General features: G+C 43.1%; 1 protein-coding gene and 1 long non-coding RNA gene across 2 annotated transcripts; both read right to left on the bottom strand.

The window, feature by feature from the left end:
- Nucleotides 1-95,261: 95,261 nt before the first annotated feature.
- On the bottom strand, nucleotides 95,262-217,747 carry LOC124034055 (reticulon-4 receptor-like). The gene is made up of 2 exons (XM_046346762.1): nucleotides 217,218-217,747; nucleotides 95,262-97,406 (listed from the first exon to the last, which is right to left on the bottom strand). Exons 1-2 carry the CDS (start codon nucleotides 217,237-217,239, stop codon nucleotides 95,992-95,994), a joined length of 1,437 nt encoding a protein of 478 aa, XP_046202718.1. The 5' UTR covers nucleotides 217,240-217,747; the 3' UTR covers nucleotides 95,262-95,991.
- A 37,252-nt stretch (nucleotides 217,748-254,999) lies between these two features.
- On the bottom strand, nucleotides 255,000-260,995 carry LOC124033214. Its single transcript, XR_006838339.1, has 3 exons — nucleotides 260,785-260,995; nucleotides 257,247-257,315; nucleotides 255,000-255,926 (listed from the first exon to the last, which is right to left on the bottom strand). It is a non-coding gene; the product is annotated as an uncharacterized LOC124033214 (long non-coding RNA).
- Between the last annotated feature and the right edge of the window lie 27,363 nt (nucleotides 260,996-288,358).

The following is a 288,358-nucleotide window of genomic DNA, read 5'->3' as shown; positions in this document are numbered from 1 at the left end:
TAATGTGGCACATATTAATGCCAAAATAACATGCAAAACAGGCAAGCCCCCCCCAAAAAAAGAAATAAATATATATATTTTAAATTACATTTTTGCAAAAACATTTGGCGCTCAAAACAGGATAACAGGTTGCCACTGTTCACGACATCTCTGATGATTATTATTCTGATTCAGTCTGAACGGCTTTCCATATCTTGGAAAGGATCCATATCGGGCAGCAGGTGAGCGAGTGTTGGATAACGTTTGGTATCAGATGGCACGCCTTTACTAGGTGAAAGGAGGAACACTCCGCTGGCCGGCTGCTGTGTTCGACAACATGCTTGAACTTGGCTACAATCAACGTACACGTTGTTCAAGCAGTGCATGAACAACACGAGTAGGAGAGACTTCACAATGAGTCTGGCACACGGGCTACGTGAGAAACATATCAGGTACAAGGCAGCAGCAGCAAAGATTCACGGGAGCCTTTGCTCGAGCAAAAATGTGCACAGCTCCCGGGGAAGAGAAATTGCAAGGTGGGCAGATGCACTAGGAACTCTGACCTGGTTAATGAACTTCTGCCTGTCCTCAACCTGCCTACTGCCTGCCCCCAACCTGCCTACTGCCTGCCCCCAACCTGCCTACTGCCTGCCCTCTGTTTTCTAATAAATATCAGAGATTCAAACCCTCTGCCTCCTGTGTCTCGCCCTGTGTCGTTATATGCTGGCCCCACATGGTTACCATGTTGACAACTTGATTGCTAACATTCACAAAACACTACAATAACGTTTTTTAGTAAAACAAATAATTTCACAGCACCTAGAAAAGTATGTTGAGTAACTTCTGCTCCATCATTTCCACATCCTGGACAGTATTCATATAGATATCAGCCTCGGGTAGTGCTGCTTCTGTATTTAGGCTTCTGATCTAGTGCAACATTTCACACTTTACCCAAGGGCTCTAAATACTCATTTTAGCTGGTGTCTAGTTGGGTAAATCTCTTGGGCCAGTCATTAACAACCATATGTGGGCTACAAAATGGATCCTTATGGCTGCATTTACACAAGCAGCCCAATTCTGATATTTTTTTCCAATCAGACCAGCTCTTTTGACAGATCAGCTGTTATAGTCCTCAAGGGTTTACTCATGTGTGACCCTGGTTGTAAGCCCGACTTGGTCCCAGAGACAGTCCCTGACCCTATTCGCACCAGGTAGCCCACTTACAGCCTATAAAAACATTGGCAAAGGGCCCAATTGGGAACCATGTTATAGTTTCCTGTTTGTGACCCAAATGGTTGGGACCCAATCGTGTTAATCATTATTCCTGAAAAACTAACCTCAGATTGGCCATTTTACAGCCCATCAAAACAATTATCCAGGGCCCATTTGGGACCCACATGGGTTTGTCCATGTCCGGCCCAAATGTTAACTCAACTGGCACCAGCTAAGGAACCATTTAGAGCCCTTGCCCAGTTGAAACTGAATAAGCCCATTTATCATCCATTTTGTGTTTTCGTAGCTTGTTATGGGCCTGGTTTTCTTTTGGACAGATCTGGATAAAGTTGTGGCCAATCATAACTTTCCTGACATATGGTATTATTTGAGCTTATAAAAAGCCCCCAAATCTGCTTTCAGAGTGGAGGCTCATCCCTCTTTAATGTTGCCTATTCCAAGTAGAGTTCTTGGGCTCATCCTTTCGAGCTGACTCCATGAATTATAAATGTAGGCTCTAAAGCAGCACTTTAGTATCCCTGCAGCAAGAACAGCAGGCAGCTGTCTTATTAAAAAGACATGTTCTGTCAGAGCAGAGTACACCTATCCTCCATTTGTATTTTATCTCAATATCAAATCATGTCTGGGTATCAATAAATTACCTTACTGTGATTTTTTTTTTAAATTAAAATGCTCAAAAATAAACAAAAATGGCTTCTTAGCAAAAAGCAATTTCTCAAGCAACAGTTTAGCTCTGTCTGGGAGTGGTCTGAGTTGGGAGGGGAAAACTAGCTGAGAGGTATGGAACTCTCTTTCTTATTGATCTATCAACTGATTTTCTTGCAGCTTTACTTGCGTAGTTACAGGAATACAATTCTAGGTAGGCACAATGAGACCATAACACAAATCATCTACAGTGCCTTCAGAAAGTATTCAGACCCCTTGACTTTTTCACATTTTGTTACGTTACAGCCTTATTCTAAAATAGATTTGAGCATTGTTGGTTCAACTGCAACTCTGGTGAACGTTCCGATGTCCTGTCCAGCTCATTTAAGCATTGATCCAGATCCCCGGATGGAACGTCCTGTCTTTCTTACAATTTCCAGGCCAAATCCTTCTTTAAAACAGTTGATGCAGATGAGCTAAGAGGGTAGAGAGCTTAGGGAGGAAGCCATGATAATAGTTCAGTAAGCCTCGAAAGGCTTTCAGCTCTGTAAAGTTTGTCAGAGCTGGAGCTTCCACAACAGCCCTCACTTTAGCTTTGACAGTGTGTAACCCCTTGGCATCCACGTTGTGACCCAGGTACTGCACTTCATCAGCTAACACTTGCTCCTCTTCAGCCGTAGACCGGCCTCCTCCATCCTTCTCAAAACTTCACCCAAGTTTCTGAGATGTTACTCCTTCGTGACTCCCGTGACAATAATGTTGTCGAGGTAAACTGTTACCTTGGGTATCCCCTGCAGAACTTTCTCCATGGTTCTTTGGAAGATAGCTTGTGCAGATTACACCCCGAATGGTAAGAGTTTATAGGTAAATATCCCTCTGTGGGTGTTTATGGTCAAGTGCTTTTGTGAAGCTTTATCCATTAGCACTTGCTGATATGCGTGACTCATGTCCAGTTTTGTGAACTGTTTCCCTCTAGGTAACGTTGAAAGCAAATCCTCCACCTTGGGTATGGGGTACTGCTCCAGAGAGGAAACTATTTACAGTCAGCTCATAGTCATGGCATAATCTGATTGAACCATCTGGTTTTAGTATTGGAACAACTGGTGCTGCCCACTCAGAGAACTTGACAGGTATAATTATATCCTCTGCTAAGAGTCTGTCAATTTCCACATCCACTTTAGGCTTCATTGCATATGGAACTTATCTTGGCCTACGGAATCTGGGAGTAGCATCAGCAGCAACATGAATGGTAGGTGGGACCCCTTTTAATGTCCCTAGCTCTTCTTTGAAAACACACTCATGCCTTGAAAGCACCTGCTGCAGTGTCAATGTCTCTGTGGTGACATGTTCGATTTCATCTCAGTTCAAATGTATTTCCTCAAACCACCCTCTCCCTAGTAAACTGGGGCCAGTACCTTCCACTACTAAGAGAGGCAGACTTTTCTTTTCTTTTGTCCTTGATATTCCACTTGAACATCAGCTACTCCAATCACAGTGATCTTCTCCCCTGTGCACAGTTTAGGCACTCCAACTCCAAAGTTTTTCCACTTCCTATATAATTGGGACCAGTTCATCAGTGTGACACTACATCCTGTGTCTAGTTCAAACAGTACCTTAAATCCATTTATTCCCTTTTCCACAATGAAAGTATTCACCTTTTTCATATTCGCCTCATGTACACTGTACATTGAGAATGCTTGCTCTGCGTCTGCGCAATCACTTTCTATCACTTGATTAGAGCAGTAGCTAGAGCGTCTGGAGGTATTCGGTTTTACGTTCGATTTTTTTTATTGCGGCAGGCCCTCGCAATGTGGCCGATTATACCACATGCATAACACTTTTCATGTTTGAATTTACAGTAAAAAAATGCGTGTTTGCCTTCCCAACGATAAGTCTCTATTAGCTGCTGCCCCACGCCTTTCTGTTCTTTGAAATTCTTTGCGCTCTTTTACTGTATGGCACATAGTTGCACCCATTGCCTGCAAATCCAGTGCATTTCTATTCATGGACGCCATTGCCTGGGCCAGTTTGAGTGCATTCTCAAATGTGAGATTGGGCTCTGATAACAAGCGTATTTGTATCCAGTCATCATTAATCCCACACACCAGCCGATTGTGTAGCATTTGCGATTATGTATTCCCATACTTCCCATATTCAAAAACTCAATAGCCTTGGTTTCTCAAATGACTGCCTCGCCTGGTTCACCAACTACTTTGCAGATAGAGTTCAGTGTGTACAATTGGAGGGCATGTTGTCCGGACCTCTGGAAATCTCTATGGGGGTACCACAGGGTTCAATTCTCGGGCCGACTCTTTTCTCTGGCACCCGCCCGCCGGACTAGCATCACTACCCTGGACGGTTCTGACCTAGAATATGTGGACAACTACATATACCTAGGTGTCTGGTTAGACTGTAAACTCTCCTTCTAGACTCATATTAAACATCTCCAATCCATAATCAAATCTGGAATTGGCTTTCTATTTCGTAAAAAAGCCTCCTTCACTCACGCCGCTAAACTTACCCTAGTAAATCTGACTATCCTACCGATCCTCGACTTCGGCGATGTCATCTACAAAATAGCTTCCAATACTCTACTCAGCAAACTGGATGCAGTCTATCACAGTGCCATCCGTTTTGTTACCAAAGCCCCTCATACCACCCACCACGGTGAACTGTATGCTCTAGTCGGCTGGCCCTCGCTACATATTTGTCGCCAGACCCACTAGCTCCAGGTCATCTATAAATCTATGCTAGGTAAAGCTCCGCCTTATCTCAGCTCACTGGTCACGATAACAACACCCACTCGTAGCATGTGCTCCAACAGGTATATCTCACTGGTCATCCCCAAAGCCAACACCTCCTTTGGCCGCCTTTCCTTCCAGTTCTCTGCTGCCAGTGACTGGAACGAATTGCAATGATCGCTGAAGCTGGAGACTTATATTTCCTTCACCAACTTTAAACATCAGCTATCTGAGCTGCTAAACGATCGCTGCAGCTGTACATAGTCCATCTGTAAATAGCCCACCCAATCTACCTACCTCATCCCCATATTGTTTTTATTTACCTTTCTGCTCTTTTGCACACCCGTACCTCTACTTGCACATCAGCATCTGCTCATGTATCACTCCAGTGTTAATCAGCTAAATTGTAATTACCTCGCTACAATGGCCTATTTATTGCCTACCTCCTCACGCCATTTGCACACACAGTATATAGACTGTATTTTTTCTATTGTGTTATTGACTGTACGCTTGTTTATTCCATGTCAACTGTGTGTTGTTGTTTTTGTCGCACTGCTTTGCTTTATCTTGGCCAGGTCGCAGTTGTAAATGAGAACTTGTTCTCAACTAGCCTACCTGGTTAATAAATAAATGAAAAAAAATAGTTACAGTCCAGTGCTAGTTCTCAACTCAGCCACATATTTCCCCACTGATTCGGTAGGTTCTCTCATGCTTTTTTAAATAGATCGACTAGATGTATGAAAGACTTTTCTCCTGGTTTATCTGGGCTCATCAGGTTTCTCATTTAGCTGTAGGTCTGTGCACCGACAATGCTTATGAGTATGGATTTCTGTATAGCGTCATCAGTGTTTTCATTAGCAGAAAATAAATGTTCCGTTATTTCACAGAACTCCTCCCATTCCTGATTTTTAGGATCATATGATGGTAGCGAGCTTATTGTTGCCAGAGCCATCTTTTCCGATTCTCTCTCTCCTCACATAGTCAATAATTTGTCCTACCCGTATCCAGGGAATCAAGCCTTCAGAATCTTCCACCGCTCACTTGAGTCTCACATCAGGCATCAAACGCCAAACACACCGTTGAATTCGTGGGAAAAATATCCAACGCAGTCCTCCATAATTATCCTCATCGCCAAATATGTAGTATCCTAGAGGCTCCTTAAATTGACTCATGACACATAAGTAGAATAACATTCTCTAATGCACCTGGCTTAAGCTACCTGAAGCTTTCTTAAATCATGGTTAAATAGGCAGACATAGGAAACAGCTATGGATAGCGGAAAGCAAACCCCCGTATTGATTCAATACCGCCATCTATTGGTAAACATAAATATACCAGGTTACCACAATTTTAAAATGTCAATCCTCAGCAATCTTCGCACAATACACCATAATGACAAAGTGAAAATAGGTTTTTATACATGTTTGCAAATGTATAACAAATAAAAAAAAGAAATACCTTATTAACATAAATATTCAGACCTTTTGCTATGAGACTTGAAGTTTTGCTCAGGTGCATTTTGCTTCCATTGATCATCCTTGAGATGTTTCTACAACTTGACTGGAGTCCACCGGTGGTAAAATTCAATTGATTTAACATGATTTGGAAAGGCACGTGCATGTCAGAGCAAAAACCAAGCCATGAGGTCGAAGGAATTTTCCGTAGAGCTCAGAGAGAGGATTGTGTCGAGGTACAGATCTGGGAAAGGGTACCAAAACATTTCTGCAGCATTGAAGGTCCCCAAGAGCACAGTGACCTCCATTATTCTTAAATGGAAGAAGTTTGGAAACTCCAAGACTCTTTCTAGAGCTTGGTGCCTGGCCAAATTGAGCAATCGGGGGAGAAGGGCCTTGGTCAGGGAGGGGACCAAGAACCTGATGATCACACTGACAGAGCTCCAGAGTTCCTCTGTGGAGATGAGAGAAACTTCCAGAAGGATAACCATCTCTGCAGTACTCCACCAATCAGGCCTTTATGGTGGAGTGGCCAGATGGATGCCACTCCTCAGTAAAGGCACATGACTGGCCTCTTGGAGTTTGCCAATATGCACTTAAATGACTCAGACCATGAGAAAGATTGAACTCTTTTGCCTGACTGCCAAGCGTTACGTCTGGAGGAAACCTGGCACCGTCCCTACAGTGAAGCCTGGTGGTGGTAGCATCATGCTGTGGGGATGTTTTTCAGAGACTGGGAGACCAGTCAGCATCGAGGCAAAGATGAACGGAGCAAAGTACAGAGAGATCCTTGATGAAAACCTGCTCCAGAGCGCTCAGTACCTCAGACTGGGGCGAAGGGTCATCTTCCACCAGGACAACGACCCTAAGCACACAGGCAAGACAACACAGGAGAGGCTTCGGGACAAGTCTCTGAATGTCCTTGAGTTGCCCAGCCGAGCCCAGACTTCAACCCAATCTGACATCTCTGGAGAGACCTGAAAATAGCTGTGTAGCAATGCTCCCCATCCAACCTGACAGAGTTTGAGAGGATCTACAGAGAAGAATGGGAGAAACTCTCCAAATACAGGTGTGCCAAGCTTGTAGCATCATACCCAAGAAGACTCAAGGCTGTAATTGCTGCCAAAGGTGTTTCAACAAAGTACTGAGTAAAGGGTCTGAATACTTATATACATGTGCATGCCATTCAAAATGTCACAGGAAACATGCACGCCACATGTTTCTTTGTCATGCCTAGTTGGCAGGTCTTTTAGACGACTTCTCTTCATTTATAGCCATGCTAAATATTTCTGAACAATTAAAAAGATAAACAACAGCATTTCTATATGTTTGAATAGTTCATATATTATAATACAATGAGTTTTTTCTGTCAACAAAATCATTTATAATAATTATAACCAAAAATGAAATCATTATAATCAGTAAACTCTTTAAGCATTGTGTGTGTGTGTGCGTGAGAGAGAGTCTGTGTCTGAAAACTAGCCGGAAAAGTATTGCTTCCTCTCTTAGTTGCCTCGTCTCCTTGCAAGTGCACTGTGGCCTGAGGGGAGGAACCTTCCCTCCTCTCCCCCAATGTGCTTTGAGAGGGAGGTGAAACGAGACACAAATCTCAATTGCATGTCCTTGATTCCTCACGTGGTCTCTCCTCCTTCTCAAAACCCATTGGATAAGAAGGGGAGACAAAGGACCTCTGACATTCTCATCCAATGGGTTTTGAGAAGAAGACAAGCATCGACAATGCGACGAATCAAAGAAATGCAATTGAGATTCTCCCGAAGACAGAGGAAGAAAGTATGTAACAGCTATTAAATCCCCCATGCAGTCTTTGCAATTACATTTTTTAAATAATCAATTATGTCTAATAAATCACTGTGTGTGTGTTTATATAATGAAAATAACTTGACATGTTCAGTCTGATTGTGTGGGTGTTAGGAACAGAATGGAAGACATTTACTTACACATCCAAAGTCGCATTTATTTATTTTACATACAAAAGGTTTTTAAAGGACCAAAGTGTTCGGTCTGCTTAGTGTTTTCAATTTTGCCAAGGAAAAAATATTGTGATACTGACATAGACCTATCATAGTGTGTGTGTGTGTTGAAAAATCTATTTTTTAAACAGGAAAATGAAGTTTACCTGTACAGCCCCTATAACATTGCCAGACAGACTACACTAACATAATAGCCATGGCCCGTCCAGAAACAACCCCTAGCCCCTACTTCTCTGTCTAGACACTTGTGAAGATCTGAGAGGGATTGTTGGGTGTTGACATCGTGAAAGATCCAGCTTTCCCTCTGAAAGGCTTTGTGGAATTTTGGTGGTATTGCTTACACCTGACCAATCCTCTCAGATATACACACGTGTCTAGGGGTAGGGGCTATGGGTTTCTTCTGGACAAGACCCCACAACTCTCTGGGTGTGTTGTGGACCTACATCGTGACTTCAGGCATTGGTTGGATGTTTCATTCCATTGCTATACACACTTGAATTTGCACAGGTGTAAACAGGACACACCCATGTAACCCTATCAGGCTGATCAGACAATTCTGGGTAGCTGAAAACTTGCTATAAACAGTGAAAGGATATATGTACATGTCTACTATCCACATCATTGCTTTATTCCAGCTAGTTAGATGTGCAACCACTGACTAACTATAGCTAGGGGCATATCTCTAGTGATTGAATAGGATTACAATGGTAAGTTAGGTAGCGAGTATATATCGGTCAGCTAATCATTTACAGTAACATCAGTTAATTAATAAGTCAATACACACTAAATATTATGAAGACATTGAGAAATGTTACTTTATCTTGGCACTGTTGCACTGTATTGGTAACTATTCATCGATTAATTAATAGATAATAGATTCATAAAATGGGGTAAGAAGGGTGAACCCCTACTTTGAAAGGACAGGAAGTGTTGGCTGTGCACTTAACCTCTTCGAGATAGGGGGCGCTCTTTTAATTTTTGGATAAAAAACGTTCCCGTTTTAAACAAGATATTTTGTCACGAAAGGATGCTCGACTATGCAGGGAATTGACAGCTTTGGAAAGACAAAACTCTGACGTTTCCAAAACTGCAAAGATATTATCTGTGAGTGCCCCAGAACTAATGCTACAGGTGAAACCAAGATGAAGTTTCATACTGGAAATGCCCCAGATTCTGAAGGCGCTGTGTTCCAATGTCTCCTTATATGGCTGTCAATGCGCCAGGAATGAGTCTGCCCTTTGTGTCGTTTCTCCAAGGTGTCTGCAGCATTGTGACGTGTTTGTAGGCATATCATTGGAAGATTGACCATATAAGAGACTACATTTACCTGGTGTCCGCCCGGTGTCCTGTGTCAAAATTATTGCGTAATCTGTAGGTCCATGCGCGTTCCATCTCTTCAGAAGAGAAAGTCAACTGCCACAAAGGATTTATCGTCGATAGATATGTGAAAAACACCTTGAGGATTGATTCTAAACATCGGTTTGCCATGTTTCTGTCGATATTATGGAGTTAATTTGGGAAAAAGTTTGCGTTTTAATGACTTAATTTTCATTTTTTTCTTACCCAAACGTGATGAAGAATGATGAACAAAATGGAGTGATTTGTCAACACAAATAATATTTTTTGTAAAAACGGAACATTTGCTATCTAACTGAGAGTCTCCTCATTGAAAACATCTGAAGTTCTTCAAAGGTAAATGATTTTATTTGAATTCTTTTCTGGTTTTTGTGAAAATGTTGCTTGCTGAATGCTAATGCTAAATGCTACGCTAAATGCTACGCTAGCTATCAATACTGTTACACAAATGCTTGTTTTGCAATGGTTGAGAAGCATATTTTGAAAATCTGAGATGACAGTGTTGTTAACAAAAGGCTAAGCTTGAGAGCAAATAGATTCATTTCATTTCATTTGCGATTTTCATGAATAGTTAACGTTGCGTTATGGTAATGAGCTTGAGGCTGTAGTCACGATACCGGATCCGGGATGGCTCGACGCAAGAAGTTAACCAATGACAGGCATTCCACATTTAACCCCACCCACATTTGAAAATCAAAATATCAAGTATTTATTTGCTTTTGTCGTGGAAATTTCCTGTATTACCAAATCATGAGAGAGCAAACCACACACAAGTCAGAGTATATTATAAGGTCTCATCTTTAATTATATATGAGCTTCACCATAGCCCTGTTTGACTCTCAGATCAATTCAGTGTCTATAAATGAATTCTCTGAGAGTGCTTACAAAACGGTTCTTAGTATCTTTTATAGCCAAGACACACCCATCTCAACTGACATGACAAATAACAGATCTTAGGAACACTACACAAATAACCTTTTCCTTGAAAAAGGAGTATCCCATAGCTTTATAGCATTAGCTATAAATTAATGTTACGTTTGGTCTCCTAAACAAAGTTCCTATCTCGTTCTTGGTACCACTTAGGAACAAATATATCAATATCAATTGTCAATTCTAGATACTCCCATCAACAATACAATCCCTCCTGGACAAGATCTAATGAGAGGAGTGACTGGCACACAGACATTGTGGAGCCAACTAACTGGTTCCCCATTAATCACACCATCCCTTCACATGGTTTAGGAATAGTTACAGACACATTCACAGATAGACAAACCTGACCTGTCCCCTCTCTAGGCCCCAAGTAACTTTTTCCACATAAGCATACTTATAAACATTGATAAAACATCTTATTTATCAATGTTACCTAAAGAATTCTGATTCTGCCACAGCATTCCCCTCAGGGACATTGTCCCTTCTGGAGAATCAGAACATTAATTACATACTCAATATTTAAAATAAAATACAAAATCAAATCCCTTCAATGTCAAATACCTTAGCTTATATGTAAGCTTTCCCCCTTCTGAAACTAAGTTTACAACCTTTATTCTACAAGACAAACTTGCACATGTTTAATAACACAGAATAATCAATTTGAGGATAATCGAAACATAACATAGAAATGCTCCCTAAGTTACATGAAAACCAGTATCTAAACACAGACCTCATCACAGCATACAGGACAGTCCCTCTAAGTCCTTATGCTCAGAGATGTAGTCAGGAATAGAGAATAGGTCAGGGAAATCATTCATATTCCAAACCATAATTGACAACCTGTCACGTTCTGTCCATCGTTCGTATGTGTTTTCCTTGTTTTAGTGTTGGTCAGGACGTGAGCTGGGTGGGCATTCTATGGTGTGTGTCTGGTTTGTCTATTTCTATGATTGGGAACCATATTTAGGTAGACTGTTTTGTGTTGGGTTTGTGGGTGATTGTTCCTGTCTCTGTGTTTGCACCAGATAGGACTGTTTAGGTTTTCACTTTTCTTGTTTTGTATAGTCTGTTCATGTATAGTTGTCTTTATTAAAAACATGAATAACCACCACACTGCATTTTGGTCCGCCTCTCTTTCACCAGAAGAAAACCCTTACAGAATCACCCACCAACCAAGGACCAAGCGGCGTGGTAAACAGAGGCAGCAGCAACAGCAGCAGCATGAGACGCGACAGGTGCAGCAGGAGCAACAGCAGCAGCAGCAAAGGCAGCAGCAGCAGTGGGAGAGGCTGCACTATTTGGATAAATGGACTTGGGAGGAGATCCTTGACGGAAAAGGACCCTGGGCAGAGCCAGGGGAATATTGCGCCCCAAAGCCGAGCTGGAGGCAGCGAAAGCAGAGAGGCGGCATTATGAGGAGCTAGCACGGCAGAGCGGCTGGAAGCCCGAGAAACACCCCCAAAAATGTATTGGGCGGTGGCACAGGGAGAGTGTGGCAGAGTCAGGAGTCAGACCTGAGCCAACCCCCCCTGTTTACCGTAAGGAGCCATGGATGTAATTGGAGCTGTCGGCGAAGCAGAGTGCTGAGTCTGAGAGTGTGGAGGATGTATTGGACAGAGTAGAAAGAAAGCTGTTGGTTTGGCATAGTATGCACGGCATACCAGTGCCAGCACCACACATTAGGCCTACAGTGCATCCCGCCTGTCCAGCGCTGCCGGAGCCTTCCTCCTCTCCAGCGCAGCCAGAGTCTCCCGCCTGTCCGGCGCTGTCAGAGCTACCGCCCCTCATGCCATAGGCGCCAGAGCCCCTCATTCCAGAGGTACCAGTGCTCGTCAGTCCAGCGCTGCCAGAGCCTTTTTCTCTAGTCTGCCCAGCGCCGTCTGAGCTACCCGTCTGCCCAGCGCCGTCTGAGCTACCAGTCTGCCCAGCGCCGCCAGTGCCGCCAGTCTGTCCAGCGCCGTCTGAGCTACCTGTCTGCCCAGCGCCGTCTGAGCTACCAGTCTGCCCAGCGCCGCCAGTGCCGCCGGTCTGTCCAGCGCCGTCTGAGCTACCCGTCTGCCCTGCGCCGTCTGAGCTACCAGTCTGTCCAGCGCCGCCAGTGCTGCCAGTCTGTCCAGCGCAGCCAGTGCTGCCAGTCTGCCCAGCGCCGTCTGAGCTACCCGTCTGCCCAGCACCGTCTGAGCTACCAGTCTGCCCAGTGCCGCCAGTGCCGCCAGTCTGCTCAGCGCCGCCAGTGCCGCCAGTCTGCCCAGCGCCGTCTGAGCTACCCGTCTGCCCAGCGCCGTCTGAGCTACCAGTCTGCCCAGAGCCGCCAGTGCCACCAGTCTGCCCAGTGCCGCCAGTGCCGCCAGTCTGCCCAGCGCCGCCAGTCTGCCCAGTGCCGCCAGTCTGCCGAGCGCCGCCAATACCACCAGTCTGCCCAGCGCCGCCAGTGCCGCCAGTCAGCCAGGATCCATCAGTCTGCCAGGATCCACCAGTCAGCCAGGATCCGCCAGAACTGCCAGTCGGCCAGGATCTGCCAGAACTACCAGTCAGCCAGGATCTGCCAGAACTACCAGTCAGCCAGGATCCGCCAGAACTTCCAGTCAGCCAGGATCCACCAGTCAGCCAGGATCCGCCAGAACTGCCTGTTGGCCAGGATCTGCCAGTTGGCCAGGATCTGCCAGTCGGCCAGGATCCGCCAGTCGGCCAGGATCCGCCAGTCGGCCAGGATCCGCCAGTCAGCCAGGATCCGCCAGTTGGCCAGGATTTGCCAGTCAGCCAGGATCCGCCAGTCAGCCAGGATCTGCCAGGATCTGCCAGTCGGCCAGGATCTGCCAGTCGGACAGGATCTGCCAGTCAGCCAGGAGCCGCCAGTCTGCCAGGATCAGTTAGATCCGCCAGTCAGCCAGTATCTGCCAGTCAGCCAGGATCTGCCAGTCAGCCAGGATCTGCCAGTCAGCCAGAATCTGCCAGTCAGCCAGGATCTGCCAGTCGGCCAGGATCCGCCAGTCGGCCAGGATCCGCCAGACCTGCCAGTCGGCCAGGATCTGCCAGTCGGCCAGGATCTGCCAGTCAGCCAGGATCTGCCAGTCGGCCAGGATCCGCCAGTCGGCCAGGATCAGTTAGATCTGCCATTCAGCCAGGATCCGCCAGTGTGCCAGGACCCGCAAGTCAGCCAGGATCCGCCAGTCTGCCAGGATCCGCCAGTCAGCCAGGATCCGCCAGTCGCCCAGGATCCGCCAGAACTGCCAGTCGGCCAGGATCTGCCAGTCGGCCAGGATCTGCCAGTCAGCCAGGACTGCCAGTCAGCCAGGATCCGCCAGCCTGCCAGGATCCACCAGTCAGCCAGGATCCACGAGAACTGGCAGTCGGCCAGGATCTGCCAATCAAACAGAATCTGCCAGTCAGCCAGGATCTGCCAGTCGGCCAGGATCTGCCAGTCAGCCAGGATCTGCCAGTCGGCCAGGATCCGCGAGAACTGCCAGTCGACCCGGATCTGCCAGATCCGCTAGTCAGCCAGGATCCGCCAGTCAGCCAGGTTCTGCCAGTCGGCCAGCATCTGCCAGTCAGCCAGGATCTGCCAGTCAGCCAGGATCTGCCAGTCGCCCAGGATCCGCCAGTCAGCCAGGATCCGGCAGAACTGCCAGTCGGCCAGGATCTGCCAGTCGGCCAGGATCTGCCAGTCGGCCAGGATCTGCCAGTCAGCCAGGATCTGCCAGTCAGCCAGGTTCAGTTAGATCCGCCATTCAGCCAGGCTCCGCCAGTCTACCAGGATCCACCAGTCAGCCAGGATCCGCCAGAAGTGCCAGTGAGCCAGGATCTGCCAGATCCGCTAGTCAGCCAGAATCCGCCAGTCAGCCAGGATCTGCCAGTCAGCCAGGATCCGCCAGTCAGCCAGGATCTGCCGGAACCACCAGCCAGCCTGGATCTGGTAGATCCATCAACCTGCATGAGCTTCCTCTCACTCCTGAGCTTCCTCTCACTCCTGAGCTTCCCCCTCGGTCCCGAGCTTCCCCTCGGTCCCGAGCTTCCCCTCGGTCCCGAGCTTCTCCTCAGTCCTGAGCTACCTCAGTCCAGTGGGGCCCGTTGTTAGGCTTCCTTGGCCAAGGTTAGCGGCGAGGGTCACCACTCAAGGGACACTAAGGAGGTGGACTAAGACAATTATTGAGTGGGGTCCACGTCCAGCGCCAGAGCCGCCACCGCGGACAGATGCCCACCCAGACCCTCCCCTATAGGTTTATGTTGTGCGTTCGGAGTCCGCACCTTGGGGGGGGGGGGGGGGGGGGTTCTGTTACGTTCTGTCCATCGTTCTTATGTGTTTTCCTTGTTTTAGTGTTGGTCAGGACTTGAGCTGGGTGGGCATTCTATGTTGTGTGTCTGGTTTGTCTATTTCTATGATTGGGAACCATATTTAGGTAGCCTGTTTTGTGGGTGATTGTTCCTGTCTCTGTGTTTGCACCAGATAGGACTGTTTAGGTTTTCACTTTTCTTGTTTTGTATAGTCTATTCATGTATAGTCGTCTTTATTAAAAACATGAATAACCACCACGCTGCATTTTGGTCCGCCTCTCTTTCACCAGAAGAAAACCCTTACACAACCCAACTATTTATCCAACCAAAATGTAGAATGACATTCAGTGATTAAAATTGGTCTTGTCACTCAAAGTAAAAAACTCACTTTAACACACATCAATATTAGCAGAATTTGCATTCATATTAACATTCAGTATAATTATCCCATAATTCTACTATTAACTTTTGAATCGTGATTATAATACAGATCAGTATCTCAATGCATTCGTAATCTAAATTACTATAATTTACATGGTGTAGAGCTCTACAATCAACCTGATACCACAAAAGTATAAAAACAATTATTGGCACAATTGACCAACCCCCTCTCTCAGGCATGGATTCTTCTGGGGTCCTTTTCGTTCTTCTTCATATGGCTTTACAGTTCAAAGTGGATGGCCCATGATAATGTCCCAATTTCAATGTCTCATCTTTACCACTCATTATGTCTTGTCCATTCGTCAACCAATATACTCACACTCAGAAGAGAAGCATGAAAGAAAAGCAGTTGATAGCTTAGATCGGATACTGTACACCGATTTCTGGCTTGGTTCCTTTCTCTCAGTAGAAGGGGTTCGGAAGGGCCTTATTCAACGCCTTTGTCACTCTTCTTCAGCCAGTTAGAGGGGCTTTGGAGGTACACACACGATTCTGTCCAATTATCTCATCCATGCATTAAGATACCGTCTGATGTAACTTTTCATGATAACGTCAAAAGAACAGATCGGAACAACAGTTTAGTTCAGTTCATTAACTACATGATAAATTATTACTTTTAACAATCATTCGTAATACACATATCTAAACATATTTCAAAGAGAATAACAACACATTCTATTGAAACTATTCTTTCAAATTGGCTTATACTCCCCATCTCACTGTCAACTCCATCGTAGAGCCAAGGATCAAAACAAACAACAATACAATACACTCCTTCACATATCACTCAAGGTGTATAAACTTCAATCCAAAACCTCAAAAACTGATCCCATGTTTTACTCCTATCTCTCCATGAGAGTAATGTAAAAAACAAAACTACTACTGGGAAAAAAATAAAACAAAATGTCAAATAACTGAAAAAACTCCACAAATAAAAAATATTTAACCCATATGGTCATAAGAAAATAGACTTAAAGCAGCATACCCTTAGTTAAAAGCAATGCCCTCTCCTTCCTCACATTGGTCCAAATTTCAAATATGGCTAAGAACTACTGTATAAACTCAAACATATTTATCAGTTACACAAACTATATTGAAATCAGTAATACAAATGACCATAAATTCATTATCCAAATGGCTTTCCAATGCGGGTGATAACGGAAGGTCATGATAAAGGTCATAGGTCATACAAAACCTTTCAAAGAAGTCTATTTTAATATATTAGACAAATGATAAGCAATAGTAACCCATGAGCAACAACATGTGCTTATGTTGGGTGTCAAACGAAAGCTAAGAGTACTTTAAAAAAAATCAATCTTAAAAATGTGATATTAAAATCTTTGATTTTTGGATAAATAGATGGAAAAGGGTTCTTAGAAAACATTGACCAAAAAAAGTTTTCAACGATATCAGTTATACATCAAAACAAAATAATGTTGACTTTCAACTACTTTTCAACGTGGATGTCCGATGTCTGACCAGCATCCTCATCCACTGAGTATCGATCCGACATTGGACGTCCATGTTGAAAATTTGTTGAAATTTGGTCTGTTTAACCTTGATGTTAACCTCCACAGACAGACCGGACCAAATCTGAACCCATCATACACATGTTTCACAAGTTTGGATAGCAAAGTACATTACAGTGAGTATAGCCCAGTAGAGTAGAGTTCAACAGAGTACTGTAGAGTGAGTAGAGCACAGAAGAGTACAGTCCAATACAATACACAGGAGAGTACAGTATATTGTAGTGAATTGCAGTGGTTCCCAAACCGTGGGGCGTGCGGGCCTATAGGGTGGGGGGCACGAGGGGTCGGCGTGGGGGTCCGTACTCAGTCCGGCTTTAAACTTACTCTTGAAAGTTGTAATAGTAGAAATCACAAAGTGCAGTTTTGAAATTGGGTAGTGCATCATCAGTTCCTCTTGTCATGTTAGTCATTCCAAACTTTAGAGAACTATTTATAACTTGTCAGAAATGTCCAGATCAACGAGCCCATGTCAGCTAATGTTTTTTTAGCCCATAAATATTGTTGTACATTTTTTTGTCACCTAAATATCACATGAATACACATTAGGCATGGCAAATTGTATACAATTGCAGAAAATAAGCTTAAAACCTGAAGAATTCTATCCACCAACAAGAGGAGTGTGAATAGTTTATGTCATGAAGAGTGCGTGCATCATAGAAAATTGACGTGGCACATGCACACAGGTGGGGCACGAGATACTTGCCAATGCTGGACGGGGCGTGCCGAGTGAAAACGTTTGGGAACCCCTGCTCTACTGCACTGTACTGAACTTTACTCTACCCTACTTTGCTCTGCTGTGCTGTATTGTACTGCACTGTACTCGACTGTGCTCTGCTGTGCAGAACTGTGATGTTAAAACTTGTGAAACATGGAGGAGGAGGAGAATGACATTCATAACCATAAATATGCATATCTTAGGTAGTACAGATCAGGGACCCATGATGTAATTACGTTACTGTCACGCCCTGGTCAAAGTATATTGTGTTTGTCTTTATTTATTTGGTCAGGCCGGGGTGTGACATGGGTTTATTGTGGTGTGTTTTGTCTTGGGGTTTTGTTAGGTATTGGGTGTGTGGCTTAGTGGGGGTATCTAGCAAAGTCTATGGCTGTCTGGAATGGTTCTCAATCAGAGGCAGGTGTTTATCGTTGTCTCTGATTGGGAACCATATTTAGGCAGCCATATTCTTTGAGTGTTTTGTGGGTGATTGTTCCTGTCTTTGTGTTTGCACCAGATAGGGCTGTTTCGGTTTTCACAGTTCATTATTTTGTAGTTTCTTCATGTATAGTTTTTTCTTTCATTAAAATATCATGAATCATCATCACGCTGCATTTTGGTCCGACTCTCCTTCTCCACAAGAAAGCCGTTACTATAATTCCATTACTGGGAGTAAACCCACTTCACTTACCAAAATAGTACCAGTGCTAGAGATGTCACAACAGGCCGGGGTAGGCCGTCATTGTGAATGAGAATTTGTTCTTAACTGACTTGCTTATTAAATAAAGGTTATATTAAAACAAATACAAATAGTCATTGCTGACACCCCATTCTTTCTGCAGACATCTTTGAATCTTAATTCGGAGCATATATTTACCCTTATTTACCCACTCATGGAAATTGGCATATATGATACGGATCAGTTGAAATGTTTCTTAATGAAGAAATATGAAATGAATATACATAACCATGGTAGTAATTCAAAGGGAACAGTTTGGAGATTATGGGAACATTATTAGACCAAAAACACAACAGTTCACCTGACACAAGACTGAATCCAAACAACTTTGCATTTAATGTGCATTTTACATTTTCTGTACTTTGACACATTTGTTGATATTGAAATCTGAAAATACTCTAACATGAAAATAATATTTCTAGAAAACGTGGGGTAGGTGCAACATAAATTCAGTGAAGGGACTAACCGCTGTCCCCAAGTGACTACACACCTCTCTAATGTGTGCACAGTTCCTAAGTAATTTCAACTATTAGGTGATAAAAAAAAAAAAATCTCTCCTAGCTGTGCCGTTGAGGAACTAGAGCAAGCAAAATTGTAGTTGTTTTGTTTGGAACAACCCTGCATCCCCGCCATCACACAATTACTGTCGTTTACGCAATCTAAAAATGTTCCATTATAAATATCAATCTGGGTTTGGTGGGCATCATTTGATAGCTTGTTCTATTGCCAACATGACTACTGTAGCTACGATATAAAATATGATATTACAGTGTTAGGCTTTCACAATGCAATTCAGGGAAACAAATCCTAATTTTGGTGGGCATAGAAAGGAGTAATGAGTGCATTCAGATGCGTAGACAAACAAAGGCTCATTCTGTTCAGAACAACCCAGGGTATAACGCCATGTCATCTTGTAACTGTACATAAAACATAGTGCTAAAAAACAACACTATATGACATGAGTTCACATTTGGACTCACATTTGGTTTGCTTGTATGACATCAAAGCAGTATTTATTATAATCATCAACGTCTCTTCTTTCTTAAATAAGTAGAGTCCTATGGATGTACAGCATTTCCCTCACTCAGACAACAAAACACTTGCAAAAGTTGCCTAATTAGTGGGAGAGATGGGGGCGACTTCTTGTAAAGCGAGTTGCTCAAGTTCAGAATGGCTGTCAGTCAAAACCTATACAGCGCTGTGAAGTGCAGAGAAGGAGCTCTGACATCATGGATTGCATGTTACTGTTACAGAAACTGAGTTTCAATCAAAGAGTTTGTCAGTGAAATGTTCAACCCATATACGGGTACAAGTGTAAAGGGCTGAGTTTTTGGAAAACATGGTTGCATAAAAACCTGAGAGAGATTTTACCGTAATTCCATTACCAAAGTTAGCATCTACACAGTTCTTCCACTAAATTTGTTTTTGTACATTTTTCTGTGGAATTTGTTAAAGTAGTCCTTGTGTATAGAGTATGGTTTGTAAAACGTTTAAATCAGTGTTTTTTGTTTGACATATATTATAAAAGGCGTCACAATGCTTTATAGACACCTAGGGGAATACGTGTAACACGTAAGCTCATTCGTAGCTCATTCACAGCCATATAAGGAGTCATTGGCATGAGGTGGTTTAAAAAAATGCTGCACTTCCTGGTTGGATTTTTATCTGGGTTTCACCTGTAACATCAGTTCTGTGGCCTCACAGACAATATCTTTGCAGTTTTGGAAACGTCAGAGTGTTTTCTTTCCAAAGCTGTCAATTATATACATAGTCAAACATCTTTTCATGACAAAATATCTTGTTTAAAACGGGAACATTTTTCACCCCAGAATTTAGCGCCCCCTAATGCATAACTGGTTAATAAGGGAGCATGTCACAACAACACACACATATGAAGTTAATTGATTGAGTGCTATATGTTAATGATGGCTGGTCGATGAATTACTCTCAGATGATTCGTTGAAAGCCCTGAGACAAAAGTACAAAAGTTTTTTTATAGACAAGATACACCCCCTTCAGGCTACATGACAAACAACAGATGTATGGAATGGGTCACAAGGTTAAGACTAGTATGAAAGATACTTATTCACAGCAGACAGTATATCATTGTGTGGAGACCAGGGTCTGGCCCTGGAGTCATCTCTCCCTGGTACCTTATAGAACAGAATCATGCACTGGAATGCAGTATCACCCAAAGACATCGTAAATCTACCAGAGGCCCATCCTCAATCAAACACTCACAGATGAGCGTTCTAACAACCCCTTATTCTGTTGCATAAAATAACCAATTGATGCAATAACAGCATTATAACATCATCTTGTCATTTCTGTTCTGACAACTGACTACCTAAGTGTTACTCAAAGTGTATACTACTGTGCTTGTATTATGCAGGTGATTGAGGACCTAAAAGCGATATAACGGAAACAGAGTATTTTAATGTCCAAACAGGGAAAACATAAATCCTCAATCATTACAGGGGAAGTCCAAACAGGGAAAACACAAATCCTCTAGTTTAACAGGAGAGGGCTAGCGGCAACAGACTGCAGGTCCCTTCGGGTAGGCGCGGGCCGTAGAGGATAGAGACACCTGCTCACACGTAGTATCTGATGACGAGGCAGAATACAACTGGACGGAACAAAAGCAAAGCAAACAGCAAACAAGAATCCGACAAGGACAGAAGCAGAAACAGAGAGAGAAATAGAGACTTAATCAGAGGGCAAAAATAGGGGACAGGTGTGAAAGAGTAAACGAGGTCGTTAGGAGAATGAGAACGGAACGATAGAGAGAGAGAGGAATAGAGAGAGAGAAAGTAACCAGCAGGGGGAAACGAAAAGAAGAAGAAAGCACAGGGACAAGACATGACAATACAATACATGACAGTACCCCCCCACTCACCGAGCGCCTCCTGGCGCACTCGAGGAGGAAACCTGGCGGCAACGGAGGAAATTATCGATCAGCGAACGGTCCAGCACGTCCCGAGATGGAACCCAACTCCTCTCCTCAGGACTGTAACGGGAAACGATGAAGAGGGAATCTAGTGCAATTACTATTATAAAAATGAGACACGGGTAGAGAACTGTAAGAGTTTGAGCAATCAGGACCAAACAGGCCAGGAGAGTAACAACTAGGGACAGACTGAGACACAGCAAGGCTAAGACCAGGAACAGGAGAGAGGCGGTGGCTGTGGACAGACTGAGACACAGCAAGTGCAGGAGCAGGACCAGGAGAGATGCGGTGGCTGGGGACAGACTGAGACACAACAAGGCCAGGAGCAGAAGCAGGAAGAGAGTTACCGGACTTAGTCTGCGCGCAGTCCGAACAAGCAGCCACGAAACGACGCGTATCACGCTCCTGAGTGGGCCACCAAAAACGCTGGCGAAAAGAAGCAAGCGTACCCCGAACGCCGAGGTGGCTGGCTGACTTGGCAGAGTGAGCCCATTGAAGAACGGCCAGACAAGTAGGAACGGGAACAAAAAGAAGGTTCCTAGGACAAGCGCGCGGAGAAGGAGTGTGAGTGAGTGCTTGCTTAACCTGCCTCTCAATTCCCCAGACAGTCAACCCGACAACACGCCCCTCAGGGAATCTCCCCTCGGGGTCGGTGGAGGCTACTGAAGAACTGAAGAGACGGGATAAAGCATCATCAGGCTTGGTGTTCCTTGAGCCCGAACGATAAGAAATAACGAACTCGAAATGAGCGAAATACAGCGCCTAACGAGCCTGACGCGCATTAAGTCGTTTGGCAGAACGGATGTACTCAAGGTTCTTATGGTCAGTCCAAACGACAAAAGGAACGGTCGCCCCCTCCAACCACTGTAGCCATTCGCCTAGGGCTAAGCGGATGGCGAGCAGTTCGCGGTTAGCCACATCATAGTTACATTCCGACGGCGACAGGCGATGAGAAAAATACGCGCAAGGGTGGACCTTATCGTCAGAATGGGAGCGCTGGGACAGAATGGCTCCCACGCCCACCTCTGACGCGTCTACCTCGACAATGAACTGTTTAGTGATGTCAGGTGTAACAAGGATAGGAGCGGATGTTAAACGCTTCTTGAGGAGATCAAAAGCTCCCTGGGCGGAAACGGACCACTTAAAGCACGTCTTGACAGAAGTAAGGGCTGTGAGAGGAGCTGCCACTCGACCGAAATTACGAATGAAACGCCGATAGAAATTCGCGAAACCGAGAAAGCGCTGCAGTTCGACACGTGACTTAGGGACGGGCCAATCGCTGACAGCATGGACCCTAGCGGGATCCATCTGAATGCCTTCAGCGGAAATAACAGAACCGAGAAAAGTGACGGAGGAGACATGAAAAGCGCACTTCTCAGCCTTCACATAAAGACAATTCTCTAAAAGGCGCTGGAGGACACGTCGAACGTGCTGAACATGAATCTGGAGTGACGGTGAAAAAAAATCAGGAATTCGTCAAGGTAAACAAAAACAAAGATGTTCAGCATGTCACTCAGTACATCATTAACTAATGCCTGAAAGACAGCTGGAGCATTAGCGAGACCGAACGGCAGAACCCGGTATTCAAAATGCCCTAACGGAGTGTTAAACGCCATTTTCCACTCGTCCCCCTCCCTGATGCGCACGAGATGGTAAGCGTTACGAAGGTCCAACTTAGTAAAGAACCTGGCTCCCTGCAGAATCTCGAAAACTGAAGACATAAGGGGAAGCGGATAACGATTCTTAACCGTTATGTCATTCAGCCCTCGATAATCCACGCAGGGGCGCAGGGTCCCGTCCTCTTCCTTAACAAAAAAGAACCCCGCTTCGGCGGGAGAGGAGGAAGGGACCACGGTAGCGGTGTCGAGAGCTACAGACAAATAATCTTCGAGAGCCTTACATTCGGTAGCCGACAGAGAGTCTAGTCTACCCCGTGGGGGAGTAGTACCCGGAAGGAGATCAATACAACAATCATACGACCGGTGAGGAGGAAGGGAGGTGGCCCTGGACCGACTGAAGACCGTGCGCAGATCATGATATTCCTCCGGCACCCCTGTCAAATCACCAGGCTCCTCCTGTGAAGAGGGGGCAGAAGAAACAGGAGGAATAGCAGACACTAAACACTTAACATGACAAGAAACGTTCCAGGAGAGGATAGAATTACTAGACCAATTAATAGAAGGATTATGACACACTAGCCAGGGATGGCCCAAAACAACAGGTGTAAAAGGTGAACAAAAAATCAAAAAAGAAATGGTTTCACTATGATTACCAGAGACAGTGAGGGTTAAAGGTAGCGTTTCACGCTGAATCCTGGGGAGAGGACTACCATCCAAGGCGAACATAGCCGTGGGCTCCCCTAACTGCCTGAGAGGAATGTCATGTTCCCGAGCCCAGGCTTCGTCCATAAAACAGCCCTCCGCCCCAGAGTCTATTAATGCACTGCAGGAAGCTGCCGAACCGGTCCAGCGTAGATGGACCGACAAGGTAGTACAGGAACTTGACGGAGAGACCAGAGTAGTAGCGCTCGCCAGTAGCCCTCCGCTTACTGATGAGCTCTGGCCTTTTACTGGACATGAAATGACAAAATGACCAGCGGAACCGCAATAGAGACAGAGGCGGTTGGTGATTCTTCGTTCCCTCTCCTTAGTCGAGATGCGAATACCCCCCAGCTGCATGGGCTCAACACCTGAGCCAGTGGGGGGAGATAGTAGAGATGCGGAGAGGGGGGACACTTAACGCGAGCTCTCTTCCATGAGCTCGGTGACGAAGATCTACCCGTCGTTCTATGCGAATGGCGAGTTCAATCAAAGAATCCACGCTGGAAGGAACCTCCCGGGAGAGAATCTCATCCTTAACCTCAGCGTGGAGTCCCTCCAGAAAACGAGTGAGCAACGCCGGCTCGTTCCAGTCACTGGAGGCAGCAAGAGTGCGAAACTCTATAGAGTAATCCGTTATGGATCGATTACCTTGACATAGGGAAGACAGGGCCCAGGAAGCTTCTTTCCCAAAAACAGAACGATCAAAAACCCGTATCATCTCCTCCTTAAAGTTCTGATACTGGTTAGTACACTCAGCCCTTGCCTCCCAGATAGCCGTGCCCCACTCACGAGCCCGTCCAGTTTGGAGAGATATGACGTAGGCGATACGAGCAGTACCCCTGGAGTACGTGTTGGGCTGGAGAGAGAACACAATATCACACTGGGTAAGGAACGAGCGACATTCAGTGGGCTCCTCAGAGTAACACGGTGGGTTATTAATTCTGGGCTCCGGAGACCCAGAAGCCCAGGAGGTAACCAGTGGATCGAGGCGGAGATTGTGAATATCCTCCGAGAGGCCGGAGACTTGGGCGGCCAGGGTCTCAACGGCATGTCGAGCAGCAGACAATTCCTGTTCGTGTCTGCCTAGCATCGCTCCCTGGAACTCGACGGCTGAGTGGAGAGAATCCGAAATCGCTGGGTCCATTCTTGGTCGGATTCTTCTGTTATGCAGGTGAGTGAGGACCCAAAAGCGATATAACGGAAACAGAGTCTTTTAATGTCCAAACAGGGAAAACATAAATCCTCAATCATTACAGGGGAAGTCCAAACAGGGAAAACACAAATCCTCTAGTTTAACAGGAGAGTCCCCCTTCTAGTTGTTGAGGAGAGTTGCAGGGCTAGCGGCAACAGACTGCAGGTCCCTTCGGGTAGGCGCGGGCCGTAGAGGATAGAGGCACCTGCTCACGAGGCAGAATACAACTGGACGGAACAAAAGCAAAGCAAACAGCAAACAAGAATCCGACAAGGACAGAAGCAGAAACAGAGAGAGAAATAGAGACTTAATCAGAGGGCAAAAATAGGGGACAGGTGTGAAAGAGTAAACGAGGTCGTTAGGAGAATGAGGAACAGCTGGGAGCAGGAACGGAACGATAGAGAGAGAGAGGAATAGAGAGAGAGAAAGAAACCTAATAAGACCAGCAGGGGGAAACAAAGAGAAGAGAAAGCACAGGGACAAGACAATACAATACATGACAGCTTGGGTTTTAAAAGTGTAACTGATCCCGTAGAGGTTTAAGTAAGAAGTAGATAAGTAAAAAAAAAGAATGTAAAAGTATGGCTATATACAGGGGGTACCTGTACAGAGTTAATGTGCGGGGGCACTGGTTAGTCGAGGTAATATGTGCATGTAGGTAGAGTTAAAGTGACTATGCATAGATAATAAACAGAGAGTAGCAAAGACGTAAAAGGGAGGTCTAGGTAGCCTTTTCATTAGCTGTTGAGGAGTCTTATGGCTTGGGGGTAGAAGCTGTTAAGAAGCTTTTTGGATGTGTTGTTACCTACCCTTACCACCTGGGGGCGGCCCGTCAGGAAGTCCAGGATCCAGTGGTAGAAGGAGGTGTTTAGGCCCAGGATCCTTAGCTAAGTAATGAGCTTTGAGGGCACTATCATGTTGATGCTGCTGAGCTGTAGTCAATGAACAGCATTCTCACATAGGTGTTCGTTTTGTCCATGTGGGAAAGGGCAGTGTTGAGTGCAATAGAGATTGCATTATCTGTGGATCTGTTGGGGCAGTATGCAAATTAGAGTGGGTCTCGGGTTTCTGGGATAATGGTGTTGATGTGAGCCATGACCTGCCTTTCAAAGCACTTCATGGCTAGTAATTGACAATCGTAATGTGTTTTTGTATTGTTGAGATACTGGGGCGGCAGGGTAGCCTAGTGGTTAGAGTGTTGGACTAGTAACCGAAAGGTTGCAAATCCCCGAGCTGACAAGGTACAAATATGTCGTTCTGCCCCTGAACAGGCAGTTAACCCACTGTTCCTTGGCCGTCATTGAAAATAAGAATTTGTTCTTAAACTGACTTAACTAGCAAAATAAAGGTTAAAAAGATAAATACAAAAATACTGGTCTATATGAGCCACCACCTGAATTCGGTCCTATGTAGCAACATTTAAAAAAAATTGTTTTACATTGGGTAAAAGTTCTGGAACAATGGGAAAGTAGTTATGTGTTGAAAGTTGATAAACTTCTAACCCCACTTTTAGGAAAATGGCCAGTGAATGTTTTGGTACACCTACTGGAGAGTTCTTCTTTCTTAAGCCTCACCCATCTCTCCTTTTGGGCTAGGCGTCCTACTAGCGGGAGAACTTCTGGAGGGTGCGCAATTCAAAAAAATGATGGATATGAAACATTTAGGTACATACAAGTGTCTTATATCGGTTGAAAGCTTAAATGCTTGTTAATCTAACTGCACTGTCTGATTTACAGTAGCCACTACAGCAAAATCATACCATGTGATTGTTTGAGGATGGCGCCCCACATCAAAATGTTTTTCCACCGGCACAGGTTTCATGAATTCACAAATAGCGATTAAATATTCACTTACTTTTTGAAAATCTTCCTCTGATTTGTCATCCAAAGGGTCCTAGCTATAACATGTAGTGTCGTTTTGTTAGATAAAATCCTTCTTTATATCCCAAAAAGTGTTAGTTGGCGCCATCGATTTGAGTAATCCACTCGTTCAACATGCAGAGAAAATACTTTTAAAATCTACCGCTAAACTTTGTTTCAACTCGTCAAAATACATTTCTATTGACTCCTCAGATACCTTTAAACGTAATCAAACTAAAATATTTATTACGGGAAGAAGTATGTTCAGTAGGAAACCGATTTTAGCAGGTATGTCTTGTCTTCATCGCGCGCCAAAACACACATTTCCAAGACTGTCCCTGTTCTAAAAGTCATATTTCTTATTCGTTTTGGAAGTTACAAGCCTGACACCTTGAACATAGACAGCTGACACCCTGTAGAAATCATAGGAATTGTATCCTGGGAGTTACAACTCAGTATGTTCCTACACTTCCCATTGTAAGATCATGGGCTCTCAAAAAAAACATTCAGGTTGGTTTTTCTTTGGATTTTCTCCTACCATATCTATTGTGTTATAGTCTCCTACATTATTTTAATATTTCTCCAAATGTTAACGTGTTTTTATTTCCAATGGTATCAATTATATGCATATCCTGGCTTCAGGGACTGAGCAACAGGCAGCTTACTTTGGGCACGTCAGTCAGGCGGAAATTGAGAAAAAATGGCACATAGCCCCAAGAAGTTTTAAGGATTCACAGTGTAGTAAACAACTATAGATTTAGACTAAAAGTGGTGAAAGTAATAGAAAAAGTAGTAATAAAAATATACTTGATCTATTCCTTGGCCTATATCTGACTTTGGTGCAGATCATGTTGTTCTTCACATTATCGTCTCTGGAAAACACACACTTTATCAAATAAAATCTTAGTATTTGTCATATGCACAGCAATACAGAAGGTGTAAACAATACAGTGAAATGGCTACTTGCATAGTAGAGTATTTTGTTTATACATATAGCTCGCAAGCTAAACAATGAACCATAACAACAACTCTAAAGCCGCATTCAAAACAACTAGGGACTCGGAAATATCCGACTTCCTAGCGTTCAAAACAATTGGGAACTCCAACTCTGAAAAATCTATTTGAACAGTCATTCAACTCTAAATTCCAAATTGGGAACTCGTGCCTCTTACTAGAGCAGACTTTCCAACCTGAAGATCTTTGACGTCATGATTTGACTTCATATTTCCAGTCGTTTTGAATGCGGCAATACTACCATTCATTAATCTGCAGGTAACTAAAGCTAACCAACTAGGTTCACCATTAACTATCTAGCTAACATTAGGCTATAACTAGCAATGCAAATGGGTTTCTGAGATACAAATAATGTACACGTAATGTTAGCTAGCGAGGCAGCCAGCTAAAGTTAGTTAGCCAGCTAACAGTACGCTTTAACTTCCATTGAAAATTACTTTCCGACTAAATTAGAAACATATCATATCTGATAGTGTAGCTAAACTCTTACCTGTATACATGAATGAACACTTTTTTCTCTCTGTTATGGATGCCATGTTTGCCCTTAGTTTGAAGATGTAATCTGGAGACAGGTGTTTTATAGAACAGCCTTCTTTCTGTGTTCTTAACCGCCTTATTCTGAAATGGATTAAATAGTTATTTTCTCCTCATCAATCTACACACAATACCCCATAATACATTTTTGCACATTTCTGAAAATATTTAAAGTTTGTTTTAGGGTTAATAGTAATGACATCTCAGTTCAAAGTTTCTCATTATGAGTGGAACATTGCCCAGAACTTTGCACTTGCAACAGGGGTACATTGACCAGCCAATAGACAATGGATGTACAGACTTATTTGAACCTTGTATCTCTTTTTAACTTCTAAGGGCTAGGATTCCCGTCAGCGGGACACCTGTCGACAACATCCGGTGAAATTGGAGGTCACGCAATTCAAATAAATAATTGTAAAATGAAACATTTATGAACATACAAGTATCTTACATCAGTAAAAAGCTTAAATTTTATTGTTATTCTAACTGCATTGTTATTCTAACTGCATTGTCCAATTTACAATAGACTTTACAGTGAAAGCATACCATGTGATTGTTTGAGGATGGCACCCCACATCAAAATACTTTTTCAACCAGCACAGGCTTCATAAAATCACAAATAGCGATGACATAATCAATTACTTTTAGAAACTATTTGTCTGTTTGCAATCTCAAGGGTCCCAGCTACAACATGCATGGTGGTGTTGTTAGATAAAATCCTTCTTTATATCCCAAAAAGACTGTTTAGTTGGCGCCATTGTTTTCAGTAATCCACTCGTTCAACATGCAGACAAAGGAATCCAAAAAGCTATGCTAAACTAAAACAACTCAAACAATTTTTCTACTTAATCCTCAGGTACCCTAAAATGTAATTAAACTATTGTATTTCATACGGAAAGAAGTATGTTCAATAGAAAAAAAAATTAGCAAGTGTGCGTCCTCTTCGTCTCACACCCAGACTGATTTCCAACTGTACCAACTCCAACTCAGTACCAAAACTCAAAATTCTTCCTCGTTTTGGAAGAAACAAGCCTGAAACCTTGAACAAAAACTGTTGACATCTAGTGGAAGCCGTAGGAATTGCAATCTGGGAGCTGGAATTGCATAGGACCCATTTATTTCCATTGAAAGAGCATGGGATCTCAAAAAGATTTACAATTGATTTTTCATTGGATTTTCTCCTACCATATCAATAGTGTTATAGTCTCATATATTATTTTAACATTTCTACAAATTTCAAAGTGTTTTCTATCCAATGGCACCAATTATATGCATATCCTGGCTTCTAGACCTGAGTAACAGGCCGTTTACTTTGGGCACGTCAGTCAGGTGGAAATTCTGAAAAAAGGACCCGAGCCAACTTGATTGCACAAGTTTAGTTTGCTTATCTTAATAGCACAAAGTCTATAATTTGGCCCGGAATAGAATTTATAGTATCTCAAGCTTATCCTCTCCAACGGAGAAAATTGCCAATTAGGGCAGTGAGTCATTGAAACCAACCATTTGTAAAATCGCTGATCTATAAATTGTATTCCCTGCCAAATAATAGGCTTTGTGCAATTAAGATTCATAGAGCTACGCCTCTGCTGGCTAAATGATGATTCATGGTCAATCCAATGTCTGCAGAGGCCATACAGCATTTACTGCGATGCGGCCTCCACAAAAGTCAGAGGATTTATATTTTTTGCACTTTGGGGAGCTGTCATACACATCTAATAAATTGGTCTGCACTGCACCACTAGTAGTGATAAGCCATCCAGCTTATTACGAGCAACTGGCTAAAGGAAAAGACAAGACCTTACCTCTTCTGAGATGTTGGAGTCCGTTTCCCGGTGCATGATATAGGAGCTCAGCCAAGATGGCATGAAGTAAAAAGGCAGCACCATTTTCCCACATGCATACCCATCCTGAATCTCCCCATTGCCCCCAGCAAAATGTACCTACATATAGGCTATAGTTCATATATGTATTTCACACTATGTTGAGATAAACATTTGAGTTAATGCTTTTATGCATGTCAACCCCAATAAATGGGCATGTTATCATAATCAATCAAATGCATTACAGTTCAAAAGTACTGTCTACCACTACTGATTTCTGTATGCTAGCTATGTTACCATCTTAAATGTTATGCAGTTATGCAGCCAAATATATCCAAATTGGATTTGAGTAACTATTAGGTTCTAAATAAAGAGCAAAAACTCATGGACGATTAGTAAAGCTCCAACCAAGTTAATTCACACAATGGGTCAGACAGTTGAACAGACAAAGACATGTTTCCAAAAGCACAATAGTATATATACCCCAATTTGGGTGAAGTCTCCTCCTTCCCTCTAAACATGACATCTTTATTGGTAAGCAGGAAGTTAAGTGATGCGGGTAATAAACAGCTCTCCACCCTTATCAGTGACAGCAACCATGTGATTGCCATTCCTTTACTCAGTACATTCCAAGCCCCTGGCTCATATCTAACCTTAATTGACCCTACAGATAACCATTAACTTTGTCACGTTCTGACCATAGTTCTGTTATTTTATTCTTTGTTTTAGTATGGTCAGGGCGTGAGTTGGGGTGGGCAGTCCGTTTGTTTTTCTATGTTGGTTTTTGTGTTCGGCCTAGTATGGTTCTCAATCAGAGGCAGGTGTAGTTAGTTGTCTCTGATTGAGAATCATACTTAGGTAGCCTGGGTTTCACTTTTGGTTTGTGGGTGTTTGTTTCCGTGTGTGTGTTTGGGCCACACGGTACTGTTTCGGTTTTGTAAATTCACGTCATCGTTTATTGTTTTGATTCAGTGTTGTGCTTTCTTTAATTAAAATCATCATGAACACTTACCACGCTGCTCTTTGGTCCGATCCTTACTCCTCCTCAGACTATGAGGACGATATCCGTGACAAACATCTGGCGTAGAAACCAGAATGTGACCCTTCTCATTTCCATAGGATACCTGATGATTAACAATATTTCAGGTTTAGAAGTCAGAACCCATTAGTCCCCCCCCTTTTGAACATTAACACATTAGTGTTAAACATTATATAAACATGGAAATTACTTAGAGATAAACAAAAAATAACTCATGATTAACGTTCACAGTTGATTATTATGCTTACAGCTCCAAGACTTATGGTCTCTGTTCTATAATCACACTCTGCACACTCTTATTTCCATTTCTCGTCAGATAACTGAGAGTGACATTTCAGCTGGGGTTTTTGACTTTCTCAATTTCCTCCTTCATGTTCCCAACAGAGTGATAGCACATGACTTGAAAAGCATAGATAAACACAAAGCATAGCAAATATGAATATGTTAAACTAAGCATAATTATATATGCAAAGAAAAAACTAAGTTTGACAACACTCTCTCTTCATCTGACTCTATGGCTTCAGGATACTTTTCTGCTGGGTTACACATAAAGGAAGACCCTAAAAAAACTCCTTCACCCAGTCTTCCCCTGTCCGGCTACAGGTTCCAAAAGGTGTTCCTAAGCCATGTCATTTTCACTTTTCACAAACCTGAGTACTCCACTTCGCCGCCTCTCGTCCATTGCCCCCAAAGACTAAAATGTAAATGCATATCCATTGCTTAGCTGGAATGGAATTTTTGGATACTGTATATTCGACGGATCTGTGGTTGTCTCACCTACAGTTGAAGTCGGAAGTTTACATACTGTGGGGCAAAAAAGTATTTAGTCAGCCACCAATTGTGCAAGTTCTCGCACTTAAAAGATGAGAGACGCCTGTCATTTTCATCATAGGTACACTTCAACTATGACAGACAAAATTAGGAAAAAATCCAGAAAATCACATTGTAGGATTTTTAATTAATTAATTTGCAAATGATGGTGGAAAATAAGTATTTGGTCACCTACAAACAAGCAAGATTTCTGGCTCTCACAGACCTGTAACTTCTTCTTTAAGAGGCTCCTCTGTCCTCCACTGGTTACCTGTATTAATGGAACCTGTTTGAACATGTTATCAGTATAAAATACACCTGTCCACAACCTCAGTCACACTCCAAACTCCACTATGGCCAAGACCAAAGAGCTGTCAAAGGACACCAGAAAAAAAATTGTAGACCTGCACCAGGCTGGGAAGACTGAATCTGCAATAGGTAAGCAGCTTGGTTTGAAGAAATCAACTGTGGGAGCAATTATTAGGAAATGGAAGACTTACAAGACCACTGATAATCTCCCTCGATCTGGGGCTCCACGCAAGATCTCACCCCGTGGGGTCAAAATGATCACAAGAACAGTGAGCAAAAATCCCAGAACCACACGGGAGGACCTAGTGAATGACCTGCAGAGAGCTGGGACCAAATTAACAAAGCCTACCATCAGTAACACACTACGCCGCCAGGGACTCAAATCCTGCAGTGCCAGACGTGTCCCCCTGCTTAAGCCAGTACATGTCCAGGCCCGTCTGAAGTTTGCTAGAGAGCATTTGGATGATCCAGAAGAAGATTGGGAGAATGTCATATGGTCAGATGAAACCAAAATATATCTTTTTGGTAAAAACTCAAAGAATGCTGAGTTGCATCCATCAAACACCATACCTACTGTGAAGCATGGGGGTGGAAACATCATGCTTTGGGGCTGTTTTTCTGCAAAGGGACCAGGACGACTGATCCATGTAAAGGAAAGAATGAATGGGGCCATGTATCGTGAGATTTTGAGTGAAAACCTCCTTCCATCAGCAAGGTCATTGAAGATGAAACGTGGCTAGGTCTTTCAGCATGACAATCATCCCAAACACACCGCCTGGGTAACGAAGGAGTGGCTTCATAAGAAGCATTTCAAGGTCCTGGAGTGGCCTAGCCAGTCTCCAGATCTCAACCCCATAGAAAATATTTGGAGGGAGTTGAAAGTCCCGTGTTGCCCAGCAACAGCCACAAAACATCACTGCTCTAGAGGAGATCTGCATGGAAGAATGGGCCAAAATACCAGCAGTGTGTGAAAATCTTGCGAAGACTTACAGAAAACGTTTGACCTCTCATTGCCAACAAGTATTGAGATTGACCAAATACTTATTTTCCACCATAATTTGCAATTAAATGTATAAAAAATCCTACAATGTGATTTTCTGGATTTTTTTCCCTAATTTTGTCAGTCATAGTTGAAGTGTACCTATGATGAAAATTACAGGTCTCTCATCTTTTTAGGTGGGAGAACCTGCGCAATTGGTGGCTGACTAACTACCTTTTTTGCCCCACTGTATGTCCCAACTCATACCCAGTCTCCTAGCCATCAATATCTCCAATGACCTCCTGTGTTCTGCTACAGTCTGTACCTGTGGATAATACTTTTTTGTGCTCAGATTAGGTCGTTCCCTATCTTCTGGGAGTTATGTCAAGCGTTTGCTGGCTGTTAGAAATGGGGAAGAGATTAGTGGGGTTGAAAGAGTATCCAACCTAACAAAACTCTGAGTCACATGTTTCTTTTAATCACACTCTGCAGGAGATGTGATGCTATTATTACAGCAAACCACCCTTCCGGTGATGTGGCCTCTTGTAAATCATGAATCTGTGGCTATCCTTTCAAGCGTTGTACCTTCTTTGACAAACCCCCAATTGAAAGTTGACAATAGTGTCTGAAATGATAACACAATCTCTGCTACTCACCATGATCTGGGTATGTGTGATGTTCAATTTAACTCCCTAATAGTCTCTATATTGTCCACAGTTAACTGTACTCCCTCTCCTACAAACTCCTGTAACAATATACATAGAGTGGTATCATTCCCCTGAGACTATCACCCCTTCCTTAATTTATAAGCCTCACAGATCTCTGCCCCAGTCACATTCCATCCTGCTCCAGTCACATTCCATCTAACCCATAATACATTAGTCAATACTACTAATCCAATTCTATAGTTAAACATACTAAAACATTCAAGACAATTAGTAAATTCCCACCAATCCCTCCTCTGGAACAATGATCACTCTAATGTTCCACGACACCTCGAAAACATATTGACTTAATGCAAAGGAGAGGGGGAAAAGAGCCATCCATCCGTTCTGTTCTATGCCGATGGGATGCTGATCTTCATGCCAGTCTCCTTCATCCTCTTTCTCAGGTATTAACGCAAGACACAGACTGAGCCTTGTATGTAATTAATTGCACAGTATCGTCCAGCAATCCGTATGTGTTGATGTGATTTAACATTAAGATTCTGATGACATTGTAAAATGAAAACCCTCAAACCTCATGACTGGGCCAAGCTATCATCTAGTGGGTTCTCTAATAACCTCCCTCTCAGAGGACACTTAAAGATAAGGTTTCTAGGGAGAAAAACCCTCCCTAGACCCAATAAATTTGAGCAGTACAGCCTCCCCTCACTTTGTGCTCTCCTCACAGCTGAGGGCAGCAAGCAACACAGGGGAATGGAGCGGAGCGACACAGGAGAACCCAAGGCTAGACTCAAATCAGGAAGCAGGGATGAATGAAGCAAGCTATTTATTGTTACACAGAGATAAGGGGTGCAGATCCGGGGAAGCTCAGAGGAGTTGCAGAAAAAACAGATGTGGAGACTGAGGTTGGAGTTATCTGAGTAGAACAGGGTAAACAGGTCCTGAGGGGAATCCAATGTAGTGGTGGTAAGTAAAATCCAGAGCACGGTAGTTGGGTGGTGAGATGTGGAACAGGAGACAGAGACAGGAGCCAAACACAGAGCGGTAATGAGCAGAGATTACAAACTGCCAGAGTGGAAATGGCAGGACTGAGTATTTGTAGATGTCTTGATTATGGAATGAGTTGCAGCTGGTAGGGATCTGCTCTGACTCCAGCACACCTGTCTCCAACCACACAATCACACAGAGAGGGAGAAGGAGAGAGTGTGTACAGGGGGAGTAACTGCAGGTCAAGAAGACACCGGATGAACACCAGAGGGCGTTGCAGGAGCAGATGGGACAAGCACTCTCTCTATTATCTCCTTTCTGAATCATAATTAAAACATTTGATAAATTATCCCACCCAAATATAGAATGACAGTCCTTAGACTCAGCTTAACGTACTATCACTCAAACTCGACCCCCTCAATGTAGCACACATCGTCATGGTTAGAATGTACATTTATGAACGGGACCATATATTACCTGTGTTAACTTTTCTCATTACAACCAACGTTTGTCCCTGTTTAAATGTCGCGAATGGCAAGTTAATGACAGATCGGTATTTCAATGCATTCTTAGTCTTAATTACTATGAATTTTGCAGTGTACAGACCTCCACAATCAACCTGATACCCCAAATAACCAATTACCGGCACGGCTGATCACCCCCCTCCCCCTTCTCCCAACACTCATCTTTTATAGTGTCTTCATTGGTTCTTTTTCAGATAGCGTTGCATTTCATCTCCCCAATGGCACATAGGTTACTCATGCCTGTCACAGTTGATGGCCCATGATAATGTCCTGATTTCAATATCTTTGGAAATGAATCAGATTTTCCCAAGCACATAAGTCTCTCAGCTGAGCTGCCACCCCCATTCTGTACAGTACATTCTGTCTGGTCCATTTTTCCCAGCAGTACACCAGCAGCATGAGAGAAGTTTGAATGTGATATCTCTCCCTGCTCACGCAACCTGCATGGTCTCAGGACTCATGCCACACTCCTGCCACTTGTACCCAGGTTGATGGCTCAGACTCAGGTCACATGTAAGAGTGGTAAAAGACATGGTCGTAGTGAATGCCTTTTGTCGCTCTTTCTTCAGCCGGTTAGGGAGGGTTGAGGTTCACACTGTCTTGGTAAAATGATCACTTCCATGCATCAAGACACCACCTGTGTTCACCTTTGCCATAACTTGAGAGAGGACAGAGCAAAACAACAGTTTAAGACATTTCTGATTCTGGAAATCCAGACCATCTATTCACCATATGACACATTATTACATTCTCAATTTTCTACCAAAATCTCTAAGACAAATGTCAAAGAGCAAAACAACACACTGTTGAAACATTGTCCACATTGGCTTATACTTCCTTATCATACCAGCGACCTCACCGCAGAGTTACCAAGTCAGGGAGCTAGAGCGCTAACCCTTCGGGAGAAATCCCAACAATACAGCAAACCCAATCATATGCATATTTACCAAAGGGCCAGGGCCCCAGGGAACTGGTCCTTTCCCCTTTGAACACGTGACTCACATCTTGATTCATGCATAAAAGAAACAAACAACACTGCCTGTTAAATCAAAACTAAACACATTAGAATAAAAAATAACATTTGAAATAATTGTATCCCACCAGTTAGTTGAGGTAGTGTGAGAGAGAATAAAGTAGACGGCACGGGTCAAAGTTATTGATTTATGACCCTGTGTCCATGATGACGTGTACATGTCCAAATATGGGCCTCCGGCCAGGCCATCCTGTTCCTGTGGTCACGTGTTTGAGGGTGTGTTATTTTATATCTATATTGCATCCGTTGAAGTAGTCATGCTGGTTGATGTCTAGGGACCTGGTTGAACTGGGGGGGTTCAGTGTTTGAACTTTTGAATGTATATGGCCCCCATTACCAGTTTTATTGCCCTCATGGCTGTGGCATACGCATTATAAATGTCCAGAACAAGGCATGCAATTTTAAAAATAAAGCCCAGAATATTAAACATAAAAATATGTCTCCTAGGCCAATTCTCGGGGTGCTCTGCAGCTCATGTCATGAACCCAATGACAAAAGCCTAGAGGATGTTTTGCGTGAGGCTCCAGAATGTTTTAAAGGAGTTTTGGGTACGAGTGAGGGACATATGTCTTACATATTCCAACCTGAGGAATCTACGGTTAGATATTCACAGACAGCGGCCCCAAACCCCTTTATCGGGCAGAACCCGAGAGTTTTTCTCCAGCGCTAACTAAGGATGAGAGAATGGCTTAAAATAAGACTTGCGCTGTGTCAAATTGAACAGGCCCTGAGTGCTTCAAGTCTTCCCGGATATGCGTTGGAAGAACTGGTCTGTGGACGAAATTATCTGATGGCCCTAAGAATCGCTTCAATGGCGTATACCCCGGACTCCAGAGTGACAATTTTAGCATGTGAACAATTTGATAGTGCAAATGCGACGAAATCTGTCAGTTCATATGTATTTTCCAAAGCATGCAAGGATGTAAACTTTTTTAAAATAATGTTCAGTTTTAAATGGTGCGATTACCATATTTTCCGAACACTGATGAATAAGCCGGACAGTCTTTTCGAAAATTGTGAACAATTACGGTGATGGCCGAGGTTATCGTTGAGACATACCCAGGACCCACAAGGACGCAGGCGGATCTTTCCCTGGAGTGAAAACGTCCGGAGCTTCGATGGAGCAGGCAAATGACTATGCGATGGTGAATTGGAAACGGATAATGATCAGGGCTAACCGGACCCTTTATCTGTAAGACAGTAAAAAATGTTGAATTATAACGTGTGTTAAAATGTATGTACTAAATATTCTGAATTAAATCATTGGTTTTGAAAATGTATCTCACCATTTAACGTATTATTTTATAGTATGTTATAAATGGTATGTTATAAACATTACTGGTTATTAAAGTTTGTAATAATGTACAACTGCAGGCCTCCAAGGTTTTTACATAAAACACTCATGATGCATGTTTAAATATTAGTCAAATTTGTTAATTAATTCTAACATGTCTTAAAGGTTGTATGAAATATTTTGGAATTCAATAAAAGGAATTTAAAAACTGTATCTCACCCTTTAACTGTGGGAAATGTATTTTACATCATCACCCAGCTCTGTCGCAAAGGAAAAAGACCCGGAAAATCAGGGGGCGTGCGTGAGTGTGCGTGTGACGGAGCAGCAGGAGTGTGTGTGCGTTTCAAAAACAAAAGGGGGTATGTGTGTTCAACAGGGGACCCAAGCATTCTATCTGTAGAGAATCGTTTGAAACCAATGTTTGCACTATCATACATACGGCATGTCCAGATATCTGCCGACCGCCCGGGGTTAAACATTGATATCTCGAATCAGCGCCCGGTGCCCCCACCACGGATGTAGACAGAATGTCTCTTTGAATTCACCGCCTTTGTTCTCTAAACAAAATATACAGTGGGGTTGCATACATTGATATCTCCCGGAAAAAAATACCACACGTCCCTTTATTAAGGGTCTAGTAGGGAACTAACCCCACTTGGGATTTACCCCCTAGGACTTACCTTCTGTAGGTACCAGCATGCTCGGGCTTAACTTCTGGGACTTACCATATACCATAAAGCTACGACCGGTCGTAATACAATGGGACTACTGAAGAAGCTCAGGCTTTCTAGAACTGAATCCTATAATTGGTTAAGCCTACGACTCATCTCACCTAGGTCAGAATGAGTGATAAGAGGTGTAGGAACTATGCCTACCTTGTTTTTGGTGCCGGCTCCTGTGTCACTGATTCGGAATCCCGAGTTGGAATGTAAATTGTGGTGAACCCTACTCACACTGCCAACTGTTAGGTTCTAAATAAAGTATAAAATCTCACGGACAATTAGTAAAGCTCAAACCAAGTTTATTCACCCAATGGGTCAGACAGCTGAACAGACAAAGACATGTTTCCACCAGCACAAGTATATATACCAGAATAAGCTTGCATTATCTTCAAGACCCTGGTGCTTGTCTACTCTGGTGCTGCCCATCCTTATCGTCAAGCTATACTCAAACAAAACATTCAAACCTGAGTACTCCACTTCGCCGCCTCTCGTCCATTGCCCCCAATGACTAAAATGTAAATGCTCACCCCGTGGGGTCAAAATGATCACAAGAACAGTGAGCAAAAATCCCAGAACCACACGGGGGGACCTAATGAATGACCTGCAGAGAGCTGGGACCAAAGTAACAAAGCCTACCATCAGTAAAACACTACGCCGCCAGGGACTCAAATCCTGCAGTACCAGACGTGTCCCCCTGCTTAAGCCAGTACATGTCCAGGCCCGTCTGAAGTTTGCTAGAGAGCATTTGGATGGTCCAGAAGAAGATTGTGAGAATGTCATATGGTCAGATGAAACCAAAATAGAACTTTTTGGTAAAAACTCAACTTGTCGTGTTTGGAGGACAAAGAATGCTGAGTTGCATCCAAAGAACACCATATCTACTGTGAAGCACGGGAGTGGAAACATCATGCTTTGGGGCTGTTTTTCTGCAAAGTGACCAGGTCGACTGATCCATGTAAAGGAAAGAATGAATCGGGCCATGTATCGTGAGATTTTGAGTGAAAACCTCCTTCCATCAGTAATGGCATTCAAGATGAAACGTGGCTGGGACTTTCAGCATGACAATGATCCCAAACATACCGCCCGGGCAATGGAGGAGTGGCTTCGTAAGAAGCATTTCAAGGTCCTGGTCTCCAGATCTCAACCCCATAGAAAATATTTGGAGGGAGTTGAAAATCCGTGTTGCCCAGCAACAGCCCCAAAACATCACTGCTCAAGAGGAGATCTGCATGGAGGAATGGGACAAAATAGCAGCAACAGTGTGAAACCCTTGTGAAGACTTACAGAAAATGTTTGACCTCTGTCATTGCCAACAAAGGATATATAACAAAGTATTGAGATAAACTTTTGTTATTGACCAAATACATATTTTCCACCATAATTTGCAAATAAATTCATTAAAAATCCTACAATGTGATTTTCTTGATTTTTTCTTTCTCATTTTGTCTGTCATAGTTGAAGTGTACCAGGCCTCTCTCATCTTTTTAAGTGGGAGAATTTGCACAATTAGTGGCTGACTAAATATTTTTTTGCCCCACTGTACACCTTAGCCAAATACATTTAAACTCAGTTTTTCACAATTCCTGACATTTAATCCGAATAAAAATTCCCTGTCTTAGGTCAGTTAGGATCACCACTTTATTTTAAGAACGTGAAATCTCAGAATAATAATAGAGAGTGATTTATTTCAGCTTTTATTTCTTTCATCACGTTCCCAGTGGGTTAGAAGTTTACATACACTCAACTAGTATTTAGTAGCAGGGTAGTCTAGTGGTTAGAGCATTGGACTAGTAACTGAAAGGTTGCAAGTTCAAATCCCTGAGCTGACAAGGTACAAAATCTGTCGTTCTGCCCTTGAACAGGCAGTTAACCTACTGTTCCTAGGCTGACATTGAAAATAAGAATTTGTTCTTAACTGACTTAGTAAAGTCAGTAAAATAGTAAAATAAAGGTAAAATAAAAAAATATATAAAAAATAAAAATTGTTTATCTTGGGTCAAATGTTTTGGGTAGCCTTCAACAAGCTTCCCACAATAAGTTGGGTGAATTATGGTCCATTCCTCCTAACAGAGATGGTATAACCGAGTCAGGTGTGTATTCCTCCCTGCTCGCACACGCTTTTTCAGTTCTGCCCACAAATTTTATATTGGACTGAGGTCAGGTCTATGTGATGGCCAATCCAATACCTTGAATTTGTTGTCCTTAAAGCCATTTTGCCACAACTTTGAAAGTATGCTTGGGGTCATTGTTCATTTGGAAGACCCATTTGCGACCAAGCTTTAACTTCCTGACTGACGTCTTGAGATGCTGCTTCAATATATCCACTTAATTTTCCGTCTTCATCATGCCATCTATTTTGTGAAGTGCACCAGTCCCTCCTGCAGCAAAGCACCCCCATGCTTCATGGTTGGGATTGTGTTCTTCAGCTTGCAAGTCTCCCCATTTTTCCTCCAAACATAGCGATGGTCAATATGGCCAAACAGTTCTATTTTTCTTTCATCAGAACAGAGGAAAATTCTCCAAAAAGTACAATCTTTGTCCCCATGTGCAGTTGCAAACTGTAGTCTGGCTTTTTTAAGGCAGTTTTGGAGCAGTGGCTTCTTCCTTGCTGAGCGGCCTTTCAGGTTTTGTCGATACGGGACTAATTTTTCTGTGGGTATAGATACTTTTGTACCCGTTTCCTCCAGCATCTTCACAAGGTCCTTTGCTGTTGTTCCGGGATTGATTTGCACTTTTCACACCAAAGTACGTTCACCTCTAGGAGACAGAACACCTCTCCTTCCTGAGCGGTATGACGGCTGCGTGGTCCCATGGTGTTTATACTTGCGTACTATTGTTTGTACAGATGAACGTGGTACCTTCAAGCATTTGGAAATTGCTCCCAAGAATGAACCAGACGTGTACAGGTCTACAATATTTTTTCTGAGGTCTTGGCGGATTTCTTTTGATTTTCCCATGATGTCAAGCAAAGAGGCACTGAGTTTGAAGGTAGGCCTTGAAATACATCCACAGGGACACATCCAATTGACTCAAATTATGTCAATTAGCCTATCAGAAGCTTCTAAGCCATGACATCATTTTCTGGAATTTTCCAATTAGTTTGAAGGCACAGTCAATTAGCGTATGTAAATTTCTGACCCACTGGAATTGATACTTGTAGTGTGATACAGTGAATTATAAGTGAAATAATCTGTCTTTAAACAATTGTTGGAAAAATGACTTGTCATGCACAAAGTAGATGTCCTAACCAACTTGCCGTAACTATAGTTTGTTAACAAGACATTTGTGGAGTTGTTGAAAAATGCATTTTAATGACTCCAACCTAAGTGTATGTAAACTTCCGACTTCAACTGTATCTAGCTTAAGATCATTGTTTTAACTGTAAGTCACTCTGGATAAGAGCATCTGCTAAATTACTAAATTGTCAAATGTAAATGTTTTACATGCAGATCTAATTTTACTGTATTTTTTTCAACTTCAAAAAATACATTGATATCACGAATGTATCATTGTACAGTTCTTTATTCAAAATGTAGTTGTTACATTTGACTGTGTTTAACCTAGCAGTACTACTTATTTAGAAACAAATTATTATTTGTCTCTGAAATGAAACAATCAAATAATGTCTTTCATTGAACAAGGGAAAGTAGTCAGTTGCACAACTGAAATCATTCATCCGAAATCTGTCTTCCGCATCTGTCTTCCGGGGGCAACCTTATTCGACATCCACGTCTTCGGCGCCTGATGAGCAGTTGTTGTTGGGGGGGTTAACTGCCTTGCTCAAGGGCAGAACAGCAGATCTTTTCCACCTTGCCGGCTTGGGGATTAGAACCAGCTCCCTTTCTGTTACTGGCCTGACGCTCTTAACTTCTAGGCAGCCTGCGGCCACTTGTCATGATTAGATAGTGAAAAAACACACTAATCTCTTTCATAAATTCTTTAAAGCCAATTTACCAACATTTCTGAAAATTGATTTTGGTGTGGAATATCTCTGACTCAAAGGAGAGAGACTTTTAGATTTCTTCAAAACAATCAAATTGTATTATTAATTACTACAACAATGGAGCTGATCAACGACCTCCCGTAAGTGATTGCTGATAGCCCAATGAGCACATTTAGGTTAAAGCTCTTTATAGCAAAGTACATCCTCCTGAATGTTCATAACAAACAACAGATGTGTAGAATTATACAAAGGTACCATGGTAGTAGTATTACAAGAGTATGGTATATTTATGCACCAAATGGTTGTTTTATTTAATAAAGGTTCATAGGACTCCTTCTCTCCTTTCTTACTTAACTGAGGGTAGTCTTTACGTAGCTTGGGCTGGCGACTGATTAAGTGATGGCTTGGTGATAAAAAACCTATAGCTAGCATTCCATAGATCAGATGTGGTGGTGGGGGGGGTGAACCAGCTATGACTGATGAACTTTAGTATCAGGTATATAAGGCACAGCATGGTCTGTAAAAGGTAGGCCCTCAGCCCATCAGTCATGGCTGTTGAGTTGACGGTTTCATTATTGCAATAATTAATCGATATTGAATAAAGATGATTGTTTGAATAAATGCTGAAGTCTCTCTCACTTGAATAGAATATTCCACCACAGTATATTTTGCTATCAAGCAAAAGACCACAAGATTTGCTTTGCGCCAGGTCATGTACTGTCTCTAGGTCATGTACTGGTTGTTTATTTTCTATTTATTTAACTAGGCAATTAAGAACAAATTAATTGGCCTGCACGGCCAAACCTGGAAGACGCTGGGCCAATTGTGCTCCGCCCTATGGGACTCCCAATCACGGCCGGTTGTGATTCAGCCTGGTTTATGCAGGCTTATCTTCTCAGTTTCGCTTTCCTTAACACACAGATACTAATGCAACATGGGACACTAGGTCCTCATCACAATTTCTGTAGTCCAGTGTTTATCTGCATGTGGGAGAGAAACTGGAAGGAGGGATCACCTGGCCCTGGCAGACAGGCCAGCATTTCACAGACACTAATTATTAAATGGAATGCAGGCTGTAGGTTTTATCACCAAGCCATCATAAATCAATTGCCAGCGTCAAGCCCCAGAGGTCCAACTCAGTCCCACAGACACAAATGTGACAATACTGAGAAACCTTATGATGCATAAACAGTATTAAAACATTATCTTCTAATTTTACACCATAGGATACATAGCATTTTGGAATGAAACACTTCATATGTTCATATGTCCATATGTTCATATTAATTGTAACATGTAGTATCCGAACGCTATCAGGAACCTGCAGCGAGCTGAGATGTTAATCTAAATGGTAAATATGCCAGTGTGCCACCAGGCGTAGTAACTGACCTCAGAGTAGGGGTGGAAGTAAGACCTCGACATGAACCAAACAAATAAATATTTCACTACATTTACAAACACATGCACTGCCTCCATGCTCTTTTCAACATCTACAGTACTGTACCTCTGCTGTACTGTACGTCATTAGCTGACTCACTGTTCCTCCAAAGTACAGAGTACCCACTTTGTTGTAAATAATTTAATGTATGTTATTAATTTATAAACAGAAGATGGTGATTGTGATGAGGATGATGGTGATGACAAGGAGAAGGATGATGATGACGACAAGGAGGGGGTGGTTTGGAAACTTTTTTTGTTTTTACCTGCACCAAATTGTAAAATAATGTATGAGTTGACTACATTTTCTGTGTTAGTGGTTCTTTGAGTATTGCTATGTTTATCATTGTGATTCACTTTGTGACAATACAAAATTGAATGACAGGGATTGATACAATTATTTGTTGCTCTGTTTTCTCTAATGCATATTATTTTATCGTCCAGTCAACTCAGTCAAGATTATTTGTTTTAGGAACAACACTTGAGCGTGATGTTAAACCTGCCCGTGACCCACGAGAACCAGTGATCTACAAAATACTTTACAGGTGAAGCCTTACAATGTGCGACTGGCTTATACTCCCAAAGCCGTTTGTGTAATAGCCCTGGCTCTGATGTCATATTTGTAGATCTAGTTCTTTGAGAGCCAGACTGCATATAATTCCATATCTCAAGTGAACAACAAGTGAGAGGGGTTAAGCTCCATTTCCTGGTTCTGGCATTACCTTGTGAGTGTGAAATCTCTATTTTACTGCTCCTCTGTCCCTTTTTTAAGATCAGATAAAAGTGGATAAAAGTGGAAAGTAAAAGTGTCAGATTCAACAGATTCAAATCAAAAAGTGATTAATAGCTCACAGCTTCAATTACTGTTTGGAACATCTGCTTGCTTGTTATTGTTTGAAATTAAATTGATGAATCATGCAAATCCATCTCTTTGGATTTTCCCTGCTATGACAAAATGTGCTTTTGGATTCGAACCACCCCTGTCATACATATGTGAGGGGCTCTATCGTAATCAGTCGGATGTATATCTTTTTGTTTGTTTCATCTGGTTAAAAAAACAACAACCTGTGTTCGAATACTCATACTAACTGCACTAACCGTACTATTGGTGACGTAAATTGAGTATATAGTATGCTTATTGGTATGGATATAGTTAGTATGCCAAAAGTTCTCGGATGTTGTACTAGATTCACCAAAATATGAAGTATTACACGTAGAGGACACTATTTCCTTACTTTGTGCCCATAATGCAATTTTTCAGAAAATAGGCGTGGGTTCACATCGTTTTTCAGATTTGAGGAGAATAGCATAAAATATTCAGCCGAAGTACAACGAGAGCAGATACAAATTCATTGCTTTAACATATTTTGACAAATGTTACGTTTTTTTAGCAATGTAATAAAGTAATGACTTTTCAAATAAATGACCTAACACGTTATGTTGGCCGACAATTTGTTAGCTACGCTGTCCTTACGAACCACATAGCATATCATTACAGCAGTATGTACCGATATGTTACCTAATGTTAGTTGGCTACTTATACATCAAACTTTCCAGTATATTAACTATAGGCTAGCTAACTACCAAACATTTATTGACTTGATTATTCCCATCATTCTTAGCTTAACTATATGGTATAGAATAGTTGGTGTGCGTTCTCAATGGACATTCGGGTGCTTTTGTAAATTCGCTCTGGCTATCTACTCCAATTTCAGAGCCCTCTCGTCTGAGTGTACCAAAGTGCAGAATAATGAATTTACGAGCGCTCAACACCAGTTGAAAATGGTCTGTGTCAGTAAACGTTGGCAAAAAAGCACAACTAAATTGTTGCTAGCAGCACAATTACAATGCAATGGATAACATGAAAACTGCCTAACCAGCTCTGCTAGCATGAGTGAAATGGTCAGAGTTTGGGTGGGGGCTAAAGCTTGAGATGATTCTTATGGCATTATACACGGTCGATGTGAACTAGAGTGACTTGATACAACAACTGGCCAAGCAACAGAAACTACACAGGACGTCTTATTTAATGAAAGGGGTTGCAGTCTGCCGTGAAGCATTCATCCATCTATGCGGGTAAGAGTCTAGCTACAGTTTCAGATATTATACATTTCTAGTTTTGTCAGAAAGTAATTTTCATTGCATGTTAAAGCATACTGTTAGCTAGCGAGCTGACATTTAGATGGCTGGCTCACTAGCTAACATTACGCTTATGATCTGTGTCTAGTAATGTTATCTCAGAATGCCATTTCACATTGCTAGCTAACTAGCTAAAGTTGAACCCATTTGGTAAACTTTTGCTAGCTATGGCAATTGGTTTGTATTGAGAGTACTCTATGGATTAAGATTATGGTTCATTGTTTAGCTAGCATGTCTAAGGAAAAGTCTCCACTTTCGCCAGATGATTGATTAAATGACCCTTCAAGTTAGCCAGGTGAATCTGACGGTGATTACGGCTATCTATTGTGTAATAATGCCAAAATATTTGTTTCTTTAATTTGTCTTTCAGCATCACACCCTGACTCTCCACCAGTCATTCAAGGAGAATGGTCTAGTGCCTCCCATCAAAAAGAGAGTTGGCCCAAGCAAACGCAGGTTACACCTGAAGCATGAGGACTTGCAGCGAGTGGTGAACTTCATCAACAACCATGCAGAGGATAATGCAACCCAGCTGATGTCATCCCATGTGGCAAAAGCAGCAGTGTGGCATCTCTACAAGGAATGGATGACAACACTTGGTATGTAAAGCTTAAACAACACGTTTTGATTATTCAATTGACCTCCAACATGGCTGGCACTACTTTTATTGATCTCACATTATTTCTTTATTTTCCAGAGGTATGTGTAGTCGGGCTGTGTGTTAGCATTTTAATAATCCAGTTTCCAAAATTATGTTTCTATATGCAGTGCTGCTGCACTCTGCACATTCGTAGGTTACCTGATAATGTTGCATTAAAAAATGATATCACGTTTAACGTTACATTTTCTTTTTATTAACTTATCTTAATGTTCTTTTGTTATTTGCAGGTGGACTATTCTCCTGACCCTATGCAGCCAGGTCCCATCTACTAACTCTTCGCAAGTGTGGCTTGTTTGGTGTCTGCTGTGAAGGAATACCACAACAAGTCAACCACTTGATTTATGAAGGTATGCCATCCAGCAAAGGCAGCAGCGCAGTCAACTACATGTACCATTTCTTCACCAACTACAGAGTTGGGGAAACACGTGTGGACCTGAATTGTGATAACTGCAGTGGCCAAAAGAATAAAAAGTTTGTGCTCTGGTATTGTGCCTGGTGGACCATGCACAAGCTCCACCACAATCTGGACAATCTGGACAATCTGGACCAATCTGGACCTTCACCCCCTGATCACAGGCCACACCAAGTTTGCACCAGTTTGACTGGTGCTTCGGCCTCATCAAGCAGCGCTTCAGAAAGACCAGAGTGAACACTTTGTCTGCGATTGCTGGTGTTTTGAAGGACAGCACTGTGACAAGGGTGAACATCCCACAGCTGGTTGGACTGGAGGATGGTATGGTGCTGTAGGAAAGCTATGGCTGTCAACAACACCTGACTCCGTACTTCAGGCCGCTGCCACAGTTCAAGCAATACCAGCACTTCAGGTGAATATAATTTTATCGCATTGTATGAGGTTATTCTTATTATCTAAACTTGGCAGGTAAATTGACCCTGTTTTACAGCTTCGATGCTCTGGAGCCTGGTGTTGTCGCCAAGGAGCATTCGGACTCTGCTGCACAACACTGACATCCTTCCTCCCATTGATGGTCTGCCTGTACAAGCACCACCTGGAATAGACACAGCTAGACAAACTTATGTTTTTGAGAAGATCAGGGAGTTTTGTGACAGAGAGGCTGTGGACATCACATGCCTTGCACCAAAGTCAAGGGCAGGACAGAAACAGGCTCTCCGAATATAGATTCTCTTTGTTAATGCATGGTTCGGATGGACAATTCATCAGCACTATCTGCAGTGCCACTATTCAAATGATTCTCTCCTAACACACACGCCATACATTACTGCTAAGGGTTGCAAAATACCTGGAAATTTCAATAAATTCCCTGTTTTTCCAGAAATCCTGGTTGGAGGATTCCGTATTTCCTGCTTATTCCCTTCTGATTCCGGGAATCCTCCAAAAAGGATTTTAGGAAAACGAGGGAATTTCTTGAAAGTTCCAGGAATGTTACAACCCTGGTTGCTGCTACAATTTTTGGGGGCTATGGCTATGCATATATAGCTACCTCATCTATTACTGATATTGTTCTTGTACATACTGCATTTTATTTATATTGACACTTACACTATTTCTGATATTAAAACCATTTGGCTGTACCGTTTACACCTTCTGTAGAGACCCATCCACTTGGCAATATGTGGTTTGGGGTTATAATTTCTTTCACATGACCAATCAATTTCGACAAATGTGTCTGGGTAAGTGTTATCTAATTTTTTATAAAATATTATTATCTGAACACTTTCTGTTTACCTGGAATATTTCCTTATAGTAGGCTACTACTTTTAGTCTTAATCTTTACTACACTACTCAATGTTTAGCACATGACCTCACATGTGAATCATTATAGAGATGGGTGGGGCAGGCTTAAGAAGGTTTGAACAATGCTCAATGGGTGTAGACATATGACAACTCTCCAGTAAGTAACAAAATATTAAATGGACATTTTCTCAAAAGTGAGTTTCCACATTTGCCAACTTGCAAAGTAGAATTACTTTCCCATTGTTCCTCAAATGCAGTGTATGACACATCATTTTGGAGCTCTGAGTCTCTATCCAATGTAAAAAAAACACGGTCGGTCACATATGAACTTTAACATTAAAATCTTTGAAATTCCTGCATGTTGCATTTATATTTTTTTCACTGTAGTTTTGTTCATTATAGTATTTTGCAGGGCATGGAAACATTGCTCAATTGGTATCAAGGGACCTAACGTGTGCCATGAAAGCATTCCCAAGGCCATTACATCACCAGCCTGTACCATTGACACGAAGCAGGATGGGGCCATGGACTCATGCTGCTTACGCCAAATCCTGACTCTGCCATCAGCATGACTCAACAGGAACTGGGATTTGACAGACCAGACTGTGTTTTTCCACACCTCAATTGTCCCGTGTTGGTGATCGCATACCCACTGGAGTCGCATCTTCTTGTTTTTAGCTGATAGGAGTGGAGCCCAGTGTGCTCGTTTGCTTCAATAGCTCAGCCGTTATGCACACCACTGTTGTACTGTGCCATTATTTGCCTGTTTGTGGCCCGCCTGTTCGCTTGCAAGATTCTTGCCATTCTCCTTCAATCTCTCATCAACAAACTGTTATCGCCCACAGGACTACCACTAAGTGGAAGTTTTTTGTTTGTCACACAATTCTCTGTAAACCCTAGACACTGTCGTGTGTGAAAAGCCCAGGAGGCTGGCTGTTTTTGAGATACTGATACCGGTGCGCCTACAACCGATGATCATACAATGCTCAAAGTATCTTAGGATACTAGTTTTGCCCATTCTAACATTCAATCAAGCAGTAACTGAATGTCTTGATGCCTATGCCTGCTTTATATAGCAAGCCACAGCCACCTGACTTACTGTCTGCAGAAGTGAACCATTTTCGTGAATGGGGTGGTGTAGCTAATATATATATATATATATATATTATATACACTGCTCAAAAAAATAAAGGGAACACTTAATCAACACAATGTAACTCCAAGTCAATCACACTTCTATGAAATCAAACTGTCAACTTAGGAAGCAACACAGATTGACAATAAATTTCACATGCTGTTGTGCAAATGGAATAGAAAACAGGTGGAAATTATAGGCAATTAGCAAGACACCCCCAATAAAGGAGTGGTTCTGCAGGTGGTGACCACAGACCACTTCTCAGTTCCTATGCTTCCTGGCTGATGTTTTGGTCACTTTTGAATGCTGGCGGTGCTTTCACTCTAGTGGTAGTATGATACGGAGTCTACAACCCACACAAGTAGCTCAAGTAGTGCAGCTCATCCCGGATGGCACATCAATGCGAGCTGTGGCAAGAAGGTTTGCTGTGTCTGTCAGCGTAGTGTCCAGAGCATGGAGGCGCTACCAGGAGACCGTAGGAGGGCAACAACCCAGCAGCAGGACCGCTACCTCCGCCTTTGTGCAAGGAGGAGCAGGAGGAGCACTGCTAGAGCCCTGCAAAATGACCTCCAGTGGGCCACAGATGTGCATGTGTCTGCTCAAATGGTCAGAAACAGACTCCATGAGGGTGGTATGAGGGCCCAACGTCCACAGGTGGGGGTTGTGCTTACAGCCCAACATCGTACAGGACGTTTGGCATTTGCCAGAGAACACCAAGATTGGCAAATTCGCCACTGGCGTCCTGTGCTCTTCACAGGTGAAAGCAGGTTCACACTGAGCACGGACGTGACAGAGTCTGGAGATGCCGTGGAGAACGTTCTGCTGCCTGCAACATCCTCCAGCATGACCGGTTTGGCGGTGGGTCAGTCATGGTGTGGGGTGGTATTTCTTTGGGGGGGCCGCACAGCCCTCAATATGCTCGCCAGAGGTAGCCTGACCGCCATTAGGTACCGAGGTGAGATCCTCAGATCCCTTGTGAGACCATATGCTGGTGCGTTTGGCCCTGGGTTCCTCCTAATGCAAGACAATGCTAGACCTCGTGTGGCTGGAGTGTGTCAGCAGTTCCTGCAAGAGGAAGGCATTGATGCTATGGGCCCACACGTTCCCCAGACCTGAATCCAATTGAGCACATCTGGGACATCATGTCTCGCTCCATCCACCAACTCCACATTGCACCACAGACTGTCCAGGAGTTGGCAGATGCTTTTGTCCAGGTCTGGGAGGAGATCCCTCGGGAGACCATCCGCCACCTCATCAGGAGCATGCCCAGGCATTGTAGGGAGGTCATATAGGCACGTGGAGGCCACACACACTACTGAGCCTCATTTTGACTTGTTTTAAGGACATTACATCAAAGTTGGATCAGCCTGTAGTGTGGTTTTCCAAATCCAGACCTCCATGGGTTGATAAATTTTGATTTCCATTGATAATTTTTGTGTGATTTTGTTGTCAGCACATTCAACTATGTAAAGAAAAAAGTATTTAATAAGAATATTTCATTAATTCAGATCTAGGATGTGTTATTTTATATATATATATATATATATATATATACATACATACATACATACACACAGTACCAATCAAATGTTTGGACACACCTAATCATTCAAGGGTTTTTGTTTATTTTTACTATGTAATAGAATTTTTATGTTTATGCTTATAACTAATTTCCGTGTTCTATTTATGTGCTGTTCTATAAACCAGTTTTTATGTTCATACAAATGGCTGATGGAACAAATCCTCACTATCATTAGCTGCAATTTGGCAGTACGCCTAGACATTTTGAGAGCAAAGTACAGATATCTAAGTTTCAAGATCTCAGCTTAGAGGGAAGAAGCCTCCTGAGGTATTAGTCTGTCACATGTTATGAATCAGTATCAGTTGGTCACATGAATAAAACAAAATTGTAATGATACATTAATTATGCTAAATCATGCAAATATAACTTGTCTGTGTATAGCCGTATATAAGACAACTGCTGGGACTACCCAGGGGAGACCTCCTGATTTACATGTGTACTATAGTGCATTGAGTTGGTTGGATCCTCTCCAGCGCACTGACAAATAAATTATTATTAATTTAAGGTTGACTTCAAGTGTTTCTGTGTAAGAATATCAACAATAATGATTTTCTATATTGTAGAATAATAGTAAAGACATCCATCAAAACTATGAAATAACACATATGGAATCATGTACAGTGGTTCTTCCTTTAAAAGTTGCGAGCTTATGCCGCAACCGTTAGGTGTAGATGGTGGCATTCTGTCATTGCGCCACACTTTCACAAGGGGGACTTAGAACGCTGATATGTCGGTAGTCTAAACTATTGCAATTGATGGAGGCATTTTCAGTCTAAGAGTCTCTCTTCTCTGGCACTAGAGTACTGCAACACAACAAAACTGTCGGTGGTCCTGGAGTTAGGAGAGAACTTGGGTAAATACAATGGGGAAATTTCACTTCACATGTGAAATGCGATTTTTGAAAAATAGGCACAGTGGGCCTTTTGGTTTCTCTCGCTCTAAAAACAGAAATGATTCTAAATAAAAAAACTGGCTTTATTTACAAATGAGTAAGAATGTCTCACCCCATGTTAAAAAAAGCATTTTCCTAACTAAGACCCTTAATTAAATCACTTCAGCTGCGATTGTAAAGTTAATCAGCTGATGCATTGGTCCAGAGCCAGGTGGCATTGGCGGAGAGTCACGTTATTGGAGGAGAGTCAGGCGGGAACAAGATGGAGTCACAATCCATGCCAGGCACACCTGTGAGCTCTGGAACTCCACCTCCTCTTTGTGGACTCTGTAAACAACTTGTCCTTGATGAAAATCACAGATAAACACTTTAGTCATACAGTGGGGAGAACAATTATTTGATACACTGCTGATTTTGCAGGTTTTCCTACCTACAATGCATGTAGAGGTCTGTAATTTTTTATCTTAGGTACACTTCAACTGTGAGAGACGGAATCTAAAACAAAAATCCAGAAATCACATTGTATGATTTTTAAGTAATTCATTTGCATTTTATTGCATGACATAAGTATTTGAAACATCAGAAAAGCAGAACTTAATATTTGGTATAGAAACCTTTGTTTGCAATTACAGAGATCATACGTTTCCTGTAGTTCTTGACAATGATTCTGCCACCACCATGTTTGACAGTGGGGATGGTGGGTTCAGGGTGATGAGCTGTGTTGCTTTTACGCCAAAAATAACGTTTTGCATTGTTGCCAAAAAGTTCAATTTTGGTTTCATCTGACCAGAGCATCTTCTTCCACATGTTTGGTGTGACTCCCAGGTGGCTTGTGGCAAACTTTAAATGACACTTTTTATGGATATCTTTAAGAAATGGCTTTCTTCTTGCCACTCTTCCATAAAGGCCAGATTTGTGCAATATACGACTGATTGTTGTCCTATGGACAGAGTCTCCCACCTCAGCTGTAGATCTCTGCAGTTCATCCAGAGTGATCATGGGCCTCTTGGCTGCATCTCTGATCAGTCTTCTCCTTGTATGAGCTGAAAGTTTAGAGGGACGGCAAGGTCTTGGTAGATTTGCAGTGGTCTGATACTCCTTCCATTTCAATATTATCGCTTGCACAGTGGTCCTTGGGATGTTTAAAGCTTGGGAAATCTTTTTGTATCCAAATCCGGCTTTAAACTTCTTCACAACAGTATCTCTGACCTGCCTGGTGTGTTCCTTGTTCTTCATGATGCTCTCTGCACTTTTAACGGACCTCTGAGACTATCACAGTGCAGGTGCATTTATACCGGAGACTTGATTACACACAGGTGGATTGTATTTATCATCATTAGTCATTTAGGTCAACATTGGATCATTCAGAGATCCTCACTTAACTTCTGGAGAGAGTTTGCTGCACTGAAAGTAAAGGGGCTGAATAATTTTGCACGCCCAATTTTTCAGTTTTTGATTTGATAAAAAAAGTTTGAAATATCCAATAAAGGTCGTTCCACTTCATGATTTTGTCCCACTTGTTGTTGATTCTTCACAAAAAATACAGTTTTATATCTTTATGTTTGAAGCCTGAAATGTGGCAAAAGGTCGCAAAGTTCAAGGGGGCCGAATACTTTCGCAAGGCACTGTATATGGTCCCTTACGGCTATTCTTCAATGGAAATGCGTCAAAAGACGTCACAATGCTGTAGACACCTTGGGGAATACGTGGAAAACGTAAGCTCATTCGTAGCTCATTCACAGCCATATAAGGAATCATTGACATGAGGCGGTTTCAAAAAATGCGGCACTTCCTGGTTGGATTTTTATCTGGGTGTCGCCTGTAACATCAGTTTTGTGGCACTCACAGACAACATCTTTGCAGTTTTGGAAACATCAGAGTGTTTTCTATCCAAAGCTGTCAATTATATGCATTTGTCGAACATCTTTTCGTGACAAAATATCTTGTTTAAAACGGGAACGTTTTTCATCCAAAAATGTTAATAGCGTCCCCTAATGCATAACTGGTTAATCAATGACGCCGTAGTGTGTTACTAATGGGTTTCTTTAAGACTGTGGTCCCAGCTCTCTTCAGGTCATTGACCAGGTCCTGACGTGTAGTTCTGGGCTGATTCCTCACCTTCCTCATGATCATTGATTCCCCACGAGGTGAGATCTTGCATGGAGCCCCAGACTGAGGATGATTGACCATCATCTTGAACTTCTTCCATTTTCTAATAATTGCACCAACAGTTGTTGCCTTCTCACCAAGTTGCTTGCCTATTTTCTTGTAGCCCATCCCAGCCTTGTGCAGGTCTACAATTCTATCCCTAGTGTCCTTACACAGCTCTGGTCTTGGCCATTGTGGAAAGGTTGGAGTCTGTTTGATTGAGTGTGTGGACAGGTGTCTTTTATACAGGTAAGGAGTTCAAACAGGTGCAGTTAATACAGGTAATTAGTGGATAACAGGAGGGCTTCTTAAAGGAAAACTAACAGGTCTGTGACAGACAGAATTCTTACTGGTTGGTAGGTGATCAAATACTTATGTCATGCAATAACAATGTGATTTTAATAATAATGCAATAATACAATGTGATTTTCTGGATTTTTGTTTTAGATTCCGTCTCTCACAATTGAAGTGTACCTATGATAAAATTAACAGACCTCTACATGCTTTGTAAGTCGGAAAACCTGCAAAATCGGTGGTGTATCAAATACTTTTCCTCCCCACTGTATCACAGTGTACCTATTTGCTTATAGTTTAGCCTACACCTAGATACCTTTTCAAATGATATGAGCAAAACATATTCAATTTGATTTTTAATGGGAATCCAGACTAAATTAAAAGGGCCTATTTACAGTATCTAATGAATATGAAGGGGGCAGAAATTTGAAATTACTTTATCAATTGGAAACTTTATCAATGGGATGGGGGTAAAAGTAAGGAACTTGTCTGCCGGCCCTACATTAAAGACCAAAATTGGTTAATGAAAATTGTGATAAATAAAAATATATACCAGTTTCATTTAAGGACCAAAGAATTGACAGCTGTGCAATATAGATTGCAAAATAGTTGGTAAGAGATTTTCGATGTACCGATTCCATGGCACATGGTTTATGAAATGACACGCAATTTTCCGTACCTCCTGAAAGCCCTAATATTAAAACCAGTCAAATGCATTCTCTCCATCACCCACACGCACTTCAAATATTTGGATAATTAAGCATTTAAAGGCTGACATTGGTTGATTTTATCACTTCTGACAACCAAAATTCTAACTCTACCCATAACTTTTGGGCTTTTAAACATTCCCAGAAGAAATTGATTATTATAACCTTCTGCAGATCTAAAACCTATGGGTGCAAACAACTTTTCCGTTATGGGCTATTAGCAGGACAACAGAGTCTTCAACCTTTACAAAAGAATTGTTCGGGCTAGTTGTGAAAAAAAAATCCCCAACTTGCAATGTATTTAAGTACTCTAAAGTTTTACATTTAACTACAAACATCATGAAACCGCAAAATGTAAAGCATATACTTTATGCTTCCGTTAATAAAGTAATGATAAATACTCTTGTAATGGTTTTATTCCGTTGAAGGAGAGGAGGACCAAAATGCAGCGTGGTTAGTGTTCAACATCTTTAATATAGACGATCAAAGAAAACACTACAAAATACAAAACAATAAATGTGAAAACCGAAACAGTCCTATCTGGTGTAATGACACAAAGACAGAAGACAACCACGCACAAAACCCAACACAAAACAGGCTACCTAAATATGGTTCCCAATCAGAGACAATGACAAACACCTGCCTCTGATTGAGAACCATATCAGGCCAAACAACAAACCCAACATAGAAACACAAAACATAGAATGCCCACTCAGCTCACGTCCTGACCAACACTAAAACAAAGAAAACACAAAAGAACTATGGTCAGAACGTGACAACTTTCAAAATGTTTATTTCAACTATCAGCAGGACAAAAGACTCTTGCCAAGTTTTGGGACTTAATATATATTCATGGAATAAATATAATAAATATCATTGAATGACATAGTGTGACGGCGTTCTTCTTTTGTTGAAAGAGAGTCAGACCGAAATGCAGCGTGGTGGTTACTCATGTCTTTAATAAAGAAACGACGATACATGAAATAACTTATAGATACAAAAACAACAAACGGAATGTGAAACCTAATACAGCCTATCTGGTGAACACTACACAGAGACAGGAACATTCACCCACGAAATACACAGTGAACCCCGGCTACCTAAATACGGTTCCCAATCAGAGACAACGAGAATCACCTGACTTTGATTGAGAACCGCCTCAGGCAGCCAAGCCTATGCAACACCCCTACTCAGCCGCAATCCCAATAACTACAAAACCCCAATACGAAATACCACAAAATAAACCCATGTCACACCCTGGCCTTACCAAATATATAACGAAACACAAAACACTATGACCAAGGCGTGACACATAGCATGGGGACTGGTCTTGATAAATCAAACAGATTTTGGGGTGGGAAATGTTAGGAGTACTTCGCTCTTCGCTGTTAAAATATTAAAATCTTTCAAATGTATTCATAATTAAAATGGTTTAGCCAACATGTTGTGGTTCATTTAATGAAGGTGCACATGGGCCTATTTATATAATGAATATGAATTCAGAGGACAGAAATGATTAAATATTAAAGCATTAGAGCTCTCACTAAAGGCGTCATTCATACAATAGTTATACTTACATCCAAACTGGTTTTGAAGCACGCAAAGTTCTTTTTTTTGTCAGGCGAATTAGTGGGTCAAAACTATAGAACAGTACAAAACAATAGAACACACATGGTTAATGTTCTGGGGAAGATTTTAAATATATAAATCAGCAAAAAAGAAACTTCCCTTTTTCAGGACCCTGTTTTTGAAAGATAATTCTTAAAAATCAAAATAACTTCAGAGATCTTCATTGTAAAGGGTTTATTTGCTGAAAATGGTCCACCGTGTTCATATCATCCTGAATAAACAGTACAGCAAAAAAAATACATCCAGAGTGCATCAAACATGATTTAGACCATAAACAATGAATGAACATGCACCTGTGGAACAGTCATTAAGACACCAACATCTTACAGACGGTAGGCAATTAAGGTCAGAGTTATGAAAACAGGACTTTTTCCTTGTTTTCCTTGTTGCTTATTTTCAATATGGATAGCAAGTGAAATACTAAAGTTTTGCCAATAGGGTGCACAGCTGCATTGTTGGAGACATGGACAGTCCATGCCGCTGAGTCTCTCATTCCTGCTCATGAAACAGGTTTGAACTCTAGCGACAATAGTGATGCAATCTTCAGCTGCTTTTACAGTAAAGGATTCCATTGGAATGATGAAGAAGAATATCACAAACTCGTGTTCACTATTGGACATCTTATCTGCAGAGACCACACTGCGTGCGCTGTGGGAGTGGCTCTCTCAGGCAGGATGGCATAAGACAAACTTTGTATGGAAATCAATGCATTGCTATAGTGTGTTTATAGGCAGCTATATTTTCAAGTCAGTTGTGACTGGTGATACTGAGAAGTTTGCACAACAATGTAAGTCATCTAATTACCAAATTGTATTTATTCAGATGTTATTATTCTCACCTGCTAGATGGTGAATTGATTAAAGATAGTATCAATTTTTTTTAGTAATCTCTGAATAGGATTACACAATTCCCTCATTCTCTGTTTGGGATACATTTTGTTAAATGTAATCCATGTTTCTTCATAATGGATCTAAAGTAATATATTTCAGCTCATTTTATTTGTTGACCTGTGCAGGTTAGAAACCAGTCTGAAATGCACAACACAGTTGGTTTTATGACCTGTCTGCTGAAAACATGGAGTAGAGTTTTATTATAATTTTTTAAATCCTATAGCTGTTTTTGCACAAACACAGTCTTTGCAACCTTATGTCCTCAATTTGAGCAGCTTATTTTTGGATGCAGATGGTCAGACATTCACAGAAGTAGCAGAAGCACAACACAAATCTCTCCCAAATCGGAAAATGTAGGCTACGTTAGTACTAGCTCTAACTAAGTAAAGATTGAGTTAACACAAGCCGTCTGATTTAGCTTAATCTTGGCTGACAGTAACCATAATATGAATTATCTAATAGCTGTTACTATTTACAATTCATCACATCACGGGAGTAGGGTGACAACATTTAAAATCCCCAAATAAAGGAACAACACAGTGATTTTGCGGGACATTCACGGGACAGTGTAGCTTAAATGTCGGTGTCCATCCATTGGGGGCTGTCCTGCTGCAGACAATCCCCTAGACCTCATTGCACACGGAGGCACTACAAAGTCTGCCAGTAAAACACCAGGATAAGGAAACAAAGTATGTGTTTACCTTGTGAGACACCCTTGTGTGTTGCGCCATGCTTTGAGGAAGTACCATACGCTCAAGCACTACTGAGCACATCCTCAGAAGTTTCTGACTGAATGACCGACTTGAAAGGTGACCTGCCATGATACTATGACTTTAGGGGTGGAGGGTGGGAATGCAGTTTTTGTTGTTTAGATTTGATGATTTGAGAATTATAGACTGTTGCTCTATGATTTAAATACACTTTGTTATTGTGTGAGTTAGTGTGTTCTCGAAAAACTTTATCTTGATGGTGGTCTTGTTGTTTGTTATGGGTGTTTAACCTGCACAACTATGGAAAATACATTTATGTTATAATGGATTTGTGAAGACAGGTTGTGATGCTATCTTGAGTGTTATTTATAGCTAGCCTAGTGCACTTACCAGTATTTCTATAGTAGAGAATTCTGTATAACCCACAGTGTTGTTTAACATTACCAAAATACAACCCTGGCTGTCAGGAGGTACAGTGTAATTACATATGTAAGGGTGGCAATTGCAGTCTGTAATTATAGAGGTGTAACAACGAATGCCATGCAACCATGCATGTTAAAGTGTTAAAGTTTCCGAAAGCATCCGAAAGCAAAAATCTTCAGGCTGCACAAACCCCATTATAAGTGTCAGCCAATTTAAAACTGTCATGTTTTGTCATAGATTGTCTTGTCTTGTCTCTGTGCTTTCTCTTCTATTCGTTTCCCCCTGCTGGTCTTATTAGGTTCTTTCCCTCTCTCTATCTCTCTCCCTCTCTCTCTCTCTCTCTCTCTCTCTCTCTCTCTCTCTCTCTATCGTTCCGTTCCTGCTCCCAGCTGTTCCTCATTCTCCTAACTACCTCGTTTACTCTTTCACACCTGTCCCCTATTTTGCCCTCTGATTAGAGTCCCTATTTCTCCCTCTGTTTCCGCTTCTGTCCTTGTCGGATCCTTGTTTGCTGTACTGTGTCCTTGTTCCATCCTGTCGTGTTTTTGCCTTCTTCAGATGATGCGTGTGAGCAGGTGTCTCTATCAGCTACGGCCTGCGCCAACCCGAAGCGACCTGCAGTCTGTGGTCGCATCTCCTGTTGTTCCCCTCTACTGACTAGAGGATTTCAGTTATTCCTGTTTGGACATTACCTGTGAAAGTATTCAGGATTAATCGTTTTTTGTTAAGACTGGAATAAACTCTGTTTCTGTTAAGTCGCTTTTGGGTCCTCATTCACCTGCATAACAGAAGGATCCGACCAAGAATGGACCCAGCGACTACGGATCCTCGCAACTCAGCCGTCGAGATCCAGGGAGCGATGCTCGGCAGACACGAGCAGGAATTGTCTGCTGCTCGTCATGCCGTTGAGACCCTGGCCGCTCAGGTCTCCGACCTCTCAAGACAGTTTCAGAATCTCCGTCTCGAGCCACCAGCTACTTGGTTACCTGGTCTTCCGAGTCTCCGGAACCAAGAGTTAATAACCCACCGTGTTACTCTGGGCAGCCCACTGAGTGCCGCTCCTTTCTCACCCAGTGTGATATTGTGTTCTCTCTCCAGCCCAACACATACTCAAGAGAGAGAGCTCGGATCGCCTACGTCATATCACTCCTTACTGGATGGGCTCGGGAGTGGGGCACAGCTATCTGGGAGGCAAGGGCTGAGTGTACTAACGAGTATCAGAACTTTAAAGAGGAGATGATAGGGGTTTTTGATCGTTCAGTTTTTGGGAAGGAGGCTTCCAGGGCCCTGGCTTCCCTATGTCAAGGTGATCGATCCATAACGGATTACTCTATAGAGTTTCGCACTCTTGCTGCCTCCAGTGACTGGAACGAGCCGGCGTTGCTCGCTCGTTTTCTGGAAGGACTCCACGCTGAGGTTAAGGATGAGATTCTCTCCCGGGAGGTTCCTTCCAGCGTGGATTCTTTGATTGCACTCGCCATCCGCATAGAACGACGGGTAGATCTTCGTCACCGAGCTCGTGGAAGAGAGCTCGCGTTAACGGTGTTCCCCCTCTCCGCATCTCAACCATCTCCTCCCACTGGCTCAGGTATTGAGCCCATGCAGCTGGGAGGTATTCGCATCTCGACTAAGGAGAGGGAACGGAGAATCACCAACCGCCTCTGCTTCTATTGCGGTTCTGCTGGACATTTTGTCATTTCATGTCCAGTAAAAGCCAGAGCTCATCAGTAAGCGGAGGGCTACTGGTGAGCGCTACTACTCAGGTCTCTCCATCAAGATCCTGTACTACCTTGTCGGTCCATCTACGCTGGACCGGTTCGGCAGCTTCCTGCAGTGCCTTGATAGACTCTGGGGCTGAGGGCTGTTTTATGGACGAAGCATGGGCTCGGAAACATGACATTCCTCTCAGACAGTTAGGGGAGCCCACGCCCATGTTCGCCTTGGATGGTAGTCTCCTCCCCAGTATCAAATGTGAGACACTACCTTTAACCCTCACAGTATCTGGTAACCATAGTGAGACCATTTCCTTTTTGATTTTTCGTTCACCTTTTACACCTGTTGTTTTGGGTCATCCCTGGCTAGTATGTCATAATCCTTCTATTAATTGGTCTAGTAATTCTATCCTATCCTGGAACGTTTCTTGTCATGTGAAGTGTTTAATGTCTGCTATCCCTCCTGTTTCATCTGTCCCCTCTTCTCAGGAGGAACCTGGTGATTTGACAGGAGTGCCGGAGGAATATCATGATCTGCACACGGTCTTCAGTCGGTCCAGAGCCAACTCCCTTCCTCCTCACCGGTCGTATGATTGTTGTATTGATCTCCTTCAGGGGACCACTCCCCCCCGGGGTAGACTATACTCTCTGTTGGCTCCCGAACGTAAGGCTCTCGAAGATTATCTGTCTGTTTCTCTCGACGCCGGTACCGTTGTGCCTTCTTCCTCTCCCGCCGGAGCGGGGGTTTTTTTTGTTAAGAAGAAGGATGGTACTCTGCGCCCCTGCGTGGATTATCGAGGGCTGAATGACATAACGGTTAAGAATCGTTATCCGCTTCCCCTTATGTCGTCAGCCTTCGAGATTCTGCAGGGAGCCAGGTTCTTTACTAAGTTGGACCTTCGTAACGCTTACCATCTCGTGCGCATCAGGGAGGGGGACGAGTGGAAAACGGCGTTTAACACTCCGTTAGGGCATTTTGAATACCGGGTTCTGCCGTTCGGTCTCGCTAATGCTCCAGCTGTCTTTCAGGCATTAGTGAATGAGAGACATGCTGAACATCTTTGTTTTCGTTTACCTTGACGATATCCTGATTTTTTTCACCGTCACTCCAGATTCATGTTCAGCACGTTCGACGTGTACTCCAGCGCCTTTTAGAGAATTGTCTCTATGTGAAGGCTGAGAAGTGCGCCTTTCATGTCTCCTCCGTCACATTTCTCGGTTCTGTTATTTCCGCTGAAGGCATTCAGATGGATCCCGCTAAGGTCCATGCTGTCAGCGATTGGCCCGTCCCTAAGTCACGTGTCGAGTTGCAGCGCTTTCTCGGTTTCGCGAATTTCTATCGGTGTTTCATTCGTAATTTCGGTCAAGTGGCAGCCCCTCTCACAGCCCTTACTTCTGTCAAGACGTGCTTTAAGTGGACCGGTTCCGCCCAGGGAGCTTTTGATCTCCTCAAGAAGCGTTTTACATCCGCTCCTATCCTTGTTACTCCTGACGTCACTAAACAATTCATTGTCGAGGTTGACGCTTCAGAGGTGGGCGTGGGAGCCATTCTGTCCCAGCGCTCCCATTCTGACGATAAGGTCCATCCTTGCGCGTATTTTTCTCATCGCCTGTCGCCGTCGGAACGCAACTATGATGTGGGTAACCGCGAACTGGTCGCCATCCGCTTAGCCCTAGGCGAATGGCGACAGTGGTTGGAGGGGGCGACCGTTCCTTTTGTCGTTTGGACTGACCATAAGAACCTTGAGTACATCCGTTCTGCCAAACGACTCAATGCGCGTCAAGCTCGTTGGGCGTTGTTTTTTGCTCGTTTCGAGTTCGTGATTTCTTATCGCCCGGGTACTAAGAACACCAAGCCTGATGCTTTATCCCGTCTCTTCAGTTCTTCTGTTGCTTATACCGACCCCGAGGGGATTCTCCCTGAAGGGCGTGTTGTCGGGTTGACTGTCTGGGGAATTGAGAGACAGGTAAAGCAAGCACTCACTCAAACTCCGTCGCCGCGCGCTTGTCCTAGTAACCTTCTTTTCGTTCCTGTCTCTACTCGTCTGGCTGTTCTTCAGTGGGCTCACTCTGCCAAGTTAGCTGGCCACCCCGGCGTTCGGGGTACGCTTGCTTCTATTCGCCAGCGGTTTTGGTGGCCTACTCAGGAGTGTGACACGCGCCGTTTCGTGGCTGCTTGTTCGGACTGCGCGCAGACTAAGTCAGGTAACTCTCCTCCTGCCGGTCGTCTCAGACCGCTTCCCATTCCTTCTCGACCATGGTCTCACATCGCCTTAGACTTTATTACCGGTCTGCCTTCGTCAGCGGGGAAGACTGTGATTCTAACGGTTGTCGATAGGTTCTCTAAGGCGGCTCATTTTATTCCCCTCGCTAAGCTCCTTCCGCTAAGGAGACGGCACAAATCATCATTGAGAATGTGTTCAGAATTCATGGCCTCCCGTTAGATGCCGTTTCGGACAGAGGTCCGCAATTCACGTCTCAGTTTTGGAGGGAGTTCTGTCGTTTGATTGGTGCTTCCGTCAGTCTCTCTTCCGGTTTTCATCCCCAGTCTAACGGTCAAGCAGAACGGGCCAATCAGACGATTGGTCTCATATTACGCAGTCTTTCTTTTCGAAACCCTGCGTCTTGGGCAGAACAGCTCCCTTGGGCAGAATACGCTCACAACTCGCTTCCTTCGTCTGCTACCGGGCTATCTCCTTTTCAGAGTAGTCTTGGGTACCAGCCTCCTCTGTTCTCGTCCCAGCTCGCCGAGTCCAGCGTTCCCTCCGCTCAGGCTTTTGTCCAACGTTGTGAGCGCACCTGGAGGAGGGTCAGGTCTGCACTTTGCCGGTATGCACTTTGCCGGCAGACTGTGAGAGCCGCCAATAAACGTAGGATTAAGAGTCCTAGGTATTGTCACGGTCAGAGAGTGTGGCTTTCCACTCGTAACCTTCCCCTTACGACAGCTTCTTGCAAGTTGACTCCGCGGTTCATTGGTCCGTTCCGTATTTCTCAGGTCGTTAATCCTGTCGCAGTGCGACTTCTTCTTCCACGACATCTTCGTCGCGTCCACCCAGTCTTCCATGTCTCCTGTGTCAAGCCTTTTCTTCGCGCCCCCGTTCCTCCTCCCCCCCCCCGTCCTTGTCGAGGGCGCACCTATTTACAGGGTACGGAAGATCATGGACATGCGTTCTCGGGGACGTGGTCACCAGTACTTAGTGGATTGGGAGGGGTACGGTCCTGAGGAGAGGAGTTGGGTTCCATCTCAGGACGTGCTGGACCGTTCGTTGATCGATGATTTCCTCCGTTGCCGCCAGGGTTCCTCCTCGAGTGCGCCAGGAGGCGCTCGGTGAGTGGGGGGGTACTGTCATGTTTTGTCATAGATTGTCATGTCTTGTCTCTGTGCTTTCTCTTCTATTTGTTTCCCCCTGCTGGTCTTATTAGGTTCTTTCCCTCTCTATCTCTCTCCCTCTCTCTCTCTCTCTCTCTATCGTTCCGTTCCTGCTCCCAGCTGTTCCTCATTCTCCTAACTACCTCGTTTACTCTTTCACACCTGTCCCCTATTTTGCCCTCTGATTAGAGTCCCTATTTCTCCCTCTGTTTCCGCTTCTGTCCTTGTCGGATCCTTGTTTGCTGTACTGTGTCCTTGTTCCGTCCTGTCGTGTTTTTGCCTTCTTCAGATGCTGCGTGTGAGCAGGTGTCTCTATCAGCTACGGCCTGCGCCAACCCGAAGCGACCTGCAGTCTGTGGTCGCATCTCCTGTTGTTCCCCTCTACTGACTAGAGGATTTCAGTTATTCCTGTTTGGACATTACCTGTGAAAGTATTCAGGATTAATCGTTTTTTGTTAAGACTGGAATAAACTCTGTTTCTGTTAAGTCGCTTTTGGGTCCTCATTCACCTGCATAACAAAAACCAACCATCTAATTGATTCAACTCTCCTATAAAGGGCTTTGGATACTGATGCCCAGGCCCATCTTTATTTTGAAATGCATGGAAGCCTATGAGAGCTATGGCAAAAAAGGGGGGTTTACATATACGTACTTTTTAATTGTTAAATCATAAATGGTGCATTTGACCTGGAAAGCAACAGTAACCAAGGGGGGGTGAATGGTTTATTAATGCACTAAAATAGTCATAGGACAACCTCTTATTTCATCATGAAACCTTACAAATGTTTCAGTTGAAGAACATTCTCACTTTTGGACAGGATGCATTTGTGCATTTATTAATTAAGGCATTACTTCCAGCTGGATAACACATCAACTAGGTACTTAAACCCTAAATGCTAGAAATCACAATAGTGATGATAGTACAGATATTGCAGGAAGGTTTCTATACCATCTCTGATGATAGCTAACTAGTAGGCTTATTGTAGAGTTTCTTTGCTAAATTGTTATACATTCGTTTTCTTCTCTACCACAAGGTATCAGACACCAGGATGGGAAAATGCTTAGAAGAAAGAAACAGATGAAGTCAATTTCCAATTTTTTTTGTTATTTGTAATGTTAAAAAGGGAAGGAAATGACCATCCTATTTTCTCTGAATTGGCTTGCTAGCTACATTAGGCTACTCACCATTCTATAGGCTGCAGCTCTGAATCACCAAATTATTTTATGTTATTGAGTAGGCCTATATTTTTGTTTTTCTAAATGATCTAATTATTCATCCAACAATAAAAATCCTTATTATTTTGTAAGAATTTAAAGGAATTTTTTACATGTTCCAATAAAGCTGACTAAAGGAGAAGCTTTTCTTTTGTTTGTTTTTACTTGGTAATGAGTAGTAAGTAAGTATATGATAATTGCTCATTCGTAACTTTATATGTGGGTAACATATTTTGTAAGTACCCCTCAAGATACACTTAATTTTAACTAGCAAAATCCTGTGTAACACCTAGTAATTACATTGTACTCTGTAGTGTACTAGTGGGTTTATCCTCCCAGTTGGATGGTAAAGGAGGTTCAGGTTGTCATAATGGGCAACACACACATTAATTGTAAGGACAATTGTTATTATAATCTGGGATGACACCAGTATGGTAGACCGCAGTAACTGAGGTGGACCTACTGTATATCTGATCTGTTGTTGTAAACACAGCCAAATTAACCCAGATCAAATCAAATCAAATGCAACTTTCTTTGTCACATTTGCGGAATAAAACCTTACCGTGAAATGCTTACTTACAAGCCCTTAACCAACAATGCAGTTCACGAAAGGAGTTAAGAAAATATTTACGAAATAAACTACAGTAAAAAATTATAAAAAGTTACACAATAAAATAACAATAACGAGGTGATATAAGGGGGTACCAGAACCAAGTCCATGTGCGGGGGTGCAGGTTAATCAAGGTAATTGGTACATGTACAGTTGAAGTCGGAAGTTTACATACACCTTAGCCAACTACATTTAAACTTGGCTTTTCACAATTCCTGACATTTAATCCTAGTAAATATTTCCTGTCTAAGGTCAGTTAGGATCACCACTTTATTTTAAGAATGTGAAATGAGAGAATTATTTATTTCAGCTTTTATTTCTTTCATCACATTCCCAGTGGGTCAGAAGATAACATACACTCATTTAGTGTTTGGTAACATTTTGGGTAGCCTTCGACAAGCTTCCCACAATAAGTTGGGTGAATTATGGCTCATTCCTCCTGACAGAGCTGGTGTAACTGAGTCAGGTATGTATGCCTCCGTGCTAGCACACGCTTTTTCAGTTCTGCCCACATATTTTCTATAGAATTGAGGTCAGGGTTTGTGATGGCCACTCCAATACCTTGACTTTGTTGTCCTTAAGCCATTTTGCCACAACTTTAAAATTATGCTTGGGGTCATTGTTCATTTGGAAGACCCATTTGCGGCCAAGCTTTAACTTCCTGACTGACGTTTGAGATGTTGCTTCAATATATCCACTTAATTTTCTGTCTTCATGATGCCATCTATTTTGTGAAGTGCACCAGTCCCTCCTTCAGAAAAGCACCCCCATGCTTCATGGTTGGGATTGTGTTCTTCAGCTTGGAAGTCTCACCATTTTTCCTCCAAACATAGCGATGGTCAATATGTCCAAACAGTTTTATTTTTGTTTCATCAGACCAGAGGAAAATTCTCCAAAATGTACCATCTTTGTCCCCATGTGCAGTTGCAAACTGTAGTCTGGCTTTTTATGGCAGTTTTGGAGCAGTGGCTTCTTCCTTGCAGAGCGGCCTTTCAGGTTTTGTCGATGTAGGACTTGTTCTACTGTGGATATAGATACCTTTGTACCTTTGTTTCCTCCAGCATCTTCACAGGGTCCTTTGCTGTTGTTCTGGGATTGATTTGCACTTTTCGCACCAAAGTATGCTCATCTCTAGGAGACAGAACGCATCTCCTTCCTGAGCGGTATGAAGGCTGCGTGGTCGCTTGATATTGTTTGTACAGATGAACGCAGTACCTTCAGTCATTTGGAATTTGCTCCCAAGGAACCAGACTTGTGGAGGTCTACAATTTCTTTTTTAGGTTTTGGCTGATTTCTTTTGTTTTCCCATGATGTCAAGCAAAGAGGCACTGAGTTTGAAGATAGGCCTTGAATTTTTCAAGCTGTGCAAAGGCACAGTCAACTCAGTGTATGTAAACTTCTGACCTACTGGAATTGTGATACAGTGATTTATAAGTAAAATAATATGTCTATAAACAATTATTGGAAAAAATTACTTGTGTCATGCACAAAGTACATGTCCTAACAGACTTGCCAAAACTATAGTTTGTCAACAAGAAATGCATGGAGTGGTTGAAAAACGAGTTTTAATGACTCAAACGTAAGTGTATGTAAACTTCCAACTTCAACTGTATCTACAGCATAATACAATCATCCAAACTGGAAAAATGTAGGCTACATTTGTCCTAGAGGTAACTGATTGACATAACACAAGAGGTCATATTTGTATATCTCTCAGCTAAAAATCTACAATATGAATTAGCTAATAGAATTTACTATTTATAATTAATCACATTCCGGGTGAGCTCACCATTGATCAAAATAATTGAGTAAAACACTCTCTAGAAATAGAAAGTAATCTGACGATGGGTAGTTTCTCCGCGATGCCATACTTTTTTCCCTCACAGAAACCAAAGATAATAAGAGAAGACAAGACAAGGTTGGTTTGTTTATAATATGCCTGTTCAAGGGGGTGTGTCGTCTACCATCGTTCACATGCCACAATTCATTTCCGGAAGTTCTCAAAAAAATTAGTGAACCCTTACTCATCTCATTTTGTTTTAACATCTTTGGTCCACCAGACGATTACGTGAAACCCAGAATGCATTGTATGTCAACAAGCATGGCTCTACACACAGCTGGAATTAGCTTAGCTCATCATAATCAGTACAACCTTCAAAAAAGTACTTTACACACATAGTATGTGCCCATTACAATCTATGTAAGAATTGGAATGCATGATTTGTCACAGGTAATTGAAAACGTATGGATAAAACAGTAAATATATATATAATTACCACACAAAACATTTTCTGATAGTTATTTATTGATACAAGTGGCGCGTGCCGGCAGTTGTTGTTTATGTATGTAGCTAGTGAGCTAAGCTGTAGCAATAGCAATGTCTTTCAAAAGGAGACAACTCACAGATGCAGAAATTCTGGAGATTTTTTGTAAATTCTGAAAATGAGTATGAATGTCAGGAATCAGATTCTGACAGTGACAGTGAGGAGCTGAACTCCAACCTTGTAGCCATTGAGAACCCTGAATCTGAGGACCCCTTGTCCACTGACGAAGTCCCAGGTCACTTTGAAGATGCTGGTGGTGATGGAGGTAGACAGACAGTGGATGAAGTACAGGAGTTCTGTGGTAGCTGGAAGGCCGCCAGCCATTTCACACCTCCTGGCCCTGCTGTTTGCTTTGATGTGTCCCAGTCTGGAGTGCAACGCCCCTTGCCATTTCCAACTGAGGCAGAGTGTTTCAAGTTGTTTCTAACAGAGGAGCTGGTGGGAGACATAGTAGAGGAGACCATTCGCTATGCCTTGGAGCTACAGGAGAAGAGGGAGCCAGGAGTGGGGGGGGGACTCGCTAAATGGGTGACAACCACAATTTGTGAAATGTATACCTTCCTGGTGACAGCCCTTCTCATGGGGATAGTAAAGATGAACTCCCTAAGAGAATACAGGAGCACAGATCCTATGTTTGGAACTCCCTTATTTGCCACCCTCTTTTCCCAAGACCGCTTCTTAGTTCTGCTGCGATGCCTACATTTCGTCAACAATGCTAATGCCATCCTAAATTACCCCTTATGCAAAATAATAAATGTTCCTACCAGCCTGACATCAGCATTTGGTCGGATCTTTGTGCCATACAAGGACCTATGCTTTGATGAGACCGTGATGTTATGGAAAGGTAGACTGGCGTCCAGTCAATATATTCCCTCCAGAAGGCACAGGTTTGGGGTTAAGTTCTTTGTGATGTGCAACGTGAAGACGGGATTTTTCCAGGACATTATAGTTTACACAGGGTCCACCCCTGACATCCAACATTATGAGGGGCTTGGTGTTGTCTGGGTCCGTGGTGATGATCATGCTGGCTCCTTATCTCAGCAAGGGATACACTTGCATGTGGACAATTGCTACAGTAGTCCCACACTCTTCCAGCATCTGATCTACAACAGCACAGGGGCCAGTGGCACAGTCACGTCGAACAGGAAGGGGATGCCGGCATTCGGATGCAGGAAGATGCAGAGAGGGTAGGTGGAGTTCAAGGAGAACGGTCAACAGCTGGCAGTAAAGTGGCATGACAAATGAGACGTCCATGTCCTCTCCACTATCCAGACAGCAACCATGTCGGCCACATGGAAGGTGGAGAGAAAAACGACAACAGACTGAGTGCTAGACTATAACCTCAAAAGGGGGGCAGTGGATAAGGCGGACATGATAAACGGCTTTGAGGAATGCACTCAGAAAACGACCAAGTGGCTAAGAATATATTTAACCTCGTGAGAGCTGCTGGAGGAGCACCACACCCCTCGGCGCCCATCCACTGGGGGTCGTCCTGCTGCGGACTATCCCCTACTCCTCACTGCACTGCATTTTCCCTTTAAAGTCACTCAAACTGCTGCTCAAGGTGGTCGCACACAAAGACACTGCAATGTGTGCCTGTCTGGCACCAGGAGAAGTAAGCAGAGGAAGTTGACAAAATACATGTGTTTAGCTTGTGATACACCTCTATGTATTTCACCGTGCTTTCATATGCTCAAGCACAATTGAGCACATCTGCAGCAATTAGTGACTGACTGACCTGACAGGTGACTTGACAGGTGACCTGCCATGATACTTTGCCTTTAGAGGTGGGGGGTGGAAATGCAGTAGTTGTTCAGTCACTGCATGAATTTTAAATATGGGTTATGCATATTCAGTTTTTTTTCCCTCTAGAAAAACAGGTAGTTGTTGTTGTTGTTCAACCAACCACCACCAATTCTGCAATAAAATAGATGATTATTACATATTGTAATTTACATAAGTGTTTTCATCCAGTAAAACTGTTCAGGAGTGTACACTAGCATACAAAAGCTGGCCTCAATCTTCAACTCGAAAGACGTCCAGCTCCAGTTCCAGTTCTGATATTGGCAAATACTGTTTGTGGTTTCTGAAAGTACAGAATAAAGAGGAATTATTAAGTAGAATATAGCAATAAAACAATATTACAAAGAAATGCCAGAATAAACACTACAATAAAAATAGTATATTGGATTGACAAAATCACAAATTTGTAACTTTTGAGCACCACAAGTTTTTATATTTTTGATTTTATATTTTTCTTAACCTCAAATTCAACATACTCTCCTGCAACCTGCCTCATCCAAAGTTGCATGGATCTGCTCATTACTTTAGAACCGGAACACCCAACAGAAGCTAACCAGCTAACTAGCTACTAGCTAGCAGTCAGCGAGCCACTGCTAGCAGTCATCAGCTAACCTTTAGCCCGGACAACTCCTGCCAGTCTGCACAGCGCGATTCAAACCAGAGCATATTGGACATCTTCTTCTCCATATCTCTGGATTCCTATCACAGGCTCTGAACCTTTTCACCTGGATTATCACAGCTAGCTAGCTGTTATCCGAGTGGCTACTTCTGGCTAACGTCTGTGTCCCGAAGCAAGCACCAATTAGCCTGGAGCTAGCCTATGCTAAGCCCATCTACTGGCTAGCTCAAGAGGTCCATCAGCAACTCCTTGGGCTACAATACCTATTCTGCCAATTCTCCTTGACACCTTTTACTTCAGATACTTAGCCCCGCCGATTCATCACGACTGGACTATTGATGTATTCCGCCCGAGGGGGTTTTTCAACAGGCTCCTCCATCGTGATGTCCCCTGAATGCCCATCTGCTAGCCTGCTAACCGCGACCCTCTAGCTGTCTAGAGCATATCGGACTGTTAGCTGAAGAGGTCCATCAGCCAATTTCTTGGGCTACAATTACTTTTTTGCCAATTGGCCTGGACCCTTTACTACAAGGAGCTCTGCTGATCCATCACGACTGGTCTGACGACGTAACTGCACGAGGCGGCTAGAACAGACTTCACCATTGCGACGTCCCTATAAGGCCCTGCTGCTAGCCTGCTATCCATGGCTGCCATCTACTCACTGGACCTCTATGATCACTCAGCTATGCATGCCTCTCTTTAATGTCAATATGCCTTGTCCATTGCTGTTTTGGTTAGTGATAATTGTCTTATTCCACTGTAGAGCCTCCAGTCCTGCTCAATATGCCTTAGCGAACCCTTTTGTTCCATCTCCCACACATGCGGTTACCTCACCTGGTTTAAATGATGTCTCTAGAGACAATACCTCTCCCATCGTCAATCAATGCATAGGTTTACCTCCACTGTACTCACATCCTACCATACATTTGTCTGTATATTATGCCTTGAATCTATTCTACCGCGCCCAGAAACCTGCTCCTTTTACTGTCTGTTCCAAACGCACTAGACGACCAGTTATTATACCCTTATCCAACTCCTCTGTTCCTCTGGTGATGTAGAGGTTAATCCAGGCTTTGCAGTGCCTAGCTCCACTCCAATTCCCCAGGCGCTCTCATTTGTTGACTTCTGTAACCGTAAAAGCCTTTGTTTCATGCATGTTAACATTAGAAGCCTCCTCCATAAGTTTGTTTTATTCACTGCTTTAGCACACTCCGCCAACCCTGATGTCCAAGCTGTGTCTAAATCCTAGCTTAGGAAGGCCACCAAAAATCCTGAAATTTCCATCCCTAACTTTAAAATTTTCCGACAAGATAGAACTTCCAAAGGGGGCGGAGTTGCAATCTACTGCAGAGTTCTGTCTTACTATCCAGGTCTGTGCTCAAACAATTTGAGCTTCTACTTTTTTTTAAATCCACCTTTCCAGAAACAAGTCTCTCACTGTTGCCGCTATAGACCACCTCCTAACCCCAGCTGTGCCCTGGACACCATATGTGAATTGATTGCCCCCATCTATCTTCAGCGCTCATGTTGTTAGGTGACCTAAACTGGGACATTCTTAGCACCCCTGCCATCCTACAATCTAAGCTAGAAGCCTTCAATCTCACAAAAGTTATCAATGAACCTACCAGGTACAACCCCAAATCCGTAAACACGGGCACCCTCATAGATATCATCCTAACCAACCTGACCTCCAAATAGACCTCTGCCGTCTTCAACCAGGATCTCAGCGATCACTGCCTCATTGCCTCCGTCTGTAATGGGTCTCCAGTCAAACAACCACACCTTATCACTGTCAAACACTCCCTAAAACACTTCAGCAAGCAGGTCTTTCTAATCGACCTGGCCCGGGTATGATATTGTCCTCATTCTGTCAGTATAGGATACCGGGTTATTCTTTAAAAGTGCTTTCCTCACCATCTTAAATAAACATACCCCATTCAAAAAATGTAGAACCAGGAACAGATATAGCCCTCGGTTCACTCCAGACCTGACTGCCCTTGACCAGCACAAAAACATCCTGTGGCGTACTGCATTAGCTTAAAATAGCCCCCGCGTTATGCAACTTTTCAGGGAAGTTAGGAACCAATATACACCGGCAGTTAGGAAAGCAAAGGTTAGCTTTTCAAACGGAAATTTACATCCTGTAGCACATCCTGTTTGCACACCAGTATCACTACTTACACACCATCATCTGCATCTGCTCATCTATCACTCCAGTGTTAATCTGCTAAATTGTAATTACTTCGCTACTATGGCCTATTTATTGCCTTACCTCTTCATGCTATTTGCACACACTGTTTATAGACTTTATTTTTTACTATTGTGTTATTGCCTGTACACTTGTTTATTCCATGTGTAACTCGGTGTTGTCTCGTCGCACTGCTTTGCTTTATCTTGGCCAGGTCGCAGTTGTAAATGAGAACTTGTTCTCAACTAGCTTACCTGGTTAAATAAAGGTGAATTTTTTTTAAATAGAAGAAAAAAAAATCTAAAAAGTTCTGGGACACTGTAGGCTAGGAAACACTGTCACCACCGACAAATCCCCGATAATTGAGAATTTCGATAAGCATTTTTCTATGTCTGGCCATGCTTTCCAACTGGCATCCCATACCCCGGTAAACAGGTTTGGTTTCTCAAATGACCGCTTCTCCTGGTTCACCAACTACTTCTCAGACAGAATACAGTGTGTCAAATCGGAGGGCCTGTTGTCCGGACCTCTAGCAGTCTCTATGGGGATGCGACAGGGTTCAATTCTCAGGTCTACTCTTTTCTCTGTATACATCAATGATGTCGCTCTTGCTGCTGGTGATTCTCTGATCCACCTCTATGCAGATGACACCATTCTGTATACTTCTGGCCCTTCTTTGGCCACTGTGTTATCTAACCTCCAGATGAGCTTTCTCCTTCCGCGGCCTCCAACTGCTCTTAAATGCAAGTAAAACAAATGCATGCTCTTCAACCGATTGCTGCACGCACCTGCCCGCCTGTCCAACATCACTACTCTGGACGGTTCTGACTTATTAAGTCTTCATTGAAGACTCATCTCTTCAGTAGGTCCTATGATTGAGTGTAGTCTGGCCGAGGAGTGTGAAGGTAAACGGAAAGCACTGGAGCAACGAACAGCCCTTGTTGTCTTTGCCTGGCCGGTTCCCCTCTCTCCACTGGGATTCTCTGCCTCAAACCCTATTACAGGGGCTGAGTCACTGGCTTACTGGTGCTCTTCCATGCCGTCCTTAGGAGGGGTGCGTCACTTGAGTGGGTTGAGTCACTGACATGGTCTTCCTGTCTGGGTTGGCGCCCCCCGTTGGGTTGTGCCGTGGCAGAGATCTTTGTGGGCTATACTTGGCCTTGTCTCAGGATGGTAAATTGGTGGTTGAAGATATCCCTCTAGTGGTGTGGGGGAAGTGCTTTTGACAAAGTCGGTGGGGTTATATCCTGCCTGTTTGGCCCTGTCCGGGGGTATCATTGGATGGGGCAACAGTGTCTCCTGGCCCCTCCTGTCTCAGCCTCCAGTATTTATGATGCAGTAGTTTGTGTCGGGGGGCTAGGGTAAGTCTGTTATATCTGGAGTATTTCTCCTGTCTTATCCGGTGTCCTGTGAATTTAAGTATGCTCTCTCTAATTCTCTCTTTCTTTCTTTCTCTCCCTTGGAGGACCTGAGCCCAGGACCATGCCTCAGGACTACCTAGCCTGATGACTCCTTGCTGTCCCCAGTCCACCTGGCCGTGCTGCTGCTCCAGTTTCAACTGTTCTGCCTGTGGCTATGGAACCCTGACCTGTTCACCGGACCTGTCCCAGACCTGCTGTTTTCAACTCTCTAGAGACAGCAGGAGAGGTAGGGATACTCTAAATGATCGGCTATGAAAAGCCAACTGACATTTACTCCTGAGGTGCTGACCTGTTGCACCCTCGACAACTACTGTGGTTATTATTATTTGACCATGCTAGTCATTTATGAGCATTTCAACATATAGGCCATATTCTGTTATAATCTCCACCAGGCACAGACAGAAGAGGACTGGCCACCCCTCATAGCCTTGTTCCTCCCTAGGTTTCTTCCTAGGTTTTGGTCTTCCTAGAGAGTTTTACCTACCCACTGTGCTTCTACACCTGCATTGCTTGCTGTTTGGAGTTTTAGGCTGGGTTTCTGTACAGCACTTTGAGATATCAGCTGATGTAAGAAGGTGTAATGGTTTTCTTCTGGTGAAAGGGAGTCGGACCAAAACGCAGCGTGGTTATTTATAAACATCTTTAATAAAGATGATAACGTGAACAATATACTTATACAAACCAAGAAAACGTGGAAAACCGAAACCAGTCCGAACTGGTGCAAAACACAGAGACAGGAACAATCACCCACAAGAGACCTAAAGAATATGGCTGCCTAAATATGGTTCCCAATCAGAGACAACGATAACCACCTGCCTCTGATTGAGAACCACTCCAGGCAACCATAGACTTACCTAGAATACTTAACTAAACACAATCCCATAAACTACAAAACCCCTAGACAAAACAAACCACATGAATCACCCATGTCACACACTGGCCTAACCAAAATAATAAAGAGAACACAGAATACTAAGACCAGGGCGTGACAGAAGGGCTATATAAATACATTTGATTTGATTTACGTAACAATCACATTTTGGAATGGAGAGAATGTTCTAACATTACGTGCATAAAAGACTTACGCTGGAACTCACACATAAAAGGGTTAATCCTGTATGGTCGCTTTGCCTGTTTGAGGGTTCATCTGAGGGTGTAGCGGGATTTCTTATAAGTATACGGATTAGTGTCCCGCTCTTTGAAAGCGGCAGCTCTAGCCTTGAGCTCAATCCGGATGTTGCCTGTAATCCATGGCTTCTGGTTGGGATATGTATGTACGATCACTGTGGGGACGACGTCGTCGATGCACTTATTGATGATGCCGATGAGGTCGTATATTCCTCAATGCCATTGGATGAATCCCGTAAGAGACACACACCCCTGCCCCTCGTCTTACCAGACATAGCTTCTCTGTCCTGCTGAAGAATGACAAATTCCGCCAGCTCTATATTATCCATGTCATCGTTCAGCCATGACTCGGTGAAACATAAGATATTACAGTTTTTAATGTCCCGTTGGTAGGATAGTCTTGATTGTATGTCATCCATTTTGTTTCACAGGGATTGCACGTTGGCCAATAGAACGGATGGTAGTGGAGGTTTACTCACTCGTCTCTGCCCCCTTTTTCACCATATTTTCTTCACGCAAATTACCAGGATTTGGGCCCGGTCCCGAGAAAGCAGTATACCTTTGCGTCGGACTCGTTAATTAACTTCTTCGAGATAGTGGGCGCTCTTTTAATTTTTGGATAAAAAACATTCCCGTATTAAACAAGATATTTTGTCATGAAAAAATGCTCGACTATGTATGTAATTGGCAGCTTTGGAAAGAAAAACTCTGACGTTTCCAAAACTGCAAATATATTATCTGTGAGTGCCCCAGAAATAATGCTACAGGCGAAACCAAGATGAAGTTTCATAGAGGAAATGGTCCAGATTTTGAACGCTCTGTGTTCCAATGTCTCCTTATATGGCTGCGAATGCGCCAGGAATGAGCCTCAACTTTCTGTCATTTCCCCAAGGTGTCTGCAGCATTGTGACGTATTTGTAGGCATATCATTGGAAGATTGACCATAAGAGACTACATTTACCAGGTGTCCGCCCGGTGTCCTCTGGCGAAATTATTGCGTAATCTCCAGCTCCATGCGCGGTTCCATTTTCTTCAGAGGAGAAAGTCAACTGCCACGAATGATTTATCATCGATAGATATGTGAAAAACACCTTGAGGTGTCGAGATTATGGAGTTAATTTGGAAAATAATTCGGGTTTTTTTCTTACCCAAATGTGATGAACAAAACGGAGCATTTGTCCTACACAAATACTCTTTTTGGAAAAACTGAACATTTGCTATCTAACTGAGAGTCTCCTCATTGAAAACATCTGAAGTTCTTCAAAGGTAAATTATTTTATTTGAATGCTTTTCTTGTTTTTGTGAAAATGTTGCATGCTGAATGCTAGGCTTAATGCTATGCTAGGCTATCAATACTCTTACACAAATGCTTGTTTAGCTATGGTTCAAAATCATATTTTGAAAATCTGAGATGACAGTGTTGTTAACAAAAGGCTAAGCTTGAGAGCGAATATATTTATTTCATTTGCGATTTTCATGAATAGTTAATGTTGCGTTATGGTAATGAGCTTGAGGCTATAAATAGGATCCCGGATACGGGATTGCTCGTCGCAAGAGGTTAAAAAATCTTTGCCCAGTTCGAGGTGACTAATCGCTGTTCTGATGTCCTGAAGTTATTTTCGGTCATAGGAGACAGTAGCAGCAACATTATGTGCAAGGCTTGGCAGAACGGATGTAAGGTTCTTATGGTCTGTCCAAACGACAAAGGAACGGTCGCCCTCCAAATAAGTACCTGTCTTTCAATTAAGTAAGGAAGAATCCCCTCGGGAAAAAATAAGTTACAAACAACGTGAAAAAACAAACAAAACAGCACAGTTGGTTAGGAGCCTGTAAAACGGCACCATTTGCACACTTTTGGAGTTAACTTCCAAACAACAACGTGGAGTTTTGAAGAGTGCACATTCACAAGTACGTAATTAGAGCCCAGTGAGCCTCCAACATTTCTAATCTTGGACACCCAGCGCATCTGTCCACGAGAGATTATATGTCATGTTTTGTCATTTATTATCTTGTCTTGTCCCTGTGCTTCCCATTCTATTCGTTTCCCTCTGCTGGTCTTATTAGGTTCTTTCCCTCTTTCTATCCCTCTCTCTCCCCCTCCCTCTCTCACTCTCTCGCTCTCTCTTCTCTCTATCGTTCCGTTCCTGCTCCCAGCTGTTCCTATTCCCCTAATCAATCATTTAGTCTTCCCACACCTGTTCCCGATCCTTTCCCCTGATTAGAGTCCCTATTTCTTCCTTTGTGTTCCGTTCCTGTCCTGTCGGTTCCTTGTCTAGAATTCACCGTGCTGTGTTTGTGTATCGCCCTGTCGTGTCGTGTTTTCCTCAGATGCTGCGTGGTGAGCAGGTGTCTGAGTCTGTCTGGTTCAAGTGCCTTCCCGAGGCAACCTGCTGTTCACCTGCTGTTCAAGATCGAGTCTCCAGTTTGTCCTCGTCATTTCGAGTGAAAGTTGTGTTTTTTGTTTGTATTTACTTTACTGGATTAAAGACTCTGTTTTCGCCAAGTCGCTTTTGGGTCCTCTTTCACCTGCATGACAGACTTCCACGAGCCCGGTGACGAAGATCTACCCGTCGTTCTATGCGGATGGCGAGAGCAATCAAAGAGTCCACATCTGAAGGAACCTCCCGGGAGAGAATCTCATCCTTAACCACTGCGTGGAGTCCCTCCAGAAAACGAGCGAGCAGCGCCGGCTCGTTCCACTCACTAGAGGCAGCAAGAGTGCGAAACTCAATAGAATAATCCGTTATGGACCGTTCACCTTGGCATAAGGAAGCCAGGGCCCTAGAAGCCTCCCCACCAAAAACTGAACGGTCAAAAACCCGAATCATCTCCTCTTTAAAGTTCTGGAACTTGTTAGAGCAATCAGCCCTTGCCTCCCAGATAGCTGTGCCCCATTCTCGAGCCCGGCCAGTAAGGAGTGAAATGACGTAAGCAACCCGAGCTCTCTCTAGAGTATGTGTTGGGTTGGAGAGAGAACACAATCTCACACTGCGTGAGAAAGGAGCGGCACTCAGTGGGCTGCCCGGAGTAGCAAGGTGGGTTATTAACCCTAGGTTCTGGAGGCTCGGCAGGCCAGGAAGTAACAGGTGGCACGAGACGTAGACTCTGGAACTGTCCAGAGAGGTCGGAAACCTGAGCGGCCAGGTTCTCCACGGCATGGCGAGCAGCAGACAATTCCTGCTCGTGTCTGCCGAGCATGGCTCCTTGGATCTCGACGGCAGTGTAACGAGCGTCTGAAGTCGCTGGGTCCATTCCTTGGTCGGTTCCTTCTGGTCGGTTCCTTCTGTCATGCAGGTGAAAGAGGACCCAAAAGCGACTTGGCGAACAGAGTCTTTAATCCAGTAAAGTAAATACAAACAAAAAACACAACTTTCACTCGAAATGACGAGGACAAACTGGAGACTCGATCTTGAACAGCAGGTGAACAGCAGGTTGCCTCGGGAAGGCACTTGAACCAGACAGACTCAGACACCTGCTCACCACGCAGCATCTGAGGAAAACACGACACGACAGGGCGATACACAAACACAGCACGGTGAATTCTAGACAAGGAACCGACAGGACAGGAACGGAACACAAAGGAAGAAATAGGGACTCTAATCAGGGGAAAGGATCGGGAACAGGTGTGGGAAGACTAAATGATTGATTAGGGGAATAGGAACAGCTGGGAGCAGGAACGGAACGATAGAGAGAAGAGAGAGCGAGAGAGTGAGAGAGGGAGGGGGAGAGAGAGGGATAGAAAGAGGGAAAGAACCTAATAAGACCAGCAGAGGGAAACAAACGAATAGAATGGGAAGCACAGGGACAAGACAAGATAATAAATGACAAAACATGACATTATATCCTTGTGACAGTTGTTACTCAATGGGATGGAGCTAAGAACAAACAAAACATGTGTGAATTTAGTGGAAACTTTCTTAGACCTCTGTAATTGCCACATGTTGTTGTTACGGTGTAAGTGTGAGTTATTACACTGTAACAAGTATTGTAGTTAATTGTAATTACACATGTAAATGCACTGTCATAAGGACTCCTTTGAATGAAGTGTTACACATTTTATAACAGTTTTTCTCCTTTATTGGAAACAGTTCTGTTAGTTTCAATTTGAGATTACATTATAGGGACTATGGTACAAAATTACCTGTCTTGCATAGCTGGTCACATTTGCACCTTAGTATTGTCAAGTTGTTGACTTTTGCACATTGTCCCTGTCAAAATACAAATACATAAACATTTATGTTGGTGAGAATGAATGTCGTTGTTGGTACATTAAGCATGCACTGTGTTATCGTTTCTGTCCTGCCCTCAGACGTTCTCTCGGGCATCTGGTTTAGAGCAGATTTGAATGCTGCCTGATTACTGACTGTGTGACTGTGTGCTGCCGGCCTGCCTCATCAGGATTTACAGCTGTGAGATTGAGAGCTTTCCAGTTGCACTGAGCCCTCTGCCCTCTGGCAGGTACACAGTCATGGGAGAGGGTGTGTGTGTTTTCCCACACGTGCGTGTGCATGTGTGCACATGCATGTGTGTGTGTGGGTTTGTGCGTTCGTGTGTCTGTCTGTTTACTATAATGCGCACCGCATGTATGTATGATTTATTATTTTTAATCATTCTAAAATGGATCATTAGATGTACCAGTTCTACAGTGGCCAAATGCTTTTGGATATCAGCCTAATATAGCACAAATGCTCTGCAGCCTCATACTGTAGCTTTTCAGTGGTTGCTTTGTTCCTAACTAGTAGGAATGGCTCTAAAATAGTCTATTAATGTAAAGAATTGGGATAGAGAACAAATTGCCACTCTACATTCCAAAATCCTAACTGATTGAGAAATTATGAGCAGTTCATCTCTCTATAAATGCCGCTTACACTCCCAATGAGAACTTCAGGTTGGAAACAAACAACGAATGGGTTTGCTGCCATAGAGCCTGATCTTCCTGCACCTTTGTCGCTGGGGGTACCTGTGTCTGCGGCCGCTGTGCCTTCTCCTACTCCTTCCCCTACAATTCCATCCCTGCTCTGGATCGAGCGGGGCTTCTCCATCTGACGGAGGCCTGCACCATCCTGTGAAGCGTGAGAGAGGATTTCCTCGTCCTTTTTGCCAGCCGTGATTTTGGGCAGCTCCATGGTAAGAAATGTGACTGTTCCTGGTGCAAAAACAATGTCCTAATGCTTCCGAATGTACTACACCTGGATATGGACATCGATTCTATCGTAGTTCACATGGGTTTTAATGACATTATGGAGGGCAGCTCTGAACAGTTGAAACTGTTTTTTTAGACACTAATAAAATACCCGTCGTATCGGGCCCTGTGGCCTCTCGGAATCGTGGCATTGAACGCGTGAGCAGGATTATTTAACTTCACAACTGGATATGTGATTATTGCAGCTCATGTTGACAATTTTGGTACCTTTTGGAAGCAAAACACGTTTTATAATGGGGATAGGATCTACCCAAATAATTTGGGTTCCTGGATCCGTTCACAGCATTATAAGGCTGCGTTGAGACAATGACTTATCAACGACCCAAGTCAAGCTTAGTTAAAGTGCGCCTGTTTACTATAATCCACTCTCATGCACTTGACTTCGCCTCCCATGTACACGCCTAACACATTCTTGTAAAGACTAGAGAGGATCTCATGTTCAATACTGTTGAAGTAATATGGCTGGCTAATATGGTTCATCTGCCTCACCTATAGCCCATTATTGTGGGAAGCTGCTATATACCACCAAGTGCTAACAGACAGTATCTGGATTACATGTCAATGCTTGATAATGTGTATGATATCAACAGAGAGGTATCTTTTCTGGGTGATTTCAATATCGACTGGCTTTCATCAAGCTGCCCACTCAAGAAAAATCTTCAAACTGTAACCAGTGCCTGCCACCTGGTTCAGGTTTTTAGTCAACCTTGCAGGGTAGTTACAAACAGCACGGGAATGAAATCATCAACATGTATTCGTCACATCTTTACTAGTGCTGCAGAAATGTGCTTGAAAGCAGTATCCAGATCCATTGGATGTAGTGATCACAATATAGTAGCCATATCTAGGAAAACCAAAGTTACGAAGGCTGGGCCTAATATAGTGTATAAGAGGTCATACAATATGTTTTGTCGTGATACCTATGTTGTTGATGTAAAGAATATTTGTTGGTCTGTGGTGTGCAAAGAGGAGCAAACAGTGTGCACTTGACACATTTGTGAAATTGCTTATTTCAGTTACTTATCAGCATGCACCCATTAATAAGAGGCTCCTCTGTCCTCCACTCGTTACCTGTATTAATGGCACCTGTTTGAACTTGTTATCAGTATAAAAGGCACCTGTCCACAACCTCAAACAGTCACACTCCAACCTCCACTATGGCCAAGACCAAAGAGCTGTCAAAGGACACCAGAAAATTGTAGACCTGCACCAGGCTGGGAAGACTGAATCTGCAATAGGCAAGCAGCTTGGTTTGAAGAAATCAACTGTGGGAGCAAGTATTAGGAAATGGAAGACATACAAGACCACTGATAATCTCCCTCGATCTGGGGCTCCACGCAAGATCTCACCCCGTGGGGTCAAAATTATCACAAGAACGGTGAGCAAAAATCCCAGAACCACACGGGGGGACCTAGTGAATGACCTGCAGAGAGCTGGGACCAAAGTAACAACGCCTACCATCAGTAACACATTACGCCGCCAGGGACTCAAATCCTGCAGTGCCAGACGTGTCCCCCTGCCCTGTTATGGTGAGGAGGGGAACTCCCCCCCCCCATTCAGCTGAAAAGGTGGCGCAGGGAATTCCAAAATATTCTTTAGAAATATTTAACTTTCCCACATTAACAAGTGCAATCAAGCAAATGAAAGATAAACATCTTGTTAATCTTCCCATCATGTCCGATTTTTAAAATGTTTTACAGCGAAAAAACACAACATATATTTATGTTAGACCACCACCAAATCCAAAAAAACACAGCCATTTTTCCCAGCCAAAGATAGTCACAAAAGCAGAATTAGAGATAAAATGAATCACTAACCTTTTCATAATCTTCATCAGATGACACTCATATGACATGTTACACAATACATTTATGTTTTGTCCGGTAATATGCATATTTATACCCACAAATCAAGGTTTACATTGACGCCATGTCCGGAGGAATTACAGAGAGCTCCGCCAGATAACAGAAATACTCATCATAAACTTTGACGAAAGATACATGTTCTACATATAATTAAAGATACACTGGTTCTTAATGCAACCGCTGTGTCAGATTTTTTTTAAACGTTACGAAAAAAGCCTACCATGCAATAATCTGAGACGGTGCTCAGACGTAAATATCTATTTTTTTCCGCCATTTTGGAGTCAACAGAAATACGAAATTACATCATATATATTCCCTTACCTTTGAAGATCTTTCATCAGAATGCAGTGCAAAGAGTCCTAGTTCCACAATAAATCGTTATTTTGTTCCATAATGTCCAATACTAGTGTCCTATTAGCTGCATTTGCTAGCACTTTCAGCTCACATGCCCAAAAGCTGACGCTGGTCTAGGAGAACTCGGACGAAAACTTCAAAAATATATATTCCAGGTCGAATAAACTGGTCAAACTAAGTAGAGAATCAATCTTCAGGATGTTATTTTCATATATATCCAATAACGTTCCAACCGGAGCATACGTTTTCATCTGCAGCCAAATGGAACAATGGTGACATCCACAGACAAATGCGCAATGGGGAAATTGCATTCTGCCAGGACAGTGACTCATTCCCCTCTCATTCGGTCAAAGTTCACACCAGAGGCTCCATTCCACGTTCTACTGAATGAGGACATCTACTGGAAGGCGTAGGAAGTGCTAACAGATCCATATCTTATTTGGAAGTGAAGAGGTGATGACTTAAAATTAGACCCGTTTTCAGAATTTCACTTCCTGTTTGGAAGATTGCCTGCCCTATGAGTTCTGTTATACTCACAGACATAATTCAAACAGTTTTAGAAACTTCAGAGTGTTTTCTATCCAATAGTAATAATAATATACATATTTTAGCAATCTAGGACAGAGTAGGATGCAGTTAACTATGGGCACGCAATTCATCCCAAAGTGAAAATACTGCCCCCTATTCCCAACTTAACCTTTCTCCTCCCCTTCATCTACACTGACTGAAGTGGATTTAACAAGAGTGACATCAACAAGGGAATCAAAGCTTTCACCTGGATTCACCTGGTCAGTCTATGTCATGGAAAGAGCAAGTGGGCTTACCGTTTTGTATACTCAATGTATGTCGGCTTGGATTCAACGTGCCAAAAGGTTTTTCCCCAGGTGCATGAACAAAGAGGACATTTACTGCGATGTTAATGCATTTTTTGCTATTGGATTACCTGTTTATTAAAATAACTAAATTGAGAAGATATCTTTATGTGTGGTTTTGGTATTTAAATCAATGTTCTCATGGTATTTCACAGTGGGCGACAGGTAGCCTAGTAGCCTAGAGCGTTGGGCCAGTAACCGAAAGGATGCTATATCGAATCCCTGAGCTGATAAGATAAAAATCTGTCATGCTGCCCATGAACAAGGCAGTTAACCCACTGTTCCTAGGCCGTCATTGAAAATAAGAATATGTTCTTAACTGACTTGCCTAGTTAAATAAAGGAAAAATTGAAAACATATACTTTGGATCAATGGATGTGTGGCAAAAGATGTCTTCAAACGAAATTAATATGAGACTTGCTGTGTTAACAAGTTTGGAGTTTAGAAAATTCACCACATACTTGTGAAAATAGCACCAAAAAACCTAATACTACATTCCAGACAGAACTGCTATGTCACGAATCCCACCGAAGATGGTGCCTCTTCCTGTTCGGGCGGCGGTCGTCGTCAGCCCCTGCCTACTAGCTGCCACCGATCCCCTTTTCTGTTTCATTTGGTGTTGTTTGATTAGTTGCACCTGTTTCTTGTTTGGGTTTTGGTCTATTTAAACCCGGTAGGCCCGCCTCTTGTGCGGGCTTGTTTTTCTGTTATTGGTGTGTGTATATTTTGTGGATTTTATTTCCCGAACCGTCTCGTCCTGTTTGTTTTGGACTGGGTCTTTTAGCGCCATGTGTGTGGCGTTGACCAACACTCTGTTGTTTGGGAATAAATATCCATGTATCAAACTACTCTGCTCTCTGCTCCTGACTCCTCCACCCACTACTTCTAGAAGTCCTGACATGCTGAAGGTCAATGGATTTCCCGATTGATTCTAGCAAATGTTCACAAGTCTGTCAAATGCTCACAAGGTATTTAAATTAGGCTGCATATTCCACTGTGCCGCGCCGTGTGACCGTCAGAGAGGAGAAGGGTGACATTGATGAACCATCTGCTTGCCGAGCATCACCGTAGACAGCTGTACTGATGGACAGAGCCCTATGCTTTCTGACACTCTGTGCACTAGAAAATGCCAGCTCAGCAAATTTGGCGTAATAATTATGTACAAACTCCCGTGAACCAGAATCAGAGTACAGTATGCCTTCCCCTCTCTCTGGATTACAGGAAGAAAAAACATTTTCGGAAGTCTGAGTGAGAAAAATTGCTTGTGAAGGCTGGAGTTGATTTGTTTTTTGCACTGGTTTGTGACATCACTGAACCTTTCAGGGCCTTTCCTAATGTATGAATGTGTGTTTGTGTATGTGTGTGCGTGTGCATGAGTGTGTGCTGTACTTGCACATGTATGTGGGTGTGCATGTACTGTAGGTGTGTTTGTCAGAGAAAGATTGTTAATTAGCAGACCGAAAAGCAAACAACTGTTTTAGCCTCCTTTATACGTCTGAGGTCCTTCAGTGGTGAGCAGTGAGCAGCAAACCTTGTCATATAAGCCTATGCTGAGAGAAATGTCTTATTACTCATGATCAAAAGGGTGCTGTTCTGTTAAGGAGATGTGGAGAGTCAAACAGAATATGCATGAAGACAAGTTCTGTCTGGACTGCGGCCATTTATTCTTTGTCATTGTGACTGCTTATAACTGTGTCTTTGAAGCAAACTGGATTAAATGAAAATATGTTAAATATCACCAAATTACGAAATATAAACAACAAATAACTGCGAAAAGTATTTCTACTAAAAATGCAATGCCAAATGTGACTGAATTCAGGAAGGTGAGCTTTGGTTTATATTTTTTATTTTTTACAGTTATATCACAATGCAGTTGGAGGAAACATGGGAAAGTTATCCTTCTTTAAATGTGATAAACTTGTTATGCCTCTTCGCGGACAGGTAGAAGGAAAATGCCCTTGACTGATTTTCACGCTTTCTAGAGAGCTCTTCTTTATTTAGGCCCATTCAACATTGTTCACGCCCTCTTAAGCCTTAAACCATCTCTTTAAGAATTCACATGTACGAAACAATAATATAAACGCAATATGTAAAGTGTTGGTCCCATCTGTCATGAGCTGATATAAAAGATCCCAGAAATGTTCCATCCGCACAAAAAGCATATTTCTCTTATTGTATTTGTTTTACATCCCTGTTAGTGAGCATTTCTCCTTTGCCAAGATAATCCATCCACCTAACAGGTGTGGCATATCAAGAAGCTGATTAAACAGCATGATCATTATACAGGTGCAACTTGTTCTGGGGACAAAAAATGCCACTCTAAAATGTAAAGTTTTGTCACACAACACAATGCAACAGATAGCTTATGTTTTGAGCGAGCATGCAATTGGCATGCTGACTGCAGGAATGTCCACCAGAGCTGTTGCCAGAGTACTGCATGTTCATGTCTCTTCCATAAACCGCGTCCAACGTTGTTTTAGAGAATTTGGCAGTACGTCCAAGTCGCTAGTTGCTAGTATCACCTTTTTTCACTACATTTGTAACTAGTCAGATTTTCTAATCCTCTCTTTCGCTTCCGGGTGAGGTAGATCCAGGATTGGCGACAAATTCTTAATTTAATTTGGCTCAGATTTATATGCCCTCAGGGCTGTTTTTCTAGAGGCTGTTTTCCTTGTCAAAGTACTCTGGGATGAGTCCATGGATGACATTCAAATTCCAGATCACTGTACATACACTTTATGAGCATTTCGGATGTGTAACGATTACTGTACATAAATGTGTCTGTATTATAACCACGGTCAAGATTAAAATAGCCATGTGGGTGTCATTTCTTTGAATATTCGGCCAATTTATCATATACACTGAAATCATTAGCAATATAGACTTTATCGAATTCTGAAAGTATTCAGACACCTTGACTTTTTCCACATTTTGTTATGTTACAACCTTATTCTAAAATTGATGAAATTGTTTTTTTTTCAAAACCATCTACACACAATTGCCCCATAATGGCAAAGCAAAAACCGCTTTTTAGAAATGTTTGCTAATGCATTAAAAATTCAAAACTGAAATATGACATTTACATAAGTATTCAGACCCTTTACTCAGTACTTTGTTGAAGCATCATTGGCAGCGATGACAGCCTTCTTGGGTATGACGCTACAAGTTTGGCACACCTGAGTTTGGGGAGTTTCTACCACTCTTCTCTGCAGATCCACAAGCTCTGTCAGGTTGGATGGGGAGTGTCACTGCACAGCTGTTTTCAAATCTCTCCAGAGATGTTTTTTCATTTTTTTCACCATTATTTAACCAAGTAGGCCAGTTGAGAACAAGTTCTCATTTACAACTGCAACCTCGCAAAGATAAACCAAAGCAGTGCAACAAAAACAACAACAAAGAGTTACACAGGGGATAAACAAACATACAGTCAATAGGAGGTAAGGCAATAAATAGGTCAATAGTGGCGAAGTAATTACACTGGAGCGATATATGGACAGATAAGAATGTGCACATAGAAAATGCTGATGTCCAAAAGTGCAGAAAAACAAAAACAAATATGGGGATGAGGTAGGTAGTTGGTTGGATAGGCTATTTATAGATGGGCTTGTACAGCTGCAGTGAACGGTAAGCTGCTCTGACAGCTGACGCTTAAAGTTTGTCAAGGAGATATAAGTCTCCAGCTTCAGTAATTTTTGCAATTCGTTCCAGTCATTGGAAGCAGAGAACTGGAAGGAAAGGGATGACCAGTGAAATATACCTGCTGGAGTGCACGCTACGGGTGGGTGTCGCTATGGTGAGCTGCTATGGTGAGCTGAGAAAAGGCTGAGCTTTACCTAGCAAAGACTTATAGATGACCTGGAGCCAGTGGGTTTGACGACAAATATGTAGTGAGGACCAGCCAACGAGAGCATACAGGTCGCAGTGGTGGGTAGTATATGGGGCTTTGGTGACAAAACGGATAGTACTGTGATAGACTGCATCAATTTGCTGAGTAGAGTGTTGGAGGCTATTTTGTAAATGGCATTGCCGAAGTCAAGGATCGGTAGGACAGTCTGATTTACAAGGGTATGTGTGGCAGCATGAGTGAAGGAGGCTTTGTTGAGAAATAGGAAGTGGATTCTAGATTTAAGTTTGAATTGGAGATGTTTAATGTGAGTCTGGAAGGAGAGTTTGCAGTCTAGCCAGACACCTAGGTATTTGTAGTTGTCCACATATTCTATATCAGAACCGTCCAGAGTAGTGATGCTAGTCGGGCGGGCGGGCGGTTGCGGGCAGCGATCAGTTGAAGAGCATGCATTTAATTTTACTAGCATTTAAGAGCAGTTGGAGGCCACAGAAGGAGTGTTGTATGGCGTTGAAGCTCGTTTGGAGGTTTGTTAACAGTGTCCAGCGAAAGGCCAGTTGTATATAGAATGGTGTCATCTGCATAGAGATCAAAGAATCACCCACAGCAAGAGCGACATCATTGATATATAAAGAGAAAAGAGTCGGCCCGAGAATTGAACCCTGTGGCACCCCCATAGAGACTGCCCGATTTGACACACTGAAATCTATCTGAGAAGTAGTTAGTGAACCAAGCGAGGCAGTCATTAGAGAAACCAAGGCTGTTGAGTCTGTCGATAAGAATATAGTGATTGACAGAGTCGAAAGCCTTGGCCAGGCCGATGAAGATGGCTGCACAGTACTGTCTTTTATCGATGGCAGTTATGACATTGTTTATGACCTTGAGCGTGGCTGAGGTGCACCCGTGATCAGCTCGGAAACCAGATTGCACAGCGGAGAAGGTACGGTGGAATTTGAAATGGCCGGTGATCTGTTTGTTCACCTGGCTTTTGAAGACTTTAGAAAGGCAGGACAGAATGGATATGGGTCTGTAACAGTTTGGGTCTAGAGTGTCTCCCCCTTTGAAGAGAAGATGAATGCGGCCGCTTTCCAATCTTTGGGATTCTCATACGATACAAAAGGGAGGTTGAACAGAATAGTTAGTGACAGGGGTTGCTACAATGGCCCTGGCTATTTTTAGGAAGAGAGGGTCCAGATATGTCTAGCCCAGGTGATTAGGGATCCAGATTTTACGGCTCTTTCAGAACATCAGCTGTCTGGATATGGGTGAAGGAGAAGCAGGGGGGACTTTGTTTGCCAGGGTTGGGGTAACCAAGTGGAAAGCATGGCCAGCCGTAGAGAAATGCTTCTTGAAATTGTCGATTATTGTGGATTTATCAGTGGTGACAGTGTTTCCTAGTCTCAGTGCAGTGGGCAGCTGGGAGGAGGTACTCTTATTCTCCATGGACTTTACAGTGTCCCAAAACTTTTTGGAATTAGTGCTGCATGATGCAAATTTCTGTTTGAAAAAGCTAGCCTTTTGATCGGGTTCAAGCTATGGCTGAGACACTCAAGGACATTCAGAGACTTGTCCCGAAGGCACTCCTGAATTGTCTTGGCTGTGTGCTTAGGGTCGTTGTCCTGTTGAAAGGTGAACTTTCACTCCAGTCTGAGGTCCTGAGTGCTCTGGAACAGGTTTTCATCAAGGATCTCTCTTTATTGCTCCTTTCACCTTTCCCTCGATCCTGACTCGTCTCTCAGTCCCTGCCGCTGAAAAATATTCCCACAGCATGATGCTGTCACCACAATTCTTCACAGTGGGGATGGTGCCAGGCTTCCTCTAGATGTGACGCTTGGCATTCAGGCCAAAGAGTTCAATCTTCATTTCAATATTGTTTCTCATTGTCTGGGATCCTTTAGGTGCCTTTTGGCTAACTCCAAGCCGGCTGTCATGTGCTTTTTACTGAGGAGTGGCTTCCGTCTGGCCACTCTACCATAAATGCCTGATTGGTGGAGTGCTGCAGAAATGGTTGTCCTTCTGGAAGGTTTTCCCATCTCCACAGAGGAACTCTGGAGCTCTGTCAGAGTGACCATTCAGTTCTTGGTCACCTCCCTGACCAAGGTCCCTCTCCCCCAATTGCTCAGTTTGGCAAGGCGGCCAGCTCTAGGAAGAGTCTTGGCGGTTCCAAATTTCTTCCATTTAGGAATGATGAAGGCCACTGTGTTCTTGTCGACCTCCAATGACCTCAAGGCTTGGTTTTTGATCTGACAGGCACTATCAACTGTGGGTCCTTATATAGACAGGTGTGTACCTTTCCAAATCATGTTCAATAAATTCAATTTACCACAGCTGAACTCCAATCAAATTATAGACACATCTCAAGGATGATCAATGTAAACAGGATGCACTTGAGCTCAATGTCGAGTCTCATAGCAAAAGGCCTGAATACTTATGTAAATAAGGTATTTTGTTTTTTATTGTTCTACATTTGCAAACATTTCTAAAAACCTGTTTTCACCTTGTCATTATGGGGTATTTTATATAGATTGATGAGCGGAAAATTATTATTTTAGAATAAGACTGTAAACGTAACAAAATGTGGAAAAAAAGGAAGGGGTTTGAATGTTTTCCGAATGCACTGTACATAAATCTTATTTGATCTTTCTGTCAGTTGCCCCAAGGCATTTCATGCAAGTGGCATACTGTGTCTGCAGTTAATGCTCAAGCAACTTGACACATGCAGGGCATTTGAACAAAGAAACAGTGTTATAGCTATACCAAATGGGCTTTTATGACCTATTATTCTGTGTCGTGCTTTTTCAAATAGCTTTTAGAGGTCACACCAAAAGCATATTTTGAGAAAAGTGCTAAGGGTAGGCCTACTCTTTACAGACATATCAACTTTGATGACATTAGACCAGATACACTTAGACCCCCACAAAGTTAAAAAGCTGAGAATAAAATACCTTTTAGAGGTCATAATAAAAGGTGAATGGGCACTCTCTATAGACATAATGAAAGGTGTAATGAAAGGTGTATGGGCACTCTCTATACACATAGCAGTGTTGAGGCCTTTAGCCTCCCACAGAGTAGAGAAAGAAAAAAGAATGTAAAGACAGAAAAATAGTGAAAGGTGAAAAGTATGACATGTGGTCTCCAGGCTATGACCTCACACACACAAACACAGTGGAGACAGCATGTAACTCATCTGGCGGCGGACGCCAGTATCACGTAGAGGACTGAGAGGAGAAAGAAGTAAATGTGGAGTACTACAATACTGGGGCTTGAGATCAGGCCACTTTTGACAAGGCACTCTGTAATCAGCCACAAACAATGAGCCTTCCTTTCCACAGTAGGCCTGGGCCAGAAACGGACTGGCAATAGAGCTGGTCCATCTTTACGCAGTGGGCCTGTCTAAGTTGGGGCTCTTGCACAGAACAATCATTATTTGGCTAATAATGGGGACCTCAAGGAAGAAAATGGGCCAGAATGTGGGCCTGCCATCTGTTTAGAACAGTGGTTCTTAACCTGGGTTCGATCGAACCAGTCTCAGGGGTTCGGCAGAGGTCAAGACACACATCCGACTCATATGATTCGTGATGACACGCCCTGCTTGGCCATCATTGGCTGCAGGTGATTACGCTACATTGCTTGGCCTATCTGTGCTGCAGGGAATTTGGTGCGCTCAGTAGTCGACTTGTGACTGTCGTGATGGTAAGTCTTGTGATTTCTTTCATAATATTTTAATCCCTGCATACTTGCTATGTCGAAAAAAGAAAGTGGTCGGACGGATATGTACAATATGGATTCACATGTATAACGGAACGTGATGGGAGTCAGCGTCCTAAACTGCATGATTTGCAATGTCAAATTGAGCAATTCTAGTCTAGCACCGGCAAAACTAAGAGAGCACTTCCTTAAGCTGCATGGAGATGGAAAATACAAGAACACCATGCTCGCTGAATTCAAGGTGAAGAGAGCCAGATTAGATGAAAAGGCTACTCTGCCTGTTCTCGGCTTTGTACCCATCAACAAACCGATCCTCACAGCATCGCAAGAAGTTGCTTACCTGATCGCAAAGCAGGGCAAGATGGCGAATATCATGCTGGGAAAAAAAGCTGACTTTAAGTTATCCCAAATTCCTCTTTCAAATGACACCATCAGCGACAGAATAGAGGGCATGAGCAAAGACATCTTGGCTCAAGTAGTTGCAGATCTGATTTCAAGCCTGGCAAAATTCAGCCTTCAACTCTACGAGACCACAGACGTTTCCAATCTAAGCCAGCTTGCTGTATTTGTGCGCTATGTGAAAGATGACGTGATAACGGAATATTTTTTATTTTGTAAGCCTCTTACAACAACAACTAAGGCAGCCGATGTGAAGAAACTTGTGGATGACTTCTTCAAAGACAACAATCTTTCGTGGGATATGGTTTCTGCAGTTTGTTCAGACGGAGCTCCAGTCATGCTGGGAAGAAAGTCTGGTTTTGGTGCGCTAGTGAAAGCCGATGCACCACATATCATTGTTACGCATTGTATTCAGCACAGGCATGCGTTGGCAACAAAAACCTTGCCTCCAAAACTGGCAGAAGTATTAAATATTGTAGTGGAATGCGTGAACTATGTGCGAACTAGTGCTCTGAGGCACCGCATCTTCAGTGAGCTGTGTAAAGAAATGGGTACTTCGAGGTACTTCTGAACCATTCTAACGTTCGGTGGTTATCCCGGGGACAGGTGCTGAATCGTGTTTTTGCCGTGCGTGTGGAATTAGCCCTGTTTTTGCAAGAGCACCAACATTGTCATGCAGATTGCTTGAGTTCATTCTCATTTTAGCGTACATGGCTGATATCTTCGCAGCTCTCAATCATCTCAATCAAAAGATGCAGGGCGGTGGAGTCAACATCATCGAAGCGGAGGAAAACCTGAAGGCTTTAAAAAAAAGCTACCGTTATGGAAACGACGAACAGAGAACGATAACTTCGCAAACTTTCCCCTGCTGGACGACTGTGTAAGTAAGATCGAAGATGTGTCTGGAATCGGAGACATTTCTGTACCCGTGGAACTGAAGCAAGCAATTGCCACGCACTTAGATGAGCTTGAAAAGTCTCTCGACGGATACTTCCCTACAAGAGAGTCATGTCCAGCATGGGTGAGACAGCCGTTCACGTTTAGTGTTGAGACAACAGATGTCAATGATGAATACCTCAATGAAATCATTGAAATTCAGCAGAGCCAGGTTCAACAGCAACTCTTCAGAACAACAACGCTCTCAACGTTTTGGTGTCAACAAATGGTAACGTACCCTGTTATTGCTAAGAAAGCTCTGGAGATTTTCATACCGTTTGTTACAACATATCTTTGGAGCAATCCTTTGAGGATGCTGGACCTAAAAACGAAGAAAAGGAACAGACTTTGTTGCGAAAATGACATGAGAGTGGCACTTGTTAAGGTGAAGCCGCGCATTTCTGAACTGGTCTCTGAAAGGCAACAGCAGAAGTCACACTGATTTGCAGTAAATATTCATTATTATGTTTTTGTTTTTGTGTGAAAATCATGTTTTGATGAATTTGTTCTTTGAATACAGTGATGTTGATGCACAGTTCCTTTTGTGCACCAGTAAAATATATACCTGTTTTGAATTTGAAAGAAGAATTTAAGAAGGGTTCGGTGAATGCTCATATGAAACTGGTGGGGTTCAGTACCTCCAACAAGGTTAAGAACCACTGGACTTTAGAAGGAACTGAGGGAGAGATTACAGATTAACTGAGGGAGAGATTACGGTCTACTTACTGTACACATAGGTGAAGTGTAATGTGAGGTTTCACTAGCTGTGGGCAGTTTTTACTGAAAACATCTGAGGGATCTTTTTATAGTATTATGAGGTGTATATTTTTCACATACCTCATTCAAACAGTATAACATAATGCTGTTGTAAATTTTTATGAATGTTGAATGTTGATGATGTAATATCTGAGTTGGCAGTGTAAGAGGAAACCTGCCTCTGCTATTATTTAGGTAATTAATTATGTCATGATGTCCATTAGATCATTCAGAATGTATAATAAGGTCTCATAATTATTACTGTATGTGCGAATAAATTCAGACACTGCCAAAGGCCTACTGTATGTTTGGACATGTACAGTATTACATTACATTCGTAAGCATTAGTCTGCGGAAGCAATATAAACTCTCTCTTTCAAAGATAATTTGTAAAAATCAAAATAACTTCAGAGATCTCCATTGTAAAGGGTTTTAAACACTGTTTCCCATGCAATTAATGAACATGCACCTGTGGAACAGTCGTTAAGACACTAACAGCTTACAGACAATAGGCAATTAAGGTCACAGTTATAAAAACTTAGGACACTAAGAGGCCTTTCTACTGACTCTGAAAAACACCAAAAGAAAGATGCCCAGGATCCCTGCTCATCTGCATGAACTTGCCTAAGGGCAATAAATTGCAATGTCTGTACTGTGAGGCGTCTAAGTTACACCAGGAGTTAGAGAGTTACACCAGGAACGCACAAACCCTCTTTCAGTGCTCAGACTGTCCAGAATAGACTGAGAGAGACTGGACTGAGGGTTTATAGGCCTGTTGTAAGGCAGGTCCTCACCAGACATCACCTGCAACAACGTGGCCTATGGGCACAAACCCACCGTCACTGGACCAGACAGGACTGGCAAAAAGGTTTTGTCTCAACAGAGGTGATGGTTGGATTCGCGTTTATCGTCGAAGGAATGAGCGTTACACCGAGGCCTGTACTCTGGAGCGGGATTGATTTGGAGGTGGAGGGTCCGTCATGGTCTGGGGCGTGTGTCACAGCATCATCGGACTGAGCTTGTTGTCATTGCAGGCAATCTCAATGCTGTGCATTACTGTGAAGACATCCTCCTCCCTCATGTGGTACCCTTCCTGCAGGCTCATCCTGACATGACCCTCCAGAATGACAATGCCACGAGCCATACTGTTTGTTCTGTGCGTGATTTCCTGCAAGACAGGAATGTCAGTGTTCTGCCATGGCCAGCGAAAAGCCCGGATCTCAATCCCATTGAGCATGTCTGGGACCTGTTGAATCAGAGGGTGAGGGCTAGGGCCATTCCCCCCAGAAACGTACGGGAACTTGCAGGTAGGTGCCTTGGTGGAAGAGTGGGGTAACATCTCAGAGAAAGAACTGGCAAATCTGGTGCAGTCCATGAGGAGGAGATGCACTGCAGTACTTAATGCAGCTGGTGGACACACCAGATACTGACTGTTACTTTTTTTATTTTGACCTCCCCCGCCCTTGTTCAAGGACACATTATTCAATTTCTGTGGAACTTGCTCAGTTTATGTCTCAGTTTTTGAATCTTGTTATGTTCATACAAATATTTACACATGTTAACTACTTGCGTGGAGCCATGCCGGATCCGGTAGCGTAATCATAGCCTCAAGCTCAATACCATAACGCAACGTTAACTATTCATGAAAATCGCAAATGAAATTAAATTAATATGCTAGCTCTCAAGCTTAGCCTTTTGTTAACAACACTGTCATCTCAGTTTTTCAAAAATATGCTTCTCAAGCATAGCAAACTAGCATTTGTGTAACAGTACTGATAGCTAGCGTAGCATTTAGCATTAGCATCAGCAGGAAACAATTTCATAAAAACCAGCAAAAACATTCAAATAAATCATTTACCTTTGAATAACTTCAGATGTTTTCAATGAGGAGACTCTCAGTTAGATAGCAATGTTCAGTTTTTCCTGAAATATTTATTGTGCAGGAGAGATCAGTCCGTTTGGTGCATCACGTTTGGCTACCAAAAAAAAAAAAAATTCAGTTATCCAAACGCCAAACTTTTTTCCAAATTAACACCATAATATCGACTGAAACATGGCAAACGTTGTTTAGAACCAATCCTCAAGGTGTTTTCACATATCTCTTCAATGATGCACACTTCCAGGAATGATACTTCTCTGTCTGTGTCGCATGGTAAAATTATTGCCACTGAGAGTTACGCACCAACGTAGACAAAGGACACCGGACGGGACCCTGGCAAATGTAGTCTCTTATGGCCAATCTTCCAATGATTGTGAGTGTTTTCTTTCCAAAGCTGGCAATTATATGCATAGTCGAGCATCTTTTTGTGAGAATATATTGTGCTTAAAACGGGCACGTTTTTTTTAATCCAATAATGAAATAGCGCCCCCCTAGCTTCAACTGGCTAAGTTTGCTGAAAATAAATGCAGTTGACAGTGAGAGGACGTTACTTTTTGTGCTGAGTTTATGATTGAGTAGTCATGAGTGATTATCTTTAATGCTGTTGAATTCTGTGTGATTAAATGAGAGCAGTCCTCCAGTGCCTAAAAAGAACACATCAATAACCAACCAGCTATAGCAAAGGATAACTTTTATTCATAATATATTCATACTTGTACACAAGTAAAATAAAATGCATATCTATGATTCCATTGCAATCTCTGTGAAACATTTAGACAGCATTATTTTAGCCAATGCTACCCGTACCCATACTGTGATGAAAACACAACTCAAACTGGGGAGAGAATAAACATTTGTCTTTACTTATAAACATAAAAAACATAACAGTACCCGACAAATGCAACACTTTTTGAATAAATAATGGGGGAGTGAAAATCTATTTTTCAACAAACAGACCCTAAACGTTCTTTGTGTTCGTTCAGACCCTCTGAATTCATGTCATTTTTTATTCATTTTTTTGTGGTCTGTCTAAGCAGTCACTGTCTCAGCAGTAAAAGCTTTTGAGACAGAAAAAGGAATAAGGAGAGTCTCCAAAGTGGTGTAGCTTAGACAAGGTACAGTACATACAGAACAAACAATTTTGGGCACTGATTTGTTATATACATTAGATGAGACATGTTCTGTAAAGGCATCCTTTTTTGTTTAATTTCTTTATTATCGTAAGTCCTTGTTACCCTGGCGATGGGTCCAAACCTGACTTCCTGTGTTATCAGTCTCTGGGCTGTTAGTGGAGGTCAGAGATGACTGCAGATAGATTCTGTATCATTGTCATGAGCATTAATAACAATCTGTGAGTCCCAACAATGTTTATTTAGCATGAATCCCATCCCAGGCCCTAATGTCCTAAGACATGACCATAGAGAACCAGAACCAGATTATGGACATGAAGATACAACTCAGCTCCACCTGCATTGTAGATCCATGGCCTTTGAGACATTGTGCATCGGATTTGGGTTTTTTAGTGCACTTCTTTTTCTTCCTGGTTGGGGCTGTAGAAGGTTCCAGATCTTGCAGTTGGACTAAGGACTGGTCAAGGTTGTTGGACAGAGTCCCCAGAGGCCCGTCGTTGAGACTCTGCTTATTCCGGGTGGTCTCATTTTTTGTTCGCTCCTGCTCTCTGAATTTGGTCTTGGATATGTTCTCCTTCTCCTTGAGGGGGTTGTTGGTGATCTGGCGGCTGTTGTAGGATGAGGGGTCAGGGATGGTTTTCTCGGAGATGCTAGAGGACTTATCATTATCTGGAAGACAACACCTGGGAATTCCATTTCCCAGAGGATATTCCGTGGAGGGAAATTTTCCAGACCACAGGTTGGAGCTGAAAAGCTGGGTTTGGATCTGAGGAGTTTCCACACACCCTTCCAGATCATCACTCTTCAGCCGTTTCAGGTCCTTCCCAAACAACTCCAGTGGGACGTTACACTCAAGCTCTGAGCTGGAGCCCTTGAAGCGTTTGAACCAGTCCCACAGGGTCCTGGCCCGACAGTCGCAGACCCACTGGTTCCCGTTGAGACGCAGGTACTGGAGGGACCCCAGCGGGTCCATGGTCTCCCCAGTCAGAACGGTCAGGTTGTTGTAGAACAGGAACAGTGTGGTCAGTTTTCTCAGGTCACTGAATGCTCTTGGTTGGACGTAGATCACCCGGTTCTGGTGCAGCAACAGGCGGTCGAGGTTAATGAGGCCACGCAGCATGTGGTCCGATACGGTCTTGATCTTGTTGTTGTGCAGGAAGAGATAGGTGAGGTTGGCCAGGTCCAGGAAAGTGTCATCGTGCAGGGCCAGTAGGTTATTGTCCTGCAGGTAAAGGTACTGCAGGGAGAACAGTCCCTGGAACGCTCCAACAGGTAACTCCGACAGGCCGCACCTGTGCAGGTGGAGGGTGTGGAGCTTGGACAGGCCCCTGAAGGCCGTGGGGCTGATGATTCTCAGGTTACTGTTGTCCCCAATGTCCAGCTCCTCCAGCCGCTCCAGACCATAGAAGGCCCCAGCTTCGATGTGGCTGATGTTGTTGGAGTACATCCAGAGGACGGTGAGGTTGTGCACAGAGCTGAAGCTGGTGGAGCGGACCACGGTCAGCTTGTTGCTCTGGAGGAATATCCGCTGGCTCTGCACAGGGATCTCATTGGGGATGGAGAACAGTCCTTGTTGCTGGCATGCCACGGTGGGCCGTGGCTCACTGTAACACACACATTTGACCGGGCAGCCCTCTGCTCCTTGAGGCACCAGGTTTAACCACAACACAAGGAACAGGAGTCGGCCCCCTGGAGAGAGAAGAAGAGATGAGTGGGTCAGTTCTACAAGTACATAAAAATACTTCATCTTAATTTCAATATAAATGTGATTTGTAAATGGTTTGTAAATGTGAACATCTCTGCCTATCTCTTGATTGGTTGTCGATTTTGCTTTCCTCTAAAGCAAAACAAAAACTTTACAATATTGTTCCCTGATCTCCTGGTCATTTTTTGTAATTAGACACTGGCCTAATATTGAACTTCAATACATATACCATCCATCCAATCACCATTACAGCACTTTCCTTTACATTTACAGTAAGTAATCCCCAAATAATTTGCAGCATAAAAAGGCAGTGGAACACCCTCTAGGCCAGGGCTCTCCAACCCTGTTCCTGGAGAGCTACTGTACTGTAGGTTTTCACTCCAACTCTAATCTAGAACACCTGATTCTAATAATTAGCTGGTTTATAAACTGGGGTAGGAGCGAAAACCTACAGGACGGTAGCTCTCCAGGAACAGGGTTGGAGAGCCCTGCTCTAGGCTCTCACATAGTCCTCTCCTAACTAGTGATGCAGTGTGTCTTTAAAGAGAAAACCGTCAGTGATTATTTGCCCCTGGGGACCCATTTCCTCCTTGCTTCTAACGCAAGCATGAAGACTCGGACGATTGAGAAGAGGGGTCCCAAGAAGCTGATTCATTAAATATGGGTGTGTAGCTTTTAAGCAGAATCAACAAACGCTGATAGGGTGGATGGAACTAATGTTTGACATTTAGCCTGTCGCGTAAAGATAAGTGTAGTGGGAGCCTGGACCCTTTCGTGCCTGGCTGAGAGGCTGAGATCTTGATGCTAGTTTTCAGGGTGGAGAGTAGAACTGGGTTCAAATAGTATTTGAGATCACTTAAAATAAGTTATCACTGTTGTGTTTCTAATTGTTTCCAGAAGTAATTTATTTCCGCTTGAGTTACAGGAGTTATGTGTTATTGCTAACCTAACACCGGAACATGTGGATACAGCACAGATACAAGTATAGCGATTTCACTAATTCATCAAATGCAGATCAAGATTTCAAAGTGTGACAGCAGGAGATGCCAAATCCAATATGTCATGTCAGGTGTCAGGTGTTATTGGCAGATATTGTCCAAATCTCAGTGAATCCAGCTCTAGCGCCTGTCCTAAGTGTGGATTTCCATTCACAGCTGCCACAGGCATCACTGGAATCCCAGGCTCTGCCATGACAGGTAGTGAAGTACTGGAAAATGCATGAGCTTTACCCTCCTTCACTCACTCCCTCCTTCCTTCCTTCTCTCCACCACTCCTGTTTTTCCTCCCCATCTCACTCCATCTCTCTTTCCTCCTCCTCCCCTCCCTCTCCGTGCCTCTCTTCCTCCCTCCGAATCGGTTTTAATCCATCCCTCCCTCTCTTCATCCCCCTCCCTCATCCCTCCATCCCCTCCTGTTCTTCATGCTGCAGTTGCAGCAGCTCATCCCTGGCCATTGTTACGCGGGAGCTGTGGTGTGGCTTGACAGCAGCCCCCTGCTGCACTTTCTCTCCAATCTCCCTCTTCAGCCTTCAGCCAGACACACTATGCCACCAGAAAGCTGTTCAGTTTCCTTCCACTACTCTTTATTTCTGCATCACAACACTTTTCCCTCCCAGTTCCCAGCCACCTGCTTCTCTAACAATAGCAATATATTGTTTTGTAACTGCAGCAGGCTTTGTATCTCCTCACCGCATCTCTGCTCATTTTCTTATTTCCACCCATGCGTTGTATGTTGGAGACCTGGTTTTCTCAGCTCCCGGTATAATGTTCTATAATGCTCTTCAATAGCATCTTTTGAATGACAGTATAGTCTAAGCCAATCAGGTGTTATCAGTTTTATAATACTAACTATTGCCTGCTGACTGCTTTCTTTATATAGAGATGTAGGATAGTAATTACAGACAGTTTGCTACAGCAGGAAAATAATCATTCAGAAATAGGAAATGTGGATTATAATTAAAGGACAATTTTGTAAGGGTTGACACATTTTTAAAGTCTGAAATGTAAAGGTGGAAATGGCAAAACTCAGAAGTCTTTTAAAAACCTCAAATACACTACAAGTTTTACATTTCCTGCATTGCAGTAAAGTTGTCCTGCAACAGGGTGATCAAATTAAGATCCTACATCTTTAGGACTGTGTCAATTGCCTTGCCATTAGTGTTGTCAAACAGAATTCAGAAGTCCAAAGCCATTTTTGCCCTCATCACCTCTTGCACCTTATTTTTACTGTGCTTACACTTCCGTGATGAATAACTGTGTAATAATAACCACACAGTTATAACTGTGTCAACAACATAGTAGTTACATATGTTTTACTATGTAATTACATGGTAATAGGGTTGAGGAATCAGTTACACAATTTAAACTAGGAATGAGTAATTACACATTCACTCGATGACAGTTATTCCACATGTGTAACTACTGATGTTATTACACATTTTCTTGTTCCACTATGCACCTGTTTTGTAAATAAACATTTGAACGTCACCTGTGAATTACCATATTAATAATTGAAACCAAAACCGGACCTTGTTACATGTAACAACAATTGTAACAAGACACTCCCTGTCATTAACTACCGGCTATTTTTCAATAAAGTTTATTTCTGTTTTGGAAAAAGTACCAATATAAAGTGAAGTGACATTGTAATTGCTTTGTAGTTACAATGTAACAACCTTTGCAGACAATAGGCTAACCAAGGGAAATAAGAAGAGAAGAAAATGTTTTTACAGTTTGTGTAACGGCATTCGTCTGTTCAAGGAAGGGAGTCGGACCGAAATGCAGCGTGTTTGTTACTCATGATCTTTAATGACAGAAAACGCGGTACATGAAATAACTGAAACTAAATACAAAAAACAACAGAACGGAACGAGAAACTAATTACAGCCTATCTGGTGAATACTACACAAAGACAGGAACAATCACCCACGAAATACAAAGCGAAACTCAGGCTGCCTAAATACGGTTCCCAATCAGAGACAACGATAAGCACCTGACTCTAATTGAGAATCGCCTCAGGCAGCCAAGCCTAACAACACCCCTAATCAGCCGCGATCCCAAATAATACAAACCCCAATACGAAACACAACATATAAACCCATGTCACACCCTGGCCTACCCAAACATATAACAAAAACACAAAATACAATGACCAAGGCGTGACAGTTTGACTTTTCCTTAATAGATTTGACAAAGATTCATATTCAACCATTTTTCAGACTCAAAGCAATAACTATTTTAGTTAGTAAAAATACAGGGTGGGATAGCTAGCTAGCTAGCATTTCCCCATCATTCACTAATGTAGCTAGCTAACGTAAACTCACATAAACTCGTACATTGCCTTGGTCCGTACAATTGCCCTTATTTTAGCGCCCCAGAAACATAATACTTCCAGATCAACTGTAATGTCAATACCACTGTAAAGCACAATTTCTCTCCATTCTAACATAATCAATTACATGATCTAAACGCTGCCCGTTTCTGTATAATTTAAGCAGGCAATGAACCCCGTCGGGTCTTTTTTTAAATGGCGGGTGGGGAAGCGAAACTAATGGGTGATAGTGAGAAGGAGAGATGTTGTGTGGGAAAATTGCTTTTTTTCACTCGATCTGTCCAACTTATCACCTTATCGCCTCTAAAATGTAAATACAACACTATAGAGTTTATATAATGTGTCATTACATACCTATTTGAAGGTTTGTGTCGAATTTTAATCAGGTTTTTAGGGCAGTGCTAAAGTGATCTTAGAAGTAAACAGTGGCTTTGAGAATGATGATGACGCAAAAAAATGACTAGGTATCCCCCCTTACCACCGTCACTGTCCATTTCTTGTTTTTAAAGGATGATACAAGTGCTACACCTGGTGGAGAGAGATTGTAAGACAGAAATAGTTGCTTTATGCGTGCTGTACGTTATGACATGACATGTCAAGATGTAACGGAGGGTAGGTTTTTCTACTGTTCTCCAATACTATAGAGCCATTACCATGTCTATCAATGCTTGAATAGAAACCTAGTTCACACCCCCAATTTTGACGTCAACACAGTCGCTACAGTTCCATTAGTTTACTTTGTAGCCATGTTTGAATGTTGCGGTCGAGCACATTTGCATGGAATGGGGTGAGTTTACGTTAACTAGATGGCTAGCTAAGCACTGGTAGCCTAATGTCAACACATTTTCCAACTCAGTTAAGAAACTTTACTAAATCATCATAAAACTCATAAAACATTTAGTTTACAATGTTATTTCACTATTTTGGAGACTTACATTGAACTTTGCACATTAAAAACATGACAAATAAAGAGACAGAAATAACATATAACTTCCACTTGGCTGCATAGGAGAGTTGTGAGAGGTCAGTGTTCTTTTGGCTTCTTTTTTTATTTATTTATTGTTCTTTTGAATGTACAAACATGTAAATAAATAGTGAACAAAAAGGTTAAAAGGATAAGACCCTTTAAAACAAATAAATCTGCCTAAAATGACATACCCAAATCTAACTGCCTGTAGCTCAGGACCTGAAGCAAGGATATGCATATTCTTGATACCATTTAACAACTTCCACCCCCAAGCCATAAGACTCCTGAACAGCTAATCAAAGGGCTACCCAGACCCCTCTTTTATGCTGCTGCTATTCTCTGTTTATTATTTTTGCATGGTCACTTTAATGCTAGCTACGTGTACATACTACACCAATTACCTCGATCAAAATATAAAAAAGCTAAATGTAAACCATTTTGTATGAGTTTACCAGGAAATTATGTCACACTGACCTATCACCTCTCAAACTGTCCTCTGCAGACAAAATGGAAGTCACATACAATTTCTGTCTCTTAATTTGTTGTTGGCATTTAATTGAATGTCCTCCTGTCTCCAAATATCTCCTGGATAGCCTATGGTCTGCAAAGGTTGTTTCATTGTAAATACAAAGGTTGTTACATTGTAACTAAGTAATTATAAAGCTTATACACTACTGGGTTTCACTTTACGTTGCTTGCTCCTGGTTAGGGACATGATAAAGACAAGTATATCCTATGTAACTACATTGTTCTTACAATACCCTTGATTCGGAATAGCCTTTGAGCCAGGTCATGGCACACATGAGGAATAACCTTCAGCAAGTGAATGTGTAATTACACATTCCTTTTTCCAATTGTTTAATAACTGATTCCGCAACAACCCTATTACCATGTAGTTACATAGTAAAACCTATGAAACTATTATGTTAACACAGTTATGAATGTGCTAGTTACATAGTAATAGGGGCAACCTAATGTAAAGTGTTACCTGAATACGTACAGTATATAATACTGTTATCGTTTTGGTGCCAACCTTCATATCAAACAATCACAAAATGTAGCATAAATCCACAAATAAATATATCTTATTTTGCTTTGCTAGCTTTGATAGCTTTGCTAGCGTTTCAACATTGAATCTCCCCTATCTGGTGTGTCGAAACACAGCCCAACACAGCACAATGTCACATATCCACAACTCCAGAAACGGGTGTTTCAGAAACTGGCATCCCACGAGAAAAATCTGTTATGGTCCAACAGCAATCTTAACTCTGTCTAAGATGAGCCAAGAACCTCTTTGTCTTATGGCGCCGATACAAAGTCAAACATCCTCCCAAGCTCTTATGACTCAGGCTCGCTTCCGTGTTGGAGAAGCAATTGTCTTTACAAAAGGATGCAAAGTCTGAGTCCCAAGTGGCACCCTAGTCCCTATATAGTGCACTACTTTTGACCAAAGCACTATGCCATTTGTGACACAGATAGAGAGGCGGACAGAGGTGGAGATATGCCCAGACAGTTAACAACCTGGTGATGAACGGCAGACATCAAGCATAATCCTCGCTTGTCTAATTGTATTATTTGCCAAAACAAAACAAAAGACTATGAACAATGTGGGAGAACAGAGAACACTCCAGATAATAGCGAGGGGTGAGGAGGGGTAAGGAGGACATAAGTGGGAGCAGCCAGAGAGCGCTGTTTACTTAGCGCAGCAGTGCATGACAAGCCTGACACCCTCCAGCTCATTTGCATACATCCCTGGCTGTGTGTGTATGTGTGAACTACTTCACTACTCTAGCCCCATCCATGGCTTTCTCTCAGCATGATAGAGGCATCCTATCCCAACCCTGGCAGCACCTTGAGAGCACACAGGGCATGCAAAAAGGGAATCCAGGGGATCTGCAATCCATCATACTGGCTTCACTCTGAAGAGGCTTGGTTTGGGCCCGGATGGGTAACATGACAGTATTATCCTTCAGCAGAGAGGAGAGGAGTGTGGAAAGGAAGGGAAGAGAAGTGATGTCTCTCTCTGAGATAGATGACACAGAGCATCTCAAGGGATGCAATGGCCTCTTTCTTTCTTTACTCACACAACATCAGTGATTGTTGTTTCTATGTGGATTTCAACATGTTCTTAATATATTCAAGATGTTTGTACGTTAGGCGATTTGTTGTAAATGCATTCATGCATACAAATGCACCCTTATATCATGTTGAAATTAATAATTTAGATCAGTCATATCAGGTGATGTGGTGTTATTTTCCCAAAGCGCTGTCACAAAGTGGTTGTAAACCCAAGTGATTGTGTATGGTGAGAGTGCATTAAAACCTCTTCCCTACTGTCATCTAAGGACCTACATTTTGACTGAATGGTGACCGGATTTGAAAAGTTGGTACCACTCCTAAATGCTTCCCCCCAGGAACATACAGGCACGGAGTACTTTTCCTAAAGGTTCCTAAATGTTTTCCCCAAAGAACATTATGCAGGGATGGAACAGATGCTCTCTTGTAACAGTAAATAAAGATGTGTGCATCCTGATCAAAACCGGGTGTTTAGGACAATATGCCACATTGGAGTCACTACCTGGTCCCTGCCTGCTCTGTGTGTGTTTGTGTGTGCGCATTTACATTTGAGTGTGCATGTGATTGTGTGTGTTTCTAGGTGACACCATGGTCTAGCATGCAGACACGGACACAATTAGCGGAGGGGCAGAGGGACAGATCATGTTCTGTCTGCCACACATCTGAAAGAAAGAAAGAAAGAAAGGAGCAACAGTGTGTGTAGCTGGTTGTGTGTGTGAGGGGAGGGGGGATGAGGAGAGAAGGATGGGCGTAATGTGTGGGAGAAGTGAGAAGTGAAAATATGTTAACAATACCAAATTGTGAACTACTGGCCCCAAAACACTGTATTTTCAGATGCACGACTCTTCACTTGTAAAATGGGAAACATTACCAGAATACAAACACTGACACATTTTTTTTTATTTGACCTTTATTTACCTAGGCAAGTCAGTTAAGAACAAATTCTTATTTTCAATGACGGCCTAGGAACAGTGGGTTAACTGTCTGTTCAGGGGCAGAACGACTGATTTGTACCTTGTCAGCTTGGGGGTTTGAACTTGAACTTGCAACCTTCCGGTTACTAGTCCAACGCTCTAACGCTGCTGCCGGCTGCCCTGCCGCCCCTAGCAAGTCACTGGGTGGAGGCCTCAAAGCACAGCATGTTAAGAATGCTTGTCATCATTTCTAAAATGGTCAACACAATGCCGAGACCAACTTAAAAAAAAAACTGTGACATCATGCATGAGCATATTTTCTTCAGCAAAATTAATTTAATTATGACATGTAGAAGCACGTAAGTATAACGTAGATATGCCAATCGGAATAAGCAGCACAAATGCTACTGTATTTAGTGCGGTTGCCATCTTTCAGATGTGACACCAGGTAGCTGATTATGGTGATACTAAGCACAGGTGTTTGTTCATCTGCTATTTTCTGCATACAATTACACCATACGTACAAAAGTATGTGGACACACCTGAAATTGGTGGACTCGCAATTTCAGCCACACCTGTTGCTGACAGGTGTATAAAATCAAGCACACAGGCTTGCAATCTCCATAGACAAACATTGGCAGTAGAATGGCCTTACTGAAGAGGTCAGTGTTTTTTTACATGGCACCGTCATAGGATTCCACCTTTCCAACAAGTCTGTTTGTCAAATCTCTGCCCTGCTAGAGCTTCCCCGGTCAACTGTGAAGTGGACACGTCTAGGAGCAACCATTGCACCCACTACCGAGCTCCAAACTGCCTCTGGAAGCAATGTCAGCACAAGAACGGTTCGTCTGGAGCTTCCTGAAATGGGTTTCCATGGCAGAGCAGCTGCACACCAGTCTAAAATAACCATGTGCAATGCAAAGCACTGGCTGGAATGGTGTAAAGCTTTCCACCATTGGACTCTGGAGCAGTGGAGTGATGAATCACGCTTCAACACCTGGCAGTCTGATGGACGAATCTGGCTTTGGTGAATGCCAGGAAAACGCTACCTGCCTCAATGTGTCAACTGTAAAGTTTGGTGGAGTTTGGCTGTTTTTCATGGTTAGGGCTAGGCACCTTAGTTCCAGTGAACGCTACAGCATACAATGAATTACATTCTGGACGATTCTGTGCTTCTAACTTTGTGGGTAAACTTTACGGAAGGCCCTTTCCTGTTTCAGCTTGACAATGCCCCTGTGCATACAGAAATGGTTGGTCGAGAATGGTGTGGAAGAACTTGACTGGCCTGCACAGAGCCCTGACCTCAACCCCATCGAACACCTTTGGGATGAATTGGAGCGCCGACTGCTAGACAGGCCTAATCGCCCGACATCAGTGACCGACCTCACTAATGCTCTTGTGGCTGAATGGAAGCAATTCCCCACAGCAATGTTCCAACATCTAGTGGGAAGCCTTCCCAGAAGAGTGGATGCTGTTTAGGCAGCAAATGAGATGAGATGTAAATGAGATGAAATGAAATGTAATGAGATGTTCATGTAGTGTACTTCAATATATCACTGAGCTGTATAGAAGCTATCGTATTTAGATTAGTGTTGCCAGATGTTTAAAATTATTCACTATGTAGCTCATAATGGACTAGGCACAGATGTTGGTCCTTTTTTATCATGGGACCTCCGTTAATCCGAATTTAGATGAAGCCATCATAACTAAATTGTTTAAAAACCATGCCCCTCCTTCCCGTCAGAAATGTTATCATTGTCTCACATTTGGGCCTTTTATTAGCAATAAAGCTTCAATTTGAAATCTGTGAAGTTACCATCACTGCAGGGTTGATATAATTAATTACCCTGAAATAAAAGAGAATGAGGACTTATGATTCACCACTGTATTGCTAAAAGGATACCATGTCAGACCTCTAACATGATCTACTCTGTACACAATCGCAACATCAGCCTGTTCATAATGTTACATTTGAGTGTTTTGCAGCAGACTGTTTCAGACTGGTACTTGTTTTATTGTTGTCAGTTAGAGCCATTTTTGTGTGTGCCCTAAACAACCCAGTGGCCCACATTATCTACTCTCCTGGTAATCTCTGCAAACCCATAACAGTTTCATTTTGGTACAATTGTAGTGTTTGACACCATTTTAAACTGGCACTTGTTTCTTTGCTTTTTTGTCTTGGCCATAGTTATGCAGTTAGTTTGGCTATTTAGAAATGGTTTAAGCCCCAGCAGCGCAATAAAACAGTTGTTTGTATTTAAAAGGCATTACAGTCGGACTACAGTCGGATCTAACATTATGTACTCCATCCACATCACTTGGACAGGATCATTACGGAAAAATTCTAGTGTTAGGCATTTGGCACCTAGATGTTTAAGAATGGCAATTGCTTTCTGTTCGTCAACAACAGAGGCAAGTTGAGATGAACTCTTTGCAAAGGGGTTTACAATTGGAGGAAAACAAATCAAACAAGGTTATCTCTTACTCTCGACCTTTAGACTAAATCCCATCCACTTCTTAAATGATCCATTTACAGAGCATTGTGAGTGATAGACGGTGGTAGAAATTGCCTGGTAGCACGCTGCTGCAAAGGGGGAACTTATAGGGGATTTCAATTTTCTTCCAACACCTCCGGGTTTTGAACTATTTATGTTGAGCTCAACGTGACCTTCCAAGTACTTTAAGAGCATTCACCATTTGCCATTGTCAAAGTTTCTTGCATAGTCTTCTGTATCATGCTTTTCAATGTGACTGCAGTAGGGTTGCAAAGCCACCGGTAATTTACCAAAGTTAGCGGAATCTTCAGTATTTTAGTAATTAAGAAGTAATCTATGGCAATGTATGGTCACTCTGGTAATTTATACTTGAATAACTTAAAAATATATATTAATGTATAGATTTCTTTTTTATGGTAGAGCATTGGTCCAGAAACCGAAAGGTTGCTAGATCGAATCCCCGAGCTGACAAAGTCATAACACTCATACAACCTCGTGGTCAATCAGGGAAATGGTTCCAATCGTTTTTCCACCATACATTTCTCCCATAGGGGATTTTAGAATCTGTCCGAGACAGATTTACATGGTTATCAAAACATCATGCCAGAGTAAGCCTACACGAAACACAGCCCTTATTTAAAGTGTTTTCCCCGATTGGAGTAATGTATTGTGGAAAAACCATAGATAGACAATATTTGTTATGCAGATGAATGAGGACCCAAAAGCGACTTGGCGAAAACAGAGTCTTTATTCCAGTAAAGGAAATATGCAATACTCCTAGACAAATCGGAGCGGTAAACAAAGCATAGCAAACAATTCCACTCGTAATGACGAGGACAGACTGGAGACTCGACCATAAACTGTAGGTTGCCTCGGGAAGGCACTGACCGTAGCAGACTCAGACACCTGCTCACCACGCAGCATCTGAGGGAAACACGACACGACAGGGCGAGACAAGGACACAGCACGGTGAACAATATACAAGGATCCGACAGGACAGAAACGGAAAACAAGGGGAGAAATAGGGACTCTAATCAGGGGAAAAGATAGGGAACAGGTGTGGGAAGACTAAATGATTGATTAGGGGAATAGGAACAGCTGGGAGCAGGAACGGAACGATAGAGAGAAGAGAGAGAGGGAGGGAGAGAGAAAAAAGGGAACGAACCTAAAAAGACCAGCAGGGGGAAAACGAACAGAAGGAAAAGCAAAATGACAAGACAATATAAGACAAAACATGCCAGTACCCCCCCACTCACCGAGCGCCTCCTGGCGCTCTCGAGGAGGAACACTGGCGGCAACGGAGGAAATCATAGATCACAAACGGTCCAGCACGTCCCGAGAAAGAACCCAACTCCTCTCCTCAGGACCGTAACGGAAAACGATAAAAAGGGAAACTAGGGTACTACTCTAAAAAAAAAATGAGACACGGGTAGAGAACTGAAAGCTTTAGAGCAAACAGGACCAAACAGGCCAGGAGAGTAACAACTAGGGACAGACTGAGACACAGCAAGGGCAGGAACAAGACCAGGGGAGATGCGGTGGCAGGGAACAGACTGAGACCCAGCAAGACCAGGAGCAGAAGCAGAAAAAAAATTACCAGACTTATTCTGCGCGCAGTCCGAACACGCAGCCACGAAACGGCGCGTGTCACGCTCCTGAGTAGGCCACCAAAAGCGCTGGCGAATAGAAGCAAGAGTGCCTCGAACGCCGGGATGGCCAGCTAACTTGGCAGAGTGAGCCCACTGAAGAACAGCCAGACGAGTAGAAACAGGAACGAAAAGAAGGTTACTAGGACAAGCGCGCGGCGACGCAGTGTGCGTGAGTGCTTGCTTAACCTGTCTTTCAATTCCCCAGACTGTCAACCCGACAACACGCCCAACAGGAAGGATCCCCTCGGGATCGGTAGAAGCCACAGAAGAACTAAAGAGACGGGATAAAGCATGAGGCTTGGTGTTCTTAGTACCCGGGCAATAAGAAATAACGAACTCGAAACGAGCGAAAAACAACGCCCAACGAGCATGACGCGCATTCAGTCGTTTGGCAGAACGGATGTACTCAAGGTTCCTTTGGTCAGTCCAAACGACAAAAGGAACGGTCACCCCCTCCAACCACTGTCGCCATTTGCCTAGGGCTAAACGGATGGCGAGCAGTTCGCGGTTAGCCACATCATAGTTACGTTCCGACGGTGACAGGCGATGAGAAGAATACGCACAAGGGTGGACCCCATCGTCAGTATCGGAGCGCTGGGACAGAATGGCTCCCACGCCCACCCCCGACGCGTCAACCTCAACAATAAACTGTTTAGTGACGTCAGGTGCAACAAGGATAGGAGCAGATGCAAAACGCTTCTTGAAGAGATCAGAACAACAATCATACGACCGGTGAGGAGGAAGGGAGTTGGTTCTGGACCGACTGAAGACCGTGCGCAGACCATGATATTCCTCCGGCACTCCTGTCAAATCACCAGGTTCCTCCTGAGAAGAGGGGACAGAACAAACAGGAGAAATAGCAGACATTAAACACTTCACATGACAAGAAACGTTCCAGGAAAGGATAGAATTACTAGACCAATCAAAAGAAGGATTATGACACACAAGCCAGGGATGACCCAAAACAACAGGTGTAAAAGGTGAACAAAAAATCAAAAAAGAAATGGTCTCACTATGGTTACCAGATACAGTGAGGGTTAAAGGTATTGTTTCACATAATATACTGGGGAGAGGACTACCATCCAAGGCAAACATGACCGTGGGCTCCCCTAACTGTCTGAGAGGAATGTCATGTTCCCGAGCCCAGGCTTCGTCCATAAAACAGCCCTCCGCCCCAGAGTCTATTGATGCACTGCAGGAAGCTGCCGATCCGGTCCAGCGTAGATGGACCGGTAAGGTAGTACAGGTACTTGACGGAGAGGACCGTCTAGTAGCGCTTATCAGTCGCCCTCCGCTTACTGATGAGCTCTGGCCTTTAACTGGACATGAAATGACAAAATGACCAGCGGAACCGCAATAGAGACAGAGGCGGTTGGTGATTCTCCGTTCCCTCTCCTTAGTCGAAATGCGAATACCCCCCAGCTGCATGGGCTCAACACCTGAGTCAGTGGGGTTGGATGGTAGTGTCGGAGAGAGGGGAGACACAGTTAACGCGAGCTCTCTTCTATGAGCTCGGTGACGAAGATCTACCCGTCGTTCAATGCGAATAGCGAGTTCAATCAAAGAATCCACGCTGGATGGAACCTCCCGAGAGAGAATCTCATCCTTAACCTTAGCGTGGAGTCCCTCCAGAAAACGAGCGAGCAACGCCTGCTCGTTCCAGTTACTGGAGGCAGCAAGAGTGCGAAACTCTATAGAGTAATCCGTTATGGAACGATTACCTTGACATAGGGAAGACAGGGACCAGGAAGCTTCTTTCCCAAAAACTGAACGATCAAAAACCCTTATCATCTCCTCTTTAAAGTTCAGATAATTGTTAGTACACTCAGCGCTTGCCTCCCAGATAGCTGTGCCCCACTGCCGAGCCCGACCAGTAAGGAGTGATATGACGTAAGCAATCCGAGCTCTCTCTCTTGAGTATGTGTTGGGTTGGAGAGAGAACACTATATCACACTGGGTGAGAAAGGAGCGGCACTCAGTGGGCTGCCCAGAATAACATGGTGGGTTATTAACCCTAGGTTCCGGAGGCTCGGAAGACCCGGAAGTAGCTGGTGGCACGAGACGAAGACTCTGATACTGTCCTGAGAGGTCGGAGACCTGAGCGGCCAGGGTCTCAACGGCATGCCGAGCAGCAGACAATTCCTGCTCGTGTCTGCCGAGCATCGCTCCCTGGACCTCGAGAGTAGAGTAGAGAGAATCCATAGTCGCTGGGTCCATTCTTGGTCGGATCCTTCTGTTATGCAGATGAATGAGGACCCAAAAGTGACTTGGCGAAAACAGAGTCTTTATTCCAGTAAAGGAAATATGCAATACTCCTAGACAAATCGGAGCGGTAAACAAAGCATAGCAAACAATTCCACTCGTAATGACGAGGACAGACTGGAGACTCGACCATAAACTGTAGGTTGCCTCGGGAAGGCACTGACCGTAGCAGACTCAGACACCTGCTCACCACGCAGCATCTGAGGGAAACACGACACGACAGGGCGAGACAAGGACACAGCACGGTGAACAATATACAAGGATCCGACAGGACAGAAACGGAAAACAAGGGGAGAAATAGGGACTCTAATCAGGGGAAAAGATAGGGAACAGGTGTGGGAAGACTAAATGATTGATTAGGGGAATAGGAACAGCTGGGAGCAGGAACGGAACGATAGAGAGAAGAGAGAGAGGGAGGGAGAGAGAAAAAAGGGAACGAACCTAAAAAGACCAGCAGGGGGAAAACGAACAGAAGGAAAAGCAAAATGACAAGACATTATAAGAGAAAACATGACAATATTGTTAAAGAGGAATTAGCCTTATTAAAGAGATTCCCCTGAACTTTTGTATACTTTTTGTATACTGAACTTTTGTATACTTTTTAGCCAGTAATTTGGAAGTTGCGCTCACCCAACAAAACTGGTCCCTGGAAATTCTGTACAATGTCATCACGTCATTGTTCTTGAGCCTCTGTAGCGTGCACAAAGAATAATAAAATAATAATTGTGGTGTGCATGTGGGGTGATCTCATCATTGAACAATACTGTGCTGACCAGATCCCACCTCACACTTTAATTCTTAAGAGTCGATTGATCAATGTGTCAATATAATTAACATAACATGCACCATCAAAATCTGTGTAGCCCTTTCTTGCAGTAAAATAATCTAATCACGCTCTAGTGGCCTCATTCGGTGGAATGTTATTAATATTTTTTACAAGTAATAAACATATATATATATTTTTTTGACCTTGACAATCCTATGTTTCTTTATTTTAAAAAAATGCTAATTTTACCCCTTTTTCTCCCCAATTTCATGGTATCCAATTGTTTAGTAGCTACTATCTTGTTTCATTGCTACAACTCCCGTACGGGCTTGGGAGAGATGAAGGTTGAAAACCATGCGGCCTCCGATACACAACCCAACCAAGCTGCACTGCTTCTTAACACAGCGCCATCCATCCCGGAAGCCAGCCTCATCAATGTGTCAGAAGAAACACTGTGCACCTGGCAGCCTTGGTTAGCGCGCACTACACCCGGCCCGCCACAGGAGTCGCTGGTGCGCGATGAGACAAGGATTTCCCTACCGGCCAAACCCTCCCTAAACCAGACTACGCTAGGCCAATTGTGTGTCGCTCCACAGACCTCCCAGTCGTGGCCGGTTACGACAGAGCCTGGGCGCGAACCCAGAGTCTCTGGTGGCACAGCTGTCGTTGCAGTACACCACTGCGCCACCCGGGAGGCTGAAAATCCTATGTTTCTATGTCAAACATTTTTGTTATATTTCAAACTTCTGTGATTTATATAAAGTGTAATATTGGGATGCAAACTCAAAATGTAATACATTTGAACGCTATATCTGACATGGTAGAGGAGTCTTTTTAAGGCCATAACTAGGTGTGTGAGGTATATACTTTTGTTTCAAAGTAGATTTGTTTAAGACCTGGTTTTAACCCACTACAAGGAATGTGCAAAGCTGTCATTACATTTAATTTCATCAAGGCAAAGAGTGAAGAATCTAAAATATATCGTATATTTTGATTTGTTTAACACTTTTTTTGCTTACTGCATCATTCTATATGTGTTATTTCATAGTTTTGATGTCTTCACTATTATTCTACAATTTAGAAAATAGTTTAAATTTTTTAAAACTTGAATGAGTCGGTGTGTCCAAACTTTTGACTGGTACTGTATATTATTTAGTATATGTAAAGACAAGATTAAATCAAGAATAGTCTGATGGGTGACAATATTAACCTATCACTTATGAATGATATATTATCACTTGTGAATGAGGCCCAGCGTAAGAAACAATGCCTTTTTTTGTGAATTTTTCTAATCATAGTGTCACGACTTCCGCCGAGGTTGGCTCTCCTGCCCGTTCAGGCTGTGCTCGGCGGTCGTCGTCACCGTCCTATTAGCCACTACCGATCCCTTTTTCGGTTATCTGTTGGTTTTGTCTAATTGTTTTCACCTGTGTGTTAGTTAATTAGTATCTGTATATAATGTAGGTTGTCCCGTCCTTGTTTTGTGCGGGATTGTTTGTTTTTGTCAATTCGTTTCGGCTGTCAGTGTTTTTGTGTTTTATTTCTCCGGTTTGTCTGTTATTTCCTGTTTTGGATATTTTTCACCCTGTTTGTATTTTGGGTTGTCCATGTTTGTTGTTCACCGGAGAATAAACCTCTATTCATTATTTGCTCTCTGCGCCGGATTCCACCCACCTTGACTAGTCGTGACACATAGTCGCACACCTCATGTAGCCTAGCCCATAGGCCTTTATGTTTTAATAAGGTTTGTATCACAACTAAAAGTGGCCAAATATCTTCTTAAAATTAAGCACATTAATCCAGTTTACAAGGGGTGTAGAGCCTAAATGGCATAGATAAGTAGGGTGTGAGTTTCACATTTGAGGAAGATAATTTTCACCATAAAAATGCATCTTTATAATAAAATAATTACATGCGTAATTGAATTCGTGGTCACTTTTAATAATGATGTTTTACTCTAATGGAACATTGGCGCTTATAGCTTACTACCATTGCTGCACTTATTATGTAAAGAAATAGCCTAATAGTTTATCAACATTATAAGCTAAACTTTCTGATCTGTTGCATCAGCCACATTGCATAAAACAGTTTCTTTGATGCTAGTGGTTGTATTAATTTGGGATCGATCTCATCCAACAACTGTCCCAGGCTATGTTCGGAATATGTATTTCTTCTACAAAATATAATAGGTCGACTATTGTACTATGGGGGGATAGTATATTGACATAGGCTAGTGTTTTTGCTGTTCATTAGGCCTACTGGGCATTTCTTCCAATATCTACAATATGCACCTCGGAATTGGATAAGGGTGCGTGCAGATGCATCCCCAATGTGTCTGTCTTCACTTGTAGCCTGTGAGAAAAACTTGATTACGTGATGGAGAGCCATGTTCGGCGCTTCGGATTGCGCACAAAAGGCATGGACATATTTGGGTGCATTAAGGCCACAAAGGGGATGCCACCGTGAAATTTGTGGCATTATCAAGTGCTTCTCAAATTGTGAATGACAGAATATTGGAGTGTGTACAGCCTAACAGCTTAACACAGAATAGTCGCATGTGTGCACTCCCTCAAATCGTTTGGAGAAAATATTTATATTTTATTCAGCTTTGTTCAATCGTATTCTTCATACTATAAAATAATATAAAATAATGCCATGGAATTATAAGCAAATCTTGTCTATTAAAAATTAGTGTAGCCTGCACTCATTGGACATAGCCACATAAGGACAACTCAGAGTATGCTATTATTTTCTTCTGAAATGGACTACATTTGTGGTACGGATCTGTTATTTGTATACTTTAGAACCAGAACCCCCATCAGCAGCTAGCCAGCTAACTAGCTACTAGCTAGTAGTCAGGTAGCCACAGCTAGCGGTCCTCACCGTTTACTCGGACATTAGCCAGCCTCAACCCGGTCAATTCCTGCCAGTCTGAACAATATCAACCCAGAGCATATCGGACTGTTTTTTCTCTACCACATCTCTGGATTCCTACCGCGAGCTCTGAACCTTTACACCGGATCATCGCAGCTAGCTAGCTGCTATCCGAGTTGCTATTCCTGCCTAAAGTCTCTGTCCCGAAACAAGCACCAATTAGCCTGGAGCTAGCCTTGAGCTAGCCATAGAGGTACACCAGCCAATTCTTGGACAACAATATCTCTTTTTCCAATTGGCCTGGACACTTTACTGCCGACAGGGACCCCCGCCGATCCATCACGACTGGTCTGCCGACGTAACTGTCCAAGGTGGTTTCAACAGACTCTTCCATTGCGATATCGTTGGATGCCCATCTGCCATCCCCGGTCCGCTATCTGTCTGAATCGCCGTGTCTCCAGCTCTCCTAGCGTAGCAGCGACTGCAGAATTGGCTCCCTGACTCATCTAGTGCTACTCATTGAACCCTATGATCACTCAGCTACACATGCCTCTCCCTAATGTCGATATGCCTTGTCTATTGCTGTTTTGGTTAGTGATTATTGTCTTATTTCACTGTAGAGCCCATAGCCCTGCCCAATATGCCTTAGATATCCCTTTTGTTCCACCTGCCACACATGCGGTGACCTCATCTGGCTTAACTGGTGCCTCTTGAAACAATACCTCTCTCATCGTCACTCAATGCCTAGGTTTACCTCCACTGTACTCACATCCTACCATACTCTTGTTTGTACATTATGCATTGAACCTATTCTACCGGGCACAGAAATCTGCTCCTTTTACTCTCTGTTCCGAATGCACTAGACGACCAGTTCTTATAGCCTTTAGCCGTACCCTTAACCTACTCCTCCTCTATTCCTCTGGTGATGTAGAGATTAACCCAGGCTCTGCAGCTCCCAACACCACTCCCATTCCCCAGGCGCTCTCATTTGTTGACTTCTGTAACCGTAAAAGCCTTGGTTTCATGCATGTTAACATTAGAAGCTAAGTTTGTTTATTCACTGCTTTAGCACACTCTGCCAACCCTGATGTCCTAGCCGTGTCTGAATCATGGCTTAGGAAGGCCACCAAAAATCCTGAAATTTCCATCCCTAACTATATATAACATCTTCAGACAAGATAGAACTGCCAAAGAGGGCGGAGTTGCAATCTACTGCCGAGATAGCCTGCAGAGTTCTGTCATTCTATCCCAGGTCTGTGCTCAAACAAGAGCTACTACTTTTAAAAATCCACCTTTTCAGAAACAACTCTCTCACCATTGCCACTTTTATAGACCCCCTTCAGACCCCAGCTGTGCCCTGGACACCATATGGACACCATATGTGAATTGATTGACCTCATCCCATCAGTAGAGGATGCCTGGTTGCTCTTTAAAAGTGCTTTCCTCGCCATCTTAAATAAGCATGACCCATAAAAAATGTAGAACTAAGAACAGATATACACAGTCAGTTAGGAAAGCTAAGGCTAGCTTTCTCAAACAGAAATTTGCATCCCGTATAGAGGTCGACCGATTATGATTTTTCAACGCCGATACCGATAATTGGAGGACCAAAAAAGCCGATACTGATTAAAATCAGCCAATTTTTTTTCTTTGTAATAATGAAAATTACAACAATACTGAATAAACACTTATTTTAACTTAATCTAATACATCAATAAAATCAATTTAGCCTCAAGTAAATAATGAAACATGTTCAATTTGGTTTAAATAATGCAAAAACAAAGTGTTGGAGAAGAAAGTAAAAGTGCAATATATGCTATGTAAGAAAGCTAACGTTTAAGTTCCTTGCTCAGAATATGAGAACATATGAAAGCTGGTGGTTCCTTTTAACATGAGTCTTCAATATTCCCAGGTAAGATATTTTAGGTTGTAGTTATTTTAGGAATTATAGGACTATTTCCCTCTATACCATTTGTATTTCATTAACCTTTGGCTATTGGATGTTCTTATAGGCACTTTAGTATTGCCAGTGTAACAGTATAGCTTCCGTCCCTCATCTCGCTCCTCCCTGGGCTCGAACCAGGAACACAACACAGCCACCCTTGAAGCAGTGTTACCCATGCAGAGCAAGGGAAACAACCACCCCAAGGCTCAGAGTGAGTGACGTTTGAAACGCTATTAGTGCGCGCTAACTAGCCAGCCATTTCACTTCGGTTACACCAGCCTAATCACGGGAGTTGATAGGCTTGAAGTCATAAACAGCGCAATGCTTGACACACAATGAAGAGCTGCTGGCAAAACGCACGAAAGTGCCGTTTGAATGAATGTTTACGCACCTGCTTCTGCCTACCACCGCTCAGTCAGATACTTAGATACTTGTATGCCTGTATGCTCAGTCAGATTATACGCAAGGCAGGACACGCTAGATAATATCTAGTAGTATCATCAACCATGTGTAGTTAACTGTGTAGTGATTATGATTGATTGTTTTGTATAAGATAAGTTTAATGCTAGCTAGCAACTTACCTTGGCTTACTGCATTCACCTAACAGGCAGTCAGTCTCCTTGTGGAGTGCAACGGTCGTTATTACGTTGGACTAGTTAACTGTAAGGTTGCAAGATTGGATCCCCTAAGCTGAAAATGTGAAAACCTGTCGTTCTGCCCCTGAATGAGGCAGTTAACCCACTGTTCCTTGGCCGTCATTGAAAATAAGAATGTGTTCTCTAAATGACTTGCCTAGTTAAATAATGGTGTAAAAAATATATTTAAAAAAATACCGATTTCCGATTGTTATGAAAACATGAAATCGGCCCTAATTAATCGTCCATTCCACGTAATCGGTCGACCTCTAATCCTGTAGCAGTAATTCCAAAACGTTTTGGGACACTGTAAAGTCCATGGAGAATAAGAGCACCTCCTCCCAACTTTCCACTGCACTGAGGCTAGGAAACACTGTCACCACCGATAATTCTACAATAATCGAGAATTTAAATAAGCACGTTTCTGCGGCTGGCCATACTTTCCTCCTGGCTACCCCTAGCCTGGCCAACAGCTCAGCTCACAACTGGCCCTTCTCTGGACACTGTTAACAAACCTCCAAACAAGCTTCAATTCCATACAACACTCCTTCCATGGCCTCCAACTGCTTTTAAATGCCAGTAAAACTAAATGCATGCTCTTCAACTGATTGTTGCCCGCACCCGCCGGCCCAACTAGCATCACTACTCTGGGCGGTTCTAACTTAGAATATGTGGACAACTACATACAGTATATACTGTATTCTATACCATCTACTGCACCTTGCCTATGCGGCTCAGCCATCACTAATCCATATACTTACATGTACATATTCTCATTCACGCCTTTATATTTGTGTGTATTAGGTAGTTGTTGGGGAATTGTCCCTCTCTCCACTGGGATTCTCTACCTCAAACCCTATTACAGGGGCCGAGTCACTGGCTTACTGGTGCTCTTCCATGCCGTCACAAACTGAAAGTTAACAAAATTCTGGTAGTTTACTGGTAAACTTAGAAAATGTTCAGTAATATATGTCCAGTAATATAATCTCCATTTGAAACCCTAAATGTGACAGACTGATAGCGCTTTTGAAGGCGGGTAGAAATATGAACTGTGAACTGTTTGAGAGACAAACCACTATGGACCCCTCTCTTATCTCTTTAATATGTCGTGTAACTTCACGCTATCTGCTCTGTTTCTGCAATCTCTGCACTTTGGTGGAGGGCTGTGCTCTGTCACTAACTACGCAGGCAGTCGACAAATGTGTCATCCACAATCATCTCAGGCTTAGCTTGATTGGGAGAGGGCCAAAGGGTGTGCTTCAATTGATAAACCAAAGTACGTCAGCAAGTCTAACAAACAGAATGGGCTAATCCTTCAGTGATGCGTTATAGTGTTGTGCTGGAGTTCAACTTAGAATCCACATGAATGTCTTGATAGCACAAATAGACTCAACATGCACATTCACACACACTGAGAGAGAGAGAGTTCCATATGGGTTAGCTTCCACAAGCATCTGCCATTCCAACCTCACATGCAAGGCAGCAAATTAATGATCAAATCAAATCCCATTTTATATGTCACATGCACCGAATACAAGTGAAAAGCTTACTTACGAGCCCCTAACCGACAATACAGTAAAAAATAATATGGATAAGAATAAGAAATAAATGTAGCAAGTAATTAAAGAGTAGTAGTAAAATAACAATAGTGAGACTATATACAGTGGGGTACCGGAACCAAAAATGCAGTTTTAAAAAATATGGATAAGAATAAGAAATAAAAGTAACAAGTAATTAAAGAGCAGCAGTAAAATAACAATAGCGAGACTATATACAGGGGGGTAACATGGTCAATGTGTAGGGGCACCGGTTAGTTGAGGTAATATGCACATGTAGGTAGAGATATTAAAGTGACTATGCATAGATGATAACAACAGAGAGTAGCCGCAGTGTAAAGGGGGGAGGGGGTGCAAATAGTCTGGGTAGCTATTTGATTAGATGTTCAGGAGTCTTATTGCTTGGGGGTAGAAGCTGTTTCGAAGCCTCTTGGACCTAGACTTGGCACTCCGGTACCGCTTGCCGTGCGGTAGCAGAAAGAACAGTCTATGACTAGGGTGGCTGGAGTCTTTGACAATTTTTAGGGCCTTCTTTGGACACCGCCTGGTATAGAGGTCCTGGATGGCACTAAGCCTGGCCTCAGTGATGTACTGGGCCGGTCGCACTACCCGCTGTAGTGCCTTGCGGTCGGAGCATGAGCATTTTCCATACCAGGAAGTGGTGCAACCAGTCAGGATGCTCTCGATGGTGCAGCTTTAGAACCTTTTGAGGATTTGATGACCCATGCCAAATCTTTTCGGTCTCCTGAGGAGGAATAGGTTTTATCTTGCCCTCTTCACGACTGTCTTGGTGTGCCTGGACCATGTTAGTTTGTTGGTGAAGTGGACACCAAGGAACTTGAAGCTCTCAACCTGCTCCACTGCAGCCCTGTAGATGAGAATGGGGGCATGCTCGGTCCTCTTTTTCCTGTAGTCCACAATCATCTCCTTTGTCTTGATCACGTTGAGGGAGAGGTGGTTGGCCTGGCACCACACGGCCAGGTCTCTGACCTCCTCCCTATAGGCTGTCTCGTCATTGATCAGGCATACCACGACTCCAACACTTAATGAGGGTGTTGGAGTCGTGCCTGGCCGTGCAGTCAACAGTGAACAGGGAGTACATTTACATTTACATTTAAGTCATTTAGCAGACACTCTTATCCAGAGCGACTTAAAAATTGGTGCATTCACCTTATGACATCCAGTGGAACAGCCACTTTACAATAGTGCATCTAAATATTTTAAGGGGGGGGGTGAGAAGGATTACTTTATCCTATCCTAAGTATTCCTTAAAGAGGTGGGGTTTCAGGTGTCTTAGGAAGGTGGTGATTGACTCCGCTGTCCTGGCGTCGTGAGGGAGTTTGTTCCACCATTGGGGAGCCAGAGCAGCGAACAGTTTTGACTGGGCTGAGCGGGAACTGTACTTCCTCAGTGGTAGGGAGGCGAGCAGGCCAGAGGTGAATGAACGCAGTGCCCTTATTTGGGTGTAGGGCCTGATCAGAGCCTGAAGGTACTGAGGTGCCGTTCCCCTCACAGCTCCGTAGGCAAGCACCATGGTACATGAGTACAGGAGGGGACTGAGCACGCACCCCCGAGGGCCCCCTGTGATGAGGATCAGCATGGCGGATGTGTTGTTACTCACCCTTACCACTTGGGGGGTGGCCTGTCAGGAAGTCCAGGATCCAGTTGCAGAGGAAGGTATTTAGTCCCAGGGTCCTTAGCTTATTGATGAGCTTTTAGGGCACTATGGTGTTGAACACTGAACTGTAGTCAATGAATAGCATTCTCACATAGGTGTTCATTTTGTCCAGGTGGGAAAGGGCAGTGTGGAGTGCAATAGAGATTGCATCATCTGTGGATCTGTTGGGGAAGTATGCAAATTGGAGTGGGTCTAGGGTTTCTGGGATAATGGTGTTGTTGCGAGCAATGACCAACCTTTCAAAGCACTTCATGGCTACAGACGTGAGTGCTACGGGTCTGTAGTCAGTTAGGCAGGATACCTTAGTGTCCTTGGGCACAGGGACTATGGTGGTCTGCTTAAAACATGTTGGTATTACAGCCTCGGACAGGAAGAGGTTGAAAATGTCAGTGAAGACACTTGTCAGCTGGTCAGCCCATGTACGCAGTGCACGTCCTGGTAATCCGTCTGGCCCTGCGGCCTTGTGAATGTTGACCTGTTTAAAGGTCTTACTCACATCGGCTGTGGAGAGCGTGATCAGACAGTCTTCCGGAACAGCTGCTGCTCTCATGAATGTTTGTGTAATTTTCCTCGAAGTGAGCATTGAAGTAGTTTAGCCAGTCTGGTAGGATCGTGTCACTGGGCAGCTCTTCCTGTTGTAGTCAGTAATGGTTTGCAAGCCCTGCCACATCCGACGAGCATCAGAGCCGGTGTAGTACCATTCGATCTTAGTCCTGTATTGGTGCATTGCCTGTTTGATGGTTTGTCAGAGGGCATAGCGGGATTTCTTATGAGCTTCCGGGTTAGAGTCACGCTCCTTGAAAGCGACAGCTCTAGCCTTTAGCTCAGTGCGGATATTGCATGTAATCCGTAGCTTCTGGTTGGGGTATGTACGTACGGACACTGTGGGGACGAGGTCATCGATGCACTTCTTGATGATGTGACTGATGTGGTGTACTCCTCAATGCCACCGGAGGAATCCCGGAACATAATCCAGTCTGTGCTAGCAAAACAGTCCTGTAGCTTAGCATCTGCTTCATCTGACCACTTGTTTATTGATCTGACCACTTGTTTATTGATCTAGTCACTGCTGCTTCCCGCTTTAATTTTTGCTTGTAAGCAGGAATCAGAGGATAGAATTATGGTCAAATTTGCCAAATGGAGGGTGAGGGAGAGCTTTGTATGCGTCTCTGTGTGTGGAGTAAAGGTGGTCCAGAGTTTTTTTCCCTCTGGTTGCACATGTAACATGCTGTAACATGCTGATAGAAGTTTCCCTGCATAAAAGTCCCCGGTTACTAGGAGCGCCGCCACTGGGTGAGTTTTTTGTTGTTGTTTGCTTATGGCGGAATACAGCTCATTCACTGCTGTCTTAGTGCCAGCTTCAGTCTGTGGTGGTATGTAAACAGCTACGAAAAATACAGATGAAAACTCTCTAGGTAGATAGTGTGGTCTACAGCTTATCATGTTTCATCTTTAATCTTCCGCGTAGGTCATTGATTTTTTTATCCAAAGATTGCAGGTTTGCTAGCAGAATGGAAGGAAGTGGGGTTTATTCGATTGCCTGTGAATTCTCAGAAAGAAGGCATTCTGGCCCCTTTTTCTCCGCCTCCTCTTCACGCAAATCACGGGTATCTGGTCCTGTTCCCGAGAAAGTATATAATTCGCTTTTGTTTGTTTAATTTCCAAACAAAAGAATAAATGCTTTTTATTCTTAAAGGAGTTCTGATATTCCTCTACCAGCCAGTGATAGGTAGGTTGTAACTAGATGCATTGGACTTAAAAGCCTGCAATGCAGTAAAACGGCTTAAATGAACCTGAACTTATTCGATCGATAAATTGAATGCGCTGATTGAAGAGTGATTGACATGAAAGGTGCGTGTGTGCATGCATACATGTGATGTTTCACCCTGAAAGTAGCACCTGTTGGTCCTTGGTGTTGGCATACACAGTACATACTGTACATTATGACACAATGCTGACATGCGATCGCTGAAAGGCATGCTTTAGATACACTAGTACCCAATTGACAGATGGGCTGCTTTGCATCTGGAAAAGTAACTGAACAGAGCTGACATCTTAGTTCTGTGGCCTGTCTCTGAGCTCAAGTTTTGCATGATTGAATTCAAGACTGTGAGATATCTGATACTCTGCTTTGTTATGAGAGTAATGGATGGACACACTACTGGATGAAGATAAAAGGATGAGATGGATTGCATAGTGCAGGGACTCATTTACAAGCTCTTGAGGTGTATGCGTACATATATGTGGGAGTATTAAAAAATACTATATTGTTGACATATACAGTGGCAAGAAAATATATGTGAACCCTTTGGAAATACCTGGATTTCTGCATAAATTGGTCATACAATTTGATCTGATCTTCATCTAGGTTACATCAATAGACAAACACAGTCTGCTTAAACTAATAACACAAACAATTATACGTTTTCATGTCTTCATTGAACATACCATGTAAACATTCAGTGCAGGGTGGAAAAAGTATGTGAACCCTTGGATTTAATAACTGGTTGACTGTCCTTTGGCAGCAATAACCTCAAACAAACATTTTCTGTAGTTGCGGATAAGACCTGCATTTTGGATTTTCTTTACAAAACTGTTTCAGTTCAGCAATATTCTTGGGATGGCTGGTGTGAACCGCTCTCAAGGTCATGCCACAGCATCTCAATCGGGTTGAGGTCAGAACTCTGACTGGGCCACTCCAGAAGGCATATTTTATTTTGTTGAAGCCATTCTGTTGTTGATTTACTTCTGTGTTTTTGGTCGTTGTCCTGTTGCGTCACCCAACTTCTGTTGAGCTTCAACTGGCAGACAGATAGCCTTACATCTCCTGCAAAATGTCTTGATGAACTTGGGAATTCATTTTTCCGTCGATGATAGCAAGCTGTCCAGGCCTTGAGGCAACAAAGCAGCCCCAAACCATGATGCTCCAATGTTGGTAAAATTATGATTAAATGACTGAACAAATCATTTTAAATGGAACTGTAACTAAGTAAACTTATACTCTGTTTTATTATATCTGATTAACAATATGAGTTCATAAGATGTGATTGTGTGACACAGACAAGGAGTAATTAAAGTTAATGAACACCATTCCAACTAGGAAGAAAGAAGTGGACTGTGTAAACAGATAAGGTCGTTAACCTATGGTTGAACCGACGAAACTTAGCTCTGGGGTTTTTAGATAAGACAGTGAGTGCATTCCTAGGTTCTGTTAATTAGAACTGTCAGCTAGGTGGTGATTGATAATGTTGAGGGGTCAAAAGTTACCTGGGAGTGTGTTCGTAAGTTAGAATCAGCGTTTCACCTCACTTTGTCCCTGTCGAGAGGAGGGGTTTCTGTTGAAATGAGGTTATGTTTTGTACATAAACTGTTGCTCGTGGTGAAGTGGCAGCGCGCTCCGAGAATAAATTATGTTACCTATTATTGAAAAGACTGGTCTCCATCTATTTTATGCAAACAAGAATCTTACAAATTCTCATAAAATAGATGAAGGGTTTTCAATTAAATGAAAACACATTAGCATAATTAAATTACAGTAACATCCAACCACCATACTTTACAGTTGGGATGAGGTTTTGGTGTTGGTGGGCTCTGCCTTTTTCCCACCCTCCACACATAATGTTGTGTAATTCCTTCCAAACAACTCAACTGTAGTTTAATCTGTCCATAGAATATTTATCCAGTAGCGCTGTGGAACATCCAGGTGCACTTTTGTAAACTTCAGACGTACAGCAATGTTTTTTTGGACAGCAGTGGCTTCTTCAGTGGTGTCTTCCCATGAACACCATTCTTGTTTAGTGTTTCACATATCGTAGACTCGTCAACAGAGGTGTTAGCATGTTACAAAGATTTCTGTTAGTCTTTAGCTGATTATTCTCTAGGATTATTCTTAACCTTATTGAGCATTCTGCGCTATGCTCTTGCAGTCATCTTTGCAGGACGGCCACTTCTGGGGAGAATAGCAACAGTGCTGAACTTTCTCAATTTATAGACAATTTATCTTACCGTGTACTGATGAACATCAAGGCTTTTAGAGATACTTTTGTAACCCTTTCCAGCTTTATGCAAGTCAACAAATCTGTATTTTAAGTCTTCTGAGACCTCTTTTGTTCGAGGCATGGTTCACATCAGGCAATGCTTCTTGTGAATAGCAAAGTGTTTTTTATAGGGCAAGGCAGATCTAACTAACATCTCCAATCTTGTCTCATTGATTCGACTCCAGGTTAGCTGACAACTGACTCCAATTAGCCTAGTCTATGGGTTCACATACTTTTTCCAACCTACACTGTGAATGTTTAAATTATGTATTCAGTATAGACAAGAAAAATACAATTTGTGCATTGTGCATTAGTTTAAGCACAACATGTGTGTCTATTGTCGTGACTTAGATGAAGATCAGATCATTTGATAACCAATTTATGCAGAAATTCAGGTAATTCCAAAGGGTTCACATACATTTTCTTGCCACTGTATACTACAATTGTAGTCGAACCCCTGCCTACAGTAAAGGTCGTTATCCCTCAACTGACATATTCACCATTATAATCAACAAGGCTGGGATCACACAAAACATTTGTTTACTCAAGTGGCATCTCAAGTGATATCCATTAGCTAGCCATTAACTCACATAATGAGTTCTAATCTGAATGCAAAGCACACCTGGACTCATTGCATAACTCATCACTAAAGGGGAATTGGGTAGAGAAAACTACACAACTCTGTGATTTGTAGGCTACGTCCATTTTTGGTATTTAAAAATATATATATCTGTTGATTCTTCAAATGTATCATCTCATAAATGCCTCATGAGCTAAGGCCAACACCAGTCGACTGTAAAGTCCATAGAGAATAAGAACACCTCCTCCCAGCTGCCCACTGCACTGAGGAAAGGAAACACTGTCACCACCGATATATGCACTATAATTGAGCTTATAATAAATAAGCATTTTTCTACGACTGGCCATGCTCTACCCCGGTCAACAGCACTGCACCCCCCACAGCAACTCGCCCAAGCCTTCCCCATTTCTCCTTCTCCCAAATCAAGTCAGCTGATGTTCTGAAAGAGCTGCAAAATCTAGACCCCTACAAATCAGCCGGGCTCGACAATCTGGACCCTTTCTTTCTAAAAATTATCTGCCGAAATTGTTGCAACCCCTATTACTAGCCTGTTCAACCTCTCTTTTGTGTCGTCTGAGATTCCCAAAGATTGGAAAGCAGCTGTGGTCATCACCCTCTTCAAAGGGGGGGACACTCTTGACCCAAACTGCTACAGACCTTTATCTATCCTACCCTGCCTTTCTAAGGTCTTCGAAAGCCAAGTCAACAAATAGATTACCGACCATTTCAAATCCCACCATACCTTCTCCGCTATGCAATCTGGTTTCAGAGCTGGTCATGCATGGGTGCACCTCAGCCACGCTCAAGGTCGTAAACAATATCTTAACCACCATTGATAAGAAACAATACTGTGCAGCCGTATTCATTGATCTGGCCAAGGCTTTCAACTCTGTCAATCACCACATCCTCATCGGCAGAATCGATAGCCTTGGTTTCTCAAATGATTGCCTCGCCTGGTCCACCAACTACTTCTCTAACAGAGTTCAGTGTGTCAAATCGGAGGGCCTGTTGTCCGGGCCTCTGGCAGTCTCTATGGGGTTGCCTCAGGGTTCAATTCTTGGACCGACTCTCTTCTCTGTATACATCAATGATGTCGCTCTTGCTGCTGGTGAGTCTCTGATCCACCTCTACGTAGACGACACCATTCTGTATACTTCTGGCCCTTCTTTGGCCACTGTGTTATCTAACCTCCTGACGAGCTCAATGCCATACAACTCTCCTTCCGTGGCCTCCAATTGCTCTTTAATACAAGTAAAACTAAATCCATGCTCTTCAACCAATCGCTGCCTGCACCTGCACACCCGTCCAACATCACTACTCTGGACGGTTCTGACTTAGAATATGTGGACAACTACAAATACCTAAGTGTCTGGTTAGACTGTAAACTCTCCTTCCAGACTCATATCAAACATCCAAAATCCAAAGTTAAATCTAGAATTGGCTTCCTATTTCGCAACAAAGCATCCTTCAATCATGCTGCCAAACATACCCTTGTAAAACTGACCATCCTACCAATCCTCGACTTCGGCGATGTCATTTACAAAATAGCCTCCAATACCCTACTCAATAAATTGGATGCAGTCTATTACAGTGCCATCCGTTTTTGTCACCATAGCCCCATATACTACCCACCACTGCGACCTGTACGCTCTCGTTGGCTGGCCCTCGCTACATACTCGTCGCCAAACCCACTGGCTCCAGGTCATCTACAAGACCCTGTTAGGTAAAGTCCCCCCTTATCTCAGCTCGCTGGTCACCATAGCAGCACCCACCTGTAGCACGCGCTCCAGCAGGTATATCTCTCTGGTCACCCCCAAAACCAATTCTTCCTTTGGCCGCCTCTCCTTCCAGTTCTCTGCTGCCAATGACTGGAACAAACTACAAAAATTTCTGAAACTGGAAGCACTTATCTCCCTCACTAGTTTTAAGCACCAGCTGTCAGAGCAGCTCACAGATTACTGCACCTGTACATAGCCCATCTATAATTTAGCCCAAACAACTACCTCTCCCCCTACTGTATTTATTTATTCATTTTGCTCCTTTGCACCCCATTATTGCCCTCTCTACCTTGCATATTCTTCCACTGCAAATCTACCATTCTAGTGTTTACGTGCCTTTACCTCCCTTATCTCACCTCAGTTGCTCACATTGTACATAGTCAATAATACAGTAGAAAAATAAGTCTGTTTGTTTTACTCCATGTGTAACTCTGTGTTGTTGTATGTGTCGAACTGCTTTGCTTTATCTTGGCCAGGTCACAATTGTAAATGAGAATTTGTTCTCAACTTGCCTACCTGGTTAAATAAAGGTGAAAAAACAAGCCTGGATAATCACAATAGAGACATGAAGATGGAGGAGTGATTCACACAAGGCTTACAGTAAGTTCCCATCACAGAGCAATCTCTACTAATTCTGACCAAGCTTTTTGCAGATCCATCCATTTTGGATGCTTAGGCACCCTTGAGGAACGTTGACCTGGAAGATACAAACCCTCTCTTTTCTTTCATCTCTGAAATCTAACGCATTAGGGCCAACTGCAGTGTGCCTTATTTCTCTCCTGTGATTCTGCCCAGTAATAAGATATGTATTTTGTACTCTCCTCTTCTGTGCGGTTTGGTAAAATATATTTCCACCCAAGATAATTTGTGAAATTTTAACCCACATTTCTACAAATAGAATGTCAGGCCACACATCTAGTCTAGACACATTTTTATTCTGAAACTAAGTTCACCTTTTCATCTTGTTCATTTCTGTGATTCTGACCAGTACGAGAAGGGCACTGTAACTTCTACTCTCTGTTACTGTGGTGTTTTCAGTCAGTTTCTCCTTTCAAAAAAGCTATGTCAAAGAGATACATTTACTGCTTAGTGACTGACTCCCATTTGCTTCTCCGCCATACTGAGCTGTGTGTGTGTGGGTGGAGAGCTGAAATCACGGGGGCATGCAGTCTCATATCATACTTTTATGCTTTCACATATCGCAAAGTATTGGTATCTCATTCTACTCTAAACCCTTCACATATCCTGGACTTCACTGCACAATGTGAAATACACTACTCAATTATTTTGAGAGTCTTTATCCTAAAACTCTGGGTTCATTGTTACCATGCTAAAACAATTTTGAGAAAGTCATAAAAAGGACCACATAGTGAATCAGATGATAACATCTTTATTAATTTATGATGTAAACACTTCAGAGTGATGATAAAGAGGGATTTTGCTGGTGAGAAAGAGAAGGGGATCAAAAGACAGAAGAGTCATGGCATTGGGCAGAAATCCCCCTCTTCGTGTAGAGAGTGATACTGTATGACATGCAGGCAGGCAGAGGGTTTGAGTCCCAAACTTTGAATTCAATCAGGCCTGCTCTGCTCTGAATCCCTTCCAGAGAAAGTTGAATTCCTTCATGGACGTACGTCACATTCCCCATCTGCTCCTCTGCTTGATGTTTGCTGATGTCAACACTGTAAGCCAGCAATTACACAGCAAAGAACAGAGTTGGCCTACAGTGGTTCCTCCTTTAAAAGTTGCGTCATACTGCAGCACAGCTTGCGGGCTAGAATTCTATGGCACGTTATTTGTCAGCCATTGTTGCCATTAATGCTAGTTAGTGCTATTTTGACCACCAGAGGGTGAACCACTGTTTGATCTTTGAGCATTTGACTATTTTTATTATTGGCTGTACTAGACTATTTAAAAAAACCTTTTCTTTGTAAGAACATAGTATATGAGATTGATTTTATGAAATGCAGCTTAATTCATTTATGGTGTTTCAATTCCAAGAAAAAAAAAACCCTCAGGGTTCAATGCAATGACAGAATGCCACCATCTACCACTAACGGTCATGGCATAACTCATAACTTTTAAAGGAAGTACCACCGTAGCTGGCCTATGATCTGGGAACAAGACCCTATTTGCACCGGGATGGACAAAGGCTGAGTTCTGGGTTCTCTTCTGTGCTGCATTCTCAACATCTCTGCAGTCAATTATAGTAGGGACACAGGGGGGGCACTTAGGAGGCAAAATGGGTCCGGAATGTACGGCACTCTGAACCACAGATTCTGATTTGGGAAAAAAGTGAGAGGTGTACACACTAAAAAGGGTTATTTGGCTCGTAACGATAGCGGATCCCTCTATGGTGCTATATAGAACCCCTTTTCAAAGGTTCTATAAAGGACCATGCTCATACGGTTCTAAATTAAACCATTATTGTGCTATAAAGAAGGGTTTCCCAAACTCAGTCCCAGTTAGCCATATTATGTTGTTAAAATTCCATCGGGTTTTACTATTATGTTAATTGACAAGTTGAATCAGGTGTGCTAGCCGTGGAATGACTAGGGGGTCCTTGAGGAGAGGTTTGAGAATCACATATTTAGAATTACGTTTTCTCAATTGTCACACTGCCATACTTGAGTCTTTCACAAGACACTTTCACTGGCCATAGTCATATTTAACATGTAATGACATAACACAACAGATTAGATGAACTGGAATGACACTCTTCACACCTTTTTCTCCTACATTTTAACCATCACTAAAAGAGAAAATGACCCTTTCATGAACTGCAAAGGATGATTGAACGTCTCAAAGGGTTATTTTAATCATTATTATTCCACAAAGAACCATAACGCTTCCAAAGAACCCTTGAAAAATATATTTTTCTTAGTGTGTGTTTAATGGCCTCCTTTGGCACACATGCTGTGTGCAACTGGGAATATTTTGCTACCCTACAAAATAAAAAGAGGAGGAGAGCGAGAGTGAGAGAAAAAGAGATGGAGAGGGAAAAAAGAGGGGTTGGGGCAGCACACAATGGAAATAGTCCTGGTAGTCATTTGATTACCTGTTCAGGAGTCTTAGGGCTTGGGGGTAAAAACTGTTGAGAAGCCTTTTTGTCCTAGACTCCGGTACCACTTGCCATGAGGTAGTAGAGAGAACAGTCTATGACTGGGGTGACTGGGGTCTTTGAGTATTTTTAAGGCCTTCCACTGACACCGCCTGGTGTAGAGGTCCTGGGTGGCAGGCAGCTTAGCCCCAGTGATGTACTGGGCCGTACTCACTACCCTCTGTAGTGCCTTGAGGTCAGAACCTTTTGAGGATCTCAGGACCCATGCCAAATATTTTTACGTTTCCTGGGGGGAATAAGCTTTTTCGTGTCCTCTTCACGACTGTCTTGGTGTGTTTGGACCATTCTAATTTGTTGTTGATGTGGACAACCAAGGAACTTGAAGCTCTCAACCTGCGCCCCATCGATGAGAATGGGGGCGTGCTCGGTCCTCCTTTTCCTGTAGGCCACAATCATCTCCTTAGTCTTGGTTGCATTGAGGGAGAGGTTGTTATTCTGGCATCAACCAGCCAGGTCTCTGACCTCCTCCATATAGGCTGTCTCGTCATTGTCGGTGATCAGGCTGATCAGTTCACTGTTGTGTTGTCTGAAAACTTAATGGTGTTGGAGTCGTGCCTGGCCATGGAGTCATGGGAGAACAGAGAATACAGGAGGGGACTGAGCACGCACCCCTGGGGAGCTCCAGTGTTGAGGATCCGCGTGGCAGATGTGTTGCTACCTACCTTCACCACCTGGAGCCGGCCCGTCAGGAAATCCAGGATCCAGTTGCAGAGGGAGGTGTTTAGTCCCAGGATCCTTAGGTTAGTGATGAGCTTTCAGGGTACTATGGTTTGAACGCTGAGCTGTAGTCAATGAACAGCATTCTCACATAGGTGTTCCCTTTGTCCAGGCAGGAAAGGGCAGTGTGGAGTGCAATAGAGACTGCAGCATCTGTGGATCTGTTTGGGCGGTATGCAAATTGGAGTGGGTCTAGAGTTTTTGGGATAATGGTGTTGATGTGAGCCATTACCCACCTTTCAAAGCACTTCATGGCTACGGACGTGAGTGCTACGGGTCTGTAGCAATTTAGGCAGGTTGCCTTTGTGTTCTTAGGCACATGGACTATTGTGGTCTGCTTGAAACATGTTGGTATTACAGACACAATCAGGGACATGTTGAAAATGTCAGTGAACATACCTGCCAGTTGGTCAGCACATGCCCGGAGCTCACGTCCTGGTAATCAGTCTGGCCCAGCAGCCATGTGTATGTTGACCTGTTTACAGGTCTTACTCACGTCGGCTACGGAGAGTGTGATCACACAGTTGTCCGGAACAGCTGATGCTCTCATGCATGCCTCAGTGTTGCTTGCCTTAAAGTGATTATAGAAGTGATTTAGCTCATCTGGTAGGCTCGTGTTACTGGGCAGCTCGTGGCAGTGCTTCCCTTTGTAGTCTGTAATAGTTTGCGGCCCTGCCACACAAAACGAGTATTATTAATCACGATCAGACGGGATTCTTAATAGGAAAATAATCTCAACAAAAAAAGAAATGTCCCTTTTTCAAGACCCTGTCTTTCAAAGAAAATTGATAAAAATCCAAATAACTTCACAGATCTTCATTTTAAAGGGATTAAACACTGTTTCCCATGCTTGTTAAATGAACCACAAACAATTAATGAACATACAACTGTGGAACGGTTGTTAAGACACTAACAGCTTTCAGACGGTAGGCAATTAAGGTCACAGTTATGAAAACTTAGGACACTAAAGAAGCATTTCTACTGACTCTGAAAAACACTCAAAGAAAGATGCCCAGGGTCCCTGCTCATCTGCGTGAACATGCCTTAGGCATGCTGCAAGGAGGCATGAGGACTGCAGATGTGGCCAGGGCAATAAATTGCAATGTCCGTACTGTGAGAAGTCAAAGACAGTGCAACAGGGAAACAGGACGGACAGCTGATCGTCCTCGCAGTGGCAGACCACATGTAAGTGCACCTGCACATGATGTTCGGTACATCCGAACATCACACCTGCGGGACAGGTCCAGCATGGCAACAACATCTAGCCGAGTTACACCAGGAATGTACAATCCCTCCATCAGTGCTCAGACTGTCCGCAATAGGCTGAGAGAGGCTGGACTTAGGGCTTGTAGAACTGTTGTAACGCAGGTCCTCACCAGACATCACCGGCAACAACGTCGCATATGGGCACAAACCCACCGTCGCTGGATCAGACAGGACTGTCAAAAAGTGCTCTTTACTGACGAGTCACGGTTTTGTCTCACCAGGGGGTGGATGAACGGATTCGCATTTACTGTGGAAGGAATGAGCGTTACACCGAGGCCTGTACTCTGGAGCGGGATCGATTTGGAGGTGGAGGGTCCGTCGTGGTCTGGGACGATGTGTCACAGCATCATCGGACTGAGCTTGATGTCATTGCAGGCAATCTCAATGCTGTGCGTTACAGGGAAGACATCCTCCTCCCTTATGTGGTACCCTTCCTGCAGGCGCATCCTGACATGATCCTCCAGCATGACAATGCCACCAGCCATACTGCTCGTTCTGTGTGTGATTTCCTGCAAGACAGGAATGTCAGTGTTCTGCCATGGCCAGCAAAGAGCCCAGCTCTCAATCCCATTGAGCCCATCTGGGACCTGTTGGATCGGAGGGTAAGGGCTAGGGCCATTCCCCTCAGAAATGCCCAGGAACTTGCAGGTGGCTTGGTGGAAGAGTAGGGTAACATCTCACCGCAAGAACTGGCACATCTGGTGCAGTCCATGAGGAGGCGATGCACGGCAGTACATGCAGCTGGTGGCCACACCAGATACTGACTGTTACTTTTGATTTTTACCCTCCCTTTGTTCAGGGACACATTATTCCAATTATGTTAGTCACCTGTCTGTGAAACGTGTTTAGTTTATGTCTCAGTTGTTGAATCTTACATTCATATAAATATTTACACTTATTACGTTTGCTGAAAATAAATGCAGTTGACAGTGAGAGGAGGTTTCTTTTTTTGCTGAGTTTATATTGAAGATAACAGACAACTAACTACAAACAAAAAAATGTTGGTTCCTCAATGGTTCTTTGGGAAGGGTGATGGTTCGATGTGGAACCATACTGACCCAAAGAACCCTTTGAACTCTTCAATGGTTCTTTGCAGTTCAAAAAGGGTTCTTTCCTCTCTTAGTGATAATTAAAATATTGCTCACAGATTGTGAAAGACTCCTATGACCTTGTATCAATTTAGAACGGTTGACTAAGTCAGTAGTTCTCCATTTTGGTGCTATACAGAACGTTTTTGAATGGTTATTTATATAATCTTAGGAAGGGGTTCTTTATAGCACCATACAGGCCTTGTACAACAATCCTTTATGTAAAATAAAACATAATGGTTACTTCTATGAGACCTTTGAATTGTGAAGAGGCGACAAACAAAATTTGCCCTGCATACCTATTTATAATGGTTATTGAACTGATAGCTTTAAAAATCAGATCTAATGACAACAAGGGGCAAAACATTTATAATTTTTCCAGTTTCTCTGGAAACTCAACTATGATAAGTGTACTATATTACAGGTTGGGTCTTAAAAAAGAAACAGGTGGATGGTGAAGCCGATGTGCTTGGTGTACATGTCTTCAAAAAGTTGAGCGATCTTGCAGCTATTAACTTTGATTAGAAAACTTAGCCAAATATTACAAATCTTTTTTTAAATATATTTTTTTACATTTTAACCCATTTTCGTGGTATCCAATTGATTAGTAGCTACTATCGTTTCTCATCGCTACAACTCCCGTACGGGCTCGGGAGAGACGAAGGTCATGCGTCCTCCGATACACAACCCAACCAAGCCGCACTGCTTCTTAACACAGCGCGCATCCAACCCGTAGGCCAGCCGCACCAATGTGTTGGAGGAAACACCGTGCACCTCCGACACATTGAGTCGCTGGTGCCCGATGAGACAAGGATATCCCTACCGGCCAACCCCTCCCTAACCCGGACGACGCTAGGCGTCGCCCCACGGACCTCCCGGTTGCAGCCGGTTACGACAGAGCCTGGGCGCAAAGGAGTGTCTCTGGTGGCACAGCTGGCGTTGCAATACAGCACCCTTAACCACTGCGCCACCCGGGAGGCCCCAATATCACAAATCTTTATGCCTTCGAGGGAAACACATTCATTTACGGGACCCTGATTACCCTGATTAATTATCTAGTGATATCGCAGTTTACATATTTATTCACGGTTCAACCGACTCCAGGAGAATGCTTCAAAAAAGTTAAACGAGTATATTTATATAATGAACATGCGTTTGGAGGGTTACAATAAAAAATGTATGTATTAAACCGCTCTTTCTAAGCCTTAATTGTACTGAATTTGAATCTATATCCACACTGGTTTTCTAGCTACTAAGAGTGGACCATCCTTTAAGAAAGAGTGGGCTCTTTGCCTTTTTGCAGATTAAAATCTTAAATTTTCGGTGGATTGACAATGGATCCCTGTTTAAATTATCCTCCTTTTTAAATAAAGTCATACACAGGTGGCTCCATTTTAAATTTCATCCCCCATAAAATGCATATCTAATATTATAGCAAACATTATGGCTAAAATCCAATGTACTGATAGAGAAAAATATATATTTTCTTGGGAGAATTTATAAGAAGGGTATAATATTAATGAAGGACTTTGTAAACAAGGACAGTAGAATGTAACACAAGCAACTAACTATAATGTATGGAGGTGTATGCATGATACAACCACGGCTCTGCCCAAAAAATTGGAACAGACAATTACTTGAAGAGGAAATTAAAGAATGAGTCTGTCTGCCAATAATAATTGGCTTAAAATGGTTAGTATAAATCAAAAAATGATATCAGTTTCACTTAAAGTCAAAAGGGTTGACAGCAATTGCCTATCAAATTCAAGTCAGTTGGTAACTAGTCTTTGATATCCCAATACCTTGGCATCGGGTCTATGAGCTGAAATATAAAACAATAATTGACACATCAATCCTTTCATTTCAATTTAGGATATTATATAAAATACTTTCTACAAAAATAATTCTCAATGCAGTATGTGAGGAATTGAACAGTCAGCCTTGTGCAGATGCCACGAGGAAACAGAATCAATAGGGCATATTTTCTGGTACTGGTGGCTCGCTTTTGAAGTCAGGTCCAGGAATGGTTGCTATGTTATAATATCAGGATTCAAATGGACCTGCAAATTGTATTGTTAGGGGATCTGAAAACCACAATCAGACAATGCGAAATGTCATTATACTCTTGAGTAAAGTATTGATTTTTAGGGGAATATCATTTTTACAAATTAAAAAATCTCTTAAGACATCACAGTAAAATGGAGGGACATATCAAGTGGGAATTACATGTACAGTACATGTGAGCGAAAATAGCTGTAAGTAGCAGTGGAAGTACTGATGTTTGTTAGTTTAAAATCAATCAGGGGATGAATGGTAGGGTTGGGAGGAAAAATAATAAAGAAAACAATGATAAAGGGGGAAAGAAATGATGCAAACAATTCAATTGATAGAACCCAAAATCTATCTGCAATATTTAAAAAATAATTCTGGTCCATTTTCTCAGTTGGACGAATCGACTGATGTCAGTGGGGAAGCCCAGTTGATTGCATTTGTGCGATACACAGACATTTGGGAAATAAATAAGCACATCCTGTTCTACAAGAAGCTGACGGGCAGAACTACTGTTGAGGAAATGTTTCACGTTATTGACAGCTTTTTCTCAGAGCACAATCTGGATTGGAAATCCTGTGTTCATGTGTGCACGGATCGTGCTGCATCAAAGCCTAGGAGAGTGAAAGGATTAATTGCCCACATAAAGAAGGGCAATCCCACTGTATAATTCAAAGAGAGGTATTGGCCAGCAAGAGAATGAGTCCTAAGTTACATGATGTTTTGAATGATGCAGTGAAAGTGATTAAGTTTATCCATACAGTCCAGGCCTCTGAATCACTGACTGTTTGAAAGGCTCTGTGATGACAGTTGGACTGAGCACCAGCAGCTACTGCTTCACACCAACATCTGTTGGCTATCCAGAGGGAAAACGCTACACAGGCTTTTTGAACTGCACGCCGAAGTAAGTGATTTTCTGTCTGAGCACTCACACCCCCTTCTGGCTGTGTTCGAGGACACAGACTGGGGAGGCCGCCTTGCCTATCTTGCTGATGTGTTCAGCGAACGGAACATCCTGAATCTAACTCTGCAAGGTAAAGACACACACAATCTAAACGTGTATGACAAAGTGTCTGGATTCATGAAGAAGATCAAACACTGGGGGAGGAAATGTGAAGATGGGGATATAAGTCATTTCCAGCAGCTTGACACCTACCTTTCTACAGGTGATGTTCACAGAGCTCCTATGGTGCTCTATAACCTGCTAATTGTGACTGTGATATATAGGCCTAAAGGCAGAGACAATAAGAAGATACAGCGGCAGAATAAATTAAACCACACCTTTGTTTTATCACCAAGCCAAATAACAACCTCTGTCTAGTGAAGTCCACATTGCATATTGCATGTACAGTAACAGACAGTTACATGGCCTACAGCATGGTGAAGCAAGTTAATGTTTCCGACATTTTCGGACCACTAAACATCTACTGATTTGCAGTATTCCAGCATAATTTCAACATCACCAAATCCCCACTACTTAGTCTAATACAGTGACAACTAAAATTCTTTAGTCCAATCAACGTAAGCTAAATAGGATGTGGTTCTGATTTAAGTGTGTGTGTGTGTGTGTGTGTGTGTGTGTGTGTGTGTGTGTGTGTGTGTGTGTGTGTGTGTGTGTGTGTGTGTGTGTGTGTGTGTGTGTGTGTGTGCATGCACATTCCTGGAAGAAAAAACATGTTGACTCACCCTACTTGTAGAGAAACGCCAATACTTTCATGTTGACGAAATGGTCTATCATCTGTCATAGAATACACACTTTCATTTTTTGTTGTCGTAGGCTACCTGGATGAAATGCTTACTCAGTAACCTATCTTCCATTCATGGGCAACGTTAGCTAGTTAACATTAGCCTTCTACATCTATCTACAGCATATTGAACTTCCATCCTATCAGTCTAGGGGCACAACAATGTATGAATTAATGGTTGGATCAGTTATATATAACCAATTAATGGTTATAACCATTGGTCAGTACGGAGATTTAACTTCTTAAGGTATAGCGGGCAGCATTTTCACTTTTGGATAAATAGCATGCCCAATTTCAACTTCCTGCTACTCATGCCAAGAATATAAGATATGCATATTATTAGTAAATTTGGATAGAAAACACTCTGAAGTTTCTAAAACTGTTTGAATCATGTCTGTGAGTATAACAAAACTTAAGTAGCAGGCAAAACCCGAGGACTAACCATTCAGATTTTTATTTTGAGGTCTGTCTGTTCAGTGATTTCTCATTGGGAAATGACATTTCTTAGGCACTTGTTTGCAGTTCCTACCGCTTCCACTGGATGTCACCAGACTTTGGAATTTGGTTGAGGTTATTCCTTTGTGCAATGTAGAAGTATGGCCATCTTGGAACTGGGTAACACTGTTGAGAGTTGCACAAGACTTGAAAAGTAGCATTGGTTTGTTGTCTTCCTGTATTGAACACAGATAGACCTGTCTTCAATTTGATCGATTATTAACGTTTAAAAATACCTAAAGTTGTATGACAAAAGTAGTTTGAAATGTTTTGGCAAAGTTTACAGGTAACTTTTGAGATATTTTGTAGTGATGTTGCGCAAATTGGAAGCTGTTTTTTTCTGGATCAAACGCGCCAAATAAATTGATATTTTGGAAATTTATATTTTGGAAATGTAATCGAACAAAAGAACCAATTGTGATGTTTATGGGACATATTGGAGTGCCAACAAAAGAAGCTTGTCAAAGGTAAGGCATGATTTATATTTTATTTCTGTGTTTTGTGTAGCGCCTGCAGGGTTGAAATATACGACCCTCTTTGTTTACTGTTGTGCTATCATCAAATAATAGCTTCTTATGCTTTCGCCGAAAAGCCTTTTTTTAAATCTGACATGTTGGCTGGATTCACAACGAGTGTAGCTTTAATTTAGTATCTTTCATGTGTGATTTAATGAAATTTGATTTTTATATCATTTTATTTGAATTTGCCGCGCTGCATTTTCCCTGGCTTTTGGCCAAGTGGGACGCTAGCATCCCCTATCCTAGAGAGGTTAAGTAAAACCAAAAGTCCAAATCAATCCATGGCTAATTTAGGTAAGGGACAATTTTAGCTAGATGGTTAGCTAGCCACTGGAGGACAACACGAGATGCAACAGTTCCAGTTTTTCTGTCAATGACGTATGCTCCCAATGGGATTTGATAAGAGTGACACCAAATCCAAGATGCCTTCCCTTGACACTTTTTCTTGGTGCACCAGGACCGTTCACGGTTGAGCTCGCTCGGCAACAATGTCATACTTGTTTGGACCAGACAGCATCACATATGGCCTACACGTAGAGACAGAGGGGCACTGTTTTGGTCGGTCGGATGCTTTCTCCTGTGAAATAAATTCAGTCAATTGCGAATTGAAGGAAAATTATGAAAACACAGAGAGACGAAAGATACATCATTTTATATTTTTATTTTATTTGTCAATCCATGAACACACACCACTGCTTCCCTGACACTGAAAAGAAGTCTGCCAAACATGACTGGGTGCGTAAACCACATTTTTGTCAAATGTACACCTAATCTAGGAATCACGCTGGTCGCACGCACATGAGGGGGTACTTGAGGCAGGTCAGGGGTACAGTACCCAAAAAAGGTTGGGAACCACTGCTGTAGCAAGCCGAGGTGAGCAGTTGTTCTCCTTTGGAGGAATGAAGAGAGAAAGGCCTGTGCATTATTTACCAGATGTATCTCTGTAACCTGTGCAGACAAAGAGCCCTGAAGCAGTAAAATTGATTTTCTGCAGAGGAGACACCATGATAAGGAGGAAAAGAAGGAGAGACAGAGTTTTACTTCCACCTACACCAATATACTATTCTGCGCTCGGCTATCTCCTCTGCCTCCTCCCTGTCTCCTGATAAGGCCGATAAATGTGTTCTTTACATTAGAGCCCTCCATGGAGCAGTCACCTTTTTCATTCCAAAGTTTGAACCCTGGCCCACCGCATATCCACACTGGGAAGCCATCATCCCTCTCCTCTTTATCTCCAGCGTAAAGAATGAGCCCAGACCCAGGGTAACGTCACATCACCCCCTCTATCCTATGGAGCGATTTCAGCGCCAATAGAAACTGTATTTGAATTCAATATTTGTGTAATTTTTGCACACATTGAATCATTGAATTCATAAATGTAACTTGTATTTTATGATTTGAAACTGAATTGAATGACTATTGCATTCAACTTTACAATTCAATTAAAATGTACAGTTGAAGACGGAAGTTTACCTAGACCTTAGCCAAATACATTTAAACTTAGTTTTTCACTATTCCTGACACTTAATCCAAATAAAAATGCCCTGTCTTAGGTCAGTTAGGATCACAACTTTATTTTAAGAATTGAAATGTCACAACAATAGAAGAGAAAATTATTTTAATTCAGCTTTAATTTATTTCATCACATTTCCAGTGGGTCAGAAGTTTACATACACTCAATTAGTATTTGGTAGCATTGCCTTTAACATGTTTAACCTGGGTCAAACATTTCATGTAGCCTTCCACAAGCTTCCAAATACAAGTTGGGTGAATTGTGGCCTATTCCTCCTGTGTAACTGAGTCAGGTTTGTAGGCGTCCTTGCTTGCACACGCTTTTTCAGTTCTGCCCACAAAAATTGTCTATGGGATTGAGGTCAGGGCTTTGTGATGGGGTACTCCAATACCTTGACTTTGTTGTCCTTAAGCCATTGTGCCACAACTTCGGAAGTATGCTTGGGGTCATTGTCCATTCGGAAGACCCATTTGCGACCAAGCTTTAACTTCCTGACTGATATCTTGAGATGTTGCTTCAATATATATCCACATCATTTTCCTCCCTCATCATCTATTTTGTAAAGAGCACCAGTCCCTCCTGCAGCAAAGCACCCCCACAACATGATGCTGCCACCTCTGTGCTTCACGGTTGGGATGGTGTTCTTCGGCTTGCAAGCCTCCCCCTTTTCGCTGCCTGCACCCGCATGCCCGACTAGCATCACCACCCTGGATGGTTCCGACCTTGAATATGTGGACATCTTTAAGTACCTAGGTGTCTGGCTAGACTGCAAACTCTCCTTCCAGACTCATATCAAACATCTCCAATCGAAAATCAAATCAAGAGTCGGCTTTCTATTCCACAACAAAGCCTCCTTCACTCACGCTGCCAAGCTTACCCTAGTAAAACTGACTATCCTACCGATCCTCGACTTTGGCGATGTCATCTACAAAATGGCTTCCAACACTCTACTCAGCAAACTGGATGCAGTTTATCACAGTGCCATCCGTTTTGTCACTAAAGCACCTTATACCACCCACCACTGCGACTTGTATGCTCTAGTTGGCTGGCCCTCGCTACATATTCGTCGCCAGACCCACTGGCTCCAGGTCATCTACAAGTCCATGCTAGGTAAGACCTTCTCCCTTACCTCACCTCGCTCATCAACATATCCCTGACCGCTGGCTACGTCCCTTCCGTCTTCAAGAGAGCGAGAGTTGCACTCCTTCTGAAAAAACCTACACTCGATCCCTCCGATGTCAACAACTACAGACCAGTATCCCTTCTTTCTTTTCTCTCCAAAACTCTTGAACGTGCTGTCCTTGGTCAGCTCTCCCGCTATCTCTCTCAGAATGACCTTCTTGATCCAAATCAGTCAGGTTTCAAGGCTAGTCATTCAACTGAGACTGCTCTTCTCTGTATCACGGAGGCGCTCCGCACCACTAAAGCTAACTCTCTCTCCTCTGCTCTCATCCTTCTAGACCTATCGGCTGCCTTCGATACTGTGAACCATCAGATCCTCCTCTCCACCCTCTCTGAGTTGGGCATCTCCGGCGCAGCCCACGCTTGGATTGCGTCCTACCTGACAGGTCGCTCCTACCAGGTGGCGTGGCGAGAATCTGTCTCCTCACCACGCGCTCTCACCACTGGTGTCCCCCAGGGCTCTGTTCTAGGCCCTCTCCTATTCTCGCTATACACCAAGTCACTTGGCTCTGTCATAACCTCACATGGTCTCTCCTATCATTGCTATGCAGACGACACACAATTAATCTTCTCCTTTCCCCCTTCTGATGACCAGGTGGCGAATCGCATCTCTGCATGTCTGGCAGACATATCAGTGTGGATGACGGATCACCACCTCAAGCTGAACTTCGGCAAGACGGAGCTGCTCTTCCTCCCGGGGAAGGACTGCCCGTTCCATGATCTTGCCATCACGGTTGACAACTCCATTGTGTCCTCCTCCCAGAGCGCTAAGAACCTTGGCGTGATCCTGGACAACACCCTGTCGTTCTCAACTAACATCAAGGCGGTGGCCCGTTCCTGTAGGTTCATGCTCTACAACATCCGCAGAGTACGACCCTGCCTCACACAGGAAGCGGCGCAGGTCCTAATCCAGGCACTTGTCATCTCCCGTCTGGATTACTGCAACTCGCTGTTGGCTGGGCTCCCTGCGCCATTAAACCCCTACAACTCATCCAGAACGCCGCAGCCCGTCTAGTGTTCAACCTTCCCAAGTTCTCTCACATCACCCCGCTCCTCCGCTCTCTCCACTGGCTTCCAGTTGAAGCTCACATCCGCTACAAGACCATGGTGCTTGCCTACGGAGCTGTGAGGGGAACGGCACCTCAGTACCTCCAGGCTCTGATCAGGCCCTACACCCAAATAAGGGCACTGCGTTCATCCACCTCTGGCCTGCTCGCCTCCCTACCACTGAGGAAGTACAGTTCCCGCTCAGCCCAGTCAAAACTGTTCGCTGCTCTGGCTCCCCAATGGTGGAACAAACTCCCTCACGACACCAGGACAGCGGAGTCAATCACCACCTTCCGGAGACACCTGAAACCCCACCTCTTTAAGGAATACCTAGGATAGGATAAAGTAATCCTTCTCACCCCCCTCCCCCCCCTTAAAAGATTTAGATGCACTATTGTAAAGTGGCTGTTCCACTGGATGTCATAAGGTGAATGCACCAATTTGTAAGTCGCTCTGGATAAGAGCGTCTGCTAAATGACTTAAATGTAATGTAAAAATGTAGGTAAAGCTCCGCCTTATCTCAGTTCACTGGTCACGATGGCAACACCCATCTGTAACACGCGCTCCAGCAGGTGTATCTCACTGATCATCCCTAAAGCCAACACCTCATTTGGCCGCCTTTCGTTCCAGTACTCTGCTGCCTGTGACTGGAACGAATTGCAAAAAAAATAAAAATAAATAAATAATAAATAAATAAATAAAAATAACAAATAAAAATCGCTGAAGTTGGAGACTTATCTCCCTCACCAATTTCAAACATCAGCTATCTGAGCAGCTAACCCGATCGCTGCAGCTGTACATAGTCTATTGGTAAATAGCCCACCCATTTTCACCTACCTCATCCCCATACTGTTTTTATTTATTTACTTTTCTGCTCTTTTGCACACCAATATCTCTACCTGTACATGACCATCTGATCATTTATCACTCCAGTGTTAATCTGCAAAATTGTAATTATTCACCTACCTCCTCATGCCTTTTGCACACATTGTATATAGGCTCCCCTTTTTTCTACTGTGTTATTGACTTGTTAATTGTTTACTCCATGTGTAACTCTGTGTTGCCTGTTCACACTGCTATGCTTTATCTTGGCCAGGTCGCAGTTAAAAATGAGAACTTGTTCTCAACTAGCCTACCTGGTTAAAAAAAGGTGAAATAAATCAAATAAAAAATATTTCATCCAAACGATGGTCATTATGGCCAAACAGTTCTATTGTTATTTCATCAAACCAGAGGACATTTCTCCAAAAAGTTTCATCTTTGTACCGATGTGCAGTTAAAAACCATAGTCTGGCTTTTTTATGGCAGTTTTGGAGCAGTGGCTTCTTCCTTGCTGAGCGGCCTTTCAGGTTATGACGATATTGGACTCGTTTTACTGTGGATATATATACTTTGGTACCCATTTCCTCCAGCATCTTCACAAGGTCATTTGCTGTTGTTCTGGGATTGATTTTCACTTTTCGCACCAAAGTAAATTAATCTCTAAGAGACAGAATGTGTCTCCTTCCTGAGTGGTATGACGGCTGCGTGGTCCCAAGGTGTTTATACTTGCATACTATTGTTTGTACAGATGAACGTGGTACCTTCAGGCGTTTGGAAATTGCTCCCAGGGATGAACCATACTTTTTTTTCTAAGGTCTTGGCTGATATCTTTTGATTTCCCCATTATGTCAAGCAAAGAGGCACTGGGTTTGAAGGTAGGCCTTGAAATACATCCACACGTACACCTCCAATTGACACAAATGATGTCAATTAGCCCATCAAAAGCTTCTAAAGCCATGGCATCATTGTATGGAATTTTCCAAGCTGTTTATAGGCACAGTCAACTTAGTGTATGTAAACTTCTGACCCACTAGAATTGTGATACAGTGAATTATAAGTGAAATAATCTGTAAACAATTGTTGGAAAAATTACTTGTGTCATGCACAAAGTAGATGTCCTAAGCAACTTGTTAAAACTATAGTTTGTTAACAAGAAATTTGTGGAGTTGTTTAAACAAGTTTTAAATGACTCCAACCTAAGTGTATGTAAACTTCCGACTTCAGCTGTATTTAAATATTCAAATTCAATATTTATATACTAAGTTTCAATATGGCAGATATTGCATTCATTCTCTGTGTATCAAGTTAACAAACTATAATTTCAACTTTACCAAATGTAATATATTAAACTTTTCAGACTCAGTTCTCAAGTTCAGTTCTCTAAAGTGAGATTCAAAACCAGAGACAACATCCAAGTACTTTGCCAGCCTGGAATTTTCAAAAATAACAGACAGAATCAACCACTATCTGTGTTAAGCAGTGGTTTCTGAAGACAATGTGGCATGTTGAATGTATTTTCTTCCTGTGCATTTGGATCTAGTGTTTGAACCGTTTGGGACAAGTCTTTGAATGTCCTTGAATGGCCCAGCCAGAGCCTGGACTCGATCGAACATCTCTGGAGAGCCTGAACCCGATCGGACATCTCTGGAGAGACCTGAAAATAGCTGAGCAGCCAAGCTCTCCATCCAACCTGACAGAGCATGAGATGATCTGCAAAGATGAATGGGAGAAACTCCCCAAATACAGGTGTGTCAAGCTTGTAGGGTCAAACCCAAAAGATTCAATGTGGTAATTGCTGCCAAAGGTGCTTCAACAAAGTATACAGTGCCTTCTGAAAGTATTCACAACTCTTGACTTTTTCACATTTTTTTCACATTTCCTGGACTACACACAATATCCCATAAAGTTAAAGTGGAATTATGTTTTTTGATTTTTTTAAACAAATTGACTAAAACTGAAAAGCTGAAATGTCTTGAGTCAATAAGTATTCAACCTCTTTGTTATGACAATTCTAAATAAGTTCAGGAGTAAAATGTGCTTAATAAGAAAAATAATAAGTTGAAAGGACTCACTCTGTGCAACAATAGCGTTTAACATGATTTGTTAATGACTACCTCATCTCTGTACCCCACACATACAATTATCTGTAAGGTCCCTCGGTCGAGCAGGGGATTTCAAACACAGATTCAACCACAAAGACCAGGGAGGTTTTCCAATGCCTCGCACAAATCTACTTATTGGTAGATGGGTAAAGAAAACTGACATTGAATTTCTCTTTGTGCATGGTGAAGTTATTAATTACACTTTGGATAGTGTATCAATATACCCTTGAGCCCAATGGTGACATTAGGACAGTTAAGAGTGTAATGGCTGTGATAGAAGAAAACTGAGGATGGAACAACAACTGTAGTTCCTCCACAATACTAACCTAAATGACAACGTGAATAGAACGAAGCCTGTAAAAAAAAAATATATATATATCCAAAACATGCATCCTGATTGAAATAAGGAACTAAAATGTACTTTAAATCCTGAATACAAAGCATTATATTTGGGACAAATGGAACACAACACGTCACCGAGTACCACTCTTCCTTTTTTCGAGCATGGTGTTGGCTGCATCATGTCATGGGTATGCTTGTCATCGGCAAGGACTAGGGAGTTTTTTTAAATAAAAAGAAACGTAATAGAGTTAAGCACAGGCAAAATCTACTTTCCAACAGATACTGGGAGACAAATTCACCTTTCAGCAGGACCATAACCTAAAACACAAGGTCAAATATGTGACTCAACACCTGGATTCGGTCTTATGTTGCAAAATGTGAAATGGTGTATAAATTTTTGGGGGGGATAAACATGGAGACTCAGAGCTACAACATGGTATATCAAAGACTGCATTTGAGGAACAATTGGAAAGTAATTCTGCTTTGAAAGTTGATCAACTTGGAAACTCACTTTTGAGAAAATCGACTTGAATGTTTTGCTATCTGGTGTTCTTTGTCTAGACCCATTCAGCATCATTCACACACTCTTAAGCTTTAGCCTCACCCAATGTTAGCTATTTAAACAACAATGAAGAACAAACCATAACGTTGTTTTTAAATGGCCGCATTAACAAAGCTTAGTTAACCACTTTTGAGATATGGAAAATGGTTGCCTCCAAAATTTCAGAACTCTTGGAGTGAGGACAGAAATCCTTTCTTGGTGTTGATAGGCAAACAATGTTATGGTTTGTACTTATTGTAATGTATTCATTGATTGTATTGTATTTGATCAAATAAAAATATATTATTTACAAAAAAAGAAAAGGTGCATTGTATCGATCACAGGCGACCTGGGTTAGAAGCCCATTAATCAAACTAAGGCAGGTTTTAGGCAAGGTTTCTCATCACACTAATCACCAAACCACCTCTGTTGAAATCTCTTTAAATGGGGTGCACAGATTATTTTGTTTTTGTATGTTCACCTTCAACATGGACATAAAGTGTTGTTGTGCAGTTGGCCTGAGTTCGAACAGTCAGCACACCAAGGCCAACACCTTCCCAGGTTGACTTCAAAGTGCCAATGGAAACAAAGCTTAGGCCACTTTTCAACCTCATATTAAATAATCTCCAGAACCAAACTAGTGTCAGTCTATATACACATCTGATCTGTGGTTAAAAAGATAAGAAGAAAGTTCCTTAAAAAATCATCTGAAGAGGAGAGGCGAGAAGGATCGGAGGACCAAAACGCTGCGTTTTTATCTTGATACATCTTTAATAAAGATAATGACGAACAATACGAAAACAATAAATGTAACATGAAAAACTGAAACAGCCCTATCTGGTGACAATGACATCACAGGGTGGGATTAAACATAAAAACTGCAAACTTCTTGCTTTCCATGTCACCACAAATCTCATAGCGTTTGAAAATAATTGTTTTTAATGTCTTAACTTTTGATGTTTGTAAAGATCTTCGTCTGTTGTTTGTAGAAAGTCAGACCGAAATGCAGCGTGTAGGTTACTCATGACTTTTAATGAAGCTAATACGGTACATGAAATAACGGAAGAAGAAAACAACAAACGAATGAAACTAATACAGCCTATCTGGTGACTAACACTAAGACAGGTACAATCACCCACGAAATACAACGCGCACTCAAGCTACCTAAATACGGTTCCCAATCCGAGACAACTAGAATCAGCTGACTCCAATTAGGAATCGCCTCAGGCAGCCAAGCCTAACTAGACACACCCCTACTAATACACACTCCTAATAAATACAAACCCTAATACGAAAATACAACATATAAACCCATGGCACACCCTGGCCTACCCAAACATATAACAAAAACACAAGATACAATGACCAAGGCGTGACAATGTTGTCATCGGGTATAACTTTTTAACTTAATATATTTTTCTACAAAACTTAAAAATGCATCATTTTCACATATGTTGACCCTGGTATTTTGCTGGAGATAATGAACACGAAGTTGTCCTTGAAGTGCCTAGAACATTACGTCAGCGTATTTAAAGTGCTGATAATGGAGGTCAGGTGGGTCACCCCGGGTATGGAGTAGGTTGAGCCCTGTTGGGGTAAGTGGGTGCTGGTGTCCTGTGACAGTGGATGATGGCGCTGGTAGGTCAACGTTTAATGATGTCTGCTCTGTAACAAAATTGCACTTGACTTCATACGCATGACACAATGTAAAAGTATATTATGCATAAAACTGACAAAATGTAATCATAATTTGTATGTGGTGGTGGCCATTGGCTCAACTTACCCCATGGCCATTTGCTCAACTTACCCCAACATTTTAATTATATTAGCACACACAGCTACAAGGATGCACTTTCATGCTAGGTTTATGACCACATATTGTAGCTTATAGAGACCTCAACGGATGTATGAAACAATCATACATCTATCTACTTTGGTTTAGATACAAGCATCATTAAACCTATAAACACAAAAATGTATTTGACTCTGAAAATCATTTTTTTACGTAACTTGTGGTTTCTTGCTTCACCCCTTGTTTCTGGGAAACCATACACAAAATTAATCAGGTGACTAAATATTTAGGAAGTGGTCATAATTTCATAGAGTCTGTGAAGGAAGAAACCACAGACTACGAAATTATGACCACTTCCTAAATATTTAGTCACCTGATTCATTTTGTGTATGGTTTCCCAGAAACAAGGGGTGGTGTCTCAACCAACCCCACTCTCCCCTACAGTAAAGATGGATGAGAGAGTACTGTCCCTAAGCAGTACTTTAATGTGCAGAGGGGCATGTGAATCCAATTCCAAAGTCATTAGAACTGTAATCTGACTTCTGAATTCAATACTTTGAAGTTAATTTCAACCCCTGCTTGGCAACCATCAGCACTTGACATTGATTGTGTGTGCATCCATGAGATATTAAAAAAAATATATATATATATTTATTTAACTTAGCAAGTTAGTTAAGAACACATTTTTATTTACAATGACAGCCTTACAGGGAACAGTGGGTTAACTGCCTTGTTCAGGGGTAAAACGACAGATTGGATCTTGTCAGCTCAGGGATTCCATCCAGAAACCTTTTGGTTACTTGACCAAAACTCCAACCACCAGGCTACCCGCTGCCCCTATAAAGGCAGCAGCAGACACACAGAGTGACTAAGCCCACTTGATCTCCCCTCTGCTGAGAATTCTGCTTACAAAGACGGTCTGCCTGACCGAATCATCACCTGAGCAGACATCACCTGTAGGGCTAAACCCATTTAGTCAACTGGTCGATTGTTTGGTCTATAGGCTGTTGGTCAATCGAGATTTCATTAGATTATTAGTAGCAAAAAATATATATATATATATTTTTTTTCACCTTTATTTAACCAGGTAGGCAAGTTGAGAGTTCTCATTTACGATTGCAACCTGGCCAAGATAAAGCAAAGCAGTTCGACAGATACAACGACAGAGTTACACATGGAGTAAAACTAACATACAGTCAATAATACAGTATAAACAAGTCTATATACAATGTGAGCAAATGAGGTGAGAAGGGAGGTAAAGTCAAAAAATGCCATGGTGGCAAAGTAAATACAATATAGCAAGTAAAACACTGGAATGGTAGTTTTGCAATGGAATAATGTGCAAAGTAGAAATAAAAATAATGGGGTGCAAAGGAGCAAAATAAATAAATAAATTAAATACAGTTGGGAAAGAGGTAGTTGTTTGGGCTAAATTATAGGTGGGCTATGTACAGGTGCAGTAATCTGTGAGCTGCTCTGACAGTTGGTGCTTAAAGCTAGTGAGGGAGATAAGTGTTTCCAGTTTCAGACATTTTTGTAGTTCGTTCCAGTCATTGGCAGCAGAGAACTGGAAGGAGAGGCGGCCACATAAAGAATTGGTTTTGGGGCTGACTAGAGAGATATACCTGCTGGAGCGTGTGCTACAGGTGGGAGATGCTATGGTGACCAGCGAGCTGAGATAAGGGGGGACTTTACCTAGCAGGGTCTTGTATATCATGGTGTACAAGACACCTGTCTGATTCGGGTGGACTGATCCATTGTGGAGGCCGTGGGAATGGCACAGTCAATCAGTCTAAGACATGTGCTACTAAAATTGTATATGGTTATATTACATAAGAACAATGGTGCAACACTAATTAACCTCTTGAACCTCTGGGGCAGTATTTCATTTTTGGATGAAAAACGTTCCCGTTTTAAACAAGATATTTTGTCACGAAAAGATGCTCGACTAAGCATAGAATTAACAGCTTTGGAAAGAAAACTCTGACGTTTCCAAAACTGCAAAGATATTGTCTGTGAGTGCCACAGAACTAATGCTACAGGCGAAACCAAGATGAGATTTCATACAGGAAGTGAGACAGATTTTTGAGGCGCTGTGTTCCAATGTCTCTTTATATGGCTGTGAATGCGCAAGGAGAGAGCCTACACTTTCTGTCGTTTCCCCAAGGTGTTTGCAGCATTGTGACGTATTTGTAGACATATCATTGGAAAATTGACCATAAGAGACTCCATTTACCAGGTGTCCGCTCGGTGTCCTCCGTTGAAACTATTGCGTAATCTCCAGGTGCGCGCATTTTTCCATTTTGAACAGAGGAGAAACCAAACTGCCACGAGTGACTTATCATCGAATAGATATGTGAAAAACACCTGGAGGATTGATTCTAAAAAGCGTTTGCATTGTTTCTGTCGATATTATGGAGCTAATTTGGAAAAAAGTTTGCATTGTAAATTACTGAATTTTCGTTTTTTTTTCTTAGCCAAACGTGATGAACAAAACAGAGAGATTTCTCCTACACAAATAATATTTTTGGAAAAACTGAACATTTGCTATCTGAGAATCTCCTCATTGAAAACATCTGAAGTTCTTCAAAGGTGAATGATTTTATTTGAATGCTTTTCTTGTTTTTGTGAAAATGTTGCATGCTGAATGCTAGGCTTAATGCGATGCTAGCTATCAATACTCTTACACAAATGCTTGTTTTGCTATGGTTGAAAATAATATTTTGAAAATCTGAGATGACAGTGTTGTTAACAAAAGGCTAAGCTTGTGAGCCAATATATTTCTTTAATTTCATTTGAGATTTTCATGAATAGTTAATGTTGCGTTATGGTAATGAGCTTGAGGCTATAATTACGCTCCCGGATACGGGATTGCTCGTCGCAACAGGTTAAAATAATATTATTTTATTACAAATGTGGCTGTTGTCCACGGTTCTGAGCCAAATCAATGCACTGTTTAATTGGCCTTTTCCTAGACCATGTTGCTGTGTGCATAATAGCAAAGTTAACCAGCATATTGGTGTTGAGAACAATGCCGCGGAGGCAGCAGCAGAATAAGGAGATGAGAAATCAGCCATTGCCTTATTGTCTAAGAAAAGGAAACCCCAATTTAATTAGGTCTATAATCAAAAGCCTAACTGTTGAATGCACCTGGCTTTATAAATCATCAATATATCTACAGAAATAAGACAGATCCTGCTTCTGTTGCCAGTTTGAGTGTTGGTTTAATAGCCTACTGATTCTGTGAGCACCCAACTTCACGCAACGACAATGTCAAGTAAACAATTTCACTAATTAGGCTTTGCTGTAATAAAGGCTTGACACTTTTTGTCGTTAGTACAGCCTTTCTGGCATGGGCTCAATTTTGGTTTTAGAAGTGAGTGGGAAATTATTATATTTTAACCAGTCGGATAAAAACTACAAACAGCCTACCCGACCGCTCGGAGGCATTTGCATGATCCTAAAGCATACCATTGCATCATTTTGTATCACATTAAAATTATAAAACTGGGGGGGAAATGTCCCCACTGTCCCCAGTGAAAGTTACCCTCCTGCTCCTTTATTTCATCTTGTATACACTGTTCCATATTTCTGAATTATTATATTTATAATAATAATGCTGCTCTTTTTCTAGATCTCCTTATTGTAATTATTACTATTACTAGTATCATCATAAGTATTGTCATTATCATTAGTAGACTTAGTATAGCAGCCTTGTATGACCACCATTGAGCTGTAGGCCTAAGAGCACATCCTGTTTAGTCTTAATAACGTAACTTTCTTAAGCCTATATTTCAATACTTTTATAGCCTACTGTATCAATGAATCATTCATTTGTTCGTCATCACATAGCATAGGAGTCATTTATAATTTCAAATGCAATCAAGCATTTGTTTTAAAATAATTTGCTTATATAATAAATAAACCGTTTCCATTTTAGAGAGAATGGTGTTGGAGGAAATGGCTGCCGTTTTACGGGCTCCTAACCAAATGTACTATTTTGTGTGCTTTTTTGCGTTGTTTGTAACTAATTTTGTACATACTGTTTCTGCGACCATCTCTTATGACTGAAAGGAGCTTCTGGATATTAGAACAGCGATTACTCGAACAAGATGAAGATTTATTTTGTTAACGAGTCGGACGTGAAGGATTTACTCCAGATAGTCTACCAGGCCCAAATCCCAGTCATTCGCATGAAGGGAAGATGCCGATGAAGAGGACGTAGGTCTGGGTGCCTTGTGAGAATTAGTCGGCGAGTGTGTAACCCGTGTCTACCATCTGTCCTATTGGCCAACATGCAATCATTGGAGAATAAACTTGATGAGCTCTGTTCAAGACTATCCTACCAACAGGACATGAAAAAGTATAATATCTTATGTTTCACCGAGTCATGGCTGAACGATGACATGGAAAATATACAGTTGGCTGGTTTTTCAGTGCAATGAGAAGACAGAACAGCTGCCTCCGGCAAGACAATGGGTGTCCATTTTTCAATAACAGCTGGTGAGCGAAATCAAATATTAAAGAAGTCCCGAGGTTTTGCTCACCTGGTGGAGAGCATCTCATGATAAGCTGTGGACCACACTATTTACCAAGATATTTCTAATCTTTATTTTTCGTTGCTGTCTATTTACCACCACAAACCGATGCTGGCACTAAGGACACACTCAATGAGCTGGATAAGCAAACAAGAAAATGCTCATCCAGAGGTGGCGCTCCTAGTGCCGGGGTCTTTAATGCAGGGAAAGTAGCATTTGTTTTACCAGCATGTCACATGTGCAACAAGAAGAAAACAAACTCTAGACCATCTTTACTCCGCACAAAGAGATGCATACAAAGCTCTCCCTCACCTTACATTTGGCTAAAGTCTGTACATCCTCCTGATACCTGGTTACAAGAAAGAACTAAAGCAGGAAGAATCAGTGACTCGTTCAATAAGTGGTCAGATGACACAGATGCTAAGCTAGAGGACTGTTTTGCTAGCACAGACTGGAAAATGTTCCGCGACTAATCTGATGGCATTGAGGAGTATACCACATCAGTCACCGACATCATCAATAAGTGCATCGATAACGTTGTCCCCACAGTGACCATATGTCCATACCCCAACCAGAAGCCATGGATTAAAGGCAACATCTGCACTGAGCTAAAGGGCAGAGCTGCCCCATTCAAGAAGCGGGACTCTAACCTGGAAATCCCATTATCCCCTCAGACGAACCACCAAACAGGCAAAGCTTGAATACAGGACTAAGACTGAATCCTACTACAAAGGCTCTGATTCTCAAAAAAAACTAATTTTTCAACCATTCCACAAATTTCTTGTTAACAAACTATAGTTTTGGAAGTCGGTTAGGACATTTACTTTGTTCATGACACAAGTCATTTTTCCAACAATTGTTTACAGATTATTTCACTTAAAATTCACTGTATCACTATTCCAGTGGGTCAGAAGTTTACATACACTAAGTTGACTGTGCCTTTAAACAGCTTGGAAAATTCCAGAAAATTATGTCATGGCTTAGAAGCTTCTGATAGGCTAATTGAGATAATTTGAGATAATTTGAGTCACTTGGAATTGTACCTGTGGATGTATTTCAAGATCTACCTTCAAACTCAGTGCCTCTTTGCTTGACACCATGCGAATATCAAAAGAAATCAGCCAAGACCTCAGAAAAATCATTTTAGACCTCCACAAGTCTGGTTTGTCCATGGGAGCAATTTCCAAATGCCTGAACGACCACGTTAATCTGTACAAACAATAGAACGAACGCAAGTATAAACACCATGGGACCACACCGCTGTCATACTGCTCAGGAAGGAGACGCATTCTGTCTCCTAGAGATGAACGTACTGTGATGCGAAAAGTGCAAATCAATCCCAGAACAACAGCAAAGGCCCTTGTGAAGATGCTAGAGGAAACGGGTACAAAAGTATCTATATCCACAGTAAAACAAGTCCTATATCGACATAACCTGAAAGGCCACTCAGCAAGGAAGAAGCCACTGCTCCAAAACTGACATAAAAAAGCTATACTACGGTTTGCAACTGCACATGGGGACAAAGATTGTACTTTTTGGAGAAATGTCCACTGGTCTGATGAAACAAAAATAGAACTGTTTGGCTATAATGACCATCGTTATGTTTGGAGGAAAAAGGGGGAGGCTTGCAAGCCGAAGAACACCATCCTAACCGTCAAGCACGGGTGTGGCAGCATCATGTTGTGGCGGTGCTTTGCTGCACGAGGGACTGGTGCACTTCACAAAATAGATGGCGTCATGAGGGAGGAAAATGATGTGGATATATTAAAGCAACATCTTAAGACACCAGTCAGGAAGTTAAAGCTTGGTCGCAAATGGATCTTCCAAATGACCCCAAGCATACTTCCGAAGTTGTGGCAAAATGGCTTAAGGACAACAAAGTCAAGGTATTGGAGTGGCCATCACAAAGCCCTGACCACAATCCCATAGAAAATGTGTGGGCAATACTGAAAAAGTGTGAGCAAGGAGGCCTACAAACTTCACTCAGTTAAACCAGCTCTGTCAAGAGGAATGGGCCAAAATTCACCCAACTTATTGTGGGAAGCTCGTGAAAGGCTACCTGAAATGTTTGACCCAAGTTAAACAATTTAAAGGCAATGCTACCAAATACTAATTGAGTGTATGTAAACGTCTGACCCACTGGGAATGTGATGAAATAATAAATAATTCTGTCTACTATTATTCTGACATTTCACATTCTTAAAATAAAGTGGTGATCCTAACTGACCAAAGACAGGGAATTTATACTCTGATTAAATGTCAGGAATTGTGAAAAACTGAGTTGAAATGAATTTGGCTAAGCTGTACTTAAACTTCCAACTTCAGCTGTATATATTTTTTTTATTTGACATTTATTTAACTAGGCAAGTCAGTTAAGAACAAATTCTTATTTTAAATGACAGCTTAGGAACAGTGGGTTAACTGCCTTGTTCAGGGACAGAATGACAGATTTTTAACTTGTCAGCTCGGGGATTCGATCTTGCAACACTTTTGGTTACTAGTCCAACACTCTAACCACTAGGCTACCTGCCTCCAAAAGAAAGAAAGTATTACAGGAGGCAGTTCAGAAAAAATGCCTCCTGTAAGGCATTATTCCAGAATCGTCCTCTGGAATAACGGACATTCTGGAATAATAATTACATAAACAACATTCTCTAGTAATACTAGTCCCGTGCAAATTGTTGTTTGGTCACGTGCATGTGTCTACTTAAGTTGTAGACTTTTCCCAGTGCCCCCATTACAAACATGCAATTAAGAAAAAAAATGGCGTTGACAGAGGGCTGCCGCGGTTCTAGCTCTTACAAGCATTTCACTACGCCCTCAATAACATCTGCTAAACACGTGTATGTGACAAATAAAAATTGGATTTGAAGGGATTTCCAAGGATTGAAACTTGCTCAAAGGGATAATGTATATCACTCCTCAAAACCTTGTTTAAGAAGTATTTTTAATGACCAAGGTGGTTATGTCTTTATGCATGTTTTTCTTTGCAGGAAATAGCTTATTGACCAAATCAGGGACAATATGAGGGAGAATCATACAGTTAGGACCTGCTTTATAACACTCACATACCATTAAACTGTATGTCTGTGTATGAAGAGTTGCAGTGTCTGGTGTTAATAATATGACGCATTAGTTGGCTACCTGGGGGTTAAGAGATGTATATTATTCACCTGATAAGTTTGAATAAGATAAGAGTCACTAGAGTTTTGCATTCAACAGTCTATCTATAAGAGCTGCCTCGCTGTACGGTATCTTGGGATAACAATAGAACATAAGGTTTCCCTTTTCCTTACTACATTCATTATCTTTGCGAGAGGTTTCTCACTACAAACTGTCTGCGGTCAGATATACGACAAACAAGTGAACATGTTACAAGAGACAGTTACATAACAGCGTGCACAAATATCATAAATGATTGTGCATCAGCGTACAGACAAACAAAAACAAATACTTAAAATGTATATTTACATAGGCACAAAAAAAGCTGATTGCCAACGATACAAACAACATATATATTGTGATTAGCTAAATAGTTACTCATCCATCTTCTGTTAGCTTACTAGCCTAATGCTAGCATAGCATTAATATCTCACAGTTGCCTATGAAACTAACAACTGATAAACCCCCATGACAACAAAATGTCTGTTGTTGATTATATTTGTTAATAAGAAAAACAACTGAGCGAATACATATACCACAGTACTGCTTTGCTACATCCTATACATTCAAAATGTGCTATTGTGTTAATTAAGAAAATCCATAGTCATACTTTATAATCACAGTGATGACCTGGGTAACCTCGATACATAAAGGAGCCTGACAAGCAAGTTATGATTAATGAGACCTTACCCTCTGGGCCTGGATGAGAGTTATATTAGCTGCCGGGGCTAGCAGGGCAAAGACCTTGACTTTAGCTCCAATGGCTAGTCCCATATCTTTTGTTAGAGAACTGAGCGATTTCCCTTTAGATAGGCCAGCTGCAAAGTCAAATTGATTATATTGTAAAAAATATATGAAAACAAAAGTTAGTATTTGAGTCTTAATTTAAGGTTAGTGTTAAGGTTAGGTTTACAATTTGATGACTTTGCGGCTGTGCCAGCTACAGTGACCACTCCAGAACAAGATTCATGATGAAAAACGTTAACCTGCCTTAGCTAACAGCATGGGGTAAGAACATCATCATTGCTGTTGTCCAACATCAGTTAAATACACAGCCTAACCTACTTTTTATATTAACAATTATTCAACAACATATCTGATTTCATAGCACAATCCTTGTAAATGTAGTTTCCATTTATATGATGCTGGACTGACTGTGTGAATACAATTTTGACCAATCTTTCCCATCTGGCATTGCTGTACTTTGCCCTTGAGGGCTGCCCGCCTGTGACAACAATCATTGAGAGGAATTAAATTAAACTATTTTTAAACTCCATGGTGTTAATATTTGATGGGGGCTAGGCCTCCGTGGCCTCCTGTGAGGAATCTGCCGTGCTTAAAGGTAGACTCAGCAATATGACATACAGTCGTGGCCAAAAGTTGAGAATTACACAAATATTAATATTCACAAAGTCTGCTGCCTCAGTGTCTTTAGATATTTTTGTCAGATGTTACTATGGAATACTGAAGTATAATTACAAGCATTTCATAATTGTCAAAGGCTTTTATTGACAATTACATGAAGTTGATGCAAAGAGTCAATATTTGCAGTGTTGACCATTCTTTTTCAAGATCTCTGCAATCCGCCCTGGCAACTTCTGGGCCACTTCCTGACTGATGGCAGTCCAATCGCCTCTTGAGGATTGACCACAAGTTCTCAATTGGATTATGGTCTGGAGAGTTTCCTGGCCATGGACCCAAAATATTGATGTTTTGTTCCCGAGCCACTTAATTATCACTTTTGCCTTATGGCAAGGTGCTCCATCATGCTGGAAAAGGCATTGTTCGTCACCAAACTGGATGGTTAGGAGAAGTTGCCCTCGGAGGATGTGTTGGTAGCATTATTTATTCATGGCTGTGCAAAATTGCGAGTGAGCCCACTCCCTTGGCTGAGAAGCAACCCCACACATGAATGGTCTCAGGATGCTTTACTGTTGGCATGACACAGGACTGATGGTAGCGCTCACCTTGTCTTCTCCGGACAAGCTTTTTTACCATTATGGGATTCAGTTCATTTGCATGGCAAAGAGGGACTTTGCAATGAATTGCAATTCATCTGATCACTCTTCATAACATTCTGAAATATATGCAAATTGCCATCATACAAACTGATGCAGCAGACTTTGTGAAAATGAATATTTGTGTCATTCTCAAAACTTTGCCAATGACTGTAGATGTAGAAAGTAAACAGCATAGTGGGTCAATTTCTGCAACCACTAAGAGCGTTGAAGCACAAGGCTCAACTTCTCCGCTGTTTTGGTGCCCTGGCTACCACGTAATGAACAGCGTGAAGCGAACCCATACCCATGCACATATACTGTGTGTCACTGTGTAAGAGCGAAGTCTTGCATCTCGCTCGTCTCAATATCTGTGGTGCTGCTCATAGCAATGTCATTTCGCTGACAGTCTAGAACAGTCTACCTTTACAGTCTACATTTAACCCACACTCCTCCTCCCTGTGGTCTGGCCACACTGATTAGAGTAATTTTATACTTCTTATCAGGCTGGTGGCTGAACACTTTATAGACAGTTGCTACAGTCCTCTAAAGCATGCGTACAAGGACATCTACATCACATCAATGGGGGCCAGTATACAGTACAGAGACCACTGGTTGAAGACTTCATATACAGTCAGAGTCATGCATATATTTAGATATGGCTCTGACTACAACGCTCAAAGGCAACGACACAAGGACATATAGTACATCACATCAGAGAGCTTGCTAACAGTACATTACAGTAGCTACAGTACAGTGTGTGCTGTTCTCTCTAGTGAGAACCATGCCCTCGATGGGTAAACTTGGGTCGCCATCTGTTCTACCTGCCTCAGTGGAAACAAAAGAGGGATAGAAGAGTGACAGACAGACACAGAGAGACAGAGTGAGATTTAGAGAGCAAGATACAGAGAGGGAGACACAGGCAGGCAGGCAGACAGACAGATGTAGAGAGACAGACAGATACAAAGTGACAGATGGACAGTCAGATGCAGAGAGAGAGAGAGACTGACAGAAAGGTGTAGAGATACAGACAAACACAAAAAGAGAAAGAGTGAGAGAGAGAGAGCACCACTCCCATCCCAGACCAGTCAGAGCTGCTGGGAACAGATTGCAGTGGCACAGGTACCTGGCAGATAGCTAAACGCAGGATGAAAAGAGCTGTCAGGGGGAGAGGAGAAGAGTTGAACGGGGGGCTGACACTTCAAACGCACGACTGATGCAAATTAAGGCAGGCACTGCAAAGGAGACGCCATGCGATGTGGGAAAGAGTTGAGGCATCGGATACAATACATTTTTAATTCGAGAGGAGAGACACCAGAATAAAGTCCACACAACTTGCCTCAATCAGAATACTAAGTACCCTGCTGACATTATTATTAGATTTAAATGAATGTGGGCGGACTGACTGTGCATGCATGCACATACACAAGCATAGACACACCCACACACAAACACACCTACACAAACACACCTACACAAACGCACATTACATAGATAGCAGGACAGTATTAGAAACAGTGAAAGAGATCCAAGCTTCTCAATATGTCATGTAGTATAGTTGCGTGAGAAAAGCTTAAGCCTGCCCCCTAGTGTTCATCCCAGTCCCACATGACACCAGATCAACTCTAAAATGCTGTTACTAGTTTATACTTAAATACCCTAAGTATGTCTGTGCTCACATCTCTGATTGAACCCCTATTAAGCATTCTGTCTTCTGCAGAATCAAATCCCCACTCTCCAAACCCCTATATCAGTTAAGCTCTTGTATGATTTCATGAGACACCATTCCATGTCTGTAGTATACAGTAGTTAATAAGTCCTCCTTGGCCAAGAATATATGTGCAGTACAAGATGTGTGAGAGCCATTGTGACTGTGTAATCACACTGTCTCTGTAGCTCGTCTAAAAACAGGTTGCTCTGCCGGGAGGAAGGTAGGAGTGTGTGTGTGTGTGTGTGTGGGGGGGGGTCCAGCAGAAATGTCCAAAGCTCATTAAATGGTCTGCGATGAATCCTTTAGAGACGGTATTCATTGAACTCATGATTTGCATGACATATCTCTATGAATACATTTCTGCAATAAATTGGGCTATCAACAGCACTAACACACACAAATGTTCTGGCATCAAAAGGTATTAATATAGAGGACAGAATGTGCTAGGCTACAATATTTAACAACAGTAGAAAGATACAATAAACTGTCAAGAGAGTGCCGTTGGTAATAAGTGTATGCTAATTTATTGTCCTTTGTGGAACTACATCAAAGTTTAGCAGATTGCATTAAGAGGAAGATGAATCCTATGACAAATAGAATTCACAAGATACAAAATAAAAGTGATCTACTGTATTAATAAGCAGTCTTGTTTTGAAAATCCTCCATATTTCAACAACACATTGTTTGTTGGCTACTGAAATGCTGTTATATAGTCATTTGCAGCAGACCACTAAAAATACTAAAAGGAATAAATAAGGAATCTCACCCCAACATCTCTTCCCCCTGATACATGGGGATTCTGGCCCTCACGTACGTTTCTTCCCACCAGACGGTAATCCGATGGTATAAGTTAAACACTGCTTGTCTCAACCATCAGCAGTACGTATGATTATGGTCTCTTTGTTTAAGAATCCAAGCTAGCAAATATCTGACAGCTCAAATCCCAGCAGCCAATGGACTGAATAACAAACAGCATCGAACCACACCGTCCAACCGTTGTTATGCAGAAGGCATGTCTTCGCTAGCTGCTCTGTAAATGATTTCCCCTGTCAATGAATGCTTCCGATTGTCAATAGAGGATGTCAACAGCTATAATCAAGCTGATAGATATATATATATATATATATATATAAAATCAACAGGTTTAAAAAAAAATCTTTCTGGATAGGTGATGCTGTTTGTTGACAAGGGCATTAACTGAAACCCAGACTTGTTGAATTTAGATTTAAACCGAGCCTCAATGAATGGGCTATAGCTGTCATGGTAGGAACTTTTGTCAACAGTTGTGTACGCTGTAATTACCTGCTTGCCACGCCCTGGTCGAGATATTTTGTGTTTCTTCATTTATTTGGTCAGGTCAGGGTGTGGCATGGGGTTTTTGTATGTGGTGTGTTGGTATTGGATTGTAGCTTAGTGGGGTGTTCTAGTTAAGTCTATGGCTGTCTGAAGTGGTTCTCAATCAGAGGCAGGTGTTTATCGTTGTCTCTGATTGGGAACCATATTTAGGCAGCCATATTCTTTGTGTGTTTCGTGGGTGATTGTCCTTAGTGTCCTTGTTCCTGTGTTAGTTTACACAAGTATAGGCTGTTTCGGTTTTCTTTACGTTCTTTGTTTTGTAGTGTTTGTAATTGATTCGTGTTTTACGTTTGTTTATTAAACATGGATCGCAATCTACACGCTGCATTTTGGGTCCGACGCTCCTTCACACCTAGAAAACTGTTACACTGCTGTCAAAATATAAACCAGCAATCAAAGATACAAGAGGGAAAAGAGAAAACATACAATCAAATGGTGATATTTGGAAGATTTGGGGACTTGAAAATAGCCTAAAGTGAAGTCTAATATTTGTAATTGAACCTGAAGTTGGACTATTACTGTGCAAGTGTGCCATGTTTCACCTCAGTCCCCAAGCAGTATCGCGCATAAGCCTTATAGATGGAAATCCCCACCAATTTGGAGACCTGGCTGTCTACAACATTGGCTTCAAGTCAAAGTCTGCCTCAGAGGCCAAGTCTTGGCAGGGGTGGAGAATAGCTATAGTATGTGCAACAGGACTCTTAGCTTGTTGGTTTGTTATTTTATTCAATTGACTTAAGGGTTGACGAGGCGTACGTATTTTTGGTATTTTATTAGGATCCCCATTTGCTAAATACTTATTTTTCTTGTTTCCATGAGTCTAATTGGGTAAAACAATTATTGGGCCAAAAGTATTTCCTGACCACAGGTAATTGACCCCAGTTATCAGTCCAACAAGGGCCCAGAGTTCTCCCCTGTTCAGGTCATGTAGTCCAAACAACAAAAAATCACAATTCTTACAAGATTATTATTTAAAGTCCAATGATTTCTTATCTTATGTGGAAAACAAGCAATGGTTAATGGATATAAATCATAACCAAATGGTCTGATTACCACCTCCCTCATAATCCTTCTCCTAAATTTTAAGAGTTCTCCTGCTTCGCCTCCTTCTCATTATGATTTAATAAGGCATGGCAAACCATGCTAACTGACAAACTCCTTGATACTCCAACCCAATACTCAACCCATTATCTTCTTCCCCTGGCAGAACAAATTGATTTTTTTTTAGACCACCACACTCATACGGAATGCAGAATAAAAGGGGATAAAAAGGAAGAGGGAAAAAACATGTTTTGTGGAAGGAAGCTGAAGTTCCATCCATTTAACCAATTTGTTTTCGTGGATTTTTTTCCCTCAGACAATAGCACTGTGCATACATCCACCCATCGCAACAGGGACATGTTAATCAGACAGGCACCATTCTAGAAATTACTAATTTACATAGTAGCCTACCAAACATGAAGGTGATGAACATATGTCTACACGAAACTCAACATCTGCTTAATATTCTGTCAGACAGGGATCAAATCTGTCACAATTGTCGTAATGATGAGACCAAGGTGCAGCGTGAACAAAGTTCCACATATTTTTTATGAACTGAACCTCTCCAAAACAAACCAACAAACAACCATTTGAAACGTGACGCTATTAGTGTGCACATAGACACCTAACTGTAGACAAGAACCCACAAACACAAAAGGGAAAATGGCTACCTAAATATGATCCCCAATCAGAGACTATGATAAACAGCTGCCTCTGATTGGGAACCATATCAGGCCACCATAGACATACATATACCTAGACCTACAAAACCCCTAGACATACAAAACCCCGAGACAATACAAAAACTAGCATACCCACCCTCGTCACACCCTGACCTAACCAAAATATAAAGAAAACAGATATCTAAGGTCAGAGCGTGACAAAATCATATGGAAACAAATAGGATCAGTACCTGTCCTTTACAGTTGAAGTGCCCATTATACAAGGTTACTACCCAGATAAAACAGAACATTCTGAGAACCATGTTTCTTAGAGCTTGGTGAGAGTGTTGTTGTCCTATGGTTATTTTGCATACAACCTTCCCACAACTTTCTAGGAATGGTGCAGGATAGTTGGCTAGATTTGGAACATTCTCAGCACAATTTAAGGAACTTGGCAAAAAAATGTTATTTTCTTGGTATTTCAGTACTTTAACAGAACGTTTTCTAAAACTTCAAACATGATTACATTTCATTTCAATTTTGGTAATATCCTATGAATGTTCTCCAACTGGTTTGACATTGGGAATGTTCTCGAATAGTTCAGGGAACATTAAGAAACATCATTCTTCTGTGGGAATTTCAGTACTTCAGTTTCCTACAGGTTACCTCATGGTCCTATTTAAAGTCATGTTCTCAAATTGTTCTGAGAACGTTAATACAACTTTCCAAAAACACCATAAGAACACACCTGATCTTAGTGAGTGCTTGTCTCTTTTGAAATGGGGTCTGTTTGAATAGACAAAAATGAACAGCTTTGTATGCGTAAAAAAAAAACATGGCATGCTAGCTCCATCCTGGTTGCGCAGTGGACTATTTCCATGGAATAGGGGATTATAGGTATAAATCTCACAGATACCATGTCAATTAAAAAAAGTATATGTTTGCATGATTAATGCCTAAGAAAATTTATTTCCATATGTCTTATCTGTCCTTGGAGAAAAAAGTTAACCCAAAATATGCTAGCAGTGTTAATAAAAGTAGTATTGAAACATTCAGTGAAAGTTTTAAGGAAGTTATTAAAAAACCTCATACTAACCTATAATTTCTGTTCTCAGAGCGTTAAAGGGATACTTTGCAATTTTGGCAAAGAAGCCGTTTATCTACTTTCCCAGATTCTGATTAACTTGTGGATACTATTGTTATGTCTCTGCGTCCAGTATGAAGGAAGTTAGAGATAGTTTTGCAAGTCAATGCTAACTAGCATTAGTGCAATGACTGGAAGTCCATGGGTATACTAGCAGTGGATAAATGGCCTCATTACCAAAATCCTGAAGGGAAACATTTCCAGAACCTCCCTGCAACCTAAAAATACATTTTCCCAGAACAGGTAAAATTTTCACTTCTGTTCTCAGATCATTTAAAAAAACGTATGGCTTTATTCCCACAACCAATGTGAATCCAAAAACATACAGTATCAGTCCAAAGTTTGGTCACACCTACTCATTCAAGGGTTTTTATTTATTTGTACGAGTTTCTACATTGTAGAATAATAGAAGACATTTAAACTATGAAATAACACATATGGAATCATGTTTGGGTGAAGTATCCTCCTTCCATCTAAACATTACATCTTTATTGCTAAGCAGGAAGTTAAGTGATGAAGGGCAATAAACTTCTCCTTCTACCTTAACGTGACCTGACTTGACCCCGGCCCCCATTCCTCAGTAAACTACCTCTCTCCACACTTATCGGTGACTGCAACCATGTGATTGCCTTTCCTCTTCTCAGTACATTCCAAGCTTAATTGCCACCACCATATCAACTCAGCAAAAAAATACATGTCCTCCCACTGTCAACTGCGTTTATTTTCAGCAAACTTAACTTCTTGCGTCGAGCCATCCTGGATCCGGTATCGTGACTACAGCCTCAAGATCATTACCATAACGCAACGTTAACTATTCATGAAAATCGCAAATGAAATTAAATTAATCTATTTGCTCTCAAGCTTAGCCTTTTGTTAACAACACTGTCATCTCAGATTTTCAAAATATGCTTCTCAACCATTGCAAAACAAGCATTTGTGTAACAGTATTGATGGCTAACGTACCATTTAGTATTAGCATTCAGCATGCAACATTTTCCACAAAAACCATAAAAGCATTCAAATAAAATAATTTACCTTTGAAGAACTTCAGATGTTTTCAATGAGGAGACTCTGTTAGATAGCAAATGTTCCGTTTTTACAAAAAAATATTATTTGTGTCGACTAATCGCTCCGTTTTGTTTCATCGCGTTTGGGTAAGGAAAAAAATAAAAAATTGGTCATTAAAACGCTATCTTTTTTCCAAATTAACTCCATAATATCGACAGAAACATGGCAAACGATGTTTAGAATCAATCCTCAAGGTGTTTTTCACATATCTATCGACGATAAAATCCTTCGTGGCAGTTTACTTTCAATTCTGAAGAAATGGAACACGCATGGACTTACTGATTACGCACACAGGACACCGGGCGGGACACATGGTAAATGTAGTCTCTTATGGTCAATCTTCCAATGATATGCCTACAAACACGTCACAATGCTGCAGACACCTCGGGGGAATATACAGAAAGTGCAGGCTCATTCCTGGCGCATTCACAGCCATATAAGGAGACATTGGAACACTACGCCTTCAGAATCCGGGGCATTTCCTGTATGAAACATCATCTTGGTTTCGCCTGTTGCATTAGTTCTGGGGCACGCACAGATAATATCTTTGCAGTTTTGGAGACGTCAGAGTTGTGTCTTTCCAAGTCAATTCCATGCATAGTCAAGCATCTTTTCGTGACAAAATATTGTGCTTAAAACGGGCACGTCTTTTTACCCAATAATGACACAGCGCCCCTATGAGAGATAAACAACAACAGTTGGCTGGAAAACTTTCAAAGAAAGGCTATAGTGATGACAAATACATAGGGCTCCTGCTACTGGGCCTTCTGTAGCTCAGTTGGTAGAGCATGGCGCTTGTAACGCCAGGGTAGTGGGTTCGATTCCCGGGACCACCCATACGTAGAATGTATGCACACATGACTGTAAGTCGCTTTGGATAAAAGCGTCTGCTAAATGGCATATATTATTATTATTATTATGTGACTAACAGAAATGGAATAATGTGTCCCTGACCAAAGGGGGGGAAAAATCAAAAGTAACAGTCAGTATCTGGTGTGGCCGTCAGCTGCATTTAGTACTGCAGTGCATCTCCTCCTCATGGACTGCACAATTTTGCTAGTTCTTGCTGTGAGATGTTACCCCACTCTTCCACCAAGGCATCTGCAAGTTCCCGGACATTTCTGGGGGGGGGAATGGCCTTTGCCCTCACCCTCCGATCCAACAGGTCACAGACTGCTCAATGGGATTGAGATCCGGGCTCTTCGCTGGCCATGGCAGAACACTGGAATTCCTGTCTTGCAGGAACTCATGCACAGAACGAGCAGTATGGCTGGTGGCACTGTCATGATGGAGGGTCATGTCAGGATAAGCCTGCAGGAAGGGTACCACATGATGGAGGAGGGTGTCTTCCCTGCAACACACAGCGTTGAGATTGCCTGCAATGACAACAAGCTGTGCACACCGCCCCAGACCATGACGGACCCTCCACCTCCAAATCGATCCCGCTCCAGAGTACAGGCCTACTTTGACGATAAATGCCAATCCAACCATCACTCCTGGTGAGACAAAACCCCAACTCGTTAGTGAAGGGCACTTTTTGCCAGTCCCGTCTTGTCCAGCGACGGTGGGTTTGTGCCCATAGGCGACATTGAAGCCGGTGATGTCTGGTGAGGGCCTGCCTTACAACAGGCCTACAAGCCCTCAGTCTAACCTCTCTCAGTCTATTGCAGACAGTCTGAGCACTGATGGAGAGATTGTGCGTTCCTGGTGTAACTCGGGCAGTTGTTGTTGCCATCCTGTGTGTGATGTTTGGATGTACCGATCCTGTGCAGGTGTTGTTATATGTGGTCTGCCACTGCAAGGACGATCAGCTGTCAATACCAAGAGTGTGCAAAGCTGTCGTCAAGGCAAATGGTGGCTACTTTGAAGAATCTCAAATATAAAATATATTTTGATTTGTGTAACTTTCTTTGGTTACTAAATGATTCCATGTGTGTTATTTCAAAGTTTTGATTCACTATTATTTCCAAAGAACCAAATGTGCTAGCTGGGTATCGACCTCGTGCAGCAGCCTGCTGCTGCTCTACCATTGAGCAAACAGGGCTTAGTGGGGGAAAAGCAAAGTTAGCTATTGCATTATGGGGAGGAAAGAAGGGAATTTAAGGATTAAAGTTTATATTTTTTGAATTGAATATCAGAACGTCGGCGCAAGCCGGGATAAATAAACAAAGGCAATGCAATCCGATGAAATCCTCTTGTACCTTCGAATATATTATATTATCGTGTCTGCTTGTGTGTAAAACAGATTTCTTTAGTTTTGTTTAGTGTCATTGTGTGTGTATGTGAGTGTGCCTGACAAGGGATTTAGTTCTTGGAAGGCTTATAAAACGGATGTTTCCGGTATAAGCTGACCAGGTAGATCATATTGGGCGAGAGAAAGCGGGAGAGAGAGAGAGAGAAAGACAGAGAGAGAAATCATGAGAGAAAGAGAGGTAATCAGCATAACATACAGGGGTAAAGGGAGACAGGTAATAGAGCAATAAACAGAGAAAGGGATAAATTGTGAGTAGCACTGCATTACTGTGAATAGAAATAAAAGGTCTGTAATAGGTCCTCTAAACAAAATGAGGCTATTCAAACATGAGTATTTGCCTTTGAACCTGGGTAAATGTCCATTTGGGATAAAACACCACCATGCAGAATCTCAGACAGTCTCTCTCCTCTTTAAGCTCCAGATCCTATCAGGACGACAGAGGACTTAAAGTAAACTTATCCTTAAAGATGTTCAACTTAAATCAACACTTTGAATATGAAGGCTTGGGTGACTTGTATGTGTCCGTTGCAAGATGCCAATGTGAGTCAGCCAGAGGCCTGCAACTTCAGTCAGTCCCCTAGAGGTGCAAGAAGGGCCCAGGCCCACAAACCTGAGCATGTAAGATATCTCCTCTCCTCTTCAGAAGGAGGGGACAGCTTGAAGAGATAAAGTGACATCACTCAGCCAGACCTCAATGGTGGCTGTGGTCAGCGGCTCCGATAAGAGGCCGAATGGAGCTGTGCAGCTGGAGTGGTGACTGGCAGCTCCTTGAGTAGGCAGATAAGGAGGTCTGAAGACATTAGCTGTCACACATTTGGGGAGAGGTTGAAAAGTTCCCCTTATACACTCCAAGCAATCCAAGCAGTGATAAGCTGTCTGAGAGGTGATATAACACTGAATGAATTTAAAGATGTCTCTCAGACTATGCTTTAGCATTTCCTTTTACAGCTGTATTGCTTTCTTAGTGATTGCTCCAAGCAATATGTAAAAACTCACAAAAGCACAATTTCAAATAGCATTTTCAAACCAGATTAATCATTTTCTGAATTCAATGAGAAACTAATGCTCCTTTCTCTGCACCCTCTGTATTGTCATTACCACAGCAACATACAGTAAATCTGAGGGATTACAAAATGGAGGGCACCAAAAGTACAGCAGTATGGATGCAAACCAACGAAAGCTCCAGCGACTCTAGGGCAACACCCAAGCGGTGGCGAGTCACAGCAGTAGATGTTGCGTTTTGGCAAACACTGAACCCAACGTGTGTCTGAGAGTTATTTCAGAACAGTATGGTGCTCCTGAATGTCTCTGAACTTGCCTCCGTGTTCATTGGTGTTTTGACTTACTTGACTTGTTCCTTTTACCTCCTGGAGTAAATGCACCAATGCATCTCCAGAATTGAAGTTCTAAGGAGTCAAAACTTCTGTTCTGCAGGTAGAAAGATTATGATTGGTTCTTGAACCACTGAGAGACTCCTCTCGGTTCACAGGGCACAAACAAGCCACCTCAGCTTTGTTTTGATCTCATCTCATAAAAGCAAAAGCAATTTGTGTAGCTACTCAAGCATTCACTGAAGTACAGTAGTAACTAATGACATGATGCTACGTCTGACAGCTTTTCATTCATCATGCCATTCCAATGACCTGTAAGTCAATTAGCTGAGCCAATAAGTTGTGTTAGTTATCACTAGGGTTGCAAAGCTTGGTTTGTTTTTCTAACAATAATATCTGTGTCAATTTTGCAAAATTAACTTTCTAACAACTTGTTATTGTATTCACATGTCTGTTGTCATCAACCAGAAACCCGGAAACATGGTATGCTGTCATTTTACTTTTCAAAGTTTTTTTACTTCATTAATCAAAATGACAGTGCTGAAGCAAATATGACTTTTCACTGTGAAATAGGCTTTATTTATGTTGGTTGATAATAAGGATTTGCACACTTTGAAAAGTGATGATATCGAGGTGAGTGAAATAGCAGATATATGCTGGGTGTTGCTGATGTTTTAAGTTGCGAAACTTGGGGAATAGTTCACAGATTAACAAGTCCTGTCATGTCATGATAACTTGGTTGGTACAGGCGAGCACATCAGAGGTGGAGATCGATTGATTGCTCTCTGTCTCGTGGAAATAGTTGCAGTGTTTAGCTGTTTATAGTCAGCTAACTAGTTGATTGTTTTGTCTTGTTTCTACCGATGTAACTCATATGGAAATGGCCCAAGCTGCTTGCTATAGCTAGCTAACTAGTTAGTCTGTCAGGCAAAATAAATGGTGTGATGTAGCTATTTTGGGCTGCGCTCACGAACCTCTTCACTTTCACTAGTTTGCCATACAGACAACCAGCTAACTAGCCACCAAAATGAAGGCTAGAGTAATTTGTGTTTAGCTGTTGGGCTTAGGTTATGGTTTGTCATGTTTGCTAGGCGCATATATTCATAGACCTCATTTTCCTATTATTTGACAGCTTAGCTGTCATGTTAAAGTAGTAGATGCCTGCACAGTGGAGCTCATATGATGAGTTGAATATTTGTTTACATAGACAGCTAACAAGTTGCTTGTTTAGTCCTGTTTCTACCAATGCAATTAATTTGAAAGCTGTCCCAGTTTTGTAATTAATCAGATGACATTGGCGAACTCTGTAGTTAGTCTGTCATGCAAGGTCACAAGAGTTTATTAGAGAGAGAGAGAGAGAGAGAGAGAGAGGTCTGTACTAAATCTTATATAGAGAGGTTACCTAATATATCATATTACCGTGTCTGCTTGTGTGTAAAACAGATTTCTTTGTTTTGTTTAGTGTCGTTGTGTGTGTATGTAAATCAAATAGCCTACTTTGTGTGGGTTTTGAAATACATTCTGAATATTGTCCTCTGGACACACTTTGGATCATTTATTTATTCACATGTAAATATAAATATAATATATTCCTATTTACATTATTGTGGTGTCATATTAAAGAAGAAGTTGTGCTCTTTATAGCTAATCGGAAGTCCATTTCCCCTGACAACAGGAACATCCAGTTGTTGGGGACTCGGCAGAGGCTAGGGCCAAGGAAGTGAAAGATATTATGACATTGAAAAAAAGGGAGGAATCCCCAGTGCTGCCTTATAACTTCTAATTGTCGTTTGTGAATAGTTGTTGAGCTATGTCTGTTTGAACTGTGTTGGAAAATTAGCTTTATCTTGAAAATTCTCAGTAATCTACAGCAGCATTCTCAAATCAAATCAAATTGTATTGGTCACATACACATATTTAGCAGATGTTATTGCAGGTGTAGCGAAATGCTTGTGAAATTGTATTTCAGTATTGTATTCTAGAATTCTATTGGGGTCTAAAGGGTTAACAGAAACTATATGGCACGTTATGGTAATTTAGGTAATTTATACAATAATAAAAGTAATGTAGTCATATATATTATACATTTGTGTCAATATTGTCCATTTGTTTCTAGTAGATAAACTATATAGTTCAAGAGAAAATAGCCTAATCAAAAATGCCATTGCCTTTTTTCTTAGTTTTTTTGTGTTAAAGGTATTTCTTAAGGAGTGGGGCCCACTTCTTTTTGTATTTTTTAAAAACTTTATTGAATGGATAAAGTGTTGGAAAGACAGAGGAGGTAAAGTCAAAGGGCAGTGAGTGGACAGATTAAAAACGATGGGAACTTTAGTGACCACAGAGATTCAGGACACCAATTTAATCTCCCATCCAAAAGAAAGCACTCTACACAGGGCAATGTCCCCCAATCACTGCCCTGGGGAATTGGGATATTGGAATAATTTGTATCATAAATGTTTTTATTTTAAAATCATATTATTTAATATATATTATATGGGCCATAGATAATTACAGACACCTGTGATAATCTGAAGTACCCACAAAGGCCGTTAGAAGTCATTTTACAAAATTTGGAATAAACCTTGAATGTTTCGGATCAAAACGTTGTCAATAAAGCTGTGAATTGGGAGCTTTACCTAGAAAATAATTATAGATGACCTGGAGCCAGTGGGTTTGGCGACGAATATGTAGCGAGGGTAGTATATAGGGCTTTGTTGACAAAACGGATACCTACCTGCCATTACATTGCCTGTCATCTTAGAGGTTACTTCATGCCATAGAGGCTATTAACCTATAATCTACTGAGGGTGACAACTAAGGTTGCAAAGGGAGGGTATATAACTGGAAACTTTTGAAGTTTAGCAGTAAACTACCAGAATTTTGGTGCCTTCAAGGTTCATAGAAAAGTTTGTGGTCATACACACATCCTTAAAAATATAGGTGCTGGGCTAATAAAGAATAACAAGTACAGAACAAGGAGGTCCGCGCACTGTTAAAACCTCTTAGAACCACCCATCCCGGATGCGGTATATTTGTCATCCAGTAACGCTGAATAGCATAGCGCAACAGTCAAATAATATTACTAAAAAAATATTCATATTCATGAAATCACAGGTGAAATATGAAACACAGCTTAGCCTTTTGTTAATCACCCTGTCGTCTCAGATTTTGAAATTATGCTTTACAGCGAAAGCAATACAAGCGTTTGTGTAAGTTTATCGATAGCACAACAAAACAATAAGTACACCTAGCATCAGGTAACATGGTCACGAAAATCAGAAAAGCAATCAAATTAATAATTTACCTTTGATGATCTTCGGATGTTTTCACTCACGAGACTCCCAGTTAGACAACAAATGTTCCTTTTGTTCCATAAAGTAATCTTTTAAATCGAAATACCTCCGTTAGATTAGTGCGTTATGCCCAGGAATCCACCGGAAAGAGCAGTCACGACAACGCAGACAGCAATTCCAAATTATATCCAAAATGTACACAGAAACATGTCAAACGTTTTTTATAATCAATCCTCAAGGTGTTTTTCAAATATCTATTCAATAATATATCAACTGGGACAGTCAACTTTTCACTAGGACCGGGAGTAACAATGGCCACCTCTCTCTTTTGAGCACAAATCACTCTGAGAGCCCCCACCTGTCCACTGTGCAATGTGGTCGTTCACGCTCATTCTTCAAAATGAAAGCCTGAAACGCTGTTGACACCTTAGGGAAGCCATAGAAAAAGGAATCTGGTTGATATCCATTTCAATGGGCAATAGGGATCCATAGGAACACAGGGGTTTCAAAATAAGAGTCACTTCCTGATGGATTTTTCTCAGGATTTCACCTGCAAAATCAGTTCTGTTATACTCACAGACAATATTTTTACAGTTTTGGAAACTTTAGAGTGTTTTCTATCCTAAGCTGTCAATTATATGCATATTCTAGCATCTGGTCCAGAGACATAGGCGGTTTACTTCGGGAATGTTATTCCCCCCCCCCAAAAAAAATAGTGCCCACTAGTTTCAAGAGGGTAAAGCCCCGCCTTATCTCAGCTCACTGGTCATCATAGCAACACCCACCCGTAGCACGTGCTAAAGCAGATATATTTCACTGTTCATCCCCAAAGACAACACCTCCTTTAGCCGCCTTTCCTTACAGTTCTCTGCTGCCAATGACGGGAACGAATTGCAAAGATCACTGAAGCTGGAGACTTATATCTCCCTCTCTAACTTTAACCTTTTATAACTAGGGGGAGCTATTTTCATTTTTGGATGAAAAATGTTCCTGTTTTAAACAAGATATTTTGTCACGAAAAGATGCTCGTCTATGCATATAATTGACAGCTTTGGAAAGAAAACACTCTGACGTTTCCAAAACCGCAAAGATATTGTCTGTGAGTGCCACAGAACTGATGTTACAGAAAATGCCACATTTTTAGAAACCGCCTCATGGCAATGACTCCTTATATGGCTGTGGAGGAGCTAGGAGTCAGCTTTCGTTTTCCACGTTTTCCCCAAGGTGTCTGCAGCATTGTGACGTATTTGTAGGCATATCATTGGAAGATTGACCATAAGAGACTACATCTACCAGGTGGTCGCTTGGTCGCCGTCGCAATTATTGCGTAATCTCCAGCTGCAGTATTTTTCCGTTTGCCTCTGATGAGAAACCGACTGCCAGGAATGATTTTTCAACGAATAGAATTGTGAAAAACACCTTGAGGATTGATTCTAAACAACGTTTGCCATGTTTCTGTCGATATTATGGAGCTAATTTGGAAAAAAGTTTGGCGTTGTAAGTGACTGCATTTTCATTTTATTTTCTTAGCCAAACGTGATGAACAAAACGGAGCTATTTCTCTTACACAAATAATCTTTTGGGAAAAAATGAACATTTGCTATCTAACTGAGAGTCTCATCATTGAAAACATCCGAAGTTCTTCAAAGGTAAATTATTTTATTTGAATGCTTTTCTTGTTTTTGTGAAAATGTTGCCTGCTGAATGCTAGGCTTAATGCTATGCTAGGCTATCAATACTCTTACACAAATGCTTGTGTAGCTTTGTTTGAAAAGCATATTTTGAAAATCTGAGATAACAGTGTTGTTAACAAAAGGCTAAGCTTGTGTTTCAATATATTTATTTAATTTCATTTGCGATTTTCATGAATAGGAAACGTTGCGTTATGGTAATGAGCTTGAGGCTATGATTACGCTCCCGGATACAGGTTTGGAGTCGCAAGAAGTTAAGCATCAGTGTAAGCATCAGACCTACAGGAGGCCTGGTGCTTGGAGGAGGCACTGTATGGACTGGGCTGTGGGGGAGCACTGGAGCCCTGGTGTGCAGCCTTGGCACCACTCCTCCTGGGCCAAAATGGCGTACTGGAGACCAAACACGCTGGGCTGGCTCAACACGCCCTGGCTGGATGCCCACTCTCGCATGGCACTTGCGGGGGGCTGGCCTATAGCTCACCGGGCTATGAGCGCGTACTGGCGACACCGTGCGGTTGACCGCATAACACGGTGCCTGACCAGTAGTGAGCTTGCTCAGGTCTCCAACCTGACTCTGCCACCCTCCCCGTGTGCACCACCACATTTTTGGGGGGCTGCCTCTCGTGCCTGTCGCGCTGCCGTGCAACCTCCTCATATTGCCGCCGCTCAGCTTTCGCTAGCTCCAGCTCTGCCTTGGGGTGGCGATATTTCCCCAGCCTGTGCCCAGTGTCCCTTGCCGTCTAAAATCTCCTCCCATGTCCATGAGTCCAGAGAACGCTGCTGCCTGATACCACGCTGCTTGGTCCTTGGTTGGTGGGTGATTCTTTAACTGCTGTTGTTGGTGGAAGGAGAGGAGGACCAAAGCGCAGCGCTGTAAGTGTTAATATTTTTTCTAAAACTGAAGAAAACGACAAACGGACAGTCCTGTAAGGTCACGAACAACACTAAACAGAAAATATTCACCCACAACTAAAATGGGGAAAACAATCAGAGACAACGAACGACACCCGTCTCTGAGAACCATACCAGGCCAAACACATAAACACAACATAGACTACCCACCCCAACTCACGCCCTGACCAAACTAACACAAAGACATAATAAAGGAACTAAGGTCAGAACGTGCCAATCCGCTGCCAGAGCATCTTACCAATCACTGTACCAGTACACAGCCCATATGTAAATAGCACACCCAACACCATATTGTTATTTTTTTTGTTGCTCTTTTGCATCCCAGTATCTCTACTTGCATATCATCATCTGCACATATATTACCACTGTTAATGCAAAATTGTAATTATTTTGCCTCTATGGCCTATTTATTGCCTTACCTCCCTAATCTTACTACATTTGCACACACTGTACATTGAACTTTTCTATTGTGTTATTGACTGTACGTGGGTTTATGTGGAACTCGTGTTGTTTTTGTCGGCAGCTTTGCTTTAACTTGGCCAGGTCGCAGTTGTAAAAGAGAACTTGTTCTCAACTGGCCTACCTGGTTAAATACAGTGGCTTGTGAAAGTATTCACCCCTCTTGGCATTTTTCCTATTTTGTTGCCTTACAACCTAGAATTAAAACAAATTTTTTTGGGGTGTTTGTATCATTTGATTTAACTTCTTGCGTCGAGCCAACCCGGATCCGGGATCATGACTACAGCCTCAAGCCCATTACCATAACGCAACGTTAACTATTCATGAAAATCGCAAATTAAATTAAATCAATATGCTAGCTCTCAAGCTTAGCCTTTTGTTAACAACACTGTCATCTCAGATTTTCAAAAATATGCTTCTCAACCATAGCAAACTAGCATTTAGCATTTAGCGTTAGCATTTAGTATTAGCATTAGCAGGCAACATTTTCACAAAAACCAGCAAAAACATTCAATAAATCATTTACCTTTGAAGAACTTCGGATGTTTTCAATGAGGAGACTCTCAGTTAGATAGCAAATGTTCAACATGCCTACCACTTTGAAGATGCAAAATAAGACAAAAAGACTTGAGCCTGCATAACTATTCATTCACCCCCCCCCCCCCCCCCCAAAGTCAATACTTTGTAGAGCCACATTTTGGAGCAATTACAGTTGCAAGTCTCTTGGGGTATGTCTCTTTAAGCTTGGCACATTTTTCTGCAAGGATATCGTCAAATCTGTATACTTGGACTTTGATTTAGCAGTATTAGTAGCCATATTATGAGTTCAACATTTGTAAAACAGCCAGTACATAACTTCATAACTCTGAATATTCGTATAATTTTTGTCCAAAAGGAAAAGGCATGCTGTTGCACAAGGTTAGCAGCTACATTTTGCGACAGATACAGGATACTCCCGTAAAGCCCAGCTCATTGGCGATCTAGCTTGCTTTATTTGACCCAGATTGGTGCTTATTTGGCAAAGTTAGAGTCGATCAAGTGAAGACCGCCGTGCCATGAATGTGTCAATCTCTGACGGTGTCCTATAGGATGTACTACACCCCTAATGATATAGTGAAGTGTGGTTACATTCTAGGATCTCTGAGGAATACATACACATGTGATTTGACTGGTTGAAGCAACGTTTAGGGTTAGATTTGTTAGGAGCTCTCCTCAAACAATAGCATTTAAAACAAATAGGTACTGTAAATTGGACAATGCAGTTATATTAACAAGAATTTAAGCTTTCAGCTGATATAAGACAATATGTACTGATTATACAAATTGCTATTCAAATTGATGGAAAGTGGTGTTGGGGAAAAAACATATGACATTATAAAATAAAATGTACACAAACAACAAATCTGCGGTTAAAATGGGCAAAAAACAAACATTTCTTTCCACATGGCAGTGGGGTGAGACAGGGATGCAGCTTAAGCCCCACCCTCTTCAACATATATACTGTATCAACAAATTGGTGAAGGCACTAGAACAGTCTGCAGCACACGGCCTCAACCTACTAGAATCTAAAGTCAAATGTCTACCCATTGCCCTTTGTGGTTGTGAGGTCTGGAGTCCAGTCACCAACCAATAATTCCCAAAATGAGACAAACACCAAATTGAGACTGCGTGCAGAAAGTCTTCTGTGTACAACGTAAAACATCAAATAATGCATGCAGAGCAAAATTAGGCCAATATCCGCTAATTATCAAAATCCAGAAAAGAGACGTTAAATTCTACAACCACCTAAAAGGAAGCGATTTCCAAACCTTCCTGTCAGGTGTGTGTGTGTACTGGTAGCAAAGTCAGGTGCAGGAGAGCAGAGATTTGTGAACAGGCGCACACTTTATTAAGGCAAAAGTGCAAAACGCGCAAAACAGTCACAAGAATTATGTTTAACAATAAACATCTTCTAAATAACACGGAAAAACAAACCAGTCTGGCGCGTCAACAATAAACACGTAACAAACAATTTCACACAAAGACATGAGGGGGAACAGAGGAATAAATACATGTAGTGTGATTGGGAATGAAAACCAGGTGTGCAGGGAACAAGATAAAACACATGGATAAAGGAAAAAATGGAGCGATGGAGTGATGTCGATCGGCGAACGCCACCGCCCGAACAAGGGGAGGAGCCGACTTCGGCAGAAGTCGTGACACTTCCATAACAAAACCATCACCTACAGAGCGATGAGCCTGGAGAAGAGTCCCCTAAGTAAGCTGGTAAAGCAAAATAAAGCAAAATCTACAATGGAATGGTTCAAAAATAAACATATCCAGGTGTTAGAATGGCCAAGTCAAAGTCCAGACCTGAATCCAATCGAGAATCTGTGGAAAGAACTGAAAACTGCTGTTCACAAATGCTCTCCATCCAACCTCACTGAGCTCGAGCTGTTTTGCAAGGAGGAATGGGAAAACATTTCAGTCTCTCGATGTGCAAAACTGATAGAGACATACCCCAAGCGACTTACAGCTGTAATCGCAGCAAAAGGTGGCGCTACAAAGTATTAACTTAAGGGGGCTGAATAATTTTGCACGCCCAATTTTTCAGTTTTTGATTTGTTAAAAAAGTTTGAAATATCCAATAAATGTCATTCCACTTCATGATTGTGTCCCACTTGTTGTTGATTCTTCACAAAAAAATACAGTTTTATATCTTTATGTTTGAAGCCTGAAATGTGGCAAAAGGTCGCAAAGTTCAAGGGGGCTGAATACTTTCGCAAGGCACTGTACATACTCAGTGAGCATAGCCGTGCTATTGAGAAAGGCCGCCATAGCCCGTCTTCTCTTGAGAGCCAGGTATGCCTATGAGCACACTGCCTACAAGATGAGGTGGAAACTGAGCTGCACTTCCTAGCCTCCTGCCAAATGTATGACCATATTAGAGACACTTATTTCCCTCAGATTGCACAAATCTACAAAGACTTCTAAAACAAACCTAATTTTGATAAACTCCCATATCTACTGGGTGAAATACCAGTGTTCAATCACAGCAGCAAGATTCGTGACCTGTTGCCACAAGAAAAGGGCAACCAGTGAAGAACAAACACCATTGTAAATACAACCCATATTTATGTTTATTTATTTTCCTTCTGTACTTTAACCATTTGCACATTGTTACAACACTGTATATATACATATGACATTTGAAGTGTCTTTATTCTTTTGGAACTTCTGTGAGTGTAATGTTTAATGTCAATTTTGATTGTTTATTTAACTTTTGTTTAATATCTACTTCACTTGCTTTGGCATGTTTCCTATGTCAATAATGCCCATTGAATTTAATTGAGAGAGATAGACAGAGAGAGTGTGTGAGTGAGTGAGTGAGTGAGTGAGTGAGTGAGTGAGTGAGTGAGTGAGTGAGCGAGATGTGAGTCCTGTTCCACATAAGCCACGGGGTACTGTGTTGCCTCGCTGAGTCTGCAGTATCTCCTCTCCTCTCAACATGTTCAACATAGGAGGAGAGGAAAAAGGGCTAAGCATTCTACTGCCAATTTGACTGCCTCTTCAAAGAGATATTAACATAATGCCGGATCCCTTTTATCTTCCGTTAATTTTAAGGATGCCAGCCCAACTTTATATTCCGTGAGAATAAAAGGGCCTAAAAATATCAGATGGAAAAATCAGTTCAAAAGAGAAAGGGACGTGAAAAAAGAGGAGAGTAAAACAGGTTGAGGACAGACAGCTGGGAGGAATGAAATCGCTTTCTCATTAATTAACTGCACCGTCGGAAAGACAGACAGATGCTCTCACAAGCTCTCACAACCGTCGCTATGTCAGCTGTAGTATACAGGTGCCATACAGTCTTAAGGACACAGGTGTAACCATATTGAAATAACTGGAATGTAGTGTTTGGTAATAATACAGTAATGATACTCATATTCTCTGTTAGCAGCAACAGTCAGGCTGAGAATGGTCACCTCCCAGCTTCTGCCTGCCTGCTGCCTCCTGCCTGCCTGCCTTCCTCAGCTTAGTTCAGTTCAGTGGGTTGAGCTGCCGTGGGTGGGCTGATAGGATCGGAACTAAAAGTGGCATGAGAATAGGGGGAGAGGAGTGTGAATAGCAAAACTGTGTGTAACACAAACAGCAATACAGTGTGCCATGCCTCCCTCCCACAGCATCAGGGAGATGCTATTCCAGTTCATCAAAATTTTGCCCCAATACAGCAAAACACGCATCCCATTTCCGCCTGCCACAGACAAAAACCTCTCTCTTCGCCCAGTAATATAATAATAATATATGCCATTTAGCAGACGCTTTTATCCAAAGCGACTTACAGTAATGTGTGCATACATTCTACGTATGGGTGGTCCCGGGGATCGAACCCACTACCCTGGCGTTACAAGCGCCATGCTCTACCAACTGAGCTAGTCTCAGAAAACGGCACAATCTAACATGAGTTTATGGATGGTTCAACAGATGTGCTAAATAAACATCCTTTCATGTGGTGTGATGTCATGCAAGATCCTCGAATAGAGCTTGGCATTAAAGTGTAGGAACCACTCCAGAAGCATCTCCTCCACTTCTCTCAATTGCACCCTATTCCCAAGTGCACTGTATGGACCCTGGTCAAAAGTAGTGCACTACATAGTGAATAAGGTTCCATTTGAGACGCAGCCTCTCTCTGTATCAGCGCTCGGCAGCCTGGTCTAACCCGTCCTCCATCTCCTCCAGTCTGAGAGAGAGAGCTGTTGAACCAACCAACGGACCAATTGCACCACCGCAGCATCGGACCACGCTGCGACTTTAATACTCAGTTAATTGCTCTCATCTTGACATAAATGCAGTTATCTAGCATTGAAAATACATTAGCTCACGCTCTCTTTAATAGTTTTAATTAGCTGTTTAAAAGGAAGCCAGTTCGCCGCTAAGTGACCGACGAAGTCGATACTGTAATATGTTTCTAATATGCATAGATATAGCCCTCGATGCCTGTTTAAAGAGGTGGTGCATTGGGATTTTGTATGGTGATAACGGTGATGATATGCCGGATGAATCTATCCAATTATAACAAACTAATAGGCCTATCCTGTCGCAGGCAGCGAGGCAGAAAGCCAGACAGGCCATATCAAATGAGCATTAATTCTAAGCAGTGATAATGGAATGGAATTAATCCGCCAAACTATTGACAATGGAATCCTTTTCAGAGGAGCTGTTTCAATGTCAGTTTCATCTTGATGATGAAAAGTTAACCTCTCACTAAAGCGAGATGAAACATAGACATTATCTATCGATGGGGAGTTTTGTTTTTCTTTCATATCAGATTAAACAGAAAGGACAGGGCCTGCATTCACAGTTTCTCAGAGTAGGTGATCTAGGATCAGTTTTGCTTTTCAGGTCATAATGAATAAGACTTTGTGAATTCAGGTCCAGACCTTTTTGCTCTTGCTTGAGCAAAACCATTTTCAGATAATAATGAATAAGACAGGGCGGACCTTTTTCTCTTGCTTCAACAAAACCCATTACAGACTGTGTGATGTTGGTAGCGGAACCTCTACTGCACTAGCCTTCAACAGTAATATAGTTCCAAGTCTATAATTTATCAATTTGCTGAACAACCGCCTCCCTCAGCCCAGTCAGTGGTGAGCTGCCCCTCACAGTGGAGTATGGACCTAATGGATACTCATGGTTTTTAATGTAGAGTCATATTCCACTCAATACAGGCCAGAAGCACCACTGTTATTATTACAGGGTTGGGCCTCTGAAAATGATTCAGCGAAAATCAACAAGCATTGAATGATGGGAAATTAACAGCACTTGTGTCAATTTCTGTCTCCACCCACACTGAAGCATAACATTGGAACTGTAGATGTTAGCTGTCTATTGATGTCAAAATGTCTAACGACATTTGTAGGAGAAAATATAACTGCTACTGAATCATTTAAAATTCTGCGATAACCGCCCCCAAACGCAGCAAAGCTTAGGTTCGGAGTCAGTCAACACAGAAGAAAAAACAAAAACTCCATCCCCTCAGTATATAAACACAAGTATAAGGGTCTCAATGCGGGCAGAAACAGAGCTTGAGGAAAATTATGCTCTAAATGAAGATGTCCTCCTACAAAATAAGTAGTCTACCTGTTGCCCGGCTCCAGTCGTTGGATAAACACCCAGAAAACATAGAGAGAAGCCTAGAAGTAAACTGAAGAATGAGTCATAACACCTTTATCACACAGAGGACGGTGCACCTCTTTCATGGGCGTTCTCCTGAGTCAACACACACAAATACGGGGGTGCTCCTATTTCTGGCAGTTTTCCGTGACTCTGAGGAGGCAGTAGGATGCGCCAACATGATGCCCAATAGTATTTACAAATCACCTTCTCACAATATGCTCCTTCTGCCGCCTAACCAGTGTGTGAGTCAGTGTGCAGCGGGGAGTGTGACAGTTGGCGTGTGTGTGTGCTTGCTCGTGCATGCCTGTGAGTGTGTGTAAGAAGACAAGAGAAGAAGAGGCATGCATGCTCTCTCTCCGAGCTCATATTTCTCTGTGGTGTAGAATAGTGTGCCGTCTGGCATGCCGCCTATTCAAGCGCCACATTTTAAAGGCATGGTGGGAATCCCATCACAGTCAGGCACGGAACTTAATATGCTAAAACTTCCCAGGGAGCGATGGAGAGAGAGAAAACATAACCTGTCAATTACCCAAGGCACAAGCACTGGAAGATTAATTGTAAACCGCCAGAATTTTCCACAAGACAAAGCAGGTCTCGGAACAGAGAGTAAAGATCAGCAGTCCTGTAAGGCTGGGGTCGCTAGCTAACTAACTACAATGTTAAAGCTGAGATATGCATTAGGAGAAAAAGCAACACTGGCCGCCCCAGGCGCATTTCTTATTGTTTTAGTTTTGTTTATTGAATGACGGAGAGAAGCTCTGGCATCAAGGTAAAAATCCTAGTACATACTTTGCTGTTCTAATGCATGTGCAATAGACCAACTCTAACTTCTGTGATGCATACAAGGCCCTCCCTCACCCTCCCTTCAGCAAATCCGACCACGACTCCATCATGCTCCTACCATCCTATTAGGCAGAAACTCAAACAGGATGTACACGTAACTAGAACCAATCAATGCTGGTCTGACCAATCGGAAGCCACGCTTCAAGATTGTTTTGATCACGCGTACTGGGAAATGTTGCGGGCAGCCTCAGAGAATAACATCGTTCTAAATGCTGACTTAGTGAGTGAGTTTATAAGGAAGTGCATTGGAGATGTGGTACACACTGTGACTATTAAAACCTATCCTAACCAAAAACCATGGATGGATGGCGGCATTCACACAAAACTGAAAGCGAACCACCGCATTTAACAATGGAAGAGGACTGGGAATATTGCCGAATATAAACAGTTTAGTTATTCCCTCCGCAAGGCAATCAAACAAGCGAAATGTTGGTATAGGGACAAAGTGAAGTCGTAATTCAACGGCTCAGACACGAGACATATGTGGCAAGGTTTACAGGCAATTACGGACTACAAAAAAGAAAACCAGCCACGTCACGGACACTGACATATTGCTTCCATATTGCCCGCTCTGAGGATAATACAGTGCCACTGACGCGGCCCACTAACAAGGACTGTAGGCCCCAGCCACATCACGGACACCAACATATTGCCCGCTCTGAGGATAATACAGTGCCACCGACGCGTCCAGCTAACATGGACTGCGGGCCCGTGGCCGACGTGGGTAAGACATTTAAACGTGTTAACCTGCGCAAGGCACCACAAGGGTGCGTGCTCAGCCCCCTCCTGTACTCATCAAGTTTGCAGACAACAGTAGTGGGCTTGAATACCAACAATGACGAGACAGCCTACAGAGAGGAGGAGAGGGCACTTGGAGTGTGGTGTCAGGAAAACAACCTCACTCAACATTAACAAAACAAGGGAGATGATCATTGACTTCAGGAAACACCAGAGGGAGCACCCCCCTATCCACATCAAAGGGACAGTAGTGGAGAAGGTGGAGTGCTTCAAGTTCCTCGGCGTACACATTAAAAACAAACTGAAATGGTCCAACCATACAGACAGTGGTGAAGAAGGCACAAGAGCGCCTATTCTACCTCAGGAGGCTGAAGAAATTTGGCTTGTCACCTAAAACCCTCAAACTTTTACAGATGCACAATTGAGAGCATCCTGACGGACTGTATCACCGCCTGGTACGGCATCTGCACCGCCCTCAACCACAAGGCTCTCCAGACAGGGGTACAGTCCACACAACATATCAGCTGGGGCAAACTACCTGGCCTCCAGGACACCTACAGCAACCGATGTCACAGAAAGGCCAAAAAAGAACATCAAGGACAACAAACCACCCGAGCCACTGCCTGTTCACCCCACTACCATCCAGAAGGCGAAGTCAGTACAGTACTTCTATCTCAAGGCCATCAGACTGCTAAACAGCAATCACTAACTCAGAGAGGCTTCTGCCTACATAGAGGCTCACTAGTCACTTTAAACAAACTTTTAATAATGTCTACATATATCTTACATTACTCATCTCATATGTACAGTGGGGCAAAAAAGTATTTAGTCAGCCACCAATTGTGCAAGTTCTCCCACTCAAAAAGATGAGAGGCCTGTAATTTTCATCATAGGTACCCTTCAACTATGACATTGTAGGATTTTTAATGACTTTATTTGCAAATTATGGTGGAAAATAAGGATTTGGTCCCCTACAAACAAGCAAGATTTCTGGCTCTCCCAGACCAGTAACTTCTTCTTTAAGAGGCTCCTCTGTCCTTGACTTGTTACCTGTATTAATGGCACCTGTTTGAACGTATTATCAGTATAAAAAACACCTGTCCACAACCTCAAACAGTCACACTCCAAACTCCACTATGGCAAATACCAAAGAGCTGTCAAATGACACCAGAAACAAAATTGTAGACCTGCACCAGGCTGGTAAGACTGAATCTGCAATAGGTAAGCAGCTTGGTTTGAATAAATCAACTGTGGGAGCAATTATTAGGCAATGGAAGGCATACAAGACCACTGATAATCTCCCTCGATCTGGGGCTCCACGCAAGATCTCACCCCATGGGGTCAAAATGTTCACAAGAACGGTGAGCAAAAATCCCAGATCCACACGGGGGGACCTAGTGAATGACCTGCAGAGAGCTGGGACCAAAGTAACAAAGCCTACCATCAGTAACACACTACGCCGCCAGGGACTCAAATCCTGCAGTGCCAGACGTGTCCCCCTGCTTAAGCCAGTACATGTCTAGGCCCATCTGTAGTTTGCTAGAGAGCATTTGGATGATCCAGAAGAACATTGGGAGAATGTCATATGGTCAGATGAAACCAAAATATAACTTTTTGGTTAAACTCAACTCGTCGTGTTTGGAGGACAAAGAATGCTGAGTTGCATCCAAAGAACACCATACATACTGTGAAGCATGGGGGTGGAAACAATGATTTGGGGCTGTTTTTCTGCAAAGGGACGAGTACGACTGATCCGTGTAAAGGAAAGAATGAATGGGGTTTTGAGTGAAAACCTCCTTCCATCAGCAAGGGCATTGAAGATGAAACGTGGCTGGGTCTTTCAGCATGACAATGATCGCAAACACACCGCCCGGGCAACGAAGAAGTGGCTTTGTAAGAAGCATTTCAAGGTCCTGGAGTGGCCTAGCCAGTCTCCAGATCTCAACTCCATAGAAAATCTTTGGAGGGAGTTGAAAGTCCGTGTTGCACAGCAACAGCCCCAAAACATCACTGCTTTGGAGGAGATCTGCATGGAGGAATGGGCCAAAATACAAGCAACAGTGTGTGAAAACCTTGTGAAGACTTACAGAAAACGTTTGACCTCTGTCATTGCCAACAAAGGGTATATAACAAAGTATTGAGATAAAATTTTGTTATTGACCAAATTCTTATTTTCCACCATAATTTGCAAATAAATTCATTAAAAATCCTACAATGTGATTTTCTGGAATTTTTTTCTCATTTTGTCTGTCATAGTTGAAGTGTACCTATGATGAAAATTACAGGCCTCTCGCATCTTTTTAAGTGGGAGAACTTGCACAATTGGTGGCTGACTAAATAATTGTTTGCCCCACTGTATATACTGTATATTATACCATCTATTGCATCTTGCCTCTGCCGTTCAGCCATTGCTCATCCATATATTTATATGAGCAAATTTTTATTCCATCCCTTCAGATTTGTGTGTATTAGGTAGTTGTTGGGGAATTATTAGATTACGTGTTAGACATTACTGCACTGCCGGAATTAGAAGGACAAGCATTTCCATACACTTGCATTGACATCTGCTAACCATGTGTATGTGACCAATAAAATTTGATTTGATGATGTGCAATGATGTCCGCCGTGAATTTCTTTTGTCTTTGTTGTTCGCAAACGGACATGGCAGTTTCACCGCTAAGGATTCTACCTTTAAGTCAATGGCATTGACTTTTGATCTTACATAATAATAGTTTCGGTGAATTATATATAATATAATTAAGTTGAGAACTTGAATTATTCATATACATACAGTACCAGTCAAGTTTGGAAACACCTACTCGTTCAAGTGTTTTTCTTTATTTTTTAGTATTTTACACAATGTATAATAATAATGAAGGGCATCAAAACTATGAAATAACAAAGTAAGTGAATGGATGATCTCCTGTGTGGTTCCCACAGTGAAGCATGGAGGAGGAGTTGTGATGGTGTGGGGATGCTTTGCTGTTGACACTGTCTGTGATTTATTTAGAATTCCAGGTGCACTTAATCAGCATGGCTACCACAGCATTCTGCATCGATACGCCATCCCATCTGGTTCGCGCTTAGTGGGACTATCATTTGTTTTTCAACAGGACAATGACCCAACACACCTCCAGGCTGTGTAAGGGCTATTTGACCAAGAAGGAGAGTGATGGAGTGCTGCATCAGATGACCTGGCCTCCACAATCACCTGACTTCAACCCAATTGAGATGGTTTGGTTTGAGATGGACTGCAGAGTGAAGGAAAAGCAGCCAACAAGTGCTCAGCATATGTGGGAACTCCTTCAAGACTGTTGGAAAACCATTCCAGGTGACTACTTTGAAAAATATAAAATATATTTTTATAACACTTTTTTGGTTACTACTTGATTCCATATGTGTTATTTCAAAGTTGTGATGTCTTCACTATTATCTTACAAAGTAGAACATATTAAAAATAAAGAAAACCTGTGGAATGAGTAGGTGTCCAAACTTTGGACTGGTTCTGTGTATATATATATATATATATATATATATATATATATATATATAAGACATTAGAGGTCATCAATTGTAAAAACACTAGTTTTCTTTGAATAAGTTATATCACACATCATATATGCAATCATTCCATGAGTTTCTGGGAATCCAGAATGCTTAGGGATCATTACCATCCAACATCAAAATACATTTCTGATGATTAAAATGTTTCCCCTATATTTGAATCCTTCATAGTAATTGTTTTACTGGGAGGATATTAAGTGTCGGCAGGGCTTGTCTCTCTCACTGATAATTGCTGAGATGATTGGGTTTACTCGAAACATGAAGAGACAAGCAAAAACAAGTTCAGATTCTGATTAGCGATATGAATATCTGAGCAAGGCACCCAGACATCCCTGAATCTCTGCACTCATTAGATCGATTCTCCCAGGGTAATCATCACAGCACAGAACCCAAAATGGATGTCAGAATAATCCCATGCAGCATGCCATCAAGCCCACACATGCACACACATACACATGCACCACGCACACACACATGGAAATGGCTTGAAATGGACACACAAGATCATGTTCAGAGTGTTCCAGCAAAGCTGTTGACCTGGACCAGGGTTCATGACCCAGGCTTTGGATCAGGAGGACCTGGGCATTGGTTCCCATGTGGAGGGCAAAACTGTTTGAAACTATGTCATTTCAACCAGATTTTCCTGCTGGGTTGGAAGTGATGTTGGATGCTATCTGACTCTGGCCAGGTCATCGATGGGATCAATGGGTGAGGTGTAGACATGAGGTCAGTGTGAACAAAACACACACAATTTAATCTGCTGAGGGAAAAGCCAACCATCTCATATGATGAGGGAAAAGCCATAGCTCTGGTTGGTTGCTGATATCTACACTAGATAGTCTGCCTTTACACCTGAGAGAGATGGAGTGGGAGTGGGCTAGAGAGAGAGAGAGAGATGGAGAGAAAGAAAGAGAGAGATATAAGAGAGAGCAGGAGCGAGAGAGATAGTGAAGGAGAGAGAGAAGGAGAGAAAGAGATAGATGGAAAGAGGGAAAAAGAGAGAGAAGGAGAGAAAGAGATAGATGGAAAGAAGGAAGAAGAGAGACTCACTTTACTTGGATAGTTCGGATAGTCCACCTGTAGAAGCTCTACAGATGGTCATAATATCAAGGTTTAGAATAAGGTTTAACCTGTTAAGCCTACCCCTGTTTACTGCCCCTTCTGGAGGAATTGGGTACCCATATAAAACAGGATACATTTTTGTCAAAAGTTGCTAATATATGCATATAAAAATATTATTGAATAGAAAACACTCTAAAGCTTCTAAAACCGTTTAAATTTTATCTCTATGTAAAGCAGAAGTCTCAGGGCATGCATTCTCCCAAAGTCTCTCTTTTCATGGAAAAAGTTGGCCCAACTTTGACGTCATCGTATACGCAATTCCCAAACAACTACAGCTCTGGGAACAGTCTGTACGTGTTCAGCACGAAGCCTGCTTTCAATGGGGCTTCTCATTGTGAGAATCGCGCGCTCACGAGACGTTGAGCGTGCCGAAAGGTCTCGGTCAAGCGAAAAAAAAGTGTACGATTATGCGCGCTCTGCTCCGGTGAAGTCTTTTCTTCAGGATCGATTAAAAGACGTGTGTGTTTCGCTTCGGCCTCACAATTGCTGTACACCTTTATAACATGTTAAAGCTTAATTATGAACATAGTTTGACGAGTTTACTCGACATATAATATATATTTTCGACGTTTTGGTGCGCATCCACTTGAATTTTGCCTACATTTCCACCTGTCTCAGTCAATGAGAGCAGGCTTGAAATAGACAAGACCGAGGCATTTTCTAAATACACTCGGACCCCCTGCAACTGGACATTTTATGAGACTCCTGTTTCCAAGAATCGAGGACAGTATTGCCAAGCTAAGGTTGGTCGAAAATGTTCTGTGCTACACCAAACAGTACCTGTCCTATAACTCCCAGTAATGGATACCAAAAATCTTTGATTAAATCACATTATCTGGTGTAACAATCTTTAGCTACAGGTCTCTCCAATTTACTACACCTGAGACACACACAGACACACTGAACACTCATACTGTATTTTATTCATGTTACTTCTACCAAATAACATTCTTGTTGAATACCCAGTTCTCCTTATGAGTTAGCGTTAAATAGTGTACATTTACATTTGGATTTTGTAAACATGCCTTTGTATTGTGTTTTGAGAATCTGCAGAGGGAAGAATGATGTGGTTGTGTCATTAGTTGTAGTCTTGATTTTATACCTTTCAGTTTCCCTTGCTGGTTTCTGTCCCACAATCTTCTGTTGCTCTTGTTGTGTGTTCGCTCCCTCATGCTGCCACTTTGGGTATTTTTCAGCAGGGCACTGTGGAAGAACTCGAAATAACCTGAGTTTTACAAAGAGAAAAGGTGTAGACTAAATTGATTACATGGTCTGGAAGGTACTCTGTGGTCCTCGGGCTACCTCTTACCACCTATAAACACAAACCCATACAAACACCACCCAATTCATGTTTATGCCATGTTACTGTAAATTGAGCAATCTTAGCCGTCAGCTTTAAATATTTTTGCCAATTTACCTTCATCTTCTGCACAGCTAGGGGTTGGAAGCACATGATGGTGGAATCAGATTCTGTACTGCCTACACCAATATACACAATAGAGGTCGACTGATTATGATTTTTCAACGCCGATACCGATTAATCGGCTGATTTTGCTTTATTTATTTGTAATAATGACAATTACAACAATACTGAATGAACACTTATTTTAACTTAATAATGAAACATGTTCAATTCGATTTAAATAATGCAAAAACAAAGTGTTGGAGAAGAAAGTATAAGTGCAATATGTGCCATGTAAAAAAGCTAATGTTTAAGTTCCTTGCTCAGAACATGAGAACATATGAAAACTGGTGGTTCATTTTAACCTCTTACGGCTGCATCCCTTGTTCTCAATTTCCGCCTGAAGACATGCCCTAATCTAACTGCCTGTAGCTCAGCCCCAGAGGCAAGGATGTGGATATTCTTGGTATCATTTGAATGGAAATATTCTGAAGTTTGTGGAAATGTTAATTGAATGTAGGAGAATATAACACAATAGATCTGGTGGAAGAAAAGAGAAAGAGCATACGTTTTCTGTTATTTATTGTTGTAGCATTATCTTTCACATGTACTAGAATAGTCACACAGTCAGATAGGATACTGGAGATGCTTTTGATGGATAACAAAAGAGAGCAACTGTAGGTGTGCAAAATTTAAGACTGATAACTTCAGGAATGGGTGAGCTACATGACATTCAGCATGAAGTCACCCAGGTGTCCCACACAAGTTGCCCAAATGTACCCAAGTGGACAAGTTGGTGAAATTACCTATAACTATATACAACAGTGCAAATAACTATATACAGTGGGGCACAAAAAGTATTTAGTCAGCCACCAATTGTGCAAGGTCTCCCACTTAAAAAGGCGAGAGAGGCCTGTAATTTTCATCATAGGTACACTTCAACTGTCAGACAAAATGAGAAGAAAAATCCAGAAAAACCACATTGTAGGATGTTTTATGAATTTATTTGCAAATTATGGTGGAAAATAAGTATTTCGTCAATAACAAAAGTTTCTCAATACTTTGTTATATACCCTTTGTTGGCAATGACAGAGGTCAAACATTTTTTGTATGTCTTCACAAGGTTTTCACACACTGTTGCTGGTATTTTGGCCCATTCCTCCATGCAGATATTCTCTAGAGCAGTGATGTTTTGGGGCTGTTGCTGGGCAACACGGACTTTCAACCCCCCTCCAAAGATTTTCTATGTTGTTGAGATCTGGAGACTGGCTTGGCCACTCCAGGACGTTGAAATGCTTCTTACGAAGCCCGGGCGGTGTGTTTGGGATCATTGTCATGCTAAATGACCCAGCCACGTTTCATCTTCAATGCCCTTGCTGATGAAAGGAGGTTTTCACTCAAAATCGAACGATACAGGGCCCCATTCATTCTTTCCTTTACATGGATCAGTCGTCCTCGTCCCTTTGCAGAAAAACAGCCCCAAAGCATGATGTTTCCACCCAAATGCTTCACAGTAGGTATGGTGTTCTTTGGATGCAACTCAGCATTCTTTGTCCTCCAAACACGACGAGTTGAGGTTTTACCAAAAAGTTATATTTTGGTTTCAACTGACCATATGGCATTCTCCCAATGCAGGTCTACAATTTTGTTTCTGGTGTCCTTTGACAGCTCTTTGGTCTTGGCCATTCTGGAGTTTGGAGTGTGACTGTTTGAGGTTGTGGCAGGTGTCTTTTATACAGATAACAAGTTCAAACAGGTGCCATTAATACAGGTAACGAGTGGAGGACAGAGGTTCTTAAAGAAGTTACAGGTCTGTGAGAGCCAGATATCTTGCTTGTTTGTAGGTGACCAAATACTTATTTTTCACCATAATTGGCAAATTAATTAATTAAAAATCCTACAATGTGATTTTCTGGATTTTTTTTCTCATTTTGTCTGTCATAGTGGAAGTGTACCTATGATGAAAATTACAGGCCTCTCATATTTTTAAGTGGGAGAACTTGCACAATTGGTGGCTGACTAAATACTTTTTTCCCCCACTGTATGTTTCAGACATAAGGAAGTGGATGGCTGCAAACTTTCTACTTTTAAACTCGGACAAAACAGAGATGCTTGTTCTAGGTCCCAAGAAACAAAGAGATCTTCTGCAGAATCTGACAATAAATCTTGATGGTTGTACAGTCATCTCAAATAAAACTGTGAAGGACCTCGGTGTTACTCTGGACCCTGATCTCTCTTTTGATGAACATATTATTGTTTCAAGGACAGCTTTTTTCCATCTACATAACATTGCAAAAATCAGAAACTTTCTGTCCAAAAATGATGCAGAAAAATGAATCCATGCTTTTGTTACTTCTAGGTTAGACTACTGCACTGCTCTACTTTCCGGCTACCCGGATAAAGCACGAAATAAACTTCAGTTAGTGCAAAATACAGCTGCTAGAATCCTGTCTAGAACCACGAAATGTGATCATATTACTCCAGTGCTAGCCTCTCTACACTGGCTTCCTGTTAAGGCAAGGGCTGATTTCAAGGTTTTACTGCTAACCTACAAAGCATTACATGAGCTTGCTCCTACCTATCTTTCTGATTTGGTCCTGCCGTACATTCCTACACGTACGCTACGGTCACAAGACGCAGGCCTCCTAAGTGTCCCTAGAATTTCTAAGCAAACAGCTGGAGGCAGGGCTTTCTCCTATAGAGTTCAATTTTTATGGAATGCTCTGCCTACCCATGTGAGAGGCGCAGACTCGGTCTCAACCTTTAAGTCTTTACTGAAGACTCATCTCTTCAGTGGGTCATATGATTGAGTGTAGTCTGGCCCAAGAGTGTGAAGGTGAACGGAAAGGCTCTGGAGCAACGAACCGCCCTTGCTGCCTCTGCCTGGCCGGTTCCCCTCTCTCCACTGGGATTCTCTGCCTCTAACCCTATTACAGGGGCTGAGTCACTGTCTTACTGGTGCTCTTTCATGCCGTCCCTAGGAGGGGTGCGTCACTTGAGTTGGTTGAGTCACTGACGTGATCTTCCTGTCTGGGTTGGCGCCCCCCTTTGGGTTGTGCGGTGGCGGAGATCTTCGTGGGCAATACTCAGCCTTGTCTCAGGATTGTAAGTTGGTGGTTGAAGACATCCCTCTAGTGGTGTGGGGGCTGTGCTTTGGCTAAGTGGGTGAGGTTATATCCTTCCTGTTTGGCCCTGTCTGGGGGTATCATCGGATGGGGCCACAGTGTCTCCTGACCCCTCCTGTCTCGACCTCCAGTATTTATGCTGCAGTAGTTTATGCGTCGGGGGGCTAGGGTAAGTTTGTTATATCTGGAGTACTTCTCCTGTCTTATCCGGTGTCCTGTGTGAATTTAAGTATGCTCTCACTAATTATCTCTTTCTTCTCTCCCTCGGAGGACCTGAGCCCTAGGACCATGCCTCAGGACTACCTGGCATGATGACTCCTTGCTGTCCCCAGTCCACCTGGCCGTGCTGCTGCTCCAGTTTCATCTGTTCTGCCTGCGGCTATGGAATTCTGACCTCTTCACCGGACGTGCTACCTGTCCCAGACTTGCTATTTTCAACTCTCTAGAGACAGCTGGAGTGGTAGAGATACTCTTAATGATCAGCTATTAAAAGCCAACTGACATTTTCTCCTGAGGTGCTGACTTGCTGCACCCTCGACAACTACTGTGATTATTATTATTTGACCATTCTGGTCATTTATGAACATTTGAACATCTTGGCCATGTTCTATTATAATCTCCACCCGGCACAGCCAGAAGAGGACTGGCCACCCCTCATAGCCCGAGTCCTCTCGGTTTCTTCCTAGGTTTTAGCCTTTCTAGGGAGTTTTTCCTAGCCACCGTGCTTCTACACCTGCATTGCTTGCTTTTTGGGGTTTTCGGCTGGGTTTCTGTACAGCACTTTGAGATATCAGCTGATGTACGAAGGGCTATATAAATACATTTGATTTGATTATTATAGTTCAGACTAAATTTATGCAAATTCGTGTCAAAAAGTTAATAAAATACAAAACAGTTAAGTATTTACAACTTAAAAAGATAACCATATGGGTGGTGATGTCACTTTATTACTTTAAGTATTGAACACTGAAATACTTTGAGTTGGGTTATTTGAATGGTTCTAGGCAACAGGTTTTCACCCCCCAAAAAGTTTTTGCAGAACTAATTACGTTTCACAGAGAATGTCATTATATTCATTCCAGCTGAGTATCAACCTTTTGATTAGTCTATTTACATTGTCTCTATCTGTCTGTATGCTGATCTGTCAGAGTTTAGGTCTAAAGACTTGAAAGCTATCTTTTTTCATATGTAATAGAAGATGCAGTCACTGCAATCAGCATACAAAACTGCTGCAATATATGGAAGTCAAGAATTCCCTCTGAATCTTTTAAACTTCAGTTTGAATGAAGATGAATAGAACAGAATGCAGAAAAGGAGCTAAGAATAGAATAGCACCACTAGAACAGTGCAGAGTTCCACACAAAGAGCACATACAGGATTTTTTTTTTTTAAATCACCATCCATATCCAATTCCCTTCAGTCGCTTTATTTTCCAGTAACTACGAGTAACAATTGATACAGAATAGAGGAAACAGATCAGAGAAATTCATTGAGACCAACATTTTCCCTCACATACTAATGAGATAAACATTGCCAGAAATATATATGAACTCAGCAAAAACAACAAAAACGTCCCCTTTTCAGGACCCTGTCTTTCAAAGATACTTCTTAAAAATCCAAATAACTTCACATATCTTCATTGTAAAAGGTTTAAACACTGTTTCCCATGCTTGTTCAATGAACCATAAACTATTAATTAACATGCACCTGTGGTACAGTCGTTAAGACAGTACAGCTTACAAATGGTAGGCAATTAAGGAAACAGTTATGAAAACTTAGGACACTAAAGAGGCCTTTCTACTGACTCTGAAAAACACCAAAAGAAAAATGCCCAAGGTCCCTGCTCATCTGTGTGAACGTGCCTTAGGCATGCTGCAAGGAGTGCAGATGTGTTCAGGGCAATAAATTGCAATGTCCGTAACTGTGAGACGCCTAAGACAGCGCTACAGGGAGACGGGAGAGACAGCTGATCATCCTCGCAGTGGCAGACCACGTGTAACAACACCCGCACAGGATCTGTACAGGTGAACATCACACCTGCGGGACAGGTACAGGATGGCAACAACTGCCCGAGTTACACTAGGAACGCACAATCCCTCCATCAGTGCTCAGACTGTCAAGCCTCTCTCAGCCTATTGCGGAGAGAGGGCTTGTAGGCCTGTTGTAAGGCAGGTCCTCACCAGACATCACCGGCAACAATGTCACCTATGGGCACAAACCCACCGTCGCTGCACAAGACAGGATTGGCAAAAAGTGCTCTTCAGTGACGAGTTACGGTTTCGTCTCATCCGGGGTGATGGTCGGATTCACGTTTATCGTCGAAGGAATGAGCGTTACACCGAGGCCTATACTCTGGAGCGGGATCGATTTGGAGGTGAAGGGTCCGTCATGGTCTGGGACGGTGTGTCACAGCATCATCGGACTGGGCTTGTTGTCATTGCAGGCAATCTCAACGCTGTGCGTAACAGGGAAGACATCCTCTTCCCCCATGTGGTACCCTCAATCTGACATGACCATCCAGCATTACAATGCCACCAGCCATACTGCTCATGCTGTACGTGATTTCCTGCAAGACATGACTGTCAGTGTTTGCCATGGCCAGCGAAGAGTCCGGATCTCAATCCCTTTGAGCACATCTGGGACATGTTGGATCGGAGGGTGAGGGCTAGGGCCATCCCCCCCAAAAATGTCCGGGAACTTGCAGGTGCCTTGGTGGAAGAGTGGGGTAACAACTTACAGCAAGAACTGGCAAATCTGGTGCAGTCCATGAGGAGGAGATCCACTGCAGTATTTAATGCAGCTGGTGGGCACACCAGATACTGACTGTTACTTTTGATTTCGACCCCCTTTGTTCAGGGACACATTATTCCATTTGTTAGTCACACGTCTCAGTTGTTGAATATTTTTATGTTCACACAAATATTTACACATAAGTTTGCTGAAAATAAACGCAGTTGACAGTGAGAGGACGTTTCTTTTTTTGCTGAGTTAATATTCATATCTATCTCTCTGAAATGTTGTTGTTGTTGTTGATCCCTTTCCTATCAGATCTAGGCTGATCATCAATTCACAGCCGTCTTGTTGCTGGAAATATCACAGCTACTAAAATACAACCACCATTCAAACACCCAGGACTGCCTGGGCTGCAAAACCTGCCAAAGCATGTCAACTTTGATATTGGAAATGGGAATGCTCTACAGCTGACCACTAACACTCATCCAATAACATATCTTTCCATCATAACAAACAAAGATTGCCAATTCTAAACCATGATTGGTATCGGAAAGACAGATCAATAAACATGATCAATTGGATATGAAGGGCATGATATACACTGTATGAATGCTCTACAGTCTATACAGGACCAAACACCACGGTGGAGCAGGAATATTCCTGGTTCCACTCCTGGTTCCAATTCCTCCCTGGTGCTTAATTGATTGATTACAGTAAAGTTATTATTTGGCCATGCAGAGGGTTCATTCCCTATCACCTGAGGGAAAGGTGTTTCAGACCTCCTTGCTGTAGAGTATGGGTTGAAGTTGCACTCTGGTTACTACTCTTAACAACTAACTTGTCCTAATTGAAAGTACCAACCCAGGCCCTGGACAGTAAGGACATTACCACATGAAGTTTGGTACCCTGGTTCGATTTCCTGGAGCGTTTGTGAGAATTCTACAGAAAAGGTTTTGCATTCACAAGACCTGAAAATAACAATTTCAGGGTGTGCTTAGCAAGACACACATTTTACATGACGTTAGATACAGTAGCTAGCTTGTTTAGAAAGGGTAGGCCCTTTCGTGCTGCCGTGCCACAATACCTGGTATTTTGGTCCTGTATCTTGGACTCACAACTCACGCCGGTCCAGGATTCATTTCAGCCAGGGTTTGTTTGCGTTTCACACATGCTTTATAGCGTGGATGAGGGTACTGAACGCTCTAGGACCTGGATCATAAGTGGATATGTGAAAGCGCCCTAAGAGCAGAGCAGTATACCCAGGCTGACAAGAGAAAGAGCAGCGCTAGTCCATGTGCCTGAGTTATAAGCCTGACAAAGGCTCTGTTCTACCATCTAATTTAAGAGCTGCTTCTGCTCTGTCTTATTAACAATTTACTAGACATCAGTCAAGTCCGTCCATTGTGGCATAATCTGCCGTTACAAACTGAACCGAACGCACCGGTGCCCTGAAATGCACCCTTTCATGTCTGGGCACTTATACATTTAACCATGCAACTTTCATATGAAGGCAATCAGGACATGCACTGTTCAGTCTAAATAGGGTTGACTTGACTTGTCATACTTTTCATTGTACGTACTCGTGCCAGTACGAAGGACATGGCATTAACGAACAGGTCCCGATAAGTCTGGTTGAGTTGACTTACCCTGGTATTGACTTGGTTGACATGGCAATGTACTATATGTGCCTTGTGCCAGCAAAGTACAAATAACAAAGCATTTTAACCTCTGTGTCAGATAGGCACAGACAGGTTGACCTCAGGTAGATTAAACCATGCAACTTTAATGGGATGCACATACACCATTACATCCACCGGACGGTCCCGACTCCCGATAGTCCTTGTTGATTTATGTCAGAACTGAAATTACAACATTATGTTTTAATACTTTTATTGCATCAAATGGTTGTTTTATGTAACATAATAGGGGATTTTTAGAACACTCATCTGTGTGTGTGGACTGAAAGTGGGCCTCTGGGAGATTTAACACTGACAGTGGATTTACGATGGATTGGTGACAAGGCAACATTCCATTCCATGATTAGTTTCTGTGTGCTTGTCTGTCAGTAACAGGGAGAACCAATCTCCAGTTTCTTTAAAGAAAGGATTTAGTATTCTAGGATGCATTAGTATTTTTGTACAAGCAAGCCGTAAATTAACTAGAGACAGATATTTGGCGCCATGTCAATTTTGATGTCTGTTGCAGGAAATCAAGATGTACCTTTGTATAAATTCTCTCATCTGTGATTTGTCATGAACATCCAGGAGGATGGACTTTGCCAGAAAATGCTGTGGCTTAGTCCTGCTGATTGGGCTCTCAACGAATCACAGACAGGGGGCTCGTTGACAAGCTCCATTACCGCAGTACTTAAATAAGAACGTTTACTTGTTTTAAAGAAATTTAAAGGTCTCTCCTTTTGATTACAATAATTTCACGACACTTCACTTGACATCGCATGTGCCTTGTGGCAGATAAGGTTAATTTATTTGACATTGTACTGTATTGGTCATGCCATTACAGAGACTTGTACAAAGTAGAGATGACACCGCATTAACTCTTTGTGTCAGCTCTGCCAGATAGGCCTCTATATGCTCAAGCCTCCCCGAGAGTGGCTGTGCGTGTGAGAGAGAACATTTACATTTACATTTAAGTCATTTAGCAGACGCTCTTATCCAGAGCGACTTACAAATTGGTGCATTCACCTTATGACATCCAGTGGGACAGTCACTTAACAATAGTGCATCTAAAACTTAGGGGGGGTGGGGTGAGAGGGATTACTTAACCTATCCTAGGTATTCCTTAAAGAGGTGGGGTTTCAGGTGTCTCCGGAAGGTGGTGATTGACTCCGCTGTCCTGGCGTCGTGAGGGAGTTTGTTCCACCATTGGGGGGCCAGGGCAGCGAACAGTTTTGACTGGGCTGAGCGGGAGCTGTACTTCCTCAGTGGTAGGGAGGCGAGCAGGCCAGAGGTGGATGAACGCAGTGCCCTTGTTTGGGTGTAGGGCCTGATCAGAGCCTGGAGGTACTGAGGTGCCGTTCCCCTCACAGCTCCGTAGGCAAGCACCATGGTCTTGTAGCGGATGCGAGCTTCAACTGGAAGCCAGTGGAGAGAACGGAGGAGCGGGGTGACGTGAGAGAACTTGGGAAGGTTGAACACCAGACGGGCTGCAGCGTTCTGGATGAGTTGAAGGGGTTTAATGGCACAGGCAGGGAGCCCAGCCAACAGCGAGTTGCAGTAATCCAGACGGGAGATGACAAGTGCCTGGATTAGGACCTGCGCCGCTTCCTGTGTGAGGCAGGGTCGTACTCTGCGGATGTTGTAGAGCATGAACCTACAGGAACGGGCCACCGCCTTGATGTTAGTTGAGAACGACAGGGTGTTGTCCAGGATCACGCCAAGGTTCTTGGCGCTCTGGGAGGAGGACACAATGGAGTTGTCGACCGTGATGGCGAGATCATGGAACGGGCAGTCCTTCCCCGGGAGGAAGAGCAGCTCCGTCTTGCCGAGGTTCAGCTTGAGGTGGTGATCCGTCATCCACACTGATATGTCTGCCAGACATGCAGAGATGCGATTCGCCACCTGGTCATCAGAAGGGGGAAAGGAGAAGATTAATTGTGTGTCGTCTGCATAGCAATGATAAGAGAGACCATGTGAGGTTATGACAGAGCCAAGTGACTTGGTGTATAGCGAGAATAGGAGAGGGCCAAGAACAGAGCCCTGGGGGACACCAGTGGTGAGAGCGCGTGGTGAGGAGACAGATTCTCGCCACGCCACCTGGTAGGAGCGACCTGTCAGGTAGGACGCAATCCAAGCGTGGGCCGCGCCGGAGATGCCCAACTCGGAGAGGGTGGAGAGGAGGATCTGATGGTTCACAGTATCGAAGGCAGCCGATAGATCTAGAAGGATGAGAGCAGAGGAGAGAGAGTTAGCTTTAGCAGTGCGGAGCGCCTCCGTGATACAGAGGAGAGCAGTCTCAGTTGAATGACTAGTCTTGAAACCTGACTGATTTGGATCAAGAAGGTCATTCAGAGAGAGATAGCGGGAGAGCTGGCCAAGGACGGCACGTTCAAGAGTTTTGGAGAGAAAAGAAAGAAGGGATACTGGTCTGTAATTGTTGACATCGGAGGGATCGAGTGTAGGTTTTTTCAGAAGGGGTGCAACTCTCGCTCTCTTGAAGACGGAAGGGACGTAGCCAACGGTCAGGGATGAGTTGATGAGCGAGGTGAGGTAAGGGAGAAGGTCTCCGGAAATGGTCTGGAGAAGAGAGGAGGGGATAGGGTCAAGTGGGCAGGTTGTTGGGCGGCCGGCCGTCACAAGACGCGAGATTTCATCTGGAGAGAGAGGGGAGAAAGAGGTCAGAGCACAGGGTAGGGCAGTGTGAGCAGAACCAGCGGTGTCGTTTGACTTAGCAAACGAGGATCGGATGTCGTCGACCTTCTTTTCAAAATGGTTGACGAAGTCATCTGCAGAGAGGGAGGAGGGGGGGAGGGGGCGGAGGATTCAGGAGGGAGGAGAAGGTGGCAAAGAGCTTCCTAGGGTTAGAGGCAGATGCTTGGAATTTAGCGTGGTAGAAAGTGGCTTTAGCAGCAGAGACAGAGGAGGAAAATGTAGAGAGGAGGGAGTGAAAGGATGCCAGGTCCGCAGGGAGGCGAGTTTTCCTCCATTTCCGCTCGGCTGCCCGGAGCCCTGTTCTGTGAGCTCGCAATGAGTCATCGAGCCACGGAGCGGGAGGGGAGGACCGAGCCGGCCTGGAGGATAGGGGACATAGAGAGTCAAGGGATGCAGAGAGGGAGGAGAGGAGGGTTGAGGAGGCAGAATCAGGAGATAGGTGGGAGAAGGTTTGAGCGGAGGGAAGAGATGATAGGATGGAAGAGGAGAGAGTAGCGGGGGGAGAGAGAGCGAAGGTTGGGACGGCGTGATACCATCCGAGTAGGGGCAGTGTGGGAGGTGTTGGATGAGAGCGAGAGGGAAAAGGATACAAGGCAGTGGTCGGAGACTTGGAGGGGAGTTGCAGTGAGGTTAGTGGAAGAACAGCATCTAGTAAAGATGAGGTCGAGCGTATTGCCTGCCTTGTGAGTAGGGGGGAAGGTGAGAGGGTGAGGTCAAAGAGGAGAGGAGTGGAAAGAAGGAGGCAGAGAGGAAAGAGTCAAAGGTAGACGTGGGGAGGTTAAAGTCGCCCAGAACTGTGAGAGGTGAGCCGTCCTCAGGAAAGGAGCTTATCAAGGCATCAAGCTCATTGATGAACTCTCCGAGGGAACCTGGAGGGCGATAAATGATAAGGATGTTAAGCTTGAAAGGGCTAGTAACTGTGACAGCATGGAATTCAAAGGAGGCGATAGACAGATGGGTAAGGGGAGAAAGAGAGAATGACCACTTGGGAGAGATGAGGATCCCGGTGCCACCACCCCGCTGACCAGACGCTCTCGGGGTGTGCGAGAACACGTGGGCGGACGAAGAGAGAGCAGTAGGAGTAGCAGTGTTGTCTGTGGTGATCCATGTTTCCGTCAGTGCCAAGAAGTCGAGGGACTGGAGGGAGGCATAGGCTGAGATGAACTCTGCCTTGTTGACCGCAGATTGGCAGTTCCAGAGGCTACCGGAGACCTGGAACTCCACGTGGGTCGTGCGCGCTGGGACCACCAGAGTAGGGTGGCGCGGCCACGCGGTGTGGAGCGTTTGTATGGTCTGTGCAGAGAGGAGAGAACAGGGATAAACAGACACATAGTTGACAGGCTACAGAAGAGGCTACGCTAATGCAAAGGAGATTGGAATGACAAGTGGACTACACGTCTCGAATGTTCAGAAAGTTAAGCTACGTAGCAAGAATCTTATTGACTAAAATGATTAAAATGATACAGTACTGCTGAAGTAGGCCAGCTGGCAGTGGGTGCGTTGTTGACACTACACTAATCAAGTCGTTCCGTTGAGTGTAATAGTTTCTGCAGTGTTGCTATTCGGGGGCTAGCAGGCTAGCTAGCAGTGTTGTTTACGTTACGTTGCGTTAAAAGAACGACAATAGATGGCTAGCGAACCTAGAAAATCGCTCTAGACTACCCAATTATCTTTGATACAAAGACGGCTATGTAGCTAGCTAAGTAGCTAGCTACGATCAAACAAATCAAACCGTTGTACTGTAATGAAATGAAGTGAAAAAGTGATACAACCTGTGAATGCGACCGGGTAGTTGAGTTCTATACAGAAGACGTTGGCTAGCGTTGGCTAGCTGTTGGCTAGCTAGCAGAGTTGGCTAGCTAGCAGAGTCACCTACGTTAAGGACGACAAATAGCTGGCTAGCTAACCTCGGTAAATTAAGTTAATCACTCTAAGACTACACACTCTAAACCTAAACAACACAATTATCTTGGATACGATGATACGATGATACGAAGACAGCAAAGACAGCTATGTAGGTAGCTAACACTAAACTAATCAAGTCGTTCAGTTGAGTGTAATAGTAATAGTTTCTCAGTGCAGCTAATCAGTGGACGTTAGCTAGCTGGCTAGTGAAGACTACGTTAGGACGGCGAAATACGATAATTACGCAATTATCTTTGATACAAAGACGGCTATGTAGCTAGCTGAGAAGAAATTGCTAAGATAAGAGGGTCAGTCCCATCAATTAGTTATTTCAAAGAGCCATCGAGCCATCGACCAATGCACGCATGCATACTAGGGCTAAAGAGGTACTATATATACTATAATATTGTGTATATATATATATATATATATACACAAAAGTATGTGGACACCTCTTCAAATAAGTGGATTTGACAATATCAGCCACACCTGTTGCTGACAGTTTATAAAATCGAGCACACAGCCATGCAATCTCTGTAGACAAACATTGGCAGTAGAATGGCCTTACTGAAGAGCTCAGTGACTTTCAACGTGGCACCTTCATAGGATGTCACCTTTCCAACAAGTCAGTTCATAAAATGTCTGCCCCGCTAGAGCTACCCAGGTCAACTGTAAGTGCTGTTATTGTGAAGTGGCAACGTCTAGGAACAACAACGGCTCAGCCGCGAAGTGGTAGGCCACACAAGCTCACAGAACGGTACCGCCAAGTGCTGAAGCACGTAGCTTCTAAAAATGGTCTATCCTCGGTTGTAACACTCACTACCGAGTTCCAAACTGCCTCCGGAAACACCGTCAGCACAAGAACGGTTAGTCAGGAGCTATATGAAATGAAATAGTTTTCCATGGCAGAGCAGCCATACTCAAGCCTAAGGTCACCATGCGCAATGTCAAGCGTTGGCTGGAATGGTGTAAAGCACACTGCCATTGGACTCTGGGGCAGTGGAAACGCTTTCTCTGGAGTGAATCACGCTTCAACATCTAGCAGTCCGATGAATGAATCTGGGTTTGGCAGATGCCAGGAGAACGCTATACCTGCCCCAATGCATAGTGCCAACTGTAAAGTTTGGTGGAGGAGGAATAATGGTCTGGGGCTGTTTTTCATGGTTTGGGCTAGGCCCCTTAGATCCAGTGAATGGAAATATGAATGCTACAGCATACAATGACATTCTAGACAATTCTGTGCTTCCAACTTTGTGGTAACTGTTTGGGGAAGGCCCTCTTCTGTTTCAGCAAGACAATGCCACCTGTGCACAAAGCAAGGTCCACACAGAAATGGTTTGTTAAGATCTGTGTGGAAGAACTTGACTGGCCTGCACAGCAAGCCCTGACCTCAACTCCCTTTGAACACCTTTGTGATGAATTGGATCGCCACTGATGCTCTTGCGGCTGTCCCAGCAGCAATTTTCCAACATCTAGTGGAAAGCCAGAAGTTTGGAGGCTGTTGTAGCAGCAAAGGGGTGACCAGCACCATATTAATGCTCATGAGTTTGGAATAAGATGTTCAATGAGCAGGTGTCCACATTCTTTTGGTCATGTAGTGTATTTAAAAAATATATTTTACCCCCTTTTTCAGCTTGCACTGCGCGCGGACAGTCACAGGAGTCGCCAGTGCGCAATGAGACAAGGACATCCCTGCCGGCCAAGCCCTCCCTAACCCGGACGACACTAGGCCAAATGGGCCTCCCGGTCACAGCCGGCTGCGACGGAGCCTGGGCTCGAACCCAGTCTCTGGTGGCACAGCTAGAGCCTTGGACCACTGCGCCACCCGGGAGGCCCCCCATGTAGAGCATTTCTGATACAGTATTACCATGATAGGAGCATCAGATGCAACAGATGTGATGGATAGTGGAGATAATGAGATAGTGGATACCCCCGGGGGCTTTGTGTGGTTGGTCAGATGGTTGGCTGTATGATGTATCATATCTGGCGTGTGAAGTAAATCGAGCATCTGATCTGCATATTGATCCACATACTTCCCTTGCATGTGACCTGTCATAATATTGCATGATGTTGCTGTGAGCACATTGGTGAGGTTTTGATCTTGCCTGCCATGCGTAGGCTTCTTTAAAAGATTATGATACCATTTATGTTAGAGTGGATTTTTTTAAGCACATAAATACATCTTTTGCGTAACTCAAATTTCATTCCGGTTCTTGGAGGGGTTATAGGCCCTACCCTGAAGAAAGAGACCAATAAAAAATGCATTCTATGTCGGTTAATTGAGGGAGGAACTACATTTTTCATAGGCCGTCGCTGTAGCATCCCAGAACCTTGTCCCTTCCAAATATAAAATTCCAACAGTCAGGCGATAACCCAAAGAGGGGATTAGAACCATATAATCTAAATTACATTACATTCTTTCAGCAGGCTGTGTTTTTTTCTCTACTTATTTTCTGTATAAACGAATATCATTTTCTTAAATTGATCCACTCTCTCGGTCTACTGATCAGTAATGACGGGTTTGAAAGACATGGTTCTGGGGCCTCTCTCTCTCGCTCTCTCTCTCTCTCTCTCTGTAAACATCAACACAGCGCTTCATGAGGGCTAGCCTGCCGAGCCAATTACAAAGGGTTCCCCTGAAGAACTGAAGTTAATCAGGATTCACTAAACAAGCTTTGTCCCAAATGGTACCCTATTCCCTATTTAGTGCACTACTTTTGACCAGGGGATATGGTGCCATTTGTGACACACATATTACCCTGAAGATTCACAATCAGTGTAGAGTTCCTTCCAATGCAATGGAATCTGTGGTTGATTCATGTGAGAGGGTATCTCCTTGCTGGTCATTTTAGGCACTTAGTGTGAAGGATGCCTCTTGTGTCCAATGTGTTGCTGTTCCTTAGAATTTAGGTCAGGTTCAAAGATACTTGAACTTAATTTTTAGACAGCGCTAAGATGAATGAGCTATCACCTTCTGGTGGCGACAAACAGTTGCAAATCAACACGTAGAATCATCTGAAAATGAACAGAAAAGGGTCCCCCGGTGCTGTAAGCTGTTTACCGTCAGTGTGTTTAGTCTATTGTAGCCATCAGAGACGTTGATGGAATTACTCAGTCTGTGTCCATTTAGGAACTGAAAAAAACTGGTGTATACTGTACTTGGAAAAATAAAAGAAGAATGCTTGACGTTACCTTGCTTTCAAGACAAGGTGCACAAACAGAAGAGCAAACTGAAGAAAGGAAAATAAAAAATAATAATAATAAAAATTGAAGTTCACTTCAAAAGAGCTTCTTTATTGTTGAAACATTTTAGTATTTAGCCTTCATCAGGGTTGACTTCACTTATACTGCCATTGTACATGGTGGTTGTGTTCTCCTCTAACTGTTGTAGATTATATACTTCCCACTATGCAAAGACATCATATCAACCTCCAATGTTGACAAATATGACTTCAATTTGAAATCAACCAAACCTTGAAAAATGCTGTTGTCGAATTTTGCTGGAAACCAAGGATAAAAAAAAAAGTTTGTTGCATTTTAACAAATTAAATCAAAAGGCACATTGATGCAATGCAATTCGTTAGAAAAAACTCTGGAGAAATAATGTGACAACAATGTGGTCTGTAATTGGGCCTTGGGTTGCGTATCAGCTTAACACCAAAGCATATGTTGTGCTGGCTGTAATTGACCCCTGGGAGGTTTATCTTAAACCTCATGGGAAGAGTTCTGACAATTTTTTGGGCCTAATGCCAATCACAGCCAATCCAGTTTAGCATGCTGCCCTATCTGGAGAACCTCAATTAGATCATCCTGGGTAGGAGCACACACACACGCAACACCTTTTATCAGCACTACTGTATCCACATGGGCAGAGCCTTATCTAGGCATAAATGCCATAAGTGGCCGATTAAGCCTGTCACATTCTTCCCAGTCAAAATAGTTTGAGCATACATGACGAAAAAACTATTACGTTTTTGTTTGTTTTAGTGTTCGGAACCGAAGTCGACGCCCCTTCGTCAGTGATTGCGTCAATAGTACTACTCCTAGTAGGAGTGGAAATTATGGACAGGATTCTTCAATTAAGTGTTTGCTGTCATTCAACAAGAGACTACTAGTTTTCCGCTAGTTTTCCACTTTTCCACTGCACCGAACATTTACATTTACATTTAAGTCATTTAGCAGACGCTCTTATCCAGAGCGACTTACAAATTGGTGCATTCACCTTATGACATCCAGTGGGACAGTCACTTAACAATAGTGCATCTAAAACTTAAGGGGGGTGCGAGGGATTACTTATCCTATCCTAGGTATTCCATTTCTTTAGAGAAGGCCTATCTTATTTAGATGTAAAACTGCCTGACTAAGACCACTGCAGAAATATTTTTTGCAGATTTCTTGATTTATCTTGGATAAATTCTGGCTAACAGTAACATTAATATTGTTATATTGCTGCTTTGTTTTTAAGCGAAGGTCTTTTGAGAGAGTATGTGAGGCAAAGATGTTCTCTTCGCATAGCTGAGTTCTGCTAGGCGCAAACCGAACCTAGTATGCGGGGGGGGGAGTAAGTCGGAGTCTCAACTTACTGTTAGTTAAGATAGTAGAATACAAAAGTAGTGCATCAGCAGTAGTGCATAGTTGTGCATCAGCAGTAGTGCATAGTAGTGCATCAGCAGTCACTGTCAATTTTTTCAATGTTCTATTGAACCTTTATTTAACTAGGCAAGTCAGTTAAGAACAAATTCTTATTTATAATGACGGCCTACCCCAGCCATACCCTAACCCGAATGACGCTGGGCCAATTGTGCGCCACCCCATGGGACTCCAAATTACGGCTGGTTGTGAAACAGCCTGGAATCGAGCCAGGGTCTGTAATGACACTTATGTTCAGAGATGCACTGCCTTATACTGCTGCGACTCTGCTGCGTCCATTGACAGCTAACATTTTCTAGATGAATAACTATCTAAACCTTGTAGTAACGAGGGGCCCTGACCTCGAGCGGGCCCCCATTGATTTCTCACTCAGATATCATATGAACATGGCAAAATTGCAGGAAATTAGCTTTTAAACTGTATTTTTTTTCCACAAAACCCCATGGCAAAATGTGTAGAACTGCACGAAATTACATAGGATCTGAATTTGAGAATTTTCAATGCAGAAAATACATTCATATTTCACTGAACATTTGCACTAACAAAAGGTCATATTAACACTATTGCATTCTTCATGTAGGCTCATTTTGGCCAGTTATTATCTAAAATAACAAGCTAATAACTACCAATCAAGCAACATTATGGACTAAATGTTAAAATCCTGTTGTTGCATGATTATTTTCCTGCGACAATACTGGTCCAATTAAGATCCATGTTTGTAGCTTTAAAACTGTAATATTTTCACTCCTTTCCATGGCAAAATGTGTAGAATTACAGAAAATGTACATTAAAACTCCAACATTTTCCCTGCACCCCATGGAAAAATGTGTAGGCAAATGTACTTTAAAACTGCATATTTGTCTCTCTGCCGCCATGAGGGGGGCTACTAAATGTTTTTGCCCCCCATCCAAATCTCGCTTAGGGCCCCTTAGAAATGTCCCTGCACATGGGACTGCATTGCGGAGGGGAAATATGAAAGGTATTCTTGTTTGTTTTCTCTCTCCGTCTCTCTTGGTGTTACATACCCCTGCTCTCTCACTCAGCCCGCTCTCTTTTTCTCTCACTCTATTCTTCATCTGGTCTCTCTTTCTCTTCCTCCTCCTCCTCCCGCTCCTTCTCTCTTACTACCTTCTCCTCTCAACCTCATCTTTCATAATATGCACCCTCCAAAGCTTTTAGATGCATGACTAATACATTGGCAGTATGTATCGTCTTCTAATAGGAAACAATTGAGGAGAATTCACTCAAATAGAAGTTGAGCTTGGAAATAATCATTCTCTCACACACTCTCACACACCTGCCCCCCTTTCCTGTCTCTCTGCCTTTCCCTCCAGGCTCTCTATTTCTATAACCCCCCTCTCTCTCTCGTCTCTTGCCTCATTCTCCTACCTCTCTCCCAGTACCTCTCAACCACGCCCATTCAGAAATCTATTTTAAATTCCCTTTTAGAATACAGAAGCTGCCATGTCTTGCGTGTGAATTTATACCAATATGATGATGTTTGATCATACCCATTGCAGTGTATATGCTAATCAAGCTTTGTTTTTCATGTTTCTCTTCCATCATTCTTTCAGCTCTAATATTCCAAACATTCTGCTACCACATATTTTGTCACTTCAAGCAGCCCATTTACAAAAATAGAGCAAATGGCAAATTGTTACCAAAATATATCCTCATTGTTTGGGTTTAAAAGCTCATGAAATTAAATCATTCAGCTCCATATAATGATTTTATCCATTAGTTTGTCCTACATTGGCTTTGTTTGGCAATTGACAGGAAATAAAAAGAAAGAAGCCCCAGAGCAACAGCTACTCCAGGGGAGGTGGTTGGTATTTGATCATATGCTGGCTGAATGAGAAATAGCATACATTAAACCGGCTTTGGCTGTGACAGTTTAAACACATGACACGACAGTCTATTTGATGAATCCATTCACAGTAAAGGCTTTTGAAGTGTACAATTTACAACTGTACAACTCACTGAGATATCAGCACATTTGGTCGTGTGTCATTAAGCATAATCACAACAGAAAGTGAATGATGAACATTTGCTTATAGAGCACTGGGGAGCCATTCCATGTTTCATGCCAATGAAATGGGATACAAATGATTTTACATCTGCTGTGCACATCAAATGGAATACACAAATAGATGTTGGCCGTTTGATTTGGAGTTGTGAAACACAAACACACGATAGGCTACTGTAATCGGATGCTTTCTTACTATAATCCTGTGTTTTTAGGAGTGTACACAACATATTGCGTGAGCAGAGTGTCCTTGACAGGGCTGCTGTGGAGCAGGTCGAGTTCTTTGTTCCCACACCAACACAGTTGTGAAGAAGGCACAAGACCTCTTACCCCTCTAGAGGCAAAAAAACAATGTGGCATGGGCCCTCGCCACTTGGTATGGCAACTGCTTGGCATTCCTTCGCAAGGCGCTACAGAGGGTAGTGTGTACAGCCCAGTACATCACCGGGGCTGAGCTTCCTGTCAACCAGGACCTCAACACCAGGTGGTGTCATAGGTTGGCCATGAAAATTGTCAGACTCCAGCCACTCAAGTCATAGACTGTTGTCTCTGCTACCGCAAGGCAAGTGGTCTGGATACACCAAGTCTGGAACCAAAATGACCCTGAACAGCTTCTACACCTTAGCCATAACACTGCTAAATAGTTAAACAAATAGCTACCCGGACAATCTGCATTGACCCTTTTTGCACTAACTCTTTTGACTCATCACAGACGCTGCTGCTACTGTTTATCATCTATCCTGTTGCCTAGTCACTTTACCACTCCCTATATGTACTTATCTACCTCCATTATCTCATACCCCTGTGCACATCAAAATGGTACTGGCTCCCCGTGTATATAGCCAAGTTATCATTACTCATTGTGTATGTATTCCTCATGTTATTGCTTTTCTATGTTTCTCTCTGCATTGTTGGGAAGAGCCCATAAGTAACCTTTTCACTGTTAGTCTACACCTGTTCTTTACGAAGCATGTGACAAGTAAAATGTGATTTAACACAAACACACACACACACACACACACACCAAACTATGCCCTTTATCTTACTGCTACAAGATTACCAACACAAATCTGGACCACAATTCCCACCCACAATCACTAGAATCACCCTCCCTGCCAACCCCAGTGACCACTTTTGTCACTCGGGTTACAGCCTTAGTCCGTCATTACAAAACAAACAGGTCAAATTTGCAGTTTCTTGCGAAAATCGTGTGACATTGCTGTTTTCACGTTAACCTTTTCACTTGAGTACCAAATATCTCTATCGGTCGCTACAGCGAGAATATTTTATGTGCGTGATGTCAGAATGCCCCTCACTGTTCCAAAATGTGATTGTTATGCAACCGGACAGTAAACCCGCACAGCCCTATAAAACCAAGGACAGCTGCCTGCTAATAATATATAGGCCGTTTCAAGTTGTACATTTCAAATTATTTTTGAACAAGTTTTACTTTCTAACAGTTTGAAATGAGGTGTGTTCCGCCTCCTCATTAATTCACATAAGAAGTAGCCCATTTCAATGTTTCGGACAATTTATGTTTGAGGCTTTACTGAGTCGGACAAACTTCTCTCTTCAACGAGAGCCCAAGCACTTCCCTAGTGTATCCCCAGATCAAGTATGAAGACATTTTGCATCTCTAGTCAGAACAAGCCTTGCACTTTCTCCAAACTTTCTCCACCGGCACATTTTCTAGCAGGTGCCCGCATTGCCTTCATGGTTGTGTGTTCCTATCAAAGTAAGTGGCTTAGTGTCTGTATAACGTGTTGTCGTTTTTACAGTAGCACACAACAAGTATGTACACTAATGGTCAAGTTTTATTTGAGATTCTTCAAATAGCCAGCCTTTGCCTTGATGACAGCTTTGCACACTCTTGGCATTCTCTCAACCAGCGTCATGAGGTAGTCACCTGGAATGCATTTCAATTAACATGTGTGCCTTCCTAAAAGTTAATTTGTGGAATTTCTTTCCTTTTTAATGTGATTGAGCCATTCAGTTGTGTTGTGACAACGTTGGACCAAGTCCATATTATGGCAAGATAAACTCAAATAAGCAAAGAGAAATGACAGCCCGTCATTACTTTAAGACATGAAAGTCAGTCAATACGGACAATTTCAAAAACTTTCTTTCAGTGCAGTCGCAAAAACCCATCAAGCGCTATGATGAAACTGGCTCTCATGAGGACCGCCACAGGAATGGAAGACCCAGAGTTACCTCTGCTGCAGAGGATAAGTTCATTAGAGTTACCAGCCTCTGAAAAAGAAGCCCAAATAGTTACTTCAAAGAGTTAAAGTAACAGACACATCAACATGAACTGTTCAGAGGAGACTGTGAATCAGGCCTTCATGGTCGGTCGAATTGATGCAAAGAAACCACTACTAAAGGTCACCAATAAGAATAAGAGATTTCCTTGGGCCAAGAAACACGAGCAATGGACATTAGACCGGTGGAAATGTGTCCTTTGGTCTGGAGTCAATTACATTACATTTTTCCCCCTTCTGATGACCAGGTGGCGAATCGCATCTCTGCATGTCTGGCAGACATATCAGTGTGGATGACGGATCACCACCTCAAGCTGAACTTCGGCAAGACGGAGCTGCTCTTCCTCCCGGGGAAGGACTGCCCGTTCCATGATCTCGCCATCACGGTTGACAACTCCATTGTGTCCTCCTCCCAGAGCGCTAAGAACCTTGGCGTGATCCTGGACAACACCCTGTCGTTCTCAACTAACATCAAGGCGGTGGCCCGTTCCTGTAGGTTCATGCTCTACAACATCCGCAGAGTACGACCCTGCCTCACACAGGAAGCGGCACAGGTCCTAATCCAGGCACTTGTCATCTCCCGTCTGGATTACTGCAACTCGCTGTTGGCTGGGCTCCCTGCCTGTGCCATTAAACCCCTACAACTCATCCAGAACGCCGCAGCCCGTCTGGTGTTCAACCTTCCCAAGTTCTCTCACATCACCCCGCTCCTCCACTCTCTCCACTGGCTTCCAGTTGAAGCTCGCATCCGCTACAAGACCATGGTGCTTGCCTACGGAGCTGTGAGGGGAACGGCACATCAGTACCTCCAGGCTCTGATCAGGCCCTACACCCAAATAAGGGCACTGCGTTCATCCACCTCTGGCCTGCTCGCCTCCCTACCACTGAGGAAGTACAGTTCCCGCTCAGCCCAGTCAAAACTGTTCGCTGCTCTGGCTCCCCAATGGTGGAACAAACTCCCTCACGACGCCAGGACAGCGGAATCAATCACCACCTTCCGGAGACACCTGAAACCCCACCTCTTTAAGGAATACCTAGGATAGGATAAAGTAATCCTTCTCACCCCCCCCCCTTAAAATATGTAGATGCACTATTGTAAAGTGGCTGTTCCACTGGATGTCATAAGGTGAATGCACCAATTTGTAAGTCGCTCTGGATAAGAGCGTCTGCTAAATGACTTAAATGTAAATGAGTCCAAAGTAGAGATTTTTTGTTCCAACAGCCATGTCTTTGTGAGGTGTGGTTTGTGTGAACGGATGATCTCTGCATATGTATTTCCCACCTTGAAGCATGGAGGAGATGTTATGGTGTGGGGGTGCTTTGCTGGTGACATTGTCGAATGAATGAATGGTTATTTTGTGACAAATTGCCAATTGGCAACCCATCCCTTTTGGGATTAATTGACACAGCAACAAACATTAATTCACTATGGTAATTAAATGATCATTCATGCGATGTTCTCTGCATTGCGCATCACATAGAGTGAAAACATTTCAAAACCTCAATACATCATAGTCAATAAGGTTATCCAAACAATAAGTACATCCCTAGAGCAGCACAATAATATACATACATACAGTGGGGAGAACAAGTATTTTATACACTGCCTATTTTGCAGGTTTTCCTACTTTAAAAGCATGTAAAGGTCTGTAATTGTTATCATAGGTACACTTCAACTGTGAGAGATGGAATCTAAAACAAAAATCCAGAAAATCACATTGTATGATTTTTAAGTAAATATGTCATGCAATAACATGCAAATTAAGTATTTGATCACCTACCAACCAGTAAAAACCGACCGTCTCTCTTCTTTGTATACATCAATGATGTTGCTCTTGCTGCTGGTGAGTCTCTGATCCACCTCTACGTAGACGACACCATTCTGTATACTTCTGGCCCTTCTTTGGACACTGTGTTAACAACCCTCCAGGCAAGCTTCAATGCCATATAACTCTCCTTCCGTGGCCTCCAATTGCTCTTAAATATAAGTCCAACTAAATGCATGCTCTTCAACCGATCGCTGCCTGCACCTGCCCGCCTGTCCAACATCACTACTCTGGACGGCTCTGACTTAGAATACAACTACAAATACCTAGGTGTCTGGTTAGACTGAAAACTCTCCTTCCAGACCCACATCAAACATCTCCAATCCAAAGTTAAATCTAGAATTGGCGTCCTATTTTGCAACAAAGCATCCTTCACTCATGCTGCCAAACATCCCCTTGTAAAACTGACCATCCTACCAATCCTCGACTTTGGCGATGTCATTTACAAAATAGCCTCCAATACCCTACTCAACAAATTGGATGCAGTCTATCACAGTGCCATCCGTTTTGTCACCAAAGCCCCATATACTACCCACCATTGCGAACTGTACGCTCTCGTTGGCTAGCCCTCACTACATACTCGTCACCAAACCCACTGGCTCCATGTCATCTACAAGACCCTGCTAGGTAAAGTTCCCCCTTATCTCAGCTCACTGGTCACCATAGCATCACCCACCTATAGCACACGCTCCAGCAGTTATATCTCTCGGGTCACCCCCAAAACCAATTCTTTCTTTGGCTGCCTCTCCTTCCAGTTCTCTGCTGCCAATGACTGGAACAAACTACAAAAATCTCTGAATCTGGAAACACTTATCTTCCTCACTAGCTTTAAGCACCAGTTGTCAGAGCAGCTCACAGATTACTGCACCTGTACATAGCCCAAACAACTACCTCTTTCCCTACTGTATTTATTTTATTTTGCTCCTTTGCACCCCATTATTTTTATTTCTACTTTGCACATTATTCCACTGCAAATCTACCATTCCAGTGTTTTACTTGCTATATTGTATTTACTTTGCCACCATGGCCTTTTTTGCCTTTACCTCCCTTATCTCACATTGTATATAGACTTGTTTCTACTGTATTATTGACTATATTTGTTTTACTCCATGTGTAACTCTGTGTCGTTGTGTGTCAAACTGCTTTGCTTTATCTTGGCCAGGTCACAATTTTAAATGAGGACTTGTTCTCAACTTGCCTGCCTGGTTAAATAAAGGTGAGAAAAAAATAAAATACATTTTTAAAAAGTACTCCGGCTCTCACAGATCTGTTCGTTTGTCTTTAGGAAGCCCTCCTGTTCTCCACTCATTACCTGTATTAACTGCACCTGTTTGAACTTGTTATCTGTATAAAAGACACCTGTCCACACATTCAATCAAACAGACTCCAACCTCTCCACAACAACCAAGACCAGGGAGCTGTGTAAGGACATCAGGGATAAAATTGTAGACCTTCACAAGGCTGGGACGGGCTACAGGACAATAGGCAAGCAGCTTGATGAGAAGGCAACAACTGTTGGCGCAATTATTAGAAAAGGGAAAAAGTTCAAGATGACGGTCAATCACCCTCGGTCTGGGGCTCCATGCAAGATCTCACCTCGTGGGGCATCAATGATCATGAGGAGGGTGAGGGATCAGCCCAGAACTACACGGCAGGACCTGGTCAATGACCTGAAGAGAGCTGGGACTACAGTCTCAAAGAAAACCATTAGTAACACACTACGCCGTCATGGATTAAAATGCTGCAGCGCACGCAAAGTCCCCCTGCTCAAGCCAGCACATGTCCAGGCCTGTCTGAAGTTTGCCAATGACCATCTGGATGATCCAGAGGAGGAATGGGAGAAGGTCATGTGGTCTGATGAGACAAAAATAAAGCTTTTTGGTCTAAACTCCACTCGCCGTGTTTGGAGGAAGAAGAAGGATGAGTACAACCAAGAAAACCATCCCAACTGTGAAGCATGGAGGTGGAAACATTCTTTGTGGATGCTTTTCTGCAAAGGGGACAGGACGACTGCACTGTATTGAGGGGAGGATGGATGGGGCCATGTATCGCGAGGTCTTGGCCAACAACCTCCATCCCTCAGTAAGAGCATTGAAGATGGGTCGTGGCTGGGTCTTCCAGCATGACAACGACCCGAAACACACAGCCAGGGCAACTAAGGAGTGGCTCCGTAAGAAGCATCTCAAGGTCCTGGAGTGGCCTAGCCAGTCTCCAGACCTGAACCCAATAGAAAATCTTTGGAGTGAGCTGAAAGTCCGTATTGCCCAACGTCAGCCCCGAAACCTGAAGGATCTGGAGAAGGTCTGTATGGAGGAGTGGGCCAAAATCCCTGCTGCAGTGTGTGCAAACCTGGTCAAGAATTACAGGAAACGTATGATCTCTGTAATTGCAAACTAAGGTTCTGCTTTTCTGATGTATCTAATAGTCATGTCATGCAATAAAATGCTAATTAATTACTTAAAAATCATACAATGTGATTGTCTGGATTTTTGTTTTAGATTCCGTGTCTCACAGTTGAAGTGTACCTATGATAAAATTCAAAGACCTCTACATGCTTTGTAAGTAGGAAAACCTGCAAAATTGGCAGTGTATCAAATCATTGTTCTCCCTACTGTACGTACATACATACATACACACATATGTATGCGATACGCCATCCCATCTGGTTCACGCTTTGTGGAACTATCATTTGCTTTTCAACAGGACAATGATCCAACACACCTCCAGGCTGTGTAAGGGCTATTTGACCAAGAAGGAGAGTGATGGAGTGCTGCATCAGATGACCTGGCCTCCAACGTAACCAAATTGAGATGTTTTGGGATGTGTCGGACCGTAGAGTGAAGGAAAGCAGCCAACAAGTGCATAGCATATGTGGGAACTCCTTCAAGACTTTTGGAAAAGCATTCCAGGTGAATCTGGTTGAGAGAGTCTCAAGAGTGTGCAAAGCTGTCATCAAGGCAAAGGGTGGCTTTTGGAAGAATCTCAAATATAAAATATATTTTGATTTGTTTAACACTTTTTTGGTTACTTCATGATTCCATATGTGTTATTTCATGGTATTGAGGTCTTCACTATTATTCTACAATGCAGAAATTAGTAAAAATAAAGAAAAACCGTTGAATGAGTAGGTGTTCTAAAACTTTTGACCAGTAGTGTATGTATGGACATAACAATTTCAAAGAATTCACATTCTGTATGTGGTTGACAAGATGTTAATGATCCATCTGAATAAGTTTTATCAGGGCAGTCAGCACACACAGTATCTGTAGATGTTGTTCCTGTACTTATTTATTCACGTTTTCAAGTACAGGTGACAAATCATGCATTCCGTTTTTGCTTAGATTGCAGACGACACATATAATGTGTGTAAAATACTTTGATGGTTGTACTGATTAGGATGTGCTAATGCTAAGTTACTTGCCGGCTGTGTGTGGCGCCATGTTTGTTGACATCATTCAATGCTTTCTGGTTGTCACGTAGGCGTCTGTAAGACCAAAGATGTTATAACAAGGGATAGTTCACTCGACTGACTTATGGTGCTTTCAAGACAACTGGGAACTCTGAAAAATATTAGGTCAAATCATGACATCAGAGATCTTCATGTCGGCACTCTAGAAAGAGGAGTTGGATGACCGTTCAAATGATTCTTCCCAGTCAAAGCTCGTTTTTTTTTCAGAGTTCCCAGGTGTCTTGAATGTACTGAAGTCGGAAGTATAAGATTTCCAAGTTCCCAGTTGTTTTGAACGTGGCATCAGATTGTAACTTTTGAACATCAGGGTTGCCAGCTCAGACTCCCATTTTTATTTAGAGTATAAACTTCTCCTGTTTTCCTCCGATTGATAAATCACCCATCATAGTAACATTTCCTGCATCATATCCTCACACGATACCTTCCCCCTATGGACTTGAAAACCCCCGGAAAATGGTTTCATACCTGTTTAGCTTTCGCACTACTGTAACAGTTGTCTCTGACGAGGAGGAGTAGTAGGAAGGATCGGAGGACCAATGCGCAACGTGGTAAGTGTCCATATTGTTTAATAAGAATAATGAACACTGAATAAAACAATAAAACGACAACGTGAAATAACAAAACCGAAACAGTTCCGTGTGGCACAAACACTGACACGGAAAATAATCACCCACCACTCAAAAGTGAAACCTGGCTACCTAAGTATGGTTCTCAATCAGGGACAACGATTGACAGCTGCCTCTGATTGAGAACCATACCAGGCCAAACACAGAAATCCCAAATTATAGAAAAAGGAACATAGACTGCCCACCCCAACTCACACCCTGACCATACTAAAACAAAGACAAAACAAAGGAACTAAGGTCAGAACGTGACAGCTACGGTTAAGCTAGGCAGTAGGCTTGTATTTGGGGTAATGGTAAACGACTTGTCAAGATATGTGCTCCAGTTCTTTTAATTTTTAATTTGATTTAATTTGTATAATTTTTCATTATTGAATATCCGAAACATACCATGTACTTGCAGTGAAGCCGCTCAACAACTACACCATACCAGTCATCCAACAGACTCCCATTCAGAGCGACACACAGAAGCATCCAGGGTCAATGCCCTGCTCAAGGGCATGATGACGGATCTCCAACCAGGCCAAAAACCGTGAACCTGAACCCTCCAAGATCCCCCCCCACAGTTCCACAATAGCTGTCCCTCAACCATTTGAGCCCCCCCCAGAAGAAAAAAAAATACAATTAATTTCATTCCCCACCCCCAAGAACCCCCCAATGCACCAACAACCAAGAGAATGAACTAAAGAGAAAAAAATAAAAAGACAAGAAAACAGCAAACAACAATGGGTTATGGAATGAGTTTAGCTATGGATGTGTTCCATGTGATGTTTGGATGATGACGTTTTTGCTTGTATGTTTCACAATAACAGGTGAAATTGAGGTATATATTTGTGAAGACCTTTATTTCCCCTCAGTACAAAACGTTGTTCAGATGCTTTTCCGGCAACAGTTTAGACGCGTTTGTTGCATCATACGTTCTGTTGCTACTGTTCCAATCACATATTTGTGATCATATGCTGCAGGGACCACTCAACAATGATCAGAAATATGTGATTGTCTGTGTCAAAAGGTTAACCATATTTTCACATGTATTACATTTTGTTCAGACCACATGTTAAGTCCACCTTTTCACGTGAGGAGAAAAGCATGTTTTTACCTCAGATGTGAATTGTGAAACATTCATCATTTCAAATGTATAAAAAAAAAACTCCACATGACAGTCTCACTTTCACATGTGGAATTGCATGTTCACATGTGAAAGAGAAAATCAAACTTGCAGTTCCACCTGTAAGAAAAATCCACATTTAATCCAATGTTTGTAAACAATGTAAATGCAAAATAAACAACGTATAGCCTTCTTTCTTTTTAAAACTACATTTTTTTTACATTATAGATGGTCCATCCTTGCATCCATAGTGTAGTCTATGGATTTGAGAGTGGTTGAAATTGTCCCCATCTTTGGTAATGTTACTCTGGCCTTCACTTTTACTGCTCTTTTTCCAGTTGAAAGTTTTAGCAGATTCATTCCACCAACATAGCACCCTGCATCTGACTGCTGGTTTGCCTCTGCAGCTAAACCGAGTAGGTCTCTGGATGGGTGACCAGATGAAGCGGGAAGTGGTGTAAATAAGAATGTGGAAAAATAAACGTGTAAATAAGAATGTTAATGTGAAACTTCAACATGTGACCAAAAACCAAATGTCTGACTTTCGTGAACGTTTTACATGATGCATTATTATTTATGTTTTACATCTGAAATTGTTCATTGTGTTTTTGTTATAAGGGCGGGGCACCGATACACAATCAATCATTGGTAAAGAAGCAGTTACATAAGCGATATCATCCGATCGGTCTGAGCATCCAAGCAGACCATCTGCAGACTTCATCAAAGAGCAGCTCCTAATGGCCATGGCAGCAATGGGCCAAAATAGGTGTAGACGAAGTTACGAAATCGCATCGGCACATTGTTATTGCAAGCTTTGTCTAAATATACTGATGCAACTGTCCTTTGGTCAAATAGGCTAATGGTAGAATGTCAGATGTATCATCATTACTGATACCATCAAAGTCACTCACTCGGTGTGAGGTTGTTTGTTACTGCAATGAATGAATGACTATCCATAACAGGAGATATACAAATCAATTGTCCCACTCAAATTTCAACATTATTGATCCTATAGGTGTCAGAGGTAGACGAACAGAGAGCATTATTCTATTTTGTAAATCATTTTTATGTAGGTAAGAGGTATCCTAAATATAATGATAACTTTGCTTTCACAAAGCACTGAGTCAAATTGCATTATGTTTAGTATGCTAGTTTGAAATTCAATAAGAAATATTTCAGATTTGTCCAAATGGTCCCCTTCACATTACCTTATCAATGTAGCAGCAGCATGCGGAGCGCATGACCTTGCTCTATTTCAATTGTATTCGTCCATAGCCTAATTTACAATCATGCACCTGCACTATCCTAGTCAATGAAGCCTATAAACAACTTTCTGGGCGGTTGGTTACCTGTGTACTTACCCTCAACAAGACTGGTCTTCATGATTTATGAATAAATCCAGTAGTTGAATAAATCCAGCAGAGGGAACTCCGCTCTCGGTTGCAATCGATAGATAATTGCAAATCCAGTTCACTGTGTAGTCACGGACCCCCTAAACCACGGTTATATTCAAACTTTAGACGGAGGTTTTCCTGCTGAAGCCGACAGAAGGCTGGATCAGCGCTCAGTCATTTGGGCCAGTGTGAGCGAAGACAAAAACTAGAGTGTAATATCCAAACTGGGACCTTTCAACCAACACACAACGCACGGGAGCGCAGAGCACCTTTCCAAAAGGACGCACAAACAAGCAGCAAAATAACACACAAAGAGCTCAAAGTTCCAGAATTTGGAAAATCAAAAATAGACAGAAAAAATACAAAATAAATCCATGGATACTGTGGTACATATCCTGTCTGATTTCTACCAGGCTGTAATCCGAACGAGGTAGGCCGAAATGAGAAGAAACCGCTGTGTATGGTTGTATATTGGCCGCGCTACCATGCAAGATACAGTATGCGTTTGCATGGAGTCGTGAAAAAAGAGAGGGCGGGGCGGGGAAGAGAGGGGCACTCAATCGAGAGAGAGAGAGAGAGAGAGAGAGAGAGAGAGAGAGAGAGAGAGAGAGAGAGAGAGAGAGAGAGAGAGAGAGAGAGAGTCCAAAGATTAATGTTTTATGGGTCTGTATCAGGGACTGCACACTAATGAATGTTTTATAAGATTCTGGTGGTTTGACGTGCTGGGAATCTATTTGGATCAGACATGTTCAAGCAAGCACACACATGCATACGAAAAATAAAAATACAAAATTACACTGTGTATGTGAATGGCTTTATGAGATCAGGCTTTACGGTACCAGGAAAAAATAAACTATGGTAGTGAACCATCGAGGTCTTATTTTTTAATTGAGATAGTATAGCCTACTGTCAGATACATTTTCGCACCGTCATATGGTGTACACTACAGTAGGCTACACAAAGTGCACAAAAAAAGCTTCTGGGGATCATGCGAAACGTTTGAGTGGATGTGGCCAACAGCTATTTGATGTAATACAAACTGCATTTAAAAAGTGATTGAATATTGAGCACAATCGACGCATGGTGTTGAGATTGATTGGACAGAGAGAGTACCAAATCCCTGTGCTGTGTGCAGGCAGGCCTACTGAAACCCAAGTGATTTTGATCCGTACTCACTGTTATTTTTAAGTACCATGCGCCCCCTAGCGGTAGACCGAGTTATAACGTGGTCCTTCACCACTATTGACAACACCAGAGATGCTGTGGTAGATGTTCTCTCTCACCTTATAGTCTTGGGGCAACAAACTGGATATAGTGCAATTGAAGCTACCATATGTCGTAACATACAACAAATATTTCAAAACAACCAATTACTTTCTGGTATATCTTATAAAGGAGACCAAATTCAATAGAAGATACAAGAGAGAATAGCATCTGATTTGCATCTGATTTGAGTCAATCAGACTGAACAATGGACTTCTGATGCCTGTGTTCTAGCATCAGCCATAATGCCAACATATGTGGTCTTAGTTTACTTCTGGCCACAGTACAGGTCATGGTGTATTTTAAGCTACAGACACTAAAACCAAGAGATTAAATAATATCATATCTGACAGGTGAGATGATGCAATGATGGATTGCTGAATACAATTTGTGGGTAGACTGTAAACCGGGGGGGATAAGCCCAATCACCTTTGCTATTGAATCACACTAATAGAATACCCTGCAGAGCCTTCTATGAAACGCTATGCGGTACAGGCCAGATAGGTCGGCAGTTGGCATGGGTAACCTGACTCTTGTAACCTGGGAGAGCAAAGGTCACCCATTGTACGGAAGCATTGAGAGACTTAAACCTCAGTTAACACCTGGCTGGGGCTCAAGTCACACTCATACAAACGCTCCACACCGCGTGGCCGCGGCCACCCTAATCTGGTGGTCCCAGTGCACACGACCCACGTGGAGTTCCAGGTCTCCGGTAGCCTCTGGAACTGCCGATCTGCAGTCAACAAGGCAGAGTTCATCTCAGCCTATGCCTCCCTCCAGTCCCTCGACTTCTTGGCACTAACGGAAACATGGATCACCACAGACAACACTGCTACTCCTACTGCTCTCTCTTCGTCCGCCCACGTGTTCTCGCACACCCCGAGAGCTTCTGGTCAGCGGGGTGGTGGCACCGGGATCCTCATCTCTCCCAAGTGGTCATTCTCTCTTTCTCCCCTTACCCATCTGTCTATCGCCTCCTTTGAATTTCATGCTGTCACAGTTACCAGCCCTTTCAAGCTTAACATCCTTATCATTTATCGCCCTCCAGGTTCCCTCGGAGAGTTCATCAATGAGCTTGATGCCTTGATAAGCTCCTTTCCTGAGGACGGCTCACCTCTCACAGTTCTGGGCGACTTTAACCTCCCCACGTCTACCTTTGACTCATTCCTCTCTGCCTCCTTCTTTCCACTCCTCTCCTCTTTTGACCTCACACTCTCACCTTCCCCCCCTACTCACAAGGCAGGCAATACGCTCGACCTCATCTTTACTAGATGCTGTTCTTCCACTAACCTCATTGCAACTCCCCTCCAAGTCTCCGACCACTACCTTGTATCCTTTTCCCTCTCGCTCTCATCCAACACCTCCCACACTGCCCCTACTCGGATGGTATCGCGCCGTCCCAACCTTCGCTCTCTCTCCCCCGCTACTCTCTCCTCTTCCATCCTATCATCTCTTCCCTCCGCTCAAACCTTCTCCAACCTATCTCCTGATTCTGCCTCCTCAACCCTCCTCTCCACCCTCTCTGCATCCTTTGACTCTCTATGTCCCCTATCCTCCAGGCCGGCTCGGTCCTCCCCTCCCGCTCCGTGGCTCGATGACTCATTGCGAGCTCACAGAACAGGGCTCCGGGCAGCCGAGCGGAAATGGAGGAAAACTCGCCTCCCTGCGGACCTGGCATCCTTTCACTCCCTCCTCTCTACATTTTCCTCCTCTGTCTCTGCTGCTAAAGCCACTTTCTACCACGCTAAATTCCAAGCATCTGCCTCTAACCCTAGGAAGCTCTTTGCCACCTTCTCCTCCCTCCTGAATCCTCTCCCCCCCTCCTCCCTCTCTGCAGACGACTTCGTCAACCATTTTGAAAAGAAGGTCGACGACATCCGATCCTCGTTTGCTAAGTCAAACGACACCGCTGGCTCTGCTCAAACTGCCCTACCCTGTGCTCTGACCTCTTTCTCCCCTCTCTCTCCAGATGAAATCTCGCGTCTTGTGACGGCCGGCCGCCCAACAACCTGCCCGCTTGACCCTATCCCCTCCCCTCTTCTCCAGACCATTTCCGGAGACCTTCTCCCTTACCTCACCTCGCTCATCAACTCATCCCTGACCGCTGGCTACGTCCCTTCCGTCTTTAAGAGAGCGAGAGTTGCACCCCTTCTGAAAAAACCTACACTCGATCCCTCCGATGTCAACAATTACAGACCAGTATCCCTTCTTTCTTTTCTCTCCAAAACTCTTGAACGTGCCGTCCTTGGCCAGCTCTCCCGCTATCTCTCTCTGAATGACCTTCTTGATCCAAATCAGTCAGGTTTCAAGACTAGTCATTCAACTGAGACTGCTCTCCTCTGTATCACGGAGGCGCTCCGCACTGCTAAAGCTAACTCTCTCTCCTCTGCTCTCATCCTTCTAGATCTATCGGCTGCCTTCGATACTGTGAACCATCAGATCCTCCTCTCCACCCTCTCCGAGTTGGGCATCTCCGGCGCGGCCCACGCTTGGATTGCGTCCTACCTGACAGGTCGCTCCTACCAGGTGGCGTGGCGAGAATCTGTCTCCTCACCACGCGCTCTCACCACTGGTGTCCCCCAGGGCTCTGTTCTAGGCCCTCTCCTATTCTCGCTATACACCAAGTCACTTGGCTCTGTCATAACCTCACATGGTCTCTCCTATCATTGCTATGCAGACGACACACAACTAATCTTCTCTTTTCCCCCTTCTGATGACCAGGTGGCGAATCGCATCTCTGCATGTCTGGCAGACATATCAGTGTGGATGACGGATCACCACCTCAAGCTGAACCTCGGCAAGACGGAGCTGCTCTTCCTCCCGGGGAAGGACTGCCCGTTCCATGATCTCGCCATCACGGTTGACAACTCCATTGTGTCCTCCTCCCAGAGCGCTAAGAACCTTGGCGTGATCCTGGACAACACCCTGTCGTTCTCAACCAACATCAAGGCGGTGGCCCGTTCCTGTAGGTTCATGCTCTACAACATCCGCAGAGTACGACCCTGCCTCACACAGGAAGCGGCGCAGGTCCTAATCCAGGCACTTGTCATCTCCCGTCTGGATTACTGCAACTCGCTGTTGGCTGGGCTCCCTGCCTGTGCCATTAAACCCCTTCAACTCATCCAGAACGCCGCAGCCCGTCTGGTGTTCAACCTTCCCAAGTTCTCTCACGTCACCCCGCTCCTCCGTTCTCTCCACTGGCTTCCAGTTGAAGCTCGCATCCGCTACAAGACCATGGTGCTTGCCTACGGAGCTGTGAGGGGAACGGCACCTCAGTACCTCCAGGCTCTGATCAGGCCCTACACCCAAACAAGGGCACTGCGTTCATCCACCTCTGGCCTGCTCGCCTCCCTACCACTGAGGAAGTACAGCTCCCGCTCAGCCCAGTCAAAACTGTTCGCTGCTCTGGCCCCCCAATGGTGGAACAAACTCCCTCACGACGCCAGGACAGCGGAGTCAATCACCACCTTCCGGAGACACCTGAAACCCCACCTCTTTAAGGAATACCTAGGATAGGATAAGTATCCCTCTCACCCCCCTTTAAGATTTAGATGCACTATTGTAAAGTGACTGTTCCACTGGATGTCATAAGGTGAATGCACCAATTTGTAAGTCACTCTGGATAAGAGCGTCTGCTAAATGACTTAAATGTAAATGTAAATGTAATATTACAGTTTTAACACTGTAGCTCTTTTTCCCATGGTCAAATAAAATCACAGAATGGCATCGGGTAGCTAGTGTAGCCACCAGGTAGTCTCACCGCACACATACAGTACCTTCAGAAAGTATTCATGCCCCTTGACTTTTTCCACATGTTGTTGTGTTCGAGCCTGCATTTAAAATGTATTAAATGGAGATGTTGTGTCACTGATCTACAAACAATACCCCATAATGTCAGAGGAATTATGTTTAAATGGTGATTTTCAAAACAGTTACAGAGTTTAATGGCTGTGTTAGGAGATAACTGAGGATGGATCAACAGCATTGTATTTACTTCACAATACTAACATAAACAACAAAGTGAAAAGAAGGAAGCCTGTACAGAGTAAAACATACTCAAAACATGCATCCTGTTTGCAATAAGGCATTAAAGTAATGCTGCAAAAAATGTGGGAAAGAAATACAAAGTTTTTCATTTACAATCCTTTACAACACATCAGTGAGTACCACTCTTCACATGTTCAAGCATAGTGGTGACTACATCATGTTATGGGTATGCTTGTCAAAATCCTAGAGGAAAACGTTGTTCAGTCTACTTTCCAACAGACACTGGGAGACAAATGTACCTTTCAGCAGGACAATTACCAAAAACAATGTAAAATATACACTGGAGTTGCTTACCAAGACGACATTGAATGTTCCTGAGTGACCTAGTTACAGTTTGACTTAAATCGGCTTGAAAACCTATGGCTGGACTTGAAAATGTCTGACGAGCAATGATCAACAACCAACTTGACAGAGCTTGAGGAATTTTTTAAAGAATAAATTGGCAAATCTTGTACAATCCAGAAAGACTTACAGCTGTCATCGCTGCCAAGGGTAATGTATTGACTCATGGGGTTGAATCTTTATCTAATCAAGATATATTCGTGTTTTATTTTCCATTCATGTTTTTAAGATTTTAGACATTTTCTCCCACTTTAACATTAGAGTATTTTATGTAGATCATTGACGAAATATTACATTTACATCCATTGTTATCCCACTTTGTTAGACAACATGTGGAAAAAGTCAAGGGGTGAGAATACTTTCTGAAGGCACTGTAGTTTTCGGAATATCACTGTGGAGATCTTGAATTCATTCTAGCCTCCTTTTATGTCCTTTTATGTGTGTGGGTGGGGGATATATCATTACTGATTCTACTGCTTCCTCTCAACTCATTATAGAGTACAGTCTCTAATCTCCAAGACACCTACATTACCACTGCAGTGCATTATTCACGAAATGCATCCCAAATGACACCTTATTCCCTTTATGAGGCACTACTTTTGACCACAGCCCTATGGGCCATGGTCAAAAGTAGTGCACTATATAGGTAATAGGGTGCCATTTGGGAAATGGACACTGATATACAGGACTGAAAAGGATAGGTATATTGTGTGGGAGGTTGGAGGTTGTAGTCTCCTCCGTACAATAAGAGACTGTAAATTACTGCAGGTGATCACCATCACCATATGAATGAACTTCAAGAAGATCATCTAAAAATCTTTAATTCATGACTGTAATGAAATGAGTGAGTCAAGATGTTTGAGTTTCAAAGCCGAAAGTTCTGGTTTCTATACTATCCTTTCAAACATGGGAGCTGGATCAGATCAATTACATCCTTTGGTAGGAGTGGAATTTGCAGGTGTTGCCATTGGAGGGATACCATTAATTAAATGACGTGCAGGACTAGCTTACATTCATAACCAGAACGATTAGTGTCCCGTGTAGTGGTAATAGCTATGCAACAGTGGTAAGTTGTATTTGGACATTGTCATTCCCTACCTCCATCAAAAGCATCACAGGTGCATCTTAAATTAACGATGGCTGTTCATTCCATCAATATCAATATTTTACAAGATACCCTGAATGTATTTACATGCCAGGCTTCATAAAGAAACACTTTACATTGCATTGAGGGAAACCAATCAAGATTCCCTTCATCCAATCCCTCTTTCCACAGCTGCTGTCATTATTAGGAACAGAATGTGAGACAGATATCACACATTCATTTCAACTTGTAGGACATAGTGTTCACTCACAATGCTGCTGGGTCTTCATTGAGGTGACACTAGGAGTGCCTCCCAACTTGCACCCTATTTCCCATATAGTGCACTTATTTTAACCAGGCCCCTAGCTGGACAAAGGAAGTGCACTAAATAGAGAATAGGGTACCATTTGAGATGCACACCTAGTCAGATATCACTTCTGCCCTTGCAGACCTCATGACAGGTAATTTTCCCTCAGTGGCCTGGAGAAGACAATAGCAGTGATGGAATTGTTTTCACACTGTCCAGAACATTATTAACTCATTGGAATAAATACAATGTTGACTTGTTCACATGAAGTTGTAATTACGCGGATTCCTTCTTTCCTTGCCTACACGTTCTCATCTCACACTTTTTCCATTTGTCGTTTCAATTAGATTCCCCTTCTAAGTCATCGGGGCCGTGTGGATTGGATTGGCTTTGACTCATAAATTAAGACGCAGTTGTCCGATGTATGTACTTTAGTGTGGCTGGAGGCCGGTGGGGAAAGGCTTGTGTCCCTATTGGCACCCTATTCCCTATATGGTGAACTACCTTTGATCAAAGGCCCATAAGCTCTGGTCAAAAGTGGTCCATTATTTAGGGAATAGGGTGCCAGATCACGCCTGACGGCCACTACATCTAGAAGGGGGGAAATGCAAATGTCATCCCCAATGGCGGTAAAGTCATACGTTATCGGCCCACAAGGCTATATTCCTTGAAACTGTCACTTGGTTTAAAGGACAAGTAGATGGGGAATGTATTCTCTCTTGCTCTCTCACTCTCTCACTCTGCATCTTAATGTGCTCTGTCTGTCTGTTGACTCTAGGTTTCTTATACAGAGTGTAGAGGATGTTTGGGTGAGCAGTACAGACCCAGATCATTAGTCTCATAGTATAGCTTTGGTTTGATGCTGTCTTCTGGGTGATATGGGGACACAATGGCAGATGTCAGTGGGTGTATTTCTCCCACAGTAGCAAAATCAATTGAACTTTTCATAGGCTGTCTGTAAGTTGAGAGTTATACAGTGTACTTAAGGACTCATGGTCCACTGTATAGGCCTACTGTATAGGCCTACTGTGTGTATCCACTTCACATTATCAGTATTTATTGGATAACAGCATGAATTGGTTATATAAATTGTTTGATACTTTTTGTGATTATAGGTCAGACAGAATATAAAACCTATTTGATGTTAGTTTCAGTGTAACAGATGGAACACAACAAGAGTAAAAAAGATTAGATTGGACAATCAACTCCACTACAGCACAGAACTGTATAAGAACCTTACATAATCAAGCATTTGTTTGTAGCTGGTATTTACAGCCCCCTTCTGCACTGACGGATGCTGAATATTCAAAACCTTTCAATCTGAATTAGTTATTTTAAAATATTTTAAACTGGATTGGTTTACCCCGGCCTCTGATCATTTGAAGAATATTTGTCTTGACATTAACCTGACTTAACTAAGATTCAAACCTACGCCGGATTAATTTGCCCCCAAAAGTAGTTACTGAGTGGTGCCACCAGTGATCACTGTCCAACTACATGTATTAGAGATACCAAACAGAAAAACATTGATTTTCATATGATTATAAAGATAATGTAAAATTAAATTAAAACTCCCCAGACGTTTTGCATGACATGCAATTGCTCTAAGCTTTCCTCTATCAGCTGCATGCCTGACCCTAAAATTGCTCTTGAACATTTCTCATCTATTTTTTTTATCTCTAGCAGATGCTCCCTTTAAACATCTTAGAGTTAAAAATAGAACAAAACCAACAAATTGGTTCTCTGTAAAACTTTCAGATCTCATTATGATGAGAAATCAGGCCTGGGACAAGGCTAGAAAAACTTACCCTGTAGCTGATTGGCCGCACTTCAGGCAATTGAGAAATAGATGTACTTCCTCAATTAAGAAAACAAAATCAAGATCCTTTCTATGTTCTATCTTAGACTCTGCTGGTGATCAGTCTACATTTTGGAAAACAGTTAATGCACTGAAGCGTGGAAATTACTCTCCTTCCGTCCCTAAGCAGACTCTGGCATCATTAATGAGAAACAATATGCATTAAAAAACAATTTTATCTCATCAGGTTTTTTATTTGAAAGAAATAGTGGTTTAATTGACCCTGGTCAGTCAGTCGACTGCTCTTCCCTCTCCCAACCTCCAGTTGGCTCAATGGAAGATCAATGAACTACTAGTGAAGCTTTGTTTTCATTTCAACATATTTCTTCTCGTGATATGCTATATGCCTTGCTTAAGATTTATCTTTTTTTTAAATCCACTGGGACTGATTTGCTTGATCCTTTCTTGTTGCAGCTTTCTGCTCTCCTGATTGCTGAGTCATTGACGCATATTTTTAATCATGACGGTGATCTCTAATGCTATCCCCAGAGTTTGGAAGGTGGCCCATGTTCTCCCTCTCCATAAAGATTCTCATGCCTAGCAAAAAATCTTGAATCATTAATCCACTGTCAGCTTAGATCCTTCCTAGCTACGAGATTTATTCTAAATGTCCACCAGTCTAGTTTCAGGAAACACTGGATGCTTGCTTTATTCACATATCAAAAGCTTTTTATACTGTTAACCACTCTATATTAATTCAACATTTGTCTGCAATCAGTATGGATCAGGTATTATGTAATTGGTTAGAAAATACTTGACAGATAGGACACAATGTGTTTTTTCTTATGGTGTTTCATTGATATTACGAAAGGTGTCCCACATGGATTGATTTTAGGTCCTGCACTTATTACTGTCTATACAAATAATGTTGCTCAATCAAAAAACATTTTTTTCATGACACTGTTGTGTATGCTATTGCCCCCAAGGTTGACCAGACTTCAGTCTGCCTTCATTGCTTTGCAAAAATACTTTTTTGAACTGAAATTGGTAGTTAATGCCGATAAAACCAAGTATATGTTATTCTTCAAATCACATAATTGATTTATGCATATGTACATTGGATGGTGCCATCATTGATCGTGTCAATAAATACCTGGCTATCTGAATTGACAAAAGCTAAAAAAGCATGTTGATGAGTTATTTAAGAAATTAATCCTTAAAATAGGCTTATTTTATATGAATGAATAGGTTATGTCTTTCATTAAATAGCAGAAAACAAATCATTTATTTGACATTCATACCGAATATAGACAATGGCAAAATTATCTATATGAAGGCAGCAGCCACTGTATTGAAGCCAATAGACACCGTTTATCATAGAGCACTCTGCTTTTTATGGGCAATAGGTTCCATTGTCACATTCTGACCTTTATTTCCTTTGTTGTGTATTTATTTAGTATGGTCAGGGCGTGAGTTGGGTGGGCAGTCTATGTTTGTTTTTCTAGGTTTTGGGTATTTCTATGTTTCGGCCTAGTTTGGTTCTCAATCAGAGGCAAGTGTCATTAGTTGTCTCTGATTGAGAATCATACTTAGGTAGCCTGGGTTTCACTGTGTGTTTGTGGGTGATTGTTCCTGTCTCTGTGTTTTGCACCAGATAGGGCTGTTTTTGGTTTTCCACGTTTTTTGTTTTGTAGTGTTCGTGTTTATATTTTTTTATTAAACATGAATCAATATAACCACGCTGCGTTTTGGTCCGCCTCTACTTCACCACAAGAAAACCCTTACAGAATCACCCACCACAACAGGACCAAGCGCCGTGGTAATGGGCAACAGCAACAGCAGCGAAAAGAGGAATAGACATGGGAGGATGAGTTGGATGGTAAAGGACCCTGGGCACAGCCTGGAGAATATCGCCACCCCAAAGAAGAGCTGGAGGCGTGGAAGGCGGAGAGGCGCTGGTATGAGAAGGCAGCACGGCGGCGTGGATGGAAGCCCGAGAGTCAGCCCCAAAATGTATTGGGGGGTGGCACACAGGAAGTGCGGCGAAGCCAGGTAGGAGACTTGCGCCAACTTCCTGTGCTTACCGGGGGGCTGGAGAGACCGGGCAGGCACTTTGTTATGCTGTGAAGCGCACGGTGTCCCCAGTGCGGGTGCATAGCCCGGTGCGGTACATTCCAGCTCCGCGTATCGGCCGGGCTAGAGTGGGCATCGAGCCAGGTGCCATGAAGCCGGCTCTACGCATCTGGTCTCCAGTGCGTCTCCTTGGGCCGGCTTACATGGCACCAGCCTTGTGCATGGTGTCCCCGGTTCGCCTGCCTAGCCCAGTGCGGGCTATTCCATCTCGCCGCACTGGCAGGGTGACCGGGAGCATGCAACAAGGTAGGGTTGAGCAGGCTTGGTGCTCAAGAGCTCCAGTCCACCTGCATGATCCGGTCTATCCGTCACCAACTCCACGCACCAGCCCTCCGGTCGCAGCCCCCCGCACCAGGCTGTCTCTCCGGCTCATCCTTACAGGGGCTCCCGCCTGTCCAGTGCTGCCGGAGCCTTCCGCCTCTCCAGCGCTGGCGGAGTCTCCCGCCTCTCCAGCGCTGCCAGAGCCTTCCTTCTCTCCAGCGCAGCCGGAGTCTCCCGCCTGTTTGGCGCTACCAGAGCTCCCGCCCCTCATTCCAGAGGCACCAGAGCTACTCAGTCCAGCGCTGCCAGAGCCTTCCTCTCCAGCATTGCCGGAGCTTCCCGTCTGCCCAGCGCCATCTGAGCCACCCGTCTGCCCAGCGCCGCCTGAGCTACCTGTCTGCCCAGCGCCGCCTGACCCACCCGTCTGCCCAGCGCCGCCAGTGCCGCCAATCTGCCAGGTGCCGCCAATCTGCCAGGTACCGCCAGTCTGCCAGGTGCCGCCAGTGCCGCCAGTCAGCCAGGGGCCGCCAGTGCCCCTCAGCCCAGAGGCGCCAGTGCCCCTCAGCCCAGAGGCGCCAGTGCCCCTCAGCCCAGAGGCGCCAGAGCCCCTCTGTCCCGAGACGTCCCTCTGTCCCGAGCAGCTGCCCCTCTGTCCCGAGCAGCTGCCCCTCTGTCCCGAGCAGCTGCCCCTCTGTCCCGAGCAGCTGCACCTCTGTCCAGTGAGGTCATTGAGAGGGGTTGCCATGGTTAGAGAGCCACGGAGGTGGACAATGAGGCGGACTAAGACAATGGTGAAGTGGGGTCCGCGTCCCGCGCCAGAACCGCCACCGCGGACAGACGCCCACCCAGGCCCTCCCCTATAGGTCAAGGTTTTGCGGCCGGAGTCCGCACCTTTGGGGGGGGGATACTGTCACGTTCTGACCTTTATTTCCTTTGTTTTGTATTTATTTAGTATGGTCAGGGTGTGAGTTGGGTGGGCAGTCTATGTTTGTTTTTCTAGGTTTTGGGTATTTCTATGTTTCGGCCTAGTATAGTTCTCAATCAGAGGCAGGTGTCATTAGTTGTCTCTGATTGAGAATAATACTTAGGTAGCCTGGGTTTCACTGTGTGTTTGTGGGTGACTGTTCCTGTCTCTGTGTTTTGCACCAGATAGTGCTGTTTTTGGTTTTCCACATTTATTGTTTTGTAGTGTTCGTGTTTATCTTTTTTTATTAAACATGAATCAATATAACCACGCTGCGTTTTGGTCTGCCTCTACTTCACCACAAGAAAACCCTTACAGACATACACATTATTGCATTCTGTATCAGAAAATAGGCTGATCCTATTTGAAGTCTCGTAGATCAATGCATTGCACTCTTTTTCTTTATATAGCCCTCCCGCTGGGCACATGGGTGGCTCAGATGGCGCTGGGCAGACGGGAAGCTCCAGCAACGCTGGAGAGACGGGTAGCTCAGATGCCGCTGGGCAGATGGGAAGCTCCGGCAACGCTGGAGAGGAAGGCTCTGTGGATATATTGAAGCAACATCTCAAGACATCCGTCAGGAAGTTAAAGCTTGGTTGCAAATGGGTCTTCCAAATGGGTAATGACCCCAAGCATACTTCCAAAGTGGTGGCAAAATGGCTTAAGGACAACAAAGTCAAGGTATTGGAGGGGCCATCACAAAGCCCTGACATCAATCCTATAGAAAATGTTTTTGGCAGAACTGAAAAAGCGTGTGCGAGCAAACCTGACTCAGTTACACCTGCTTTGTCAGGAGGAATGAGCCAGAATTCACCCAATTTATTGTGGGAAGCTTGTGGAAGGCTACCTGAAACGTTTGACCCAAGTTAAACAATATAAAGGCAATGCTACCAAATACTAATTGCATTTATGCAAACTTCTGTCCCACTGGGAATGTGATGAAAGAAATAAAAGCTAAAATAAATAATTATCTCTACTATTCTGACATTTCACATTCTTAAAATAATGTGATGATCCTAACTGAAGACAACATTTTTACTAGGATTAAATGTCAGGAATTGTGAAAAACTGAATTGAAATGTATTTGGTTAAGGTGTATGTTAACTTCCGACTTCAACTGCATTCCTTGCCATCCATTCTGAAACTAATTGCTGCTCTTTGTTAAGTGTTGCAATCAGTTCAGTCACTGTAGTAGCTGACGTGTATAATGTTGAATCATCTGTGTACTGTACATAGACACACTGGCTTTACTCAAAACCAGTGGCATGTCATTTGTAAAGATAAAAAAATATAAGGGGCCTAAACAGCTGCCCTGGGGAATTCCTGATTCTACATGGAGTATGATGGAGAGGCTTCAACTAACGAACACCCTTCGGGTTATGTTAGGTAACTCTTTATGCACAATATAGCAGGGGATGTAGTCATAACACATACGTTTTTCCAGTAGCAGACCATGATCGCTAATGTCAAAAGCTGCGCTGAAGTCTTACAAATCATTCCTTGTAATCTCTTCAACCCTCACCTCAGTCACCATGACAGTAGCAGACTTGATGTTTCACCTCACCATTAACACTGGCAAATGATTCAAAACAAGTCAGGATTATTAAAAATACGGAATTTTAAGTTGCAGTGACAGTTCATAATTATTGGCACCCTTGATAAAGATGAGCAAAAAATACTGTATAAAATAAATAATACAAATACTGAGCTATATTGCATGCTCCAGAAAATGGGGAAATTATATTATTTTATACTAATACCAGGGAAGGACAACTTTGATAGGGGTGGGGACCACAAAACATCTGAACTCATCATGAGTGTCATGCAGGTGAATGAGGACCCAAAAGCGACTTGGCGAAAACAGAGTCTTTAATCCAGTAACGTAATTCTACAAACATAAGACATAATTCCACTCGTAATGACGAGAACAGACTGGAGACTCGATCAAGAACTGCAGGTTGCCTCGGGAAGGCACATGAACCTAGCAGACTCAGACACCTGCTCTCCACGCAGCATCTGAGGGAAACACGACACGACAGGGCGATACACAGACACAGCACGGTGAACAATAGACAAGGATCCGACAGGACAGGAACGGAAAACAAGGGAAGAAATAGGGACTCTAATCAGGGGAAAAGATAAGGAACAGGTGTGGGAAGACTAAATGATTGATTAGGGGAATAGGAACAGCTGGGAGCAGGAACGGAACGATAGAGAGAAGAGAGAGAGGAAGGGAGAGAGAAAAAGGGGAACGAACCTAAAAAGACCAGCAGGGGGAAAATGAACAGAAGGGAAAGCAAAATGACAAGACAATCTAAGACAAAACATGACAATGAGGGGCAGCAGTGGCTCGTGGGTCTGCATAACAACATCCATACCCACACATGCAGTGTCCTCAGCGTTTTTATATTTAACCTTTTTTTAACTAGGCAAGTCATTTAAGAACAAATTCTTAAATACAATTACAGCCTAGGAACAGTGGGTTAACTGCCTTGTTCAGGGGCAGAATGACAGATTTTTACCTTTTCAGCTCAGGGACTCGATCTAGCAACTTTTCGGTTACTCTGCCCAACGCTCTAACCACTAGGCTACCTGCTGCAACATTGTGTCATGAAAATAGAGCTCTTCTTTGGTCACACACACACCAGTGTCGTGGTGGGTTTGATGTTGAAAAACAGAAGCATATGCAGAAAAGTATGCCATACCTACGGTAAAATATTGTGGTGGATATTTTGCATCCACTCTACCTGAGGTCCTTGTTAAGGTCATAAACTTGTGCCAGGACATTTTGGTGCCAGGACATTTTAACCAAAAACCTGGCTGCCTATTCAAGGAGGATGCCACTTGGCAGCTAGTGGATCTTTCAGCAAGACAATAACCCAAAGCATTCCGAGATAATATACAGTATGCTGGCTTTAATCTCATTATAGTTTATATTCAGATAGGATTTTGAGGATTATGCTACTTTTATACTTTTCTATTTGGTTGTTTTATTGGTTTCTGTCACATTTAAAAAAAAAAAAAAAAAAAAAAAAAAAAAAAAACATTTTTGTCTTAACTCTAAAAGTGGTCCTTCTGTAGCTCAGTTGGTAGAGCATGGCGCTTGTAACGCCAGGGTAGTGGGTTCGATCCCCGGGACCACCCATACGTAGAATGTATGCACACATGACTGTAAGTCGCTTTGGATAAAAGCGTCTGCTAAATGGCATATATTATATATTATTATTAAAAATAATTCAGGACAGGGCCAGGATCTGTTTTATTCCAGGAACAATACATTCTTCCAACAATACATTTCTCCCCCTCTCCTTCCCTCTCCTCCCCTTTGATTCCAGGAACATGCCCATGTCTTCCACACTGATCAGGCAACTTTTACATCTCAATGAGCAGGCGGCAACCCTGTGCTGGATATGAAAGAGAACAGAGAAGCCCCAGTCCAGTCTGACAAGGCAGAGGAAGGCATGGCTAGGGATCAGTCAAGGACCTCATCTGATTTCTTTCTTTTCTGAGTCTCTCTCTCTCTTTATCTCTTTGCTTTGCCAGCTTTGCATAAGAAGTTGGTGTAAGGTCAGAAGAGAATGAGTGAAGCCTGAGGATTTGAGCTTGTTAGACAGCTGAAACAAGGACGCAGGGAATTGGAGCTGCTGACACTATCCACTGTATATTCTGCATAGGGGTTACTGTGGGTATCTGATTTTTAATCTACAGCAATCAACTTTGTTATGAGTTATATTGTGTTGAGAGAAGTTTTGGTTTCTGTGTTATTCACTTGAATGAAACAGTTTTATGGGCTCTATTCAGTGATTAGTTTAATTCCATTATAAATGTATTCAATGTAGCCCTATATATGTAGCCCTATGCAGTGACACATGGTATTATATCATACAAAAGTGAGCTTTGGATGTGAAGCTTATGAGCTTAGCGCTTCACAGGAACAAATTAACAATTTGACACAGACATAGATTAAATTACTTTAGTTCATAAAGAAAGCACTGTTTAACCATTTATTATAATAGATTACAATGCATAATCTTGGCGTGGCGTTAGGCTCTGCTCCTTCAGGGTAGCTGCTGAAAAAAAATGCATAGACCAGCATGGTCTGGAGACCAGCCTTCATTGTGTTTTCGCTGGAGACCAGCATTTGTTGTGTTTTTGCTGATGACCAGACTTCGTTGTGTTTTGGACACATAAACTGGTCACCAGCATACCAGAATATACCTGCAAAACCAGCTTCAAGTCACATCATGTTGGCTTGCAAAGTGATGTCGCTGAAGCTGGAGACCGATATTTCTCTCACTAACTTTAAACATCAGCTATCTGAGCAGCTAACCCGATCTCTGCAGCTGCAGCTTTCTTTTTTTCTATTGTGTTATTGACTGTACGATTGTTTATTCCATGTGTAACTCTGTGTCGCACTGCTATGTTTTATCTTGGCCAGGTCACAGTTGTAACTTTGAACTTGTTCTCAACTAGCCTACCTGGTTAAATAAAGGTGAAATAAATAAAAAAGTCTAATTACTATTGGAATCCAGCCTGACTGTGGATAATTTAAAAAATGATATTCACCCACAATCTTGTATTCAGAATGACTGACAAGGTAAGAAAAAATAATCAAGTAGAGTACCTAAACCATCTAAACTGGAAAAACCATTTCAGTAACGGATGCAATAAATCCAACAGATTAGTTAAGAAAAATGTATGCTATATGTAAATGTCTAGTAGTTATGTCTAGATGTTTTTTAAGCCCTGGCTAGCCTACAGATACTATAAACATGGTCCCTTCTCTACCACCATTGCTTTGCAGAATGTTCAGGGTTTCTATCAAAAGCGAGTCGGTATGCTGAGTAAACTAGATATCCTAAATAGTGTTGTTTGCATTGGCTCAAATACGGCACTAACTCAGCCAGCCAGGAGTACCTGTAGGTGCGAATGGGGGAGAGTGACTGATCAATTGTTTCATCAAGGAGAGAGGTTACATCTCCAGGGGTGCCACATCTATAGCTTGTGCTGTTGTGGCTTTCCTCGAGAAGTGTTTCTTAAAAAAGAGAAACTCCTGGGGATAGGGACTGACAAAGCCTCTGTTATGACGGGGATTAACAATGGGGTCCATAATGTGCTGAAGGAGTATGGCATAAAATATCTGGTTCTTATTCGCTGTGTGTGCCACTCTCTGCAGCTTGCTCATTTGTAGTTTTAAACATATTTAGGGTGTTTTTTACTCACTTTTTGTCTGTCCCACGATGTTATTCCTCTCTCCTACAGCGTCCATCACAATTATATGCACATGGCCAATTATGCAAATTAGGCGATGACATCATTTAGTGACTTCTAGAGACTGTTAGGATAGCCAATAATAGCTACTTTCCTTACTGAGGAGTTGGCAACACTGCTGTGTCCTATTCGCCACGCAGGCCTGGTGTTTGACGCATGTGCGCTAGCCGGTTAGCCACATTATGACTGACTTGTGATCATTGCCCTTGTTAGTTTGATTGTATTGACATTCCCAGCCTTAGTTAAAGTCGTTCATGTTTGTTAATAATGAGTTATTGAAACGGAAACAGTGCATCCCAAATGGGTGGTGGCAGCAAACAATGTACGATGTCAGCTGTGAATTACAACCTGATAGCGATATATATTTTGGACCACCAAAAAATGTATTGGTGAATTATAGTAATCATGCATTGAACTGCATCCATCTATTCTGACAACAATGCCTTACTGTATGTCATGGAATGTTGAGTCAAATAGAACCTATTTTTAGAACCTGGTCTCGGAATTTGGTATTTGTGACTGATATTATGTTGGTCTGTTTGTTTCATATCTGCAAAGTAGTTAAAACACTGTCAATTCCACTTTTATTATGTTTTTTCTAAATCTATTGATGCCACCCAGTCGTTCGTTCTAAAGGTTCCGTTTTCATGATGGCTGGCAACGTTCTTATCCCTTGCTTGCCCGCTAGCTAGTCAACTATGGCTAGCACAGTCACGTCAAACAGTGCAGCCAGAATAACAGCAGAGTAGCTGCATTTGCGCTTGTTTAACCCTCCAGCTGTCCTCGGGGCATTTTGACCCTAGACTACAGTGAAAACAATCACCTCCATGATATTATGCAACTTGACATTTGATGACTTGTCCTAGACTGACCCCAATATTACAAAAGTGAAATGTTGCCTTTATTCATGTTTCTATGTAAGCTGTAGGAAACAACAGATACTAATATTGTCATGGGTACATGTCCATACATGTCCAGACAAGTCCGTTCATGTCCAGACATGTAGTCTTGTCCAAGGTGCTGAAGCAATGACTGTGCGTTTCACTGCTGAACAGGTTCTAGAAACATTTTTTTTTAAATGTCCAGCAAGACGACTCTGAAGAGGAAGTGGAGGATGTGTCAGAAGATGAAGATGGGGAGGAATACAACCCAGAGCATGATGCATCTTCTTCTTCAGAAGAAGAAGAAATCCCTCAAGCTGAAAAAAGACTTTCCTGTCAAGAAACGGCAAAATCGTCCTCAGTAGCATATGGTCCTCAGTAGCATATCACAACCAGGGCAGGATGGCAGAGCATAAGGGCCCGAAGATGACCCCAGGACCCACAACGTATGTCGCTTCCCATGCCTATGACATGGCTTCAACATTCTACCTGTTCATTACACCGGCAATAGAAAAAATCATCCTGGACATGACAAATCTGGAGGGTTTTCGAAAATTTGGAGAGAGCTGGAAAGGGATGGATGAGACTGACCTGCATGCCTACATAGGGCTGCTAATCTTAGCAGGGGTATACAGGTCCCGACGTGAGGCTGCAGTTAGTCTATGGGATGCAGAGAGTGGAAGGGACATTTTCCGTGCCGCCATGCAACTCAAACTCTTTCACACTTACTCAAGACTATTACGATTTGATGACCGTGAGTCAAGACCTGCAAGACGTGCGACAGACAAACTGGCAGAGAGGTCTGGGACAAGTGGGTGGAGCGGCTGCCAGTCCTCTATAACCAGGGCCTGACATGACAGTGGATGAGCAACTGGTTCCATTCAGAGGTACTATATGGATGCCTCGTAAGCGCAACAAGAGGAGGGTGTTCCTGGAGCAGATGGGAAAGGCACTTGTAACTCTGTCTCCCCCGCACAGACGCATCTGCAGCAGTTGTAAAAGCTGTTCAGAGGGCCAGATCTAATGATCAACCTGAGGAGCCACTAGCCATTGCCCCGGCCACTGCCCCAGCTGGGGAAAGTAAGAGGAAGAGGTGTCAGATCTGCCCACCAAAGAAGGACTCTAAACACATACTGTGTGCTGCATGTGTAAGAAATATATCTGCAAAGGCTGTGCAAATGCATACTGTCACAAATGTGCTTATTGGGGGTTTAGTCAAGCCGGGTCAGTTTGACCCGGAGCACACGGGGTGAATAAAGAATATGAGGACAATGGGAGGGTTAAGCTGTTTTCTAGTGATTTTGGGGTGGGATACAACGGCTCACCTCTCACAGTTCTGGGCGACTTTAACCTCCCCACGTCTACCTTTGACTCATTCCTCTCTGCCTCCTTCTTCCCACTCCTCTCCTCTTTTGACCTCACCCTCTCACCTTCCCCCCCTACTCACAAGGCAGGCAATATACTCGACCTCATCTTTACTAGATGCTGTTCTTCCACTAACCTCATTGCAACTCCCCTCCAAGTCTCCGACCACTACCTTGTATCCTTTTCCCTCTCGCTCTCATCCAACACTTCCCACACTGCCCCTACTCGGATGGTATCGCGCGGTCCCAACCTTCGCTCTCTCTCCCCCGCTACTCTCTCCTCTTCCATCCTATCATCTCTTCCCTCTGCTCAAACCTTCTCCAACCTATCTCCTGATTCTGCCTCCTCAACCCTCCTCTCCTCCCTTTCTGCATCCTTTGACTCTCTATGTCCCCTATCTTCCAGGCCGGCTCGGTCCTCCCCTCCCGCTCCGTGGCTTGACGACTCATTGCGAGCTCACAGAACAGGGCTCCGGGCAGCCGAGCGGAAATGGAGGAAAACTCGCCTCCCTGCGGACCTGGCATCCTTTCACTCCCTCCTCTCTACATTTTCCTCCTCTGTCTCTGCTGCTAAAGCCACTTTCTACCACTCTAAATTCCAAGCATCTGCCTCTAACCCTAGGAAGCTCTTTGCCACCTTCTCCTCCCTCCTGAATCCTCCTCCCCTCCCCCCTCCTCCCTCTCTGCAGATGACTTCGTCAACCATTTTGAAAAGAAGGTCGACGACATCCGATCCTCGTTTGCTAAGTCAAGCGACACCGCTGGTTCTGCTCACACTGCCCTACCCTGTGCTCTGACCTCTTTCTCCCCTCTCTCTCCAGATGAAATCTCGCGTCTTGTGACGGCCGGCCGCCCAACAACCTGCCCGCTCGACCCTATCCCCTCCTCTCTTCTCCAGACCATTTCCGGAGACCTTCTCCCTTACCTCACCTCGCTCATCAACTTATCCCTGACCGCTGGCTACGTCCCTTCCGTCTTCAAGAGAGCGAGAGTTGCACCCCTTCTGAAAAAACCTACACTCGATCCCTCCGATGTTAACAACTACAGACCAGTATCCCTTCTTTCTTTTCTCTCCAAAACTCTTGAACGTGCCGTCCTTGGTCAGCTCTCCCGCTATCTCTCTCAGAATGACCTTCTTGATCCAAATCAGTCAGGTTTCAAGACTAGTCATTCAACTGAGACTGCTCTTCTCTGTATCACGGAGGCGCTCCGCACCGCTAAAGCTAACTCTCTCTCCTCTGCTCTCATCCTTCTAGACCTATCGGCTGCCTTCGATACTGTGAACCATCAGATCCTCCTCTCCACCCTCGCCGAGTTGGGCATCTCCGGCGCGGCCCACGCTTGGATTGCGTCCTACCTGACAGGTCGCTCCTACCAGGTGGCGTGGCGAGAATCTGTCTCCTCACCACGCGCTCTCACCACTGGTGTCCCCCAGGGCTCTGTTCTAGGCCCTCTCCTATTCTCGCTATACACCAAGTCACTTGGCTCTGTCATAACCAAACATGGTCTCTCCTATCATTGCTATGCAGACGACACACAATTAATCTTCTCCTTTCCCCCTTCTGATGACCAGGTGGTGAATCGCATCTCTGCATGTCTGGCAGACATATCAGTGTGGATGACGGATCACCACCTCAAGCTGAACTTCGGCAAGACGGAGCTGCTCTTCCTCCCGGGGAAGGACTGCCCGTTCCATGATCTCGCCATCACGGTTGACAACTCCATTGTGTCCTCCTCCCAGAGCGCTAAGAACCTTGGCGTGATCCTGGACAACACCCTGTCGTTCTCAACTAACATCAAGGCGGTGGCCCGTTCCTGTAGGTTCATGCTCTACAACATCCGCAGAGTATGACCCTGCCTCACACAGGAAGCGGCGCAGGTCCTAATCCAGGCACTTGTCATCTCCCGTCTGGATTACTGCAACTCGCTGTTGGCTGGGCTCCCTGTCTGTGCCATTAAACCCCTACAACTCATCCAGAACGCCGCAGCCCGTCTAGTGTTCAACCTTCCCAAGTTCTCTCACGTCACCCCGCTCCTCCGCTCTCTCCACTGGCTTCCAGTTGAAGCTCGCATCCGCTACAAGACCATGGTGCTTGCCTACGGAGCTGTGAGGGGAACGGCACCTCAGTACCTCCAGGCTCTGATCAGGCCCTACACCCAAATAAGGGCACTGCGTTCATCCACCTCTGGCCTGCTCGCCTCCCTACCACTGAGGAAGTACAGTTCCCGCTCAGCCCAGTCAAAACTGTTCGCTGCTCTGGCTCCCCAATGGTGGAACAAACTCCCTCACGACGCCAGGACAGCGGAGTCAATCACCACCTTCCGGAGACACCTGAAACCCCACCTCTTTAAGGAATACTTAGGATAGGATAAAGTAATCCTTCTCACCCCCCCTCCTCCCCTTAAAAGATTTAGATGCACTATTGTAAAGTGGCTGTTCCACTGGATGTCATAAGGTGAATGCACCAATTTGTAAGTCGCTCTGGATAAGAGCGTCTGCTAAATGACTTAAATGTAAATGTAAATACAACCATAACAATTTGCTAATGATGCACGATTTCGCCTGGCATGGCATAGAACATTTGCTCTCTCGCCAGGACACTGTTCAGAGGAACTAGGCAAGTCTGTTGTGAGGAGCAAGTTTGCTGGAAAACTAACTGCATTTTGTGTTTTTCTATTGGTATTTATTTGTATATATCCATGAAAAGAATGCTGACTCATGATTACGACTGGCTGAGAAAAGTTGCCAGACTCTCTGTCTCTTCCCGACACGTGTATTACTATGGAATAGCTGGAGATCGAATTTCAATATAGAAAGTATATTGAAACAGACAGCAAGGTTAATACGAATCTCCGCTGTTGAAAACCAAATGCTAGACTAAAATCAATGGTAATGTCTAGATCTCTTTTACAGATGAATTACATACAGTAAATTACAGAAAATACACACGTCAAAATATAAATATAAAAGTAGAAAGAAAAACATGGTCATATGTTCATCGTAAGGTCCTCAATCAGCTTTCTGAATTGCCGTAGAGGCACCAGAACATAGATTTCTTTTAACATGAATAAATATGGTGCAAGAAAACTACAAGCTGGTTTACCTAACTCAGTAGAGATCAAAGGAATTTCCAAAGTTAGCCATCCCTGAGACCAGATGTGATAACATCCTTACTAAACTTCAGACATACACGTTAAGTACAAAGCGAAACTCAGGCTGCCTAAATACGGTTCCCAATCAGAGACAACGACAAGCACCTGACTCTAATTGAGAATCGCCTCAGGCAGCCGAGCCTATACCACACCCCTAATCAGCCACGATCCCAAATAATACAAACCCCAATACGAAACACAACATATAAACCCATGTCACACCCTGGCCTACCCAAACATATAACAAAAACACAAAATACAATGACCAAAGCGTGACAGAACCCCCCCCCCCCCTAAGGTGCGGACTCCCGGACGCACCTCAAGAGCATAGGGAGGGTCCGGGTGGGCGTCTGTCCATGGTTGCAGTTCTGGCTCGGGACGTGGACACCACTCCATTAATGTCCTAGTTCCTCCCCTCCCCTCCGCGTCCTGGGATAATCCACCCTCTCCGACCATGGCCTAATAGTCCTCACCCAGATCCCCACATAACTGAGGAACAGCTCGTGACAGAGGGGCAGCTCGGGACAGAGGGGCAGCTCGGGACAGAGGGGCAGCTCGGGACAGAGGGGTATCTCAGGACAGAGGGGCATCTCGGGACAGAGGGGCAGCTCGGGACAGAGGGGCAGCTCGGGACAGAGGGGCAGCTCGGGACAGAGGGGCAGCTCAGGACAGGGGCAGCCCGGTACTGAGAGGAAGCCCAGTACTGAGAGGAAGCTCAGGCAGGTAGTAGGCTCCGGTAAATCCTGGCTGGCTGGCGGAACTGGAAGATTCAGGTTGACAAGCAGATCTGGAAGGGACTGGTTGTCTGGCAGATCTGGAAGAGACTGGGAGCACTGGCGGCGCTGGGCAGACTGGGAGCACTGGCGGCGCTGGGCAGACTGGGAGCACTGGCGGCGCTGGGCAGACTGGGAGCACTGGCGGCGCTGGGCAGACTGGGAGCACTGGCGGCGCTGGGCAGACTGGCGGCGCTGGGCAGACTGGGAGCACTGGCGGCGCTGGGCAGACTGGAGACTCCGGCAGCGCAGGAGAGGAGAAAAGCACTGGCTGCGCTGAACAGGCGAGGCGCACTGGAGGCCTGGTGCGTGGTGCTGGAACTGGTGGTACTGGATCGAGGACATGCACAGGAAGCCTGGTGCGGGGAGCTGCTACCGGAGGACTGGTGTGTGGAGGTGGCTCTGGATAGACCGGACCGTGCAGGCGCACTGGAGCTCTTGAGCACCGAGCCTGCCCAAGCTTACCTGGCTCGATGCCCACTCTAGCCCGGCCAATAGGAAGGGCTGGTATGTGCCGCACCTGGCTCTGCACCCGCACTGGAAACACTGTGCGCTCCATAGCGTAACACGGTGCCTGCCCGGTCTCTCTAGCCCAACGGTGAGCACAGGGAGTTTGCGCAGGTCTCCTACCTGGCATAAACATACTCCCTTCTAGCCCCCTCCCAATAATTATTTTGGGCTGCTTTTCCGGCTTCCAACCGCGTCGCCGTCCTGCCTCCTCATACCAGCGCCTCTCCGCTTAACCGCTTCTATTTCTTCCTTGGGATGGCGATATTCTCCAGGCTGAGCCCATGTCCAATTCTCCAAGTGGTGCAGCCTCTCCCACTGCAACTGCTCTTCACGATTAACAGGGAGAGTTGGCTCAGGTCTGAACCGTGACTCAGCCACTCTCTCTCTGCGCCCTCCCCCAATAAATAATTGTGGGTTACTTTCGGTTTTCGCTCTGCGTCGCCGTGTTTTCCTTTTTGAATCCATTCGCCTGTAGCCCTCTTCGCATTGCTGCAGGGAATCCCAGGCGGGCTCCTGCACTCTCTCCGGGTCGGCCGCCCACCTGTCGATTTCTTCCCACGTCGTATAATCCATGCCTCTACCGTCCATAACGTCCTCCTTTAGCTCCTGCCAGTTTACACACTGCTCGGTCCGTGAGCGGTGGGTGTTTCTGTAACGGCGTTCGTCTGTTGAAGAAAGAGAGACGGACCGAAATGCAGCGTGTTGGTTACTCATGACTTTAATGAAAGAAAACGCGGTACATGAAATAACTGATACTAAATACAAAAACAACAGAACGGAACGTGAAACTAATTACAGCCTATCTGGTGACTACCACACAGAGACAGGAACAAACACCCACGAAATACAAAGCGAAACTCAGGCTGCCTAAATACGGTTCCCAATCAGAGACAACGACAAGCACCTGACTCTAATTGAGAATCGCCTCAGGCAGCCAAGCCTATACCACACCTCTAATCAGCCGCGATCCCAAATAATACAAACCCCAATACGAAACACAACATATAAACCCATGTCACACCCTGGCCTACCCAAACATATAACAAAAACACAAAATACAATGACCAAGGCGTGACACCTACCTGACACAAAAGAGGGTCAACCAACTTTCTGGTGGAGAATGTAGTGATGTGTACTAAAACCATCTCCCATAACAAAGCCCAGTGTGCTATGATAAACTGCTTCTCACGGATTTGAAAAAGTTGGGTGCTGCGTTCATAAAGATGATGTCGCCGATAGGAATGTTGACTGAATAATCTGCTTTCTACTATTTAACGAGAGGCAGGACCTATTTCTATTGAATAAGCCCATTTCTATTCTCAGCTTCTTAATAACTAACTCATCAATATGCTTTTTAAAAAAGACAGTGGAGATAAAGTTTATAAATTGCTTGGTTGTGCTGATGAGACAGTGGATTGCGCAGTCAGATGGAATAGTGAATAGGCATTTCAATGTCATAGCCTTAGCCGGTGGTAACTTGTGTAATAGACACGGGTTGGAACAAGGTTTAACAGCATCTAAGATTATACCGACCCATTGTATATACTCAAATAGGCTACACAGTTGTTGTCTTTTCACTGTTGATCAACAATGCAATTTCGGGAAAACATTGGACATTATAAAATAATGTAATGTCTTTCTACTACAGTACCCAACAAACAATTTTTATCAATGACTTATTTTATGCATTTATATTATTTGGGCATGGAGAGTAGGCCTAACTCCGTGATAAGAACCGCCTGAGATCAAGTCAATGAAACATGTTGCTTGTTTTGTCTCAGCCCAGTTTAAACCGAGTGGAACTAGTCTTATAACACATAGGCCTACCCACCTGGCAAGTTATTTGCCGACCCGTGCCTCTGCCTGTTTTGCAACACTCTTCCCATGTCCGAATGTATAACAGTACACGGTTCTGATTATGGGGTTGTCATTTGCATCGTTGATCAGTCCCCAAGAAACAATTGAGCCCAATTACGAGACGCTACCTGTCACGACTCCGACCGAAGGTGGCTCCCCTTCCCGTTCGGGTGGCGCTCGGCGGTCGTCGTCACCGGCCTACTAGCTGCCACTGATTCTTTCCTCCCCCTCCTTATGCGTTTATTGAGTACACCTGTTTTGAGTTGGGTATAATTAGTGAGGCTTTATTAGTCAGCTGGCCCACCTGGTTCTTTGTGCGGGATTAATTATTTTGACCTTCTGTTTTGTGTAACTTGTTTGCACGTCTGTGGGTTACGTGTTTTCCCATTTCGTGGGTTTTGCTGGACAGTTTAAGTCCCCGTGTTTGGTGCGTTTGTTTTGTTATACGCCCTGTGCTTTCGTGGGGTTGGCTTATGTTCGCAGTTTTGTGCATTAAAGTAGCACAACCCTGAACTCTCTGCTTCCTGCGCTTGACCTCTCACCCACTACACTCAGAACGTTACACTACCAACCCCCTCCAGAACCAAACCAAACATGGATTCCATGTTGACTTCTCATCTTGCCCGCACACCTGTCTGTGTTTTACACCTGTTTGTCCAAGCTACTCAGCCTTGCAATAGACCGCCACAGTGGAAGTGCCATAATACCCATAAAAACACGGAAATGATTCCAATGGAATTTCCGCCATTCATTTTTCACATTGTGAATTTTACAAAACAATTCTAATGAATTGCGTTTGGTCTAGGCTTACCTCGGCGTGACATTTTGATAGCCGTGTAACTCTCCAGGACAAGATGAGTTTTATCAATATAATTGCCTCAATTTACAAAAAAAAAATTGCAATGCTAATTATTGATAAAAGTAACCTTGTACAAGACAGATTTGCACGGTTTTCAAAACATCACACCAGGGTAAGCCTGTATGAAACACAGACCTTATATGAAGTTGTTCTAAAATCCCTGGGGGGAAAAATGATTGGAACCATTTCCAGGTTTTATGACTCATGCTGTGGTATTCAATATGGGCATTATGCTGCCGCAGCCAGGAAGCAGACAAAAAGTAGAATGGACATGTGCACACAAATATTGACATCCATGTTTGGTTTTGATTTGGAGGGTGGTAATACTGTAGCATCTAACTATTGGATAAAATTATTTATAGAGCACTGCTCGGTGATGCAAACTCTCACGTTCTGACCTTAGTTCCTTTTTTATGTCTTTATTTTAGTTGGTCAGGGTGAGTTGTGGTGGGCATTCTATGTTTTGTTCTGTTGTTATATTTCTATGTGTTTGGCCTAGTATGGTTCTCAGTCAGAGGCAGGTGTCAGTCATTGTCTCTGATTGGGAGCCATATTTAGGTAGCCTGTTTTCTATTGTGTTTTGTGGGTGGTTGTATCCTGTGTTAGTGTTTTCACCATACGGGACTTGTTTGTTTAGTTGATTTATTAAATATATCATTATGGACACTTACCACGCTGCACATTGGTCTGATCCTTGCTACTCCTCCTCTGAAGAAGAGGAATTCCGTTACACAAACCAGGACATTTTATTCAGAACCGTCAGTACCGATTGTAAACATATATTCCAACGTCAAACACATGCTGCTACAAAAGGTAGTAATTTGCCACATCCTTAACTCAAACACTTATCCAATGTTATGCACTAAGACGGAACGTTACTTTTAAAATGGCGGTACTTAATGTTATTAATTGTATATGTGAGGGCAAACTCTATTTTGTCTCCATGTTTTATAGCCTACTAACAGGTATTTGGTTAGCCCTTGTTGGTAAGTGTTACCACACAGGTTAAGATTAACAGACAGACTCAATTACCTTTTTGTTGTACCTTCTACAAAGAACATTTGTACCTAGTTACTGTGAAAGCCAGTCTTACTTCAGGGAGTCAGGTCAGGTGAAGCCTACATGGCCTTACTACTAAACACAATGTGAGGACAGGTGAGGTGAATCTAGTCCCTCTAGTAGGCTTCTTCTTACAGATGGATTGGGTCTGTTATTTGATGAGCTCCCCAACCAGCTGAGTAGCACATTAACATGAAAGAGCGCCTCACCCATGACCCGGGGGCTGAACCATGGTTCTGAGAGGGAGGAGAGGTTAGAATAAAAGGAGAGGGACAGGAGAGGAAGTGTCTGTGTCCCAAATGGCACCCCATCCCCTTTAAAAGTAAGGCACTGTAAAGGGAATAGAGCACCATCTGGGATCCATGTAGTAACTTTGACCTCTCCCGCTAGCTGTATTGACCGTAGATGTGGGGCAGATGAGCAGTCAATATGCCCACGTCCAATTAAAGCCTTCTCCAGCAGCACCGTCAATGGTTGTAATTGCAATGCCTTTCACGAGTCATTTGATATAGTTAACGTAACACACGTGTAGCAATGGGTACATGGTATAGCTCTGTCCGCTCAAGATGGTAAAGCACGCCAGGCCAGTCCAGCCAGGGATGATATACTGTATACACTTAACCTAACACACTTGTACAGCAAGCAGTGGGTACATGCTATCGCTTGTTCTCTGTCCAATCTAAACATGTGCTATTACACACCACGGCAGGCCAAGCAAGGCAAGGGAATATACACTGAGTGTACAAAACATTAGGAACACCATCCAAATATTAAGTTGCAACCCCCTTGCCCTCAGAACAGCCTCAATTTGTTGGGGCGTGGACTTTATGAGGTGTCAAAAGCATTCCACATGGATACTGTCCCATGTTGACTCCAATGCTTTCCACAGAACCATTCCTGGACAATCCTAGCCTTGTGGAATTGGGCAATATCCAGCTGAAAAAAATATATTCGCTAATGGATATATGTTGCCATGAAGGGATGCACATTATTGACAATAATGTTCAGTTATCCCGTGGCATTCAAATGTTGCTCCATTTGTATCAAGTGGCCCAATGTGTGACATGAAAACACACCCCACACCTTCACACCACCAGCCTGCAATGTTGACACACGTCATGATGGATGCTTGTACTCATGTGATTTTCTCCATACCCTGGTCCTACCATCAGCGTGAAAAGCAGGAACCGGGATTCATCAGACCAGGCAATGTTTTTCCAATTGTCCAGTGTTTTCGTTCCTTAAGCCACTGCAACCACAGTTTCTTGTTTTTTTGTTGAAAGAAGTGGAACTCTGTAAGGTCATCGGCTGCCATTCCACATTTGTATCAAAGTATGACGAGTTGTGCATTATTTTATTGGTCTTAGGGCACCAATGTTGTACTGGACTGTCAGTTGACTAACAGTAGCCCATAGCCCATTATTTGCTCTGCACAATTTATGTCACTCTCCTTTGTCCTCTTTCATCAATGACTCGTTTTCGAACGCTGGCCTGCCATTGGCTAGATGTCCTTTGGGTGGTGGATCATTCTTGATACACACGGGAAACTGTTGAGCATGAAAAACCCAGCGGCGTAGCAGTTCTTGACACACTAAAAACTGTGCCTAATTTAATACCCTGTTCAAAGGCACTTAAATCCTTTGTCTTGCCCATTCACCCCCTGAATGGCACACATACACAATCCATGTCTAAATTGTTCCAACGCTTAAAAAGCTTTCTTTAACCTGTCTCCTCCCCTTCATCCACACTGATTAAAGGAGATTTAGTTGACTAAAATGGCCCACTCTTTTCCTCAATTTGAACACAACTAGACTAAATCTTCATGTAAATGTCACAAATGTGACTAAGACTAAACTAAATCTAAAAAAAGAGTGCCAAAAACACTGCTGCAGCTGATAAATACATTTTTTTACTTACAAATTAATGATATGTACCCATTCTTTCTTAAAGAATATAACTTAATTCCTCATGAGCTTAGTTAAACTGTTGTACCCCACCAGAACCCAAAATATATGCTTGTTTTACTCCAATGTTTGCAAACAAACTAAATGTAAACAAACAATACACTCTTAGAAAAAAGGTGTTATCGAGAACCTAAAAGGTTTCTTCGGCTGTCCCCATATGAAAACCCTTGGAACCCTTTCGGTTCCAAGTTTTGGGTTCCATGTAGAACCCTTACCACACATGGAACCCAAAATAGTTCTACCTGGAACCAAAAAGGGTACTCCTATGGAGACAGATGAAGAACCCTTTTAGAACCCTTTTAAAAAAAAGTGTATATACTGTAGCTTCAAACATGGTTAAAACGATCATTTTGATATCATTATTGGTCAGTCTTTGCATCTATAGCTCTGTCTATGAATGTGAGTGTTTAGTTTTTCTCCAGCCCCTTCCCTCAGCTTTAAACAAACAAAAACAGGGATGGGAAGGAAGCTTTGTTGTTATTTCAAATGCAGAATATGCATTCCCCCTTTATGGGGGGAATGCATATTCAGAGGCATCTGCTAACAGGTTGACACTGATGTTGATCTATGTGGAAAATGTAGGTTTGTTTTTAGTTGTTGTTGTTTAACATGACCAGAGGTCTGGGTGGCACTACTGGTATTCACTGGTCCCTGCTGCTCTGTGTCTTCTGGTGGTGGAGCGTGGGCCATCTTCCAGGTAGGGTGAGGTGATTTCTCATTATCCTCTGCGCACCGAACCCGTGAGCGGGATGAAATCCGACAACATACGCTGATCGCTACATAAATAGTCATATTAAAGATTCATGGAAATACAAGTGTCTCACGTGTTTCGAAAGCCTAGCATCTTGCTAATCCAACTGCGTTGTCTGATTTAAAAAAGGATTTACTGCTAAAGAATACGATGCGATTATCTGAGGATAGAGCCCCATAAAAAACAACTATTTCAACCAGCACAGGCGTAACAAAATCACAAACTGCAATAAAATAAATTGTTTACCTTTGACGATCTTCCTCTGTTTGTAATCCCAATGCTCATTGTTACACAATGAATGGTCTTTTGTTTGATAAAATCCATTTTTATAGCTTAACACGAAACATTTTGTGAACCGCTTGTGTCGTAAATTCCTTCTCATTCCATTTTCGATGACACATTCGATGTAAATACACACACTAAATGTGACTCTCCCATTACATTTACATTACATTTAAGTCATTTAGCAGACGCTCTTATCCAGAGCGACTTACAAATTGGTGCATTCACCTTATGACATCCAGTGGAACAGCCACTTTACAATAGTGCATCTAAATCTTTTAAGGGGGGAAGGGGGGATGAGAAGGATTACTTTATCCTATCCTAGGTATTCCTTAAAGAGGTGGGGTTTCGGGTGTCTCCGGAAGGTGGTGATTGACTCCGCTGTCCTGGCGTCGTGAGGGAGTTTGTTCCACCATTGGGGGGCCAGAGCAGCGAACAGTTTTGACTGGGCTGAGCGGGAACTGTACTTCCTCAGTGGTAGGGAGGCGAGCAGGCCAGAGGTGGATGAACGCAGTGCCCTTGTTTGGGTGTAGGGCCTGATCAGAGCCTGGAGGTACTGAGGTGCCGTTCCCCTCACAGCTCCGTAGGCAAGCACCATGGTCCAGTCATGTTTGGATTCATTGCAATCAACTGGTTTGTTTGTAACACAACCAAACCTGATGGGTCATTACGAGAGACGTATTGACTGAAAGAAACCGATTTGAAGACAACAAGTAATGACATCATTGTGCACCAATGATATAACCGCTGTTTCGTTGATTGACTGTATTTTGACCCAATGACCACTGGTCGTCTTGAAATCTAGCTGGGTAGATAGCCAATGAGCTGAGGTAAACGGCAATATGTAATGTTTGTGTTGGAAGACCAAAAAAATGAGTCCTACATCGACATAACCTGAAAGACCACTCAGCAAGGAAGAAGCCACTGTTCCAAAACCTCCATAAAAAAGCGAGACTACGGTTTACAACTGCACATGGGGACAAAGTTCATACTTTTTGGGGAAATGTTTGGCCATAATGACCATTGTATGTTTGGAGGACAAAGGGGATGCTTGCAAGCCGAAGAACCCCATCCTAACTGTGAAGCACAGGGCTGGCAGCATCATGTTGTGGGGGTGCTTTGCTGCAGGAGGGACTGGTTCACTTCACAAAATTGATTGGATCATTAGGAAGGAAAATCAACTTATTTTGGGAAGCTTGTGGAAGGCTACCCAAAATTGTTTGACACAAGTTAAACAATTTAACCTCTTGAAACTCTGGGGGCAATATTTCATTTTTGGATGAAAAATGTTCCCGTTTTAAACAAGATATTTTGTCACGAAAAGTTGCTCGACTAAGCATATAATTGACAGCTTTGGAAAGACAACACTCTGACGTTTCCAAAACTGCAAAGATATTGTCTGTGAGTGCCACAGAACTAAGGCTACAGGCGAAACCAAGATGAAACTTCAAACAGGAAGTGAGCCAGACTTTTGAGGCACTGTGTTCCAATGTCTCCTTATATGGCTGTGAATGCACCAGGAACGAGCCTACACTTTCTGTCGTTTCCCCAAGGTGTCCGCAGCATTGTGACGTATTTGTAGGCATATCATTGGAAGATTGACCATAAGAGACTACATTTACCAGGTGTCCGCCTGGTGTCCTCCGTCGAAATTGGTGCGTAATCTCCAGCTGCATGTATTTTTCCATGGGATTCAGAGGAGAAACCAAACTGCCACGAATGACTTATCATCGAATATATATGTGAAAAACACCTTGAGGATTGATTCTAAACAACGTTTGCCATGTTTCTGTCGATATTATGGAGTTAATTTGGAAAAACGTTTGGCGTTTTGATGACTGAATTTTTTTTTTTTTCTTTGCCAAACGTGATGAACAAAACAGAGCGATTTCTCCTACACAAATAATATTTTTGGAAAAACGGAACATTTGCTATCTAACTGAGAATCTCCTAATTGAAAACATCCGAAGTTCTTCAAAGGTAAATTATTTTATTTGAATGCTTTTCTTGTTTTTGTGAAAATGTTGCCTGCTGAATGCTAGGCTTAATGCTATGCTAGCTATCGATCCTCTTACACAAATGCTTGTTTTGCTATGGTTGAAAATCTGAGATGACAGTGTTGTTAACAAAAGGCTAAGCTTGAGAGCCAATATATTTATTTAATTTCATTTGCGATTTTCATGAATAGTTAACATTGCGTTATGGTAATTAGCTTGAGGCTATAATTACACTCCCGGATACGGGATTGCTCGTCGCAACAGGTTAAAGGCAGTGCTTCCAAATACTAATTGAGTGTATGTGTCACGCCCTGACCTTCGAGAGCCTTTTTGTCTGGTTTGGTCAGGGTGTGATTTGGGGTGGGCAGTCTTTTGTTATCTATGATTTTGTATTTCTATGTTTTGGCCGGGTATGGTTCTCAATCAGGGACAGCTGTCTATCGTTGTCTCTGACTGGGAACCATACTTAGGTCATCCGTTTTCCCTCCTTTCTTTGTGGGAAGTTGACTTTGTTTAGGGCACATAGCCTTTGAGCTTCACGGATTGTTCTTGTAGTGTTATTTGTTTTGTCCGGCGTCATTTTGATTAATAAACAATAATGGAACGTTCGCTATGCTGCACCTTCGTCCTCTCCTTTCAACAGCCGTGACAGTATGTAAACTTCTGACCCACTGGGAATGTGATGAAAGAAATAAAAGCTGAAATAAATAGTTCTCTACTATTATTCTGACATTTCACATTCTTAAAATAAAGTGATTATCCTAACTGACCTAAGACAGGGAATATGTACTAGCGTTAAATGTCAGGAATTGTGAAAAACTGAGTTTAAATGTATTTGGCTAAGGTGTATGCAAACTTCCGACATCAACTCTATATACTCAACATAGAGTAGTCATATTAGTGTGTAGCCCAAACTGTTTGGAAGCTACAGACAGAATTTGGGACATTGGCGGTATCGACTTTAGTCGAGTCACATGATGCTTGTGGAGGTCAGAGCAAAACGGAGAACACAGTCTTGTGTTAGTTTGTAGCCCAAACCGTCTGGACAGAACAGACTTTTTGATCAGAAAACTTATTTTCAGGATGTCTCCTTGGTCTGACAAACACAGCTGTAGCTCTGTTACCTTCCACCGCAGATGCGGAAGGCCGACATTCGTGGATGTGGTGGATTGAGACGTCCAAACAGAGATCCCTACCTTAATCAGAAATATTGATGTGAATTTTTGTTGGGTGACCACGAGCCGCCAACACAGCTTCAGTGCGCTTTGACATTGATTCTGCAAGTGTCCGGAAGTCTATTGGAGGGATGTGACATCATTCTTTTTCACTTTTTTGTAACTCATTTGGTACATAATGTTGCTATCATCTCTTAGGCCTGAAAAGAGCTTCTGAACATCAAAACAGCTATTGATCACATTGAACTGGAAAAATATTTTTATTTAATGAGTCCGACTTGAAGGATATACTACTTTGTTGAGACAAGGCCAAAATCCCTGTCATCTTTGTGAAGAAAAGACTGAGAAAATGGGGAGGAGGGCGGGGTGCTTTGTAAGAATTCACTGACGAGTAGGTAAACCACCACAACCCTCCATATTATTGTCCAAAGTGCAATCATTGGAAAACAAACTGAATGATCTATGACGAAGACTATCCTACCAACGGGACAATAAAAACTGTGTCTAGTTTGAGAAACAGAAGCCTCAAGTCCTCAACTGGCAGCTTCATTAAATAGGACTCGCAAACACCAGTCTCAACGTCAAAAAGTGAAGCGTACACAGCGTCAAAAGTGAAGCGTACACAGCGTATGAGATCTTAAGTTTCTTGGCAATTTCTCGCATGGAATAGCATTTATTTCTCAGAACAAGAATAGACTGACGAGTTTCAGAAGAAAGTTCTTTGTTCTGGCAATTTCATGTCTGCTGTGCTAACATAATAGCAAAAGGGTTTTCTAATGATCAATAAGCCTTTTAAAATGATAAACTTGGATGGATTAGCTAACACAACGTGCCAATGGAACATGGGAGTGATGGTTGCTGATAATGGGCCTCTGTACGCCTATGTAGATATTCCATTAAAATTTCCAGCTACAATAGTCATTTACAACATTAACAATGTCTACACTGTATTTCTGATCAATTTGTTATTTTAATGGACAAAAACAAGGACATTTCAAAGTAACCCTAAACTTTTGAACGATAGTGTATTGCTCACCTGAGGTAGTGCGGTCTACAGCTTATTATGGGGTATTCTATCTCCAAGAGAGCTCATCTATATTATTCATTGCCGTCTATTTACCACCACAAACTGATGCTGGCACTAAGACCGCACTCAACAAGCTGTATAAGGCCATAAGCGAACAACAAAACAGGTTACTCCACACACAGAGACACGTACAAAGCTCTCCCTCGCCCTCCATTTGGCAGATCTGACCATAATTCTATCCTCCTGATTCCTGCTTACAAGCTAAAACTAAAGCAGGAAATACGAGTGATTCACTCATTACGGAAGTGATCAGATGCTACGCCACAGGACTATTTTGCAAGCACAGACTGGAATATGTTCCGGGATTCATCCAATGGCATTGAGGAGTATACCATCTCAGTCACTGCCTTCATCAATAAGTACATAGACAACGTCATCCCCACAGTTACCGCACGTACATATCCAATCAGAAACCATGAATTACAGGCAACATCCACCCCGAGCTAAAAGCTAGATCTACCACTTTCAAAGAGCAGAAAACTAATCTGGAAGCTTAGAAGAAATCCCGCTATGCCCTCAGATGAACCATCAAACAGGCAATGCGTCAATACAGGACTGCAATTGAATCCTACTGCTCTGACGCTCGTCTGATGTGGCAGGCCTTAAAAACTATTATGGATTACAAAGGTAAACCCAGCTGCTAGCTGCCCAGTGACGCAAGCCTACCAGATGAGCTAAATGCCTTTTATGCTCACGTCGAGGCAAGCAATACTGAAGAATACATGAGAGCACCAGCTGTTCCGAGCAACTCTGTGATCACGCTCTCCATAGCCATTGTGAGCACGACTTTTTAAACAGGTCAACATTCTCAAATCCGTGAGGCCAGACAGATTACCAGGATGTGTACTCAAGGTATGCGCAGACCAACTGGCAAGTGTCTTCACTAACATTTTCAACCTCTCCTGACTGAGTCTGTAATACCTACATGAACAGACCACAATAGTCCATGTGCCCAGGAAAGCCAAGGTAACCTGCCTAAATGATTACCACCCCGTAGCACTTTAGTCGGTATCCATGAAGTGCTTTGAAAGGCTGGTCATGGCTCACATCAACACCATCATGCCGGAAACCCTAGATCCACACCAATTTGCATATCGCCCCAACAGATCCACAGATGACGCAATCTCAATCGCACTCCACACTTCCCTTTCCCACCTGGACAAAATAAACAGCTATGTGAGGATGTTCATTGACTACAGCTCAGCGTTCAACACCATAGTACCCACAAAGCTCATCATTAAGCTAAGGACCCTGGGACTAAACACCTCCCTCTGCAACTGGATCCTGGACTTCCTGACGGGCCACCCCCCAGGTGGTAAGGTTCGGTAACAACACATCTGCCACGGTGATACTCAAAAATGGGGCCCCTCAGAGGTGCGTGCTTAGTCCCCTCCTGTACTCCCTGTTCACCCACGACTGCGTGGCCAAGCATGACTCCAACACCCTCATTAAGTTTGCTGATGACATAAGTGGCCTGATCACCGACAATGATGAGCCAGCCTATAGGGAGGAGGTCCGAGACCTGGCAGTGTGGTGCCAAGACAACATCTCCTTCAATGTGTGAAAGACAAAGGAGCTATACCAAAAGTAGAGCCGAACAGGCCCCCGTTAACATCAACAGGGCTGAAGTGGAGCAGGTCGAGAGTTAAGTTCCTTGGTGTTCACATCACCAACGAACTATCATAGTCCAAAGAGCACGACAACACCTTTTCCCCCTCAAGAGAATGAAAAGATTTGGCACGGGTTCCCAAATCCTCAAAAAGTTCTACAGTTGCACCATCGAGAGTATCTTGACCGGTTGCATCACTGCCTGGTAAAGCAACTGCTCGCCATCTGACCATAAGGTGCTTCAGAGGGTAGAGCGTACAGCCCATTACATCACTGGGGCCAAGCTTTCTGACATTCAGAACCTATATACTAGGCGGTGTCAGAGGAAGGCCCAAAAAAATTGTCAAAGACTCCAGTCACAAGTCATAGACGTATCTATGCTACCGCACGGCAAGTCTGCCACTAGTTGTTTATTATCTATGCATAGTAACTTAGCATATTACCTCGACTATCCTGTACCCCCGCACATTGACTCTGTTCTGGTACACCCTGTATATAGCCTCGTTATTGTTATGTACATTTTTTTTTTTTTTACTTTAGTTTATTTAGTAAATATTTTCTTAGCTCTATTTCTTGAACTGCATTGTTGGTTAAGGGCTTGTAAGTAAGAATTTCACTGTAAGGTGTTGTTTTTGGCGCATGTGACGAATAAAATTGATTTTGTTGCTGGTGATGGGAAACACTCCAGAATCTCCCATAAGTGTTCAATTGTGTTGTGATCCGATGACTGATAGACCCCCTATGCTACTTTGAGACGCCTCTTTCAAAGACACTGATCTCTTCTGGCTGTAGTAGCCAAAATGGAGAACTGGCTTTTTTTTTTTTACATACCCTAAGCATGATGTGATGGCCATTTTTTTATGAACTCGGTAACCACGCCTGTGTGGAACCATCTGCTTTCAATATACTTTGAATCCTTAATTTACTCAAGTGTTTTTTCTTTTGTCAGTCATCTACCTGTATCTTCCTTTCTCTGTCATACTGCCTTTTGGGTAGTTGATGCTAAAATGTTGTTCATTGCTTACAGAATTGGTCAAAACAGTCACTCAAGTTTGGAGAGTTTATGCTGAGGGCAAATTCACCTTATGACAAGCATGGATTTGCCCCATTATGATAATTTGAGCATACAATGATTTAACAGGAAATGTGAAGGTGATATTTGATTCATGTATTACAAGAAATACATTACCTAAAATGAGGAAGAAAAAATGTATTCCACTATGGTGAAGGACAAAAAGATAACCTGCGTACCATCACATTGCCCTGATGAGATTTATCCTTTTTCTGTTTTGTTGAAAGTCAAATGTTTGCCCAATGTGTCTTGCATTTTAATGTATTCGTTCAAGCAGAAGTCCCCCCCCCCACACTTCATCATAGTGTCGTGGTGATTCATTACTTGCATGCTAAATATGGCCTTGACTTTCCAGTTGTTACATTAGACCTCAGCACTGGCCTCTGTAAATCAACCAGTACTGCTAATGGAGGTTTTACACCATTTGTAATTCCTTCTTAGCTGCTGCATAGTGGGGTATTGTCTCTCCTCAGATGACAGCCGTGAAAAAAACCTGTTTGTCCGGCAGGAACTAGGTGTTACAAGGAGCAGGTGAACCCAAGAGCAGACTCAGATGAGGAGATAGGGATAAGGTATCCAAGGTTCCAAGGTTTTCTTTTTAAGTAGGGGAAAGATGGTGTGCAGGTCAGGGGAAGCTTGGGCGATTTGCAGGAAGCCAGGTTCTGAGGCTGAGGCTGGAGCGAGGGGAGTTGGGGCTTGGTAAGTAGGTCCAGAGCAGAATCCAAGGAAGCAGTGGAGTGGGTGTTGTGGGTAGGGTGGCAGGACTGAGGAGACGTGGGGCTGGAGACAGGGACCAGAGTCAGAGCAGATGGAACTATAGGGGGGAGAAAACAGTGTCAGGCAAGGGAAAACAGGCACAACATGAAAACAGGATCTATGCATGAGCCAATGGATAAACCGCAGACTGACTGAGCAGAGGCTACGATCTGGCGGTGTGGAAGTGGTATGGCTGAGTATTTGTAGAGGTCTTAATTATGGAACAGGTTGCAGCTGGTGGGGATCTGCTCTGACTCCAGCACACCTGTCTCTGCCCACACAATCACACACACACACACACACACACACACACACAGAGGGAGAGAGAGACCGAGAGACAGAGGAAGAGAGCACTGGGGGAGTAGCGGCAGGTCAAGAAGATGCAGGATGAGCAGTAGAGGGCATGGCAGGAGCAGATTTAACAGGAGGACCATGATAAAGCATCTAGCTGGAGATCCTCTGAGCATTGGCTGGAAATGCCGTCACCCGCTATATACCTAATGCTGATTGGTTTTGGTTCTGCCCACTATAGTGCTGTCTGATTAGAACATGATGTTGAGGCCCATAATTATTTACTTGTCTGTCACTACTACACACGCAGACACAGCTGTTTCCAATAGAGTTCTTTATGTGGTCATAAAGAAAGACAGAACATTACATGATTAGGATCCATGTATAAGAGACTAAATAAATATACATGCAATAAAACAGGGAAATGAATGTAATAATATAGCAGGCTAACCCAGGGATATTTACACACATTAGCATTATAAACATATTGCCAGAGAAGGTGAGGCCTGGCTACATATCGTATCTGAGGCTATTAGTAACAGTGCAAGGGCAAGTGCACGATGGAGGCTATATATTGCAGAGGTAGCATGTGAACGATACAACATTTGCTAATACACGTACTGTATAATTAGTAGGCTAGTTGCACTCAGACACACGTAGCAGTGAATACAAATATGAATTGGGTAGCATGCATGGGGTGTACATACTTAAACAAACAACTCTAGCATTAGCTGGGAGCTAGCAAATAACATTTCAAACGTATCTTACAACTATACCCAGCACCAGGCATTTATACAATGCCTTCAGAAAGTATTCACACCCCTAAACCTTTTCCACAATTTGTTGAGTTACAACCTGATTCTTAAATTGAGATTGTGTCACTGGCCTACACACAATATCCAATGATAAAAGTTTTAAAAATATTTCCAAATTAATAAAAAATGAAAAGCAGAAATGTCTTGAGTCAATAAGTATTCAACCCCTTTTATGGCAAGTCTAAATAAGAGTAAATATTTGCTGAACAAGTCACAATAAGTTGCATGGACTCTGTATGCAATAATAGTGTTTAACATGAGTTTTAAATTACCTCATCTGTATCCCACACAGATATAACCACAACGACCAGGTAGCATTTCCAATGCCGCACAAAGGGCACCTATTGGTAGATGGGTAAAAACATAAAAAAGCAGACATGGAATATCCTTTTGAGCATGGGGAAGTTATTAATTACACGTTGGATGGTGTATCAATACATCGAGTTACAGTGCCTTCAAAAAAGTATTCATGTCCCTTGGCAGTTTTCCTATTTTGTTGCATTACAACCATTTTGATTTCATGTAATGGATATACACAAAATAGCTCAAATTGGTGAAGTGAAATTACTAGTTTAAAAATACTATATAAAAAAAACAATGGAAAACTGGTGTTTGCATATGTATTCACCCCCTTAGCTATGAAGCCCCTAAATAAGATCTGGTGCAACCAATTACCTTCAGAAGTCATATAATTAGTTAAATAAAGTCCACCTGTGTGCAATCTAAGTGTCACATGATCTGTCACATGACCTCACCTGAACAGGCCCCAGAGTCTGCAACACCACTAAACAAGACACCACCAAGCAAGCGGCACCATGAAGACCAAATAGCTCTCCAAACAGGTCAGGGACAAAGTTGTGGAGAAGTACAGATCAGGGTTGGTTTATAAAAATATATTTGAAACTTTGAACATCCCACGGAGCACCATTTAATCCCTTGTTAAAAAAATGGAAAGACAATTGCACCACAACAAACATGCCAAGAGAGGGCCACCCATCAAAATTCATGGACCAGGCAAGGAGGGCATTAATCAGAGAGGCAACAAAGAGACCAAAGATAACCCTGAAGGAGCTGCAAAGCTCCACAGCGGAGATTGGAGTATCTGTCCATAGGACCACTTTAACTTCTTGCGTCGAGCCATCCCGGATCCGGAATCGTGAATACAGCCTCAAGCTCATTACCATAACACAACGTTAACTATTCACGAAAATCGCAAATGAAATTAAATAAATATGCTAGCTCTCAAGCTTAGCCTTTTGTTAACAACACTGTCATCTCAGATTTTCAAAAATATGCTTCTCAACCATAGCAAAATAAGCATTTGTGTAACAGCATTTAGCGTTAGCATAGTATTTAGCGTTAGCATTCAGCAGGCAACATTTTCACAAAAACCAGAAAACCATTCAAATAAAATAATTTACCTTTGAAGAACTTTGGATGTTTTCAATGAGGAGACTCAGATAGCAAATGTTCAGTTTTTCCTGAAAGATTATTTGTGCAGGAGAAATCGGTCCGTTTTCTGCGTCATGTTTGGCTACCAAAAAAAAACAAAAATTCATTCAACCAAACGGCAAACTTTCTTCCACATTAACTCCATAATATTGACTGAAACATGGTAAACATTATTAAGAATCAATCCTCAAGGTGTTTTTCACATATCTCTTCATGATATATCATTTCTGGAAGTCTCCTCTCTGTCTCAATCACATGGATGAATGCGAGCAGCTTGGAGATTACGCAACAATTTCAACAAAGGACACAAGGCGGACCCCTGGTAAATGTAGTCTCTTATGGCCAATCTTCCAATGATATGCCTACAAATACGTCACAATGCTGCAGACAACTTGGAGAAACGATAGAAAGGGCAGGCTAATTCGTGGCGCTTTCACAGCCATATAAGGAGACAATGAAAGACAGAGCGTCAAAAATCCTGCTCATTTCCTGTTTGAAGTTTCATCTTGGTTTCGCCTGTAGCATCAGTTCTGGGGCACTCACAGATAATAGCTTTGCAGTTTTGGAAACGGTAGTGTTTTCTTTCCAAATCTGCCAATTATATGCATAGTCGAGCATCTTTTCGTGACAAAATGTTGCGCTTAAAACGGGCACGTTTCTTTATCCAATAATGACATAGCGCCCCCATAGGTTGAAGAGGTTAAGCCGTACACTCCACAGAGCTGGGCTTTACTGAAGAGTGGGCAGAAAAAATAAAAACATAAGCAAACATGTTTGGTGTTTGCCAAAAGACATGTGGGAGACTCCCCAAACATATGGAATGTACTCTGGTCAGATGAGACTGAAATTGAGCTTTTTAGCCATAAAGGAAAACGCTATGTCTGGAGACTGGTACGGAGGTTCACCATCCAGCAGTACAATGACCCTAGGCATAATGCTAAAGCAACACTCAAGTGGTTTAAGGGGAAACATTTAAATGTCTTGGAGTCACCTAGTCAAAGCCCAGAACTCAATCCAATTGAGAATCTGTGGTATGACTTAAAGATACACCAGCGGATCCCATCCAACTTAAAGGAGCTGGAGCAGTTTTGCCTTAAAGAATGGGCAAAAATCCCTGTCAATTGATGTGCCAAGCTTGTAGAGACATACCCCAATAGACTTTCAGCTGTAATTGCTGCAGAAGGTGCCTCTGGGGGGGGTGAAAGTTATGCTTGCTCAAGTTTTCCATTTTTTTAATCTTATCTTATTTTATCTTGTTTCACAATAACAAATATTTTGCATGTTGTATGTTGTGTAAATCTATTTTAATTTGAGGTTGTAAGGCAACAAAATAGGAAAAATGCCAAGGGGATGAATACTTTCGAGAAGCCACTGTACCACAAAGGTACAGGGGTCATTTTTAACTTGGTTGCCGGAGAGATAAGGAACCACTCAGGGATTTCACCATGAGGCCAATGGTGACCTTAAAACAGTTAGAGTTTAATGGATGTGACAGTAATAACCTACATGACCCAGTGAAAAGAAGGAAGCATGTACAAAATAAAACTATTCTAAAACAAGCATCCTGTTTGCAATAAGGCGCTAAAGTAAAATTGCAAATAATGTTTCAAAGAATTAAACTTTTTGTCCTGAATACAAAGGGTTATGTTTGGGGCAAATCCAACAGTACCATTCTTCATATTTTGAAGCATGGTGGTGGCTGCATCAGTTTTTGTTGTTGATAAAAATAAATGGAATAGAGCTGCACACAGGAAAAATCCTAGAGGACAACCTTGTTGAATCTGCTTACCAACAGACACTGGGAGACAAATTCACCTTTCAGCAGGACAATAACCTAAAACATAAGGCCAAATATACACTGGAGTTGGATTCAAGATGACATTGAATGTTCCTGAGTGGCCTAGTTAGTTTTGACTTAAATCGTCTTGAAAATCTATGACAAGATGTGACAACTGTTGTCTAGCAGTGATCAAAAACCAACTTGTCAGACCTTGAGGAATTTACAGAATAATGTACAAATATTGTACAATCCAGTTGAGCAAAGCTCTTAGAAACTTACCCAGAAGGACTCACAGCTGTATTCACTTCCGAAGGTGATTCTTGCATGTTTTGACTCAGGCGAGTGAATACTTATGTAAATTAGATATTCATTTCAGTAAATTCAACTCCATTTAATTTTAAAAATCTCATTGAGTGTAAATGGGTGAGAGGAGAAATATATATTTAATCTATTTTAAATTCCAGCTTTAACACAACAAAATGTGGATTAAGTCAAATTGTATGAATACTTTCTGAAGGCATTGTAAACATCATCAATCATCACACCAAATATGCCCCAGAGAATATCCCCAAACTTACATTCCAATGGACGCACAACACTTTGGTTAGTTAACAGCATGTGAATATCCGTCAGCATCAAAACATTATTCTCCACAGACAGCAAGTTGAGGGACATGAGGGGCAGAGCCCTGGAATGAGCCTGAGCACCTAGATTGATTAGAATGAGTAGAGGCTTGATGTCACGCCTTGGTCTTAGTATTTATTTTGTCAGGCCAGGGTGTGACATGCGTTATTGTGGTGTGTTTTTTGTCTTGGGGTTTTGTGGGGTGTCTAATTAGTCTATGGCTGCCTGAGGCGATTCTCAATCAGTCAGGTGATTATCGTTGTCTCTGATTGGGAGCCATATTTAGGCAGCCATATTCTGTGAGTGTTTTCGTGGGTGATTGTCCATGTCTCTGTGTTTGTTTTCACTAGATATGCTGTATAGGTTTTTCGCGTTTCGTTTGTTGTTTTTGTATTTAAGTTATTTCATGTATCGTATATATTTTGATTAAAGAACATGAGTAACCACCGCGCCACATTTTGGTCCGACTCTCTTTCTACAGACGAACACCATTACACTTGAAGGGTGATTGACAGGGCTGCAAGCCAATCACGTTGGAAAGGGACAGACTTTTTTTTACATGCCATCTGCACTGACCTGTCTGATAACTCGCAAACATTTTTGGGATAGCTGAAAATACGTTTAGCTACAATATGCTTTCCTAACATTCTAAAATGTTACCAAGGTGACATCATCCTTTCATCCTCAAAAGAGTCTGAGTTAATCTTACCAAAAACTGTAAAGCTGTAGCCAATAATAAAATAATAATGATCAAGTCTTCACTACCTACAGTAATTATACATCTAGCTAAGGTGTTTTGAGGTTGTAGAATCAGTATTTATCAAATTTGAAATAGGCATGAAAACACGTGTCTGCTTGCTGGCTGAACCCGTATCTAATCAATCCATAAAGGCACGGGTGATAACAATAGCATTCCACACAATTGATGCTGAATAATCCATTTAACTAGCTAGCTAGAGTAGCAAAGTTCTAGCTAATGCATACATTCATTTTTATTTTCTGTTTAGGCTGAGATTATAGTGCCTAGTTCTACAGCATAGCTTACTGCTTTGTTACAGAGTAGTGAGGCACAGTGCAAGCTGTCCGAGTCAGATAAATGCTGATTTCTGAGAACAGTCCCATAATTTGGTGCTGTACAACTTCATCAACAAGTTTGCAAACGAGCAACTGCATGGCCATACAAACAAGCTTGTCCTAGGCTGCTATCTATAGCAAGTTTGCTCAGCTGATTGAGCATGGTTTGCCATGGTAGCCAGTGTGTCAAAGCTTCCGAAAGCGGAATGGTTTTCAGAATTAGAAATTAGTGTTAGGTGCATTAAAAAAATCTAATTTTTTTAGAGATGAGTTCCACGTCCTACAAGACAGATCGATTGAAAGACAAGTGTTGCGTAGCAGTGATGCGATCAGACATGAGACAATTGTCATGACTGTCCTGTAAGGATCCAAATAGGTCAGATCAGGTTTACAATGAATAACTTCAACCAGACTCCCTCTCACCCACAGAGGGGGGGAAGGTGGGAACTGGTGAGGGTTAACAACTCACACTCTGTTGTAAATCAAGGACAGAACATTTATCTCTCCAACATTCACAGAGGAATGTCTTTTGTTTCAACAGACTTTTCCCGATGGAACTCTAACACATTATAATTTCTAACATAGAATGTGGGGAACAGTCAAAGGCGACTAATGTCATTCTGTTTGTTATTTTGTGATGTTATTAAAAATGTTATAAAGGAAATACTGTAACTTGGAAAGTGTCCATCTTATGTGTTGTGCATAAAATATGACAAATTATGAAAGTGTTTTTGTTAAGAGAGGGGTGTGATTTGAGAAACTATAAGAGATAATACTTTGACATAACTGCACAAATGACAAGTCACGCCCCCAAGTGCAGTCAGATAATTATTATTATTATAGAGAGCGTGTCAGGCTGACGGAATCACCCCTCTCAAACAAACTGCATAAATGATTGGTAATGAAATTAACATATCAGACCAGAGAGACGTAGAGCTGCAGCTTTATGTTTAAAGTGGTTTGAACTCTGAATCTCAAAACGAGGTAGAGACAATAAACTCACCTCCCGGATAATCACTGGTACGGCTGATTAGCTGTCTTAAGTAAAATATATTCAAAAGTGAATTGAAGTGGGACCATTCTACTACTCTGTTCAAACCCTCGTTTTACGCTACTCCTATCACCCCACTGGGAACCATCAACACGGCTTGCTAGCCTATCTTCAAATAAGCATCTTCCAGAACGAATGGAAGTAAAATAAACTCTGTATCAGGTTAGAAGGTAAGACCCAGATACAGACTGTGTCCAAGTAACAATGTTTATTATAGCAACAGAGGCAAGCAGACAACAGGTCAAGGCAGGTAGGGGTAGATAATGCAGAGTAGTTGGGCAAAGGTACAGGACGGCAGGCAGGCTCAGGTCAGGCAGAGATCGGTAATCCAGAGGTGGTGCAAAGGTACAGGATGGTAGGCAGGGTCAGGCAGATGGGCTCAGTCAGGACAGGCAAGGGTCAAAACCAGGAGTGCTAGAAAAAGAGAGACTGGGTAAAAGCAGGAACTGAGACAAAACGCTAGTTCACTCGACAAACAAGAAGAACTGTCAACATACAAACAGAAAACACAGGTATAAATACACAGGGGATAATTGGGAAGATGGAGGAGGGTGGAGACAATCACAAAGACAGGTGTGACAGTACCCCCCTCTAGGGGAGCCACCTGGCATCCTACCTGGGCGCATACCTGGTTGACCAGGGTGTCGGCCTGGGTCCAGGATGTCTCTGGCAGGGACCCAACACCTCTCCTCCGGACCATAACCCTCCCAGTCAACCAGGTAATAGAACCCCCTGCCCCAAAGTCGAACCTTCAGGAGATGTCTCACCATGTAAGCCTGTCGGCCGGCGATGAGACATGGGTTTAACTCTGGACACATAAAAACTAGGATGTATACGAAGGGTCCGGGGCAACAGAAGACGAAGAGCAAAGGGGCTAATGATTTTGGAGATGGGAAATGGGCCGATAAACCGGGGGGAGAGTCATACCTTCTCTCCGAGGTTATACCAGGGAGCCGGGGTTCGGTGGCGATCCACTTGTCGTCGATACCTGGAGGTGGTCTTGAGAGCCGACCGGGCTCTCCTGAAGGTACAACAACAGCAGTGGACAAACATCTGGGCAGAAGGCATGCCGACCTCCTCTTACTGCTCAGGGACGAGCGGGGGGCTGATACCCCAGGGAACACTCAAAAGGAGATAGGCCGAGCAAGGAAGGGTTTTGAGGGCATATTAGACCTAGACCAGCTGCTGGCTACATGTGGTGGGGTTGGCGGAGAACAGGCAGCACAGAGTAGTCTCCAGATCCTGGTTGGCTCACTCCGACTGGCCGTTGTACTGGGGGTGGAATCCAGAGGGGTGGAATCCATTCTTCACCCTTATGTCCTTGAGTCCCCGGTGGTCGACGCATGAGCGCAGGTTCTTTGTCCTTCTCCACAAAGAAGAACCCTGCACTGGCGGGAGAGGACGAAGGATGTAACAACCTGGAGCTAGGGAGTCCCCAATGTAGGTGTCCATAGCCTTGGTCTCTGGTCCTGACAGCGAGTACAGTCATCCCTGGGGCAGAGTGGTGCTAGGGAGAAGGTCAATTCCGCAGTCAAATGGTTGGTGCGGCAGATGTGAAGTGGCCCAGGCCTTGTTGAACACCTACTGAAGGTCCTGGTACTCCGTGGGAATGGCGGAGAGGTCTGGGGTACCTTCCAAGCCCTCAGGAAGACATATCGGGGAAGGTTGCGCTGACTTCAGACACTGGGCATGGCAGAATGGACTCCAGCCCATGATGGCACCAGTAGACCAGTTGATGAAGGGTTTGTGTCGCTGGAGCCAGGAGAATCCGAAAACCACGGGAATCTGAGGAATTGAATAGTCTCGCTGGAATTCCCTGACACCTGTATGGTTGATAAGAGTGGCAATATGATTGACCGGCCTATAGAGCGCCAGTGTAGTGCTCTAACATCCATGGGAGTGGAAAGGAGCTGAATGGGGATGATCAGCTCGGAAGCCAGGGTAGCGTCCAAAAAGCTCTCATCGAGCCCCAGAGTTAACGAGGACACGGAGAGATTTAGACTCGTTTCCCCACAGCAGAATGACATGAAAAGGGGCGCGAGCAAGGGAAGCAGGAATGTTCTCTATATGTTCCACCAGAGTACTCGCTCCTACCAGTGAGCCTGGTCTTTTTTAAAGGGCAAGAGGACACAAAATGACCAAGAGACCCGCAATACAGACAACTCTTCGTGTTGATCCTGTATTGCTGTTCCGCTGGCGACAGCCCAGCTCTACCTAGTTGCATTGGCTCGGGAAATGGTGACTCAGCCATCTTCGTTGACTCTCGGAAGGCCGGGCAGCCTCGGGTTCTCTCGGCAACAGGTTCATAAGGGACTTCCGGGATGACTCGGAGGCAAGGCGGAACCCCTGGACATGCGAGCAAAGTCGAATTTCCTCTCCCTCTGTCGTTCCCGTAGTTGACAATCGGTTCGGATGGTCAAAGCGATGAGGGAACCGAGGTCCATAGGTAACTCCTGAGCTGCAAGCTCATCCTTGACCTCCTTCAGGAACATATTGAACAGTGCTTCCTGGTTCCAAGCACTCTCCCCTGCCCAACGTGCGGATATCCACCACATAGTCTGCCACACAACGGCAATCCTGCCGAAGCTGGATTAGCTTCCAGGCAGCTTCTCTCCGAGACACCCGGGCAGAAAAAAACCTTCTTCACCTGTCCCACAAACCATTCCAGACGAACGCATATTGCAGGCTGTTGTTCCCATACAGCAGTAGCCCAGGTGAGAGCCCTCCCAGACATCAGCGTATTGAGATAGCCTATCTTGGAGCAATACGGGGGGAAGAAGAGGGCTGAAGCTTGAAAATAAGGGTACACTGAGCTAGAAACGCTCGACAGGTACTCGGCTCTCCATTATGGACCCCCTCCATAACGTCACGAAGCAGTTCCTCGTGCCTCCCAATGGTTGTTCCTTGGGAGGAGATAGTGTTGCGCAGCTGGCCCGGGTCTGCTGGGTCAGTCATGGCCAGTTCGTACATTCAGGTTAGAAGGTAAGACCCAGATGCAGACTCTGTCGAAGTAACAATGTTTATTACAGCAACAGGGGCAGGCAAACGACAGGTCATGGCAGGCAGGGGTCGATAATCCAGAGTAGTGGGGCAAAGGTACAGAACGGCAGGCAGGGTCAGGGACAGGCAGAGGGGTCAGGCAGGTGAGCTCAGAGACAGGACAGGTAAGGGTCAAAACCAGGAAGGTGAGAAAAAAGAGAGACTGGGTAAAAGCAGGAGCTGAGACAAAACGCTGGTTGACTTGATAGACAAGACGAACTGGCAACAGACAAACAGAGAACACAGGTATAAAAGAGGGCATAATGGGGAAGATGGGCGACACCTGGATGGGGGTGAAACAGATCAGGGTGTGACATTGTAGTTCTGTTCAGGACTACAAAATAAGGTCTACTGCAGAGGAAACAAAAGTAGAAGACTTGTTGGAACCCCTTTAAGACAATCAGAGCCTTACAAATTTGCCTGCAAAAAAGGCCCAACCCCCTTTCCAAGATGGCCAGGTTCCGAGAGAGACACAGCGAACCAAGGCATTTCACGTAAATACATGTATGATTTCTTACTCCAAGCGGGCGGTGGTTTGTGTGCAAGTTGTAGGAGTACTATGTGAGAGTAGTTTCTGAACATACCAACATTAAGTGTCAGTGTCCCTCTCTCTCTCTCTCGCCCTCTCCATGTCTTTTGCAACAAGCATATTATTGTCAGTCCTCTAGGGAGAGCGTATGTTCATCCTGTGTTACCATTTAATGTAGGCCTAGTGTGTAGGGTATTGTAGTAGGAAGTTGTAGTGCTGCACAAAACACAACCACCTTGTCTTGTAAGTACTAGTAACAATGCCATTGCCCTTAAGTGCTTTTTCACCAGTCCTTTGGCAGTAGAATCGCTCATTCTTTATAACTTCACATTTGGCGTTAGTAACCCAACACTCCCAGAGCAAAGCCTAATTGATCAATCTGAATCTCAATTAAGTTACAGTATAATTGCTTTTTTAGGTCTACAAACGTCTTTGCTCATCTGAACAGCCAGGCAGCATCTGTTTATCGTCCTACCACACTATGCATTGTGTCGTTACTTGACTTTAACAATCTGAAGACTGTTATTCATCTAATTACCTAAAGATGTTTAATTGTTACCCGATTAAATGAATCATGTAAAAATTAACTTATTAGGATCTGGGGAACCACGAGAGCGGTTCTTTAAAGAATTACCATCTCCCAAATTAAACTCTAAAAGGTCTTTACCTATCACATCTATAAACAGTCATCTTGATAATCATAACCTCGTAGCATATCTCTGCATGTCTGGCAGACATAACAGTGTGGATGACGGATCACCACCTCAAGCTGAACTTCGGCAAGACGGAGCTGCTCTTCCTCCCGGGGAAGGACTGTCCGTTCCATGATCTCGCCATCACGGTTGACAACTCCATTGTGTCCTCCTCCCAGAGCGCTAAGAACCTTGGCGTGATCCTGGACAACACCCTGTCGTTCTCAACTAACATCAAGGCGGTGGCCCGTTCCTGTAGGTTCATGCTCTACAACATCCGCAGAGTACGACCCTGCCTCACACAGGAAGCGGCGCAGGTCCTAATCCAGGCACTTGTCATCTCCCGTCTGGATTACTGCAACTCGCTGTTGGCTGGGCTCCCTGCCTGTGCCATTAAACCCCTACAACTCATCCAGAACGCCGCAGCCCATCTAGTGTTCAACCTTCCCAAGTTCTCTCACGTCACCCCGCTCCTCCGCTCTCTCCACTGGCTTCCAGTTGAAGCTTGCATCCGCTACAAGACCATGGTGCTTGCCTACGGAGCTGTGAGGGGAACGGCACCTCAGTACCTCCAGGCTCTGATCAGGCCCTACACCCAAATAAGGGCACTGTGTTCATCCACCTCTGGCCTGCTCGCCTCCCTACCACTGAGGAAGTACAGTTCCCGCTCAGCCCAGTCAAAACTGTTCGCTGCTCTGGCTCCCCAATTGTGGAACAAACTCCCTCACGACGCCAGGACAGCGGAGTCAATCACCACCTTCCGGAGACACCTGAAACCCCACCTCTTTAAGGAATACCTAGGATAGGATAAAGTAATCCTTCTCACCCCCCCCCTAAAAGATTTAGATGCACTATTGTAAAGTGGCTGTTCCACTGGATGTCATAAGGTGAATGCACCAATTTGTAAGTCGCTCTGGATAAGAGTGTCTGCTAAATGACTTAAATGTAAATGTAAATGTAATATATCAACATTCTGAACAGTCGTAACCTTACATCTGCAAAAACCTGAGCCTTACTTATGATTCAGTACTACACAAATTGGTTTAATTATTCATTTATTTACTAGCTAATTAAATTAACTTGCTAAACCCATGCCGACCCAAGATTCCCAGTTCAAGTTTCAGTATTGTGTGATGCAGCATTTGTTATGTGGGTAAACCACCATGCTTTTATTTTGTCACATTTCTCACAGTGAAATGTATTGGAATCCTAATAGGAAAGGGACCCAGCAGGCTTCCACCAACTGACTGTTGATGGGATCAATACTTTTGATGTGTGTAAGTCTGAAGTGAAACTAGCATTAGCTGTCTCCCAAATGGCATCCTGTTCCTTATATTGCTCTAGGGCCCAGGTCAAAAGTTGTGCACTATATAGGGAGCCATTTCAGACGCAACTAACAGACTTACAGGCATGTGTCGATATGCGTGGGCGTGATTATGTGTGTACATAGCATGTACAGTGTATTCTGAAACTATTCAGACCCTTGACTTTTTCCACATTTTGTTACGTTACAGCCTTATTCTAAAATGGATGCATTTTTTTTCTTCACAATACCCCATAATGACAAAGTAAAAGTAGGTTTTTGTACATTTCAGCACATTTATTAAAAATGTAAAAAACAGAAATACCGTACTCAGACCCTTTGCCATGAGACACGAAATTGAGCCTGGTGCATCCTGTTTCTATTGATCATCCTTGAGATGTTTTTACAACTTGTTTGGAGTCCATCTGTTCTAAAGGTACACAGCTGTCTATATAAGGTCCCACAGCTGACAGTGCATGTCAAAGCAAAAACCAAGCCATGAGGTCGAAGCATTTGTCTGTAGAGCTCCGAGACAGGATTGTGTAGAGGCACAGATCTGGGGAAGGGTACAAAAAAATATCTGCAGCTTTGGAGGTCCCCAAGAACACAGTGGCCTCCATCATTCTCGGGGGATGCTGGTGCTGGCAGCATCATGCAGTTGGGATGTTTTTCAGAAGCAAGGACTGGGAGACTAGTCCGGACTGAGGGAAAGATGAACGCAGCAAAGTACAAAGAGATCCTTGATAAAAAACAGCTCCAGAGTGCTCAGGACCTCTGACTGGGGCGAAGGTTCACCTTCCAACAGGATAACAACCTTAGGCACACAGCCAAGACAATATAGGAGTGGCTTCGGGACAAGTATCTGAATGTCCTTCAGTGGCCCAGAGAGAGCCCGGACTTGAACCCGATCGAACATCTCAGGAGACACCTGAAAATAGCTGTGCAGCGACGCTCAGCATCCAACATGACAGAGCTTGTGAGGATCTAAGAGCTTGTAGCTTCATACCCAAGAAGACTCATGTCTGTAATCGCTGCCATAAGCACTTTAACAAAGTACAGAGTGAAGGGTCTGAATAATTATGTAAATGTGATATTTAAGTTATTTCTTTAAAAAGATTGCTAAAATTTCTAAACCAGTTTTTGCTTTGTCAATATGGGGTATTGTGTGTAGATTGATGAGGGGAAAAAATGATTTAATTCATTTTAGAAGAAGACTAATGTAAAATAAAATGTGAAAAAAAGTCAAAGGGTCTGAATATGCACTGGATAGTATCATTGTAAGATCAATGCAGATAGTTCAGGTAACCTTTGAAATAACAATTTTGCAGTTTTATGGTGGGGGTAGACTCTGTCTGGGGGCCTGTTACCATTTGCCGGACAGTAAGAGTGTGAACAGTCTATGGCATGGGAGTCTGATGTCTTTGGCAATTTTAGGTCCTTCCTCTGCCTGAGAAGTTCTGGATGACAGTTAGCTCGGCCCCAGTGATGTACTGGGCTTTCCGCACCACACTCTGTAGTGCTTTGCGGTCGAGGGCGGAGCATATGCCATACCAAGCAGTGATTCAGCCAGTTAAGATTCTCTCGATGGTGTAGTTGTATAACTTTTTGAGGATCCGAGGGCCCATGCAAAATCTTTTCAGCTTCCTGAGGGGGAAGTGGCTCTCATGTCCTCTTCACGACTGTGCAGGTGTGTGTGGACCAGGATAAGTTCTTAGGGATCTGGACACCAAGGAATTTGAAGCTCTCAACCCGCTTTACTGCAGCCCTGTCGATGTGAATGGGGGCATTCTCTCTTGTCTTTCCCCTGTCGTCCACAATCAGCTCTTACTGAACTTGAGGGAGAGGCTGTTTTCCTGATCAGACCTACCACAGTCGTGTCATCAGCAGCAAACTTGATGTTGTTGGAGTTGTGCGTGGCCACACAGTCGTGGTTGAACAGGGAGTACAGGAGGGGACTAAGCACACACCCCCGAGGAGCCCCCGTCTTGAGAGTCAGTGTGGAGGAGGATTTGTTGCCTACCCTGACCACCTCGGGCCGTCCCGTCAGGAAGTCCAGGATCCAGTTGCAGAGGGAGGTGTTCAGTCCCAGGGTTCCGAGCTTGGTGATAAGTTTGGAGGGGACTATGGTGTTGAAAGCTGAGCTGTAGTCTTATATTTCATTATATCACAACGGTTTGATTTGTCTAATCTTAGCAATTTCTTCTCAGCTAGCTACATAGCCGTCTTTGTATCAAAGATAATTGCGTAATTATCGTATTTCGCCGTCCTAACGTAGTCTTCACTAGCCAGCTAGCTAACGTCCACTGATTAGCTGCACTGGAGAAACTATTACACTCAACTGAACGACTTGATTAGTGTAGTGTTAGCTAGCTACATAGCTGTCTTTGCTGTCTTCGTATCATCGTATCCAAGATAATTGTGTTGTTTAGGTTTAGAGTGTGTAGTCTTAGAGTGATTATCTTAATTTACCGAGGTTAGCTAGCCAGCTATTTGTCATCCTTAATGTAGGTGACTCTGCTAGCTAGCCAACGCTAGCCAACGTCTTCTGTATAGAACTCAACTACCCGGTCGCATTCACAGGTAGTATCACATTTTCACTTCATTTCATTACAGTACAACGGTTTGATTTGTTTGATCGTAGCTAGCTACTTAGCTAGCTACATAGCAGTCTTTGTATCAAAGATAATTGTGTAGTCTAGAGCGATTTTCTAGGTTAGCTAGCCAGCTATTGTCGTTCTTTTAACGCAACGTAACGTAAACAACACTGCTAGCTAGCCAGCTAGCCCCCGAATAGCAACACTGCAGAAACTATTACACTCAACGGAACGACTTGATTAGTGTAGTGTCAACAACGCACCCACTGCCAGCTGGCCTACTTCAGCAGTACTGTATCATTTTAATCATTTTAGTCAATAAGATTCTTGCTACGTAGCTTAACTTTCTGAACATTCGAGACGTGTAGTCCACTTGTCATTCCAATCTCCTTTGCATTAGCGTAGCCTCTTCTGTAGCCTGTCAACTATGTGTCTGTTTATCCCTGTTCTCTCCTCTCTGCACAGACCATACAAATGCTCCTCACCGCGTGGCCGCGGCCACCCTACTCTGGTGGTCCCAGCGCGCACGACCCACGTGGAGTTCCAGGTCTCCGGTAGCCTCTGGAACTGCCAATCTGCAGTCAACAAGGCAGAGTTCATCTCAGCCTATGCCTCCCTCCAGTCCCTCGACTTCTTGGCACTGACGGAAACATGGATCACCACAGACAACACTGCTACTCCTACTGCTCTCTCTTCGTCCGCCCACGTGTTCTCGCACACCCCGAGAGCGTCTGGTCAGCGGGGTGGTGGCACCACTAGCCAGCTAACGTCCACTGATTAGCTGCACTGGAGAAACTGTTACACTCAACTGAACGACTTGATTAGTTTAGTGTCAGCTAGCTACATAGCTGTCTTTGCTGTCTTCGTATCATCGTATCATCGTATCCAAGATAATTGTGTTGTTTAGGTTTAGAGTGTGTAGTCTTAGAGTGATTATCTTAATTTACCGAGGTTAGCTAGCCAGCTATTTGTCGTCCTTAACGTAGGTGACTCTGCTAGCTAGCCAACTCTGCTAGCTAGCCAACAGCTAGCCAACGCTAGCCAACGTCTTCTGTATAGAACTCAACTACCCGGTCGCATTCACAGGTTGTATCACATTTTCACTTCATTTTCATTACAGTACAACGGTTTGATTTGTTTGATCGTAGCTAGCTACTTAGCTTTGTATCAAAGATAATTGTGTAGTCTAGAGCGATTTTCTAGGTTCGCTAGCCATCTATTGTCGTTCTTTTAACGCAACGTAACGTAAACAACACTGCTAGCTAGCCTGCTAGCCCCCGAATAGCAACACTGCAGAAACTATTACACTCAACGGAACGACTTGATTAGTGTAGTGTCAACAACGCACCCACTGCCAGCTGGCCTACTTCAGCAGTACTGTATCATTTTAATCATTTTAGTCAATAAGATTCTTGCTACGTAGCTTAACTTTCTGAACATTCGAGACGTGTAGTCCACTTGTCATTCCAATCTCCTTTGCATTAGCGTAGCCTCTTCTGTAGCCTGTCAACTATGTGTCGGTTTATCCCTGTTCTCTCCTCTCTGCACAGACCATACAAACGCTCCTCACCGCGTGGCCGCGGCCACCCTACTCTGGTGGTCCCAGCGCGCACGACCCACGTGGAGTTCCAGGTCTCCGGTAGCCTCTGGAACTGCCAATCTGCGGTCAACAAGGCAGAGTTCATCTCAGCCCATGCCTCCCTCCAGTCCCTCGACTTCTTGGCCCTGACGGAAACATGGATCACCACAGACAACACTGCTACTCCTACTGCTCTCTCTTCGTCCGCCCACGTGTTCTCGCACACCCCGAGAGCGTCTGGTCAGCGGGGTGGTGGCACCGGGATCCTCATCTCTCCCAAGTGGTCATTCTCTCTTTCTCCCCTTACCCATCTGTCTATCGCCTCCTTTGAATTCCATGCTGTCACAGTCACTAGCCCTTTCAAGCTTAACATCCTTATCATTTATCGCCCTCCAGGTTCCCTCGGAGAGTTCATCAATGAGCTTGATGCCTTGATAAGCTCCTTTCCTGAGGACGGCTCACCTCTCACAGTTCTGGGCGACTTTAACCTCCCCACGTCTACCTTTGACTCTTTCCTCTCTGCCTCCTTCTTTCCACTCCTCTCCTCTTTTGACCTCACCCTCTCACCTGACCTTCCCCCCTACTCACAAGGCAGGCAATACGCCGACCTCATCCTTACTAGATGCTGTTCTTCCACTAACCTCATTGCAACTCCCCTCCAAGTCTCCGACCACTGCCTTGTATCCTTTTCCCTCTCGCTCTCATCCAACACCTCCCACACTGCCCCTACTCGGATGGTATCGCGCCGTCCCAACCTTCGCTCTCTCTCCCCCGCTACTCTCTCCTCTTCCATCCTATCATCTCTTCCCTCCGCTCAAACCTTCTCCCACCTATCTCCTGATTCTGCCTCCTCAACCCTCCTCTCCTCCCTCTCTGCATCCCTTGACTCTCTATGTCCCCTATCCTCCAGGCCGGCTCGGTCCTCCCTCCCCCGCTCCGTGGCTCGATGACTCATTGCGAGCTCACAGAACAGGGCTCCGGGCAGCCGAGCGGAAATGGAGGAAAACTCGCCTCCCTGCGGACCTGGCATCCTTTCACTCCCTCCTCTCTACATTTTCCTCCTCTGTCTCTGCTGCTAAAGCCACTTTCTACCACGCTAAATTCCAAGCTTCTGCCTCTAACCCTAGGAAGCTCTTTGCCACCTTCTCCTCCCTCCTGAATCCTCCGCCCCCTCCCCCCTCCTCCCTCTCTGCAGATGACTTCGTCAACCATTTTGAAAAGAAGGTCGACGACATCCGATCCTCGTTTGCTAAGTCAAACGACACCGCTGGTTCTGCTCACACTGCCCTACCCTATGCTCTGACCTCTTTCTCCCCCTCTCTCCAGATGAAATCTCGCGTCTTGTGACGGCCGGCCGCCCAACAACCTGCCCGCTTGACCCTATCCCCTCCTCTCTTCTCCAGACCATTTCCGGAGACCTTCTCCCTTACCTCACCTCGCTCATCAACTCATCCCTGACCGTTGGCTACGTCCCTTCCGTCTTCAAGAGAGCGAGAGTTGCACCCTTCTGAAAAAACCTACACTCGATCCCTCCGATGTCAACAATTACAGACCAGTATCCCTTCTTTCTTTTCTCTCCAAAACTCTTGAACGTGCCGTCCTTGGCCAGCTCTCCCGCTATCTCTCTCTGAATGACCTTCTTGATCCAAATCAGTCAGGTTTCAAGACTAGTCATTCAACTGAGACTGCTCTCCTCTGTATCACGGAGGCGCTCCGCACTGCTAAAGCTAACTCTCTCTCCTCTGCTCTCATCCTTCTAGATCTATCGGCTGCCTTCGATACTGTGAACCATCAGATCCTCCTCTCCACCCTCTCCGAGTTGGGCATCTCCGGCGCGGCCCACGCTTGGATTGCGTCCTACCTGACAGGTCGCTCCTACCAGGTGGCGTGGCGAGAATCTGTCTCCTCACCACGCGCTCTCACCACTGGTGTCCCCCAGGGCTCTGTTCTTGGCCCTCTCCTATTCTCGCTATACACCAAGTCACTTGGCTCTGTCATAACCTCACATGGTCTCTCTTATCATTGCTATGCAGACGACACACAATTAATCTTCTCCTTTCCCCCTTCTGATGACCAGGTGGCGAATCGCATCTCTGCATGTCTGGCAGACATATCAGTGTGGATGACGGATCACCACCTCAAGCTGAACCTCGGCAAGACGGAGCTGCTCTTCCTCCCGGGGAAGGACTGCCCGTTCCATGATCTCGCCATCACGGTTGACAACTCCACTGTGTCCTCCTCCCAGAGCGCCAAGAACCTTGGTGTGATCCTGGACAACACCCTGTCGTTCTCAACTAACATCAAGGCGGTGGCCCGTTCCTGTAGGTTCATGCTCTACAACATCCGCAGAGTACGACCCTGCCTCACACAGGAAGCGGCGCAGGTCCTAATCCAGGCACTTGTCATCTCCCGTCTGGATTACTGCAACTCGCTGTTGGCTGGGCTCCCTGCCTGTGCCATTAAACCCCTTCAACTCATCCAGAACGCCGCAGCCCGTCTGGTGTTCAACCTTCCCAAGTTCTCTCACGTCACCCCGCTGCTCCGTTCTCTCCACTGGCTTCCAGTTGAAGCTCGCATCCGCTACAAGACCATGGTGCTTGCCTACGGAGCTGTGAGGGGAACGGCACCTCAGTACCTCCAGGCTCTGATCAGGCCCTACACCCAAACAAGGGCACTGCGTTCATCCACCTCTGGCCTGCTCGCCTCCCTACCACTGAGGAAGTACAGCTCCCGCTCAGCCCAGTCAAAACTGTTCGCTGCCCTGGCCCCCCAATGGTGGAACAAACTCCCTCACGACGCCAGGACAGCGGAGTCAATCACCACCTTCCGGAGACACCTGAAACCCCACCTCTTTAAGGAATACCTAGGATAGGTTAAGTAATCCCTCTCACCCCACCCCCCCCCTAAGTTTTAGATGCACTATTGTTAAGTGACTGTCCCACTGGATGTCATAAGGTGAATGCACCAATTTGTAAGTCGCTCTGGATAAGAGCGTCTGCTAAATGACTTAAATGTAATGTAAATGTAAATGTAATGCACCGGGATCCTCATCTCTCCCAAGTGGTCATTCTCTCTTTCTCCCCTTACCCATCTGTCTATCGCCTCCTTTGAATTCCATGCTGTCACAGTTACTAGCCCTTTCAAGCTTAACATCCTTATCATTTATCGCCCTCCAGGTTCCCTCGGAGAGTTCATCAATGAGCTTGATGCCTTGATAAGCTCCTTTCCTGAGGACGGCTCACCTCTCACAGTTCTGGGCGACTTTAACCTCCCCACGTCTACCTTTGACTCTTTCCTCTCTGCCTCCTTCTTTCCACTCCTCTCCTCTTTTGACCTCACCCTCTCACCTTCCCCCCTACTCACAAGGCAGGCAATACGCTCGACCTCATCTTTACTAGATGCTGTTCTTCCACTAACCTCATTGCAACTCCCCTCCAAGTCTCCGACCACTGCCTTGTATCCTTTTCCTCTCGCTCTCATCCAACACCTCCCACACTGCCCCTACTCGGATGGTATCGCGCCGTCCCAACCTTCGCTCTCTCTCCCCCGCTACTCTCTCCTCTTCCATCCTATCATCTCTTCCCTCCGCTCAAACCTTCTCCCACCTATCTCCTGATTCTGCCTCCTCAACCCTCCTCTCCTCCCTCTCTGCATCCCTTGACTCTCTATGTCCCCTATCCTCCAGGCCGGCTCGGTCCTCCCCTCCCGCTCCGTGGCTCGATGACTCATTGCGAGCTCACAGAACAGGGCTCCGGGCAGCCGAGCGGAAATGGAGGAAAACTCGCCTCCCTGCGGACCTGGCATCCTTTCACTCCCTCCTCTCTACATTTTCCTCCTCTGTCTCTGCTGCTAAAGCCACTTTCTACCACGCTAAATTCCAAGCATCTGCCTCTAACCCTAGGAAGCTCTTTGCCACCTTCTCCTCCCTCCTGAATCCTCCGCCCCCCCCCTCCTCCCTCTCTGCAGATGACTTCGTCAACCATTTTGAAAAGAAGGTCGACGACATCCGATCCTCGTTTGCTAAGTCAAACGACACCGCTGGTTCTGCTCACACTGCCCTACCCTGTGCTCTGACCTCTTTCTCCCCTCTCTCTCCAGATGAAATCTCGCGTCTTGTGACGGCCGGCCGCCCAACAACCTGCCCGCTTGACCCTATCCCCTCCTCTCTTCTCCAGACCATTTCCGGAGACCTTCTCCCTTACCTCACCTCGCTCATCAACTCATCCCTGACCGCTGGCTACGTCCCTTCCGTCTTCAAGAGAGCGAGAGTTGCACCCCTTCTGAAAAAACCTACACTCGATCCCTCCGATGTCAACAATTACAGACCAGTATCCCTTCTTTCTTTTCTCTCCAAAACTCTTGAACGTGCCGTCCTTGGCCAGCTCTCCCGCTATCTCTCTCTGAATGACCTTCTTGATCCAAATCAGTCAGGTTTCAAGACTAGTCATTCAACTGAGACTGCTCTCCTCTGTATCACGGAGGCGCTCCGCACTGCTAAAGCTAACTCTCTCTACTCTGCTCTCATCCTTCTAGATCTATCGGCTGCCTTCGATACTGTGAACCATCAGATCCTCCTCTCCACCCTCTCCGAGTTGGGCATCTCCGGCGCGGCCCACGCTTGGATTGCGTCCTACCTGACAGGTCGCTCCTACCAGGTGGCGTGGCGAGAATCTGTCTCCTCACCATGCGCTCTCACCACTGGTGTCCCCCAGGGCTCTGTTCTTGGCCCTCTCCTATTCTCGCTATACACCAAGTCACTTGGCTCTGTCATAACCTCACATGGTCTCTCTTATCATTGCTATGCAGACGACACACAATTAATCTTCTCCTTTCCCCCTTCTGATGACCAGGTGGCGAATCGCATCTCTGCATGTCTGGCAGACATATCAGTGTGGATGACGGATCACCACCTCAAGCTGAACCTCGGCAAGACGGAGCTGCTCTTCCTCCCGGGGAAGGACTGCCCGTTCCATGATCTCGCCATCACGGTTGACAACTCCATTGTGTCCTCCTCCCAGAGCGCCAAGAACGTTGGCGTGATCCTGGACAACACCCTGTCGTTCTCAACCAACATCAAGGCGAGGTGGCCCGTTCCTGTAGGTTCATGCTCTACAACATCCGCAGAGTACGACCCTGCCTCACACAGGAAGCGGCGCAGGTCCTAATCCAGGCACTTGTCATCTCCCGTCTGGATTACTGCAACTCGCTGTTGGCTGGGCTCCTGCCTGTGCCATTAAACCCCTACAACTCATCCAGAACGCCGCAGCCCGTCTAGTGTTCAACCTTCCCAAGTTCTCTCACGTCACCCCGCTCCTCCGCTCTCTCCACTGGCTTTCAGTTGAAGCTCGCATCCGCTACAAGACCATGGTGCTTGCCTACGGAGCTGTGAGGGGAACGGCACCTCAGTACCTCCAGGCTCTGATCAGGCCCTACACCCAAACAAGGGCACTGCGTTCATCCACCTCTGGCCTGCTCGCCTCCCTACCACTGAGGAAGTACAGCTCCCGCTCAGCCCAGTCAAAACTGTTCGCTGCCCTGGCCCCCCAATGGTGGAACAAACTCCCTCACGACGCCAGGACAGCGGAGTCAATCACCACCTTCCGGAGACACCTGAAACCCCACCTCTTTAAGGAATACCTAGGATAGGATAAGTAATCCCTCTCACCCCCCTTAAGTTTTAGATGCACTATTGTTAAGTGACTGTCCCACTGGATGTCATAAGGTGAATGCACCAATTTGTAAGTCGCTCTGGATAAGAGCGTCTGCTAAATGACTTAAATGTAAATGTAAATGTAAGAGCATTCTCACCTAGTTATAGAGGGAAGTGTGAAGTACAATTGAGATTGCGTCATCTGTGGATCTGTTGGGACGGTATGTGAGTTGGGTGTCTGGGATGATGGTGTTATCATCAGCCTTTCAAAACACTTCATAATTACAGATTTGAGTGCTACATGGCAATAGTCATTTAGGCAGGTTAGCTTGGAGTTCTTTGGAACTGGGACAATGTTGGTCATCAAGGATATTAGTAAGGCTTTCCACTGATTTTGGGCGATTAGTCCAGTGTCTCACTTCATCCAAAAGGTGTTCGATGGCGTTGAGGTGAGGGCTCTGTGCAGGCCAGTTTTTCCACACTGATCTCCACAAACCATTTCTGTATGGTTGCTTTGTGCACGGGGGGCATTGTCATGCTGAAACAGGAAAAGGCCCTCCCCAAACTGTTGCCACAAAGTTGGAAGCACAGAATAGTCTAGAATGTCATTGTATGAAGTAGCATTAATATTTCCCTTCACTGGAACTAAGCCCCAGACCATTATTCCTTCTCCACCAAACTTTACTGTTGGTACTATGCATTTGGGCAGGTAGAGTTCTCCTGGCATTTGCCAAACACAGATTTGTCCATCGGACTGTCAGATGGTGAAGTGTGATTTGTCACTCCGGAGAACGAGTTTCAACTGCTTTACACCACTCCGAAGACGCTTGACATTGCGCATGGTGATCTTAGGCTTGTGTGCGGCTGCTCAACCCATTTCATGAAGCTGCCGATGAACAGTTGTGCTGACGTTGCTTCCAGTGGCAGTTTGGATTTTACTCGCAAAGCGCTTCAGCACTCGGCAGTCATGTTCTGTGAGCTTGTGTGAACAATCACTTCGCGGCTGAGCCGTAGTTTCTCCTAGACGTTTCCACTTCACAATAACAGCTCTTACAGTTGACCATGGCAGCTCTAGCAGAGCAGAAATGTTACAAATTGACTTGGTGGAAAAGTGGCATGCTATGACATTGAAACGTTGAAAGTCACTGAGTTCTTCAGTAAGGCCATTCTACTGCCAATGTTTGTCTATAGAGATTGCATGACTGTGTGCTCAATTTTATACACCTGTCAGCAACGGGTGTGGCTGAAATAGCCGAATCCACTCATTTGTAGAGATGTCCACATACTTCTGTAAACACCACTTGTCAAACGTCATAGAACACCTCAAGGGTTAGAGGGTTTTCCTTTATTTCTACTCTTTTTTTACATTGTAGAATAATAGTAAAGACATCAAAACTATTAAACAATACATATGGAATCATGTAGTAACCAAACAATTGTTAAACAAATCAAAATATATTTATATATATTTATATTTTATATTTGAGATTCTTTCAATAGCCACCCTTTGCCATTATTGACAGCTTTGCACACTCTTGGCATTGTCTCAACCAGCTTCCTCCAGTCTTTTTATTTTATTAGGAACAGTGGGTTAACTGCCTGTTCAGGGGCAGAAGGAGTTATCATATATGCTGAGCACTTGTTGGCTGCTTTTCCTTCACTCTGTGGTCCAACCCATCCCACACCATCTCATTTAGGTTGAGGTCGGGGGATGTTGGAAGCCAGGTCATCTGATGCAGCACTCCATCACTCTCCTTCTTGGTAGAAAAGCCCTTACACAGCCTGGAGGTGTGTTGGGTCATTGTCCTATTGAAAAACAAATGATAGTCCCAAACTAGATGGGAAGGCGTTTTGCTGCAGAATGCTGTGATAATCATGCTAGTTAAGTGTGCCTTGAACTCTAAATAAATCAGACATTGTCACCAGCAAAGCACCCACACCATAACACCTCCTCCTCCATGCTTTATGATTGGAAATAGACATGCGGAGATCCTACACCTACTCTGCGTCTCACACAGACATGGTGGTTGGAGCCAAAAATCTCAAATTTGGACTCCAGACCAAATGCTGTTGAGATGTGTCTGTTACTTGAACTCTGTGAAGCATTTATTTGGGCTGAAATTTCTGAGACTGGTAACTCGAATTAACTTATCATTTGTAGTAGGGTTAAGTCTGGGTCTTCCATTCCTGTGGCGGTCCTCATTAGAGCCAGTTTCATCATAGTGCTTAATGGTTCTTGCAACTGCAATTGACATTTTTCCGGATTGACATGTCTTAAAGTATTGATGGTCTGTCGTTTCTCTTTGCATATTTGAGCTATTCTTGCCATAATATGGACTAAGACCTATTTGGTAATAGACCATCTTCTGTATACCACCCCTACCTTGTCACAACACAACTGATTGGCTCAAACACATTAAAAAAAGAAATTACACAAATGAACTTTTAATTAACAAGCTACACCTGTTAATTTGAAATGCATTCCAGGTGACTACCTCATGAAGCTGGTTGAGAGAATGCCAAGAGTTTGCAAAGCTGTCATCATTGCAAAATGTGGCTACTTGAAGAATCTCAAATATAAAATATAATTTGATTTATTTAACACTTTTCTGGTTATTATGTGTTATTTCATATTTTTGATGTCTTCACTATTACTCCACAATGTAGAAAAAGGTTTTAAAAATAATTAAAAACCCTTGAATGAGTAGATGTTCTAAAGCTTTTGACTGATTTTATATCTCTGAGATCTACGGACTTTATGGTATACTTTCTTCTCTGACATGCACTGTCAACTGCGGGACCTTATATAGTGTGTTTCTAAATCATGTACATACAGTGGGGCAAAAAAAGCATTTAGTCAGCCACCAATTGTGCAAGTTCTCCCACTTAAAAAGATGAGACAGGCCTGTAATTTTCATCATAGGTACACTTCAACTATGACAGACAAAATGAGAAAAAAAATCCAGAAAATCACATTGTAGGATTTTTAATGAATATATTTGCAAATTATGGTGGAAAATAAGTATATATTTGAATTGCCCACAGGTGGACTCCAATAATGTTGCAGTTACATCTCAAGGATGATCAAAGGAAATTGGATGCACCTAAGCTCAATTTGATGTGTCATAGCAAAGGGGTGTGAATACTTATGTAGATGAGATATTTCTGTATTTCATTTTCAATAAATTTGCAAAAATGTCTAAAAACATGTTTTCACTTTTTCATTATGGGATATTGCTCGTAGATTGGGTGACAAAAATAATCAAAGTAATCCGTTTTGAATTCCGGCTGTAATACAATGGAATGTGTTATACGTCAATGGGTATCAATACTTTCTGAAGGCACGTGCCCTGCTCTAAGCCTTACACATTTACCTGCTTTAACAGTTACTCATCGTGCTGACTTCATATGTGGTAACTGAATATTGCTGTAGTACAGTACGTAATGGAGGCCAACATGCAGTACAGTATGTTGAGGTATTGTTCCTAGGTCACTGAGCATACATAATCAATACCAATAGGACCTGTGATGTGTTGTGCTACTTCTCTGGTTGTTATTGACTGTGTAATTGAAGTGGAATCCAAACTAAGATAACTATAAGTACTGCTCTTTACTCTGAGCACACTGACATCCTATAGTAAGTATGCTATCAGTGTAGAATGCAAGGCTAGTGCAGTTGTTAAAATGATTCACTATGTCTTGTAAAGGCAGACATATGGGGTAGCCTTGTCTCCTCCCATGTGACTGCTACCCCTGCCTTCATTACTTCACCTAACAGAGTGAGAATGGATGTGTGAACGGGGAACTCCATTTTTTTAAGGGCCTGCATGGTCTGTCTATTGGGGTGAAATTAGTAATCGCTCCACCATCCATCATACACTGACCTGCTATTGATCGCCACTGCACCCCTTCTCTTCAAACAAAATTGAATTCCAGAAAAATAATACCAAATGTAGGGTGGCTCAGCCCCCGAAGTAACTCTTATCAACTGTATGCAAGGATTCCTTTGTGTTGTCTTAGGAATGCTGCATTATTACTCCAACACCTATTCTCCCACCCCCACACCTCTGAGAAGCAGAGGTTATGTTGTCTCTACATCCTGAAGGTTTGGTATCTGATTGGAAGTTAACTGAACAGTAATGCTATTGATCAACATCTCAGAGTTTGAATCCCAAACAACTCATATGCTTATAAAAGGGTCTTAGATTCATTGTCTCGCTCTCTGTTCTTTGTATCTGACCTGCGCTGTTGAGATACGCTCTCTAGTCCCTGGGGCTGAGAAACAAGGACATTATGTCTCTCTCCCTCTCACCTAGAGTAATGCCTTGTAATGCTTGTTAAACTAGGGTAGGAGGCACTATTTTCACCTCCGGATGAAAAGCGTGCCCAAAGTAAACTGCCTGCTACTCAGGCCCAGAAGCTAGGATATGCATATATATTGGTAGATTCCATCCAGGAAGTGGGATTTTTTTAATGTTTGTAGTATTCTATTGAGTGCCATTACAGTATCCATTGACTTAGGACTCAAATTGCACTTCCTATGGCTTCCATTTGATGTCAACAGTCCTTAGACATAGTTTCAGGCAGGTATTCTGAAAATGAGGTAGTAAAACCAATGAGTGGACCATTCAGTGTCTCAGAGCTTTTTTACACACATGACTGAGAGGTTATTGTCCAGTTGAAATATTATTGATTATTATGACTAAAAACAACCTTAGGATTGATTATAAACATTGTTTGACATGTTTCTACTAACTTCACGGATACTATTTGGATGTTTCGTCTGCCTGTTGTGATTACGTTTGAGCCTGTGGATAACTGAACAAATCGTGCAAACAAAACAGAGGTTTTTGGATATAAACATGGACTTTATCGAACATTTATTGAGTAAATAGGAGTCTTGTGAGTGCAACCATATGAAGATCATCAAAGGTAAGTGATTAATTTTAGCACTATTTCTAACTTGTGTAACTCCTCTACTTGGCTGGTAACTGTTTGTATTTGTCTGCTGGACGCTGTTCTCAGATAATCATGGTATGCTTTTGCTGTAAAGCCTTTTTGAAATCTGACACCGTGGTTTCTGTTTTTGATTTGGCGCTCTGCAATTTCACTGGATGTTGGCCAGGTGGGATGCTACGCTAGCGTCCCACGTACCCTAGTGAGTTTTTAATGCATAACAGAACTCATATCGCAGGCAAAAACCTAAGAAAAAATCCAACCAGGAAGTGGGAAATCTGAGGTTGGTCGTTTGTCAACTCATTCCCTATTGAAGATACAGTGGGACATTGGTCATGTTGCACTTCCCAAGGCTTCCACTAGATGTCAACAGACTTTAGAAACATGTTTGAGGCTTCTACTGTAAAGGAGGGGCTCATAAGGGCTCTGAGTCAGTGGTCTGGCAGATTGCCACAAATTCGTGATGCTCGTTCACATGAGAGGTAGCTCGCATTCCATTGCTTTTCTACAGACAAAGGAATTCTCCGGTTGGAACATTATTGAAGATGTATGTTAAAAACATCCTAAAGATTGATTCTATACATCGTTTGACATGTTGCTACGGACTGTAACGGAACTTTTTGACATTTCATCTGCTCCTAGTGAACGCGCTTCGTGAGGTTGGATTTGTTTACAAAACGAGCTAACAAAAGTAGCCATTTGGACATAAATGATGGACAATTACGAACAAAACAAACATTTATTGTGGAACTGGATTCCTGGGAGTGCATTCTGATGAAGATCATCAAAGTTAAGTGAATATTTCATGTTATTTGTGACTTCTGTTTACTGCACAACATGGCATATATTTCTTTGGCTGGTTTGGTCTCTGAGCGCCGTACTCAGATTATTGCATGGTTTGATTTTTCTGTAAAGCTTTTTTTTTTTATCTGACACAGCGGTTGCATTAAGGAGAAGTCTATCTAAAGTTCCATGCATAACACTTGTATTTTCATCAACATTTAATATGATAATTTCTGTAAATTGATGAGGCTCTCTGCAAAATCACTGGATGTTTTTGGAACTACTGAACGTAATGTGCCAATGTATACTAAGATTTTTTTTATATAAATATGAACTTTATTGAAGAAAGCATACATGTATTGTGTAACATGAAGTCCTATGAGTGTCATCTGATTAATTCTATCTCTATTTCTGGTTTTTGTGACTGTGTTGTGGCTGTGGCTGTGTTTTTCTGTGACTTGGCTCTGACCTAACATAATCGTTTGTGGGGATTTCGCCGTAAAGCCTATTTGAAATCGGACACTGTGGTGGAATTAACAAGAAGTGTATTTTTAAAATGATGTGAAATACTACTATGTTTGAGGAATTTTAATTATGGAATTTCTGTTGTTTTGATTTTGGCGCCCTGCACTTTCACTGGCTGTTGTCATATTGATTCCGTTAGCGGGATCTCAGCCCTAAGAAGTTTTAACATACACAGCATAGTCTTATCACAGGTTGCATGTGAGGTGTATATATAATAGATGCGTAGGCTACTGTATATGATAAATATTACACAACATAAAATTATATATCATTAGGAATTTGTGGATTATATTGATAACTTTAGGTGTCCGGCGCAGGTGAGTAGTATTGACATATTTTTCAGTGTTCTATACCCGCTGGTCTGCACAATATTTTTTACAGACAATCATCTCACAGACAACGAGAGTTGACTGAAGGCTTCATACTTACTCTCTCATAACATTTCAAAGTGCCAGGTTCCTTTCACTATAGTTAAAACGCTTGTCATGCCCTCAATCATGGATGCTTGCCAAGAGGTTTTAATCTCAACTGCTGCCACAAAGATTAGTGAAAGTAGTAGAATCCAGGATATGGCCAATGATACTGAATGACTTGTAGGTGTAGACAGAGCCTGCACATGAAATTGGTTTGCAATCCAATTAGATGAGATGACTGACATTAAAAATGGCACGCCTTGCCCTGCTTCTTGTGTATATATTCCCTAGATACAGTATATTAATAATTTATTTGTTGCAAAGACTTGCCACAGAATACAACTAACTGCAGGTGAAAGAGTATGTGTTCTGAACGAGTACAGACTGTAATTGACATGGATTATGATGGGACTGTTGTATCAGGATTTGTAGGTCTACAGACTAGACTGCTGCCTAACTTATCCATGTGGGGATGCGGAAGTGACATTTTCCATGCAAATTATACAATTGCAGAAAAGGCTGGTCATCTGGAGTGAGAGTGGATAGAGGCATTTTCGATATGCTCCGCCAATTCTCAATTCTGTCTGACGTGGCTGATGTAGACCTAGATAAAATGACGGGGTCACATCTGAGCAAAATTTGAGGAATACTTCCTCTCAATCTGATCCACGCACGGAAAAGCAGTGGATGTGTAATCTGTTTACCAGAACCGAAGAGACTCACAGCTTGTCACCGGTTTCTGATGATAAAATATTGGAGCTGACCAGTGACTAAGGCCTGCATGCTCGTTTTAATGAGGTGCGCCTGTCCACCAGGGGCGCAACTTTGGTTTTAGAAGTGGGGTGGACATAACCTGGCAAGGATCTGGGTGTCATACCCCAGAGTTTTTGGGGACATCTGAAGATCATTTCCTGCATTTCTACACAATCCAATATGCCCATGGCCCTTCAAGATGTCTCTATTTAGAATAACAAAAAATAAGCAAAAATGCCCACAGTCATCAAGGTAGGTAGGAAATCCTTATTAAATATGTTTGTGATTGATAAGACTGAACTAAGTCAAAGGTATTTCAATAACCAATATAGTGTTGCACCTTCAACAAATAGCCTAACAAATTAACAACTCTTTAAAAAATGAAGTACAAAGAGACATACTCCATATCAAATTTCAGCCAGACCACCCGAGCTGCCTACACACCCAACACCCACCAGTCTAGTCAATAGAGCAGCAGGTAGCTTAGTTGTTAGCACATTGGGCCAGTAACGGAAAGGTTGCTGGGATCGAATCCCTGAGCTGACAAGGGATTGTTGTTTTGCCTCTGAAAAAGGCAATTACACTGTTACACTGTTCCTAGGCTGTCATTGTAAATAAGAATTTGTTCTTAACTGACCAGTTAAATAAAGGTACTTTTTTTAAAGAACTAAACTTTTTCTCAAACAATTTCCTTCACAACTCTTTTTTTATTCCCAAGGGAAAGGTTTAAAAAGGAAAGGTTTAAAAAAAAATAAAAAAAACATAAACCTACACATATACATTAACATACAGAAACAGAAACAGCACATCCTCCATATAAAGTGCATTCAGAAAGTATTCGCAACCCCTTGACTTTTTCACCCTCATCAATCTACACACAATACCCTATAATGACAAGAAAAAACAGGTTTTTAGAAAGAAAATTGCAAAAAATAATGATGAAATATTACAAAATATTTTTGCAAAAACAATGTAATGAAATATTAACTTTACATAAGTATTACGACCCTTTACTCAGTACATTGTTGAAGCACTTTTTGCTGAGATTACAGCCTAAAGTCTTCTTGAGTATGATGCTACATGCTTGGCACACCTGTATTTGGGGAGTTTCTCCCATTCTTCTCTGCAGATCCTCTCAAACTCAGTCAGGTTGGGTGGGGAGCATTAAAGGTCACAGCTATTTTCAGGTCTCAAGAGATTTTAGATCGGGTTCAAGTCCGGGCTCTGGCTGGGCCACTGAAGGATATTCAGAGACTTGACCCAAAGCCACTCCTGTGTTGTCTTGGCTGTGTGCTTAGGGTTGTTGTCCTGTTGGAAGGTGAACCTTTGACCCAGTCTGAGGTCTTGGGCACTCCGGAGCAGGTTTTCATCAAGGATCTCTCTGAACTTTGCTCCGTTCATCTTTCCCTCAATTCTGACTAGTCTCCCAGTCCCTGCCACTGAAAAATCTCCACAGTCAGGGTTGGGGAGTAAGGGATTTCAAAAACTCTAACTGTAATCTGTTACGTTACCAGCAAAAATGTTTAATCAGATTACAGATACTTTTGAAAAACTAGATGATTACTTTGAGGATGACTTTTAAATTCAGAAAGGATGTTTGCGAAAAACTCTTTGACACTTATCTTATCAATGACATTCAAATCAGAAAAGAAAAGGAGTGAGTCTGACCTCATGTGAGTCTGACCTCATGTCAAGATTGCTATGATGACACACCAAATGTGTTTGATGGATCGCCGGAAAAGAGCAGGAATAGCTCTTTGTAGGCTATAGTCCAAGCTATGTCTTCCAAGGATGACAGCAGTGGTGTAGTCTATGGCGATAGAGATATAACTTGTTATTGATATCTACATAGTGCATTGATGTGAATCACACTGCGGCTTTCTCATTTAACTATTTGTGCCTTACGAATTGTGGTTGTTGTGAATGGCTGTTCACGAATTTAAATGTGTATTTGAACCCAATAATGGTTGAATTACAGAAGTTTAAGCTACCTATCAGTAATTAATGCTGATATAGCACAGCTGAAAAATGTTGTTCTGATTAAATAAAAAATAAAACTGGCCTTCTTTAAACTAGTTGAATATCTAGAGCGTCATCATTTGTTGGTTGGATTACAAGCTCAAAATGGCCAGAAACAAAGACCTTTCTTAGAAAAAGAAGTCCTCCACTGGCAGCTTCATTAAATAGTACCCACAAAACACCAGTGAAGGGGTGACTGCTGGTCTTCTAGGCAGAGTTTCAATGAAAAAGCCATATCTCAGACTGACCAATAAAAGATTAAGATGGGCAAAAGGACACAGACACTGTACAGAGGAACTTTGCTTAGAAGGCCAGCAGTGGTGAAGACATTAAGTCCTTTTCATTCTAACTACTTACGTGAGCAGCTTCTCCTCTCTTAGTGCAGTAAAATTTTAATATTGCAACAGACTGGCTGTTGAAAACACCTTGACAACCTCTGGGGTGTCCCTGGTACAATTAGGCTAAAGGCCTAGGCTATACAGAAAGCATGCTTGAGATAAATAATATTTTTGTGGTTATGGAACATTTCTGGTATCTTTTATTTCAGCTCATGAAACATGTGACCAAC

Source organism: Oncorhynchus gorbuscha, linkage group LG04, assembly GCF_021184085.1.
Source record: "Oncorhynchus gorbuscha isolate QuinsamMale2020 ecotype Even-year linkage group LG04, OgorEven_v1.0, whole genome shotgun sequence".
NCBI lineage: Eukaryota > Metazoa > Chordata > Actinopteri > Salmoniformes > Salmonidae > Oncorhynchus > Oncorhynchus gorbuscha.
Note: the sequence above shows the minus strand (reverse complement) of the source record. Positions and strands in the feature narration are given on the sequence as shown.

Coding starts and splice junctions, on each gene's coding strand:
- LOC124034055 (XM_046346762.1), bottom strand. CDS start 217,239: ATGAAGACCAGTCTTGTTGAGG. Junction 97,407..217,217: donor GAAGACCAGTCTTGTTGAGG/GTAAGTACACAG, acceptor TTCTCTCTCCAG/GGGGCCGACTCCTGTTCCTT.